Source organism: Dipodomys merriami, unplaced genomic scaffold (assembly GCF_024711535.1).
Source record: "Dipodomys merriami isolate MVZ:Mamm:240054 unplaced genomic scaffold, mDipMer1.0.p SCAF_13, whole genome shotgun sequence".
Lineage (NCBI taxonomy): Eukaryota > Metazoa > Chordata > Mammalia > Rodentia > Heteromyidae > Dipodomys > Dipodomys merriami.
This window is the reverse complement of record NW_027202604.1, coordinates 41,885,159-42,164,432: the sequence shown is the minus strand read 5'-3', so window position 1 is coordinate 42,164,432 and position 279,274 is coordinate 41,885,159. Positions and strand designations below refer to the sequence as shown.

At 63.0% G+C, this 279,274-nt stretch overlaps 7 protein-coding genes across 9 annotated transcripts; 5 read left to right on the top strand and 2 right to left on the bottom strand.

The window, feature by feature from the left end:
- Positions 1-30,235: 30,235 nt before the first annotated feature.
- Positions 30,236-33,570, bottom strand: LOC138824498 (uncharacterized). Its single transcript, XM_070018371.1, has 3 exons — positions 33,538-33,570; positions 32,281-33,398; positions 30,236-31,997 (listed from the first exon to the last, which is right to left on the bottom strand). Exons 1-2 carry the CDS (start codon positions 33,568-33,570, stop codon positions 32,442-32,444), a joined length of 990 nt encoding a protein of 329 aa, XP_069874472.1. The 3' UTR covers positions 30,236-31,997; positions 32,281-32,441.
- Positions 33,571-35,018: 1,448 nt separating this feature from the next.
- On the top strand, positions 35,019-42,221 carry LOC138824497 (collagen alpha-1(I) chain-like). Its single transcript, XM_070018370.1, has 5 exons — positions 35,019-36,883; positions 37,710-37,863; positions 37,997-38,287; positions 40,554-41,037; positions 41,224-42,221. Exons 1-5 carry the CDS (start codon positions 35,019-35,021, stop codon positions 42,219-42,221), a joined length of 3,792 nt encoding a protein of 1,263 aa, XP_069874471.1.
- Positions 42,222-43,120: 899 nt separating this feature from the next.
- Positions 43,121-51,518, top strand: LOC138824877 (endothelial transcription factor GATA-2-like). Its single transcript, XM_070019300.1, has 6 exons — positions 43,121-43,335; positions 43,666-43,908; positions 44,758-45,396; positions 47,092-47,237; positions 48,862-48,987; positions 49,882-51,518. The coding sequence occupies exons 1-6, from the start codon at positions 43,155-43,157 to the stop codon at positions 50,179-50,181; spliced, it is 1,635 nt and encodes a 544-aa protein (XP_069875401.1). The 5' UTR covers positions 43,121-43,154; the 3' UTR covers positions 50,182-51,518.
- An 11,059-nt stretch (positions 51,519-62,577) lies between these two features.
- Positions 62,578-63,514, top strand: LOC138824570 (dnaJ homolog subfamily B member 8-like). The gene has a single exon (XM_070018421.1). It carries the CDS (start codon positions 62,764-62,766, stop codon positions 63,439-63,441), a length of 678 nt encoding a protein of 225 aa, XP_069874522.1. The 5' UTR covers positions 62,578-62,763; the 3' UTR covers positions 63,442-63,514.
- A 29,344-nt stretch (positions 63,515-92,858) lies between these two features.
- LOC138824496 (proline-rich protein 2-like) lies at positions 92,859-94,436 on the top strand. The gene has a single exon (XM_070018368.1). The coding sequence runs from the start codon at positions 92,859-92,861 to the stop codon at positions 94,434-94,436; it is 1,578 nt and encodes a 525-aa protein (XP_069874469.1).
- A 6,365-nt stretch (positions 94,437-100,801) lies between these two features.
- On the bottom strand, positions 100,802-239,623 carry LOC138824876 (selenocysteine-specific elongation factor-like). Of its 3 annotated transcripts, none has more exons than XM_070019297.1 (7): positions 239,349-239,623; positions 178,957-179,164; positions 171,746-171,842; positions 169,702-169,866; positions 125,919-126,569; positions 116,269-116,425; positions 100,802-101,201 (listed from the first exon to the last, which is right to left on the bottom strand). In XM_070019297.1, exons 1-7 carry the CDS (start codon positions 239,602-239,604, stop codon positions 101,017-101,019), a joined length of 1,719 nt encoding a protein of 572 aa, XP_069875398.1. In that variant the 5' UTR covers positions 239,605-239,623; the 3' UTR covers positions 100,802-101,016. The 3 variants fall into 3 exon arrangements, with proteins under 3 accessions (XP_069875398.1, XP_069875399.1, XP_069875400.1); XM_070019298.1 differs by lacking the exon at positions 239,349-239,623 and adding an exon at positions 239,194-239,216; XM_070019299.1 differs by lacking the exon at positions 125,919-126,569.
- An 11,066-nt stretch (positions 239,624-250,689) lies between these two features.
- On the top strand, positions 250,690-276,526 carry LOC138824875 (ruvB-like 1). The gene is made up of 11 exons (XM_070019296.1): positions 250,690-250,931; positions 255,541-255,627; positions 260,247-260,379; positions 265,448-265,599; positions 267,464-267,553; positions 268,126-268,275; positions 270,308-270,371; positions 271,294-271,492; positions 272,477-272,579; positions 274,605-274,696; positions 276,138-276,526. Exons 1-11 carry the CDS (start codon positions 250,791-250,793, stop codon positions 276,295-276,297), a joined length of 1,371 nt encoding a protein of 456 aa, XP_069875397.1. The 5' UTR covers positions 250,690-250,790; the 3' UTR covers positions 276,298-276,526.
- Positions 276,527-279,274: the final 2,748 nt, after the last annotated feature.

The window sequence follows — 279,274 nt, the reverse complement described above, 5'->3', positions numbered from 1 at the left end:
GGGCCACGGTGGGCCGTGGGGCCACAGTGGGCCGCGGGGCCGGCCTGGGCGAGGGGGTGGGCCGTGGAGCTGGCCCGGGCGAGGGGGTGGGCTGCAGGGCCGGGAGGGCCTGGTGGAGGAGGGGGAGGGGTCTGGCAGGGCTCATGGTCAGATCCCCGGCAGAGCGTCCTGGGGTGAAGTCCACAGGGCCTCTGGAGACCAGACCCCTGTCCTTCCTGGGGCTGGCCAAACGGTTCTCCATACTGATTTGTTTTTCTTCTCTCTTATAAGATGTCTGCACGTCTCCCTCCAGCTCTGGGCCGTTGGGTGTCCCGAGGCCCACCGAGTGCGCCCGCAGCCCATCCGTCCCAGGCTGCCGCACCGCTGCCTCCTGCTGCCTCTCACCCGACACGCCAGCGGCATCATCTCCCACTTCATTTTAGAGATAAATTCTGGATTACGAGAAAGTAAGAATGGAATAGAAATCACTGTCTACCATTTACCCCACATCTACTGTTAACATTTTATTATTCTCTCTCTGTGTGTTTATTATATGTGTTTGGCATACTTTTTTTTTTGGTTGTGGGTCTTGAACTCTGGGCCTGGGCGCTGTCCCTCAGCTCTTCAGCTCAAGGCCAGCACTCTACCACTTGAGCCACAGCACCACTTCCATTTTTCTGAGTTATTTATTGGAGATAAGAGTCTCACAGACTTTCCTGTCTAGGCCGGCTTTGAACCTTGCTCCTCAGATCTCAACCTCCTTAGTAGCTTGGGTTATAGGTGTGAGCCAGTGGTGCCCGGCTTTTTGCTATTTTTCTTGAGACGGTCTTACTGTGTAACCAGGCTGGCCTTGAGTTCAGGATTGTTCGGCATTGGCATCTGGGAGCATGGACTGCAGGTACCCACAGCCATGCCTAACACAGTATTGGCCTCTCTGGCCTTTGACCAGCCATGTGGGCAGCACTGTGGCCAGTCCTCCTTGTTCCCACCATGTGCGCGTGTGTCAGTGGAAGGATACATCCTAGACCTGGGCTTGCTGGGTGAAAAGGCAGCTGCATGTGGCACTCATGGCTCCGTGGCACTCGTGGCTCCGTGGTAGGCCTGGATATGTGGCACTTGTGGCTCCGTGGTACTCATGGCTCTTTAACTCCGTGGCACTCGTGGCTCAGTGGTACTCATGGCTCTGTAACTCCGTGGTACTCGTGGCTCTGTGGTATGCCTGGCTCCATGGTACGCATGGCTCAGTGGCACTCCTAGCTCCGTGGCACTCGTGGCTCTGTGGCACTCATGGCTCCTTGGTACTCATGACTCTGTGGTACTCAAGCTCCGTGGTACGCATGGCTCAGCGGCACTCCTGGCTCTGTGGCACTCATGGCTCTGTAGCTCCGTGGCACTCGTGGCTCCTTGGTACTCATGGCTCTGTGGTACTCATGGCTCTCTGGTACGTGTGGCTCCGTGGTACTCATGACTCTGTGGTAGTCATGACTCCGTGGTATGCATGGCTCCATGGTACTCATGGCTCTGTAACTCCGTGGCACTCGTGGCTCATTGGTACTCATGACTCAGTGGCACTCGTGGCTCTGTGGCACTCATGGCTCCATGGTACTCATGGCTCTGTGGCACTCATGACTCTGTGGTACTCATGGCTCCGTGGTACTCATGGCTCCGTGGTACTCATGGCTCTGTGGTACTCATGGCTCTGTGGTACTCATGGCTCAGTGGTACTCATGACTCTGTGGTACGTGTGGCTCTGTGGTACTCATGACTCTGTGGTACTCATGGCTCTCTGGTACTCATGACTCTGTGGTACTCATGGCTCAGTGGTACTCCTGACTCAGTGGTACTCACGACTCTGTGGTACTCATGGCTCCGTGGCACTCCTGGCTCTGTGGTACTCATGGCTCATGGTACTCATGGCTCCGTGGTACTCATGACTCTGTGGTACTCATGACTCTGTGGCACTCAAGGCTCAGTGGTACTCCTGACTCTGTGGTACTCATGACTCTGTGGTACTCCTGACTCTGTGGTATGTGTGGCTCTGTGGTACTCATGACTGTGGTACTCATGGCTCTGTGGTACTCATGGCTCAATGGTACTCATGACTCCATGGCACTCATGGCTCAGTGGTACTCATGACTCTGTGGTACTCATGGCTCTCTGGTGTGCATGACTCCGTGGTATGCATGACTCTGTGGTACTCATGGCTCTCTGGTACTCATGGCTCTGTGGTACTCTGGCTCATGGTACTCATGACTCCGTGGTACTCATGGCTCTCTGGTCCACATGACTCCGTGGTATGCATGGCTCTGTGGTACTCATGACTCTGTGGTACGCATGGCTCTGTGGTACTCATGGCTCTGTGGCACTCATGGCTCTGTGGTACTCATGGCTCCGTGGTATGCATGACTCTGTGGTACTCATGGCTCAGTGGTACTCATGGCTCTGTGGTACTCATGGCTCAGTGGTACTCATGACTCTGTGGTACTCATGGCTCAGTGGTACTCATGGCTCTGTGGTACTCATGGCTCTGTGGCACTCATGGCTCTGTGGTACTCATGGCTCTGTGGTACTCATGACTCTGTGGTACTCATGGCTCTGTGGTACGTGTGGCTTCGTGGTACTCATGGCTCTGTGGTACTCATGGCTCTGTGATACTCATGACTCTGTGGTACTCATGGCTCAGTGGTACTCATGGCTCCGTGGTACTCATGGCTCTGTGGTACTCATGACTCTGTGGTACTCATGGCTCTGTGGTACTCATGACTCTGTGGTACTCATGACTCTGTGGTACGCATGACTCTGTGGTACTCCTGGCTCTCTGGCACTCATGACTCTGTGGTACTCATGGCTCAGTGGTACTCATGGCTCAGTGGTACTCATGGCTCAGTGGTACTCATGACTCTGTGGTACTCATGGCTCAGTGGTACTCATGGCTCAGTGGTACTCATGACTCTGTGGTACTCATGACTCTGTGGTACTCATGGCTCAGTGGTACTCATGACTCTGAGGTACTCATGGCTCAGTGGTACTCATGGCTCCCTGGCACTTTTGGCTCCGTGGCACTTTTGGCTCCGTGGCACTTTTGGCTCCGCAATAGGAGCTCCACACAGTGGCAGTGGGTCTGCATGTTGCCCACCTCACCGTGGATACCTGACCCCGGCTCAGAGAAGCACGAATCACAGTTTCATTTGACGTTGTCTTTACTTAGGTCTCTCTATGTAGCCCAGGCTAGCCTTGAACCCAGGATCCTCCTGTCTCAGCCTCCCAAGTGCTGGGATTAGACGTGTGCACCATCCTGTCTGGCTCAAATTTTTACTGCTATCCTGAAGTTTGCCCGTGAAACAACCAATTCCTGGATGAATTCACACAGTGCTCTTCTGTTCCAGTATTTTCCAGGCAGGTGTGAGAGTATGAGGAGGTATTCACAGACATAGGATGTGCGGTTGGCTTTACTTTTCTGTTTTTAATGTAGTTTTGTGGTGAAGGTGGTGTGCGGGGTTGCAGCTGCATGGTAAGGTGGTGTGTGGGTTGCAGCTGCATGGTAAGGTGGTGTGCAGGGTTGCAGCTGCATGGTAAGGTGGTGTGCGGGGTTGCAGCTGCATGGTAAGGTGGTGTGCGGGGTTACTGCTGCATGGTAAGGTGGTGTGTGGGTTACTGTTGCATGGTAAGGTGGTGTGCGGGGTTGCAGCTGCATGGTAAGGTGGTGTGCGGGGTTGCAGCTTCATGGTAAGGTGGTGTGTGGGTTGCAGCTGCATGGTAAGGTGGTGTGTGGGTTGCAGCTGCATGGTAAGGTGGTGTGCGGGGTTGCAGCTGCATGGTAAGGTGGTGTGTGGGGTTACTGTTGCATGGTAAGGTGGTGTGCGGGGTTACTGCTGCATGGTAAGGTGGTGTGCGGGGTTACTGCTGCATGGTAAGGTGGTGTGCGGGGTTGCAGCTGCATGGTAAGGTGGTGTGTGGGGTTGCAGCTGCATGGTAAGATGGTGTGCAGGGTTGCAGCTGCATGGTAAGGTGGTGTGCGGGGTTACTGTTGCATGATAAGGTGGTGTGCGGGTTGCAGCTGCATGGTAAGGTGGTGTGCGGGGTTGCAGCTGCATGGTAAGGTGGTGTGTGGGTTACAGCTGCATGGTAAGGTGGTGTGTGGGTTGCAGCTGCATGGTAAGGTGGTGTGTGGGTTGCAGCTGCATGGTAAGGTGGTGTGCAGGGTTACTGCTGCATGGTAAGGTGGTGTGCAGGGTTACTGCTGCATGGTAAGGTGGTGTGCGGGGTTGCAGCTGCATGGTAAGGTGGTGTGCGGGGTTACTGTTGCATGGTAAGGTGGTGTGTGGGTTACTGCTGCATGGTAAGGTGGTGTGCGGGGTTGCAGCTGCATGGTAAGGTGGTGTGCGGGGTTGCAGCTGCATGGTAAGGTGGTGTGCAGGGTTACTGCTGCATGGTAAGGTGGTGTGTGGGGTTACTGTTGCATGGTAAGGTGGTGTGTGGGTTGCAGCTGCATGGTAAGGTGGTGTGCGGGGTTACTGCTGCATGGTAAGGTGGTGTCCGGGGTTACTGCTGCATGGTAAGGTGGTGTGCAGGGTTACTGCTGCATGGTAAGGTGGTGTGTGGGGTTACTGTTGCATGGTAAGGTGGTGTGTGGGTTGCAGCTGCATGGTAAGGTGGTGTGCGGGGTTACTGCTGCATGGTAAGGTGGTGTGCGGGGTTGCAGCTGCATGGTAAGGTGGTGTGCGGGGTTACTGCTGCATGGTAAGGTGGTGTGCGGGGTTGCAGCTGCATGGTAAGGTGGTGTGTGGGGTTGCAGCTGCATGGTAAGGTGGTGTGTGGGGTTACTGCTGCATGGTAAGGTGGTGTGCGGGGTTGCAGCTGCATGGTAAGGTGGTGTGTGGGGTTACTGTTGCATGGTAAGGTGGTGTCCGGGGTTACTGTTGCATGGTAAGGTGGTGTGCGGGGTTACTGCTGCATGGTAAGGTGGTGTGCGGGGTTGCAGCTGCATGGTAAGGTGGTGTGTGGGGTTACTGTTGCATGGTAAGGTGGTGTGTGGGTTACTGCTACATGGTAAGGTGGTGTGTGGGTTACAGCTGCATGGTAAGGTGGTGTGCAGGGTTGCAGCTGCATGGTAAGGTGGTGTGTGGGTTACTGCTGCATGGTAAGGTGGTGTGCGGGGTTGCAGCTGCATGGTAAGGTGGTGTGTGGGGTTGCAGCTGCATGGTAAGGTGGTGTGCGGGGTTGCAGCTTCATGGTAAGGAGGTGTGCGGGGTTACTGTTGCATGGTAAGGTGGTGTGCGGGGTTGCAGCTGCATGGTAAGGTGGTGTGTGGGGTTACTGCTGCATGGTAAGGTGGTGTGCGGGGTTGCAGCTTCATGGTAAGGTGGTGTGCGGGGTTGCAGCTGCATGGTAAGGTGGTGTGCGGGGTTGCAGCTGCATGGTAAGGTGATGTGCGGGGTTGCAGCTGCATGGTAAGGTGATGTGCGGGGTTGCAGCTTCATGGTAAGGTGGTGTGCAGGGTTACTGCTGCATGGTAAGGTGGTGTGTGGGTTGCAGCTGCATGGTAAGGTAATGCGCACATTTCTTGTCCAACATGGTTTCTCCTGCTCCCCCTCCATGCGGCTGACTTTAAAAACACGTCCGCATAACAACGGAATGCATGAATCCTGTTCTGGTGCTGGTTAGCTTCATCAGGAGCTGGGGATGCGGGTGAGGTTGGCGGTGGGAAGGCAGGGGGGGCTCCGAGGCCGGCGGGGCTCCGGAGTGCAGGGGTGGTGGTGGCGGGCTTCACCCGCATGCGGTTGCTGCGCGGGCCCCAGCCTGTCCGCCCTCTGCACGGAGACTCCATCTTGTGCCCCTGGCAGGCCGAGGGCCGGCTCCCGTGCAGGGGCCTGTGCACCAGGGGCCACGGGCATGGTCTTCCTGGCCCCCAGCCCCATGCAGGATGGCAGATGCCCTTGTTTTAGTTTCTTGCATTGATTTAGTCCAACTTATGAAAGCCGTGTAAGCCAGTGGCTCATGACTGTCATTGTAGCTGCTCAGGGGGCTGAGAGCTGAGGATCGCGGTTCAAAGCCAGCCCGGGCAGGAAAGTCTGTGAGACTCCTATCTCCAATAAACCACCAGAAAACCGGAAGTGGCGCTGTAGCTCAAGTGGTAGAGCGCTCGCCTTGAGCTGAAGAGCTGACGGACAGCGCCCAGGCCCAGAGTTCAAGCCCCACGACCAACAAAATAAAAAATAAAAATGAAAGCATGTAGTTTCAAAATGTTTCAAAGTAACAAAGCCAAACCCAACCTCTCCAGGTCCGCTCCGCGCCGCCTCGCTGCTGTCCCTCCACCCCCTCCTTGCTTTCTTCCTTCCTCTTGCTGTCTCCGTCTCTGCTTCTCCCTCTCTCTGTTTCCTCTTCTTCAATTTCTCTTTTGACCCAATCTTAGACGGGCTCCTCACGGGAGGGGCTGCGGGGTGTAGCATCTTAGATCACTTTTGAGAATTTGCCGGAAGGGCAGCTGCCCGGACAGCTTCGGTGTCATTATCACTGCCGGTCATCTGGCCACCTTCGTTGCACTATCTGAAATGCTCTCAGGAAGTAGGAGGGTGTGGCCGAGGGCCGAAGCCACACAGAGCTGACCTGGTCCTTCTCGTGCGGGACAGATGCCCCGCACGGGCGGCAGGAGTGGGCACGGGAGGAAGGCTCCACCGAGAGATGCCGGAGCGTGTGACCGGGCAAGAGCCCGGAGAGCAAATGTCCGAGCTCCTGCGTGGTTGCTGTGCGGGCAGGGGCCATGGGTGATGGCGTCCACCCACAGACCACAGCACGGCACAGTGATGTCCACCCACAGACCACAGCACGGCACAGTGATGTCCACCCACAGACCACCCGTCCTGTGGTTTCTACACATGGCTCTGCTCGCCAGGATGAGAGGCAGCAATGCTCTAACACCCCGGGCGCTCGGGAGGATGGCCGCGCAGTAACAAACCACCCGCGCCGTCCCCGCCTCCCCCGGGGTGGCGTTTGTTCGGCTCCGTCACGGCGGGGGCCGGGGCTGGTGCGCCGAGCCCCCTCGGGCCCGGCTTGCGCCCTGTGCCCGGCGCGGCCGTGTCGGCGCTGGCTTGCAGCGTGTGGAGGGGCAGCAGTCCTGGTCCTGAGGCTCCTCTGTCCTCCCATGTGCGTTTCTCCCTCCTCCTCTGGCGGTAGCCGAGCTTGGAGTCAGGGCCTGGCGGTTGTGGGCAGGTGCGCACCGGCCGAGCTGACCTCCAGCACCGTGCGTGGGCCTGTGGGGCGCCGCGTGCTGCCTCAGCTTCCCGCGTGGGCCTGTGGGGCGCCGCGTCCTGCCTCAGCTTCCCGCGTGGGCCTGTGGGGCGCCGCGTCCTGCCTCAGCTTCCCGCGTGGGCCTGTGGGGTGCTGCATCCCGCGTGGGCCTGTGGGGCGCTGCGTCCTGCCTCAGCTTCCTGCGTGGGCCTGTGGGGCGCTGCGTCCTGCGTGGGCCTGTGGGGCGCTGCGTCCTGCCTCAGCTTCCCGCGTGGGCCTGTGGGGCGCTGCGTCCTGCCTCAGCTTCCCGCGTGGGCCTGTGGGGCGCTGCGTCCTGCCTCAGCTTCCCGCGTGGGCCTGTGGGGCGCTGCGTCCTGCCTCAGCTTCCCGCGTGGGCCTGTGGGGCGCTGCGTGCTGCCTCAGCTTCCCGCGTGGACCTGTGGGGCGCTGCGTCCCGCGTGGGCCTGTGGGGCGCTGCGTCCCGCGTGGACCTGTGGGGCGCTGCGTCCTGCCTCAGCTTCCCGCGTGGGCCTGTGGGGCGCTGCGTGCTGCCTCAGCTTCCCGCGTGGACCTGTGGGGCGCTGCGTCCCGCGTGGGCCTGTGGGGCGCTGCGTCCTGCCTCAGCTTCCCGCTGATCTGGGGGCCAGCAGAGCTGCCCTCTGAGGAACGATCTGCCGCTGACCACGGTGACTGTGGGGTGGCGGGACCATCTCCAGACGCTTGGCGCTCAGCCCGCCCTCCGCCATGACTTAGTATTGATTGATTGATTGATTTGCTGTTGTTTATTTATTATTTGCCAGTCCTGGGCTTGAACTCAGGGCACTGACCCTGAGATGCTTTTGCTCAAGGCGAGTGCTCTACCACTTGAGCCGCAGCTCCGCTTCTGGCTTTTTCTGTGTATGTGGTGCTGAGGAATGGAACCCAGGGCTTTGTGCATGGGGGGCAGGCGCGCTGCCCGAGCCACCTTCCCAGCCCCCGTGACACATTTATGATTACTATGACTATAACAGCGAAGCAGACGGTCCCAAGGTAGAGTGGTACACTAAATGTTTGAGCTTCATGATGGTGTTCAGATGACATGCGTCCAGAAGACAGGGAGCTTGAAGTCCTGCAGTGAGTCCTGGGCCTCCCGCTTGGGGCTGGGCCAATGGCAGCCGCTCCCTTCCTGTGGCTCTACCAGTCTGTGGGTAATTCAGGAATCTGCTCAGTCAGCCTCTCTTTTGTCCCCCCTGCTCTCCTCCTTCTGGGTGCCGGGCTGGCACCCAGGGCTGCCAACGTGAGACACGCATTCACCCAGCTCACCACGGGGATTCAGAGATCTGACAACTCCTCTTCATCCCAGGGCAGCCGTGGTTCTGCGCTGGATGGACGGGTTTCTGCGAGGTTAGCATCAACGCGGGCCCGGAGAGAGCGCTGGCTGCAGCCTGGCCTTCTGCTGGCCTGGCTGTTCCTGGTGGCGTGTGTTTTGGAAAAGGAGTCAAATGCAAACAGTTTTATAGTTTGTATTCAGGTGACCTGTCCTGTCAGGTAAAGGCAGGTCTGTGTAACCCTGAGTCAGGGCCAGGGCTGGGCTTGGAGCGTGGACCTTCCCCAGGGTAACCCCGGGACAGCCCCCACACCTACGTCTGATTCCTGGTCCTTCAGCAAGGCCCGGAGGGCACTGTCCCCCCAGGAGACGGGTGGGCAGGGACAAGGGCAAGGAGCGGCGTGAGGCCGGCCCCTAGTGGCTCCGGTCAGCACAGGCCCTGGACGTGGGCCGGCATGGCCACTTATTCTCAAAGGCGTCCCTGCCTCCCGGCCACCTCCACCGCGGGGCTCTGCCTGCCGGGCCCTGCACACGCAGATTCTGCTCACACGTAGCTCCTTCCCCTCACCTCCCACCACGGGGCCTCCACGCACCACGCTCCGGCGTGACCCGGTGCTAATCAAAGCACTATCAACTCACGGAAAACCGTGGACGTGGCAAACGCGTGGGCGCTGGAGGAAGCCCGTCTGCCAAGGGGTGGCTAGGCAGCCACGGCGCCATTGCCGAGACAGGCAGCTGAAAGGTGATTTCAGGACACTCGATGGCTGCCCCCCTGCTGCTGAGCCTGAGGGACAGAGGGTCACGGCGGGAGGTGGTGGAGCAGAAGCACTCACCTCAGGCAGCCTAGTGTGTGTGTGTGCACGCGCATGTGTGAGTGTGCGTGTGCATGTGTGGGAGAGAATGCAAGAGTGAGTGTGTGCTGGAAAGGCAAGCCTTCGACGCTGTGCCCCGTGAGCTCTCTAACCAGGGTCTCTGTTCCAGTCTTACCACTTTCCAATTTCGAATGCATCAGTGGATCAACCGCCGGCTGGAGCAGAGTCCTCAGGATGCAACCGTCTCTGGAAGGAGCCTCCCAGCCCTGCCAGAAGGTACACCCTCGTTTCTGTCTCTCCATCCAATCACATTGGCAGTCAGGTTAATCACCATAGCACCTGCTAAAAGTTTCCGTGCATTTGGAGAAACCACAGAGGCCGTGAGAAGACCTGTGATTTCCTGGGGTCGGGGAGGCGGCAAAGTCGCCAGGGCCGGCCGGCCCTTGGTTTGTTGGTGAAAGGTCTAAGAATGGAGCAGAGGAGTTTCTCGGTGTGCAGCAAAGTGTGAGTGAGGCAAGGCACTCTCGTGGGGCAGCTTCAGAGTCACGGGGACCCCACAGTGACAAGGAGGCGGCCATCACTCATTCCTGCCACCTGCCAGGTTGGGGAGATCCTGTCTTGCATGATGAGCCTACGACGTCATTTCCCAAGGGTGGACAGGGGCTGTGGGACGGCAGGCCTGAGTAGCAGGCCAGTGTGTGCTTCTCATCACCCACGTCACCATGGTCAGGCTACAGCCTTCCCAACACTGCCCAGACCTGCGCGGGGCACGGGGCATGCAGGGCTGGAGTTCTGTGCGGTGACACCGCAGTGTGCTGCTGTAGTTAGAGGTGGACAGATCCTGAGCAGTGACACCGCAGCCTGACACTGTAGTTAGTGGGGACAGATCCTGAGCGATGACACTGCATTGTGACGCTGTAGTTAGTGGTGGACAGATCCTGAGCAGTGACACCGCAGTGTGACACTGTAGTTAGAGGTAGGTATATCCTGAGCGGTGACACCACAGTGTGCTGCTGTAGTTAGTGGTGGACAGATCCTGAGTGGTGACACCGCAGTGTGACGCTGTAGTTAGTGGTGGACAGATCCTGAGCGGTGACACTGCAGTGTGCTGCTGTAGTTAGTGGTGGACAGATCCTGAGCGGTGACACCGCAGTGTGACACTGTAGTTAGTGGTAGGTATATCCTGAGCGGTGACACCGCAGTGTGCTGCTGTAGTTAGTGGGGACAGATCCTGAGCGGTGACACTGCAGCCTGACACTGTAGTTAGTGGTAGGTATATCCTGAGCGGTGACACTGCAGTGCTTGGCCCCGGGCCTTCCTCCTCTCCCGAGTCCAGGCTGACCCTGCCTGAACCCTCATGTCCCCTGTGTGTGGGGCCCGATGCTGCGTGGGGTCACTCACTGGCAGCTGAGCCCCGCAGGCAGGTGTTGGGGCTGGAGAGGCTGCGGTGGGGAGATGGATGGTAAGTAGGAGTTCTGCTCTGTTGTGTTGTAAACCTGAAACTTCTCCAAAGATAGAGATTATTGAAAAATATTACAATTTGGAAGTGAAACAAGAAGACTTCCCCGGAACTGGGGAGGCAGCTCCTGCCCTCCTCTCCCTGTGTGTGGTCCGCGGATGCACTCACTCCTACAGCACCCTAGCGTGTGCGTGCACAAGCATGAACAGGTGTGCACACCGTCCTATACACACCTACACCCAGCTTCCAGTGTGAGTCCCACGCGGGCATTTTCTCCTCCTCTCAGCGTCTGTGTTGAATGGAAACTGCACACGCTGCGGTGTATGTTGCCGCCTCCACACTGCCTGGGTGTCACGCATGCCCGCAGCGGGGCCCCTCCGGGCCGGGCGGCGCTGGCCTCCGTGCTGCTGGGCTGGCAGGGCTCAGCTCTTCTCTGCCCAAGTAGCCTCCTGCTCCAGCCTCAGCCCTGGGGCCTCCCGATTAGGACTCCCCTCGCGTAGTTCCCCATGTGGCTCAGGAGGCCCAGAGTGGCTTCACACACCTCGGCCACCCTTCCGCCCTGGCCGTCCCTTCCGCGAGCACTGCCCAGCTGGAGCTTCGCATGGGGCCTTTGGATGGGAAGGAGATAGGACACAGGGTAACGCCGTGCACCTGTACTGTGGCGAGAGAGAAAGGAGACACACCACAGGCACGGAATTGGACTGCAAGTGTGAGCTCTGTCTTGTGCTAAATGTGAAGGGTGTTTTATGCTGGGTGTTCAAGAGCGGCCGGAAACAAGGCCACGCGCGAACACCCCGTGTCTCGTTTGTGGTCTCTAAATGCCAGGCCTCTAAATGCCAGGCCTCCCTGAAAGAGCGGCAGAGGTTCTGAGTCAGGGCAGGGCCTGTGCAGAGCGAGTGTGAGCAGAGTGTGAACTCACCAGAGCCGGGAAGGGTGGGAAAGTCTGGGGAGGGGCTCAGCGCAGAGCCCCGGCACACGCGAGGCTCCCGCCCCACCCCGTGCCAGAGAACACAAGGCAAACCCCAAACCCACAACGTCTCAAGAGTGCTCAGGGCGTGGTCCTCGCGGAGGGCTCTGGGCAGTTGGTCTGGTCTGTGTCTGTGCCCTTTCCACAGCCCGGGGCGCCGGGGTGAGCTAGGCTGGCCCTGAGGAAGAACAGAGGTCAGGATGGAGGTGTGGGACCTGCTCCCTCCGGACAAGGCCCGTGGGAGGCAATGCTGTGGCCCTGGCTTCGCAGACCTTATTTGGGAGATGCCAGGCACACAGGTATGTGACGGCGTTCTCGTTCACCTTTTCTCAGTTTCCCCATTACACTCAAACAGTGCCCTTCATCCTGTGGAGAAAGGCCGAGGAAACACCGATGTCTGTGTGGGCCGCAGGGCGCCCAGGCCCAGGCCCAGGCCGCATCCAGAGTCCTCGCCTGGGGGGCACCGCGGCCTGGGGAGGCCCCAGCCCTGCGCTCCCTTGTCACAGGCAGAAGAGGCCGGATGAGCCATGAACCAAGAGGAATTCCCTGAGCAAGCTCCAGCCACCTCGCCCGCCTGGCCCTCCTCCCCCTCCTCGCCCCTCCCCTCCTTCCCCGTCTTCCCCCCTCCTCACCCCTCCTCCCCCTCCTCGCCCCTCCTCGCCCCTCCTCGCCCCTCCTCACGCCTCCTCCCCCTCCTCTCCCCTCCTCACCCCTCCTCCCCCGTCCTCTCCCCTCCTCCCCCGTCCTCTCCCTTCCTCAGCCCTCCTCGCCCCTCCTCCCCCTCCTCTCCCCTCCTCCCCCTCCTCTCCCCTCCTCACCCCTCCTTGCCCCTCCTCTCCCCTCCTCTCCCCTCCTCTCCCCTCCTCCCCCGTCCTCTCCCTTCCTCCCCCGTCCTCTCCCTTCCTCAGCCCTCCTCGCCCCTCCTCGCCCCTCCTCCCCCTCCTCTCCCCTCCTCACCCCTCCTCTCCCCTCCTCACCCCTCCTCTCCCCTCCTCGCCCCTCCTCCCCCTCCTCTCCCCTCCTCGCCCCTCCTCTCCCCTCCTTGCCCTCCTCAGCCCCTCCTCTCCCCTCCTCTCCCCTCCTCTCCCCTCCTCCCCCTCCTCCCCCTCCTCTCCCCTCCTCTCCCCTCCTCTCCCTCCTTGGCCTCCTCAGCCCCTGGCATCCGCAGGCTTCCCTGGGCCCCAGCATCTCCTTCCTTGAGGCCAGGCTGCAGTTTGTTCACCGGGAGGATGGCCTCGTCCGCGTCTGGGCCCCGTCTCATCACACGGCGTCCCCTTGCTTCCTCGTGGTGCAGGGATGTGCACTGCCCTGGCGGCAAACCCGGAGACCCTGGCCGGAGCCGTCACCTGCCGTTCCGACGTTCAGCCTAGAAAACAGCAGGACAAGTGGACCTGTTTTTTCTACAAATAACTGAGACTCAGGTGTTTTCTTGTAACAAAGTAAGCATACTGAGACAACCCTCCCCACGCATGCACGCACACACGCATGCACACACACGCACACGCACGCACGAGTACACCATCCACAATGTTCACGGGATTCTGTGGCCTGGTAATGGCTGAGTATAAGGACATGCATAGTGAGATCGATCAACATCATTCTTTCGAGGTGCTTTTTAGCCTGTGTAGCCTAGGCTAGCCTTGAACCTGAGCGCCTCCCGCCCGGCCTCCGGGGTGCTGGCACCCAGCCCTCACCATGGATGGACCGGGGCAGCGTCAGCACTGCCACGGCTCGCCCAGTTATTCCTCTGTGAACGGCGGGGCACTCGCACTGGCAGATGGGCACCCAGCTCCTCAAGCGCAGGGGTGGCGCCGGGCCTGCCCGCGGGTGGGAGGCCGGGGGCTGGGCAGGGCCTCCCGTGCTCCGGGCGCCAGCCGGGGGAGGCATAGCTATGTCCACAGGAAAGATGCCCACCGGGGCCCCGAGCAAGGGGGGAGGAGGAGAGCGCCGGGCGAGGAGAGGAAAGCGAGGTGGCCGGGCGTTCCCACAAGCCACAGGCATCCGGGATGGTTCTGGAAGTCTGGGCTGGACTTGGGCAGGGGTCTCGGCCAGGGGTGGGTGTAGGTGGCCGAGAGGGGCTGCGGGCTCAGACTGGGGTCTTAGGCCTGTCCAGAGGGCGGCTCTTCCTGCCACAGGAAGGCTGGAGCCAGGCGTCAGGGCCTGGCCTTTCTCGGGGCTCTGAGCCTCATCTCGCTTCTGCGGCGGTATTTCCCCCCCCCCCATCTCTTTTTAATAAAATAGCTTGGAAGCGCCCGGCGCATCGCAGCAGCACACCGGTGCAGAGAATGTCCCCTGTCACCGCACTGCCTGCCTTTATTTGACGTGTCTGGCCAGCTGTCTCCCGTGACAAGCCTCTTTCAGAGAGAATTATTCATCCCCCGCAGCCCCGCCTGCCGCAGCCCGGCTCTCGCAGGTGTGAAGACAGGCCTGGCCTTTGTGTGGGAGGCCCCCCTTCCCCTGCTGGACCCCCTCCAGGCCCGTCAGGACTCCGCACAGCTCCGCCGTGCACAGGGCCAGCGTCCCTGTCATCTGGGCGCCTCTAATCTCCCCCTCCACAAAGGGCAGCTCTGTCAGTCAGGGGACGGCAGAAGAGCCCGGGCCCAGGGCCTCGTGATAATGCTCCCGCCGTCCAGCAGGGGCAGCCACAGCCCTCCAGTGGGAGGCAGGGGCAGGAGAAGGCGGGCAGGCGCCTGCGCTCAGGGAGCAGAGTGGACGTCAGGTGGAGGCCGGAGTCAGGGAGGAGAGTGGACGTCGGGCAGGGGCCTGGGCCCATCAGAGCCAGGGAGCTGAGCTCATCTGTCAGTGAAGTGGAGCTCGCTGGCTGTGTGTGGCAGGGTCAGCCGTGGCTGTGCAGGGAAGGTGGAGGGCTGGGTGGCCTCTGTAGGCCGTCCATGAAAGGAGGCTAGGCCTGCACCACAGGCCCCTAGCACACACCAAACCCTCCTCTGCCTCCCCACTGGAGGGGCGTGGGCACACTGGGCGCTGGGGAGCTGGGCCCGAGGACCCCCAGCCGGCCCTGTGCACGTGGACGAGGTGCCTGTGACCGCGCCGGTGGGCAGGGCCGCAGGGCACGGCGGTGCTCTCTGCGGTCCTCCGGGGAGGCCTGGCTGAGGCTGCCGGCGCTGCAGTGTCGCCGTCTCCCTTGGACATGGATTGCAGGAGACCGGAGCTGCACGGTGGCCTGGCATCTCCTCAGCTCCGTGGGGTCACATCTGGGGCGTGCTGGGTCCCCGAGCCCGACTGCCGCTCCGACTGCTGAGCCTCAGGCTTGGGCCCCGCAGGGCTGAGCTTTGCCGGGTAGGGGGCTGGCCGGGGCAGGCAGGGCTCCCGGAGGCCCCGGGCGCTGCGGGGGGGGGGGTCCTCCCGGGAACCCTGAGCCAGAAGCTGGCCCCCTTTCTCAGACTGAACAGCAGGGGTGGGCGCCAGCTCTGAGCTCCTCCTGCCAACGAGCGTCCTTCCTGACCCAGCCCAGGACAACGGGCAGACAGCGCCGCCACGTAGAGGCCCCGCTGCGGGGCCACGGCCACCTGGACCAGCCCGGGCGCAGTGTATGCCACAGTGTGTTCCAGAATGGCTGTGTAGCAGGCATCTCTGAACGCACGGGTCTTCAGCGTGAGTGTGCTTGGGGCCCCGGGACCCGCCGGGGCGAGGGCGTGAGGGCACGCGCGCCCCTCCCCCGGCTCCATGCAGGACCAGGAGCTCTGCAAGGACAAGGGTCAACGCCCGTGTCCGCGGTGGTCCAACCCGGAAGCGTCATCGGGAAGGACCAGGGCCTCGGTCTGTGGGTTTCGCGGGCAGGGGCCGGCCTCAGCCCAGGCCCAGCCTGGAGAGGCTCCCGCTGAAGCTCAGCTGATAACCGGCTACGGCTTGATCGACAGGCAATGTTTGGAATGTCATGGATCTCTGCACCAGCCATGAAATGAACAATCCTTCTTCCCTGAGGGCGTGCCATATTTATCTTTTAAAGGACAATAGCCTGGCCCTTTCTGGCTGGGGGTGAAACCGAGGCTGGCGCAGGCCACAGGCTGGGCCCCTGAGCCGCACCCGGCCCTTCGTTCACTCGTGCTCGGAGGGAAGGGGCCTGGTCCAGGCAGAGGGGGACTGAGGCTCTCCCTAAAAGGCCCTGGGCAGGAAGGGCTGGGGCAGCTCTTTGAGTGTACAACTTTACCCATTCTCCTCCAGAAAGCTGGGAAGACGGGAAGGCAAAGACTTGCCGGGAGAGACTGAGGTGAAGCAGGGGCTTCAGCCCCGGCGACTCCTGGTGGAGTCAGGGCGGAGACCAGTGTGTGAACGCCGGGACGTCAGACGTCCTTTTACCAGAGAAACTTTTATCTGTGGACGTGTGTGCGGGCCAGGCGGTGGGCGGTCCCTCCCGGGTGGAACCCCCGGGCTGGCCGCCTCTGGGGCAGCCCCCACCTGCCTGTCAGGTCACGAGCAAACCACTCTCCCTCCCTCCGTTTCCAGGACTGGGCCTCAGGAATGGAAACGCTGTGACTCGGGGCTTCCCATTGTCCATGTCTTCTCTGAGCGGACAGGAAGCCTGGCATTGTTTCCCACGTGGATATTAGTGCCATGGAGGAAGTGCTCCATCAGATAATCCCTTCGGCCAGCTGGCCTCCAGCCTCCAGCTCCATTCCAGCCTCCAGCTCCATTCCAGCCTCCAGCCTCCAGCTCTGTCCCAGCCTCCAGCCCTGTCCCAGCCTCCAGCTGTAGCTCCAGCTCCAGCCCAGCCTCCAGCTCCAGCCCAGCCTCCAGCTCCATCCCAGCCTCCACTGCCCTGGCCCAGACCCTTAGCCCCTGGCACCCTGGCCAGCACAGACAGGGTTGTGGCAGCTGAGAGACACAGGGACCTCTGCCCCCGCCTGCCCGTCCCACCTGAGATTGGGGGGAAAGGGAGTGCAAACCGGGGGTGGCAGCTGCTGCCAGAGCCACCGGTGCAGGTGCTGAGCCACCCGCAGACGCCTCCCACCTCCTCCAACCAGGAGATCCTGCTGCCTGAGGAAGCCAAAATACCACCCACCCTCCTTCCACACACATGAGCTCTGTGCACGTCAGCACACATGGATTCTGTGCACGCCAGAATCAATCAATCCAGCTGTGAGCACCCTGGCTGGTATCTCAGGAGGCTGAGATCAGGGGGCCCATGTCTGAGGTTAACCTGAGCAAAACGTTTGTAAAACCCTATCTCAACTGTTAAACGGGGTGTGGTGGTTCACTCCTATCACAACGGGAATATTTTGGTACGCCATGATGCTGGGCCAGCCCAGGCAAACAGAGACTATTAAAAAGAAAGCATTGGTTTACTCAGCTGAGTGCTTGTGCAGCAAGCTTGAGGCCCCATGTTCAAACCCCACAAAAACACTCAACCTATTAGCAGGCACTCGGAATGGCTGCGGCAACATCCGTGGCCCTGGCACAGCGCCAGGATGCCACGTGCAGCCTGGCTGACAGGGGGTGCTCTGGACTGCACCCCTGTGCCTGGCCCCGGCGGACCCACGGGACCGAGGCCGGGCTGTCCATGCAAGGCCCAGGCCCTGGAGCCCCTAGGGACCAAGGGACATCATCAAGATGCAGCACAGAGAGCGGCTTTTGAAAATTTACTTATTTACTTATTTTTATTGTGTGGTCCTGGACTTGAACTCAAGACCTGGGCACTGTCCCTTAGCTTTTTTGCTCAAGGCTAGTGTTCTAGCGTGTGTCACAGCTCCACGTGTGGCTGTTTTTGGTCTGCCTGGCCAGCACTGAACCGTGATCCACAGATCTCAACCACCTGGTTTAGAGATGCTTTTTACGTCTGTGGGAAGGACGTAGCCAGGAAGCAGGGCCGTGGGGTGGGCTGCGTGTGAGGCGGGCTGGAGCCGAGCTGCTGCTCCTGAGGTCCGGGCTCCGGTGAGCTGGGGGGGCCGAGGCCAGAACCCAGCTGGGGAGCCGGGCGGCGGCTCCTGAGGACCGGGCTCCGGTGAGCTGGGGAGCCGGGCGTGGCTCCTGAGGTCCGGGCTCCGGTGAGCTGGGGGGCCGAGGCCAGGACCAAGCTGGGGAGCCGGGCGCGGCTCCTGCCATGCCCCACGCGGTGGCACCTGGCTTTGGCCCGTGTCTCACTGGGCGCTGCCAATGCCACATCACCAAGTGGAAGTTCTGCTTTCATGCTGGTGGTTGTGGTTTACCACAATTAAGATTTGGGGACACGTGTGTGTGTGTGTGTGTGCGCGCGCATGCGTGTGTGGCAGAGAATGCAGAATCAGTCCACTTTCAGGAGCCCATGACCTTTTCTTCCGGGCCAGGCCGCATCCCAGGGGAGAGCTGGCTGGGAATGGTCCTGGGCACCTGGCCCTGTGGCTCACCCGGAGGGTTCTGAGCCGGCGGCCCCAGCAGAGCCCCCCGCGCCGGCCAGGCCAGTGGGCCGTGCCCCGCTCCCTGTGCTCCTGGGCCTCAGCCTCAGCGGGACCCCACGCCCGGAGCCAGGACCCACGGATCAGCTCGGCCACAGGCACAGGCACACCTTGACCCAAATCAAGTCACCCGCCGAGACCCACTGTGACACACGGTGGTCCTTCCTGCGTGAAATGCAAAGTGAGGGCTTCTTCTACAGACACATGAGGGCAGAGTTCGAGGTCTACAAAGGTGGCCATGTGGTTCGCACCAATCCTTCCACCCAGGACAAGTGGAAAAGCTGGGGCAAGCAATGCCCACCAAAAGGCCAGCGGAGAGCGGACGGCACCGAAGGCTCCCGGGGCACTGTCTGCACGGTGCAGAGCTTCAGAGAGGAGAGCCCAGCACACACAGAGAGGAGAGCCCAGCACACACAGAGAGGAGAGTCCAGCACACACACACGGAGAGTCCAGCACACACACACACAGAGCCCAGCACACACACACAGAGAGTCCAGCACACACACACACAGAGTCCAGCACACACACAGAGAGTCCAGCACACACACAGAGAGTCCAGCACACACACACACAGAGCCCAGAGCACACACAGAGAGTCCAGCACACACACAGAGAGTCCAGCACACACACACACAGAGTCCAGCACACACACACAGAGAGTCCAGCACACACACAGAGAGTCCAGCACACACACAGAGAGTCCAGCACACACACACAGAGTCCAGCACACACACACAGAGGAGAGCCCAGCACACACACAGAGAGTCCAGCACACACACACACAGAGTCCAGCACACACACACAGAGTCCAGCACACACAGAGAGCCCAGCACACACACACAGAGTCCAGCACACACACACACACAGAGCCCAGCACACACACAGAGAGTCCAGCACATACACACAGAGTCCAGCACACACACACAGAGGAGAGCCCAGCACACACACAGAGAGTCCAGCACACACACACACAGAGTCCAGCACACACACAGAGTCCAGCACACACACACAGAGAGCCCAGCACACACACACAGAGTCCAGCACACACACACACAGAGCCCAGCACACACACAGAGAGTCCAGCACACACACACAGAGTCCAGCACACACACACACAGAGCCCAGCACACACAGAGAGAGCCCAGCACACACACAGAGTCCAGCACACACAGAGAGTCCAGCACACACACACAGAGTCCAGCACACACACACAGAGTCCAGCACACACACACAGAGTCCAGCACACACAGAGAGAGTCCAGCACACACACAGGAGAGCTCAGCACACACACAGAGAGTCCAGCACACACACACACAGAGTCCAGCACACACACAGAGAGTCCAGCACACACACACAGAGTCCAGCACACACACACACAGAGTCCAGCACACACAGAGAGTCCAGCACACACACACAGAGTCCAGCACACACACACACAGAGTCCAGCACACACAGAGTCCAGCACACACACAGAGTCCAGCACACACACAGAGAGCCCAGCACACACACACAGAGAGTCCAGCACACACAGAGAGTCCAGCACACACATAGGAGAGCTCAGCATGGACATACTTGTCCTTCGGGTGTCTGCCAGCATCGGAGGAGTGGAGGAGTGTGTCTGGCAGCTTGTCAGCTGCAGGAAGAGAAGTTGGCAGGAGTGACACGGCCTGGGTTTTAGGTCCCCCGCTTTCCGCCCAAAAGTCAAGGTGGGCTGCTGAGCTTGAAGCAATCTCAAACTCAAAAGCTGGATTGAGAATTAGCAGTGCCCCAGACAGCCTTCAGACCCTACAGGAGGAAATAATAGTGTCCTAGGTCTCAAATTATTTCTACCAACAGTGTTTGCATTTCGACGTCACACATGCTACCACGAAGCTGGAAAGCCTGAAAACAGACACAACTATAGTAATGGAAATGGATTGATGTGCAATTAATGTACTTCTTATCTCTCTCAGTAACTTACAGAACAACTTGAAAAGATGTAAGTAGGATACACAGATACAAACAGCAGGCTCAGTAATCTCAACCTAACCTACATCTGATGTCCTCCACAGCACCCAAGAACTCTGCAATAGAAACTAGAACCTTACCAGCTTGCTTCCCACTGAGAACCAAGCCTCAATTCAGGCTCAAAGAATTTAAATTATGTGCAGTACCTTCTCTGATCACAATGTATGTGAGTAGAAAAGTAATTTAAAGGATAACTATTTAGAAGTTGAGCAATAGTCTTAAAAAGTCTCATGGGATGCAGTCAAGCCATGCTTAGAGGCAAAATCACAGCATTGATACCTGTGTGAGAAACTACGAGGTTGAAAATGAGCAAGCTGATGCCCTTCCTTCCTTCCTTCCTTCCTCTCATCCCTCCCTCCCTCTTCTTCCTTCCTTCCTTCCTCCCTCCCTTCCTCTCATCCCTCCCTCTCTCCCTCCCTCCCTTCCTTCCTTCCTCCCTTCCTTTCCTTCCTCTTTCCCTCCCTCCCTCCCTCCCTCCCTCCCTCCTTCCCTCCTTCTCTCTTTCTTTCCTTCCTTCTTGCTCTGACTTGCAAGCTGGTTTAAGGATATGGACTTTCCAAATGGCAAGAGGTGGTTCTCTGTTGCACCATGTTTTGTACGGCTGATGTTGTACACAGTCCTGAAGAAGTCCTCAGCAAGTGTGACATGTCTGCAGGGTTCAATATGGCTGGTCACTCTTCCATTATTTGTTGTTGTTGTTGGTCATGGGGCCTGAACTCTAGGCCTGGGCGCTGTCCCTCAGATCTTCAGTTCAAGGCTAGCGCCTACCACTTAAGCCACAGTGCCACTTCTGGTTTTCTGGTGGTTAATTGGAGATAAGAGTTTCATGGACTTCTCTGCCCAGGCTGGCTTTAAACCATGATCCTCAGATCTCAGCCTCCTGCTAGCTAGGGATGACAGGCGTGAGCCACTGGCGCCCGGCTACCCTTCCATTCTTGAAGCTCTTTCTTCCAACTCTGGCTTCACCTGGCTGGCAGGCAGGGTCAAGTGCAGCTGCCGATGCCAGCTGGCAGGACTTGGTTGTGTGCCCAGCCGCCCCCCTGCTCCAGAGATGCATTTCCTTCCATCAGAGTGATGCTCCCAAATGCTGCAGCCACACTAAGCACTTGCAGCTGGTGGCACTGTAAACCGTCGGCACTTAGCCGAAGACCCGCACCCCACTCTGGTCAGAGCTCTGTTCCCAGGGCCGGTCCCTGGATGCCCGCGGCCGCTGGCAGGGCGGTGCAGCGGAGCTGGGGGCCTGCCCCTGCTGTCTGTACCGTTGCTCTTCCACCCTGAGATGTGGCCGGGCCTGTCCACCCCGCGGGTGCTGCAGCCGGGTCCCCATGTGGTAGTTCTGACCCCGGCGACCTCCCCTGCCCACGTAGAGCAATGCCTGTCAGGAAGCATCCCAGGAGCACCTGCTCCCCAAGGTTCCACTAGACATCACCTCTGCTGGGCCCTGATCAGCCCCTCTGTGGGCAGGAGCAGCCAGCCCCGGCCCAGCCCCGGCCCAGCCCCAGCAGCCCAGCCCCGGCCCAGCCCCAGCCCAGCCCCAGCCCAGCCCCAGCCCAGGCCCAGCCCAGGCCTGCAGTTCTGCTCTGGAGATCTTGGGCTAGTGCACAGGCACAGAGCACACATCACACATATTCAATACACACCACACCTTTGTACTCATGCATGTATGCTCACACAATACAGTGACAGGACTCACGTAAGCACACACATTCACACACAGTCCCACGATCCACAAGTAAACAATACACATTCACATACGGTTACACATCTCACATGGAACTGCACATATTCACACCTCTCACATGCAAGCACACACACATTTACCCCTCCCCACATGCTCACTACACATGCACGCCACAGTCATACCTGGTACACAGCTATTCCTGCTCACATACCTGGAGGAGGCCGGACGCCCGGGCGGCCGGAGCAGGGAGTCAGGAGGGCCCTGGTGTGGTGGGGGTGCCCAGAGCAGGAAGGGTGGCATGGGGCCGTGCCCAGCTCCGGCATCTGAGGACAGCCCCACCCTCCCCGCCCGCCCCACCGCCACACCGCCTGCTCTGCGGGAAGAACACAGCGTCCTGCAGGAATTCCGGCCACAATGCGCCCTGCCAGGCGCTGCCCCGCTGGCAAGTGGCTGGCAGCAATGCAGTCCCCGGGACCCTGACCCAGCCACACACATTCCACAGCTGTTTCCACACTCACCTTGCCGCTCCCTCTGCCCTGCCCTGCCCTGCCCCTGCCCTGCCCTGCCCTGCCCTGCCCCTGCCCTGCCCTGCCCCTGCCCTGCCCTGCCCTGCCCTGCCCCTGCCCTGCCCTGCCCCTGCCCTGCCCTGCCCTGCCCTGCCCTGCCCTGCCCCTGCCCTGCCCCTGCCCTGCCCTGCCCCTGCCCTGCCCCTGCCCTGCCCTGCCCTGCCCCTGCCCTGCCCTGCCCCTGCCCTGCCCTGCCCTGCCCCTGCCCTGCCCCTGCCCTGCCCCTGCCCTGCCCTGCCCCTGCCCTGCCCTGCCCCTGCCCTGCCCTGCCCCTGCCCTGCCCCTGCCCTGCCCCTGCCCTGCCCTGCCCCTGCCCTGCCCCCACGCGCCCCCTCCCCTCCCCCCCAGTCCTGCCCCCATCCTGTCTCTGTCCTGCTCCTGTGGGTGAGTGGATGGGCCGTCTGCTCTGGACGAGCTGGTGCCGGGCAAGGCTCAGGTCTGAGTGTGGCAGGGCGGGCCCCTGGGTCTGTGCTGAGTGAGGGAGCGGATGGAGGAACAATCCACGGGGGGAGAGACGGCTGTGAAGGCCGCAGACGGCCCTGGTGCTTGCGGCTGGGCTGGAGCACCCGAGCTGAGGCCGTGTGGCGGCCAGCTGTCCTCTCTCTCTCGAACACCGACAGGGAGAGGGGCAACAGCTCACAGCCCCGCAGTCAGCGCCAGGCCCTGCCTTGGCCGCGCCTGGCGAAGCTCATAGCCCCGCGCTCCTGGTCCCGTTACCGCCCGGAGGACTCTGCTCCCCTGCTCACAACCTTGAGCAGGGGGAACGGAGATGTGCCACATCTCCCACGGCCCCTGGCTACCCATGGGGTGACCGACGCCTCGCCCCCCCGCCATTCTCTGCGTGTGCCAGGAAGAACAAGGGTTCCCTGGACTGAGGGGGAGGCCACCGAGCCACCAGGCCACCAGACCCAGGCTGGCCTCTCCAGACAGCCCTTCCAGAAACTCCCTGGTCCCTTCCTGCCTGGCTTCCTGCCCAAGCCCTTGCTGGAGCCTGGGTGCACCCTGCCCCCAGCCAGGGGCCAGAGTTTCCGTGGCTCAGCCCCTCCCTCTCCTCTCAGCAGGAGCGTGTGGAAAGCAAGTTGGGGCCAGAAGGCAAGGCGACAGAGAACGTAAGGCCTCTTTTTAAACATTCATCTGCAAGTAAGATGGTAATGGAGCGCCGTGCACACACGCCATGCTAGCAGTTGCACCACACACAGCTTTGTGAGCGTGTAAATTCGAGTGTCAGGCTTCCCCTGCTCTGGTGCGTTCTGCTGGATTCTGTGTTTACCTCACCTGCCTCTACTCAGGCCTCCCCAAGGCCGCCTGGGCCTCCTCTGGGAGAATGGGCCGGACAGACGGATGGATGGACAGACAGGCAGGCCAAGGGCACCGGGGAAGGGGAGAGGGCCGGGCTGCCCACCGAGGAGCTGGGCTCTTACCACGCATGGTACATCCAGCAGGTGTCATTGGATGGAGAGTCATTGATTTATGAAATGAAGCTTCTGATTTGGGGAAGGGCTGGTCCTTGGGGCGACCCCGCCCCGTGGACTTTCTTCCTGAGTGAGGGGGCAGGCCCAGGCGCTAGGTCCACCACCCCATCTGCAGTTCCCAGCCCTAAGCCAGGAGCAATGACTCTGACCGCCTGTGGCCGAAGGACAGGCCTCTGCCTGGGTGGCCTGTCAGCCCTTCCGGACGGCCTCGGGAAGCCCTGGAGGAAGCCTGTTCTCTGAGGAAGGGAAGGTAGATTTGGGGCCATCACTGTACTACCTTCACATGGCCTCCCTCCCTCCCTCCTCCCTTCTCTCCTCTCTCTCCCCCCTCCCTCCCTCCTTCTTTTATTGTGGGGCTTGAAGTCAGGACCTGGGCACTGTCCCTGAGTTTTTTCACTTAGGGCCAGCACTCTACTACTTTAAGCCACAGCGTTACTTCCTGTTTACTGGTGGCTAATTGGGGAGAAGCGTCTCATGGATTTTCCTGCCTGGGCTGGCTTTGAACTTCAGTCCTCAGATCTCAGCTTCCTGAGTAGCTAGGATTACAGCTGTGAGCCTCCGGTGCCCAGCCCAGTCTGATTTCTTCCTGTGTGTCCTTCTTCACGTTGATTTCTGTCCCTGTCACCGGGTACAAAGCCATTTGGGGACCTGAAACCTCCAGGGCCCCTCACCTGGATGTGTACGTCCCATTTGTGGGTGGGGAGCCCAAGGCCGGGAGCTCGTGGCTAGGCTGGGGTGCGTGTCAGCAGCCCACGGGCCCCTCCTGCGTCCCCATGGCTGCAGCCTGCCTTGCTCCACCCGGGTCATCTCTTGTCCTCGTGAAGAAGGGAGATCAGGTCTGGCTGGCGTCACAGACTGCTAACTGTGTAAAAAAGTCTCCAAGGTTTGGTCCTTCAAAATGCGGCTCCTCTGATCGTTTACCTTGCACCTTCTCACTGGGGCGCTCCGCTCCTCTCCTCCCCGCAGGCTCCTCCGCCCGAGCCCAGGCCGGCTGAAGGCCCCGGTGGCCGCCCGCCCGGGCCAGACCCGTCGGCGAACCCTGAGGCTGGTGCTGGAGCCCTAAGACGGCCCCTGCCGCTTCCCACGGGCGCGTGGCGGGCGGCCTGGGCCTGTGCGATGCCCGCGGGGAGGCGGGCGCGTGGCGGGGGAGGCGGGGCGCGTGGCGGGGGAGGCGGGCGCGTGGCGGGGGAGGCGGGCGCGTGGCGGGGGAGGCGGGGGAGGCGGGCGCGTGGCGGGGGAGGCGGGCGCGTGGCGGGGGAGGCGGGCGCGTGGCGGGGGAGGCGGGCGCGTGGCGGGGGAGGCGGGGGAGGCGGGCGCGTGGCGGGGGAGGCGGGCGCGTGGCGGGGGAGGCGGGGGAGGCGGGCGCGTGGCGGGGGAGGCGGGGGAGGCGGGCGCGTGGCGGGGGAGGCGGGGGAGGCGGGCGCGTGGCGGGGGAGGCGGGCGCGTGGCGGGGGAGGCGGGGGAGGCGGGCGCGTGGCGGGGGAGGCGGGCGCGTGGCGGGGGAGGCGGGCGCGTGGCGGGGGAGGCGGGCGCGTGGCGGGGGAGGCGGGGGAGGCGGGCGCGTGGCGGGGGAGGCGGGCGCGTGGCGGGGGAGGCGGGGGAGGCGGGCGCGTGGCGGGGGAGGCGGGCGCGTGGCGGGGGAGGCGGGCGCGTGGCGGGGGAGGCGGGCGCGTGGCGGGACACCGCGGGGAGTCCTTTGCTCGCAGGCGTCTCCGTCCTCCGTCCCCGTCCTCCGTCCTCCGTCCCCGTCCTCCGTCCCCGTCCTCCGTCCCCGTCCTCCGTCCCCGGCCCGTCCTCCGTCCCCGTCCCCGGCCCGGCCATCCGAGCCCCGTCCTCCGTCCCCGTCCTCCGTCTCCGTCCTCCGTCCTCCGTCCCCGTCCTCCGTCCCCGGCCCGTCCCCGTCCTCCGTCCCCGTCCTCCGTCCCCGGCCTCCGTCCTCCGTCCCCGGCCCGTCCCCGTCCTCCGTCCCCGGCCTCCGTCCTCCGTCCCCGTCCTCCGTCCCCGTCCCCGGCCCGGCCATCCGAGCCCCGTCCTCCGTCCCCGTCCTCCGTCTCCGTCCTCCGTCCCGTCCCCGGCCTCCGTCCTCCGTCCCCGTCCTCCGTCCCCGGCCTCCGTCCTCCGTCCCCGTCCTCCGTCCTCCGTCCCCGTCCTCCGTCCTCCGTCCTCCGTCCCCGTCCTCCGTCCTCCGTCCCCGTCCTCCGTCCTCCGTCCTCCGTCCCCGTCCTCCGTCCTCCGTCCCCGTCCTCCGTCCTCCGTCCTCCGTCCTCCGTCCCCGTCCCCGTCCTCCGTCCTCCGTCCTCCGTCCTCCGTCCTCCGTCCCCGTCCCCGTCCTCCGTCCTCCGTCCCCGTCCTCCGTCCTCCGTCCTCCGTCCTCCGTCCCCGTCCTCCGTCCTCCGTCCCCGGCCCGGCCATCCGAGCCCCGCCTCGGCGCTGAGCGCGGCGCCCAGGCCCCGGGTTCAGGGCCACGGCCGACCTCCCCCAAAAGCGTCCGCCCATAAAAGCCTCTCTTGGTAACGCCTTCCGTGTGTTTTTCCCTCCTTTCAATAAAGTACACGGGCGAAGCATTTCCCACCGTCAAGGTGCCCCTGGGATTCACAGACTTCCTCCAAGAAGAGCCTCGGCGCATGCGCGGCACAGCGAAGCGCCACGGCGCACGCGCGGCCCACGGCCGAGGAAGCGCCACGGCGCACGCGCGGCCCACGGCCGAGGAAGCGCCACGGCGCACGCGCGGCCCACGGCTCAGGAAGCGCCACGGCGCACGCGCGGCCCACGGCTCAGGAAGCGCCAAGGCGCACGCGCGGCCCACAGACCCCCCCCCCCCCCCCAAGAGCCTCAGCTCCGCGGTGGCGAGGGAAGGGGTCGGGCTGGCACTGGGCCGCCCGGAACCCGCTCCAGACGGAGGAGAGGACCGGCCGGGCCTCGCACTCCCGCGTCTCTTGTTTCCTGGGTCGCGTCCTGGCCTGGCCTGGGCCTGGGCCTGGGCCTCGCCGGGGTTTGCGCCCCTGGCTCTGGCGTTGGCCCCGTGGGCGCCTCGGAGGCAGCCGGCGGCGCGGCGGGAGCGGTCTGTCCCGAGCCGGGGCACCAGGTACGTTCCCGGACTCGCCCAGTCTCAGCGCGCGTGTGCATGGGCGCACTGTGTGTGGGTGTGTGTATGGGTGCATGTATTGCATGGGTGTGCGTGTGTGCATGGGTGCGCGCGTGCATAGGCGCATTGTGTGCATGGGTGCGCGCGTGCATGGCACATTGTGTGTGGGTGTGTGCATGGGTGTATGCGTGTGCATGGGCGTGCGTGTGTGCATGTGCATGGGTGCGTGTGTGCATGGGTGCACGCGTGCATGGGCACATTGTGTGGGTGTGTGCATAGGTGCATGCGTGTGCATGGGTGTGCGTGTGTGCATGGGTGCATGTGTGCATGGGAGTGTATTGTGTGCATGGGTCCACGCGTGCATGCACGTGTGTCGGTCTGGGCTTGATCTCAGGGCCTGCGCACTGTCCCCAAACTGTTTTGCTCAAGGCTGCTCCTCTGCTTGTGGCTCACTCAACTCACAACTCCATTTCCAGCTTTTGGGCAGTTAAGTGGATATTCATGAACCCGGTGCTGGTGGCTCATACCTGTAATCCTAGTGATTCAAGAGGCTGAGGTCTGAGGATTGTGGTTCAAAGCCAGTCAGGGCAGGAAAGGTTGTGAGATTCTTCTCTCCAATGAACCACCAGAAAAACCAGCTGTGGCTCAAGTGGTAGAGCGTTAGCCTTAGGCTGAAGAGCTGAGGGACAGCGCCCAAGCCCTGAGTTCAAGCCCCAGAACTGACCAAACAACAACAAAACGAGTCCTCTGCCGGGGGAGGGACCGCCCTGGGACTCCCCACAGCGCTGACTCTGTCACAAGCCCTGCAGGGGACGGAACGGCAGTGGCAGCCCTTCCTGCTTGCCCAGGTAAGTCCTGCCCTGTCCTTTCTTGTTCCCCTTCCTCTCCTGGGTCCTGAAGGTCACCAGGCATTTGCGTGCTTTCCTCTGGGGTTGTGGAGGCAAGGATACCAAGGCTAGGAGGCCACTGTGCAGGGATTACAGGGTCCATGGACCCCCAGGTGACTCCAGGAAAGAGGTGCCCTGCTCCTGCTGGCTTCACACCTGGCGTCCCTGCTCTCAATACCCTCCATATGCACCTGGCCACTCTTCAGGCCACGGCCACAGAACACAAGGCCGTGGCCGGGTGGCAAAGCCAGATGCTGCTCCCCCTGGGCGTCACGGTGGTTTCCGTACGTTGGTGGTGATTGCATAACCTTCACCAACTGCCATGCCGGGCATGTGTTGCAACCTGGCCTGCTGTGCCACACATGTTGGCTGGCATGGTGGCCTGCCCACAGAGCCGGAGGAAGTCTGAGAGTGAGGTGAACGGCCCCACCCCAAACCTGTGCGGACCACACCCCAGACCTAGAGCTGGCTGCTCCTCCCTGTGCAGACCACACCCCAGAGCCCTGAGCCGATTGCTCCTCTCTATGCAGACCACACCCCAGAGCCCTGAGCCGGCTGCTCCTCCCTGTGCAGACCACACCCCAGAGCCCTGAGCTGGCTGCTCCTCCCTGTGCGGACCACACCCCAGACCTAGAGCTGGCTGCTTCTCCCTGTGCAGACCACACCCCAGAGCCCTGAGCTGATTGCTACTCTCTATGCAGACCACACCCCAGACCTGAGCTGGCTGCTCCTCCCTGTGCAGACCACACCCCAGAGCCCTGAGCCGGCTGCTCCTCCCTGTGCAGACCACACCCCAGACCTAGAGCTGGCTGCTCCTGCCAGTGGTTAGTTTGCACGGCCAGAGCAAAGCTGCGTGACCTCCAGTGAACTCCAGCACGCACCCACAGTGGCGTCCTGAGGGGTGATGTCCCCCTTCACGAGGAGCCCCTCCTCAGCCTCCTTTCCAGCCAGAACACTGCGGCCTGTGCGGGTGACCTCACTGGGCATGTGTTCAAGCCTGATGGATGGACCCGGTCTGTGGGCTCGGCAAGTATCCAAAAATGGATTAATTCCACATGTGAGCTGCTGGCACCCAGCTGTGTGCCAGCCCTTCCTCTTGGCACCAGCGATGGAGTGGCCATCGATACCCTGAATGAATTCTGTGAAGACGCTCGGCACACACCCTCGCCCGCCACTTGGAGAGCACTAGGGGCCAACTCATTATTTTGTGAACTGGTAAATAAAGGGATGGAATTAAGCATCTATTCCACACTCCTAGAAGATAGAATCAGAACATTAGCCTTGTGCAGAATCACGAATGAAATGAGAATGACCACCATGGCTGCCAACTTCCCCAGAGGAGAGACAACCAATGGTAGAAGAATGGTCGCCACCAGGAGCCTCGCTGGACGTCCAGGGTGGTGGGCATTCACCGGAGAGCCTCACCGGACGTCCAGGGTGGTAGGTGCCCACCATAAGACACAGAGAGCCGGGAAGGCCAGTAGAGACACCACTTTCCCTTATGTCAGCAAAACCATCTGCTTATTTTTCTCTGCAGGACACTGGGCAGCTGGGGCCCTTGTGGGCCTCTGAGGCTTGATTCAGGAGGCCAGGACCTTCTCCCGGTAGAGGCCCAGGACCTTTTCCCAGTGGAGGCTCTATCAGTTTTCCCCAGGAACTCAGGCAGGCTGAGCCTGACTCACAGGCACTGGTCAACTGGAGCTGAAGTAGCTGCTGTCCCTTCACCTAGAGCAGGCTAGACCTGGCCGCCATTACAGCACATACATCTTAGGCTGATTGTGCTGGTTACGGTGATTTGTATCTCTACCACAACAACCCTTGCACTTCCACAGTCCCCTGCTGGGGGTCCACAAGAGACACAGACCCAGTCCAAGTCCTCCTGGCTTAGGGCGGCTACTGTAATTTGTACCTGGCTTCGTGAAAACCACTTTTGGGGAGGCCGATTTTCTCAAAATTAAGTACGTGGAAACGCTTAGCGGATCACTGTGATTTGAAAATAAGGCAGAAGCACTGCAGGTCTGCCAGCTCTCCCCGGTGGCTGGGGGCAGAGCTCAGGAATTTAAAGTTTTGTGTTTGAAATTTCTTTTGGTTTATATATACATACGCTTTGGGTTACTCTTGGTCAAAACTGTAATGAAAGTGCAAATTACTGTACTCACCAATTAACTGGAAGGGCAGGTGTGGTGGCCGCAGCTGTAATCCTAGACCCAAAGGAGGCCAAGGGAGGAGGACTGAGCTCAAACCCCAGACCTCTACACCCCACCAAAAGTTAAGAAGGATCATGGATCTAAACCCAAGAGCCTAAACTCCCAAAAGTCTAGTAGAAAACCCAGGAAAAAAACCCTTTGTGACACCGAGTTCAGCAAAGATTCTTTAGAATAAGGCACCAAAGACACCATTCACAGATACAAACAAAAATAGCTTTCATCTTTATTATTTTAAAATAGCTTACTTGAGCATTGTCACTCGAATTTTGAAAGTCCTGCTTTAGATTACAAAAGAAGCACTGTAACTTCATTACCATGGAAGCGATGCCGGTCCATATGAATCCTGAAGGTGCTTGTGACGGGGATTCTGGAGAGGATCTTCAGGTGTGTGCTTTCATGCTGAGTGCCCTGTGCTAACATTTCTGCTTGGCAGCTCTCGGTGTGGGACCGTAACGTCGCAGTGAAGGCCACTGGATTCTACCAGTCGCTCTTCAGGATGGCAAGAAGACACCCTCACAGCCTGGAGCCTTGTGTGGGGGGTGGCGCTCTGGGTACCTGCAGAACTGTCTTCCCCATCTAAGTGAAAAATCGTATTCCATTGCTGCTCCAAGTCTCTGGTTGATTATAGATAGGACATGCTTTTTTCTTATATCTTTATTGAGCGTTAGGTTTCTTGTATGAATGACCATTTTCTTATTGGGCTATTTATCTTTTTCTTACTGACTTCAGGAACATTTTGCATAGTATAGTGATTGCTACTTCATTACATGCCATGCAAATACTCCATCTTTTGTTTATCTCTTAAATTTGCTTCTAGTACCTTTCACTAAGCCTGCGCTGAAACTTTTGTGCTGTGCCGCAAATCAATCTATTCCTTTATAGCTTCTGCTTTGGGAGTAGTGTTTAGAAAATCCCATCCTACCTAAAGTTACAAAAATATTGTGCAGTTTATCCTGGACTGTTGTAAGTTTATGTCCCTTAACTAGCGATCTTTTAATGCTTAAGCTGATGTGCAGTGTACAGTTGTTTATTGTATTATTCGATTTAATCTTCTGTGTGTCTAGATAGTTTAGCATTTTTTAAAGCAGGCCTGTGTGACATGGTCTCCAGCAGGAGAGACCGCTAAGGCCTGGACCTCTGCTATTGGGGCCTGGCTGCTGACTTTCACGGTACAAATAATCTGGGGGTCCCCGTGGCACGGACACGTGGCTGGGCCCCAGCAGGGTCAGAGTACACAGCCGACTGGCCGTAGGAGGAGCTCACGCCCAGCCAGCGCCATCTTCAGCCTCCCTGACAGCTACCTGTCAGAACCCTGTGGTCCCTATGCTGATCAGACGGAGGCCTTCAGCGCCGCATGCGTGTGGGTTCCACCGAGCCCTGGCTTGCAGCTGAGTCCAGCCAGCGCGGGCTGGCCGGGTGCGGTGGTGGCAAAGGCCCTGAGTCCAGCCAGCGCGGGCTGGCCGGGTGCGGTGGTGGCAAAGGCCCTGAGGGGCTGTGGTGCGGGGACCCCGCAGCTCAGGTGTGGACTGGGAAAGGAGCCCTAGCAGTGGCCCTGAAAGTGCCGTTTCTAGGATGGAGTGACTCCAAGAGATTTCTTTTTTTTTTTTTGTCAGTCATGGGGCTTGAACTCTGGGCTTGGGCGCTGTCCCTTAGGTCTTCAGCTCAAGGCGAGCGCTCTACCACTTGAGCTACAGCGCCACTTCTGGTTTTCTGGTGGTTTATTGGAGATAGGAGTCTCACGGTCTCTCCTGCCCGGGCTGGCTTTGAACCGAGATCCTCAGATCTCAGCCTCCTGAGTAGCTAGGATTACAGGCGTGAGCCACCAGCTCCCGGCTTCCAAGAGATTTCTGTGGCGGGACTTGTAATATCTGGCGTGGTGAGTGTCCCCGGCCGGCCGCTGCCTGCACGCCCCTCCGGGAAGGGCGCCCGGCCAGACGCACCCGACAACGCTGCCTGTGTGAGAGAGGAGGGGGGGGAAGCCAGTGCTCGAGGCCACGGAGGAAGCAAGGCGGCACCCAGCCCCCGCACCGCGCACACCCCGGGGTGGGAGCCCGTGGGGAGCAGAGGTCCGCGTTGCACACCACTGGCCTCAGGTTTCTCCAGGGCCACAGGCAGTAGGCCTCGCGGCACCTGGGAAGTCAGGAGAGAGGCGGCAGTGCTGGGACCCAGTGCCCCCTCAACCCCCCCACTCCCCAACCCCCCTCTAAAGGTTCCACTACCTCCCAGCAGCACCCACCAAGACCAAGCCTTCAGGGCTGGGGCGCCAGAGCTGGGGGAGCCGTCCTGGGAGGGCGGGCAGAGCAGCCTGAGGGAGGGTGGCAAGAGCAGAGGAGGACAACCCGTCCTGCGTGGGGCCGTGCGTCGGCCCCGCTGCCAGGTCTTGTTCTGACAGGGATGTTAGACCGTCCCTGGCTTCATGGGACTGGTAGACGGCAGAGGCTCAACACAAAAGCTCCCCAAAGTAGGGAGCCATCCGCCACAAGGCAGAGATGTCCAGAATCCATTCTCTCCTTCCACAGAACTTTGGTGGTGCAGTGGCTTCCCAGCCTCCTTTGCTGCTGCTGTGCCCCCATGACTGCGCGGCAGCCAGAGGGCGTGAGTGGTTGTGCCAGCTCCCAGGGACACACAGACAGAGGCGCTGGCCGGACGGGACGGGGGCACTGGACGGGACGGGGGCACTGGACGGGACAGGGGCACTGGACGGGCCGGGGGCACTGGACGGGCCGGGGGCGCTGGCCGGACGGGACGGGGGCGCTGGCCGGACAGGACGGGGGTGCTGGCCGGACAGGACGGGGGTGCTGGACAGGACGGGGGTGCTGGACGGGATGGGGGTGCTGGACAGGACGGGACGGGGGTGCTGGACAGGACGGGGGCGCTGGACAGGACGGGGGTGCTGGACGGGATGGGGGCGCTGGACAGGATGGGGGCGCTGGACGGGATGGGGGCGCTGGACGGGCCGGGGGCGCTGGCCGGACGGGACGGGGGCGCTGGCCGGACGGGACGGGGGCGCTGGCCGGACGGGACGGGGGCGCTGGCCGGACAGGACGGGGGTGCTGGACAGGACGGGGGTGCTGGACAGGACGGGGGTGCTGGACGGGATAGGGGTGCTGGACAGGACGGGACGGGGGTGCTGGACAGGACGGGACGGGGGCGCTGGACAGGACGGGGGTGCTGGACGGGATGGGGGCGCTGGACAGGACGGGGGCGCTGGACGGGATGGGGGCGCTGGACGGGACGGGGCGCTGGACAGGACGGGGGAGCTGGACGGGACGGGGGCGCTGGACAGGACGGGGGTGCTGGACGGGACGGGGCGCTGGCCGGACGGGACAGGACCGCTGGCTCTCCTCCTCTGTGCTCCGCCGGTCACCGCTCTCCCCTTGCTCGCATTCAGGCCTCCCTGGTTAGTAGAGGCTCGCGCACTCCCCGCACGGACGGCTTTCTTGGCTGCTGGGGAGTGGCCTGGCCTGGCCTGAGCTGCCTGGTGTCTTCCCACAGCCTCCCGGCCAGCACAGGCCTGTGCCACCATGACCTCGGGATGCGGCTGGTTTCAGACCCTGGGCTTGCGACTCTCCCTCTTCTTAGCTTCTCTGGGGGTTGGTTTGACTCTCGTGCAAGCTCTCTCAGGTGGCACAGTCTCCCCACGATCACCTGTGACCCCAGAAGAGCGAGGGGGCTAGGTGTGCGTCCAGCCCACCCCGAGCCAGTCCTGCCTCTGCTAGGAGGGCTGATTGGCCAGGCCAGTGGGCAGAGGGGATGTCATTTCTGGAGAGGAATATTGGCTGCATCTGATTATCCAGGTGGCTGTCTGTCCAGGAACCTGCAGGGCACCCAGCTCTGGGCCTTCTACTGTCTCCAAACAAGGGGCCCCCCCTCAGAGCCGATCTCGGGCCCCCAGTTCTCCTTTCCCACCCCAGGCCTTGGATCTGGACCTGCCTGGCCTCAGTGTGTCCTGCTCACGCAGGGCTGCCTGGACGCCCGGTGCACGGGACCCGCTCACCCAGGCTTTGGCCCCAGCCATCCAAAGGGGTGGGTGGAGGGCTGGAGGAGGCCCGCCGTCTAGAAGTGCAGGCATCTGGGGAAGGGGCCACAGCAGGGGCAGACACGCTGGGTGGACGCGTGCCAGCGGTGTCTGAAGAGCATGCCAGGAGGCCAGAGAGAGAGAGCGGGACTGGGGGCTCCGGGGCGGAGGGGCCAGGCCTTGGTGCTCTCTCCTCCACATGGTAGTTTTGCAAGGTCCTTAGTCATTCACTCTTCACATTTGAGTGTAGTCCATCTGGACTCTGGCTGGGAATGCAGAGGGGGCTCTCTCCCCGGGGAGGGTTTTTGGACTCAGTCCTTTTTCCGTCTGTGCTGCTGCCGGTACCACACTGCTTTGATTACGGTGATGTCAGTGTTCTTACTTCCGGTGAAAAACTGTGCTGTTCCTACAGTTTTCTCTGTCCTCTTTTGGGCATTGGTTCTGCAGCAGTTTAAAGAGATCACCAAAGGGACCAAGAGGGAACAGCTGACACTATGCAAAAAGAAAGGAACGTACACATCACCCGACGTGGAAGAAATAACTGTATCGCAAAGCTCATAGAACTCACAAATGTTATAGACCACGATACACACTTGGCCCCATGAAAGTTAGAATGTGTTTGTGAATTTAACTGAGCATCACTATCCCATAATACTGTGAAATTTGGGAAATTATGTAATCACTTAATCACAAGAAAGAATTTGCAAAAATAAAAAGATCACCAACAGGCTGGGAAGGTGGCTCAGTGGTAGTGTGCTTGCCTAGCATGCATGAAGCCCTGGGTTTGATTCCTCAGCACCACATACACAGAAAAAGCTGGGAATGGCGCTGTGGCTCAAGCGGTAGAGGGCTAGCCTTGAGCAACAAGCAGCTCAGAGACAGAGCCCAGGCCCTGAGTTCAAGCCCCAAAAACCAGTATAAAGATGAGCAGTTAGTGTGTTTGAATTCCACTGACTATGCAGGTAGTGCAGGAGAAAAAGCTCCTGGCTGAGTTGTCGCTTTCCAGCAGCCCAGCGGGCAGCACCCCAGCGGGCAGCACCCCAGCGGGCAGCACCCCCCCAGCGGGCAGCACCCCAGCGGGCAGCACCCCAGCGGGCAGCACCCCAGCGGGCAGCACCCCCCCGGCGGGCAGCACCCCCCCCCAGCGGGCAGCACCCCAGCGGGCAGCACCCCCCTGGCGGGCAGCACCCCAGCGGGCAGCACCCCCAGCGGGCAGCACCCCCCCAGCGGGCAGCACCCCAGCGGGCAGCACCCCAGCGGGCAGCACCCCCAGCGGGCAGCACCCCAGCGGGCAGCACCCCCAGCGGGCAGCACCCCAGCGGGCAGCACCCCAGCGGGCAGCACCCCAGCGGGCAGCACCCCAGCGGGCAGCACCCCCCCGGCGGGCAGCACCCCAGCGGGCAGCACCCCCCCAGCGGGCAGCACCCCCCCAGCGGGCAGCACCCCCCCAGCGGGCAGCACCCCAGCGGGCAGCACCCCAGCGGGCAGACCCCCCAGCGGGCAGCACCCCCAGCGGGCAGCACCCCCCCAGCGGGCAGCACCCCCCCAGCGGGCAGCACCCCAGCGGGCAGCACCCCAGCGGGCAGCACCCCAGCGGGCAGCACCCCCAGCGGGCAGCACCCCAGCGGGCAGCACCCCAGCGGGCAGCACCCCAGCGGGCAGCACCCCCCCGGCGGGCAGCACCCCAGCGGGCAGCACCCCAGTGGGCAGCACCCCAGCGGGCAGCACCCCCCCAGCGGGCAGCACCCCAGCGGGCAGCACCCCAGCGGGCAGCACCCCCAGCGGGCAGCACCCCAGCGGGCAGCACCCCCAGCGGGCAGCACCCCAGCGGGCAGCACCCCCCCAGCGGGCAGCACCCCAGCGGGCAGCACCCCCCTGGCGGGCAGCACCCCAGCGGGCAGCACCCCCAGCGGGCAGCACCCCAGCGGGCAGCACCCCCCCAGCGGGCAGCACCCCAGCGGGCAGCACCCCCAGCGGGCAGCACCCCCCCAGCGGGCAGCACCCCAGCGGGCAGCACCCCCAGCGGGCAGCACCCCAGCGGGCAGCACCCCAGCGGGCAGCACCCCAGCGGGCAGCACCCCAGCGGGCAGCACCCCCCCAGCGGGCAGCACCCCCCCAGCGGGCAGCACCCCCCCAGCGGGCAGCACCCCAGCGGGCAGCACCCCAGCGGGCAGCACCCCCCCAGCGGGCAGCACCCCCCCAGTGGGCAGCACCCCAGTGGGCAGCACCCCAGCGGGCAGCACCCCCCCCAGCGGGCAGCACCCCCCAGCGGGCAGCACCCCCCCCAGCGGGCAGCACCCCAGCGGGCAGCACCCCAGCGGGCAGCACCCCAGCGGGCAGCACCCCCCCAGCGGGCAGCACCCCCCCAGCGGGCAGCACCCCAGCGGGCAGCACCCCAGCGGGCAGCACCCCAGCGGGCAGCACCCCAGTGGGCAGCACCCTCCCACGGGCAGCACCCCCAGCGGGCAGCACCCCCAGCGGGCAGCACCCCAGCGGGCAGCACCCCAGCGGGCAGCACCCCCAGCGGGCAGCACCCCCAGCGGGCAGCACCCCAGTGGGCAGCACCCCAGCGGGCAGCACCCCAGTGGGCAGCACCCCAGCGGGCAGCACCCCAGCGGGCAGCACCCCCCCAGCGGGCAGCACCCCAGCGGGCAGCACCCCAGCGGGCAGCACCCCCCCAGCGGGCAGCACCCCAGCGGGCAGCACCCCCCCAGCGGGCAGCACCCCCCAGCGGGCAGCACCCCCAGCGGGCAGCACCCCAGCGGGCAGCACCCCAGCGGGCAGCACCCCCAGCGGGCAGCACCCCCAGCCACCAGCAAGCGTGTCCTCCTCCTGCCCGGCCTCTCCCTGCCTCCTGTCCCCCCTCCCCCCCCTCGCCTTCTCACTGCGTTCTAAAACCTCACTTCTCTGAATGAATTTGAGGACTTTAAAAGAGCAATTTTGTTCCAGTGGATTTTGAAGCCCTTTGCCCATTTTTATGGCTGTTTTTCTTTGCAACTTGTAGGGACTCCGTGTATACTGAATTCCCACTGCTATAAGCACCTCTCCCCAGCGAGCGCCCTGTGGTTCCAGTCCCCCAGCAAGGTTTGGTGGCAGGGCTGCTTGTCTGCACCATTAGTGCACAGAGACCTACCCAGATTACCCCCCTCCGTTCAGCAGACAGCGTGCCATGCCGTCAGGCACAGCCGATTCTTCTTTCTTCTCAGCGCTCCTACCGTAGCTGGGGATGTGTTGTGCGTGGCCCTCACGGTGGGGAGCTCAGAAAGGCAGCTACACAGAATCCAAGGAGTTTGGCTTTCGCTTGAGATTCAGTGGGATGCATTCTCAGGTCCTGGGCTGTTTTGTGCAGTACTGTTGAGCCAGGGTCTACTACAGCATGGCCTAACACATTAGTTAAAAGTGTTAGCTGGATTCATTCATTAGCAAATTGATTACGAGTGGCTAGCTGTCCCTGGAGAAGAAAGGCAGTATGGGAAGTCCCAACATCCGAAAGAGCCAAAGCTGGCACACAGCACCCGCTCTCTCCAGAAGAGGCGTGTCCCGGGACAGGGCCTGGGGTCACGGCGGTCAGTCCACACAGCCCCGGCCAGAGCGCCAGCGCCTCACCCCACGCCAGACACCGGTCATGTGGCCAGTCTTCCTTGCAGGTTTTTGAGACAAGCAGCCAGCGAGGCTCCGTGGTTGGAATCTCCCGCCTCGAGCGCTGGCGAGATGGCTCCTTTCATGGACCCTGGTGGCCATGGCTGCCGATGTGTGGACTCGGGAAACCAAAGGGTGCTCAGGCCTAAATCCCAGAGGGAGGTGAGCCTGGGGCCCAGGGGAGCACTGGCCGGGCCTGTCCCCAGCTCCAGCCCCTGCGGGGGACTGGGCTCCCTCTCAGGGAAGATAGGACCCGCTGGCCAGGCCAGGCCAGGCGGGACCGGCCTTCCCGCAGACAGCGGCCGAGCGCGGGCCTCGCGAGGACCCGAGGACGCGGCCTGCGGCCAGCTCCCGGCGTCCCGGGCCTCAGGAGAGACATCTCCCCGCGGGCCGCGCCGTCCAGGGCTGGGTGGGGCGCGCGTGGAGGGCGCGGAACGTTCTCGGGGTGACCGGCCGGTACCCAGCGGCTCAGGAGGTCGGCCTCGCCTCGGGCCTGGGCCCAGCCCGCCTGTGTCCGCGGCGGCCGCCAGGTGGCGCCGCGCGCCCGCGCACGGCCGGTCTCGGCGACAGGGCTGACCCGCCGGAGGTGAGCGAGGCCGCCGGCCGCGCGGGGGGGCGGGCCTGGAGCGCAGGGCGCCGCGGCCCGGGCCGGCCTCCCCGGAGCCGCGCGCGCGCAGCGGGCCCGGGCCTGCGGGGCTCAGCACGCGGCTCCGCGGGGCCCGCGCCCCGCCCCGCCCCGCCCCGCCCCGCGCGGGCCCCCACGCGGCTCCGCTCCCCGGAGCCGGCGCCCCGCGCCCGCGCCCGCGCTATCTGCCGCCCATCGGCGCGGCCCGGAGCCGCGCACGGGCGCCGCGGTGGCTCTGAAAGGCCCCGATCTGGAAGGCAGAGATAAGAGCGCCATTTATTCCGCCGCACTCGGGAAACAATTCCCGGCCCGCGCGGCCCTTCCCGGGCAGATAACGATTGGCCATTCATTATCTGCGGGACGAGGATTAGCCGGCGGGTGAAAAATGACCGAGGCGCGGCGCGCCCGCGCGGGAAGAACTCCCCAGCTGTCTGTCGGTCTGTCTGTCTCTCCGCGGCAGGGCTTCTGCTCCGGCCACTGTGGCATCCAATCTGTTCTCGGGGCGCCCACCTTTCACGGAGTCAGTCACCCCGCGGGACCCCACTTCCCTCCCCAGGCACCGCCGCCCGCCTCCCGGGGCCTCCGCCGCGTGTGCCGCGCCCTCCCCGGCCCGCCCCGGCCCTGCCGGCCCAGGCCCGGTCCCTCCCCGCCCAGCCCTGCCCCACCGGCCCTCCTCCTCCCCGACCTTCCCCAACCCTGCCCTCCCAGGCCCGGCGGGCCCAGGCCCTGTCCCTCCCCTCCCAGCCCTTCCCCACCGGCCCTGCCTCTCCCCAGCCCTCCCCAGCGGGGGAGAGGGGAGACAGAGGGAGCCCAGCGAGCAGGGGCCTCATTACAGCAGTTACTCGGCGGGCTGGCAATGGCTGATAAGCTTTATCAGCGCATCTCCCCTCCGACAGACAGAGCGCACGGCCCAGGAAATGGCACCCTGGAGCCCCGTGGGTGGCCTGCCCGGCGGGCTGGGAAAGGCGCGGGCACTGACATCACCCAGACCCGCCGACCACAGGCTGGAAGCGGCACGGTAGAGAAACAGCCGCGACCTGCCTGGGACAGACACCCTGCATCTCATCAGTCAGTATGCAGAATTACACGCCACACTGCAGACACACCATTAAACTTAACACCCTTGTGGGCTCAGATACACACATACGCACACACCTACACACCCTCGGGCACACACATTCAGCGACGGCGCACCCGTGCCGCTCTGCAGGTGTTCTGTCCTGCAGTGACCTGCTGCCCAAAGCACAAACCACATCCACAAGGATGGACAGAACACTCACTTCTGCAAACACCTGTGTGCTCACCAGCACACACGGGCACAGAGTGACAGGCGGCGTGCACACAGAGCCGGGGAGTTCACAAACACCCGCAGCGGGAGGTGGAGGGACAGACTCCTTCCCGACCAGGGGCCTCCCGCCTTTTCCAGGCAGCCGGACCTGTGGAGCAGGCGGGCTCCACCCTGGAGGTCAGCTCCGGAGCCTGCCTTCGTGAACACCCGACCCGACCCTCCAAGCACAGCCTCGGCTCCTCTGCCTTTTTGTTTGTGTTGGTCGTGGGGCTTGAACTCTGGGCCTGGGCACTGTCCCTCAGCTCTTCAGGTCAAAGAGAGCGCTCTACCACTTGAGCCACAGCGCCACTTCCAGTTTTCTAGTGGTTTCTTGGAGATCAGAGTCTCGCAGACTCTCCTGCCCGGGCTGGCTTTGAGCCGCGATCCTCAGATCTCAGCCTCCTGAGTAGCTGGGGTGACAGGTGTGGGCCACCGGCGTCCGGCTTTCTCTGGCGTCTGAAACGCGCCTCGGAGGTGCGGCAAACTCTATCCTGAGCCCCAGTGCCCTTGAGTTGGGAGCCGGGGCGGAGCGGGAGCCGTGCGCGTGCCAGCGCGGAGCTAGCGGAGCCGACGGTCTGCCCGTGCCGGCCAGGCAGAGCTCCTGACCGGGGCGGAGGGCCGGCAGGCTGCTGGGCGTGAGCGATGTGGCGGGAGTGTGGGCCCTGTGCTCGCGCATAAGCCCCTCCGCCCCGCTTCCTGCGGGCCGGGCCGGGCAGCGGGGCGGCGGCGCGGGGCGGGAGAGGCCGCGCAGGCCGGCGGGGTCGGCGGGGTCTCCGCGCCGCCGCGCCCCCCTCGAGCACCGGCGGACAAAAGCCGCTGGCCGCGCCCGCCGGCCGGTGAGTCCGCCCCGCCCGCCCGGCGCCCACCCGGCGCGCCCCCTTCGGGGCTCACCGGGCCCAGGCCGCGCCGCAGGCCGCCGGCCCGGCCTTTGTCTCGGCGCCCCCACCCCGCCGCACCCCCGCCCGGCCCCGCGGCTGCGCCCGAGCCGGGCCGCCTGCACCTGCCGGCGGTCCCGTGCGCCGGCTTAGCCCGGCTCGCCCGCAGCGCCCGCCGCCCTTAAAGCGGAGGCCGCCCCCCCCCCAGCTGCGGGCCGCACCCCCCCCCGCCCCGAGCTGCGGGCCGCCCCCCCCAGCTGCGGGCCGCCCCCCCCAGCTGCGGGCCGGGCGGGCTGCCGAGGCCGCGGGCTCGGCTGGGTGTGCCGTCTCCTCCAGCAGGGAACGGGAGACCCCTGGCCGAGCCGGGAGCCTCCGCCGCCGGGCCCGGTCCGCGCTGAGATGCGCTGACCACCCGGGACCCGGGAGCGGCCGGCGGCTGCGGGGCCCCGAGCGGCGCCGCGCAGGACCGGCTCGCAGGACCCGTCCCCGAAGCGCCGAGGGGCCCCGGGGTCGGGGCCGGCCAAGGGAACCCCGCCGGCGTCCCGCACTCACCCCGCCCCGGCAATGAGCGGCCCAAGGAGGCCCCGGGAGGGGTCGCGGGGAGGGCGCGCGGGGACCCCGCGAGCCCGGCTGGACAAAGGCCGCCCGCGTCCCGCACGGAAGCGGGGCCCGGCCCGGCCGCCCCGGCCCGCTAGGGCTCCGGCGTTGGAGGCGGCGCCGGGCGCGGCACCCCGGCTCCCGCCAAGGCGGAACGAACGAAGCCCGGAAGGGGCAGCTTGGCCGGGGAGACCCGAGCCGGCGCCGCGGCGGCCCGCGGGACCCTCCGCGTGCGGGGCGCGGGCGGCCGCCCTCCGGGCCGGGGCTCCGCGCCGCCGCCCGAGCGGCCCCGGCCGGCCTCGCTCCCGGGGCGCCGGCCCAGGCGGGGCGGCGGCGGGGAGCCCGGCGGACCCGCGTCCGGCGCAGGCCCGAGGCTCGGCCGGGCGGCGGCCGCGCGGAGGCCCGGCGCCCGCTCCCCTCGCCTCCCGCCAGGCGAGGCGAGGCAGGCGGGTCGGTGCGGGGCTCCCGAGGCCCGGCCGGAGCGCGGCGGGGCGCCTCCGAGAAGCGGCTCCGAGCGGGCGCGGACCGGGTCCCCGCCCGGCCTCCACTGGGAGCCGGGGAGGTGGGCAGCCGCGGGCCCCGGCCGGGGCGGGACGAGGGCCGCGCCTCAGCGGCCAAGAGGCGCGGTGCCCGCCGCGTGCGGGGCCCCGGCGGCCGCCGCCCCGCAGGCCCGGACGCCAGGTCCGGGGCCGAGCCCCGCGGTGTCTCCGAGGGGCTGCGGCCGCGCTCCGGGGCCCGAGCCGGCCCGAGCTCCGCGGCGACCCGTTTGGCCCGCGGAGGGCTGCGCGCGCGAAGAGCGGGGAGGCCGGGGCGCGCGGGAGGCGGCGGCCCCCGCAGCCCGGAGCCGCGGGCCGCTCACCTGCCGCGCCGCCGCCCGCGCCCGCCCGCCTCCTCCGACCGGAGCGGCACCGCGGGAGCCGGGCCGGCCCGAGGGCTCCGGGGCCCCACCGCGCTCCGCCCAGCCCCGGGCCCCGCTTTACCTGGGCGGGAGACGCACCCGGCCGCCGGGCCGACGGCGGGGAGGGGTCCCCGCGGCCCGGCCGCGCCCCCGCCTCCTCGGATTATTGCAAAGTTCATTTCCTGGCGGAGCGGGTGACGTCAGGGCCCGGCGTCGCGGTGGCGGGGCCGCCGGCCGGGGAAGCCGCCTCCGGTTACCCAATTACCGACTGTCAGTCCCGCCGCCCGCCCCGGCGCGGGCCGGCGCCCGCTCCCGCACCTGTCCGCCCGGCGCCCCGAACGCCTTCGGGCGCGGGGGTCCCGGCCTCCCTCGGAGCCGCCGTCTCTCGTCCGTCCCGGGATGGCGGAGGTGCGCGTCCGGCCCACGGGACGCGGGGCCCACGGCGCTCGCGACGGCCGAGCCGGAGGCGCGCGGAGAGCCGCTCCGGGGACCGGGGCACAAAGCGCCGGCGGCCCCGCTCCCCGTCCCCGGGGCCGCCGGGGGGGCCCCGAGGTGGAGGAGGCGCCTCCTGCCCCGGGCGGCCCTGCGCCGGCGCCGGCGCCAGCCCCGGCCTCGCCCGGGGCCGCGGGCCCGGTGGTCCGGGAAGGCCACGCCCGCGGAGGGCCACCCCGCCCCCGGAGCCGCCCCCTCGCCACCGCGTGCGCGGCCCGGCCGCCCGGGGCCCCGCGGCCAGCGGCCCCGAGCCGGGGAGGGAGCGCCCCGCAGGCACCGTCGGGCGTCCCGCAGGCCCGGGCCGCGCACGGGGGGCGCGGGGCCCGGGGTGTCGCGGGGAGGACCCCACGCGTGCGGGGCCCGCGGTCCCGGGGAGACTGGGCCGCCGTGGGGGCGGGGTCCGGGGAGGGGGCTCCGAGGCGGGACGGACGGCGAGTGTCCGCGCCGGGGGTGCGGGGCTCGGCCCGCGGCGTGGGGCGCGGGGGGCGCGGGCGGAGGGGCCGCGGGCGGAGGGGTCGCGGGTCAGTCCCCGAGTCCCGCGGGCCGAGCGCGGGCGCAGCCAATCGGGGGCGGAGGCTGGGCGGCGCGCGGCGCTGATTGGCTGGCGCCGGCTTCTTAGGCCTGCGCGGCCCCCGCTTCATGTCTGAGCGAGAGTCGGCAGCTGGCGCCAGGGCGGCCGGGGATGCGGAGGGGCCGGAGCCGGGCGCGCCCGAGGCCGAGGCGTGCGCTGCCCCCCGCCCCTGCCCCGTGAGCCCGCCGGCTCCCGCCGCCGCCCGGGCCCGCGCCCCGCAGCCCGCGCCCCGCAGCCCGCTCCGCGCGCGTAAGTTTGGGGGGCAGAGCCGACCCGGGGCGCGGGGCGCGGGGCGCGGCCGGCTCGGCGGGGCCGGGGCCGGGCGCCGGCGGCCCGCGGAGGGGGCGGGGCCGTGCGGCCGGCTGCCCCGCGGCTGTGGGGCCCGCGCTGCGCGTCCCGCGTCGGGCGCCGGCCGTCCGGGCTCCGACTCCCGGGGAGCTCGGGGCCCGCGCCCGTCCGCGCCGGGGTGGACGTGCGGGTCTGGGGGGCGCGGGGCGCGCGGCCGGGCCCCCTCCCCGCTCTCCTTTCGTTTTGCGCCCTCGCCGGCGCTCACCGGCCCTCGCGCCCCGTGTCGCGCAGACCCCGCCGCGGCCATGGAGGTGGCGCCGGAGCAGCCGCGCTGGATGGCGCACCCCGCGGTGCTGAACGCGCAGCACCCCGACTCGCACCACCCGGGGCTGGCGCACAACTACATGGAGCCCGCGCCGCTGCTGCCCCCCGACGAGGTGGACGTCTTCTTCAACCACCTGGACTCGCCCAGCAGCCCCTACTACGCCAACCCGGCCCACGCCCGCGCGCGCGTCTCCTACGGCCCCGCGCACGGTGAGCGCCGCGCGGCCCGCGGCGGGCGAGGCCTGCGGCCACTTCCCGGATGTAGGGCCCGAGGAGCCGCCGGGAAACCGGGCCTCTCCTGCGGGCCCTGGGCTCACTCCACGGCCGGGTCCCTCTGGGTCCTTCCCCAGGGGTCTCCTGAGCCGCTTGCCCCAGCCGTGGGGTCTGCGTGGGGTCCTGTGAGCGTCTCCAGCCTCTGCTTGTCTGGGGTCTGCATGGGGTGGGTGCTGTGTGTCCACCCTCCGGTTGTGTGGGGGTCTGTGGGTAGGGTGCTCTGTGTCCACCCTCCGGTTGTCTGGGGTCTCTGTGTGGGGTGGGTGCTGTGTGTCCACCCTCCGGTTGTGTGGGGTCTTTGGGTGGGATGCTGTGTGTCCACCCTCCGGTTGTGAGGGGTCTCTGGGTGGGGTGCTGTGTGTCCACCCTCCGGTTGTGAGGGGTCTCTGGGTGGGGTGCTGTGTGTCCACCCTCCGGTTGTGAGGGGTCTCTGGGTGGGGTGCTGTGTGTCCACCCTCTGGTTGTGAGGGGTCTTTGGGTGGGATGCTGTGTGTCCACCCTCCGGTTGTGAGGGGTCTCTGGGTGGGGTGCTGTGTGTCCATCCTCCGGTTGTGAGGGGTCTCTGGGTGGGGTGCTGTGTGTCCACCCTCCGGTTGTGAGGGGTCTCTGGGTGGGGTGCTGTGTGTCCACCCTCCGGTTGTGTGGGGTCTTTGAGTGGGATGCTGTGTGTCCACCCTCCGGTTGTGAGGGGTCTCTGGGTGGGGTGCTGTGTGTCCACCCTCCGGTTGTGAGGGGTCTCTGGGTGCTGTGAGCCCTGCCCATCTGACCCCTCTCTCCCTACCACAGCGCGTCTCACTGGAGGTCAGATGTGCCGGCCGCACTTGTTGCACAGCCCGGGTTTGCCCTGGCTGGACGGGGGCAAAGCCGCCCTGTCTGCTGCGCACCACCACAACCCCTGGACCGTGAGCCCCTTCTCCAAGACGCTGCACCCGTCGGCGGCGGGAGGGCCGGCGGGGCCGGGAGGGCCGCTCTCTGTGTACCCGGCGGCGGCCGGCGGGAGCGGAGGAGGCAGCGGGGCCTCTGTGGCCTCCCTCACCCCCGCGGCGGCCCACGCCGGCTCCCACCTTTTCGGCTTCCCACCCACACCTCCCAAAGAGGTGTCTCCAGACCCCAGCGCAGGGGCCGCCTCCCCAGCCTCCACCTCTGCGGGGGGCAGCGCGGCCCGGGCTGAGGACAAGGACGCTGTCAAGTACCAAGTGGCCCTGCCCGAGAGCATGAAGATGGAAGGCGGCAGTCCCCTGCGCCCAGGCCTGACCACGATGGGGGCCCAGCCCGCCACTCACCACCCCATCCCCACCTACCCGCCCTACGTGCCGGCCGCCGCGCATGAGTACGGCGGCGGCCTCTTCCACCCCGGAGGCTTCCTGGGCGGCCCGGCCTCCAGCTTCACCCCGAAGCCGCGCAGCAAGGCTCGCTCCTGCTCAGGTAAAGGCGGCGTGGGCTGGAATGGCGGGGTGAGGGGGGGACAAGGCCGTTCAGCCAGCCTGGGGGGGTGTGCTTCTCTAGTACTCAGCAGAAGGTTGAGGTCCCAGAGTGAGAAGAAGACACAAAAAACATTCTCCCTGTGGGAGTGCTCCCTTTGGTCCCCAGACCTGCAGGCTCCTTGGCTCCTTGGGGCCCCGGTGGGTGCGTGACACAGACTGGCTCCTCTCTGGATCTCCAGTGAAGACTCTGTGTGCGCGGGAATGCAGGCATGCAGGCCGGTCTGCCTGCCCGGTGCTGCGTACGTGTGTCTGCACTGCCGGCCGCTGCAGGGCCTCCAAGGGTGCAGACCTGGAAGGGATCTGGGTCTGGAAATCAGTCAGCACAATCTCAGGATTTCAAGGCCTCTGATCTCTTCGGGAGATTTCCCTGAAACGAAATTCCCAGGCCTGGCTTGCACCCCTGCCCCAGGGCACCGCGCACGAGGGCCAGAGCCAGGGGGATGGAGCCACGGGTGCCTGCACCCCTTGTCCAGCAGTCGCTAGATCAAACGAGGTTTGTCCAGGGTCTGGCTGAAGGGCAGTAGCCGTGCCTAGTGTGCCTCCTTCCCCACAACTCTGAGTCCCAGAGCAAGAGATTTCTTTCCCTTTCTTTCTTTTTCTTTCTTTCTTTCTCGTTCTCTCTTCCTCCCTCCCTCTCCCCTCTTTCTTTCTCTTTCTCTTTCTTTTTCTTTCTCTCTTTCTTTCTCTTTCTTTCCTTCTTTTTTTCTTCCTTTCTTTCCTTTCTTTTTTCCTTCCTTTCTTTCTTTCTCTTTCTTTCCTTCTTTTTTTCCTTCCTTTCTTTCCTTCTTTCTTTTTTTCCTTCCTTCCTTCCTTCCTTTCTTTCTTTCTTTCTTTCTTTCTTTCTTTCTTTCTTTCTTTCTTTCCTTCCTTCCTTCCTTCCTTCCTTCCTTCCTTCCTTCCTCCTGGGTCCAGGAGTCTCCTTCTCTTGGCTGGGATGTATTGACTATTGAAGTCTGGAAGAATTTCCTGGGTACCACACTGCTAAGGTGCTCTCTCAGCCCTGACCTGATTCAGGGTCCCCACCCTGCTTGGACCATCTCAATTGTTTTTCCTTAGTCCTCTCGATCCCAAGTTTGTTTTGTGTTTTATCTGAATTCCAGATGCCGTTGTAACAAACAAAATCCCAAGCAACAAAAAGCAGGGCCACTCAGTCTAAAGTGAAAGAGCTTCTCACTTGTTTTATTTTAAAGAACAACAACTTTGATCAGGATCCAGGGTTCACACCGAATTCTAGGGTTTCAGCGGCAGGAGAGAGAAGTTGGGCAGAAGGAAGTTTCCTTGGATGAACGGGACTGGATGGTGGGGGCTCAGGGCATGGAAGGGAAGACTCTGGAGGAGAGAAAGGAGTGAGAGGAAGCGGAGAGGAGAGGAGAGGGGGCTGGGGGGGGGGTGCCCAGACCCTGCACAGTTAGCCTGGGCTCCCTTTCCTGGCTTGTTGCTGGTTGGCTCTGAGGCTCTCAGGGTGCAGACCCTGGGCTTTCACACCCACAGCAGGCTTTGAAGGGGGATTTGGCCCTAAAAGAAAAGACTGTCTGCATTTCTGAAGGGATCTCCTAAGCTGCTCTTCCTTGGGGAGGGGGAGGGCACTGAGCCCCTGCAAAGCCGACCGGTGTCTTCCGGTGTCTTCCGTCCCCAGAGGGCCGGGAGTGTGTCAACTGTGGGGCCACAGCCACCCCGCTGTGGCGGCGGGACGGCACCGGCCACTACCTGTGCAACGCCTGCGGCCTCTACCACAAGATGAACGGGCAGAACCGGCCTCTGATCAAGCCCAAGCGGAGACTGGTAGGAGCTGGTCTGAGGGGTGGGGGCTCTGGGGGAGGTTCCGAGCAGGAGCTGGGCGCTAAGGGGAAAACACAGAAACAATTGAGCAACGACAGAAGCCCCCAGACCGCCGAGCCTTCCGATCCTGATGGTTGAAATCGTTTGGGGGTCAGTTGGGGTTGCGTTTCTTTCTGGCCAATTCTTTCTGCGCCCCACCAGGTACTCTTGTACCCCACTGCTTGGGGATCCCCAAAGCCGGTGTCCTAGGGCCTGCCCTGGCCCCTGGCTTCTGCTTAACTCTCTTTAAAAATAGGGCTAGGAAGGACCTTTCCCTGGCTGGCTCAGGGCTGCCTCCTTAGCCTCCCAACTCGGTCTCTTCATGCTTATTTAAATAAAACACTCACACCAGCCACCAAAAAAACCTGCCCTTTATTATTTTTCCATGGAGTCACCTATACTGTGTATTTTCATTTGAGTGATTTAAAAAAAAATGCCCTTTCGGATCTCCTGCCGGAGTTTCCTATCCGGACATCTGCAGTACGAAGATAAGGAAACTCCGTGTATCTGTTTCCGGACCCTACGAGGTTTTGGAGAGCCGCCTCCGCTCCGTCCCGCCTCTCGCTGGGCTGTTTTGAAATTTCTAATACCCTCCACTCTGCAAATAATGCGTAAAATGCTAAGAATAATAAATATATTTTTTCAGGGCGAAGTGATTTATGAGCTTAAATCGTTCGCCCGCTTCGGGGCCCTCTTCTCCCTTTCCCCCTGGATGGAGGGCGGGCAAGGCGGTGGGGGTGGGGCGGAGGACGGCTGCCGGCCCCGGAGTCAGAATTCCAGCTCCAGGCTTACTCACTGCCGCTCCTCCCTGCCCCCGCAAAATCAGCCATCCTGTCCCCCCCCCCCCCCCGTGGCCGCGCAGGCCCAGGGCCATTCCAGGCTCTGCTGGCCCCAGCCCCTGTCCCCGCCCTGGCTGCCTGGTGACTCGGGTGCCAGTGCTCTGGGAAGTGGGGAGACTGTTTTGTGTGTGTGGCGGGCTGCAGGGCTCTCATTCTCCAATACAGGTCCTACCTGGTGCCTTTGGTGCCTTTCTCTGGGGACCCTCCTCTCAGGGCCCAGGGGTCTGTATAGTCGATGGACCAACTACAGAGAAATGTCCAGTGTGACCCTCCATCACTAGGGTGTGGCTGGGGTGGTGGAAGGAGCCGAATGCCAACGTTTACCCCAACACAGCTCAGCCCCAGTGGACATGAAACCCTCCCTCTGGCACTCCCGCCCCTCCCCCTGCCTTCCAGGACAGCTGCAGGGTCTCCTACCCCGGCCTCAGGGCCCTGCCTCCCAGGGAGGACCTGAGACTGCCCAGGGCCTCAGTTTCCCCATTGATGGACTTAAGTTTGGAGATTGGGAAGGTGGCTGGTGTTCCCTTCTGATTTGTAGTCCTGTTGATTCTGAGAGAGGATCAGGCTTCCAGGGCTCTCTGTTCCCTAGTTCTGTGATTCTCAACTTGTTCACGTCTCAGATTCTCAATTTGGACAGTTCTGCTGTTTTGAGATGCCTTGATTCCCCGGCGAGGCAGGGGTGGGGGGTGGGGGTCACGGCCGGTGTGGTGCCGGAGCACGGCTTGCCCACGCTGTCTCTCCCCTCCCAGTCGGCAGCCAGGAGAGCGGGCACCTGCTGTGCGAATTGTCAGACCACTACCACCACTTTATGGCGCCGGAATGCCAACGGAGACCCGGTCTGCAACGCCTGTGGCCTCTACTACAAGCTGCACAATGTGAGCCCCCCCGCCCCCCCACCCTGCCCCCCCACCCCGCCCGCCCACCCTCCCACCCCGGGACCCCCCTGCCCCCCCGCCCCCCCACCCCACCTGCCCCCCCACCCCGCCCGCCCGCCCTCCCACCCCAGGACCCCCCTGCCCCCCCCCGCCCTCCCACCCCGCCCGCCCCCCCCGCGCCTGCCCCCCCGCCCGCCCCTCCCCCGGCCCGCCCGCCCGCCCCCCCCCCCCGCCCGCCCGCCCACCCCGGGAGCCCTGGGCTTTGTGTGTCAGGCTCCCAGCCCAGCCTCTGAGTGCAGAGCAGGCCCGGACCCCCAGGAGGGCGCACAGAGGGGCGCAGGACCCCCAGGAGGGCGTCCGTAAGAGAGGTGCCTCTGTTCAGGAGGTAGAGCAGCCGCGGGGCCGCTGGAAGCTTAGCTTTGTGAAGTAAAATAAGTGTAGGTTTTGTTTTTTTTTGCCGGGCGTGGGGCTTGAACTCTGGGCCTGGGCGTGTCCCTCAGCTCTGGAGCTCAATGTGAGCGCTCTACCACTTGAGCCTCAAGCCACTTCCCGTTTCCTAGTACTTTGTTGCAGATAAGAGTCTCACAAACTTTCCTGCCCGGGCTGGCTTTAAACTGTGATCCTCAGATCTCAGCCTCCTGAGCAGCTAGGATGACAGGCCTGAGCCCCGCTTAGAGTGTAGATTTTGAGTGTGGTGGGGAGCTAAGCTCAGGCAGGAGCAACAGCTCCTCTGTCCCAGAACTAGAGACAGCGCTGGCCAGGGGACTCGGGCGCTGCTGGGGCTTGGATTCCAGGCATTCTGGGGACCTGTCTTGCTGCCTGGGGGTACAGGGAGGCCTGGAGGGCATCCATGGGCCAGGCACACATCCCCTAACGGCCTGGCGCTGGCTCTAGGTTAACAGGCCGCTGACCATGAAGAAGGAAGGGATTCAGACTCGGAACCGGAAGATGTCCAACAAGTCCAAGAAGAGCAAGAAGGGGGCTGAGTGCTTCGAGGAGCTGTCCAAGTGCATGCAGGAGAAATCCTCGCCCTTCAGCGCGGCCGCCCTGGCCGGACACGTGGCGCCCATGGGCCATCTCCCGCCCTTCAGCCACTCGGGACACATCCTGCCCACCCCGACGCCCATCCACCCCTCCTCCAGCCTCTCCTTTGCCCACCCTCACCCAACCAGCATGGTGACTGCCATGGGCTAGGGACAGAGGTCGCGGCAGGGCCGACGGGAGTCAGGCCATGCAGGCCTCTGCTGCCCACCCTTCCCCGGAGCCTGTGCCGCTCCCGAGGCCCGGCCGGAGCCGGGGCCTCGCTGTACCCGAGGGCTCCCTTGGCCTCCTGCCGTTACTGTGAATACTCTCTGGGCTGAGCGAGGCTGTTCCGGCGTGACTGGAGACCCGGGGAGCAGAAGGACGGCTTTCCGGTGGAGAAGGAGGGGACTGACAAACGCAAGCGTTTTTTGAAGGGAAAAAAAAAAGTAAGCAAAAATAATTTATTTGCTCTTGTTTCTGGAGACCCCGAGGAGAGGCTGTCTGTGTTCTCTGGGTTTTCCTGGGGCCGGCGTGCCTGTGACCCGGGGCTGCCGGGCTCTGGGGCAGGCGGGTCTGGAGGCTGACGCGGGGCCTCTCCCTGGCCTCCCTCTGTCCCGCGCGGCCGGCCCTGGAGGCTAGAGACAATTGCAGGCGGTGCTGCTCAGATTCCCAGGCCCGGGCTGGGCCACAGGAAGGAAACAACATTTTCTTGAAAGGGGAAATGTCTCCCTGGTTGCTCCCTTGGATTTGAGGCTGGAGTTGGAGTGACCTGTGTGTCCCCAGCAGGCCCAGGCCGTGGCCGGGGCCCTGTACATACATGCGTCCTTCTGCTAACCCTGCCACCCTCCCCCACTCCGAGACAAATAGGAAATATTAGAGGCAAAGCAAAACCTGCGCAAGCTTCACTCACCAACAAGCTGTTTTGTTTTTAAGTTCTCCGGGTCCAGTCAATTGTACATGGCCGTGGTAGCCTCGCCCGGGCGGGTGAGACCTTCCTGAGCTTGGAGTTTTTGAAAGTTCTTGGACCATCCTGCAGCCCTACCCAGAGAGCGGGCGGGGGGTGGGGGGCTGGCAGTCCGGGGTCTGGAGGCCGAGGCCAGCCTGAGGCGGAGGGGCCGCCTGTGGGGCCGCGAGCCACGGCTGCCTGGGTCCTCTGAGGTACAGCTGTACATAGATGTGTCCCAAGCCTCGATTCTGCGCGGTTGGTGGGCTGGCCGTGATGAGGCCGCAGCGGGGGCTCCTGACCAGGGGGACAGTTGTGCCCCCGGGGGCTTCGCTGTAGCGCCACCCACCAGAAGTAACTTATTTTGTACTAGTATCCGCATACGAGAAAGAATCGGCAGTATTTTCTGTTTTTGTTTGGCCTGTTTTATTTTGGTTTAGTAAACTAAGTTATTGTTAATTATGTACAACATTTATATATTGTCTGTATAAATCGTATGCTATTCTCCTATTCCTTTAAAGTGAATACTGTTAAGAATAATAAAATACTTTTTGTGAATGCTCCAGCCTGGCTGTGGGCTCCTGGGCAGCCGCCCCAGGCCTGGGTCTGACTGTTGGGTTGCCGTGCTCCTGCTGCCGTCCAGGGTGGCTGGGGGGGGGCGTCCCCGGAGCTGCCAGCCCTGCGCGGCCTGCCCTCCCGGTGGGTCGCCCAAGATCTCGGTGTTGGGCTCGCGGGGTGGGGGTGGGGTCGAGGGCTGGGCATGGCTGCTCTCCAGTGTTTGGTCTCTGAAAGCCCAGCAGAGTTCCCACAGTGTGTGTGGGGGGCCCAAGGATGGAACGAACACCAGTTCACCAACATCTCGCCAGTGCCTCTGCGGTTCCCGCCGTGGAGAGGCTGTGGTGGCCTAGAGGCCACACCCGCAGTGGCCGGCCGGCCGGCCGTGCGTGTCTCCCAGCGTCTCCGACCTTGGTAGCAGGCCCACCAATGCCGCCGAGCAGTGTGGTTTGGGGGAGGGGAAGGTCTCGCTGTGGCCCGGGCTGGCCACAGCTCTTGGACTCGTCTCCTGAGTAGCTGGGACTCCGGGAGTGTGCCTGTGCTTGGAGCCCCGTTTTCCCTAGTGATCTGACTTTTTACTTGTGATCTTTAGCCACAACCTCTCTCCACCGGTGTCTCTACCAGTATCTCTGGTCACACCTCTGACCACCACCTCTCACCATCAAATCGCCGTGATCCCTGGTCACCAGGGCCCCCACGGCCAGGATGTCTCCCCACCTCTGAATCTGGTGAGGGCTGTGGTGGTGGATTCGTTCCCAGTCACCCGCGGGCCTGGCCGGCCAGCCCTGGGCAGGGCCGTGGGTGTCTTGGGTCTTGGCCCTCTGATCTGCAGTAGCTCACGCAGAGCTCAGCCAAGTGGGGTCATGAGGTCTCCTCTGGCCTGCGACGTCCAGGACACGAGCGAGCATGCTCCTAGCCATCATGCCCTGCAGTGGGGCCTGCAGCCAGTGAAGGCCCGTCACCCCGGCGGGGCCCTGAGTGCCCGGCCTCTGCGCGGGCCTCCGGGTCCCCAGCAGACACCATCCTCTGCTCATCTGGTCTCTGCTTACTGGGTCTCTGACTACAATGCCCTTGCCATGATCCTTGATTCTTTATCTTTTCTTTTTTATCTGCCAGTCCTGGGGTTTGAACTCGGGGCCTGGGCGCTGTCCCTGAGCTGCTTTTGCTCAAGGCTAGCGCTCTACCACTTGAGCCACAGCACCACTTCTGGCTTTTTGTTATGTGGTACTGAGGAATGGAACCCAGGGCTTCATGCATGCGAAGTGAGCACTCGACCACCGAGCACCTTCCCAGCCCCATCCTTGATTCTGGACAGCGATTCGGACATCCGCCTAGCCCAGGATGTTTTCCTTGAACTCTTCCTGTCTGGACCCCTGTGCCACAGGGTCTTCTCGCGTGGCTGGGAGGCCCTGGTCTTGTGGAGGCTGGAGAGGGTGGGGGGCTCTGGATCTGGACCTCAGGTCCCTGACAGGTGAGCCCTTGCTCTGTGCCCACCCCGCCATGCAGAATGGACAGCTGGGACAGACTGGAGCCACCCTGTCTTCCACTGGTTCTGGCTGATCCCAAGCCACACAGGCAAGTTCAGCAGCTCCCCCTCCCCCGCCAGCTGCCCCGCCCTAGGCCAAGACAGAGCCTGTGCCCCAGGTCACAGCCGCAGGACTGTGTGTCTGAAATCACGTCCTCCTGAGTGCACACATGCGTGCTGTTGGACACCCCTGCATACCACACACATTCCAGGTGCTGGGGCCACACAGTGACCAGAGCGAGAATCCTGTCTGTGCAGCTCGGCTCCCTGCACTCAACAGGAGAGCTCAGAGCCTAGAGCCTGCAGTCTAGAACCCAGAAGCCAGGACTGAAAGTCTTGTGCCCAGAACTTAGGAAACAATGTGGACCCTTGAACCTAGATCTTGGATTGAAGCTTGAAGCTCAGAATCCAGAACTTAACCAAGAACCCCAAGATGGGGCTTGGAACTCCGCCTAGCACCGAGAGCCAGGAACCCAGGGTCCTAAACGTGGGCCCTGAATTTACAACCCAGAGCCTGGGATTCAGAACTCAAAGCTTAGCACAGAGGACACAGAACCCATCATCTAGAATCCAACACTAGAACCTACAACTTGCCTGCAACCCAAAGCCAGAATTCAGAGCCCAGCTCAGGCTGACCACATGGAGTCCTGGGTTCTCAGTGATGCCGCTGGCTTCCCCCTCCCTCCCTCCCTCCTCTCCCTCCCCCTCCCTCCCTCCTCCCTCCCTCCTCCCTCCCTCCTCCCTTCCTCCCTCCCTCCCTCCCTCCCTTCCCTCCCTCCCTTCCCTCCCCCTCCCTCCCTCCTCCCTCCCTCCCTCCCTCCCCCTCCTTTCTTTCTCCCCTCTACTCAGTGCCACTCCTGCCTTCCTTCTTCCCTCCCTCCCTCCTCCCCCTCCCTCCTCCCCCTTCCTCCTCCTCCCCCTCCCTCCTCCCCGTCCTCCCCCTCTCTCCTCCCCCTCTCTCCTCCCCCTCCCTCTCCCTCCCCCTCCCTCCTCCTCCCCCTCCCTCCTCCCCATCCTCCCCCTCCCTCTCCCTCCCCCTCCCTCCTCCCTCCCTCCTCTCTCCCTCCCTCCTCCCTCCCTCTCCCGCTCCTCCTCCCTCCTCTCTCCCTCCTCTCTCCCTCCCCCTCCTCCCCCTCCCTCCTCCCCTCCTTCCCCCTCCCTCCAGGTTCTCTGTGATGCTCCTGGCTTCCTCCTCCCTCCTCCCCCTCCCTCCTCCCCCTCCCTCCCTCCCTCCTCCCCCTCCCTCCTCCCCTCCTTCCCCCTCCCTCCAAGTTCTCTGTGATGCTCCTGGCTTCCTCCTCCCTCCTCCCCCTCCCTCCTCCCCCTCCCTCCCTCCCTCCTCCCCCTCCCTCCTCCCCTCCTTCCCCCTCCCTCCAGGTTCTCTGTGATGCCCCTGGCTTCCTCCTCCCTCCCCTCTGACCCCATTTTTGGAGCAGCCCCCAGTCAGGCACCGTGGTGGGCAGAGGAAGCTGGCCAGCAGGTGGGCCGTGCCGGCTACAAGGGCCCAGGCCTCTGCCACCGCCGGGGTCAGTACTTGCTCTGTGGCCACTGAATGGATTACTGGGCCCACGGATGCTCAGGACCTTGTGGGCGGACCTGGGCTGGGGGTAGAGCAGGCAGGGGTGTGGGCAGCAGTCCTACCATCCATCACGTCCCTTGGAGCAGGGAGCCCAGGCCCTGGGCCACACCTGGCTTCTGTTCCCTCATAAAACCACTGGCCCCGACCGTGACTCCCTGCTCAGCCATTGTGCCATAAACAATTTGGGTTTTGAGAACACAGAGCACCCGCGGGCCAGGCTGGCGGGGCCTCCTTCACAGGGTGAGGACTGTCACCAGGCGCCAGGCGCAGGGTGGGGCCGGCCTTTGTTCCAGCTGTTCGCGCCCTGGTGGGGCTGCTGTGGGCCTTCCTCCCCTGGCCGGGCTTCTCCCAGCCTTGGCATCTTTCTCCCATTTTCCATCACAAGAGAGCAGACCTTCACTCCTCATTCCCGGGAACCAACCCTGCCCAGCCTGTGACCGCCTCCAGAGGCTGCCACCCCGCGGGTGGGGAGCCGTGCCATTGGACCCCCAGCCGTCCACCCCGAGTGCTCACCCTGCAGGAAAGACCACCCGTGCCACCGCGGGCCCCAGCGAGCTCGCACTCCAAGGCAGTTCATTCACTCCCACCACCTCCTTTTTTGGGGGGGTCCAGTCGTGGGCCTGAGCTCTGGGCCTGGGCGCTGTCCCTCAGCCCCGCGGCTCAAGGCGAGCGCTCTACCACTGAGCCACCTTCCCAGCCACCTTCCTTTTTGTTTTTGTTAAAGGCCAAATGATTTCTAACTTTATTTCAAAAAACTAGAATAAATTCAAAAATTAAGAGAATTAGTAAAGAGTGTGTGTGTGCACATGTGTGCACGCTCATGTTTCCAACATACAACAAAACTGTTATTGTTGTGGCATTCAAACCCCATGCTGCTGCTAAGAATAGATCAATGGTCCCTCAGGTAGGAAACACTCCCTGGTATTTACAAGATGGGGGATGAAAGCTGGGGGGGAGGTGTTGGCCCAGGGGTGCTTGGTCTGTCTGATGGAGCACCCACTCAGAGACAATCAACTTCAGACAGACTGACGTTTTACAAAATGCCTGAATGGAAAATGGCTTCAGCAGACCCAGCGTGCTTTGGTGGATGGAAGATCTGGGCTCGTCTGCGAACTCCGCAGAGGGGAGCTGGAGGAGCCCGTGCTGGCTGCCTCCGGCAGCACGGTCCTCACCCCTGGCCACTCTGCCTAGAAGGGCAGCAACTCCCTACATACGCCGGAGGTTCAGACCAGACCTGGACGCTGCGTTTTGTAGTTCTGAGGATTGAACCCAAGGCCTGCGACGCTAGGAGCCGCTGGACCACGGAGCCACACCCAGCCCTAAAGATTTAATCTTGAGACCAACTCTGGCAACCTACCCAGCTGGGCCAGCTTCGTTTCTGCTCTGAAGAATGATTAGAACACTAGAAACAGATGCAACGTTTTTTTTTTTAGTTTTGGTTTTGTTTTTGTGCTGGTTCTGTGGCTTACACTCAGGTCTGGGCACTGTCCCTGGGCTTTTTGCTTAAGGCTAGGGCTCTATCATTTGAGCCACAGCTCCACTAACGGCTTGTTTGGTGGTTGATTGGAGATATGCCTCATGGACTTTTTTGTTTTGTTTTTTTGTCGCTGGGCCTGGGCGCTGTCCCTCAGCTCCTCAGCTCCAGGCCAGCGCTCCACCACCTGAGCCACAGCGCTGCTTCCGTTTTCTGAAGGGTAATGGGCGTTTCCTGCCCGGGCTGGCTTTGGGCTGCGATCCTCAGGTCTCAGCCTCCCGAAGCTGGATGACAGGCTGAGCCGCGGGAGCCCGGGCCTCCCTGGGCTTCGATCCTCAGCGCAGGGTGGAGGTCACCGGCGTGGCCCCCCGGCGCTGGCTCGGGCTGCTTTCGAAAGTGGCTCTGAGGGAACGCATTTTGGTCTTAAGACCTGAATGTGTGACTCTGCGCATTGCTCTTGTAAGATGTTCCAAGGACGTTAGGAAGGAAACTGACTTGTTGATGAAACTAAGCGTGAGTGTGCCATTGAAACGCTCCTGCGGGAGGCTGTGAGGGCGAGCAGGGCCGGCGGGACGCCGGGCGGGGGCGGCGGGGGCGCTGGGGCGCTGGGCGCCCGGCACGAGCCCACGAGCCCGTGGGCGCGCAGGGACCGCGCAGGGAGGCCGAGGCCGCGGGCGGCTGGGCTGCGGGGGCCGCGCACGCTCCCGGGCCCGCGCACGCTCCCGCCCCCCCCCCCGCGCACGCTCCCAGGCCCGCGCACGCTCCCGGGCCCGCGCACGCTCCCGCTCGCCCCCCCGCGCACGCTCCCGGCCCCGCGCACGCTCCCGGGCCCGCGCACGCTCCCGGGCCCGCGCACGCTCCCGCCCCCCCCCCGCGCACGCTCCCGGGCCCGCGCACGCTCCCGCCCCCCCCCGCGCACGCTCCCGGGCCCGCGCACGCTCCCACCCCCCCCCGCGCACGCTCCCGGCCCCCCCCGCGCACGCTCCCGGCCCCCCCCGCGCACGCTCCCGGCCCGCTCCCGGCCCCCCCCCCGCGCACGCTCCCGGGCCCCCCCCCCCGCGCACGCTCCCGGCCCCCCCCGCGCACGCTCCCGGGCCCCCCCCCCCGCGCACGCTCCCGGCCCCGCGCAGGCTCCCGGCCCCCCCGCGCACGCTCCCGGCCCCCCCCCGCGCACGCTCCCGGCCCCGCGCAGGCTCCCGGCCCCCCCGCGCACGCTCCCGGCCCCGCGCACGCTCCCGGCCCCCCCCCGCGCACGCTCCCGGCCCCCCCCCGCGCACGCTCCCGGCCCCCCCCCGCGCACGCTCCCGGCCCCCCCCGCGCACGCTCCCGGCCCCCCCCCGCGCACGCTCCCGGCCCCCCCCCCCGCGCACGCTCCCGGCCCCGCGCACGCTCCCAGGCCCGCGCACGCTCCCGGCCCCCCCCCCCCCGCGCACGCTCCCGGGCCCCCCCCGCGCACGCTCCCGGGGCCGCGCACGCTCCCGGCCCCCCCCCCCCCCCCCCCGCGCAGCTCCCGGGGCCGCGCACACCTGGCAGCTTGGCGTGCGCTGGGGTGGACACCGGTCCCGCCGCCCCCCAAACAGTTCCCGCCCGGCCGTCTCGTACCAGATCTGGAGCTCAGTCTTGGAGACCGCGACCCGCAACGGCGAAGCTGGGCTGGGGCTGGGCCCGGCACCCTGCGGACCCTCCCCGGCCTGGCTGAGGCTGGGCCCGGGGACCCTGCGGACCCTCCCCGCCCTGGCTGGGGCTGGGCCCGGGGACCCTCCCCGCCCTGGCTGGGGCTGGGCCCGGGGACCCTCCCCGCCCTGGCTGGGGCTGGGCCCGGGGACCCTCCCCGCCCTGGCTGGGGCTGGGCCCGGGGACCCTCCCCGCCCTGGCTGGGGCTGGGCCCGGGGACCCTCCCCGCCCTGGCTGGGGCTGGGCCCGGGCCCGGCACCCTGCGGACCCTCCCCGCCCTGGCTGGGGCTGGGCCCGGCACCCTGCGGACCCTCCCCGCCCTGGCTGGGGCTGGGCCCGGGGACCCTGCGGACCCTCCCCGCCCTGGCTGGGGCTGGGCCCGGGGACCCTCCCCGCCCTGGCTGGGGCTGGGCCCGGGGACCCTCCCCGCCCTGGCTGGGGCTGGGCCCGGGCCCGGCACCCTGCGGACCCTCCCCGCCCTGGCTGGGGCTGGGCCCGGCACCCTGCGGACCCTCCCCGCCCTGGCTGGGGCTGGGCCCGGGGACCCTGCGGACCCTCCCCGCCCTGGCTGGGGCTGGGCCCGGGGACCCTGCGGACCCTCCCCGCCCTGGCTGGGCCCGGCACCCTGCAGACCCTCCCCGCCCTGGCTGGGCCCGGCACCCTGCGGACCCTCCCTGGCCTGGCTGGGGCTGGGCCCGGGGACCCTGCGGACCCTCCCTGGCCTGGCTGGGGCTGGGCCCGGGGACCCTGCGGACCCTCCCCGCCCTGGCTGGGGCTGGATCGGAGCCACCTGCGCGGGACCCGCTCTGCTCCGGAGCGGGCGGCAGCCAGGCCCGCACTGGGCGCTCAGGTGATTCCCTGTTGAGAAACGCACCCCGGACGTCACCCCCGACGTCACCCCCTCCCGACGTCATCCCCGATGTCACCCTCCCCCGATGTCACCCCATGTCACTCCCCCCCATGTCACCCCCCGACGTCACCCACCCCTCGATGTCACCCCCAACGTCACCCACCCCCGACGTCACCCACCCCACGACGTCACCCACGACGTCACCCCGACGTCACACCCCCGTCACCCCCGACGTCACACCCCGACGTCACCCACCCCGACGTCACCCACCCCGACGTCACAGCCTGACGTCACAGCCCGAGGTCACTCACCCCCGACGTCACCCTCACCCCCAACATCACCCACCCCCTCGATGTCACCCCTGATGTCACCTCCCGACGTCACCCCCAGTACCCACATCACCCTCCCATGACCGACGTCACCCCCAGTACCCACGTCACCCTCCCATGACCGACGTCACCCCAGTACCCACATCACCCTCCCATGACCGACGTCACCCCAGTACCCACGTCACCCCCAGTACGGTCCACACGTGCCCCCCCCACCGCTCATTCTCCTCCCAGTATCAACCCTGGCCCCAGGAGAGCCCAGCCCGTTCTGCCTCTCGCTGTCCTCACATCACTCTAGGAGGACATCACGGCCGCCAACAGACAGCTGGAGAAAACGAGATACGGAAAGGTGAATGGCCTCCCGAAGAATACATAGCCAGTGCAAGTGCGGGGGCCACACTCAGGTTGTTTGGCTTAGCAGGCTGAACCCTTCACCACCAGACTCTTGTCCCTCAGTCTTATCTGCCTACCTATCCACCCATCCATCTAGCCATCCATCCATCCACCATCCATTCACCATCCATCCATCCACCATCCATCTACCCATCCACTATCCATCCATCATCCCTCCATCCAGTCAGCCATTATCCATCAATCCATCCATTCACCATCTATCCATCCACCCATCCATCATTCATCCACCCATCCATTCACCATCCAACCATCCATTCACCATCTATCCATTATCCACCCATCTAGCCATCATCCATCCATCTATCTACCATTCTTCCATCTATCATCCATCTACCACCCTTCCACTACCCATCCATCCATCCACCATGCATCTACCCATCCACCATCCATCCACCTATCCATCCACTCATCTATGCACCATCTATCCACCCATCCACCACTTATTCATCCATCCACTATCCATCCAGTCACCCACCATCCATCCATCCATCCATCTATCCACCAATGCATGCATGCATGCATGCCTCCATCCATTCATCCACGCATCTATCCATCAATGATACACTCATCCATCCATCCACCCATCTATCGATCAATGCATCCACTCATCCATCCATGCATACACCTATCCATTCATCCATAAGTGCATCCATCCATTCATCTACCCATCTATGCATCAATGAATGCATGCACATCCATCCACCCATCCACCATTTATCCATCCATCCACTATCCATCCAGTCATCCACCATCCATCCATCCACCCATCCATCCATCAATGCATGCATGCATACATCCATCTATCCATCCATTCATCCACGCATCTATCCATCAATGATACACCCATCCATCCACCCATCCACCCATCTATCGATCAATGCATCCATCCATCCATCCATCCATGCATACACCTATCTATTCATCCAACAATGCATCCACCCATCTATGCATCAATGAATGCATGCACCCATCCATCTATCCACTCATCAATGCATCAATCCATCCATGCATCCATCCTTCCTTCCATCGATCCATCCTCTCATCCATGCATCCATCCTTCCATCTGCCCATCCACCCACCCATCCATGCATCCATCCTTCCATCTATCCATCCATCTGTCCATCCATCCACCCATCCATCCATGCATCCATCCACCCATCTATCCATCCACCCATCCATCTTTCCATCTATCCATCCATCCACCCATCTATCCATCCATGCATCCATCCTTCCATTCACTTACCCACCCACCCACCCATGCACCCATCCATCCATGCATCCATCCTTCCTTCCATCCATCCATCCACCCATCCATGCATCCATCCTTCCATCTGCCCATCCACCCACCCATCCATGCATCCATCCTTCCATTCACTTACTCACCCACCCACCCATGCACCCATCCATCCATGCATCCATCCTTCCATCTATCCATCCATCTGTCCATCCATCCACCCATCCATCCACCCATGCATCCATCCTTCCATTCACTTACCCACCCACCCACCCATGCACCCATCCATCCATGCATCCATCCTCATAGCTGTCTACCACTCTGCCCTGTCACTCACTGTCACTCTGTCCATCCAGTGGCACATCCATCCATCCCTGTCACCCATCCATCCTGGGAGTAATATGGTTAGAGAACCCCAGGCCCTGGGGGAATGGGGAGAAGGCCAAGAACTGTCCATCTGGCCAGGAAGGGTGGACTGGGGTGGGCTGCCCACTGCAGGTGGGGTTGTGTGGGACTGGAGAGAATTAGCAGAGTGCTTGCCAGGATCATCTAATTAGGAACACTGGCGATAAGCAGATAGGATCGGGAATGATTAGAATCCTTTTAAAAAGCCACTCCATTAATTACAGAGACAGAGAGGGGCTCTGGCCACTCAGAATACAAATCGGCTCTCTCCTGGGCCTCCAGCAGCTTGCCCTGGGGGAGAGCTTCATTGGCCTGCTGTGTGACCTTGGGGTGTGCTGTACCCTCTCTGGGCCTCCCAGCATATGAGGCCAGCCTCTGCCTGGAGATCAACTGGTCACCTGTGGCCTTCTCTCTTTCCAGATCACAGGAGGGGTTGGCTGGAGGGTGCAATATTGGAAGCCGGGCTCCCCAGAGAGGAAGTTGTTCTGCGGGGACGGGGCTTCACCGTCTACTGGGGCCAGAGGGCCAGAGAGGCTCAGTGAGGCCAAGTGACCTGGTAGCTAAGCAGCGGCAGCCGGGACAGGGTGCTCAGGCCTCTGCCTGTGTTCCCCACGGTCCTGCTGCCCCTGGGCCCCAGAGGTTCCAGGCCTTGCGGGACACAGGGGAGCCGGCCCTGCACGTTGGCCTCCAGTGCCGTCTGCGCCTTCCTTCGGGAGCCTTCACCCACCTGGCCTCCTTCACGGCCCCGGGTCTGCAGGGGGGCAGGGCCTTGCCAAGTCCTGCTGGTCGCCTCCACCCCGGCCCGTGCTGAGCCGGCGGCCGCGGTCTCAGTTCTGCCTCTAGGCCGTCTGGACCCGACCCGGCGGTGGCGGTGGTGGCGTGGCTGGGGTGGGCGCCTGGGCCGGCATGCGGGCGAGCCGCGGTGGGCGCCTGGGCCGGCATGCGGGCGAGCCGCGGTGAGCCCCGAGCGCCAGGCGGCGGCTGCTCCTGCCTTTCCTGGCCTGCCGCCGTCCCTGTGGCCGGAGGGGGTCTGCGGCGCGGACGCCTGTCTCCTCCAGCATGGGCACGGCTGCTGCCCCACAGACGGGCTGGGCCCACGCAAGGCTGCCCGGCGGGGGCGGGGACCGCGTGGCGGCTGGTGCTGTAGGCTCCCCAGACCTTTCCAGAATCTGCTGCTGTCCCTGCTGGCGCTCGGGGCTGGCCAGAACCTGTGAGGTGCCGGAAACTGGGGACTGCAGGGAGCTGGTGGGGGGACACCAGGGGTGGGGACAAGGTAAGTTGGGGGGGGAGAGGGAGGAAGAGGCAGAGGAAGGAGGGGCCACTTGGTGAGCGCTGGGCCGAGCACCCGCCCAACACTGCTGGCTTCCAAGTCACGGACGCCCACCGCCTGGAAGGCGTCCACGCCTGCTGTTCCCCCGCTTCCCTGCGGCTCTCCAGCTTCCTGAGCCCCCCAGACCCTCCAGCCCGTCACGGCCACCCCCTCTGGGGCAGAGCCCACGTCCAGCCCGGCAGGGTCCGGAGCTGGGGGTGGGGACCGCCCCGCCCGGAGCTGATGTCACAAAGGCCCTGGCCCCCCCAGGAGCTGGCCCCAGGCAGCGCCGCCACCCCCGCCCCGCTCCGGCAGAGGCCGCTCCCGCCCCGGGCGCCAGTGCTATGGCAAGCTGAACGCGCCAGGCCTGTCCACCCCAAGCCAGCAGACGCCAGCGGCCAGCTCCGCCCCGCCACCGCCGGCCCCGCCCGAGCGCCAGCTCCACCGCACCCTCCGCGCAGCATGGCCAACTACTACGAGGTGCTGGGCGTGCAGGCCAACGCCTCGGCCGAGGACATCAAGAAGGCGTACCGCAAGCTGGCCCTGCGCTGGCACCCGGACAAGAACCCCAACAACAAGGAGGAGGCCGAGAAGAAGTTCAAGCAGGTGTCCGAGGCCTACGAGGTGCTGTCGGACTCGAAGAAGCGCCTGGTGTACGACCGGGCGGGCTGCGAGGCCTGGCGGGCGGGCGGGGCGGGGCCGGCCTGCGGCTACACCTTCCGCAACCCCGAGGACATCTTCCGGGAGTTCTTCGGGGGCCTGGACCCCTTCTCCTTTGACTTCTGGGACGGCCCCTTCGGCAGCGAGCGGGGCCGGGGCCACGGCCTGCGCGGGGCCTTCACGGCCGGCTTCGGCGAGTTCCCGGCCTTCGTGGAGGCCTTCTCGGCCTTCGACTCGCTGGGCCGCGCCGGCGGGGGCGGCCGCTCCACCTTCTCGTCCACCTCCTTCGGGGGCTCGGGGGCCGGCAGCTCCGGCTTCAAGTCTGTGATGTCCTCCACGGAGATGGTCAACGGACACAAGATCACCACCAAGCGCATCGTGGAGAACGGGCAGGAGCGTGTGGAGGTGGAGGAGGACGGGCAGCTCACGTCCGTGACCGTCAACGGCAAGGAGCAGCTGAAGAGGGTGGACAGCAAGTGAGCCCAGGCTCAGCTCCGCCGGTCTCCGCCAGGTGGGCTGACCGCTAATAAATATGCTGAGTGAGTTCAGGGGAGCTGCGCGCCTCAGGTGTGGGGCCTCCGTCCTGCCCGGCATCGTTCCCAGAGAAGGGTGTGGCCAGCACCCCACAGCCGGGGCGGCCGGCCACGCCCCTGTGCCCCGGCCACGCCCCCTGTGCCCCGGCCACGCCCCCTGTGCCCCGGCCACGCCCCCTGTGCCCCGGCCACGCCCCTGTGCCCCGGCCACGCCCCCTGCGCCCCGGCCACGCCCCCTGTGCCCCGGCCACGCCCCCTGCGCCCCGGCCACGCCCCCTGTGCCCCGGCCACGCCCCCTGCGCCCCGGCCACGCCCCCGTGCCCCGGCCACGCCCCCTGCGCCCCGGCCACGCCCCTGTGCCCCGGCCACGCCCCCTGTGCCCCCGGCCACGCCCCCTGTGCCCCGACCACGCCCCCTGTGCCCCCGGCCACGCCCCCTGTGCCCCTCACACCAACCTCAGGGCCCTTGGTGGCAGCCAGGCTGGGTGTGACCACCCATACCGAGACTGCTGGCCGTGAGGCCGGCCACACCCCCCTGCTCCCAGCACCGGGTCCCAGTGCTGAGCCTCTGCCACACTCGACCTCACGGACCCCGTCCTGGCCCCCCCAAACGCCTTGCACTCGGGGCCCTGGCACGCGCCATCTCCTCCAGTGAACACGAGCCTAGGGTTAGTCCTGAGACCCCGTGGGACAGAGGCAGGCCCCAGCAAGCCCCACTGCTAGGACAAAGCGGGACCTGGCACCTGGTGAGGGAGCTGGGCACAATGACACCAGGGGCCATGCGCAGACAGGCGGTGGGCAGAGCGGGCTGCGAATTACTATTATTATTATTGTTGTTATTATTTTGTGGGTCCTGGGGCTTGAACTCTGGGCCTGGGCGCTGTCCCTCAGCTCTTCAGCTCAAGGCTAGCACTCTACCACTTGAGCCACAGCGCCACTTCCAGTATTCTGGTGGTTTATTAGAGTTTAGAGTCTCATGGATGTTCCTGCCTGGGCTGGCTTTGAACTGCCGTCCTCAGATCTCAGCCCCCTGAGTAGCTAGGATGACCGGCGTGAGCCACCAGCGCCCAGCATTTATTATTATTATTATTAATGGTCATTATTGTTGTTGATAGCACTGGGCTTACGCTCAGGAGGCTGGCGTTTTACCACCCGAAGCACTCTTCCAGTGAGCAGGGGGTCCGGAGTTTTGAGTCTGGTGGTGGGAACAGCAAGGCCCAGGCCGAGTCCCTGTGGTCTGAGGAGCCTCAGGGGCTCCATGCCACAGAGGAGGAAACTGGGGCATGGGCTGGGGTCACATGCCTGCCTGCAGCAGTGGTGGGTTCGAGGACTCGTGTAGTGCGCTTAGGCCTCGGGCGGCGGGCAGGGCCTGGCCAGTGCCGCGTCTGGGCTGCAGGGGAGCCGGGAACGCGGTGACTGCACGCAGTGGGGTTCAATCTTAGCTCACAGGACGCGGCCAGACGTGGCGCTGTGGGCCTCGGTGGACAAGGATCCAGCCGGGTGCCGTCTGCAGGCCTAGTGTCCAGCACGGGCAGCAGGCCGAGCTCACTGCTGCGGGCAACAGCAAGAACCCGTAGACCCATGCTGAGGACGGGCGGCGCTCCGAGGGCAGGCCACCCAGGCCGTGGCTGCCGCTAACCAGCAGGAGCGCAGCGAGCTGGAGGAGGGCGCCGCAGAGCCTGCCGGCACCTGACTCAGGGCCGGGAGCAGGGTAGGCCCTCTTCCAGGAAGCGCATGGGGACCCCGGCCACGGTGCTCAGGTTTACAGTGTGCTGGGAGGACGTGGTCCGGAGGCCGCCCTGTGTCACCGGGCCGGGCTGGGCTGCCTGGCTGGAGCAGCTGCAGGCCACGCACGCGGGGCCCTGTCCTGCAGGTCTAACTTCATCAAGTCCGAGACAGCATTAACACCTGACCTCTGTCCTGCTGACCTGCTGATTTCCCCAAGGCCCGGAGTCAAGTGTGCTCGCTTAACCCAGACAGCTGCCAGGCAAATCCAATTACACCCGGCAGGCGGGCGGTGCCGCGCAGCGCAGGGGCTGGCCTGGGACCCAGGACCCCCAGCGCCGCAGGGACCCCACGCCGGCGCTCCCTGGTGACGCAGGACCCAGACCCACCCTGCTCCCCTCCCAGGGAGCCACAAAGTCCAGTCCTGCCCAGCCTGACAGCGCAGCAGATACCGGCCCCACCAGGTGAGCAGGGACAAAGTTGAGCTCCTAAGCCAGCACTGGCCCTGCCAGGCCAGGCCTGCCCACTGCCCACTGCCCACACCCAGCTTTCCCTTGGCTGCCAGCCCAGGGTCCCAGCTGGGCCATCCACGTGAGCACCGCCATTACACCTCCTGCCATCCACTTCCCCCTGGAGACACCCCTGGGTCACTGCCACGGATCCCGGGTGCCCAGGATGGAAAGTGAGGGCCGCAGCTCCCCTGCTGTCTCTGCCTAGTCTGCGTGTCTGTCTGAGTGTCTGCGTGTCTGTCTGTGTATACTCGTGTCTGTGTGTCTGCGTGTTTGTCTTCATGTCTGTGTGTCTGCATGTCTGTGTGTCTCCGTGTCTTCATGTCTGTCTGCATGTCTGTCTGCATGTTTGCATGTCTACGTGTCTGTCTGTGTGTCTCCGTGTTTGTCTTTGTGTCTGCATGTCTTCGTGTCTGCATGTCTGTCTGCATGTCAGCATGTCTGTGTGTCTATATGTCTGCCTGTGTGTCTATGCATGTCTGTGTGTCTGTCTGTGTGTCTGCGTATCTGCATGTCTGTGTGTCTGCATGTCCATGTGTCTGCATGTCTACATGTTTGTGTATCTATCTGTATGTCTGTGTGACTATCTGTATGTCTATCTGTCTGCGTGTCTGTGTGTTTGCATGTCTGTCTGTCTGTGTGTCTGTGTGTTTGTCTTCGCGTCTGTGTGTCTGTGTGTCTGCATGTCTATGTGTGTTTGTGTGCCTCCATGTTTGTCTTCTTGTCTGTGTGTCTGTGTGTCTATATGTCTGCGTGTCTGCATGTCTACGTGTCTGTCTGTGTGTCTGTGTTTGTCTGCGTGTCTGTGTGTCAGCATGTCTGTCTGTCTGTGTGTCAGCATGTTTGTGTGTCTGTGTGTCTGTCTGCGTGTCTGTGTGTCTGTTTGCATGTCTGCGTATCTGCATGTCTGTGTGTCTGCGTGTCTGTCTGCATGTCTGCCTGTCTGTGTGTTTGGTGTCTGTTTGTGTGTCTGTGTGTCTGCGTATTTGTGTCTGTCTGTCTGTATATCTGTGTGTCCACATATCTGTCTGTGTGTCTGCATGTCTGTCTGTGTGTGTGTCTGTCTGCGTGTCTGCATGTCTGTGTCTGTGTGTCTGCATGTCTGTGTGTCTGCCTGTCTGTGTCTGTATGTCTGCCTGTCTGTGTGTCTGTTTGTGTGTCTGTGTATTTGCATGTCTGTCTTGTGTCTGCATGTCTGTGTCTGTGTGTCTGCATGTCTGTGTGTCTGCCTGTCTGTGTGTCTGTGTGTCTGCCTGTCTGTGTGTCTGTGTATTTGCATGTCTGTCTTGTGTCTGCATGTCTGTGTCTGTGTGTCTGCATGTCTGCATGTCTACGTGTCTGTCTACATCTCTGTGTGTCTATGTGTCTGCGTGTCTGTCTGCATGTCTGTGTCTGTGTGTCTGCATGTCTGTGTGTTTGCGTGTCTGCGTATCTGTATGTCTGTCTGTCTACATCTCTGTGTGTCTGTCTGCGTGTCTGCGTGTCTGTTTGTATGTCTGCGTGTCTGCGTATCTGTATGTCTGTCTGTCTACATCTCTGTGTGTCTGTCTGCGTGTCTGCGTGTCTGTTTGTATGTCTGCGTGTCTGCATGTCTGTGTGTCTACATGTCTGTGTGTCTGTCTGCGTGTCTGCGTGTCTGTCTGTCTGTCTGTCTACATCTCTGTGTGTCTGCGTGTCTGCGTGTCTGTTTGCATGTCTGTTTGTATGTCTGCGTGTCTGCATGTCTGTGTGTCTACATGTCTGTGTCTGTGTGCTGTCTGTGTCTGCCTGTCTGCTTGTGTGTCTGTCTGTGTCAGCGTGTCTGTGTATCTGAGTGTCTACCTGTGGGGATGGTGGTGGTAAGGCCCCTCTTCTTCATCCACGTCCAGGACAGCCATGCAGGGGTGGCTGAGCCGCAGCCCGAGGCCCGCGTGGATTCCACGGGCTTGGGAGGGCCCAGGGCAGCCTGCAACACGCAGCACCATCCTGCCCCTGCCCCCTGCCCCTGCCCCACCGCCTGCCCCCCCCCCAGCTGGCCCCACCCTTGAGGCATTGTCCCAGGCAGGGCAGCTCCACCCTCCACTCCCTTCCCAGGGGTCCTGGCCGGCTGGACAGGCTGCCTCCAAGCCCTTCCAAGGCCCTTCCAGGGCCCAGGGGTACCAGAGAGCTTCACACAACTGCACAAGGCCCAGGAGAGCCAAAGGGAGTGGTGGAGGCTTAGTCTGAGCCCCTGGTCTGAGCCCTAGTCTGAGCCCCTGGTCTGAGCCCTGGTCTGAGCTCTGGTCTGAGCTCTGGTCTGAGCTCTGGTCTGAGCCCCTGGTCTGAGCTCTGGTCTGAGCCCTGGTCTGAGCCCCTGGTCTGAGCCCCTGGTCTGAGCCCTGGTCTGAGCTCTGGTCTGAGCCCCTGGTCTGAGCCCTGGTCTGAGCTCTGGTCTAAGCTCTGGTGTGAGCCCTGGTCTGAGCTCTGGTCTGAGCCCTGGTCTGAGCCCTGGTCTGAACCCTGGTCTGAGCTCTGGTCTGAGCCCTGTTCTGAGCCCTGGTCTGAGCTCTGGTCTGAGCTCTGTTCTGAGCCCTTGTGTGAGCCCTGGTCTGAGCTCTGGTCTGAGCCCTGGTCTGAGCCCTGGTCTGAGCTCTGGTCTGAGCCCTGGTCTGAGCCCTGGTCTGAGTCCTGGTCTGAGCCCTGGTCTGAACTCTGGTCTGAGCCCTGGTCTGAGCCCCTGGTCTGAGCCCTGGTCTGAGCTCTGGTCTTTGCCCTGGTCTGAGCCCTGGTCTGAGCCCCTGGTCTGAGCTCTGGTCTGAGCTCTGTTCTGAGCTCTGTTCTGAGCCCTTGGTCTGAGCCCTGGTCTGAGCTCTAGTCTGAGCTCTGGTCTGAGCTCTGTTCTGAGCTCTGGTGTGAGGTCTGGTGTGAGGTCTGGTCTGAGCTCTGGTCTGAGCTCTGGTGTGAGCCCTGGTCTGAGCTCTGGTCTGAGCCCTGTTCTGAGCTCTGGTCTGAGCTCTGGTCTGAGCTCTGGTGTGAGGTCTGGTCTGAGCCCTGGTCTGAGCCCTGGTCTGAGCTCTGGTGTGAGGTCTGGTCTGAGCTCTGGTGTGAGGTCTGGTGTGAGCTCTGGTGTGAGCTCTGGTGTGAGCTCTGGTCTGAGCTCTGGTCTGAGCCCCTGGTCTGAGTACTGGTCTGAGCCCCTGGTCTGAGCTCTGGTCTGAGCCCTGGTCTGAGCCCTGGTCTGAGCTCTGGTCTGAGCTCTGGTCTGAGCCCTGGTCTGAGCCCTGGTCTGAGCTCTGGTGTGAGGTCTGGTGTGAGATCTGGTGTGAGGTCTGGTGTGAGGTCTGGTCTGAGCCCTGGTCTGAGCCCTGGTCTGAGCTCTGGTCTGAGCCCCTGGTCTGAGCTCTGGTGTGAGGTCTGGTGTGAGGTCTGGTGTGAGGTCTGGTCTGAGCCCTGGTCTGAGCCCTGGTCTGAGCTCTGGTGTGAGGTCTGGTGTGAGGTCTGGTCTGAGTCCTGGTCTGAGCCCTGGTCTGAGCTCTGGTGTGAGGTCTGGTCTGAGCTCTGGTCTGAGCCCTGGTCTGAGCTCTGGTCTGAGCCCTGGTCTGAGCTCTGGTCTGAGCTCTGGTGTGAGGTCTGGTCTGAGTTCTGGTCTGAGCTCTGGTCTGAGCTCTGGTGTGAGCTCTGGTGTGAGGTCTGGTCTGAGCTCTGGTGTGAGGTCTGGTCTGAGCCCTGGTCTGAGCCCTGGTCTGAGCTCTGGTGTGAGCTCTGGTGTGAGGTCTGGTCTGAGCTCTGGTGTGAGCCCCTGGTCTGAGCTCTGGTGTGAGCTCTGGTCTGAGCCCTGGTCTGAGCTCTGGTCTGAGCTCTGGTCTGAGCTCTGGTCTGAGCTCTGGTGTGAGGTCTGGTGTGAGGTCTGGTCTGAGCTCTGGTCTGAGCCCTGGTCTGAGCTCTGGTCTGAGCTCTGGTCTGAGCTCTGGTGTGAGGTCTGGTGTGAGGTCTGGTCTGAGCCCTGGTCTGAGCTCTGGTGTGAGGTCTGGTGTGAGGTCTGGTCTGAGCTCTGGTCTGAGCCCTGGTCTGAGTTCTGGTCTGAGCCAGAGTTGGGCGTCAGAGGCCTGGCCAGCGGGGACTTGTGCAGTCTTGGGCTCTGAGTGTCCCGGGAAGGGGCTCAGTCTGTTTTGCTTCTGCAGAAGGATCTGGGCCTGCAACTTTGTGACTTAAAGGATCAAATGTGGCTATTTACCCCATTTTACAGATGGGGAAACTAAGGCTGAGAAGACAGGGAACTTGGCCAAGGCCACACAGCCTCCCTGCTTGGGTCTGGGTGGGGTGGGCGGGGCCAGCCCCCCATGCCTCCCCCTCACTCCTTCCCTCCCTCTGGCCAGCGATGTTATCACAGCTGATTTAATTTCAAAGACAGATTGAGCTGTGGTGGGGTGGGAGGGGGAGCCTATCGCAGGGCCATCTGCCCCGTTGCCATGGGGACCAGCGTCAGGACTGTGCACGGAGGTCCCAGATAAGAGAGTGGGGCAAGGGGACAGAGGTGGGCGGTGGGCAGAGCAGGGAGGGACTGGAGGGGAGGCCGGGACTGGAGGCAGGGCACAGCGGGAGGGGCGGGAGGCTGTGCCCGCTGGGGCTGAGCTGGCCTGTGGTTGCCGGGGTGACCAGGATACCCGGCCACCCCTCCTGGCCCGCCGCTCCGCCGGCCTCCCTGGGCTCCCGAGCTCAGCCACGGGGCTGGGCCTTGGGGGTCCTTTCGGCGGGCAGCCCCTCCACCTGGACAGAGTGACCCTGGGTCCAGCTGGGGTGCCCACTCCGCCAGCCCAACAGGCCAATGGCCAGGGCACAGCTGCCAGGACGCGTCATGGGGACGCCAGGGACCCACCAGGCCACGGCTGCCATCACGGAACACGCAGGGACCCACCAGGCACGCCTGCCATCGTGGGAACACACAGGGACCCGCCAGGCACGGCTGCCATCGCAGGGACACCAGGGACCCACCAGGCACGGCTGCCATCACGGAACACGCAGGGACCCGCCAGGCACGCCTGCCATCACAGAACACGCAGGGACCCGCCAGGCACGCCTGCCATCACGGGGACATGCAGGGACCCGCCAGGCACGCCTGCCATCACGGAACACGCAGGGACCCACCAGGCACGCCTGCCATCACGAGGACATGCAGGGACCCGCCAGGCACGCCTGCCATCACGGAACACGCAGGGACCCGCCAGGCACGGCTGCCATCGCGGGGACACCAGGGACCCGCCAGGCACGGCTGCCATCACGGGGACACGCAGGGACCCGCCAGGCACGGCTGCCATCACGGAACACGCAGGGACCCGCCAGGCACGGCTGCCATCGTGGGAACACGCAGGGACCTGCCAGGCACGCCTGCCATCACGGAACACGCAGGGACCCGCCAGGCACGGCTGCCATCACGGAACACGCAGGGACCCGCCAGGCACGGCTGCCATCACGGAACACACAGGGACCCGCCAGGCACGGCTGCCATCACGGAACACACAGGGACCCACCAGGCACGCCTGCCATCACGGAACACACAGGGACCCGCCAGGCACACCTGCCATCGTGGGAACACGCAGGGACCCGCCAGGCACGGCTGCCATCACGGAACACGCAGGGACCCGCCAGGCACGCCTGCCATCGTGGGGACACGCAGGGACCCGCTAGGCCACGGCTGCCATCACGGAACACGCAGGGACCCGCCAGGCATGGCTGCCATTGCGGGGATGCCAGGGACCCGCCAGGCACGGCTGCCATCACGGGGACACGCAGGGACCCGCCAGGCATGGCTGCCATTGCGGGGATGCCAGGGACCCGCCAGGCACGGCTGCCATCACGGAACACGCAGGGACCCGCCAGGCATGGCTGCCATTGCGGGGATGCCAGGGACCCGCCAGGCACGGCTGCCATCACGGGGACACGCAGGGACCCGCCAGGCATGGCTGCCATTGCGGGGATGCCAGGGACCCGCCAGGCACGGCTGCCATCACGGAACACGCAGGGACCCGCCAGGCACGCCTGCCATCGTGGGGACACGCAGGGACCCGCTAGGCCACGGCTGCCATCACGGAACACGCAGGGACCTGCCAGGCACGCCTGCCATCGCGGGGACACGCAGGGACCCGCCAGGCATGGCTGCCATTGCGGGGATGCCAGGGACCCGCCAGGCACGGCTGCCATCATGGGGACACGCAGGGACCCGCCAGGCACGCCTGCCATTGCGGGGACGCCAGGGACCCGCCAGGCACGGCTGCCATCACGGAACACGCAGGGACCCGCCAGGCACGGCTGCCATCACGGAACACGCAGGGACCCACCAGGCACGGCTGCCATCACGGAACACGCAGGGACCCGCCAGGCACGCCTGCCATCGCGGGGACACGCAGGGACCCGCCAGGCACGGCTGCCATCGCGGGGATGCCAGGGACCCGCCAGGCCTGATGTCCAGCATCATCGACGTCTAAGCATCCTTGTGCTCGCTGAGGCTCTGCCAGTCCCTCTGCACCGACCCCCGTGTCACCATCCCCCTGTCCCTCTGTCCCCCTGTCCCGCTGTCCCCCTGTCCCTGTCCCCCTGTCCCTGTCCCCCGTCCCCCTGTCCCCGTCCCCCTGTCCCCGTCCCCCTGTCCCCGTCCCCCTATCCCCCGTCCCCCTGTCCCCTGTCCCCCTGTCCCCGTCCCCCTGTCCCCGTCTCCCTGTCCCCGTCCCCCTATCCCCCATCCCCCTGTCCCCTGTCCCCCTGTCCCCGTCCCCCTGTCCCTGTCTCTGTCCCCCTGTCCCCGTCCCCCTGCCCCCGTCCCCCTGTCCCCGTCCCCCTGTCCCTGTCTCTGTCCCCCTGTCCCCGTCCCCCTGTCCCCTGTCCCCCTGTCCCCGTCCCCCTGTCCCTGTCTCCATCCCCCATCCCCCTGTTCCCCCGTCCCCCTGTCCCCCTGTCCCCTGCCCCCATCCCCCTGCCCCCATCCCTCTGTCCCCATTCCACTGTCCCTGTCCCTCTGTCCCCCTGTCCCCGTCCCCCTGTCCCTGTCCCCCTGTCCCCGTCTCCATCTCCCGTCCCCCTGTCCCCCCGTCCCCCTGTCCCCCTGTCCCCCTGTTCCTCTGTCCCCCTTCCCCCTGTCCCCCTGTCCCCATCCCCCTGTCCCCGTCTCCCGTGCCCCTGTCCCCCTGTCCCCATGTTCCCCTGTCCCCCTGTCCCCGTCCCTGTCTCCATCCCCCTGTCTCCCCGTCCCCCTGTCCCCCTGTCCCTCTGTCCCCCTTCCCCCTGTCCCCCTGTCTCCATCCTCTTGTCCCCCCTGTCCCCCTGTCCCCCTGTCCCTCTGTCCCCCTTCCCCCTGTCTCCCTGTCCCCCTGTCCCTGTCCCCGTCCCCCTGTCCCTGTCCCTCTGTCCCCCTGTCCCCGTCCCCCTGTCCCCTGTCCCCCGTCCCCGTCCCCGTCCCTGTCCCCCTGTCCCCCTCCCCCTGTCCCTGTCCCCCTGTTCCCCTGTCCCCCTGTCCCCGTCCCCCTGTCCCTGCCCCCCTGTTCCCCTGTCCCCCTGTCCCCGTCCCCCTGTCCCTGTCCCCCTGTCCCCCGTCCCCCTGTCCCCATCCCCCTGTCCCTGTCCCCCTGTCCCCGTCTCCGTCCCCCTGTCCCCCTGTCTCCATCCCCCCATCCCCCTGTCCCCCCGTCCTCCTGTCCCCCTGCCCCCGTCCCCCTGCCCCCGTCCCCCTGCCCCCATCCCTCTATCTCCGTTCCACTGTCCCTGTCCCTCTGTCCCCCTGTCCCTGTCCCCCTGTCCCCGTCCCCCTGTCCCCCTGTCCCCGTCCCCCTGTCCCCCTGTCCCCGTCCCCCTGTCCCCCCATCCTCCTATCCCCCTGCCCCCATCCCTCTGTCCCTGTTCCACTGTCCCTGTCCCTCTGTCCATGTCCAGGCTCAGCCCCAGGACCTCTGGCCACCTTCCAGGTCCACCGACACGTCTCTGCCTGGAGCTGTGCCAGAGCACCCATGTGCACCTCAGTACTGCTCCTTGCTCTGTCCTGTGACCACTGCCCGGTCCCTCCTGGTCCTGGGGAGAGGGGGGCCCACCGAGGTGAGGGGGGCTGTGGCCGTCCCAGGAGCCGGCTCCGAGTGGCATAGGGGCCTCAAGGCAGTGAGGTGCTCGGGGCCGGTGGAGGCCTGACCTCCCAGCCCTCCCTGCTCCCGAGCTCCACTCACCACCTGACCCCCTCCAGCTCCCGGCTGCTGCACCCGGCCCCCAAGCCCTGTGACCTCCAGGGATGCCCTGGACGGCCCAGGCCTCAGAGACCCGGCGACGTGGCCTCCCACTCATTCTTGTGTCCCTCTGGGTCATTCCCGGGAGACAACCCCATCTGAGAGCCCACAAACTTCAGGCGGAAACTCCGAGCTCCTCGGAGAGCAGACACAGGACACGGGCAGCCCCAGACTTTTCCCGCCCGGCTTTCCCATCCTGCAGAGCCTCTACAGTGGTGTGTGCGTGTGTGCGTGTGCGTGCGTGTGTACATGTGTGTGTGAGTGTGCATGTGTGTGCGAGTGAGTGTGCATGCGTGTGTGCATGCGTGTGCGTGTGACTACGTGTGTGCATGCGTGTGTGCATGTGACTGTATGTGTGTGCGTGTGCATGTGTGCATGTGTGCATGTGACTGTGTACGTGTGTGCATGTGTGCGTGCGTGAGTGTGCATGTGTGTGTGCATGCGTGTGTGCATGTGTGAGTATGCATGTGTGTGCATGTGACTGTGTATGTGTGTGCGTGTGTGAGTGTGCATGCGTGTGTGTGCATGTGCGTGTGTGCATGTGTGTGTGTGTATATATGTATGGATGTTTGTTGGTTGTGGGGCTTGAACTCAGGGCCTGGACACTGTCTCTGAGCTCTTTCCTTCAAAGAGAGCGCTCTACCACTTTGAGCCACAGCTCCACTTTGGGTTTTCTGGTGGTTCATTGGAGATAAGAGTCTCGTGGACTTTCCTGCCAGGCTGGCTTTGAACCTCAATCCTCAGAGGCTGAGATCTCAGCCTCCTCCACCAGCACCAGGAACTGTATTTGATGATGGCAAAACACACAAACATGGCGGGCACAGCGTCTGAATGGGCGATGGTGGTGGCCTGCCCAGTTCTTGGGCTTGCCTTGCCAGCTGTCCACCAGGTGGGCAAATGTGTCCTCCTCACCATCCTGGGCCATGGCTGGGGACACGGGCAGCTGACCCCTCCAAGGCTGGATGGCAGGGGGGTTGGTCCTCAGGGTCAGCAGCCCTGCCCATCAGCAGTGATCCTGTGGGACCAGGCCCACAGTAAACATCTATGATCCCAGCTCTGTGGGAGGAGATAAGGTGGATTATAATCAAGGAGCGCTCAGGCCCCAAAAAAGAGGCAGGGAGGAGAAGAACTCATCTCAACAAAGATGCTGGCATGGTGGTTCAAACCTGTAATCCCAGCTCTGCCGACATAGGAGGACCATGGTCCAAAGCCAGCACTAGGCAAAAATCCACATAACTGTATCTGAAAATCAATGAGCGAAGGAAATCTGCTCAAATAGTAGAGCGCCTTCCTAGCAGGCAAAGGCCGGCTGCTCCTGCAGCGTATACTCGTGGCATAAAACAAACACCGGGGTGCATAAAAGCAGGCGCCATGCCCCCACCCTCCTCCCAGAGGCCGAGTACTTCTCCCGACAGTTTGGAAAGCTCCAGATTGACATACACACCTTTTCCTTCTCATTTTCTGGTTTACGTGTATGGGGACGGGTCTCCACTCTGCGGCCCAGGACTCTCGGCTCAAAGCCCCACCCAGCTCAGCCCAGAGCTGGGACAGCAGCAGCACAAGCACAGGGTGATCTGAAGTTGACTTCCCAGGTGTGGACACAGGCCTGAACAATGTCAAGTTCTCCTCTCATCCCAAGCGTCCCTGGCCAGCGGAACCCTCGTCCCCGGCCGGCGGCCCGCGTCCCTGCGTCCCCGCGTCCCCGGCCGGCGGCCCGCGTCCCCGCGTCCCCGCATCCCCGGCCGGCGGCCCGCGTCCCCGCGTCCCCGCGTCCCCCGCTGGCAGCCCGCGTCCCCGCGTCCCCGCATCCCCGGCTGGCAGCCCACGTCCCCGCGTCCCGGCCCAGCTCTCTTTCTGACTCTGTCTCATGTGGTCCTTGGTGATGGCATCTAGGACCCATTCCAATAATCCAGGACTGTCTGAACCCTAGGTGTTCCTTCGCTGGCCCCTGGACCTGAAAGGGCCCCGCAGGCCCGGGACGTGGGCATCTTGGCGTTCACCCCTCCCCGTTCCCGGGAGCCGGCCGGCTGGCCCGGGCCTCACTGGCTTCGCGGATCCGGGTCCCCTGCGGAGATGCGCTCCAGCCTGTGCACCCCCCCAGGCCTCCTGGGGACAGGCCACCTGCCCACCAACCACACTCTGTTGTCACCCCAAAGCAGGAACCTGGGACGCAGCCACTTGAGCCCCGGGCGCCGTGGTTACGCCTGCGGTCACCCTAGCAGCCGGTCAGGAAACCCTGGGGTCGCAGGGCCTGGGGTGGTGGCCGGGCTGCAGCATCTTCTCCAGACGCCCGGGGTGGGGGGGTGGGCGGGCCCTCCCACCCTCCCGCCCTCCCACCCTCCCACCCTCCCAGCACAGCCTGCACTGCTGGAGCTGCCCCTGCCTCTGGTCCTCTCTGCCCCCCTCCGGGACCACAGGGATCAGCCACCAGCCACATAGGCCTCCCGTGGCCCTCCATCTACCCGGGGTATGGCCGGCACCCTGGCAGTGACGGCTGCTGCCCGAGGAACCCCGAGGCCTTCAGAGGGCCGGGCCCGGGGGGCCCGCCCCACTCTCTGCCCTCCATCTTCCACGGGAGGGAGAGGAAAGGAAGGCCGGGCAGTAAAGCAAGAGACACCAGGTGGCAGTGAGCACCGACATGTATTCACAGTGCCAGGGCCGCCTCAGATGCAGGCAGACGGGACACGGCAGCCAGAGAGCCGGGGGACAGAGGTGGCCATTCCCAGTCTGGCTCCACCCGCACCCTGAGAGGCAGGCCTGATGGCCCTGGACACCAAGGTCTGCGAGGAGCCCGGGGCACTGGATGATAGAGGCCGTGGCCCCGCCCCCACCCTGGGGCACTGGATGATGGAGGCTGTGGCCCCGCCCCCACCCTGGGGCACTGGATGATGGAGGCCATGACCCCGCCCCCATTCCAGAGGCATTGGATGATGGAGGCCACGGCCCCGCCCCCACCCTGGGGCACTGGATGATGGAGGCCCCAGCCGGCCCATCCCAGCACCCGGCCTGTGCGTTTATTTAGACTCTGCGGAGCATGGCGGTGGCCCTGGCATCGGCAGGCGCGTCTTCAGGCCGCCAGCAGCTGAGCCTCCCGCGAGGCACCTGACAGCGTTGCTGCCCGGCGCCGGCAGCGTGGGCCCTGACACTAGCTGCCGCCCCCCTCTGGGCCGGGCACTGCCCCCTCGTCCCGGCCGCAGGCCACGCGCACAGAGCAATGAAGGTCTGGGGGTGGAGGAGAAGCGAGCAAACGCTACTCTCTCTACCCAGGAGGCGAGGCGGGCAGCACTGTCACAGGGCCGGAGGACGCACACGTGCCGGGGAGGAGCAGGGTGTGTGTGGGGGCAGGCGGGGGGGCAGGCGGGGGGCAGGACAGGTGGGGGGCAGGCAGGGGCGGGGGGGCAGGACAGGTGGGGGGCAGGTGGGGGCAGGGGGGGCAGGACAGGCGGGGCGGCAGGCGGGGGGGCAGGTTGGAGCAGCCGGGGGGGTGGGGGCAGACGGGGGGTGGGGGCAGGCGGGGGGGCAGGTGGGGGCAGGCGGGGGGCAGGTGGGGGCAGGCAGGGGGGTGGGGGCAGGTGGGGGGGCAGGCGGGGGGGCAGGCGGGGGGGCAGGTGGGGGCAGGCGGGGGGGCAGGTGGGGGGGCAGGCGGGGGGGGGGCAGGCGGGGGGCAGGTGTGGGCAGGCGGGGGGTGGGGGCAGGCGGGGGCAGGCGGGGGGCAGGTGTGGGCAGGCGGGGGGCAGGTGTGGGCAGGCGGGGGGGCAGGCGGGGGCAGGCGGGGGGGCAGGCGGGGGGGCAGGTGGGGGCAGGCGGGGGTGCAGGCTGGGGCAGGCGGGGGGGTGGGGGTCAGGCGGGGGGGCAGGTGGGGGTCAGGCGGGGGGGTGGGGTCAGGCGGGGGGGTGGGGGTCAGGCGGGGGGGCAGGTGGGGGTCAGGCGGGGGGGTGGGGTCAGGCGGGGGGGTGGGGGCAGGCGGGGGGGCAGGCGGGGGCAGGCGGGGGGCAGGTGGGGGCAGGCGGGGGGGTGGGGGCAGGTGGGGGCAGGCGGGGGGGCAGGTGGGGGCAGGTGGGTGCAGGCGGGGGCAGGCGGGGGGTGGGGGCAGGCGGGGGGGCAGGCAGGGGGGCAGGCGGGGGGGCAGGTGGGGGCAGGTGGGTGCAGGCGGGGGCAGGCGGGGGGTGGGGGCAGGCGGGGGGGCAGGCAGGGGGGCAGGCGGGGGGGCAGGTGGGGGCAGGCGGGGGGTGGGGGCAGGCGGGGGGGTGGGGGCAGGCGGGGGGGCAGGTGTGGGCAGGCGGGGGGTGGGGGCAGGCGGGGGGGCAGGTGGGGGCAGGCGGGGGGTGGGGGCAGGCGGGGGGTGGGGGCAGGCGGGGGGGCAGGTGTGGGCAGGCGGGGGGTGGGGGCAGGCGGGGGGGCAGGTGTGGGCAGGCGGGGGGTGGGGGCAGGCGGGGGGTGGGGGCAGGCGGGGGGTGGGGGCAGGCGGGGGGTGGGGGCAGGCGGGGGGGTGGGGGCAGGCGGGGGGGCAGGTGTGGGCAGGCGGGGGGTGGGGGCAGGCGGGGGGGCAGGTGGGGGCAGGCGGGGGGTGGGGGCAGGCGGGGGGGTGGGGGCAGGCGGGGGGGCAGGTGTGGGCAGGCGGGGGGTGGGGGCAGGCGGGGGGGCAGGTGTGGGCAGGCGGGGGGTGGGGGCAGGCGGGGGGTGGGGGCAGGCGGGGGGTGGGGGCAGGCGGGGGGTGGGGGCAGGCGGGGGGTGGGGGCAGGCGGGGGGGCAGGCGGGGGGCAGGTGTGGGCAGGCGGGGGGGCAGGCGGGGGGCAGGCGGGGGGGCAGGCGGGGGGCAGGTGTGGGCAGGCGGGGGGTGGGGGCAGGCGGGGGGGTGGGGGCAGGCGGGGGCAGGCGGGGGGGCAGGTGGGGGCAGGCGGGGGGTGGGGGCAGGCGTGGGGGCAGGCGGGGGGCAGGTGTGGGCAGGCGGGGGGTGGGGGCAGGCGGGGGCAGGTGGGGGCAGCCGGGAGCAGGACAGGCCTGTGATCCCTTCCTGGGGCTGTGGAGGGAGGAGCGAGCACTGTGGGGAGCATGTGCGCTGTAGCGCCTCCTTTGGAAGCGTGGAGGTGAGGTCCTCTCTGGGAGAGGAGCGTCGGCTGTGGGGAGGGCAGAGGTCTCTCGAGGCTGTGGGGAGGGCAGGGCCGAGGCGCTCGGGCTGGTGTCCACACAGACGGGGGGATGCACGGCACGAGAAGGTGGGGTGGGACTTCCCGGATGGCCCCACTCCCTGGCCCTGCCCCTACCTGCCCAGGCGCAATGTTCTGACTGGCCGGTGGGTCCCCTAGAAATGGCAGAGGCCCTGAAAGACTACTCAACCCCCCCACCCGCCGGGGTCCCTGACCCTTGGCTGCTACTTGGTGGACACTCAGGTCCAGGAGACGCCTGTGGGCCAGCCCTGGCGGGTGGCTCTCTGGGTCTCAGCCTCCCGGGCAGCTGGGATTATAGATGTGAGCCACCGCACCTGCCCGCTTGAACCTGGACTCCTGTAAAGACTGGGATCCTCACTGTGGGGCTCCGGGAGGAGGCTCGGAGCTGGGCCCGGCGAGGGTTGGCTTTCGGTGGTGCAGGGAACACCTGCTGGGGTTTGTTGGTGTAACCCTTTCTGCCTTTTCCCCGTGTTCTCCACCACTCGCGCTGGGCCCTGCGTGGGACCAGGACAGAGGCTCACAAACCCCTGCGCCTCACACTCGCCATCTCAGCGCCAGAGATCGGATGCACACCTGGACGTCCATGCTGTCCCCGGGCCGCGGGCGCGGGGACGGCTCTTCCCCAAGTAGACCACGCTGGGTCTGCGTGTGCTCACAAGGAGATGCGGCCGGTGGGGCTGCAGGCGTGCAGAGGACGGGAGGCCGAGGCTGCGGAGAGAGCAGAAGGCGGCAAAGGAGTCGGTGCAGGGAAGGAAGGCCCGGCCGAGGGCTGCCGAGGGCGTCTGACCGTGTGGCCCCAGAGAAGGGCGTCCGCCTGGAAGAAGCTAGCTGAAGACAAGGCCACAGCAAGCCACGGGCCAACCGGACTGTGCATCCACTGGGCCCCGAAGTCCTCGGGACGCAGCAGTGTACTGTGGCTGGACGCGGCGACGGGTCAGCAGCAGCCTCAATAAAGTGGAGGGGAAATGATGGCGTATCAGAGAAGAGATCAAATAAAGTCGCCGAGGAGGCGCACGGCCCGTCTGCCTCCGTCGGCCTCCGCGGACCCCACAGGAACCCAGGTCCAGACTTTCCCTGGACACCAGGGAGAGCTCATCTCCCAGCTTCCCTATGCCCCATGGTGCTCCCCACCCAAGGCCGGCCAGGCCTCCACCGGCCCCTTCCTGGTGTTCTGGGTCTGCTCTCTACCCTGCGGCTCCTGGAAGCATGCTCCCCACCACCCCCCGCCTCCTCCGCAGCCCTAGGACCAGGATCCGCCTGGTCCCCCACGCCCCCCTCCCAGAATGCCAGCAACTGGCTGTCTGCACACCCCTGCTCAGCATCACCCCTGCTCAGCATGTGAAGCAGGGGTTGGGGAACCGCCCTACTGGGGTCCTGATCTACCCACGCACCTGGTGGCCCCAAGGCCACCTCTGTGGAGGCTCCAGCCATGACTTCCCTGGCCTGTGCGAGGTCCTGGGCCAGGCCCCTGCGATCTCGGTCCCGGGGTCCCGGGCCAGGCCGCTGTGATCTTGGTCCCAGGGTCCCCGGGCCAGGCCGCTGCGATCTTGGTCCCAGGGTCCCTGGGCAGGCCCCTGCGATCTCGGCTCTGGGGTCCCGGGCCAGGCCACGGTGGACCCAGATTGGGAGCATCGGCGACAGGTTGGTCAGCACGGCCAGGCGGCGGCAGTCCTCCGTGTGACATAAAGGGAAGCTCTGATCTGGGCACTGGTGCAGGACCCCGCATGCGTGCACTTCCGCTCTCAGCTCACCTGAGAACGCTCCTCTACAGGAGGAACTGGAAGGGCACAGAAAGAAAGCGAGGCTAGTCTACATCCACGAGAGAGGTGTGCGGCCCGAGGGGGGACAGGGTGACTCACGGCCGGGAGGGAGGCGCCTGGCTGCTGGTCCTGGACATTCCACCTGCACAGACTGAAAAGATGAGGCCGGAGAGACCAGGATGAGGTGACAGGGGCCCCGGAGTGACGCGTCATTGTGGGGGACGTGTCACTGTGGAGGAGGACGTGTCACTGTGGAGGACGTGTCACTGTGGAGGAGGACGTGTCACTGTGGAGGACGTGTCACTGTGGGGGACGTGTCACTGTGGAGGACGTGTCACTGTGGAGGACGTGTCACTGTGGAGGAGGACGTGTCACTGTGGAGGACGTGTCACTGTGGAGGACGTGTCACTGTGGGGGACGTGTCACTGTGGAGGACGTGTCACTGTGGAGGACGTGTCACTGTGGAGGAGGACGTGTCACTGTGGAGGAGGACGTGTCACTGTGGAGGAGGACGTGTCACTGTGGAGGACGTGTCACTGTGGAGGACGTGTCACTGTGGAGGAGGATGTGTCACTGTGGAGGAGGACGTGTCACTGTGGAGGAGGACGTGTCACTGTGGAGGACGTGTCACTGTGGAGGACGTGTCACTGTGGAGGAGGACGTGTCACTGTGGAGGAGGACGTGTCACTGTGGAGGACGTGTCACTGTGGAGGACGTGTCACTGTGGAGGAGGACGTGTCACTGTGGAGGAGGACGTGTCACTGTGGAGGACGTGTCACTGTGGAGGAGGACGTGTCACTGTGGAGGACGTGTCACTGTGGAGGAGGACGTGTCACTGTGGAGGACGTGTCACTGTGGAGGACGACGTGTCACTGTGGAGGACGTGTCACTGTGGAGGACGTGTCACTGTGGGGGACGTGTCACTGTGGAGGACGTGTCACTGTGGGGGACGTGTCACTGTGGAGGACGTGTCACTGTGGAGGACGTGTCACTGTGGAGGACGCGTCACTGTGGAGGAGGACGTGTCACTGTGGAGGAGGACGTGTCACTGTGGAGGACGTGTCACTGTGGAGGACGTGTCACTGTGGAGGAGGACGTGTCACTGTGGAGGACGCGTCACTGTGGAGGACGTGTCACTGTGGAGGAGGACGTGTCACTGTGGAGGAGGACGTGTCACTGTGGAGGAGGACGTGTCACTGTGGGGACGACACAGCTCTCACCGGGACACCTGGTTCACACTCCGGCCCGCTCACACCACTCCGAGCACATGGGATGTACTGAGGCGCCTGGCCCAGCATAGGTGAGGGGCGCCTGCAGCCACCTTGGGCTGCGAGGAGCCTGCGCCTGTCTCCAGAGCTCAAGGCTGCCTGGGGTGATCGTAGGGGACAGCCCGACCCCCGACCCCTTCACCGTGGGCTTTGCCTGCAGGGCCTCGCCTTCCCACCCCCACTTCACTGGGTCTGGTGGCAAGAATTGTTCCACAGATGGCAGCTGACAGTCAGCTCCGGGTCAGAGCCACACGCACAACGCTCCCAGACAGACCCTTCCTCGGTGCCCGGGATGACGCGGCAGTGACCTGTTCCAGATCCATAACTAGCACGTTCTAGATGCATGACACGCAACTTCTAGACATAGCTGGCCCTGTCCGAGATGCACAGCTGGCAGGTCCCAGATGCACAGCTGGCGGGTCCTAGATGCACAGCTGGTACATCCTGGATGCACAGCTGGCGGGTCCTAGATGCACAGCTGGCGGGTCCTGGATGCACAGCTGACGGGTCCTGGATGCACAGCTGGCGGGTCCCAGATGCACAGCTGGCAGGTCCTAGATGCACAGCTGGCAGGTTCTAGACATGGGGGAGCTGACTGGTCCGGCTGTGCGTCTAGGATGCTGCAGGACTCCAGGGAATCCTGGTGTCCTGCACAATCACCCAGGCCACGTTTGCAGTAGGAGGTGGGGTGGGACGGTGACTGGGTCACAGACCTCCATCAGCCTCACTCTGGGCCAGCCTCAGGATTCAGTGTGGGGACAGGCGGATGAGGGGCCAGCGGCCTCGGGCTGGGAGAGTGGGCACCCTCTCGAGCCTGCGCTTCCTGCCCCACTGTGACCCCAGCCCACGCTCCGGGGGTGGGGCACAATTAGCACCCGCTGAGTGACCCTGCTGGCAGGGCAGCTGGGGGCGGTCCACACAGGGTGGCTCTGGAGCAGATCAAGAAGCTTTCTAGAACATTCTAGAGCTCAGAGATCCGGGGCTGCTCCCCGCCAAGCCTCCCGGCAATGACAACCACAGCGGCCTTGGCCGGGTCAGGGCTGACTGACGTGCCGGCGACGGGGCCAGCTTCTTGTGAGCAGAGACGTCCACGCGAGGTTAAGGCCGCGGTGGCTCACCACCAGCCCCGGCAGAGCTGAGCTTCCCCAGCGGCTCAGGTAGCCGGGCCTCGGACCTCCCGCGAGTCCCGCGCGGTGACCAGGGGCTGGGCTGGTGGCGGATGAGCTCCCTCCCTAGTTCTGCTGGGAGGCAGGGACCCCCGGGGAAACCCCGACTGTGAGCCACAGCGCAGGCTCCCTGGCCCCGCGGCAGCCTCGAAACGCTCAAACTGGCCGGTCCTCCCTCCTCCCCAGCCCATCCTCCTCAAACCACAGTGAGTGGCCACGGCCCCTCCCCTCCACCTCTGACCCCCCCCCCCGTGTCCTCGGCCCCCTGCCGAGTGGCTCGCCCTCTGCCTGGGAACTGCAAGAAGAAAACCCACGTCCTCTCCTGATGGTGGCTTTAAAGCTCCTCCTCATTTTTTTCTGTCTTTTTCTTCTCTTCTTTTTCTGTGCTGATCCTGGAGCTTGAACTCGGGGCCTGGGTGCTGTTCATTAGATTTTTTTTCACTGAAGACTGAGCCACAGCTTTTTGGTGGTTCAATGGAGCTCAGAGCTCAGAGTCTCAGACTTTTCTGTCTGGGCTGCCTTGAACTGAGATTCTCAGATCTTGGCCTCCAGAGTAGCTAGAACTACAGGCGTGAGCCACCAGCACCTGGCTAGATTTTCCACTAACTTCTGGTATTATTTCAAACCAAGGGCTCCATCGGAGACCCCCGTTAGCCTCAGCTCCTCCGTCTCCGCCCACCAGTCGGCCCTGCGTGCAGGCGTCCAGCCAGCCAGCCAGGCCCTTCTGCCGCGCGCGCTCCGGCATATCACAGGGCACCCACGAACACTCAGAGCAGCACGGAGCGTGGGGCCAGCGCTGCCTGGTGTGGGGCAGCCGTGCGTGCTCAGAGCCCTGGTCTGGAGCTCTGCTCTCAGGGGCCTGCAGGGCAGGGGACGTGGCTGGGGCGGGACAGCCCCTCCTTGGGGTCCTAGGAGGTGGGTGGAAGCCAGCCCTCCAGGCGGTCCTCCGCGCCGGTGGCCAGGCCTCTGACTGTGACTCTGACTGTGTCACATCCCGGCCAGGAGAAGGGGTGACGCCCAGGGCTCTGAACGTTTGTCAGACACAGACAGCCAAGATGGCGGCACTGCGGTGTGGAGCCCCAAAGGGCCGGGGCAGCTCCAGGGCAGCCTCAGTCCCTCCCAGTGCTTAGCTCTGAGCCCTTGCCAGATGCTGAGGGACCCGGCAGGCCTTGCCCAGCCCCCCCCCCCCCAGGAGGAAGGTTGGGCAGGACACCTGTGTGGACAGCGGGAGTAAGCCGGCCAGCCCCCCGCCCCCACGCGTCCCCTGCCCCTCCCCTCCCTCCCCACCACGATCAGCGCAGCCGATCTGCGATCTGCCCAGGCCTAATCTCTGCGGCCATCAAGGCCTCCTGGACTAACCAGTCCTGCCAGAAACTAGATCTGGCCGCCAGGCCCCTCCCCGTGAGGGTTCAGGGACAGCCCCCACCCCCTGGCCTTTCCTGCCGGTCCCGTGTAGCCCTGCAGCCCTGTCTCCTCCTTCCCACCACCCACGCTGGCAAGGCTGAATCTAGTGGGGACACACATACCCAAGGGACAGACGGATCAGGCCACGTCCCTCTCCCCTGAGCTGCTCATCTGGTGGCCAGGGAGAGCAAAGGTCATGGGGGAGGTCACCAGGCAATGTCTAGGCCACCCAAGGCCACAGTCCTTGTTCAAAGGGACACTAAGGGAGGCGCAGCGGCAACCTGGCTGTGTGGTCTGTGAGGGATGCGCGCTTTCCCTCCCGTGTGCTCCTGAGCGTGGACACATGCTTTCCCTCCCGTGTGCTCCTGAGCGTGGACACATGCTTTCCCTCCCGTGTGCTCTGAGCGTGGACACGCGCTTTCCCTCCCGTGTGAATCTGCCGTGTGTTCCTGAGTGTGGACACGCGCGTTCCCTCCCGTGTGAATCTGCCGTGTGCTCCTGAGCATGGACACGCGCTTTCCCTCCCGTGTGCTCCTGAGTGTGGACACGTGCTTTCCCTCCCGTGTGAATCTGCCCGTGTGCTCTGAGCATGGACACGCGCTTTCCCTCCCGTGTGAATCTGCCCGTATGCTCCTGAGCGTGGACACGTGCTTTCCCTCCCGTGTGAATCTGCCCGTGTGCTCTGAGCATGGACACGCGCTTTCCCTCCCGTGTGAATCTGCCGTGTGCTCCTGAGCATGGACACGCGCTTTCCCTCCTGTGTGAATCTGCCGTGTGCTCCTGAGCGTGGACACGCGCGTTCCCTCCCGTGTGAATCTGCCGTGTGCTCCTGAGTGTGGACACGCGCTTTCCCTCCCGTGTGAATCTGCCGTGTGCTCTGAGCGTGGACACGCGCTTTCCCTCCTGTGTGAATCTGCCATGCACTCCTCAGCACGGCCTCACTGTCTCCCCTTGGGGCCCTCATGGGCCTCTTGGGCCTCCCTGGACAGACGAGGACCCGAGGGCCGGAGGAGTTGGGTCAGGAGCCCCGATCACGCGGTGCGGACACAGGGAGCTGGGATGGGGGGCCCCTCCCCAGTGGTCTGCCAGCCCAGGGGCTACCCACGTGGCCTCTGCCCCCTTGTCCTATGAGCTGCTTTTGAAGACTGGCTCCTCCAGGTTGAGGCCGGACGCGAGCGCTGCAGACCTACGCCTGGCTGCCGTCCATCCCAGCTTTACCCGGAGGGGGAGGGCGGCGTCCTGCATGTCCTCGCCCCTGCTGGAGCCGCCACCCCTCAAACAGGAGTCAGACGTTGGGCAGGCACAGGCACCCCAGGAGCAACCCTCTGACAGCCCCTCCATCCGCGGGGCGGCCGCACCCCCCCACTCTCCCGGAGTTCAGGCGGAAGAACAAGGGTACCTGGGTGCCCGCAGGGGTCCTGGCAGGAAGGGGAGGGGCAACCCCTGTGCCCCCAGCAGGGCAGACCCTGCCTGGGGCTCTGCATTCCTTCAGGTTGGACACAGCAGGCTGGCAGGGAGGGGCTCAGGGCCTTGGGTTCCTGGAGCTGCGGGCAGCACAGCCCAAGGGTCTCCAGGTCAGGTCTGCAGGGGGGGTGAGGTTGCACCCAGAGAGCTGGCTGGCTGGAGGCCTGGGCCTGCAGGCCATCTGCATGACAAAGGCACGCGCCAGGCTGAGGGGCTGGGAAGGACCGAAGCCCAGCCCGGCTGCAGCTGCCCGCTAAGCCTGGGCCCCGCAGCAGCCGGAGATTTGGGGGAGGGTGCGGGCACGCGAGTCCTGGCTCTCAGCTGTGTTTGCTTGGGGTGTCACCCGCAGGAGCTGGAAGGGGAAACAAAGGCCCAGATTTGAGGAGGCTGCAGGTGGTGTGGAGGGGACAGATCGAGGGGGAGGAGAGGGCTCTGGAGGGCCGCATCCTGCCCCCTGCCCCAGACCCCTCAGCACTGGGAGCTGCCTTCCAGACTAGAGCCTTGCCTTTCCCGGAGCCCAAGACGCTCAGTGCTTCAGAGTCCCGCTCCGGGCAGTGTCCATCCACCTCGAACTCGCCTCCCACTCCGGTGGCCAGGGTGACATTCCCAGGGGACCCTCTCCTCAGCCACCCAGCCTGTCCAGGGAGCCAGCGGCCCCAACTGCTGCATGTGTGCAGACAGCCCCCCGTCTCTGGAAACACCCCCCTCACCACCCAGCCCCCAGGACTCCCGACCCCTCTTCCCCTCCCCTCCCTCTGCGCTCACATCTGACCGGGCGGCCGCCAGCTGGCCTGCTCCTGGACTCCACAGCCCCTCTGTCCCGCGCCAGGCACCAAGTCCTTCCTTGGCCCTGACTGGCCTGGGTGTCCACAGGGCCACCTGACCGCCTGCCGCCTTCTCACTGGCCCATGGCTCGCTCCTGGCAGCCCGGGCCCTGCACCTGCCCCCCCCCCCGGGCACCGGCTTGGCCCTGCCCCGGGGCCTCCCCTCTGTCGGGCAGGGCCTCCCTGCGCCTCTCCTTGGCCTTGGCCTTCGGTGCTAACAGCCCTTCCTCAGCCAGGCCCAGGCCCCCTTCCCACCGCCACTCACCCTGGGCAGAGTCCCAGCTGGGAGTTTCTGCAGATGCTTTTCCACCCTGCTTCCTGCCCCGCCTGGCCCTGCCAGAGTGTCCAGTGTGCCCTGCCCTCCACCCCTCCACCCCTCCTGGGGCGTCCAGTGTGCCCTGCCCTCCACCCCTCCACCCCTCCCCGGGCGTCCAGTGTGCCCTCCACCCCTCTACCCCTCCCCGGGTGTCCAGTGTGCCCTCCACCCCTCCACCCCTCCCGGGGCATGGAGTGTGCCCTCCACCCCTCCCGGGAATCCAGTGTGCCCTGCCCTCCACCCCTCCACCCCTCCCGGGCGTCCAGTGTGCCCTGCCCTCCACCCCTCCACCCCTCCCGGGCGTCCAGTGTGCCCTGCCCTCCATCCCTCCACCCCTCCCGGGCGTCCAGTGTGCCCTGCCCTCCACCCCTCCCGGGCATCCAGTGTGCCCTGCCCTCCACCCCTCCACCCCTCCCGGGCGTCCAGTGTGCCCTGCCCTCCACCCCTCCACCCCTCCCGGGGCGTCCAGTGTGCCCTCCATCCCTCCACCCCTCCCGGGCGTCCAGTGTGCCCTGCCCTCCACCCCTCCACCCCTCCCAGGGCATGGAGTGTGCCCTCCATCCCTCCACCCCTCCCGGGCGTCCAGTGTGCCCTGCCCTTCCTTCCCAGGTGTTCAGTCGGCTCCTGGATGGTGAGCAGACTCCACCCTCTTTGCAGCAACGTCTCTGCCCAGTCCCTGCGTTACCTAGGCAACTGGCACACCTGGAAGAGGTCACATCTGCATCCCCTGAGGTCACCTTTCCCCCCTGCCCTGGATGAGGCCCGGCCCAGGCGCCACGCTCTTTCCCAGGCCACTCCTCTCCCAGTGCCCGCAGGGCCCACATGGCCTGGTGCCAGCCCGAACGATGAATAACCCTACCCCTTACCTGAGTACCACGTGCGGGGGGTGGTTCTTACTCGGCCACCGCTCTGTTAAAAGCTTAATGCTAGGGAGGCTCACACTGTGGCCCTGGTGGTGATTTGAGGTTGTGTTGTGTTTTCTAAATGGATGGCTTGTACCATTTACAGATCAGGTGGTCTTGCACAAAACCATAATATCCAGCTTCCCCTGGGCCCGGAGGCCCTCAGCCCCGGGACGGGCTTGAGAGGTTGGCAAGGCCTCTTCTCCTCATGGCACCCTGCCATGGGACCCCCACCACGCCACAGAACCCCCGCTACGGGACCCCCGCCACGGGACAACTGCCATGGTGCCCCTGCCACGGGATCACTGCCACGGGACCCCCGCCACGGGATCCCCACCACGGTGCCCCCACCACAGGACCCCCGCCACGGGACCCCCGCCACGGGACCCCCACCACGGGACCCCACCACGGGACCCCCCACCACGGGACCCCACCACGGGACCCCCACCACGGGACCCCACCACGGTGCCCCCACCACAGGACCCCCGCCACGGGACCCCCGCCACGGGACCCCTGCCACGGGACCCCTGCCACAGGACCCCTGCCACGGGACCCACAGCCTGGCAAGGCCTCTTCTCCTCTGCGATGCCCACCGCTGGGACGCCGATGGCCAGGTCACTCAAGGCCATGGCCCGGAAGCCCGGCGAGGCCTCTTCTCCCACAGCGGCTTGGCTGGCTCTGGGTTCTCCTCACAGGCCTGGGACCATGGGCCCGTGTGAGTGTGGTTGTGTGGGGGACGTGCGCGGGACCGCTGCCACCCCATGGTCTTGTGTGAGCATATGAGTGGTCACGTGTGCCCTGCCGTGTGCTCCTGTGATTGTGACCCCACGACTGTGTGTTTGCTCACTGAGAGCATGTGGCTGTGACTGCACCTGTTTGCACACGTGACTGCACACGTGTGCTCCCGTGAGCGCACACACACCTGCATATAGACGCTCGTGTGTGTCTGTGACCACACATGACTGCACACGTGTGCTCTGTGAGGTGGCCGTGCGTGTGCACGTGTGTCCCGTTGGCTGGCTCTGGTCTCTGGGACGTGCCGGTGTGGTGTGTGGTGGGAGATGAGGTGTGGCCGCAGGGTGGCTGGTGAGCTCCGCCCTCCGGCGCCCGACTCCCACGGCAGACGTGCTGCTCCGCGTCCCGGGACCTCCGGGTGGACCCTCCCCTCCCTGTCCCAAGGCTCTGGGGGCTCCATCACCACAGCCTGGGCTGAGGGCGGGTCTCCTCCAGGCTCCCAGCTGAGTGTGTTTGGGGCAGCCCACTCTGTCTGGCCGGGAGGAGCCTCTGGCTCTCCAGGGTGAGGGAAGGCAAGGCACGAGTGGGACCTGGGGACTGGGACCCTGTCTGCTCCCTGCCACCAACCAGCCTGGAGCCTGGAAATCTGGGTAGACTTGGGGACAGGGACACACACGGGGGGGGCTTGCACATATGAACGGAGGGGGGGCAAAGCCATCACCCCGTCCTGCCCCACCCCCATTCTCCTCACATCCAGACCCCGTGGGAAATGTTGGTGCCAGGCCGTGTTTGGCTGTCCACCCCGCATGCTTCTGGGCAGGGTAGAGTCAGAACCAGAGTCTGCAGGTGGGGTGTGTGCACGTGGGCCTGGTGTGCACAGGGGGCGTGTGTGCACGTGGGCCTGGTGTGCACAGGGGGCGTGTGTGCATTGGCTTGGTGTGCACGGGGAGGTGAGCTTGTGTGTGTGCCTGCTGGGCAATTAGTAAGCACTCATGCCAGGGCACAATCTAGTGTGTCTATGAATGTGGGGGCTGACGGGTCTCCATCACACTGGTCTCTGTCACACTGATCTGTCACACTGGTCTCTGTCACACTGGTCTCTGTCACACTGGTCTCTGTCACACTGGTCTGTCACACTGGGGTCTGTCACACTGGTCTGTCACACTGGTCTCTGTCACACTGGTCTCTGTCACACTGGTCTGTCCCACTGATCTCTGTCACACTGGGGTCTGTCACACTGGGGTCTGTCACACTGGGATCTGTCACACTGGTCTCTGTCACACTGGTCTCTGTCACACTGGGGTCTGTCACACTGGGGTCTGTCACACTGGTCTCTGTCACACTGGGGTCTGTCACACTGGTCTCTGTCACACTGGTCTCTGTCACACTGGGGTCTGTCACACTGGTCTCTGTCACACTGGGATCTGTCACACTGGTCTGTCACACTAGGGTCTGTCACACTAGGGTCTGTCACACTGGTCTCTGTCACACTGGTCTCTGTCACACTGGGGTCTGTCACACTGGTCTCTGTCACACTGGTCTGTCACACTGGTCTCTGTCACACTGGTCTCTGTCACACTGGGGTCTGTCACACTGGTCTCTGTCACACTGGGGTCTGTCACACTGGGGTCTGTCACACTGGTCTCTGTCACACTGGTCTCTGTCACACTGGGGTCTGTCACACTGGGGTCTGTCACACTGGTCTCTGTCACACTGGGGTCTGTCACACTGGTCTCTGTCACACTGGTCTCTGTCACACTGGGGTCTGTCACACTGGGGTCTGTCACACTGGGATCTGTCACACTGGTCTGTCACACTGGTCTGTCACACTGGTCTCTGTCACACTGGGGTCTGTCACACTGGTCTCTGTCACACTGGGGTCTGTCACACTGGTCTCTGTCACACTGGAGTCTGTCACACTGGGGTCTGTCACACTGGTCTGTCACACTGGGGTCTGTCACACTGGTCTCTGTTACACTGGTCTGTCACACTGGTCTGTCACACTGGTCTCTGTTACACTGGTCTGTCACACTGGTCTGTCACACGGGGGTCTGTCACACTGGTCTGTCACACTAGGGTCTGTCACACTGGGGTCTGTCACACTGGTCTCTGTCACACTGGTCTCTGTCACACTGGGGTCTGTCACACTGGTCTCTGTCACACTAGTCTCTGTCACACTGGGATCTGTCACACTGGTCTCTGTCACACTGGGGTCTGTCACACTGGGGTCTGTCACACTGGTCTCTGTCACACTGGGGTCTGTCACACTGGTCTCTGTCACACTGGTCTCTGTCACACTGGTCTCTGTCAATCTGGGGTCTGTCACACTGGGGTCTGTCACACTGGTCTCTGTCACACTGGTCTCTGTCACACTGGGGTCTGTCACACTGGTCTCTGTCAATCTGGGGTCTGTCACACTGGGGTCTGTCACACTGGTCTCTGTCACACTGGGATCTGTCACACTGGGATCTGTCACACTGACCTGTCATACTGGTGATTGGATGATCTACTGTAGGAGGACCTTTTCCTCCTGGATGACTGCACCTCTCCCACCCCTGGCCCTGTCTTGGACCTCGAGCCTGGGGTTCAAGCTGCCCACATGGGGGCTTTTGTCCATTTCTGAAGTGACAAGCGACACACAAAAGGCTTTTAATTAAATCAAAGGAGGGGGAAGTGGGCCAGCAGGCCCGCTATTATGTTACCAAACGTGAAAATGAAAACTTATTTTTAAAGCTCTGGTATTAATTTGAGATTATTCAGATAGTTAATTAAAAGTGCAGCATGTGTTAAATATTATTTCAGCAGAGATTGTCATCAGGCCTGCATGTAAGGCGATCGCAGGCCGGGGAGCGGCCTCCGCAGGCCCTGGTGCTCAGCCTGCACAGGCGGGGTGGGTCACAGCAGGCCTCGGCTCCCGTCCGCAGGACGGAGGCCTGCACAGCGGCTATGTGCATGGGTGTGCACCGGAGCCCGGCTGTGCGCAGTGGTGCGGCCACGGCCACACGTGTGACAGGACGCTGTGCACACCCCCCCGGGCCCCGGGCCCCCACCCCACGCATGCACACGGGCTCCGGTCGGGTCCCTCTCCACCCCCCAGGTCCTCTGGGGGCCAGGTGCCCGCCCAGCTCGCAGCCCTTGGCCCGGCACGGAGACGGGCCTGCGCCCGCCCTCTGTTGGCGCCCGGTGGAAGTGCTCCTGGGCTGCCGGGCGGGCTGCCTGCAGGACCTGGGGCCCTGCCGCCCTGCGGGGTGGGGTGGGGGGCCCTGCCGCCCTGTGGGGTGGGGTGGGGGGCCCTGGCTCTGTGGGGTGGGGTGGGGGGCCCTGGCTCTGTGGGGTGGGGGGCCCTGCCGCCCTGTGGGGTGGGGTGGGGGCCCTGGGGCTCTGTGGGGTGGGGTGGGGGCCCTGGGGCTCTGTGGGGTGGGTGGGGGGCCCTGCTGCTCTGTGGGGTGGGGTGGGGGGGCCTGCCGCCCTGCGGGGTGGGGTGGGGGGCCCTGGCTCTGTGGGGTGGGGTGGGGGGGCCCTGCCGCCCTGTGGGGTGGGGTGGGGGGGCCCTGGCTCTGTGGGGTGGGGGGCTCTGCCGATCTGTGGGGTGGGGAGTCCCTGGGGCTCTGTGGGGGGCCCTGGGGCTCTGTGGGGGTGCCGCAGGTGTGCCCACTGTTGTGAGGGAAGCAAAGCAGAAGCACAGAGAGTCAGTGGCCTGCTGGGCCCCACACACTGCAGGGAGGGGTGCAGCTAGGGATGGGGCCCAGTGGCGCCCACCCTCCCGATAACTCCCCCTCCTCCTGACCCCCAACCTCCCTTTGACCCCCACCCCTCCCCATGACCCCCCTTCCCCCTGGACCCCAACCTTTCACGTGACCCCCACCCCTCCCCATGATTCACCCCTCCCTGTGGCCCCCTATCCCATGACCTCTATCCCCATAGCCCCTCCCCCTGCGTGGCCCCCACCCTTCCTTGTGGCCCCCCCTCCCGGGGCCCCCGTGTGTCCCCCTCCCTGTGTCCCCCGTGTGGCCCTCTCCCCGTGTCCCCCATGTGTCCCCCTCCCCGTGTCCCCCGTGTGGTCCTCTCCCCGTGTCCCCCGTGTGGTCCTCTCCCCGTGTCCCCCGTGTGGCCCCTTCCCCGTGTCCCCCGTGTGGCCCCCTCCCCACAGCCCCCCGTGTGGCCCCCTCCCCACGGCCCCCCGTGTGGCCCCCTCCCCACGGCCCCCCGTGTGGCCCCCTCCCCATGGCCCCCAGTTTGGCCCTCTCCCCGCGGCCCCCCGTGTGGCCCCCTCTCCCCATGGCCCCCTGTTTGGCCCCCTCCCCACGGCCCCCCGTGTGGCCCCCTCTCCCCATGGCCCCCCGTGTGGCCCCCTCTCCCCACGGCCCCCCGTGTGGCCCCCTCTTCCCATGGGCCCCCTGTGTGGCCCCCTCTCCCCGCGGCCCCCCGTGTGGCCCCCTCCCCACGGCCCCCCGTGTGGCCCCCTCTCCCCATGGCCCCCAGTTTGGCCCCCTCCCTGCGGCCCCCCGTGTGGCCCCCTCTCCCCATGGCCCCCAGTTTGGCCCCCTCCCTGCGGCCCCCCGTGTGGCCCCCTCCCCACGGCCCCCTCTCCCCATGGCCCCCCGTGTGGCCCCCTCTTCCCATGGCCCCCAGTTTGGCCCCCTCCCCGTGGCCCCCCGTGTGGACCCCTCTCCCCATGGCCCCCCGTGTGGCCCCCTCTCCCCGCGGCCCCCCGTGTGGCCCCCTCCCCACAGCCCCCCGTGTGGCCCCCTCTTCCCATGGGCCCCCTGTGTGGCCCCCTCTCCCCGTGGCCCCCGTGTGGCCCCCTCTCCCCGCGGCCCCCCGTGTGGCCCCCTCTCCCCGCGGCCCCCCGTGTGGCCCCCTCCCCACGGCCCCCCGTGTGGCCCCCTCTCCCCATGGCCCCCAGTTTGGCCCCCTCCCTGCGGCCCCCCGTGTGGCCCCTTCCCCACGGCCCCCTCTCCCCATGGCCCCCCGTGTGGCCCCCTCTTCCCATGGCCCCCAGTTTGGCCCCCTCCCCGTGGCCCCCCGTGTGGACCCCTCTCCCCATGGCCCCCTGTGTGGCCCCCTCTCCCCGCGGCCCCCCGTGTGGCCCCCTCTCCCTCCGGCCCCCCATGTGGCCCCCTCTCCCCATGGCCCCCCGTGTGGCCCTCTCTCCCCATGGCCCCCCGTGTGGCCCCCTCTTCCCATGGCCCCCCGTGTGGCCCCCTCTTCCCATGGCCCCCCATGTGGACCCCTCTCCCCATGGCCCCCCGTGTGGACCCCTCTCCCCATGGCCCCCCATGTGGCCCTCTCTCCCCATGGCCCCCAGTTTGGCCCCCTCCCCGTGGCCCCCCGTGTGGCCCCCTCTCCCTGCGGCCCCCCGTGTGGCCCTCTCTCCCCATGGCCCCCCGTGTGGCCCCCTCTCCCTCCGGCCCCCCATGTGGCCCCCTCTCCCCATGGCCCCCCGTGTGGCCCCCTCCCCGCGGCCCGCACACCATGGCTAGGCACTGCAGAGGGCGAGCCTCACACCGGCTGTGCGGCAGCTTTGTCCCCCAAACCGAGGCCGGCGATGCCTTCAGCCGCCCCTCTGTAGACCCGGCGCCCCAGGCCAGGCCAGCCTTTCCCCTCCTGAGGCCACTGTGGGGCGTCTGGAAGCGCATGTCCAGGGAGCGGGTGGGGCGTTCAGCAGGGGCCAGGCGCTGGAGGGGGATGGGCTGCGGGCTCCCCAGGGAGCGCCACCTCCCAGGGGCGCGGTGTGGGCTTGTTTGTCCCTGTGTGGCCCCGGTGGCCCCTGGAGCTGGCACACAGCGCATGTCCCTTGCTGAGCTCCGGCCCAGCGTCCACCCTCCCCCGCTGGTGGGCAGCAGGCCGCAGCACTGCCAAGCTGTCGCACAGGCTGGCGGGCAGCAGCGGGCAGCAGCGGGCAGCAGTGGGCAGCGGCGGGCAGCGGCGGGCAGCAGCGGGCAGCAGCGGGCAGCAGCGGGCAGCAGCGGGCAGCGGTGGGCAGCAGCGGGCAGCAGTGGGCAGCGGTGGGCAGCGGCAGGCCGCGGTGGGCAGCGGCGGGCAGCAGTGGGCAGTGGTGGGCAGCGGCGGGCAGCGGCGGGCAGCTGTGGGCAGTGGTGGGCAGCAGTGGGCAGCGGCGGGCAGCAGTGGGCAGTGGTGGGCAGTAGTGGGTAGCGGCGGGCAGTGGTGGGCAGTAGGCCACAGCGCTGCTGAGCTGTCGCACAGGCTGGTGGGCAGCGGCGGGCAGCAGCGGGCAGCGGTGGGCAGTGGTGGGCAGCAGTGGGCAGCGGCGGGCAGTGGTGGTCAGCAGTGGGCCGCAGTGGGCAGCAGTGGGCAGTGGCGGGCCGCAGTGGGCAGCGGTGGGCAGCAGTGGGCAGCGGCGGGCAGCAGTGGGCAGCGGTGGGCAGCAGCGGGCAGCGGCGGGCAGCAGTGGGCAGTGGTGGGCAGTGGTGGGCAGCGGTGGGCAGCGGCGGGCAGCAGTGGGCAGTGGTGGGCAGTGGTGGGCAGTGGTGGGAAGCGGCGGGCAGCAGTGGGCAGTGGTGGGCAGTAGTGGGCAGCGGCAGGCAGTGGTGGTCAGCAGTGGGCCGCAGTGGGCAGCAGTGGGCAGCGGTGGGCAGTGGTGGGCAGTGGTGGGCAGCGGTGGGCAGCAGTGGGCAGCGGTGGGCAGCGGCGGGCAGCAGTGGGCCGCAGTGGGCAGCAGTGGGCAGCGGTGGGCAGTGGTGGGCAGTGGTGGGCAGCGGTGGGCAGCAGTGGGCAGTGGTGGGCAGCGGTGGGCAGTGGCGGGCAGCAGTGGGCAGTGGTGGGCAGTAGTGGGCAGCGGCGGGCAGTGGTGGTCAGCAGTGGGCCGCAGTGGGCAGCAGTGGGCAGCGGTGGGCAGCAGGCCGCAGCGCTGCTGAGCTCTGTCGCACACTCCAGAACTGTGTCCCCAGGCAGCTGCCTCGGACGCGGCCGTCCGTGAGCCGCAGCCGCCAGCCGCGTCCGTCCCCAGCCAGGCCGGTCCTGGGGCTCCCTTCCTGCTGGGTCAGAGAAGGCGAGAGGCACACAGACCCCTGGGTCCCGGCTCTGTGACCATAAGCAAGGCCACGCCCTCACCCACGTGGCCACCTGGCGGCCAGCGGGCAGCACAGCGTGAGCCAAGTCTCGGCCAGGTGGACCAGGCAGGGCCGCAGAGGTCCGCGTGCTGGCCTCCATCCTGGGGGAGCCCAGCCTGGCCCCAGGGTGGCCTGGACGTTGTGCTCGTCTGAGAGCACTGGCGGCTTCAGGCTGCCCAGGCCCCAGCCGACAGGGACCGGCTGTGGCTGAAGGAGTCAGTGAACCGACAGCCGTAGCCCAGACCCACCTCTGGGTGAGGACAGCGTCTCTGGGCCTGGGTCCCAGAGTCTGGGTCTGCCTGCCCTCCCCCTCCCCCGGCGCCCCTGCCTACTCCCTCCCCACCTCCCCCTCCCTGCTGCCCCTGCCTGCCCCCCCACCCCGCCTACCTCCCCTGCCCCACTCTGCCCGCCCCCCGCTGCCCCCACCAGCACAGGGCCTGTGTGGCCCAGGTCCCAAGCGCACCCAGGGCCTCTGGTGTCCCCAGCCCGTGGGCAGGTGCTGTCCCCAAGCCTTTGTGACTGGAACAGTGGGCTTCTCAGGGAAACTGAGGCATGCAGACCCCACACGGCACCAGGCCAACCCAGGCCGCACACCTGCGGTCTGTGCCTGGCTCTCCGTGGCTTTGAGGGGCACTGGGGTTGGGGCTGAGCTGTCAATGAGCAGACCAGGGCCCTGGGCACAGGAGGGACCGTGAGCGGTCAGAGAGGCTGTCCCGGCCCGCACCAGCGCCGCGCTGGCCACGGCGGGCTTCGCGGCACCAGGCCCTGCCCTGGGCGTCCAGGGCCCATCCCCAGAGGTGGCGACAGAGGGGGACTTGTGTCACGGGACCTCCATTCCAGGAGCGATGGGGAGATAGGCCAGGCCCAGGAATGCGGCCTCTGCCCGTGAACTCGCTCTGCCGCCCTGCAGGCCGGGGTCGGCTGGAGGTCACTGGGGACTGGGGCGGGCAGGTGAGGGGCAGCCAGGAGCTCGGGAGCCGGAGAGGCCGCATGGTCCTGCGGGCAGTGACCGCCGTTGGGCTGCCCATGGAGGGGGGCTGCCCCGTCCCCGGGGGGGCTGCCCCGTCCCTGGGCCCATCGCTCGCCCCGGCGGAGGGGGGCTGCCCCGTCCCCGGGCCCTTCGCTCTGCCCTCTACCTGGGGCTGCCCTGTCCCTCTGCTCCGCCCTCTACCCGGGGCTGCCCTGTCCCTCTGCTCCGCCCTCTACCCGGGGCTGCCCCGTCCCCGGGCCCTCCGCTCTGCCCTCTACCCGGGACTGCCCTGTCCCTCTGCTCCGCTCTCTACCGGCTGCCGCTTCCCACCATCTGGAGAGTAGAGTCTCTTCTCTTGCAGGCAGGAGGAAGGAACTTGCAAATTAGAAAACCTTAATTCCCTGCCCCAAAATGGCCGTGGTCATCCCGTCGGCCCCGGCCTTTGACTGCTTGGTGACAGGGGCAGGGCAGGGCTGCTCGGAGCAGGGCCGCGCTCCGGCCGCCGGCGCTCCGCCGCTCTGCCTCCTCTCCGCACCTCTGCTGGCCTCTGGCTTGAGGGCTGCGGGCGGGCGGGCGGGGTGGAGGCCGGGGGCCCGAGGCCCGGCTGACCCGGTCCCTCTCCAAGACCTGCTCTCTGCTGTGCGGTACACAGCGGCTTTGAGACACTTTGCTAAGGCTGGATGGGTCCTTCCCAGAACTGGACGTGTCCACCTGTGCCATGGACCCCATGGCTAGGCCTTCCAGCACCTTCCGGCCACCGGGAGATGCTTGTCAGCTTACCAGAGGCCCGTGACTCTGAAGCGTCTTATCAGCATCCCTCCCATGCGCGTGGGCAGGGCCTTCCTCCGCCCAGCCCGCCTGGGCCTCTCTCCTGCTTTGGGCCCCAGGGTGGGTGAGGGTGACCTGAGCGTGGGCTGCGCTGGGCCGGCCCCCGTGGTTCGCACACCATCTGGCCCGTAGAGACTGCCAGGCCTGGGAGTGTGGAAGCCGCGCCGGCCACACCCGACCAGGAAGAGGCACCCGCCCCAGCCACGGCCTCTGGCGGGCTGTGGCCGCGTGCTCCACGTCGGCCCCCCAGCGGCCCCTCTGCCTGGCCCGTGGGGCTGCGCCCTCCGCTGTTCCCAGGCCCCGTGAGAGGGCCTTCACCTCAGCCCAGCACCAACAGCCTCGGCTCTGACAGGGCAGGGCCCAGCAAGCCCTGCGCTGGCCTCAAAATGGCTGTGCCCAGGGTGACAACAGGGGACATGGGTGGAGGGACAGGCCACCTCCTGGGCAGAGGGCAGCAGGGAGGGCGGCGGGGAGGAGGAGGAAAACAGTGCTGACCTCTAACATTGCAAACGGATACCCTGACCTTCCCTAGCTCCCAGACACGCCACCTCCCAGCCCCGACACCCCAACCTCCCCAACCCCGACACCCCAACCTCCCCAACCCCGACACCCCAACCTCCCCCAACACTGACCCCCGCCTGACCCCCCGGCCCTGACCCCCCCCAGTCCCCTGGCCCCGGCCTTGGTGGACCTGAGGTCCTCCAGCCCAGGGGGGGAGTGTCCTCGGGCTCAACCCCAGAGCTGGCTGGCCTCCGCCCTCGGGCTGCCCTGCCGTGCCCAGCCCTGCCCTCAGCCTGGCCTGGCTCTGCAGGCTCCCTGCTGGCCGAGGGGCTGAGACGTGGCTCCAGAGCTCCTCCCCTGCCAATCCCACCCTCTCTTCAATACCCTGCCCAGCTGGTTCCTGGGCAAATGAGTCTCCCTCACACCAGCCCGGGCCTGACAGGACAGAAGAGGAGGAGTGGGGAGCTGGCGTGTGCGGCTCTCCCCTTCCGAAGGGAGCCTAGAACCCAAATCCACACGGAGGCTACGTGGAGGCTGTCCTGGCAGAGGCCGGCGAGGCTGGGGCCTGGGCGTCTGAGATCCGGGCCCGTGGGCCTGCGTTGGGTCGACCGCATCCCGGAGAGTTAGCCGCCCTCCTTCACCCACGACCCAGACCAGGGCAGCGGACACAGCCCTGCCAGTGCGCCCCGCGCCAACACGGTGTGCGGACGGTGGACACGCACAGACACGCGTGTGCCACACGTGCGCAGGGCAGAGCCCCGGCTGCCCCAGGGCTTCCCGTTTGCCAGCCGTTATCTTCCAGAAATAGACGAACCCAGAGTCTCCATCGGGGACATTTACCGATAAGCCTTATCTCCCTGCCGCTGCATTAGCGCCGGTCTGCGCCGTCAATCGGGGCTCAGCCGTGACTTCATTCCAAGTGGCAGGTGGGGAGGGGCGCAGCCCGGGGGCACACGGCCGAGGTTCCCAGCCGGCCGTCCTGCTGAGGCCCCAGGCCCCAGGGACGCCTCTGCTCCCTGTGCAGCTCGCCGGTCACGCCAAGAGGCCAGGGTTTCTGGCGATGCAGGGCCGGAACAGGCCTCTCCTGGCCACACTGAGCAGCACAGTGCCTCTTGGGTCCTGAGCTCCTGGGGGCCAGTGCTGGGCTCCCCACCTTTGTATTGGTGTGCCTCCTCCCCGGGGGTCAGAGCACATCCAGGCGGGGTGCAGGGGGGGGAGAGGCCGGTTTGGGACTCGCGGGCCTGTCTCGTGGTGCGGTGACTGGAGGAATCGGACCGCAGCCATGGCCGCAGAGCCTTGGCGCCCGTCCCCGGAACAGCGTGTGGAGGGCCGGCCGCGCGCGCCCGTGGCCAGGGCCAGGGCCCTCCCGCCCCTCCCGCAGGGGCACAGGGGGGCCCGCGTCCCCCCAGGGGAGGGCCTGGGCAGGCTGGAGGCCCAGCAGACCCGGCCGCCCCCTCTCCTGGCTCCTTCTGGACCGTTGAAGGCCGGAGGCGCCAAGGCGCCCACTCAGGTGGCCGGAGGGAGGTGCTCCAGAAGCCGGAGCCGTCTCCCAGCCGGAGGCCTGCTCTGCTGTGTGGGAGGGCACAGGTGTGCACCCTGCTGCCACTCTGGGGTCACGCCAGACTGGGGGTCAGCGCGGGCCGGGGCCGGGAGCTGCCGGTGACGAAGCTCGGACCCCGCCACCCTCCGCCCGGCCCTGTGCTGCTGCTCGCGCCGCCCCCGGCTGCCGCTGCCTGGGTCCCCGCCAGGCCTGGTGGAGGCCGCTGTGCGGCGGCCACCCCCAGAAGCGTGGGGTGCTGGGCTCTGGGCTGGGGGTTTAATTAGGGGCCGCCGTACAGGAGGACGGCGTGTTCCAGAACACCGCCCCCTCCCGCGGCCTCAGCTCTGCTTCACAGCCCCAAGCCATTTGATCGCAACTTGCCCCTGCTAGTATTTTTAATGCCATTTTTGCAAATTAAAGCATAATGCACCGATTACCAGGATAAAAGGGAGGCCTGTGCGTCCGTCCGGAGGCCCAGTAAAGGAGCGCTGGAACATCTGTGCATCTCGCCAACGTCTGCGAGAGCCTTCCTTTCCCCGCAGCCGCCGGTGCCGCCCTCTCGCTCTCTCCTGTGCCCCACGTGGGGCGGTGGGCGCCAGGCCGCAGGCCGCGCAGGCAGGGTGCGCCCAGGCAGGCAGGGTGCGCCCAGGCCGGCCACACGGCCAGTGCCCGGCGGCTGATCCCTCGGAAACGAGGCTCCACTCAGGGCGGAGCCCAGGCGCGCCTGGCGTCCGTGACCCCTCACGCCGGGGGTCCGGCAGCCCTGGCGGCCCGCCGTGGCACAGGCCGGGGCTCCTGGGAGACCCCCTCTCCGGGCCGAAGACCCCCCACCCACCTGGCTGGGCCTATTGGCTGGTGCGGCTGGTGTGGGGTCCCTGCGTTTGCGGAACGGCCCTGCAGGGAGCAGGGAGTCAGAGACTGGCAGATGGTGGGTGGCCCAGACATGAACTGACCGTTTATTTGCCATTGCTGAGGGCTGCCCCACTGGGCAGCGGTGAACCCGGGCTGCGGGCCTCAGCCCAGCTGCCCGGGGTGGGGGGCAGGCGCGGGGCCAGCCCCCGGCCTCTGACAGCCCGCCCTGCGCTGGGCCGTGGGGCGGACGCGAGGGTGGGCACCGGCGCTCGGCCCGGCCGCCGGGAGCCGGTCGCTCCTCAGGACTGGACCATGCGCTTGTGGGGGTCGAAGACGTAGCGCTTGAAGGACAGGCTGAGTGTCACGTGCTGGGGCTCGGGCCGCTCAGGGCCCTCCTCCGGCTTGGCCGCTTCCCCCAGGCCGGGCCGGACACGCTTCTTGAGGGCAGGAGCCAGGGTCTTCTTGGATTCAGGGCCGAGGCCACCTGCAAGGTGAGGAGTCACGTCACTGTCCCCGCCAGAGAGGGGCCTGGGGGCTGGGCGCGCCTGCTCTCCCCGCCCCTGGGCTTTCGTTGGGCTAATGAGGCCCTGCCAGCCAGAGGACGCGGCAGGGAGCGGTGGCTGGGGAAGGGGGCCTCTTTTCCTTGGCTCCCTGGGCCAGGCCGACCTCTGCTCCCCCAGATTGCAGCGCGCACTGCGCCCCCCAGCCCGTCTCTGCTGCGTGCCCGCCCGGCTCTGCCCGCGTTGTGAGCTGCGGGGACACTGGCCCCAGCGCCGGCCCCCCCCTTGGCCGGGGCAGCAGCCCCTTTCTCCGCAGCCCCCCTTAGGTGTTCATCGACAGAGCTGGGCGTTTCTGTGGTGCACCAATGGGTGTTTCAGCAGTGGAATGTGAATGGCGGTGTGCTTAAATAAAGCCGACGTGTCCACTGTGCCGCATACTTACTGCCCTGAAGGTATGTGCAGGGGGACGCGGGGTGGGGCCCGGGGGCCTGCGCCGTGGGGCGCGTCCACCGCCTGCCCAGCGTCCACTCCGCAGCCCAACCCAGGGGCAGCGGGGCACGCTGGCCTCACCTTAGCCCTTCCTGGGAACCTCAGTGCCCCGGCTCCCCAAAGACCGCCCAGGCGTCTCCTCCCAGGCCGTGGTGCTGAGGCCCAGGCGGGATGGGTCTGGCCGAGTCTGCGGCCACCGTCTCATCCTTAGAGGAGGGACCGCGTACGCGGATGCCAAGGGCCCTGCGGGGTCCTGCTGCTCCCGAAGTTCTGAAGGGTGACGGGGCTGGGGGGCGGCGGCCCTGCCGTGTGCACCCCCTCTCCCTCCAGCAGGTGGAAGGGGAGGGGAGGGTTCCGGGTCAGGCTGCCCACCACGCGCCCTGCGGACCGCCCTGTGGCCCCGGGGAGCTGCCTCGGGGGCAGCCGTGGAGGGTAGGGCCCCCACCGGGAGGACCCTGCGGCAGAGCCTCACGCCGGTGCCAGGCCTGCGGCTCTGAGCCCAGGGCCAAGCCTGGCTGCCTGGCTGTCTTCTGCAAACAGAGACGGCGACTGGCACCAGACCCTGCCTGTCTCCCTCTGGTGCCAGGAGGTCTGCCGGCAGGGGCGGTGGGGCATCTGGGTGGCTGCACCCTGCCGGGGAGACAGGCGCGGCCCAATCTGCCGGCCATCTCCCGCCTTGGCTCACCTTACACGCTCAGCACACACTGCCACAGAGCCGGGAACCCCTTGGGGCACCCGCGGAGCCCCAGGCTGTCCTGAGAGGGCGGGGCCCGGCATCTCCCCCGCCCTCCCGCCCCCCCGGGCTGCGTTCACGTGGCCAGGTGAGGCTGCACACACGCCGTGCAGAGCGGCCGGCCCTCCCGGGCCTCGGAGCTGGGGCCGAGCGAGGCTCCCGCAAGCTGCCTAGCCCGTGTGGCCCTGGAGGAAGGCGGTGGGGACTGAGCATGCGCAGCGAGGCCAGCTGACCGGGCCCAGCCACAGGCACAGGCTCCGGGAGCTGCTGGGAGAGGGCCACGCCCACCGGGTTAGGGTGGGTGGTGGGGGCTGCGGCAGCAGCATCCTGATCGCCACTGCCTGGCGTCCACATCTGCAGCCCGGGGCCTCGGGGGCACCCGCCTGGCCGGCTGGCCGCCCCCCTCAGACTGTCCTGGGGAATCCCGGTGCCCCGGCTCCGTCCCATGCCCAGGCCTCCCCAGGGATGGCCTCCCTCCCGGGAAGCGCTCTGGAGCGCCAAGCCAAGTTCCCCCTCCACCTCCTTCGAGTCCCGTGCACCCCCCCCAGCCAGCTCAGCACGTGCCGCGCTACGCACGCGCATCAAGGCTCCCGTCTCTCCTGTGCTGAGCACGCATCCGTGGCTCTGACTTGTGGTGGACCTTGGGGCCAAGGAGCAAACCCCTGCACCCCACACCAAGAAAGCATGTGTTCACCGTGGCGGGAGAGCACGTGAGCTGTGCGTGTCACCACCAGAATGGAGAAGTCCACTTCCCAAACCCGAACAAGTGCCGGCTGCTGCGGGCCGAGACCCCTGTGGTGCGGCCGACGCCGGCAGAGCCCCATGCGCGGGCCCGCGGCCTGACGGGGCCCGTGGCTGCGTCGGGACAAACCCGCACTGTGGCGGCATGGCGCCATGTGTACGGCACACGTCGGGGCTGAGGAAGGGCGGGAGGCGGTGGCGGGACCCCGCGAGGCTCCAGTCCTCGGCTCCGTGCTCAGGGAAGGTGGGCCGGGACAGCCAGGGCGTCAGCGGGTCCTGAGGGCAGGGACAAGGTCTCCACCGCTCCGCGGCGCGGTGCGGCTCTGGCCTCTGGCCTGCATCAGGGCAGCAACAGGCAGGGCCTGGTCCCTGGTGCTCCCGGCCTCCCGAGGCCCCGGGCCTCAGGCGCGGCTGTGTGACTGATGGAGTCTGCTCTTGCCTGGCGTTCAGCCCCCCCCCCCCCCCCCGGCCCCAGCTCTTGTTGAGCCTCGTGCAGCCCGGCCGGGCCTCTGAGCTCAGGGCTCTGGCAGGCTCTTCCTGCCCGCCAGGCTGAGCGGAGCTCCATGGATGCCCACACCCCTGACTGTGCTGTGGTGTGGCAGGGAGTGGGCCCTGGGCTGCTCCAGGCAGGCCTGGGGGGCACGGGAGCCCACGGAGGACCTCACCCAGCGCCGTCCGTCCCCCAGGACCTCACCCAGCACGGCCTCCCTTCTCCCCAGCTTGGGGCTCGTGGGAGCCCAGGCCCCGGATGCAGTGGAGTGGCTGCCTTGACCCTGGTGACAAGGTCACGGTGGCTCCCACGGGGACCTCTCCCAGGCCCGCACTGGCCTTTTCTCACTGAATGCTGGCCACACACAAAGGCACAATGGCTGCAGGCTGTGGGTCTTGGCTTGGGCCGGGGGTAATCAGGGGAGAATGCGGGAGGCACGGCGCTTCCCAGCCCAGCAAGGCCTGGCCATCAAAGGCCGGCAAATTGCCTCCAATTTCTGGAGTTGCTTTCATGTTGGGGGCCGGGCTGGGAAGGGGCCTCTGCGCTGGTGGGCGGCTGGCACCCTCAGTGGGAACTGGGCTCACAGGCAGTTGGGGTCACGGGCTCTGGCCCCGGGGCGGCTCGGGCGGCTGCTCAGCTCTAAGTGCTGAGCAGGGGTCGGGGCTCCTCCCGCCTCTGCCGTGGCCTGAAGGCGGGCAGCGCGGCCGGCCAGGCTGGCCGCAGAGGCGCTGGACGGGCTAGCTTGAGGCCCGACATGGGGCCTGCAGTTGTATCCATGCACAGAGGCCTTCCTGGACGCTTGTCTTGCAGGTAGTCAGCTAAGGTACACTGAGGCTCAGGGCTGGAGAGTGCCAGGGGCAAAGCCAAGGAGCTGGTCTCCCTGCCGGGGAGCGACTGGCTTCGCCCATCTTGTCAGGCCAGCTTCTTTGGTGCTGACTCGCTTTCTGGTGCTCGTGGGCTGGTGGCAGAGGCTGTTTCCACCCTTTCCCTCCTGAGTGTGGACCCCACAGGCAAATACAGATGCAATTTGCTTTAAAAAGATAAAGTGATTAATTTTTTTATCAGACGACAAAAAGAAGGGGGGCGGGCGGCCGGTGGGCCCACGCGCCCCTTTGATTGGGTGGACGCAGCAGCACGCCTGCACCCCCATTTTGATGTCTTCGTGTTGTCTAATTCCTCCTTTTATATTAAGCTTCTTAGCAGTAATGATGAATTCTTCAAAAACAAAAAAGGACCCTTTGCAGGAATGTTTCCCACACCACGCACACTGAAATCATGGAGCAGTCAGAGCTCTGGCAACTGTGCGGCGCTGCATTACGAGGAGGGATTTCTTTTTAAGGCAAAAACAAAACCATTCTGATTCAGGCAGGAAATGACTTGGTGCCGAGGCCCAGACAGGCCGTGCGGGCCGAGCCGGCCTCCCGGGGGAGGTTTGCTGCTCTGATCCGGGGGTGGCCGGCGGGTCTGGCCGGGCCGCCGCTCCCACCCATCCCGCTCTTCCAGCTGGGGTGCAGGCGCGTCTGCTCAGCCTCTCTTCTCTGATGCTTGCCGGCCGGGAGGCACAGGCACCTGGCCAGGCCTCATTTTCAGGGCCACTCCATGCTCGGCCCCGTCTCACCCAGGCCTGGAGCCGTGGGTGACGGAGGTGGTGGTCAGAGCCGTGGGTGACGGTGGTGGTGGTCAGAGCCGTCCATGGGTGACGGTGGTGGTGGTCAGAGCCGTCCATGGGTGACGGCGGTGGTGGTCAGAGCCATGGGTGATGGTGGTGGTCAGAGCCGTGGGTGACGGTGGTGGTGGTCAGAGCCGTGGGTGACGGTGGTGGTGGTCAGAGCCGTGGGTGACGGAGGTGGTGGTCAGAGCCGTGGGTGATGGTGGTGGTGGTCAGAGCCGTGGGTGATGGCGGTGGTGGTCAGAGCCGTGGGTGATGGCGGTGGTGGTCAGAGCCGTGGGTGACGGAGGTGGTGGTCAGAGCCGTGGGTGATGGTGGTGGTAGTCAGAGCCGTGGGTGATGGTGGTGGTGGTCAGAGCCGTGGGTGATGGTGGTGGTGGTCAGAGCCGTGGGTGATGGCGGTGGTGGTCGGTGGGTCCTGGGGCAGGCCCCAGGCCACCAGTGGCCTGCCGCTCTTGCCCTGCACGGCCCCCATCCGTTCCCCTGCTCAGGGCCAGCCGGTGGACGGGGCTGGGTGGCTGCAGGAGGCGGGAGACCTGGCACGCAGGGCCTCATGGCTTCCTGTCCACCTCGGGCTGGTGAGCGAGCGGCGGGCCGCGCTTAACAAGGCCTTGGCGAGCAGTGGCCATGTGACACGTGCACCGCGCACCTCCGAGGCACGCCCCCACGCACCCAAGGTCGCACGCTGGACACGGCAGGCTGCGGCTTTCAGCACCCGGCTGGGCGCCCGCGCGGGCAGCGTGCGCGGACCTGCGCTCCTCCCCCTTCCTGCCTCTGGGTCCAGGGCTCTGGCCACGGCTGCCGTGCAGTGGGCTGGACCAGCCAGGGCGTCCTGCTGGACACCAGGCACGTGTGCTCGGGTCCTCCGCCTCACCTGCCCTCCCGCACAGACAGGCAGGCCGTGCCGGGCGCCCCGAGGCCAGCCGGGCCTCCCGGTGACCTCCCACACGCTGCCCCGTGCAGAGGGAATGAATCTTAATGCGCCACACACGCCCCCCAAATGTGTACACTCTTTAACAGCAGTTATTCTTCAATTAAAATACCTAGAGCAGAAACGAAGATAACTGGTTTAAAAGGTAGAACTATTGACAATAAAAGTCTTCTTCACATTGCTTTTGTTAAAAAAAACCCCACATATTAAAAATGTCATTTTTATGACTTGGAGGAAAAAAGCCATCCAGAATAATGAGGGCGAACAAAGGCCGGAGCGGCCGCTCTCCAGGCGGCGTGCGGGCTCCAACCAGAGCTGGGGCACGCGGCCCCCGCCGGCGGTGCCTTGCGGGCGGAGGGGCGGGGACTCGGCTCACGGGGCCCGTCGGTGCCACACGCGCGGGCCAGGGGCCGGGGCCGTGCGAGCGCACGCTGCCAGTCGGTCCTCGGGCTGCGCTGCGGCTGCCTCCTGACCCGCCGTCCCGAGCCCGGCCCCGGCCTCTCCGCTGCTGCAGGCCCGCATGGCGCTGGTGCTGTGGGCCCAGTGGGCAGAGCCCCCAGTGCTACGATGCCTTTCTGGGCTCTGCTCTGGTCACGTCTCACCCCTGTGGCTCGGTGACGCATCACAGTTGGTCAACGCCTCGAAGTCCTGGTCATTGTGGAACACGGCCCAGGAGACGCCCCGCCTTACAGCATGGCACAGAGCCGGGCCAGCCCTGGGACTGGGCTGGGCTGCTGGCTCAGGGGCCCGCGGGGCCACAGGAGCACATCCAGGGTCTCACGGGCCCAGGGGCTCCTCTCAGAAGTCCCCACATGTTCCTCAAAAGAGCAGGTGTGATCGTGGCCCGGGTGCCAGCCGGTGCCCAGCTGTGGGGGAGCTGCGTGGCTCTGAATCTCAGGCCCCACAGCTGTGAGGTGGGCTTGTCCACCTTGCTGCTGCGGGGGGCAGGCTACAGACTGTGTGCGAAACAGCACGTGGCAGCCACCTGCCGGGGCCCGGGCGACCCTCCATGGCAGCCCGGCCACCACTGTGTTCCCTGGGGCCTGGTTCTGAGATGCCTCGCTCTCTCCTCCCACAGCACCCCACGAAGCCCACGGGGTGTGGGCTCGAGTGCCAAGCCACACTGTGTCAGGGCCAACACGTCCAGGCAGGGCGACGGGTGTGGCCCGTGTGCCTGACCATGACCCCACGTACGGCAGGTGTACCTGCACGGCACGAGCACGCGGGGCCCCGCCCCTCTGTGTGGGGCGGTGAGGCCCTTCCCAAGCCCCAGAAGAGCGTCTGCACCATGACCTGGGCAAGGCCTGGCTATATTTTCACTTTCATAAGACAGGGGCAAGTATAACATAAAAAGCTTTTGCTCCGGGGCTGGGAAGGTGGCTCAGTGGTAGAGCGCTTGCCTTGCATGCATGAGGCCCTGGGTTCGATTCCTCAGCACCACATATGCAAAAAGAAAAAAGCCAGAAGTGGCGCTGTGGCTCAAGTGGTAGAGCGCTAGCCTTGAGCTGAAGAGCTGTGGGACAGCGCCCAGGCCCAGAGTTCAGGCCCCACGACCAGACCCCCCCCCCAAAAAAAAGCTTTTGCTCCAAGTCAGCCGGGGTTTTCCCTTCCTCTAAGGCCAGGTCCGTTTGCGGCACCCACGCCCACGGCACACCCCCTGCCCCCAGCTCCGCCGCCATGTGGACAGCGGCCTGCCGTCCTGTGCGGGGCTAGTTCAGGGCGAGTGCCGGGTGGGCACATGGCAGACACGTCTGTGCTCTCCCCCAGGGGTCCTGAGACGTGGCCGGCCTCTTCACACGTGCTGCGTGGGCGCCGGGTCTGCAGCCGGCCCTGCTGGGCCTCCCCTCAGATGACAGGAGGCCGGCAGGAGGGCGGGCGTCTGTCAGGATGCTAACCAAAGCCTGCCCATCTTTCCCACCACTGCGCGGTTTACACTCAGGGGTCCTGTGGCCAGGCTGCCGGCCCCGCAGAAGTCAGGTGTGGAAGGGCACGTTCCGGCCACTCCACCCGCCGGACGCCTGAGCGAGAGCAGCCGGTGAGCTGCTGCGGGGCCGGCCGGCTGGGGCGTCCGGCTGCTGACCTCCTGTCAGGCTGCCCACGGCCAGCCCAGTGCCCGGGGGAGAGGAGCCACGCCCGTGTCCCCGTGTCCGGCTGGTGGGCTGGGGTGCGGATCCAGCGTGGGGAGCAGTCCATGCTGCTGCTCGGCTGGTGGCTCCGTGAGCAGCGGACGGCCCGGCCGGGGGCCGTGGAAGGTGACAGAGGAAGGGGCACGCAGGGGATGTGCACATCCCCCGTCCCCTTGGAAACTGGATGAAGGGTTTTGCCGGCAGGCGGCAGGCTGCTCACCACGGACTTGGGCCACACGCCGGGCGGAGGTGACGCGGGCCTCCTCGGCTCTCGGCTGCCCGAAGCCCAGGCCGGCAGTGGCTCCTGCGCCTGCTCCGTCACCGCGGGGCCTGTGCTGCTCCCGCAGACTGGCCAGGGCAGGCGGGTGTCCTGAAGGGAGGGGCCGGCCCGCACGGTGCCCAGTGTGTCTAGGAGACCCCGGGGCGGGGGGGGGGCTGTGCGGCCGGGAGAGCCGGGACCGTGAGCCCCGCGGGGAGAGCTCTGGGGCATTCTCCTCTCCCTGCCCACTGAGCCCGCCACCCTGGGCTCGGAGCCCCGGCCCCCCGTCAGTGGCACTATCTGCCGCGACCCCCACCTCCGTCTCCACTACTTATTGACCTCTCCACGGGCGCCCTCAGCACAGGAGTGGCCCGGCTTGCCGCCGTGTGCCGGCGCCCTTCCTCACGGAGTGCCGGTACAGCTGGCAGGCCACGGGCTCTGCCGGTGCCGCCGACGGTGCTGTCCCCGGCATCCCATTCCACACGCAGCCGGGCTCGGCCTCCACCGGGGCCAGAGCTGGGGTCTGCGCAGGGGGCCCAGGCACCGCACGAGGCCCCTACGTTCCCGGGAGGGGGCAGGGCCTAGAAGCCACAGGCACCACGACCCCCACAGGCCTGATTCTCCTGAGGGGGCCGATGCACGGCTTGGCCCTGTGTGTGCCTCAGTGGCACCGTACGACAACGTGGGCCTGTGCACTACAGTGCCCGCTCCCCACGCCGCCCCTACCAGCAGGCGCACCCAGCTGCCTGCCCAGCCCCACGGCCTGAGGACAGCAGTCAAGACAGCAGGGGTGGAGGGGCTGGGCAGGGCTGCCACACCCCTCCTCGAGTGGGGGGGGCTGGGCAGGGCTGCCACACCCCTCCTCCAGAGTGGGGGGGGCTGGGGAGGGCTGCCACACCCCTCCTCCAGAGTGGGGGGAGGGGCTGCCACACCCCTCCTCCAGAGTGGGGGGAGGGGCTGCCACACCCCTCCTCCAGAGTGGGGGCCCAGCAGGCCGGGAGGTGGCTGCCCCTGGGGGAGGTGCCGCCTCTTCCTCGAGCTGTGCCACACAGGGTCTGGGCCTTAGATGTGTCCCCATCCTGGGACCATGCGTGGCAGGGCCGGGTCAGCATGGACGGACGGATGGACGGGTGGACGGCACCTGCATCCTGGACCAGGCATGGCCTATGCAAGTCAGCAGTTGCTGGGACAAGCTTCTCACCCCGTCTCCCCTGCGCCCTGTCTCCCCTGTGCCCCGTCTCCCCTGCGCCCCGTCGTCTCCCCTGCGCCCCGTCTCCCCTGTGCCCCGTCTCCCCTGCACCCCGTCTTCCCTGCGCCCCGTCTCCCCTGCGCCCCGTCTCCCCTGCACCCCGTCTCCCCTGCGCCCCGTCTCCCCTGTGCCCCGTCTCCCCTGCACCCCGTCTTCCCTGCGCCCCGTCTCCCCTGTGCCCCGTCTCCCCTGCACCCTGTCTTCCCTGCGCCCCGTCTCCCCTGTGCCCCGTCTCCCCTGCACCCCGTCTTCCCTGTGCCCCGTCTCCCCTGTGCCCCGTCGTCTCCCCTGCGCCCCGTCGTCTCCCCTGCGCCCCGTCTCCCCTGCGCCCCGTCTCCCCTGCACCCCGTCTTCCCTGAGCCCCGTCGTCTCCCCTGCGCCCCGTCTCCCCTGCGCCCCGTCTCCCCTGTGCCCCGTCTCCCCTGCACCCCGTCTTCCCTGCGCCCTGTCTCCCCTGCGCCCCGTCGTCTCCCCTGCGCCCCGTCTCCCCTGTGCCCCGTCTCCCCTGCGCCCCGTCGTCTCCCCTGCGCCCCGTCGTCTCCCCTGCGCCCCGTGCCCTCTGGCCGCGGTGGGGAGCCTGGCTCTCCGCAGGCAGCCCAGTCCTCTGCTGCACTCTCGGCCAGGCTGAGCTGCGGCCCCTTCTCGGGGGACGTGCCAGCCCGGGGGTGGGTGACCGGAGCTCACCGGCTACGGTCACACTGGACGGCACCCACCCTGGCCGTTTCCAGAGCCCTCTGGCCCGGTCCCGTTGGGGGAGGCCGGGGCTCTGCAGGTGCTCCACTTGGGCCTCAGCCTGGTCCGCTGCGGGCAGGCCTGCTGCCCGTTGGTCCAGAGGGCACATGCTTCTGATGGGACGAGCTGAGGGAGCTGGCGGAGGGGAGACGCAGCCCTGGGGACGTCTGTGGGGTGGCTGCTCAGGGAGGCCTCAAATCAGGCCCCCGAGGGAGCCTGGGGCCTGGGTGGAGAGGCGCGGGAGGCAGCGCCTGGTCCGGGACGCGGGCCGGAGCGTCTCCTCAGGACGGGGTCACGTCCTCTCCCTCTCCGCACTCAGGTCCACCCCCGTGGGGCCGAGCCCGCGGGGAGGGTGGGGGGGTGGGGATTTATGAGCTCAGAGAGCTGCTGCCTTTTGTGGTGGGGGAGGGGCCTCTCTGGGCCAGAAGAATATTTCATGTTTTTAAGGGCGGCTACAAAGCAGGGCTGAGCTCAGGCCTTAAAACGAGCCCGTAAAATCGAAAAATATTTATCTGGAAGGGTGGCAAGTCTCGTAAAAGTTTTATGAATGTTTTACAACTGCCCCATCAGGAAGCTGGCCTCTCACTCACCTCCTTCCTGTCAGAGAAACGGCACACGCACAAGTGCATGCGCACACATGTGCACACGTGTGCACACAGGCCGGCGGCCACACACGCGCTGCCAGTCTCCGGCGTGTGCCCGCAGGCCCGGGCCTGGCTCCCCTGTGCCCGGTGTCTGGCTGGACGGCCGCCCCGGGGCCCGCCGGCCTGTCTCCCCACGAGTCACCCCCAGGTCAAACTCGAGTGTGCAGGCAGCTCACTGGCCAGGCCTCGAGGACTCTCCCGGGGCCTGGAGGGCCTCCAGGGTGGGGAGCTATGCTCACAGGCCCCGGGGGCTTCTGTGACCCCCTTTGTCCAGAGGAAGAACAGGAGACTAACGGAGGCCACCCAGGAAGGAGTTTGAAACCCTTCTGTTGTCTGGGCTTCGCGCTGGTTTCCATCTTGAGGTGGCAGGTGAAGTCGCTGGGGCCCGGCCTGCCCGCCTGCTTTCCGCCGCTGCCCCTCCACCTCCAGGCTCACCAGCCTCCCTTCCACCCCTGCAGCGGCCCGGCTTCTTCCCCCGGTCCACTCCCTCTGCCCACGCCTGGCAGGCCCAGGGCTTCACGGGTGGAAGGGAGCGCAGGGCGGGACCCCGCTGAGCACAGCTAAGGCCGCCACGCCGGCCGCGGGGAGGCGGGGAGGCCCTGAAGGGACGCCTGCAGGATGCGGAGAACAGACCCTGCGCCCCTCAGACTGGCAAGAAAGCCCCCGCGCGGGCCAGCGGCGGGAGGGCTGGCCCCCAGCCCGGGACACGCAGCGGCCATGCCGCGCCCCGCCCCCCTCCCCCGCGGCGGAGCGCAGACGCACAGGCACCCCCGCGCCGCTGGCCCAGCACCCCGAGGCCCGGGTGCTTCCACGGGAAAGCGCGGCGCGGCGCAGACCACCCGCGTGGAGTGATGACACAGCCTCAAAGGCAGGCAGCCCCGGCCCCGACACATGCCTGTGAGGACCCCGCCGTGCGACCACACGCGTGTGAGCCCCGCCGCGTGACCACACACGCGTGTGCGAGCCCCGTCACGTGATCACACATGCGTGTGCGAGGGCCCGCCGCGTGTGACCCAGTTCCCGCCCGACCACACGCGTGTGCGAGGGCCCGCCGCGTGTGACCCAGCTCCCGCCCGACCACACGCGTGTGCGAGGGCCCGCCGCGTGTGACCCAGTTCCCGCCCGACCACACGCGTGTGCGAGGGCCCGCCGCGTGTGACCCAGCTCCCGCCCGACCACACGCGTGTGCGAGGGCCCGCCGCGTGTGACCCAGTTCCCGCCCGACCACACGCGTGTGCGAGGGCCCGCCGCGTGTGACCCAGTTCCCGCCCGACCACACGCGTGTGCGAGGGCCCGCCGCGTGTGACCCAGCTCCCGCCCGACCACACGCGTGTGCGAGGGCCCGCCGCGTGTGACCCAGTTCCTGCCCGACCACACGCGTGTGCGAGGGCCTGCTGCGTGTGACCCAGCTCCTGCTGGTCTGGCTGGCATGTGGGGTTCCTCAGTTAAAAATCACTATTTTGGTGGGATGAGAAGGGGAGAAGACGGGAGTTTAGGGGACAAAGCCGCGGAGTACGCGCCTTAAGCAGCCCCTGCCGGCCGGGAGGCCGAGGCTCAGGCCTGGTCTGCTGGGGACCCGAGGCCCGGCCGGGGCGGTGGGGGGTCCCGAGAGCTGGGGAGTGCAGCGCGGCCGCTCGGCCGGCCCCACCTCCACCTCCCCGGCACGCGCGGCCAGAGCCCCGCTGAGTGCCCTGCACACAAGCCGGCGTGGGAAGCCACCGGCGGCCGACAGCACAGGGGACTCAGTGTCCGCTCCTCAGAGGAGCGGGCAGCGGGCAGCCCTCCCGGGGGGCCGGGCCGGCCCCGGATGCAGCGCCCGTGGGGCAGTGGAGGGACACATGAGCCCAGTGGGGGGTGCAGCCCCCTAACTGGATCCCTTGGTCCCATGGAATGTGGTCCCGGGCCCGGCCCCCGTGCCAGTGACGCCACCGGCCCCACCCTTCCCAGGGCTGGCGGTGCCCACCCGCGTGCCCGGCACGGGCGGCCAGGGCCGGCCACAGGTGGCTTCTGTCCACTGCGCCGTGTGTACATTAATTGCAGATATTTTTAACATATTGTGTTACTCCATCCATCTTCGTGAACAGTCTGTCTTGTAAATTTTTTGGAATTATGTTATTTTTTCTTGCTTATCTTCGTCATCTACGGTTATTTATAATATTGTCTTTGTTTCAGATGCTGGGTATAAACATCGTAACCGTTCTCCGATGGGGTTCATGTAATTTTTACAATTGCTTTGAAATGCCCCGATGGTCAAAGGGGGGGAAGGTTCCCTGCTTGGGGGAGCGTGCCGTGGCCCGGCTACTGCTGCTCCCCGGGCACAGGGCTCAGGGAGGCCCGGCGGGCACAGGGCTCAGGGAGGCCCGGCGGGCACAGGCTGCTCCCTGGGCACAGGGCTCAGGGAGGCCCGGCGGGCACAGGGCTCAGGGAGGCCCGGCGGGCACAGGGCTCAGGGAGGCCCGGCGGGCACAGGCTGCTCCCTGGGCACAGGGCTCAGGGAGGCCCGGTGGGCGCAGGCTGCGGGGGAGGGGAGGCCCGGTGGGCGCAGGCTGCGGGGGGGGGGGGGGAGGCCCAGTGGGCGCAGGCCACAGGGGGGGGGGGGAGAGGAGGCCCAGCGGGCGCAGGCCATGGGGGGGAGAGGAGGCCCAGCGGGCGCAGGCCGCCCCGGGGCAGGGGTGGTGGGGGGCTGAGGCTGGGCTCAGGTTTCAGAGCAGTCGTCCACAGACGTCAGGCGAGGCCCACAAAGGGCAATGTTGGGGTAAGATGCCGGGAGAAAGACGGATGGCTTGTTTTCATTTTTATAGGGGTTTTCTGCAACCTCAACTCTCACCCCTCATCCCTACTCAACTCCCAGCCCGCCGTGGGCCAGCCCTTCTGTGGGAGCCGCCAGCTGCAGGCACAGGCCAGGCCAGGGCGGGGCCCGTGCAGGGGCCGAGGAGCCCACTGCCCTCCTGCTCTTGGCTCGGGGCCTCCGTGGAGGCTGGCGGGAGGCCATGCCGGGAAGCCAGGACTTTGGAAAGGCCGGCACTTGAATGCGTCTCCTCCACACGGCGCGGCCATGGAGCTCCAGCATGCAGCTGCCAGGCCCCTGACCGCCAACACCACCACGCCACTGCCCGGCCTTCTCTGCGGCTCGCCCTCCGAGGGAGGAGGCTGAGGGTGGCGGCCAGCCCGGGCTGTCCCCCAGGCCCAGCCTCCCCGGAGGGCCTCAGGTGGTGACGAGACTTGCGAGCAGAGACGCGAGTATCGAGCGCAGCCGAGAGCCACCGGGGTGGCCGTGCCCGGTGCCGCGCGGGCTCGTGTGCCACTCGCACGACCGAGTTCTACCAGCCAGCCCACAGACGGCGCCCAGCCCAGACAGGAGCCCAGGCAGGAGGCTGGATATCAGGACTCACTTCTGAGTCTCTTAAGAAACATGGATGTGGCCTAGCGGCCGGCCTTACTAGCTACCTAAGAGATGAGAGTAAAATCCCTGAGCCACCATTTGCCAGATATCCAATTAGGAGACACAACGGCCCAGGGCCAGGCTGCGCCGGGCGGGCGGAAAACGGCCCTGCAGGGCTGAGGATACAGCCGAAGGGTGCTTTTGGGATCACTGCCAGAAACTCTTAAGTTGTAAGCGTGAAAGTTCCAGCAATCCAACTTGAGAACCCTTCTTAAGAAATACCCTACAGATTCACGCAGTTACGGCTGCCACTCCGGCCACACCGCCTGCCACTGAGATGCTGGAAACACCACTGCGCCTGCCCAGGAGGGCGTAATGACTAAGGCCGCCACCGCTGCCGGCTGCCCCCTCCCCCGTGCTGGGCCCCATGAAACCCCAGGGCCCCTGAGCTGCACACAGGACCGCCAGGGGTTGAGTGGGACACCCAGCCAGGAACAGTGGTGCTGGTGGGTGGGGGGGTGGGGCGGGGCATGGTGGGGTGAGGCATGGTGGGGCAGGGCGGGGCGGGGCGCGGACAGGGCAGGGCAGGGCAGGGCGTGGGCAGGGTGGGGTGTGGGTGGGGCGTGGGGCGGGTGGGGTGGGGCGCGGGTGGGGTGGGGCACAGGCCGGGAGGAGTAAGGGCCTGGGGAGTGCGGGGTCTGGAAGGTGCTGGGTGGGTGCCAGCCCCCCCCACAGGAGGCTTTGCCAGGAACCCCAAACCAGCACCATCTTTCTCATGCACGCCACACATCCCCTTGTGTCTGGCTTTGCCATTCCAGCCCAGTCTAAGCCACAGAAAAGACAACAAGGAATCTGCAGAGCCCGGGTGGGTGATGGATTCCTTGCGGGATTCTGCAACACTGCAGTATGTTTAAAAAGTTGTCCAACACGACACTGAGAAAACCAAGGATGGAGGCGGGGTGGGCTGCTCTGAACGGCCCCCCTTCCACACCAGGGGAGCCACGGTGGCCACCCCTCCTGCCCCCCCCTCAGCGGGCACCGGCCCCTGAACCGATGCTGCCGCCTCCTCAGGCCCTGCGCCCTGCCCTGCCGTGTGCCAGCCTCTCCTGCGCACCCTACTAGAACCAGCACACCCGCAAGCCCACCCCCTGCCAGCCCACGCGGGACCTTCAGCCGTGAGCGTGTCCCTCCCGTGGCCCGGCACCCAGCAGGAGCCTGGTACTCATTGTCCTCAGTGAAACGCAGGCTGAGCAAATAAATGGACACGCAGCCTCAGGAGCGGCCACGAGCCTGGAACCCAGGAGCTCCATTTCTGGAGGCATACGCATCTCAGCATCCGGCGGGCTGGCGGGAGCCTGATTCCTCCACCTCTGCCAGGCAGGGGAGGTGGCAGCTCCCGGCGTCCAGTGGGGTCCCGCCTGGCACTGCCCCCACCCCACCCTCCCCAGTCCTCAAAGATCAGATCCACCTCCGTTCCCCAGGAAGCCGAGGAGGCAATGGGGGAACGGGATGCCCAGGCTCCACCTAGCTAACCTACACCAGCCTCTCAGCCGCGGGCGTGGCGCCCAGGGCCCGCAGCATGGGCAGGATCGGCGCCGGCACTCACCAGGGATGTGGATCTTGAACTTGCCACTCTGGCCAAAGGCACTGTGGATGAGGCCTCGCTCGCCGGTGGACAGGGTCACCTCGAGCCCCACGAACAGCTGGATGTTGGTCTCCTTCTTGAAAAGGGAGCGGCCGATCACGTTGTAGTCATCCATTACCTGCCACAAAGAGAAGGCGTTAGCGCACGCAGGAAGCGCGCACCAGGCACAATGCTGCGCGGAGCAGGGCAGCGGCTGGGCCTCCACACGCACGCCGAGAGCGGGCTCTGCGGCACAACGGCCCCGTGAGCTGGCTTCCGGGCTGGGGAGGGGGCACACCGGTGCAGTCATGGCCACCTCGCTCGCTGTGGGCACGGCCTTGGTGCCTGTCCGAAGGCCCAGGGCCCTCCAGGGCTGGCAGGGCCCTGCCTCTGGTCTCCTTTCTGGATGAGCTGTGCCTCCACTCGGCCACACGCACCTGTGCGCAGTGTGGCCTGAAGCTCTGCCGGGACCCTCTGCAGCTAGACGCTTCCGCAGTGCCTCTCCGTCCAGCCCCACCCTTGGTGGCTCCTTGACCCGGGCCGTGAGCCACGTGTCTGAGAACGCGCCCACCAGCCACAGCCCGTTCCACCTGGCGTGTCCGCGGCCGGCTGCCCAGGCCCGGCCCCGGCCCCGGCCCCCCGCGCTGCTCTCTGCTGCCGGAAGGCCGGCCCTCCGAGCCCCTGGCAGCCCCACGCCCTGCGGCCCCTGCTCAGGTCCCAGGTGTGCTGCAGCAACTCGGGCTGCAGAGCACAGGGAGTGTCCAGCCGGCAGCGCAGAGGGCCCCAAGGGAGCCGGGCGGACCCTCCGGACCCTTCACAGCATCGCCAGTAGAAGCCGTCACCTGCCACTCAGATTTCCCAAAGGGTAGGACCCAGCTCAAGCCTTGGGTCCAGCCTCCTGGGCACCAGGCCGACTGCTGCTGGGCCAGGCCCGGGTGGCTGGTGACAGTCCCGGAGGAAGTCACAGAGACCCAGTCCACGCTGCCCTACTGCGCTCCAGGGAGCCAACTTTGGAGCAAGCCCACGCGAGCTGATCAGAAACAAGCATGCGTGACAGGGCCTCTCGGTGGACTCAGCTCGGGTTTCCTGACAGGAACCCTGAGCCACCTTCCTCCAGGGGAAGGGCCAGCAGAACCCGCCGGAACAGACCGGTGCAGCCAGCCTTGCGGCCCTGGGCTGGTCAGCTTGGCTGGTGACAGCTGAGCACCGGAGAGGGGTATGGCAGCTCTGCCTGGGCACCAGCAGGAAGCCAGTGGTGCGGAGACGGAGCGGGTGCACCGTCAGAGCGCGGGGGGCGGGGGGCGCACGGGAGACGGGGGGCACTCCTCGAGCGGAGGCCTGTTCTGGCGTCTCGGGCCGGGATTGTGGCTCTACTCCCCGCAGCACGCAGATCCGGCGCGCGGGGCAGGGCAGCGGCAGCAGGCCTTACCCACGCCGCCCCAGGCTCTCCAGAGCCTTGGAAACCTCTGCCTGCTCCTCAAGCTGTCAGAGGCTGCAAATGGATTGCTTTGCATAGTAGAAATGGTCTCATTTACCCTAAAATCCTTTTGAAAAAACATTTTCCATCCGCTGTGATTCACAGCACCAGATAAAAGGTGATGGATGAACTGGATGCAAATATCGATAAGAACAGTCATTTCTACTTGCACAGCCGCTGCAGCTCAGAACCTCCCCACAGGCAACCTCCTTGTCCTCCAGAGCCGGGCTCCAGGGCAGAGCTCCCAGACCCACATCGCCCCCCGGGGGCCGGCCCAGGCCTCCCGCCGCACGGGGCAGCTCTCTCTAGCCGTGTCCCCCAGAGGAGCCGGGCCTGGTCCGGCTGCATGCTCAGCCACACCCCCGGCTCTGGCCTGGCGGAGACACCACCCCGTGAGGGGAGCTGGAGCGTGGAGACAGGGGCCCCGCTGCCCCACACCCCAAAAGGCTGCAGCTGCGCTCACGGCCAGATCTAAGGGTTTAGTGGCCAGGAAACGCCAGTCAAGTCTGCCAGCCCCATGTTGCCCAAGATGCCTGGCCTTTGGGGGCAAATCTGACCGAGTACCACAGTGGCTGAGTAATAAAGATGGCGGCCCTTGGGTCAGGACCACAAAGGGCGTGGTGCAGCCTATCTATAACCCAGTACTCCGGAGGCCCAAACAGGAAGACGGGACATTTGAAGCCAGCCCAGGTTGCATGCAAGAACTCTCAAGAAAACAGAAACCACCACAAAACAAGGAGTACCCCAGGACTGGACAGGTCCAGAGCAGGGCTGCTCAGCAGGCTCTGCTCACACTGGCCCGTGGACTCGCGCGGCCAGCCTCTGGGCCCGTGGGCAGAGCCCCACATCTGCTGTGCATCCGCCGGGCTGACCGGCCGGCGGACCCCGGCTGAGGGGAGCCCCGGGGCCCAGCCACGCCGCCTGGCACTCGGAATGCGCGGGCGATGAAGGGGTCCGTGACGCGGCCCCGGTGGTGGGCACTGCCCCCTCACCCTGGGGTCTTTCGACAGGCAGGTGGGAAACGGAAGCAGACACCTGTGAACTGTCACCATCCCACTAACACATCCGCCCTGAGCCTCTGCCAGGCCTCCCACCAGCTCCCACGTCCCCCTGGGACTCCAGCCGACCTTCCTGGGCTCCACTCTGGCATGTTCTGCTTCTAGAAACTTCCCACACCTAAGACGGAGCCTGAGCCACTATCTCTACATCTCACTCTTGACAGTGGCCCCGGCCTCTTCACCAGGCTGCGAGCTCTGGAAGGAAGGCTCTGCCTGCAGCCACACGCCTTCCCACGGCCCCCACCCCCTTGGTCACGGCAGGCAGGCCACACGCCTTTCCACGGCCCCCACCCCCTTGGTCACGGCAGCCAGGCCACACGCCTTCCCACGGCCCCCACCCCCTTGGTCACGGCAGCCAGGCCACACGCCTTCCCACGGCCCCCACCCCCTTGGTCACGGCAGCCAGGCCACACGCCTTCCACGGCCCCCACCCCCTTGGTCACGGCAGCCAGGCCACACGCCTTCCCACGGCCCCCACCCCCTTGGTCACGGCAGCCAGGCCACACGCCTTCCACGGCCCCCACCCCCTTGGTCACGGCAGCCAGGCCACACGCCTTCCACGGCCCCCACCCCCTTGGTCACGGCAGGCAGGCCACACGCCTTCCACGGCCCCCACCCCCTTGGTCACGGCAGGCAGGCCACACGCCAGGCCACACGCCTTCCCACGGCCCCCACCCCCCTGGTCACGGCAGGCAGGCCACACGCCTTCCCACGGCCCCCACCCCCGTGGTCACGGCAGCCAGGCCACACGCCAGGCCACACGCCTTCCACGGCCCCCACCCCCGTAGTCACGGCAGGCAGGCCACACGCCTTCCCACAGCCCCCAACCCCTTGGTCACGGCAGGCAGGCCACACGCCTTCCACGGCCCCCACCCCCGTAGTCACGGCAGGCAGGCCACACGCCTTCCACGGCCCCCACCCCCCTGGTCACGGCAGGCAGGCCACACGCCAGGCCACACGACTTCCACGGCCCCCACCCCCTGGTCACGGCAGGCAGGCCACACGCCTTCCCACGGCCCCCACCCCCCTGGTCACGGCAGCCAGGCCACATGCCTTCCCACGGCCCCCACCCCCGTAGTCACGGCAGCCAGGCCACACGCCTTCCCACGGCCCCCACCCCCGTGGTCACGGCAGGCAGGCCACACGCCTTCCCATGGCCCCCACCCCCCTGGTCACGGCAGGCAGGCCACACGCCTTCCCACGGCCCCCACCCCTGTGGTCACGGCAGCCAGGCCACACGCCTTCCACAGCCCCCACCCCCTTGGTCACGGCAGCCAGGCCACATGCCTTCCATGGCCCCCACCCCCTTGGTCACGGCAGCCAGGCCACACGCCTCCCACAGCCCCCACCCCCGTGGTCACAGGAGCCAGGCCACACGCCTTCCACGGCCCCCACCCCCCTGGTCACGGCAGGCAGGCCACACGCCAGGCCACACGCCTTCCACGGCCCCCACCCCCCTGGTCACGGCAGGCAGGCCACACGCCAGGCCACACGACTTCCACGGCCCCCACCCCCTGGTCACGGCAGGCAGGCCACACGCCTTCCCACGGCCCCCACCCCCTGGTCACGGCAGCCAGGCCACACGCCTTCCACGGCCCCCACCCCCGTGGTCACGGCAGCCAGGCCACATGCCTTCCCACGGCCCCCACCCCTCTGGTCACGGCAGCCAGGCCACATGCCTTCCACGGCCCCCACCCCCGTGGTCACGGCAGCCAGGCCACACGCCTTCCCACGGCCCCCACCCCCCTGGTCACGGCAGGCAGGCCACATGCCTTCCCACGGCCCCCACCCCCCTGGTCACGGCAGCCAGGCCACATGCCTTCCCACGGCCCCCACCCCCGTGGTCACGGCAGGCAGGCCACACGCCTTCCCACGGCCCCCACCCCCGTGGTCACGGCAGGCAGGCACGGCTCTGAGACCCCCCCCACCCCCCCCAGGTGTCAGGACCGAGGAGAAGGGAGAGCAGCGATGGGCCTTCGGGATAAAGCAGCCAGGGAGGCGTCTCCCGGAGGGCACCCCTGGCGACCAGCCCGGCATCGCGCGGCTGCGGCGGCCCAGCGGGCCCGTGCGGTCTGTGCCCTCCGCCGCCTTCCAGAGGCCGTTGGAAGACGCCTCGCTGCCCTGCCGCGCCCCTTGTCTGATTTAAAGTATTACGCCAACTCCCACAAGGCACAGAGGGCCCGTTATTCCCCAAGCCGCATCTTATGCCAAGGCTGACTCTTTATTAACTTCAGGGGAGCTTCAAAAGGCTTGGGGGCTTTCACGCCAGACACAGACGGCCCTGGAGTTAGTGTCAGCGCTGCGTACAGGGAGACGAGGCCCCGCGCCGCCCCGAGGTCTGGCTGTGTGGGGCGCGGCCTCGTTCACTGTTGAAGCACGTGAGATGAGGGGCCTCCCGGGCGGGCTGGGGGCTCGGGCCGGCTGGTCTCTGAGCGTCAGGTCAGGAAGGAGGTCAAGTCTGGTCAGCCGGTCCTTGCGTGTCAGGGCTTCTTGGGTACGATAGGAGCAGACAGATGAGAGGCCCCGGGCCAGCGCCCCCGGGCCCCGCCCTAGCGAGGAGCGGGGAGACGGCCCGCGGCCAGCCGCGCCCTGTGGAGGGGCAGGGTGACCTGGGAGGCTCTGTGGGTCCACACCAGCCACCCTGGGCAAGGCTGTGGGGTAGTGGCCGGCCGGCAGGCCCCTCCCGGACCTGCACAAGCGCACACCCTCGGGCCCCGGCCTCCAGAGGGGCCTGTCGGGGCGTGGAGACTCGGTGGCGATGGCTCAAGGCCAGCACACGGCCCTGCCCTGCCCCCAGCAGTGGGTGCTGGGTCCTCGGCCGCTCCTCGGCTGGGCAGAGACCGGCCGCACCCTGTGGGCGCAGGGGCATGGAGCCGCCCAGCTTGAGAACCAGGCTGTGGGAGAGGGAGCAGGGCACTTCCAGGAAGCGTAACGGCGGCGGGAAGCCAGAATCCCAGCAGGGCCCAGCAGACACCCCGCGCGCCGGTGCGGCCGGCACCACCCGCTCATCAGGTCTCCAGGGCCCAGGAGGGTCTGGCGAACCCCCATGTCCAGGAAAAATGGGTACCCAAAGACTAGAGGAGGGCAGAGGGGGTGGATGGAGCTGGGCTGAGGTCGGGCGGGGCCGGGGTCTGCAAAGAGCAGGAGACAGCAGCGGGGAATGGGGCTGGGCCAGGCCCCGGGTGGACTCCAAGGCCGGTCTGTGGCTCTGGGCTCGGCCCCCCCCCGTCTGCTGCCGTGCCGCCCACGGCTCCCGGCGGGCATCTGCAACGCTCCCGGGGCACAGCCTTGCGGTGGGACGGCCAAGCGTGCCAGAGACGGGGCTGGCCTCAGCACATGGAAAGATCTCTCCACGCCCCCCCACAATACACCGCTTGTCCCGGGTCATTCCCTCCACCAAGCCAGAGTGGGGGACTGCAGGGGTGGGGGTGAGAGACGGTGTGTGGGCGCGTGACTGTGCGCGCGCGTGACTGTGAGAGCGCGCGTGACTGTGTGCACACGTGACTGACTGCATGTGTGTGAGCATGACTGTGTGTGACTGCATGTGTGTGACTGTGTGAGCGTGGCTGCCTGTGTGTGAGCATGTGACTGTGTGACTGTGTGTGTGACTGTGACTGTGAGCATGGCTGCCTGTGTGAGCATGTGTGAGTGTGACTGTGTGACTGAGTGTGACTGTGAGCGTGTATGAGCGTGACTGTGTGTGACTGTGTGAGCGTGACTGTGTGTGACTATGTGTGAGCATGGCTGCTTCTGTGTGTGTGTGTGTGTGACTGTGTGAGCATGGCTGCCTGTGTGTGTGAGCATGTGTGAGTGTGACTGTGAGTGTGACTGTGTGTGACTGTGTGTGAGCATGGCTGCCTGTGTGTGTGAGCGTGTGTGAGTGTGACTGTGTGTGACTGTGTGAGATGGCTGCCTCTGTGTGTGAGCGTGACTGTGAGTGTGACTGTGAGTGTGACTGTGTGTGTGACTGTGTGTGAGCGTGGCTGCCTCTGTGTGTGAGCGTGTGTGAGTGTGACTGTGAGTGTGACTGTGTGTGAGCATGGCTGCCTCTGTGTGTGAGCGTGTGAGTGTGACTGTGAGCGTGTGAGTGTGACTGTGAGTGTGACTGTGTGTGAGCGTGGCTGCCTCTGTGTGTGAGCGTGTGAGTGTGACTGTGTGAGCGTGGCTGCCTGTGTGTGTGAGCGTGTGTGTGACTGTGAGTGTGACTGTGTGTGAGCATGGCTGCCTCTGTGTGTGTGTAAGAGAAAGAGACACAAGTGCGCTGTTTTCCAAATCACAGACTCTTCTGGCTAAAGGATCAGACACTAGCATATCCACAAGGAGGGAACCTTCTGGAACAGCTGGGGGCTTCTTGGTGTGTGTGTGTGGCGTGCTGGTGGCTCTGCTGGGGACAATGCTGGCCGGGCCGGTGGGTCACCCAGTGGCTTCCGGGGATGCGCACGTTGTGCACAGACGGCGGGCCAGCCCAGGCCGCTGGGGGAGGAGCAGTCGCTGGCGGCCATTGTCCCAGCCTCAGCGCGGGGCCTTGGCGGCGGTGATCATGTCCTCACACGCGTCTCTCTGTTAGGGCTTGGGAACTGCCCAAGTGCTAAAGTAGGGATTCTAATTCCAAGGCGGGCAGGGGGGCAGGCGGGCAGGCGGACGGTGAGACAGAGCCGGGCCTCCCGAGGGCTGGCCCGAGGAGGGGCTGCAGGGCTGGAGTTCTGCCACCCACCGCGCTGGCACAGCCCGGGGCAAGGAGCTTCCCCAACCCACCAAGACCTGACATGGAGCACCCACCTCTTGGAAGGACTCCTCCATGGTGATCAGACTGAGAGACACTACACTGCGGTGGAGACCAGCCACGCCAGCACGGCCGGCAGCCGGAGCCCAACAAGCATTCACCCAGCAGCGGTCACAAGCCGTGAGCAGAATTATTCCTCTTGGAGCTGCGGCCCAGAGACCCAGGAAGGCGTGTGCACACATGCACATACACACGCATGCGCATGCGTGCGCACACACATGAACACGGAAGAGCCCGAGGCTGCCTGGGACGGGCAGGCCGTGCTAGCGGCTCTTTGCTCTCTCTAGTCACCCTAAGGCTACCAGGAATGACAGAAGGACACGGGCACACCTGGGCAGAGGCTCAAGCGTGCCGCTTCTGGGCCCCGCCCGCTGGAACCTGGCGAGGCGGGCCACCTTTCCCTCTCTGTAAGAAGCAAGGAGAGGGCTGGGCGCCGCGGCTCCCGCCCGTCGGGCTGGCTCCTCAGAGGGCTCCAAGCCATCACCGGGCAACTGGGAATGCAGCAGAGGCGCCCAGTGCTGGAGTACTGACTGAGAGCACAAATGCTCAGGGACAGTGCCCAGGCCGAGACCGGGCCAGGTGAGCCTCGGCCGCAAGGCCGCCGTGGGGCAGCGGGAGGCAGGCCTCACCACACCACGGGAGGGACGCGGCCTTTGCCCTGCTCACTCCATCAGAGGCCAGGGCTGGCCGCCGTCCACGGGCGCGAGGGCTGCACGGGCCGGGCCTCCCGACTCCCCCGACGTTCCTTCACCTCAGCCCTTTCTCCGCAGCCCTCCGCCGGTCGCGCAGGCGGGCCCACGGCAGCGGCCTGCTCGCGGGAGGAGAGACAGGAGCGGGGCCCTGGCCTGGCCACGTGCGGTCACACTCCACCACGGCACCCGGAGGGGGTCCAGGTCGGGAGAGCACCCTGCCCGTCCGTGCCGCTGTGCCGGCGCGGGTCCTCAGCCTCCGGCCAGCTCACCCCGCGCGAGCCGCCCGCGCCCGCCAGGACACCAGAGCGCAGGGCTGGGCCGGGGAGGCGGCCGCGGACTGGGGGTTGCGTGGTCGCCTGCTGGCGTTGCGCACAAAGCTCAGGGGCAGCGACCAGGCCCCCAGTTCAAGCCCAGGACCAGAGCAAAAATGAACCACAACAAAACAAAGACACATAATATCCATAGCCTAAAGGCACGCCGTAAGTGCTCAGCCAGCGGTGAGTGGGCTGGCTCCCTCACTCCCGCGGCTGGTCTCGGAGGCGGGGTGCAGCGGCCCCAAGGCCAGCCCCCCTTCCCACCCTCTCCACAGGCCCCCGGCGGGCTCCCTCCGGGGCTGCTCAGGGGCAGCCGCTGGTGGGTCTGGACGCCGATCCCCTGGGGCGGCTCTGGAGGCGGCTGCTCCGGTCCTCCCAGCGCGCAGGCAGGACCCAGGCCAGAGCAGCCCCGGCTCTCCCCGGCCCTCGAGCGGCGGGAGGCGGCCTGCTCGGCCAGCACGGGCCTGCCAGGAGGGGCACACTCAGGGACGGCGCCCCCCACGGACGCCGCTACACGGCATTGCACCCGGACGGAGGGGGATAGCGCTGCAACAGCTTCACCTGCAACCGCCTCACAGACCCGGGCCCAGTCGGGGGGAGTCGGGCCCTGCGCACCGGAAGCTTCCGGGGTCACGGGAGGGCCGAAACGGGCGGTGGGAACAGACCGAGCCTGCCTCTGGCGGGCTGGTGCTGGCGCTGTGTGGGGCGGGGCCTGGCCGAGGCCCGGAAGGCCCCGCGGAGGCTGCCCAGGCCACGCCTGCTCGGCCCGGGACCACGAGCTCATCCGGACCCCCTAAGGACACACCGGGGGGCCAGCGCCGCTGACGGGAGGCAGGGCAGCCCGACGGCCAGCACTCCCAGAGGCTGCTCCGGCTCTGTCCCGCCGGGGACGGGCTGGACGCTCGGCCTGCGTCCTGTGACAGCGATGTGCCTGGCGGCGTGGCCTTCTGTCTCCTTCCCTCCTCTTGCCTCCTGGCCCTGGGCCACCCTGTAGGGGAGGCCTGACCGGGCCCACGGCCTAGGCACAGTGGCTGGGGCGGGCAGGGAAGTGTTCCAGAAGGCTGGAGCCCGGGAGCCAGCGGGGCAGGGGCTGGGCTGCAGGCACCAGAAGGGACAGCAGGAGGGGAGCCGGGGCAGCAGGAGCAGCCTGGGCCAGGCCTCGCTCTGCGTGGCCCGGAGGAGAGAGCTCATGGGCCTCCGAGACCTGCAGAGGCCCAGCGACCGCTGGGGGCCTCCCGGCCGGGCCGGGCCGGGCCGCGGGTCCCGCCCTCCGCTGCGGGCTGGGGAGGCCAGCACAGCCGCGCTCACCCGGTCCACCACGCCGTGCTTGTGCTTCAGCTTGTACACCCTCAGCGTGGGGAGGAAGCTCTCCGCGTAGTTCCTGTCCTCCAGCCCGTGGAGCAGGGTGCCGTGGAAGGCCAGCCGGCAGGAGTTGGAGTGGATGTCCGCGTCCAGCCGGGAGCCGATCACCAGGCACAGCCGCGGACAGGTGATGGGCTTCTCAAACTCCACCAATGCCCACTGCTGCCGCGGGCAGCCGCCCTCGGGCGCCCGGCCCGCGCCGTCGGCCTGGCCGTCGGGCGCCGCGGGCACCACGTCCTTGCTCAAGTACTGCTCCTGGAAGAGGTACTCCCGGGAGAAGTCAAAGGCGTCCGGCGCAGGCTCCCGGTCGAGGCCGTCCGGGGCCGGGCTGAAGAACAGCAGGCGGCCCATGACCGTCTCGTGGCCCACGGTGATGTGGAACTTGGCCTTGGTCTGCAGGGGCCCCCGGAAGTAGGGGATCTTCTCCACAGAGATGATGGCGGCATGCACGGTGCGCAGCGTGTCGGGCGCACACACCAGCCCGCGCTCCAGCAGCTTGGGGTCAAACTGAGTCACGCAGAGGCCCAGACGGTCCCCCTGCATGGCCGAGGTGACCGGCGTGTGGAACATCTGCATGGACTTCACCTTCCTCACCACCTGCTCGGGAGAAGAGGAACAGCACTTGAGCTGGGCTGGCCCGAGCCCGGCCGGACACCGCCCTTCCCACCCCCGTGACCCCAGAAGGATCCCGGCCGGACACGGCCCTTGCCGCCCTCCTCACACCCAGGACCCCGGATGGAGCCCGGCCGGACACAGCCCTTGCCGCCCTCCCCACGCCCAGGACCCCGGATGGAGCCCGGCCGGACACGGCCCTTGCCGCCCTCCCCACGCCCAGGACCCCGGATGGAGCCCGGCCGGACACGGCCCTTGCCGCCCTCCCCACGCCCAGGACCCCGGATGGAGCCCGGCCGGACACGGCCCTTGCCGCCCTCCCCACGCCCAGGACCCCGGGTGGAGCCCGGCCGGACACGGCCCTTGCCGCCCATCCCACGCCCAGGACCCCGGATGGAGCTCAGGACGCTGGGCCAGGGTGGCCAGGGCGGTGGCGCAGCCTGCTCCACAAGGCGCACACTGGCTGTGGGAGGAGGCAGCGGGCACCCAGCCGCCCCGGCTCCACCCGCCATCTTTTCCCCACTCCCCGGCCATGCTGGCGCGTGCAGCCCTCACCCAGGCTGTGGTTGGGCCGGCCTCCCAGCACGGCCCTGTGAGCCCGGGTCAGCGCAGGTCAGGCGCCTCACGGTGGGGTGTCCCTCCGGACCTTGACGCCCCTCAGAGTCCCAGGCCCTCCATGGCCTGGCTCTGCCAGAGCCCGCAGCCAGAAGACCAGTCCTGGGAGCACCGTCAGCACTGCACGCGCCCCGGGAGCACTCTGACCCGGGAGCACCGTGTCAGCACTGCACGCACCCCAGGAGCACTCTGACCCGGGAGCACCGTGTCAGCACTGCACGCGCCCCAGGAGCACTCTGACCCGGGAGCACTCTGACCCGGGAGCACTGTGTCAGCACTGCATGCGCCCCAGGAGCACCGTGTCAGCACTGCACGCGCCCCAGGAGCACTCTGACCCGGGAGCACCGTGTCAGCACTGCACGCGCTCACAAGCATTCTGTGAGCCAGGTTCTGGCCAGGGAAGAGGAAGGAATGGTTCTGTAGAGCTCTCACCCACACGCTGAAGATGGCCTCTGAAGGAACAACTACAGGGTACCACATGCACATTACGCGTCGTACGTGGCACGTGCATGGTGAACAGGTGTGTGACCGCAGGGCCCTGCCGCCGTCCCCCGAGCTGGGCGTGGGACTGGGCCCGCAGTTCTCAGAGGGGCCTGGGGGGCCGCTCCGGAGGCTGCCGGGAGCAGGGTCAGGCCGGGCTGCCGGGGTAGCCAAGGCCACCTAGGCCTGTCTCAGCTTCTGGAAGGTTCCTCTGCCTCCCGCACTCGGCTCTGCTTCCATCATCTGGAAATCGGGACCAGAAGGAGTGTCCCCAGAAAGCGTGTGAGACCCACGCCGGTCTCCCGAGCTCAGGCCCCGCTTACTGGGGTGGGGACTGTGTCCCACACTTCAGAAAACCTCCCCGGCCTGGCCCAGAGAGCCCGCGGGGCTTCCCGCTCCCCCCGCGTCTCCTCCGGCCTGGCATGGGCCTCGCAAGCCAGCGTTTGTTTAGACCGTGAACCACCCGCCGACAGGGTCGGCAGGGCTGCGGGAGCCTCACCTGGAGCGCCCGCCGCCCACGACGCGGCCCACCCCGGAGTGCGTGGGCTCCCCCATCCCCTCCACTCGCTGACCGACCCTTTGGGTTCCCTCCTGAGAGTGGGGGATGCTGTGACCAAGGAAACCTCGCCGGCCACCGGACCGCCAGGGGCCACCGCCGCCAGGGCCTGCTCACCACACCTACCCGCCCTGCGGCTCAGGCCCGGGCCGCACGCAGCCTGGCCGCACTGAGGCTCCGGGCCAGGAACGGGGCACTTCCACAGAGCAGACACCGCCCCTAGGCGTGCGGTGAGGCCGGGCGGAGCTGGCTGACCACGGGGCTGCCTGGAGCCCGGCTTTCCACCACAACGGCACACGTGTGGCGAGTCTGCAGCCGCTGCCTATGCCCTGCACGCGTCAGCCCGCGCCAGACCCCTCCCAACGCAAGCTGGGCACTCGCAGGCTCTCCCTGAAGACACTGACGCGCGCTGGCGCTGGCTCTGTCTCTGTCTCTGTTTCTGTCTCTCTTTCTCTGTCTCTCTGTCTCTGTCTGTGTCTCTGTTTCTGTCTCTCTGTCTGTCTCTCTCTCTGTCTGCCTCTGTCTCTGTCTCTCTGTCTGTCTCTGTCTCTCTGTCTGTCTCTGTCTCTGTCTGTCTCTGTGTCTGTTTCTGTCTCTCTGTCTCTCTCTGTCTCTGTCTGTCTCTGTCTCTCTGTCTCTGTCAGTCTCTATCTGTGTCTCTGTCTCTGTGTCTGTCTCTGTTTCTGTCTGTCTCTGTCTCTCTCTGTTTGTCTCTCTGTCTCTGTCTCTGTCTGTCTGTCTGTCTCTGTCTGTCTCTCTGTGTCTCTGTCTCTGTCTGTCTGTCTCTCTGTCTCTGTCTGTTTCTGTCTCTGTCTCTCTCTGTCTGTCTCTGTGTCTGTCTCTGTTTCTGTCTGTCTCTGTCTGTCTCTCTGTCTCTGTCTCTCTGTCTCTCTGTCTCTGTGTCTCTGTCTCTATCTTTGTCTCTCTGTCTCTGTCTCTGTCTGTCTCTCTGTCTCTGTTTCTGTCTGTCTCTGTCTCTGTCTGTGTCTCTGTCTCTGTCTCTGTCTGTCTCTGTGTCTGTCTCTGTTTCTGTCTCTGTCTGTCTCTGTCTGTCTCTGTCTCTCTCTCGCACACGCGTGTGCGCTCACCTCATGCCATGTGTGCTGGGGACCGGGGCTCCGTCTCCACACCCCGGGCAGCTGCGTGGAGCAGGGCCTCTGGCAGTGCAGAGATATCGCCAAGGCCTGAGGAGGGCCTGAGAGGGAGGAAGGACAAATCACCACAGATGGAGGCTGCCAGGGCTCTGACGAGGGCTGTGAAGCAGATGGAGGCAAAAACACTGCGGCTCTCCGCACAGAGGCCAGAGGCCTCAGCGCCTGGGCTGACACCCCGAGGGCACTGGACAGCCACGGAGGGCGTGCGGTCATGGCCGGCCTGCGCGTGGGGAAAGCTGGCAGTCCCGCCCTGCCGCCTTCCGAGACGGCCCATCCGTCCACGGCCCTCCACTTGCCCCGGGAGAGGCCAGGATGCACGCGCACACCAACCCCATGTCTGCTTCCCCATTCCGCTCTCTTTCACAGGCGTAGCCTAAGTGACAGGGACGCTTACGGAGGGAACACGGCCGCACGAGGCCCAGGCCTGGGAGCCCGGCCTCCTCGGCTACTCCGGCACCGCCACCCGCAGCCCGTCCACCACGGAGACGAGGCTGAGCTGCGGGCAGCCGAGCCATCAGGCGCAGGAGGCGCGGTGGGAGCGGTGGCCGTGGCGTGCGCTGTGCGAGCCGGCAGGCCCGCCCTGGAGCTCCGGGCCGCCTCTCCCCTGCAGGGCACTCGGGAAGCAGCGGCAGAGGGCAGCCTCTGAGCTCGAGCTGGTGCTTGCTCACAGTGTGCCCTTCGCCGTCACTGGGTCACTCAGGTTCATAAAACCCGAGGCGGGTTGGGGTTTTTACATCCAATTTTATGGATGAAGACATGGAGGCTTCTGACGTCTCCAAGGTCACAGAGAAAACAGATTGGAAGTCGGGGCTCTAAACCCTGGAGCTGCATGGCAGCCCCGGTGCTCCGTCCCCTCCCCGGGGCCTCGGCTCCCCGTCTGGGCACGGGCTGCGGGCAGCTGTGGACTCTGGGTGTGAGGACTGTGTGTCCATATGCCATGAGCCCCAGAGAAGCCTCCAGGGGGTGGCTCCACGCTAACCACCAACGTCCCCCAGACACCAAGGGGGGCGGGACGGGAGGCTTTTCTTGGGCGAGGACGTGGCTGTGGACGGGGAGCCGGCCTGGAATGCAGTGTGGCACAGGCCCACTTTGCTCCACGGCCCAGGTCCCTTCCTGGCCAGTCACTGGGCGCATGCACGGACCGTGCCCAGGCCTGGCTTCCCAGCGAGAACTTTGGCACAGTGTGGCAAGATGCAGACTCTAGGAAACTGGCTCTCAGCCTCCGCTCCGGGCTGACCGCTGCCGGTGCGCAGCCATCCTCCGCGCTCTGCGGGCCTGGTGGCCCTCGCGGAGACGCGCTTCGACTGCGGGGCTGTCAGAAGGCGGAGAGGACGGTGCCCACCAGGGCGTGCAGAACGGTCCACGCAAGTCTCACAGCCACCGTCCAGGTGCTGACCAGGACCACGGGGCCCGCGGGGGCCAGCCATCTGCCGGGCATCCAGCCATGCTGGCTTCGTGCAAGGCTCTTCACCGTACCTCGTGTGCAGCGCACTGAGCCCACGCACGCACGCGGGCGCGCACACGGCAGGCTGGGGCAGCGCCCTGCCGGGGGACCCGGCACACACGGCAGGCTGGGGCAGCGCCCTCCCGGGGGACCCGGCACGCGGCGGGGAGACAGGCTGGGGCGGCGCCGTCCGCACCGGCTGCGGGACGGGCAGATGCTCGCGGGCGTGGCTGTGGCTCTGTGTGGCTCGTCCCTTTGGTGTTCCCGAGGCCGGCTGTAATGAGATTGGACCTCTATTACCCGTTTTCATTCCATTAATGGCCCGGCTGTGCCAAAGGCCTGGGTTGGGACCTCATCATTACTTAATAAAATGTAAATCGGAGAGGAAGAAGAGACACACAAGGTTTGACACTAATAAGCTTACGGCGGGATCAGTTACCTCCATTCAAAGAGGTTCAGACTGGAGGGGAAATGAAATAAGCTTGTAAAGATCAGTCCAGGTTTGGCTCCATCAGACCTAACCAATTTTGTTTAATAAGGTTTCAATTTGGCTGCTTTTGCCCCTCCCTCCTCTTCAAGTGAGGCTCTGTACAGATAAGACATTTTCGGCTGCCTAGTGCATTTAATCGCATCTCACACATAAAAGTCAAACCCAGGGCTCTCGTACCCAGGGGCCGGAGCCAGCTCCCAGCACACACGCCAGTTAACTCCTGAGGGACGTAACTCTGCCCACTCACTCTCAGCAAAACCAAAGGTTGGCAGAAGCAAGTGACAGAACAGCTAGTTACCTGTGTTCCGCCACCAGGAACAGAATGACAAAGGCCCAGCGCCCAGCTGAGGACCGAGTCCGCCCCTCCTCGGTCCCTGGGACGGCCGCCTTCGCAGATTCTCTGTAGCTCCACCCATGTGTTTCTCAAGAGTGCACATGTGTTCGACTGTGCAATGGCACGTACATGTTAGTGAGGTGACATACATGTTAGTGTGCACAGCACTGCATGTGAGTGCATGTAACAGCATATACAATGGCACGTACCTGTTGGTGTGTACAACGTCGCACACATTAGTGTGCACAGTGGTACACCTGTTAGTGCATGTCCTTGCACAGAGCCCCAGGTTTGGCTTTTATGTGTGACATGCAATTACATGCATTAGGCAGCATACATGTTAGTGTACGTTAACCTGTTAGCATGCAATATCACACGTGTTAGTACACACAACGGCACACGTTTGTGTGTGCGACGGTACGTGCATGTGGGTGTTGCAATGGTGGGTGTTGTCTCACGCTGCGATGTCCCCTCCTCTCTGCATGCAGGACACGTGTGCACCGCACACCTGTACTGTGTGAGTGCGGTCAACTCCAGGAGGCAGGAACCTGCGGGGGCATGTGTTGTTTTCACTGCTGTGTATCTGTATGAAACTCGTCATCTGCCCGTGGCCTTGTCACTGACAGGATGAGGGTTGCTCACTTTTGCTGTCATAAAAAACGGCCAGCACACACAGCGTGACCACACGCCCAGCCAGCACACACACAGTGTGACCGCATGCCCAGTCAGCACACACACAGTGTGACCGCATGCCCAGCCAGCACACACACAGCGTGACCACACGCCCAGCCAGCACACACAGTGTGACCGCATGCCCAGTCAGCACACACACAGCGTGACCACATGCCCAGTCAGCACACACACAGCGTGACCACACGCCCAGCCAGCACACACACACACACACACAGCGTGACCACATGCCCAGTCAGCACACACACACACACACACACACACAGTGTGACCACACGCCCAGTCAGCACACACAGTGTGACCACACGCCCAGCCAGCACACACACAGTGTGACCGCATGCCCAGCCAGCACACATACACACACACACAGCGTGACCACACGCCCAGCCAGCACACACACAGTGTGACCGCATGCCCAGCCAGCACACACACACACACACACACAGCGTGACACACGCCCAGCCAGCACACACAGTGTGACCGCATGCCCAGCCAGCACACACACAGTGTGACCGCACGCCCAGCCAGCACACACACAGCGTGACCACACGCCCAGTCAGCACACACACAGCGTGACCACACGCCCAATCAGCACACACACACACACACACACAGTGTGACCACACGCCCAGTCAGCGCGCACACACACACACACACAGCGTGACCACACGCCCAGTCAGCACACACACACACACACACAGTGTGACCACACGCCCAGTCAGCACACACACACACACAGTGTGACCACACGCCCAGTCAGCACACACACACACACAGCGTGACCACACGCCCAGTCAGCACACACACACACACACACACAGCGTGACCACATGCCCAGTCAGCACACACAGTGTGACCACACGCCCAGTCAGCACACACAGTGTGATCACACGCCCAGTCAGCACACACAGTGTGACCACACGCCCAGTCAGCACACACACAGTGTGACCACACGCCCAGTCAGCACACACACAGTGTGACCGCATGCCCAGTCAGCACACACACAGCGTGACCACACGCCCAGTCAGCACACACACAGCGTGGCCACACGCCCAGTCAGCACACACACAGCGTGACCACACGCCCAGTCAGCACACACACACACACACACACACAGCGTGACCACACGCCCAGCCAGCACACACACAGCGTGACCACACGCCCAGCCAGCACACACACAGCGTGACCACACGCCCAGCCAGCACACACACACACACACACACACAGCGTGACCACACGCCCAGCCAGCACACACACACACACACACACAGCGTGACCACACGCCCAGCCAGCACACACACACACACACACACAGCGTGACCACACGCCCAGCCAGCACACACACACACACACACACACACACACAGCGTGACCACACGCCCAGTCAGCACACACACACACACACACACACAGCGTGACCACATGCCCAGTCAGCACACACACAGTGTGACCACACGCCCAGTCAGCACACACAGTGTGATCACACGCCCAGTCAGCACACACAGTGTGACCACACGCCCAGTCAGCACACACACAGTGTGACCACACGCCCAGTCAGCACACACACAGTGTGACCGCATGCCCAGTCAGCACACACACAGCGTGACCACACGCCCAGTCAGCACACACACAGCGTGGCCACACGCCCAGTCAGCACACACACAGCGTGACCACACGCCCAGTCAGCACACACACACACACACACACACAGCGTGACCACACGCCCAGCCAGCACACACACAGCGTGACCACACGCCCAGCCAGCACACACACAGCGTGACCACACGCCCAGCCAGCACACACACACACACACACACACACACACACAGCGTGACCACACGCCCAGCCAGCACACACACACACACACACACAGCGTGACCACACGCCCAGCCAGCACACACACACACACACACACAGCGTGACCACACGCCCAGCCAGCACACACACACACACACACACACACACACAGCGTGACCACACGCCCAGTCAGCACACACACACAGCGTGGCCACATGCCCAGTCAGCACACACAGTGTGACCACACGCCCAGCCAGCACACACACAGTGTGACCACATGCCCGTCAGCACACACACAGCGTGACCACATGCCCAGTCAGCACACACACAGCGTGACCACATGCCCAGTCAGCACACACACACACACACACACACATACACACAGCATGGCCACATGCCCAGTCAGCACACACACACACACACACACACACACACAGCATGGCCACATGCCCAGTCAGCACACACACACACACACACACACACAGCGTGGCCACATGCCCAGTCAGCACACACACACACACACAGCATGGCCACATGCCCAGTCAGCACACACACACACACACACACACAGCGTGGCCACATGCCCAGTCAGCACACACACAGTGTGACCACATGCCAGTCAGCACACACACACACACACACACACACACACACAGCGTGGCCACATGCCCAGTCAGCACACACACAGTGTGATCACACGACCAGCCAACACACACAGTGTGACCACACACCAGTCAGCACACACACAGCGTGACCACACGCCCAGTCAGCACACACACACACACACACACACACACAGCATGAGCACACACCCAGCCAACACACACAGTGTGACCGCACACCAGTCAGCACACACACAGCGTGACCACACGCCCGTCAGCGCACACACACACACACACACAGCGTGACCACACGCCCGTCAGCGCACACACACACACACACACACACACACACAGCGTGGCCACACGCCTGTCAGCACACACGCACACACACACACAGCGTGGCCACACGCCTGTCAGCACACACGCACACACACACACAGCGTGGCCACACGCCCGTCAGCACACACACACACACACACACACACACAGCGTGGCCACACGCCCGTCAGCACACACACACACACACACACAGCGTGGCCACACGCCCGTCAGCACACACACACACACACAGCATGGCCACACGCCCGTCAGCACACACACACACACACACACACACAGCGTGGCCACACGCCCGTCAGCACACACACACACACACACACACACAGTGTGGCCACACGCCCGTCAGCACACACACACACACACACACATACAGCGTGGCCACACGCCCGTCAGCACACACACACACACACACACAGCGTGGCCACACGCCTGTCAGCACACACACACACACACAGCATGGCCACACGCCCGTCAGCACACACACACACACACACACACACACAGCATGGCCACACGCCCGTCAGCACACACACACACACACACAGCGTGGCCACACGCCCGTCAGCACACACGCACACACACACACAGCGTGGCCACACGCCCGTCAGCACACACACACACACACACACAGCGTGGCCACACGCCCGTCAGCACACACACACACACACACACACAGCGTGGCCACACGCCCGTCAGCACACACGCACACACACACACAGCGTGACCACACGCCCAGCCAGCACACACACACACACACACACACACACACAGCGTGACCACACGCCCAGTCAGCACACACACACACACACACACACACACAGCGTGACCACATGCCCAGTCAGCACACACACAGTGTGACCACACGCCCAGTCAGCACACACAGTGTGATCACACGCCCAGTCAGCACACACAGTGTGACCACACGCCCAGTCAGCACACACACAGTGTGACCACACGCCCAGTCAGCACACACACAGTGTGACCGCATGCCCAGTCAGCACACACACAGCGTGACCACACGCCCAGTCAGCACACACACAGCGTGGCCACACGCCCAGTCAGCACACACACAGCGTGACCACACGCCCAGTCAGCACACACACACACACACACACACAGCGTGACCACACGCCCAGCCAGCACACACACAGCGTGACCACACGCCCAGCCAGCACACACACAGCGTGACCACACGCCCAGCCAGCACACACACACACACACACACACACACACACACAGCGTGACCACACGCCCAGCCAGCACACACACACACACACACACAGCGTGACCACACGCCCAGCCAGCACACACACACACACACACACAGCGTGACCACACGCCCAGCCAGCACACACACACACACACACACACACACACAGCGTGACCACACGCCCAGTCAGCACACACACACAGCGTGGCCACATGCCCAGTCAGCACACACAGTGTGACCACACGCCCAGCCAGCACACACACAGTGTGACCACATGCCCGTCAGCACACACACAGCGTGACCACATGCCCAGTCAGCACACACACAGCGTGACCACACGCCCAGTCAGCACACACACACACACACACACACACAGCGTGACCACATGCCCAGTCAGCACACACACAGTGTGACCACACGCCCAGTCAGCACACACAGTGTGATCACACGCCCAGTCAGCACACACAGTGTGACCACACGCCCAGTCAGCACACACACAGTGTGACCACACGCCCAGTCAGCACACACACAGTGTGACCGCATGCCCAGTCAGCACACACACAGCGTGACCACACGCCCAGTCAGCACACACACAGCGTGGCCACACGCCCAGTCAGCACACACACAGCGTGACCACACGCCCAGTCAGCACACACACACACACACACACACAGCGTGACCACACGCCCAGCCAGCACACACACAGCGTGACCACACGCCCAGCCAGCACACACACAGCGTGACCACACGCCCAGCCAGCACACACACACACACACACACACACACACACACAGCGTGACCACACGCCCAGCCAGCACACACACACACACACACACAGCGTGACCACACGCCCAGCCAGCACACACACACACACACACACAGCGTGACCACACGCCCAGCCAGCACACACACACACACACACACACACACACAGCGTGACCACACGCCCAGTCAGCACACACACACAGCGTGGCCACATGCCCAGTCAGCACACACAGTGTGACCACACGCCCAGCCAGCACACACACAGTGTGACCACATGCCCGTCAGCACACACACAGCGTGACCACATGCCCAGTCAGCACACACACAGCGTGACCACATGCCCAGTCAGCACACACACACACACACACACACATACACACAGCATGGCCACATGCCCAGTCAGCACACACACACACACACACACACACACACAGCATGGCCACATGCCCAGTCAGCACACACACACACACACACACACACAGCGTGGCCACATGCCCAGTCAGCACACACACACACACACAGCATGGCCACATGCCCAGTCAGCACACACACACACACACACACACAGCGTGGCCACATGCCCAGTCAGCACACACACAGTGTGACCACATGCCAGTCAGCACACACACACACACACACACACACACACACAGCGTGGCCACATGCCCAGTCAGCACACACACAGTGTGATCACACGACCAGCCAACACACACAGTGTGACCACACACCAGTCAGCACACACACAGCGTGACCACACGCCCAGTCAGCACACACACACACACACACACACACACAGCATGAGCACACACCCAGCCAACACACACAGTGTGACCGCACACCAGTCAGCACACACACAGCGTGACCACACGCCCGTCAGCGCACACACACACACACACACAGCGTGACCACACGCCCGTCAGCGCACACACACACACACACACACACACACAGCGTGGCCACACGCCTGTCAGCACACACGCACACACACACACAGCGTGGCCACACGCCTGTCAGCACACACGCACACACACACACAGCGTGGCCACACGCCCGTCAGCACACACACACACACACACACACACACAGCGTGGCCACACGCCCGTCAGCACACACACACACACACACACAGCGTGGCCACACGCCCGTCAGCACACACACACACACACAGCATGGCCACACGCCCGTCAGCACACACACACACACACACACACACAGCGTGGCCACACGCCCGTCAGCACACACACACACACACACACACACAGTGTGGCCACACGCCCGTCAGCACACACACACACACACACACATACAGCGTGGCCACACGCCCGTCAGCACACACACACACACACACACAGCGTGGCCACACGCCTGTCAGCACACACACACACACACAGCATGGCCACACGCCCGTCAGCACACACACACACACACACACACACACAGCATGGCCACACGCCCGTCAGCACACACACACACACACACAGCGTGGCCACACGCCCGTCAGCACACACGCACACACACACACAGCGTGGCCACACGCCCGTCAGCACACACACACACACACACACAGCGTGGCCACACGCCCGTCAGCACACACACACACACACACACACAGCGTGGCCACACGCCCGTCAGCACACACGCACACACACACACAGCGTGGCCACACGCCCGTCAGCGCACACACACACACACAGGGGGAAGGGGCACCCACAGCAGGGGGGAGGGAGCCACGTGTTTGCTGTTCTGACACAGAGGAGGAGGAGAAAGCCCCACAGCAGCCTGGCTGAGGCGCTGGCCTGCGGCAGGCTCAGGACCTGGCCACCACCACGGGACCCAGCTCCGCCAGGACCGCGGTGCAGAGTCAGAAGGCTGCCCGGCCTGCGGCTGCGGACAGTGCCCAGGACGGGGCAAGCGGGTCGGACTCCAGCCCACTTGCCAGGGACGTCTACCGCCTGTGAGCCCCGGTGTGCCCGGCACGGCAGAGGCCCTCCGAAGCTCCGGGCCCGTGGGTGCGCGTGCACACGCGTGTGCGGCCTGAGGCCCGGCCGCGCGGCTGGCCGGTGCGGGGTGCCCGTCGGCGCCCCTCCAGTCTCCTCACGCCGCGTGTGGGGGCTGCGGCCGCCCCACACGGCGCCCTCCAGGGGCACGAAGGGGGTCGCCGGGCCTGACGCGGCCCCGTGGGAGCCCCCGGACAGAGGGTCCCCGCAGCATGCGGTGGGTGCTCCCCGGGCCCAGAGGGGAGGCCGGGTGCTCTCCGCGGGCCCTGTGCGTGGTCCAGGCCGGAGGGCAGAGGAGGGGCGCCCCGGGTGTGAGCCCGTGACAAACCGTGCACTGAGGGCTGGTGGAAAGGGCAGGGGGCCAAGGTCCCGGAGCCACGCCTGGGCCAGCAGGAAGCCACGAGAGTCCACACGGGGGAGGGCGTGGAGGGGAGCGCTGGAGCGGGCAGGAGAAGGGGCGCTGGCGGGCCCAGGCTGTGGCTGCCAGCCCGGGCTGCAGAGGCCCTGGCCGGACGCTGAGGGGAAGAGGGACAGCCACTCACAGAGAGCAGCCACGCACGGAGCACGGGCCCCCGCACAACGGGCCCTCGACTGGGCCACGCCCCGCGCTGCTTCCGCCCGGCCTGCGCGGGCTCGGGAGCCGGAGACAGAGCTCTGGCCGCGGGAACCCGGCCCTGCCCGGCAGAGCGGCTGCTAGCCACTTTCTGCTTCTCTAAGGCCCAGATGTGTTCTTGCACATCAAAAGAGAACAACTTATAAAGTTAAACTAAATCAAGGGCTTTTGTTCTGAGGCATCGTCGCTGAACTAATTATTCCTGTATGTTGTTTAATGAAATAGTGGTGCCATATATTAAGCCGGTTAACAGGATGAGCACATGAGTTACAAGGAAGGTCGGGGCTGGGATTGTAAATTTAACTTTTTCTTAAGAAGAGATGAAACAAACCACTCAACTCCCCTCTGCCGTATATCACGGGAGGGGATTGTGGCACCGAGCGCTGAGGGCCGCCCGGTGCGGCGCTGGCTCACTGCCCTGGCCCTCCGCACCGGCCCCTTGGCCTCACGGCCCCCGGACGCACGTGACAGCCCCGGAGCAGCGGCTCACAGACAAGACATCCGGGCCGACACCCCGGCGTGGCAGGAGAGGGGTGAGCGTGGCGTCACCTGCCAGGATTCCAGCACAGGCCGCCGGGGGCCCGCCACGGCCGCCACGCTGCACACGTGCACCACGCACAAGTCCGCTGGGACACAGAACACGCCAGACTCCGGGCCTTCCGGGACAGGCACCTTTACCTTGGGCCAAGACACACGTGCTTCCGTTATAATTGAACAAAGAACTATCAGACTGCAAGTACATCCCAAACCAAACCACACACTCATGCCAGAGACAGTAAGTACAAAGGCGATCAAATAACAACTCCCAAACGGCCTCAGGGTCCTGTGCCACAGAAGCCTTACTGCAGGTAGCGCGCGCCACATGTGGTCAGCACCGGCCGGCACTGGCAGGTAGCATGTGCCACGCGTGGTCAGCACTGCCCGGCACTGGCAGGTAGCATGCACCACGCATGGTCAGCACAACCAACAAAAAACAAAAAACAAAAAACTTTTTTTTTTACGTGCTGGTGGTCCTGGGGCCTGAACTCTGGGCCTGGGCGCTGTCCCTGAGCTTTTCTACTCAAGGCTAGCACTCTATCACTTGAGCCAAAGCTCCATTTATGGCTTTTTGCTGGTTGATTGGATATAGTGTCATGGACTTGCCTGCCTGGCAGGGCTTTGAACTACCATCCTCAGACCTCAGCCTCCTGAGTAGCTGGGATTATAGGTGTGAGCCACCGGAGCCTGGATAAACTTATACCAACCTTTTCACTCCAAGTCAGAGTGAAAGTAGAACTGTGGATGTCAGCACGGGGTTTATCGCACCTCGCCCCTGCCGGCGGGGAGCGACGCTCTACGCCCGACCCGGACCCCCAGCCAAGCAGGGGCCCTGGGCAGCTGGCTTGCCCGAGCCCTCACCAGGCAGCAGCAACGCCAGGTCTGCAAAGCAGATACTCAGCACCGGGACCTGAGAGGCTGGCTGAGTTCTGCGCCACAGCCCAGAGGCGCACTGCGGCGTGCGGCACCGAGGGGGCGGACACAGGCGGCACCAGCTCCCTGGGGATGACAAGAGGCAGGCTTCCCCAAGAGCTGGCCGGTCAGGACCCACGACGCGCCAACGGCGAGCACGGCGGTCTCCGCAGCGCCAAGCACGGAAGAGAACTGCAGGCACGGCCAGGAAGAGCACGCGTGAGCAGCCCGGTGTACACTGATCGCAGGGTGGCCCGGAGACTTCAGCCAAGCTCACTCCAGCCCAGGGCTCATCATTCGTGCCAGGCCCCCTCCCACGGAGCCCTTGCGCACGGCAGCGTGCCCAGCAAGGCCTTCTTCTCAGTGTTCTTTTACCGAAAGACACAGCCAAATGCTTAGATGAGAAGAGCGGGGAGAAAAACCATACTCTGACCCGTGGTAACTGAGCCTGCCGTGGTGCTGGCCCGTGTCCGCCGTGACCGCCCCGACCCCATGGTACTGTGTCTACCGCGACCACGCTGACGCCCCAGCACCATGCCACCGTGCTCGCCACGACTGTGCCGACCCCACAGCACTACCACGACCGCGCCGACCCTACTGCACCATGCCACCGTGCCTGCCACGACCATGCCAACCGCACAGCACTGTGTCCACGACCGCGCCGACCCCACAGCACCATGCCACCGTGCCTGCCACGACCATGCCAACCGCACAGCACTGTGTCCACGACCGCGCCGACCCCACAGCACTGTGTCCACGACCGCGCCGACCCCACAGCACCATGCCACCGTGCCTGCCACGACCATGCCAACCGCACAGCACTGTGTCCATGACCGCGCCGACCCCACAGCACTGTGTCCACGACCGCGCCGACCCCACAGCACTGTGTCCATGACCGCGCCGACCCCACAGCACCATGCCACCGTGCCTGCCACGACCATGCCAACCGCACAGCACTACCACGACCGTGCCGACGCTACTGCACCGTGACATTGTGTCCGCCGTGACCACGCCAACCCCACAGCACCGTGACACCGTGTCCGCCACGACCACGAGGACCCCACAGCACCATGCCGACCCCACAGCACCGTGCCACCATGTCTGCCGTGACCACGCCAATCCCATGGTACTGTGTCTGCGCTGACCCCACTGCACCATGCCACCATGACCACGCCAACCCCACGGCACTGTGTCCACCACGACCGCGCCGACCCCACGGCAGTGCGCCCACTGCAGGTCAGCTACTGAGGAGCAGCAGGTCAGAACACAGGCCTGCGGCGAGGACGGCAGCCTCCATCTCTACCTGCTTCGCATCAGCGTGGTCACTCCATTTCTCAACAGCCAGGGTCAAGCCCCAGGTGAAGGCAGGGCCCCGCCGCCCCCGTGCGGCCAGTGGGCGGGCAGAGGCCCCCTCCACCCGGGGTGGGTGCCAGCGGACGGCGCTCCCGGGCAGGGGGCTGGAGGAGCTGGGTCCCGGCTGGGAGGACCCCCCCCGTCCAAGACCCAACTCGTCTGTGCTGGAGGTGGGCGCCCACAGGGTCCCGGTGCCCCAGCCCCAGGCCACTGAGGACGGGGAGGGGAGCAGGGCTCAGATCGCTGCCGGTCCTTGGAAAGGGCTGGGGGGCCAACCGGGCCCGCTTCCTCGTGAGCCCGGCTCGGCTCTTGGGTCTGCAGTCTCTGCCGTGGCCTTCCCCACCCCCCACGGCACCGTGGGCAGGCCACCGTCTGGAAGCTACGGTCTGCACACGCTTCTGGAAAGACTGCGTTTCCCACAAACGGCCCGGCCTCCACAGCCAACGCGGTCAGTCATCCGACGCCCGCCACCCTCCACAGCCAACGCCGCATCCGACGCCCGCCACCCTCCACGGCCAATGCCGCATCCGACGCCCGCCACCCTCCACGGCCAATGCTATCATCCGACGCCCGCCACCCTCCACGGCCAATGCCGCATCCGACGCCCGCCACCCTCCACGGCCAACGCTGTCAGTCATCCGACGCCCGCCACCCTCCACGGCCAACGCCGCATCCGACGCCCGCCACCCTCCACAGCCAACACTGTCAGTCATCCGATGCCCGCCACCCTCCACGGCCAACGCCGCATCCGACGCCCGCCACCCTCCACGGCCAACACTGTCAGTCATCCGACGCCCGCCACCCTCCACGGCCAAAGCCGCATCCGACGCCCGCCACCCTCCACGGCCAAAGCCGCATCCGACGCCCGCCACCCTCCACGGCCAACGCCGCATCCGACGCCCGCCACCCTCCACGGCCAACGCCGCATCCAACGCCCGCCACCCTCCATGGCCAACGCCGCATCCGACGCCCGCCACCCTCCACGGCCAACGCCGCATCCGACACCCGCCACCCTCCACGGCCAACGCCGCATCCAACGCCCGCCACCCTCCACGGCCAACACTGCATCCGACGCCCGCCACCCTCCACAGCCAACGCTGTCAGTCATCCGACGCCCGCCACCCTCCACGGCCAATGCCGCATCCGACGCCCGCCACCCTCCACAGCCAACACCGCATCCAACGCCCGCCACCCTCCACGGCCAATGCCGCATCCGACGCCCGCCACCCTCCACGGCCAATGCTGTCAGTCATCCGGCGCCCGCCACCCTCCACGGCCAACGCGGTCAGTCATCCGACGCCCGCCACCCTCCACAGCCAACACCGCATCCAACGCCCGCCACCCTCCACGGCCAACGCCGCATCCGACGCCCGCCACCCTCCACAGCCAATGCCGCATCCGACGCCCGCCACCCTCCACGGCCAACGCTGTCAGTCATCCGACGCCCGCCACCCTCCACGGCCAACGCTGCATCCAACGCCCGCCACCCTCCACGGCCAACGCCGCATCCGACGCCCGCCACCCTCCACGGCCAACGCTGCATCCGACGCCCGCCACCCTCCACGGCCAACGCTGTCAGTCATCCGACGCCCGCCACCCTCCACGGCCAACGCTGTCAGTCATCCGACGCCCGCCACCCTCCACGGCCAATGCTGTCAGTCATCCGACGCCCGCCACCCTCCACGGCCAACGCCGCATCCGACGCCCGCCACCCTCCACGGCCAACGCTGTCAGTCATCCGACGCCCGCCACCCTCCACGGCCAATGCTATCATCCGGCGCCCGCCACCCTCACATGACAGCTTGCTCCAAGTCCGTTTATTCAGGCTGAGCTTGTTTTCTTACAGGACAAGCCACGGTCGATTGTCCTTTCTCCGCTTTATCTGCCTCTGCGGCCGGGTGGCTGGAATTCGAGGCCTGCATGGCCACGCCTGGCCCCGCTGAGCACGCAGTTGTGTGGTGAGCTGCCTTCGGGGGGGGGGGGCTCCTTTAAGGACCGCAGCCGCTCTGTCCAGGGCCTTGCCCACTCACGGAGGTGCCGCACCGCCCCGGCGGCCCAGCCGGCCAGCAGCCAGCCCCGCGGCAATGAAGATGCCAGAACGATTTTTTCTTGTGTTTAAGTGAGAAGGAAAAGAAGAAAAAGGAGCAAAATGCAGCACAACGGACGTCGGGGCCAGAGCAAACTCTGCAGAGCCTTCTAGCTGCTTCTTCATCTCTGCCTGGGTCTAAGCACCTGCCTCCTGTGGGAAGGGGAGGACCAGGAAGTGAGGCTCTGGCATACACGCCCACATAAGAGAGGATCGCTAGGAGCAGATCACACACACTCACGCTCCCGAGTCAGGCCACGGGGGAGGCGCGCGGCTGCCCGCCGGGCCCAGGGCAGCAGGGCTCACCGCTGCGGGACACGCGTGTCTCAACAATGCCGGTTTGCAGTGCCCAGCGGAGAAGCCAGCGCGACCAGCCTTAGGTAAGTGCACAGCTCCGCGACTTCCCGGCCTTGCAAAGAGGGTCGCGCAGGAGCCGCAGGGCGCGCTCAGTCTCCACATGAGGCCAAAGGCCCCCGGAGGCGCGGGGACGCCGTTTCTCCTCTGGTTCCGAGTCCTCGCGGGGCAGAGGTGTGGGGCCAGGACACGCCGCTCCACACCCTTCTCTGCCCTCCACACCCTTCTCTGAGCGTGTCTATCTCAGATGGGTCTGCGGAGGTCAGAGCCAGAACACCGTGGCATGTGAGCAGGAAGCCTCCTGGGCGCCGGTGCCCCGGCCGGGGCCAGGCGGGCGCTCCGCGAGGACACTGGTGCCACGTGCGGTGCCCCACGCAGACAAGCAGCGCAGTGTGGCCCTGCCAGCTCGCCGGCCCGCGTGTGCCCAGCAGCAGACACAAGCAGGCTGGGCCTTCGGGCCCCACGCAAGGCTGCCTGGCACCAGCTGGGTCCACGGAAAGCGGGGCTTCCACCTGCACACCTGGGCACCACCGGGGCCCAGTCGTGCTGGGTGAGTGTCTGGAGCCTCCTCACGACCCCCGGCCGGGGCCACAGGCAAGCCGCCAGTGAACCGGGCGGGTCCTCCTCAGTCAGCACCGGGTTCTGGCCGCAGGAAACAGGGACTCTGAGCCGAGCGTCATGTTTCTCCAAGTCTCTGGCTCCATCTGCTGTCTCTGTCACACAGAGCTACGCTGGAAACGGTGCTGGGGGCAGGCCTCGGGGGCAGGGGCAGGCAGGGTCTGCGTGTGGCCCGGCCCTGCCGAGGACGGGAGGAGGGCGCTGCCCAGGGGCTGTTTGCTTGACCCTTGAGCCCTGCAGTCTGGTTCTCATTACACACAGAACTGAACCCGGTTACCGGTCGTCCTGCTTGTCCTGAGTCGGCACAAAGGCCAGAAGTCATTCCACCAGCGACCGGGGGCTGTCTGCCATGCGAGGAGACCGGGTAGGGGTTGTGTTACCGCTCAGCCGGTACGATGCCAGCCCTGCAGCCACACACGTCCCCTCCCGGGCCTCAGAGAAGACTCAATACCTCCGCCAGGACAGCACCAGAGCTGCGTGGGACCAGGTGTGAAACCTGTCCTCGCCAACAGGTAACCTACCATGCACAGAACAGGAAACCAAGGTCGAGGGTTCTAACCTACCATGCACAGAACGGGACATCAAGGTCAAGGGTTCTAACCTACCATGCACAGAACGGGAAACGGAGGTCGAGGGTTCTAATAACTTTTAGAAAAGGTACTAGTTCTGCACACAAGAATCGCACCTAAAATAAAGTGATTCAGAAAGGTTAAGAAAAAAGACTACAGCCAAAAAGAAAATGGCACTGCCAAAGTGCAGCCTAACAGATCGTGATGCTGGGCAGTGTAAGGGGCCACTAGCAACAGCAGGGCTTACTGGGGCCGGGGGTGGCCAGAGCCCAGCACAGCCCGTCCACCCCCGCCAGCTGCCTCAGACGCCCCACTACCACACAGTGAAAACCGAGGAGCAGAAGAGACAAACTACTTGGAAGTGAAGACTTACTCCGTGAACAACTCCTGAGTCAAAGACTGACTCAAAAAGAGTTGCAGAGGAGGCCGGGGCGCGGCCGGCCTGGCCAGGAAGCGGGAACACCACCAAAGAAAACTAGTACAGCTGATAAGACACATTCAAAGGGGAGCTCTTAAAACAAAAGCAACGTGTGTGAAAGTAGAAATAAAAAGGAACTTTCTACACTAAAATGAAAAGAAAGTTCATTTGCCAAACTCACTGCAAACAAATTTGAAAGTGTGACTTAGATCATTTCCTAGGAAAATATGTTACCAAAATTGTCCCCAGCAGAGACTAAATTCAACAGACTAATAAAGGGAAAGTTTAAGTTATCAGCATGCTGTTCCGTGCACAGCACCGGCACAAGGCTCCGGACAAAGCTCTCCTGTCTTCGGAGGAAAAGAAACCTCCTGTAGCTGTTTACACAGAACGATGAAGAAGCTGCCCGGTCTTTCTGGAAAGCTTCCTGTATTTATATAAAACCTGACATGACAAAAAGTGAACCGCACATTTCAGTTACAAATCTCAATGTAAAAACCTTAACCAGAGCAGACTATTAAAACAATAACAGAACTTAAGGAGGATACACTCAGGAACATAATACCAAGAGCCTACTAACGCAATTTTAGTCTATTAACAGATCAAAGGATAAAATCTGAGCATAAATAAAAAGAACAAAAAATAAAGGACAAAAAGCATAAATCACCCCTGAAGGCTTCTAGCAAAATTCAACAGCAGCTCCTGACCAAAAAGAGAGTGGACAGGAGACAAAATGAGACCAAAAGCTGGCACTTTGCTTATGACAAAAGCCACATTCTTCTTAAAAATATAAACAATAAAATGCCTGCCCTTCCCTATTGCATAGTAAGACAAGAGAAAGAAATGAAGCCTCTAAAGTTAAAGAGAGAATGGAACCAATGTTGGCAAGAGACAGAATTATCTATCTAGTCAACCAATGGAAGTGAAGTCTGTTTTGGTAAGGGGGTAGATTACAGAATTCGATTTTATAATCAACTTACATGAAGGCAAATGAAGAGATCTCATTTATAACAGCCAAGATGAAATGCGTAGGTAAAAACTTAAAGGACGTGAAGGATCAATTTGAGGAAAACTGAACTAAGTCAATGAAGAGACATAAAATGTCTCAGGAAAACTAGATATTACAAAAAATAAACCCTTTTTGATTGATCTACATTCAAACCAATTACAACAACAAATATGCAAAAGTTTATCTGAAAACAACATGAAGTAATAGCTACAGGGACATCAAAGGGGACGGGGGGGGGGGTCAGGAAGAGGTAGTAACAAAAAAGAAAAGAAACCAGCCGTGCACCGGCGGCTCACGCCTGTCATCCCAGCTACGCAGGAGGCTGAGATCTGAGGATCACGGTTCAAAGCCAGCCTGGGCAGGAAAGTCCGTGAGACTCTTATCTCTAATAAACCACCAGAAAACTGGAAGTGATGCTGTGGGTCAAGCAGTAGAGCACTCGCCTCGGGCAAAAAGCTCAGAGACAGTACCCAGGCTCTGAGTTCGAGCCCCAGGACAGGCACAAAACAAACAACCAACAACAAACCCAAACAAACTCTAAATGGAAAAATGTAAACCGAGTCAAAAGGTGACTATAAGAAGGGCTAGTTTTTAAACATCCCTGACACAAGGCTAGTGCTCATGTTAGATCTCACTGATCGATGAGAGAAGACGGTAACATGTACATGAGGAAGCACAAAGGCCTGGTGCACTACAGGTACAGATAACTTCATTGAAGAGATGCGAACCGCGCAAGGAAAGATCGCTTCATCTCACCTGAGCCTGGCAGTGCTGACCTGGGGCGGAGCACAGGGCAGAGTGCAGGGCGCCCTGGTGCGGGGTGTGGTGGGCGCCGACCCACCAGCTTCACTAAAGCCCTGAATGCAGAGCCAAGGAATCCGCGCTAAGCTCACGAGTCGATCATGATATACCGAGCAGACAGTTCACGTAGCAGCAGCTACCACTTTTTTGCTTTAAGGCAACTATCCATCTGCAGGGCTGGAGAAATGCTGGTTAAAAGCAGCGTGGTTATGCTGTGTTAAAACGGGCATGACTACAAACACGTTCTGTCTCTCAGACGATGCACATGCTGTGTACCTAGTGGTGCTTTTTCCAGGGAAACATGCAAACGCGGCAATGGCTAGAAGCGATGGGGCTGGGAACGGAGACGCTTTGGTAACCTTCATGTTGTCATTTTTGTGCTGCTTTGCTTTCCAGACACGAGTCACCTCCATGTTTATCTGAGACCTGCAATTCTGGATCATTTCTCCTTTTCCGTGTAAAAAGTAAATGTTCTTACAATAAACTTTGGTTACAGCCAGGTGTTTTTGTTTTCTCAGATTCGGGTCTGGAATGGAGGCTGGCAGTCAGCGAGCGGTGTCCGTCCCCCGCAGCCAGCGCCCGCCGGGGCAAAGCACAGCCCGACTCACCCTCCGCCCTGCGTGGGACGGCTGCCCGCCAGGCTCCAGTGCACAGCAGCGTCTCAGCGATCACCAAGCCGCACGTTAAAACAGCAGGAAGGCAGTGCAGCGTCACTGCACCACCCACCCACCGCCCTGTGCCTCTGGCCAGGCGATAGGTTCATGCCGGGAAAGTTGTCACTACAACCAATCTTCTAGGAAATGGGAGAAAATGATTGCTTCGACATGACTGGGCTGACGCGCCAACCAGCGTGGCCTGGCACACACCAAGCAGCGTGGCCTGGCACACACCAAGCAGCGTGGCCTGGCACACACCAGGCAGCGTGGCCTGGCACACACCAGGCAGCGTGGCCTGGCACACACCAGGCAGCGTGGCCTGGCACACACCAGGCAGCGTGGCCTGGCACACACCAAGCAAGCAGCTCTTCACTTCTGTGAGGAAACTCGCCCCCCTCAGTGGCGCAGAGTAAGCAGCGACTGCGGAGATGGGTGGCCACGGGGGTCTGCGGCCCCCTCCCCGGGACCTCAGCTGCCGTCCTGCTCGGCTGGCCCCCCCCCATCGCCCCGCGGCGCCGGGGCCCCGCGGGACAGCCCTCCACCTGTTCCAGCCTGTCATGATTACCCACCGAGGAGAGGGGCAGAGGCGCCCGGAGACGCTGCGGTGGGGCAGCGCAGAAGCTCCTCAGGCCGGGAGCCCAACGCCTCCACAGCCAGGGCCAGACACTGGGCTCCCTGCGACAGCCAACAGAAGAGACCGGCGGCCGCTGCATACCACAGGCCTCAGCTGACCCCGCAGGCCTCAGCTGACCCCGTAGGACTCACACTGACCCCACAGGCCTCAGCTGACCCCGCAGGCCTCAGCTGACCCCGCAGGTCTCACACTGACCCCGCAGGCCTCACGCTGACCCCGTAGGACTCACACTGACCCCACAGGCCTCAGCTGACCCCGCAGGCCTCAGCTGACCCCGTAGGACTCACACTGACCCCACAGGCCTCAGCTGACCCCGCAGGCCTCAGCTGACCCCGTAGGACTCACACTGACCCCACAGGCCTCAGATGACCCTACAGGTCTCACACTGACCCCGCAGGCCTCACGCTGACCCCGTAGGACTCACGCTGACCCCGCAGGCCTCAGCTGACCCCGCAGGTCTCACACTGACCCCGCAGGCCTCAGCTGACCCCGCAGGCCTCACACTGACCCCTCAGGTCTCAGCTGACCCAGCAGGCCTCAGCTGACCCCGCAGGTAGAAGCTCCCATATTGAGCAAGAGGGCCCCTCAAGCGGTTGCCACCCTCCTCCCCTCTGGAAGGATCTGGAAGGCCCTCGGTCATGCCTCCACAAAGGAGGCACAAGGGTGAGGTCTGGGCATGCGCCACGCCAGAGGGTGGGCAGCGGCAGGCGCCTCTGCGGCCGGGTCCCCAGCTTGACAGGAGGCGCAGGCAGGGCCCGCCACCCGGCTCTGCTCAGCTGGCCGAGTGGCCTTGCCCCGGCACGCGGGGGGGGGGGGGGCGCTCAGGTCCTTGCCCAGCTTCCCACCCAAGCCCAGCTCCGAGGAAGACAGGCCTGCTCCGGGAATAGAGCGCGGCGACGGCGCAAAGCTGCAGGGCCACGTCACGCCGTTTGGAATTGTTTATTTTGTAAACAAACCACTGGCAATAAATTATGCTGAACTTTTAATAAGATGCACATCATATTAGGACTCTTATTTTTTTGCCAAGAAAAAAAAAAAGGTAGAGGAAGTAGAGAGAAAATGCCTTGAAGTGAAGATCACAAAGGGCTTCCTGTTATGAGATACGGGTGCGTTTCCTTGACCAAAACCAGACTGATCAAAATACCAAATCAAAAATTATGAAAACTACAAACAGGTGGCACGCCGGCCCTGGCTTCCTCCTCCGCCAGGCCCCGGCACCGTCGGCCGCACCGCGCCGTGGCGGCTGCGCCGAGGCAGCTCCATCCGCAGCGTCTGCCCGTCAGCTTCCTCGGCACTGGGCGGCCGGTGCCCCAGGCACGGGGCACGGGGCTCGTGCTGGCCGGGCACGGGGCGCAGGCTCCGCGGAGCGGAAGCAAGCTCGGCTGGAGGTGCGTGTTTCTGTTTTCCGAACAACTGGAGGTCGTTCATCTGGGAGTGAGCGGCAGTTGCTGCCCCTCTTGCGGGGAGCCCCGGCCCGGTGGGGCTGCGGTGCGCACTGGGCTCGGGGAGGTCGGAGGCGAGCCCTCGCAGCGGCCCGGCCCGGCCCTCCGCGGCAGATGCGCAGGCGCTTTGGAGCTCTGGTGGCAGCCTGTGTCGGCGGGGTGGGGGGCGCCCGCACCGCTGGCCACCCCTCACTCTTCCCCTTCAGAGCCTCAGCCGACCCCTGCTAAATGCGCAGCTTAAGTTCCCTCCCCAGAGCAAGCCCGTGGGGCAGCTGGAAGCAGGACCAGGCCCTCGGGGGGACTCGCTGCAGAGGGACCCGGGCGGCCAGCGGCACGGGCCGCGGCCCGGCTCTGAGCATTACGTCATACCGTGGGCACACGGGTGCCCACGGGGTCCAGTGGGAAGAGCGGCTCTCGCTGGTACGGGATGCTGTGGCTCTAAAAGCCCCTGTCTACCAAGATAGGCGCTACAGGCCGCTCCACACACGACCCAGGGAATTCCACTGCCATCTGGGCTCAGAAAGGTGAAGTCACAGCCAGAGGGCAGCGGGGGGGGGGGGGGGCGGCCGGCGGGAAGGGGGACAGCCTCACAGGAAAGGCGTTTCCAGGCCTCGACCTCTGGCCCTGGCCATGGTCTCGAGCCGCCGCCAGCCTACAATATCTCCAGAGCCATCCTTAAGTCTGCAGTTAACCGAAATCCATGGACCCAAAACAGTTCAGAGCACTAGAAACACAAAGGGTTTGCTCTCTGACCACAGCAGAATAAAAGTACAACCCAACAGCAAAAAACAACTCAAAAAACCTCACATGTCTGTAAACTAACCTTTTAATAAATAACGGATAGGTCAAAGAAGCAGTTGTAATAGAATTGCTGAAATAGATTTAATCAAGTGATTTAAAGTTAGGTCACGCCACTGGGATAAGGCTAAAGCAGTGCTTACAGGAGCATTTGAGGTTCTAAATGAGTATGTGAGAAGGTAAGGAAAGTTGGTGATTAATGCCGTAGAGAACAGCTGGCCCAGTGTCGGTGCCCATGTGGTAACCCAGCCAGCTACGCAGGGGCTGCCACCAAGCTAATACCGGTTTGAAGCCTGGGCAGGAAAGTCTGCAGGATACATCTCAACTCCATCACCAAAATGCCAGACATGCGGCTCACGTGATAGAGCACTAGTTCATGCGGCTCACGTGATAAAGCACTAGTTATGAGCAAGAAATTGACAAGCAAACCTGCTGGGTGCTGGTGGCACATGCTTGTCATCCTGGCTACTCAAGAGGCTGAGATCTGAGGATTGTGGTTAGAAGATAGCCCAAGCAGAAAAGTCCCCATGAGACTCATCTCCAAGTAACCATTCAAAACAACCAGAAGCAGAGCTGTGACTCAAAGTGGCAGAGTGCTGGCCTTGAGCAGAAGAGCTCAGGGACCGCACTCTGGCTGAGTTCAAGCCCCATGATCGACAGAAGGAGGAGAAGGAGGAGGAGGGGGGGGGGAAATTGACAAACAAGAGCATGAGATTCTGAATTCAAGGCCAGTACCAGGTACCAGTGTGCACTGTGCATGCCTGCGCGCGCACACACACACACACACACACACACACACACACACACACCCTAAATATACCCAAAGAAAGAAGAAAAAAATAGTAAGAGGAGAAATCAATGCAAAAGAAAAACATGAAGAAGAGAAAGAAGTAACAAAGCCAAAAATTATTTACTTGGAAAAATTAAGAAAATGAATAAATGTAACGGATCAGGAAAAGGGAGCAGCTAGGCGTGGTGAAGCCTGCTATAATTCTAGCTCCGAGTGAGTATAAGCAGGCCAGGCGAAAACACAACGCTCTATCTGGAAAACAATGAGGCAGTGGGTACAGGCAGTTATGCCAGGAATCCTAGCTACTTGGGAGGCTGAAAATAGGAGGCTTGCAGGTGGAGGCCAGTCTGGACAGAAAAGCTCATAATCCCCCTTCTCCACCCATAAAGAGGCACAGTGCCTGACCTCCCAGCCTCATGGGAAGCTAAGAACAGGAGGACCAACGTTCCAGGTCAGCCCCCAGCCGCCTCAGTGGAGAAAGCCTGGCAAGCCAGGACATGAGTGAGGTGTGGTCTAGGCGAGACGTGAGATCCCCGTCTCAAGCACGGCCAGTGCAGAGGGGCACCGTGGCTCACACCTGTAATCCTAGCTGCTAAGAGGCTGAGATCTGGGGATCACAGCATGAAACTCTTACTTCCAATTAACCATTGAAAACCTGGAAAAAAGCTGTCATTCAAGTGGTAGAGCACAAGCCGTGAGCAAAACAGTCCAGGGCAACGCCCAGACACCAAGTTCCAGCGGTGACCAGCACAAAAAGACGAAAGACTGCCACTACAGAAAAGGGCTGGTCCACGGTGGAGTCGAGCCCTTGTGTAGCAAGGATGGGGCCAGGGTTCAAGCTCTCGCACCAGCCTCTCCAGGAAAAGATGAAAACTAAAATAATCATGAGAAATGAAACATGACATCAATACAAACTCTAAAAAGCAAATGGACAGAAACGGGATATTGCAGTTAATTTTATGCCACTAATGATACCAAACAGGCTCTTAGAAAAAGTAATAAGATGAGCACAAGGAAAAATACAATACTAGATAATTACATATGTAAGTAATCTGTAAAATCTAGAAAACTAAGCATAAACTAACACGACTCTGCCTCTTGCTATTGTTACAGTGGCATCTGAATTAAACCCTCGATAACCAAATACGCTTTTCTCTATGCAAGCAGAAAGATCTACGGAATGTGAAATGCCCTTAGTAGTAAGATACTGAGAAATAAGTTCAATAAATATTTAAAACGTCAAATCATTACTGAGAGAAACTGAAGTCCAAATTAGTGGGAAGATATACCATGTTCATGGATGAAACACTCAATATTGGCGTCAACTGCCCCAAAGCGTTTTACAGATGGTACTCAATGTAATCAAAATCCTAAGACATTTTTCTTAAAAAAGAAACTAAAATGATTATTAAGAAACTAAGTTGAAATTAAGTTGAAGAACCAAACCACACTTGAAATGAATAAAGCTAAGAGACATACTAACTCATTTTAAAACTAGACAAGTGTGACAGAGTGAAGGCAGCATGAGATTAGAGCAACAGCTCCAGATGGATAACCAGCCCGGGCAGCCTCGGATGACACCCACAAGCACTCAGTGGTTTGACTTTTTTTTTTTTTTTTTTTTTTTATTTTATAAAAGTGCCATAGCAATTCAGTGGAGAAAGACAATTCTTTTCAATAAGCTGAAACAATTACGTAAACATAGGAGAAAACCTTTTAATCCTTTCTTCATGCCATACAAAAATTAATTGGGAAAGGAAAACAGTCTAAACATAAAAGCTAATGCCATAAAGCCCGCAGAAGGAAATGCGGGGGATCCTCCCACTGCTGCAGCAGACAAAGACAGAGATTTCTAGAGAACACAAAAAGCACCGGCCATTGTAGGAAAAAGATAAGTGAAGTTTGTCAAAATTAAAAGCCTTCAAAAATAAGTGAAAAGACAAGGAAAGGCAGGTTACATATTGGGAAAACAGCCTCAATAAATGTCATGTAACAAAAACTTGTGCCCCAATATCTAAGGAATGCTTCAAATCAAATACGACAAAACAACATCCTGTAAAAGTATGTGAGAGCCCCGCGTCACTTCACAAAAGAGCACCTCGGACAGCCACAAGTACCTCAAAAGCTGCCCGGAGGACCCCCACCCCACCTGCAGCCCAGGCTCGGGAGCACGCAGGAGGCCCATCCTAGACAGAAGGGCAGTGGGGAGGGGGGGCAGGAGGAGGGGGGAGGAGGGGGAGCAGGAGGGGGGAGGAAGAGGGGGAGGAGGGGAAGGAAGAGGGGGAGGAGGGGGGAGGAGGGGGAGCAGGAGAAGGGGGAGGAGGAAGGAGGGAGGAGGGGGCGGGAGGGGGGAGAGGGGGGGCAGGAAGGGAGGAGGGAGAGCAGGAGGGGGGAGGAAGAGGGGGAGGAGGGGAAGGAAGAGGGGGAGGAGGGGGGAGGAGGGGGAGCAGGAGAAGGGGAGGAGGAGGAGGGGGAGGAGGGGGAAGACCGGGGGAGGAGGGAGGAGGAGGGAGGAGGAGGGGGGAGGATGGGGAGCAGGAGGAGGGGGGCAGGAAGGGAGGAGGGGAGCAGGAGGAGGGGGAGGAGGGCTGGGGGCGGAGGTGCACATGGCAGTGGCGGCCGTGGTGTATGCAAACGTGTCCGTTTCGCTGGCAGAAGACCTCAGGTATAAAGCCACGTGCCCCTTACAGCAGCACAAATGCAAAGCGGACGGTCCTGCTTGGGCCTCCTGGACGTGCCTCCATTTCTAGGAAGGAATTAGGAGTAGTCACAGGACGGAAATCTCGCTCTGTACTTCGTAAGGTCTGTAACGTTCCCTGCCGTGACCGTGTGTTGCTATTTGCTTTCTTGGTCAGCCGTGGGCCTGAACTCGGGGCTGGGCGCTGTCCCTCAGCTCAGGGTGGGCGCTCTGCCGCGTGAGCCGCAGCGCCGCTTCCAGTTTTCTGGTGGTTCATCAGAGATAGACTCTCATGGACTTTCCTGCCTGGGCTGGCTTTGAATCGCGGTCCTCAGGTCTCAGCCTCCTGAGCAGCTGGGGTGACAGGCGTGGGCCAAGGCGCCCGGCTCCTTGTTGTTTTAACCACTGAAGCGGCTAAGAGCTGTGGGCAGATCGGCGGTGGGCAGAACCCGCCGCCCAACATGACGTCCGCTGCCCGGCAGCGCCCAGCTGTGCAACCCGGCGCCCGCCTGCCCGCCCTGGCCTCTCCCGCCCTGGCCTCCCCGGCGCCCACCCGCCCTGGCCTCTCCCGCCCTGTCTTCCCCCGCCCTGGCCTCCCCCAGCGCCTCCCCGCCCTGTCTTCCCCCGCCCTGGCCTCCCCCGGCACCTCCCCGCCCTGGCCTCCCTGCCCTGGCCTCCCCGCCCTGGCCTCCCCCAGTGCCTCCCTGCCCTGGCCTCCCCCGGCACCTCCCCGCCCTGGCCTCCCCGCCCTGGCTTCCCCCAGCGCCTCCCTGCCCTGGCCTCCCTGCCCTGGCCTCCCTGCCCTGGCCTCCCCCGGCACCTCCCCGCCCTGGCCTCCCCGCCCTGGCCTCCCCCAGCGCCTCCCTGCCCTGGCCTCCCTGCCCTGGCCTCCCTGCCCTGGCCTCCCCCAGTGCCTCCCTGCCCTGGCCTCCCTGCCCTGGCCTCCCCCGGCACCTCCCCGCCCTGGCCTCCCCGCCCTGGCCTCCCCGCCCTGGCCTCCCTGCCCTGGCCTCCCCCAGCGCCTCCCCGCCCTGGCCTCCCCGCCCTGGCCTCCCCGCCCTGGCCTCCCCCGGCACCTCCCCGCCCTGGCCTCCCCGCCCTGGCCTCCCCCGGCGCAGCCTCCCCCAACCCACCTCGCCTCACACACCTGGAGCCCGTCCCTCCTGCTGGGCCAGCCGGGCGGGCGCAGCCTCCTGGCCTCCCCAGCGCCCTCCTCCACTCGGCCCGGCTGCACCCGCCCTTGGCGCTTGTCAGCCACGTCTTCCGGGTGTGTGCGGGCGCCCCGTGGAGAGCTCCAAGCCCCAAGTCCAGCGGGCTCACCGGCAGAGCTGGGTTACACGGCCTCCGGGGGGCCGGTGCGGTCAGGCCAGAGGGCGAGCGGGGAGGCCCAGGGCTGCACAGCGCGCCCCGTCGGCGCCTGCGCAGTCTGCTCAGCGAGCATCACGCCGCGTGCGTGGCTGTGGTGCCCGGCACTGCGGCACGCCCACAGGGCCTCCCGCTCCTCTCCAGCGCGTGGCACCCGGCGGTCAGCAGCGAGGAAGGCAGCGCCCCGCGGGGTGCAGCGGCTCCTCCGGGGCCGGATGTGGCGGCAGCGGATGGCCCGTGCCCCGGCGGCGGCTGGGTGGGCGACAGCGGATGGCCTGTGCCCCGGCGGTGGCCGGGTAGCAGCGGATGGCCCATGCCCCGGAGGTGGCTGGCCGGGTGGCAGCGGATGGCCCGTGCCCCAGCGGTGGCCAGGTGGCAGCGGATGGCCCGTGCCCCAGAAGCCGGGCGGGCTGGCAGCGGACGGGCCCATGCCCCAACGCTGGCCGCGTGGCAGCAGCCCCGGCCAGCCCAGGACGGCGCCCTGCGTCGGGACCCAGGGCCCGCACTCCGCAGCCTCTACGCCAGGCTGCTAAGGCCGGGCAGGAATGTCTTCGTGTAGATCGGCCCCTCCCTTACTGAGGACACAATGGTTCTGATGGCCAGCTGGGCACAGGCCGGCGGACATGACCTCCCAACCAGGCCATGGCTGAGCCAGCACCGTGGCCCCCGCTGGGCTGATGGGGGGGGCTGGCCCTGACAGCCCTCCTCTGTGCCCCCAGAACCCGCAAGGACCCACAAGGACGGGGACCAGGGTGGGCTCACGCCAACAGAGGCTCCTCTGAGCAGACTCTGGACACAGCGGGGGTCAGAGGTCTCCCCAGAAGGCCCCACTGCTGGTGTGCAGGCAGAACCATCCTAACTGGGCCCCCGAAGGCCACGGGGGCCCCGCAGCTGACCTCTGGCCGGCCCAGCCCCCAGGCAGGTCTGTGACACGGACAGGTGTCCCAGGACAGTGAGGGTCCCCTGACCACCGGCCCAGCCCCAAAGCACCATCAACCTTGCCAGGAGATTCTCTGCCTACACTCTGGGCCGCTACTATCAGGGAGAAATAAGCCCGGTGAAGGAGCCCTCCCAGAGCCCATTCCCAGCCATGCACACTGCAGGCTCCTGCTCAAATCTCCCACACTTGTGCTCTGTATGTGTGCATGCTCTGTACGTGTGCATGCTCTGTACGTGTGCATGCTCTGTACGTGTGCTCTGTGCATGTGTGCATGTTCTCTGTGTGCTCTGTGCATTGTGTAATGCTCGGTGTGCATGCTCTGCTCTTGTGTGTGCATGCTCTGTGCATATGTGTGCTCTGTTCATGTGTGTGCATGTTCTGTGTGTTCTATGCACGTCTGTGCATGCTGTGTGTGCATGCTCTGCATACATGTGCTCTGTTCATGTGTGTGCATGTTCTGTGTGTGCTCTGTGCATGTCTGTGCATGCTGTGTATGAGTGTGTGCATGCCCTGCATGTGCATGTTCTGTGTGCTCTGTGCATGTCTGTGCATGCTGTGTGTATATGAGTGTGTGTGCATGCTGTGCGTGTGCATGCTCTGCTCTTGTGTGTGCATGCTCTGTGTGTGCATGCTCTGTGCATACATGTGCTCTGTTCATGTGTGTGCATGTTCTGGGTGTGCTCTGTGCATGTCTGTGCATGCTGTGTGTGTATGAGTGTGTTTGCGTGCCCTGTGTGTGCATGTTCTGTGTGTGCTCTGCATGTCTGTGCATGCGGTGTGTATATGTATGTGCATGCTCTGCATATGTGTGCTCTGTTCATGTGTGTGCATGTTCTCTGTGCTCTGTGCATGTCTGTGCATGCTGTGTGTGTATATGAGTGTGTGTGCATGCTCTGTGCATGCGTGTGCTCTGTGCATGCGTGTGCTCTGTGCATGTGTGTGCTCTGTTCATGTGTGTGCATGTTCTGTGTGTGCTCTGTGCATGTCTGTGCATGCTGTGTGTGTATATGAGTGTGTGCATGTGTGTGCCCTGTTCATGTGCGTGCATGTTCTGTGTGTGCTGTGCATATCTGTGCATGCTGTGTGTGTATGAGTGTGTGCATGCTCTGTGCATGCGTGTGCTCTGTTCATGTGTGCGTATGTTCTGTGTGTGCTCTGTGCATGCTGTGTGTGTATATGAGTGTGTGCATACATGTGCTGTTCATGTGTGTGCATGTTCTGTGTGTGCTCTGTGCATGTCTGCATGCTGTGTGTGTATATGTGTGTGTGCATGCTCTGTGCATGCGTGTGCTCTGTTCATGTGTGTGCATGTTCTGTGTGTGCTCTGCATGTCTGTGCATGCTGTGTATGTATGAGTGTGTGTGCATGCTCTGCATGCGTGTGCTCTGTTCATGTGTGCGTATGTTCTGTGTGTGCTCTGTGCATGTCTGTGCATGCTGTGTGTGTATATGTGTGTGTGTGCGTGCTCTGTGCATGCGTGTGCTCTGTTCATGTGTGCGTATGTTCTGTGTGTGCTCTGTGCATGTCTGTGCATGCTGTGTGTGTATATGTGTGTGTGTGCGTGCTCTGTGCATGCGTGTGCTCTGTTCATGTGTGCGTATGTTCTGTGTGTGCTCTGTGCATGTCTGTGCATGCTGTGTGTGTATATGAGTGTGTGTGCATGCTCTGTGCATGCGTGTGCTCTGTTCATGTGTGTGCATGTTCTGTGTGTGCTCTGTGCATGTCTGTGCATGCTGTGTATGTATGAGTGTGTGTGCATGCTCTGTGCATGCGTGTGCTCTGTTCATGTGTGTGCATGTTCTGTGTGTGCTCTGTGCATGTCTGTGCATGCTGTGTGTGTGTATATGAGTGTGTGTGCGTGCCCTGGCAAGCAGCTCCACAGCGTGTCAACATGTGCGTCTGCTTTCAATTGCACTGGAACAATTCTACCTGATAAACAAAAACAGATCCAAAATAACCTTTGGCAGGCAGCATATTTTTAAAAGAAAGAGGTCTGCCTGCGTGGCAGGGGTAAAGCTTAAGCAAACAAACCTGGTCAAGCCAAACGTCAACGGTGCGCATCAACCGCCCTCAGAGGCTCCCACGGCCGGCCGGAGGGGTGGGGCGGCGCCCGCCACCGCTGCCCGCCACCGCGCGCTGGCACTTCCAGGTCACGGGGTCAGAGCAGGGGCCAGCCACCGGCGCGTGGCAGCAAGAGCAGAGGCTTGCTTCTCAGGGTCCTCTGTCTCCGGCCTGGGCCCTGCTGGGCAGGTCACCTGTGTTCCCAGGCCCGCTGGGCGGCTGCGGACAGAAGTCCACCCAGGGCTCAGGGCCAACACAGAGCGGGCGCGTGACTGCCTGCTCCAAATCCCGCGCCCACGCGTGCGGAGCGGCGGCGGGCCGGCGGCTAGCTCCAGGCCCGTAACCCGTGAGAGGCGCAGGCCCCGGCAGGCCCCGCAAGACAGGACGGCTGCCTCGGAGCCACAGCCTGCCTGGGCACCGCTTTCCCAAGCCGGTCCCCAGGACGGGACGCCACGGGACGCCACGGGACGCGCCCGGCCCCGCACCCCGTGTCAGCCGGCTCCGGGGCGCTCCTCCCGCCCCCCACGCCAGGCCAGGCTGCTGGGCGGAGCCCACCGTGGCTTCGGGAAGTTGGGCTGTGGAGGCCCCGACCGCACAGCCCGGGGGCACGCCTGCCCTGCAGGTCAGGCGGCGGACGGGGCTCTGAGCTGGCCGCTGTGCTGAGGGAGGCGGACCGGCCAGGCACCCGACGGGGGAGGCTGGAGCTGTGGATCCCCTCTTCCAGAGCGCTGTCCTTGTATTGTTAGAAAATGTCAGGCCTGCGGAGGGGACAGGAGCATTTGTGAATGCTGATGTGCGGGGGGCCGCGGACAGCCGGGAAGCACCGAACAACAGCGCTTCTGTGCCTCTCGGAGGAGGGGAGCGGGGAGAAAGGCTGAAAGCCGGAGAGGAGCGAGTCAAAACAGCTGGAGGGGATTCTGCGGCGTGGGCCGAGCACAGGGCTCCCCAGGAGCGGCCGCACGGCGGGCCGGGCAGCCACGGCCCCGGGGCCCCGCACAAAAGCTGGCTGAGACGCAGGGAGGCCACGAAGAAACAGTGGAACAAAAGTTGTTCTCTCTGCGTCTTTGTATTTTTTCTTTCATAAAAGCCACACAAGAATCAGATGAATACCAGCTCATTGTACAAGAGCCGAACACCAATTAGAGAGGGAACATGAAAGCCTTCGGCTCCCTCAACCCGCCGTCCCTCTCCCCCGGGACCTGCGACGCGCCGCGGCAGCACCGTCTCCCGCTGCTCTGCGCATCTGCACGGACGCGTGTGCGCGCAGCACGGCTCTCCCACTGTGTGCCCTGCTCCAGACGGGCTTCTGTGTTTAGTGTTGTGTCTACTCTATTTACTCACAAAATGCTACTAAGGGCCTCACACTAAGACTGACAGGAGCCCGTGCTCCAGGCTCGCTGGCTCCGGCAGCCATCTTTCCGCGCTGGCCTGTGCTGCAGCTCCGGGCTGTGTGGTGCCCGGGGTGTACCCCCACCCGCACCCCCGTCACCGTGAGGTCTGTACTGTCAGACAAAACCCCACGTGTACACTCTGACCAGGCCGGGAAAGGCCATGTATGAATCCTGGAGAAGACCGGGCCGGTCCTGTGCCCCGGCAGGCCCGGGGAAACCAAGTGAGGCGGACCAGGGCCCTGGGCGCGCCGGTGTGCGGGCTTCCCTCGGATCCCACGGCTGCCCCGTGCGCGGGGCACCGTCCACACCGCCGGAAGGCTGGCAGGGACAGGCAGCAGGCCTCCGTTCCCCAGCACCCCTGGGGCCGCTGGCAGGCAGGTGTGGGGCACCGCCACGCGCTCTGCGCCCGGGACGGGGGCACGGCCCGCAGTGTGCCTGAGGAACGCCCCGCTCAAGCTTCAGCACCCAAGGGGTTAAAGCGCCGCACTGCCCAGGCTGCCCGCCCGCTGCGGGGGCCGCCGCCCGCGCCGCCCGCCGGCCCGCCCCTGCCGTATGGTTTGCATTAGCAGCGCTCTGTTTGGCAGGGACCCTCTGGCGGCCTGCCTTCCCTGCCTGCCCCTCCGCTCTCCACCGGGCTCAAAAGAAATACCAGGATCCACACAGAACCCCGCGCACTCCCTCCGTCTCTTCCCCGTCCTGAATCAAACAAGCTCTTAAACTCCTGACCTTCCGCCCGCCACCCGGTTTGCTTCTTGGCGGCGGCAGCAAGGAGGCTGGGAGTCAGGCACTAACCTCCCCCTCACCCAGCCCCGCACCGCAGGCCGGGCCGCGTCCCCCGTCCCGAGGCCCTCAGCACCCGCCAGCCAGGCAGGGGCCGCGCCGCACGCCCGCAGCCCCCAGCAGCGCGGGTCCACACGCATCCCAAGCATCAGACTGAGACCCATGATGCGCCCAGCCCGGGACCTCCTCTCGCCACCAGACCCAACCTGCCACCCAGGACAGAGTCCCGGGCTGCCCGGGCGTGCCACTGGGCTCTGCACACGGCCCCCACACCGCGTGTCCGCTTGTCCAGACTCCAAAGCCCTGGTCCTCTCGAGGCCCAAGCCTGCCCTGCCCCTGCCCTGCCCTGCCCTGCTCCTGCCCCTGCCCTGCCCTGCCCTGCTCTTGCCCTGCCCGGCCCTGCCCCTGCCCTGCCCCTGCCCTGCTCCTGCCCTGCCCTGCTCCTGCCCTGCCCTGCCCTGCCCTGCTCCTGCCCTGCCCTGCCCTGCTCCTGTCCCTGCCCCGCCCTGCCCTGCCCCTGCCCCACCCTGCCCCTGTCCTGCCCTGCCCTGCCCTGCCCCTGCCCTGCTCTGCCCTGCTCTGCCCTGTCCTGCTCTGCCCTGCCCTGCCCTGCTCTTGCCCTGCCCTGCCCTGCCCCTGCCCCTGCCCTGCCCTTGCCCCTGCCCTGCCCCGCCCCGCCCTGCTCCTGCCCTGCCCTGCTCTTGCCCTGCCCTGCCCTGCCCTGCCCCTGCCCTGCTCCTGCCCTGCCCTGCCCTGCCCTGCTCCTGCCCTGCCTTGCCCTGCTCTGCTCCTGCCCTGCCCTGCTCCTGCCCTGCCCTGCTCCTGCCCTGCCCTGCCCCTGCCCCTGCCCTGCTCCTGCCCTGCCCTGCCCCTGCCCCTGCCCTGCCCCTGCCCTGCTCCTGCCCTGCCCTGCTCCTGCCCTGCCCTGCCCTGCTCCTGTCCTGCCCTGCCCTGCTCCTGTCCTGCCCTGCCCTGCCCTGCTCCTGCCCCTGCCCCGCCCTGCCCCTGTCCTGCCCTGCCCTGCCCTGCTCCTGTCCTGCCCTGCCCTGCCCCTGCCCCTGCACTGCTCTGCACTGCTCTGCCCTGTCCTGCAGAATTCTGCCTGTGTCCCTTGGTGCCCTCAGGAGGGGAGGCCGGCGTCCAGTGCCCAGGACAGCAGCAGGGCTGGCAAGCAGATCATGACCATCATCCTAGAGAATACGCCATGGAGGAGCTGTGCTGCCTGCCTGGGAAGAAGAGCAGGAGACTGTGCGCAGAGGCGGGGAGCACGGAGGAGGAGGAGGAGGAGCACACTGTGCAGAGGCGGGGAGCACGGAGGAGCACACTGCGCAGAGGCGGGGAGCACGGAGGAGGAGGAGGAGCACACTGCGCAGAGGCGGGGAGCACAGAGGAGGAGCACACTGCGCAGAGGCGGGGAGCACGGAGGAGGAGCACACTGCGCAGAGGCGGGGAGCACGGAGGAGGAGGAGGAGCACACTGCGCAGAGGCGGGGAGCACGGAGGAGGAGGAGGAGCACACTGTGCAGAGGCGGGGAGCACGGAGGAGGAGGAGGAGCACACTGCGCAGAGGCGGGGAGCACGGAGGAGGAGGAGGAGCACACTGCGCAGAGGCGGGGAGCACGGAGGAGCACACTGCGCAGAGGCAGGGAGCACGGAGGAGGAGGAGGAGCACACTGTGCAGAGGCGGGGAGCACGGAGGAGGAGGAGGAGGAGCACACTGTGCAGAGGCGGGGAGCACGGAGGAGGAGGAGGAGGAGCACACTGTGCAGAGGCGGGGAGCACGGAGGAGGAGGAGCACACTGTGCAGAGGCGGGGAGCACGGAGGAGGAGGAGCACACTGTGCAGAGGCGGGGAGCACAGAGGAGGAGGAGGAGGAGGAGCACACTGTGCAGAGGCGGGGAGCACGGAGGAGGAGGAGGAGGAGCACACTGCGCAGAGGCGGGGAGCACGGAGGAGGAGCACACTGTGCAGAGGCGGGGAGCACAGAGGAGGAGGAGGAGCACACTGCGCAGAGGCGGGGAGCACGGAGGAGGAGGAGGAGCACACTGCGCAGAGGCGGGGAGCACGGAGGAGGAGGAGGAGCACACTGCGCAGAGGCGGGGAGCACGGAGGAGGAGGAGCACACTGTGCAGAGGCGGGGAGCACAGAGGAGGAGGAGGAGGAGGAGCACACTGTGCAGAGGCGGGGAGCACGGAGGAGGAGGAGGAGGAGCACACTGCGCAGAGGCGGGGAGCACGGAGGAGGAGCACACTGCGCAGAGGCGGGGAGCACGGAGGAGGAGGAGGAGCACACTGCGCAGAGGCGGGGAGCACGGAGGAGGAGGAGCACACTGTGCAGAGGCGGGGAGCACGGAGGAGGAGGAGGAGCACACTGCGCAGAGGCGGGGAGCACGGAGGAGGAGGAGCACACTGTGCAGAGGCGGGGAGCACAGAGGAGGAGGAGGAGGAGGAGCACACTGTGCAGAGGCGGGGAGCACGGAGGAGGAGGAGGAGGAGCACACTGTGCAGAGGCGGGGAGCACGGAGGAGGAGGAGCACACTGTGCAGAGGCGGGGAGCACGGAGGAGGAGGAGCACACTGTGCAGAGGCGGGGAGCACAGAGGAGGAGGAGGAGGAGGAGCACACTGTGCAGAGGTGGGGAGCACGGAGGAGGAGGAGGAGGAGGAGCACACTGTGCAGAGGCGGGGAGCACGGAGGAGGAGGAGCACATTCTGACCTAACCTTGCCCAGAGTCAGCTAATTTGAATACACTAGAAAGCTCAAATAGTAAACAAACAAAAACTAAACAACCATAGAGTTTGAGTGGCTGGAGTTTGTCTTTAAGGAGGAGCGTGTCATATTGGAGCATTTTAGGAAAACCTCAAGTGAAAACAGGCGAGTGTCTGCTTTAATGCAGCGTCCCACCCGCGCTCGCTGGCGACGGGCATCACGAGTCTAACCACCCGCGCTCGCTGGCGACAGGCATCACGAGTCTAACCACCCGCGCTCGCCGGCGACGGGCATCACGAGTCTAACCACCCGCGCTCACCGGCGACGGGCATCACGAGTCTAACCACCCGCGCTCGCCGGCGACGGGCATCACCAGTCTAAGTCTGTGACGCTCACAGCCACGCTCACGGTCTCATATTGCCTCACATCGTAAAGGAAAGAACGATAAACACCCAGTTACGTGGTGTAGGGGTCCGTCCACGCTAAGGAAACAGCTTGCCTTCAGGAAGAGACCAAGAAGGCCGAGGTCGCCGCACCGCAGGCAGAGGGGCCCAGGCGGGGCCAGGCCCCCGACCCCACACTGCCCAAAGCCTTTGGTCACCTTCAGCAGCGCGCCCTGTCCCACAGCGCCCGGTCCCTTTCACTTGTCACTTGTCACTGGGGAAAGACGGCCATCAGCCCCTCCTTCCCGGGATCCAGGACGCAATTCTGTCTTCACAGGGAGAGAGGGAGCACAGCGGCCGTCTCACGAGCGCCCATCCCGGCCCTGGCGTAGCTGTGCGCACAGTAGGGCCCGTCTCACGAGAGCTCATCCCGGCCCTGGCATAGCTGTGCACACAGTAGGGCCAGTCTCACGAGGGCCCATCCCGGGCCCTGGCGTAGCTGTGCGCACAGTAGGGCCCGTCTCACAAGGGCTCATCCCCGGCCCTGGCGTAGCTGTGCGCACAGTAGGGCCCGTCTCACAAGGGCTCATCCCCGGCCCTGGCGTAGCTGTGCGCACAGTAGGGCCCGTCTCACGAGAGCTCATCCCGGCCCTGGCGTAGCTGTGCGCACAGTAGGGCCCGTCTCACGAGGGCCCATCCCGGGCCCTGGCGTAGCTGTGCGCACAGTAGGGCCCGTCTCATGAGGGCCCATCCCGGCCCTGGCGTAGCTGTGCGCACAGTAGGGCCTGTCTCACGAGAGCTCATCCCGGCCCTGGCGTAGCTGTGCGCACAGTAGGGCCTGTCTCACGAGAGCTCATCCCGGCCCTGGCGTAGCTGTGCGCACAGTAGGGCCCGTCTCACGAGGGCCCACCCCGGCCCTGGCGTAGCTGTGCGCACAGTCGGGCCTGCCTCGCGCCTGGCAGGCAGAGGCGTGGTGCCCGTGTGGGTCGAGGGTAGGGACTGTTTGGGGAACTGAACACTTGGCGCAGTCGAGTCGTGGGGGGGAGGCTGAGGGGGGACGTGCGCGGCCGTGCGGGAGCCCGTGTGCCTGGCGGGGGTCGCGTGGCCGGCCCCATGTGGGAGGGGAGGGGACAGGGTGGGGAGGACACGGAGCACAGCGGCCCCACCTCCCACGCGGCCCACCCCAGGCCGGGCCGGCGGGGTGGCCCCACGCGGCCGGGGCCCCGGGGGGCTGGGGGGCCCGGCGTCCTCCCCGGGCGGGAGGCCCCGTGCGCTCTGTCCAGGCAGCCGGCTCCTCAGCCCGCTCCTTCTACCCAGCACCCGCCGCAGGGTCCCCAGCCCTCTGCGAGGACCCGGATCAGACGGCACAGAGGAGCTAGAGACGGGCCTGCGGCCAGAGCTGGAAGACGGTGCGTCTGGGCCCTGAACTCCTGCCCCGAGCTCTGACAGTTTCTGATGTTGCCACCGACGGCCAGCCCCCGTGTGGCCGCCCTCCCCCGAGCACCAGGCCAGGGCCACGGCCACGCTGGCCAGCCGAGGGTCAAGAGAGCCCAGGGCGGGCAGAAAGCCAGCACGCCTCAGGACGTCGGCGTTCCAGCCACCCTGGGTCGCCTGGCAGACAGCAGGCCGCAGGCGGGAGCGAAGGAGAGTCCAAACAGTCAGGCTCGGCGGAGCAGCGCATCAGTGAAACCTGACGGGTCACCACCGTGTCTGGGGAGGGTCCGCGGCCCGCAATGCCGGACAGGCGCCGGCCCATCGAGGCTGGTGGAGGGAAGGGTGAGCGTGGCTCGGGAGGCCGGGCCTCACTCTTGTGACGTGGACTTGGGTGGGAAGTGTGTTGGGACACGCGGGTACCCATGGCCCGCCCAGGCCAGGCCAGCACCAGGCCCGCCTCCTCCCAGCTCCAGTGGCGGGTGCCCCCGGGAGGGGCATGGCCTCCGGCCCTGCGGTCATCCGCTGCTTCCGGTCCTGATCAGAGGGGTGGCAGTGAAGAGAGCAGGCAGCCTGGCCGGCCAACCTGACTGCTGCTCTGCGAGTGTCAGCTGCTCACGCGTGCTCCTCCAACACAGCCACCAACCCCCAACGCAACGCCGAGCGAAGCTGAGATGTCCACCCGAGAACACTTCGCCACGCTCTCATCCACAGCCCATCTGCACTGCCTAACGCTGCCAGGGACAATGGCGGCACAACGGCGCTGCACTCCTGGTTTGGGAGCCGGAGCCCAAATCTGCACCTACGTGGGGTTGGTCCCACGCCCACAGGGCCCATCCCGGGCGACTCCTCCCGGAGGCCCCAGGGCCCAAGCCACAACCACCTCCTCTGTGGACTTCGTGGATCTCCGTGTCCACCTGGACTTTGTGGACCTCTGTGTCCATGTGGACTTCGTGGACCTCCATGCCCGTGTGGACTTCGTGGATCTCCGTGCCCGTGTGGACTTCGTGGATCTCCGTGCCCGTGTGGACTTCGTGGACCTCCGTGACCGTGTGGACTTCGTGGACCTCCGTGACCGTGTGGACTTCGTGGACCTCCGTGTGGACTTCGTGGACCTCCGTGCCCACGTGGAGCTCCGTGTCCATGTGGACTTCGTGGATCTCCGTGCCCATGTGGACTTGGTGGATCTCCGTGCCCGTGTGGACTTCGTGGACCTCTGTGACCGTGTGGACTTCGTGGACCTCCGTGCCCACGTGGACTTCGTGGACCTCTGTGCCCCTGTGGACTTCGTGGACCTCCGTGTCCATGTGGACTTCGTGGATCTCTGTGCCACATGGACATCATGGATTTCCATGCCCATGTGGACTTTGGGCACCTCTGTGGCCACGTGGACCTTGTGGATCTGTCACCCCTTTCTGTTTCTTACCTGGGCACTTGTCCTTGGATTTAGTCACCTTCATCATGTTACAAAGACCCACACAGGTCACATTCTGAGGTTCTGGGTGGAGGCATCATTCAACCTTACTGTAGTTTACCCTCTGGTGCTCAGAACTTCACAGCTGTCCTACATACAAAACATACGTCGCCCTGTCTGCCTTCCCTCCGAGTCCCTCTCACCCAGCCACTACTGTAGGATGCAAGCCTCCTCCAAATACCACTATCTCCACGAGTCCCTGAGCAGGTGTGGGTGGCGCTCTGGGTGTGGTCTGTCTCTGCCACCTGTGGGCCTGGACAAGAAGCAATCTCCCTTCAGACCATATGCAAGACAGCAGAAAGCAAAAACTCCATCCCACAGGGAGGAAGCGGAAGCGGTGCGGAAGGGGTCGGCGGCTCCATGAAGGTTGGGCACCCCGAGGGGCAAATCCTATCAGCTTCCGGGACCTGCAACGTGTGCCCGGCACCCAGCTGCCAACCTCATTCCTCCCCGGAGCCTCTGCCCAGTGCCGCGTCCCCCTCCTTCCCACCACGCCTTCCTCCCAAGCTGCAGAAGTTGGGAGACTCTGAACAAAGCAACAGGAATGCTGCCGGCCCACGGCCTTCCGGCCCCAGCGGCCCCAGCAGCTCTGCCCGGGGCCGGCTCTCCAGACTTCAGCCTGCCGAATCCCACCAGGTCCAAGCCAGCTCCCACAACCCAGAACACGTATCTGTACAGAATGCCACCTAGACCAGTTGGGGCTCGAGTGCGGGCACCCACACCCCTGTGACGCACTCCCGTCGCTGAGAAACCCAACGCGTCCTCCCGCAGTGCCGCGGCGGTGTCACCCGTGAGCCCAGCTGCCTCCACCGGGGTCTCCACCTGCCGGCTCTGGGGCGCGCCAACGCGGGACGGGCCACGGCCTGCGTCCGGGAAGCCTGTGCGGGCTCCTGGGGCCGTGCGTCTCCCCGCCTCTCAGCTTGCAAGCTGGGCGAGCGTGCACCACTGACCCACGCCCGGCCTGGGCTCAAACCCCCAATCCTCCTGCTTTGTTCCTTCAGCCGCTGGAGTATAGACACGCCTACCACACCATAGACACAAAAGGCTTCTCAAGGGCACTGGAGACACCGAGTCAGCCCGGACGTGGCACAAGGCGGCGGCACGCGGTGGGGATGGAGCGCTGTCCCGCGGTCCTCCGAGGGTGGCGGGGCCGGCGGCACAGCCTGGACGCCCCAGAGCGAGCGACTCAGCACTGTCAATCTGTGTTCAATATCAAAGGCCCCCCCCCTTTTTTGTGCCAGTCCTGGGGCTTGAACTCAGGGCCTGGGCACTGTCTCTGAGCTGCTTTGTTTGCTCAAGACTAGGCTCTAACATTTGAGCCACTGTAATACTTCTTTTTGCTCATGTGGTGCTAAGGAATCGAACCCAGGGCCTCATGCATGCAAGGCAAGCGCTCTACCACTGAGCCACCTTCCCAACCCTCAATCTGAAATTCTTCTGGTTAAGAAACATGTATGGTGGGCATGCCTGTGATTACAACATCGGGGAGGCACTGAGGCAGGAGGATGGAAAATTCTAGAACAGCCTAGATAAAGAAATAAAAAGGTACCCCAAATAACCATGCGTATACCTGGTGTCCCTCCAATAGCCAGGCATGCATCTGCCGTACCCCAAATAACCACACACAAGTGCCGCCCCGAGCCCGAGGGCTCACAGAAAGGCACGGTGTCCGTGTCCGCCCTGGTCTCTCGCCCTGCCCTCCAGCTCCGGCACACGGGCCACGAGGGCGTTCTAAAGAGAATTTGAGAATCCAGGAGAGCAGCACTTCTGGGCTGAGATGGGAGGGGGGAGGGGGGAGGGGGGGTGAGCAGGTCCAGAGGTGCAAAGAAGCACCAGAAGAGCTGACCTTGAGGGCAGGGATCTCCACGCTGTCCCCGAGGCTGACGGAGCCCGACAGCACCGTGCCGGTCATCACGGTGCCCTGGCCCTTGATGGAGAAGCAGTGGTCCACAGACATGAGGAACGGGCCCGAGGGGTCTCTCTCAGGGATGGAAATCTGGGATATCAGGACCTAGAGAAGAGAGGTTGCTGCCAGGTCAGAGCAGACCTCCCCCCTGCTGATTCCCAGCTGAGGGGCTGGGGGGGGGGAGCACCCGGGGAGGCCTCCCCGCCCCTCCCCCTCCTCCTCCTCCCCGCCCCTCCCCGTCCTACCCCTCCTCCCACCCGCCCCTCCTCCCCCTCCTCCCGCCCCTCCCCCTCCTCCTCCTCCCCACCCCTCCCCGTCCTACCCCTCCTCCCACCCGCCCCTCCTCCCCTTCCTCCTCTTCCTCCTCCCCCTCCTCCTTCTCTCCCCATCCATCTCATCCTCGGGTATCTGTTGTGGAGCCCGGTGCATGTGCCCCCTGCCCAGGCTTCAGGCCCCACGCAGGACACCGCAGCCCCACACCAGGCATCCGCGGGCAGACCTGCATGCTCACCGCTGGCTCACCTCCCCGTGGCCCTGAACCCTCCGGAAGGGCCGTGTCTACCCAGCTCTGTCCCACCAGGCGCCGCGTGTCCGGCCACTCTGCGCGTCCCAGCGTGCAGCACCGCAGCGGCTGGCACAGCGCCTGAGGGCCGGGGGCCTGGCCGGGCGCCGGGGTGAGAGCTGCGGGCCGCGGCGGGGATCTTCACCCCCACCCCAGGCACCAGCGAGGCAGGGGCAGTCCACGTCTGCCCACGCTGGCCCACACTGGCCTGTGCCGGTCCGTGCCGGCTGGCCCGAGTGGGGCCCGGGGCCTGTGCTGGTCTGTGCTGGCCTGTGCTGGTCTGTGCCTGTCTGTGCCGGTCTGTGCTGGCCTGTACCAGCCTGTGCCTGTCTGTGCCAGTCTGTGCTGGCCTGTGCTGGTCTGTGCGGGCCTGTGCAGATCTGTGCGGGCCAGCCCGAGTGGGGCCCGCGGCCTGTGCCGGTCTGTGCTGGCCTGTGCTGGTCTGTGCCGGCTGGCCGGGGCCTGCGGCCTGTACCGGCCTGTACCAGCCTGTGCCTGTCTGTGCCGGTCTGTGCTGGCCTGTGCCGGCCCGATCGGGGCCCACAGCCCAGTTTCCTCACGTCAGCTCTGCTCGGGCGCTGTCAGAGCTAATCAAGAAACAAACACGCACAAAGGCGCAGCACGCCGCGGCGCTGCTTTGACTTGGTTGTTTTCTGATTTCATAAGGAACAGGCTGTCAGGAAACTATTTGGTAGTGAATGTTACAAAACTTGGTCTTGTGATCACATTTTAAAGTTCAAAACAGGCTTGGTCTGATTTATGTAGCGGCTTTTAAGAGGAATATACAAACATACCTCGTAGCCACATTTTTTGTGGATTTTACTTGAACAGAAACAACTGTGGCAGCTTCTAGGCCTCTGGAGCTGATGCGTAGGCCAGAAAACTCCAGCTCCGGGAGCCGCCAGCCCAGAGGGGCGGCCGGGGCCGGGTGCAGGGGACGGGCTCGGACCCCCGCTTCCCCGCACACTGGCTGGCGGGCCTCTCAGCCTCCCCCGTGACTCGCGGATAAACACCTTAGTGTGGGGCCTGGGACACTGGGTCGGTGTCACAGTCCTGAGCACATGGGACGTCATCTGTGCACGTGACACCCAGGACCCCTGCTCGCCATCACCAGCCCCGAGACCCCCCTCGCCATCACCAGCCCCGAGACCCCCCTCGCCATCACCAGCCCCGAGACCCCCCCTCGCCATCACCAGCCCCGAGACCCCCCTCGCCATCACCAGCCCCGAGACCTCCCTCGCCATCACCAGCCCCGAGACCTCCCTCGCCATCACCAGCCCCGAGACCCCCCTCGCCATCACCAGCCCTGAGACCCCCCCCTCGCCATCACCAGCCCCGAGACCCCCCCTCGCCATCACCAGCCCTGCAAGGCCAGCACTGTCCCCTCCGCCCTCCCCTGGGCAGAGCCTGAGTGGACAGTACCTCGATGAGCTCTGGGATGCCCTGTGGAGCTTCAGTGTCAGGGGCCTCTGGTCCCCCGGGCTTGGCGGCCACAGGCACGACTGGTGCCCCCTGGAACCTGAAAGAGAGCCAGCAACAGCACCGTCACGGAGCGCAGGGCACGGAGCGCAGGGCACGGAGCGCAGGGCACCGACACGGAGCGCAGGGCACGGAGCGCAGGGCACCGACACGGAGCGCAGGGCACCGACACGGAGCGCAGGGCACCGACACGGAGCGCAGGGCACCGTCACAGAGCGCAGGGCACCGACACAGAGCGCAGGGCACCGACACAGAGCGCAGGGCACAGACACGGAGCGCAGGGCACCGTCACGGAGCGCAGGGCACCGACACGGAGCGCAGGGCACGGAGCGCAGGGCACCGTCACAGAGCGCAGGGCCGACACGGAGCGCAGGGCACCGACATGGAGCGCAGGGCACGGAGCGCAGGGCACCGTCACGGAGCGCAGGGCACCGACACGGAGCGCAGGGCACGGAGCGCAGGGCACCGTCACGGAGCGCAGGGCACGGAGCGCAGGGCACCGACACGGAGCGCAGGGCACCGACACGGAGCGCAGGGCACCGACACGGAGCGCAGGGCACGGAGCGCAGGGCACCGACACAGAGCGCAGGGCACGGAGCGCAGGGCACGGAGCGCAGGGCACCGTCACGGAGCGCAGGGCACCGACACGGAGCGCAGGGCACCGACACGGAGCGCAGGGCACAGAGCACAGGGCACCGACACGGAGCGCAGGGCACAGAGCGCAGGGCACCGACACGGAGCGCAGGGCACAGAGCGCAGGGCACCGTCATGGAGCGCAGGACACCGACACGGAGCGCAGGGCACCGTGGGAGGGAGGGGGGTCTGGAGTGCAGGGCACCGTGGGAGGGAGGGGGGTCTGGAGCGCACCCCGCTTGCTCCTTGCCAGGCAGGGACAGGACAGGAGGGACCCGGAGGCCCCGTGGGGAAAGCCCTGGCATGGAGGGCGCTCCTGGTTTTACATCACGCAATGGAGCCTCGGCAGCCTGGCCCTGATCCTGAAGAAAAGATGGCCTTGAAGTTGACAGCACCCAGGTCCCGCGAGGCTCTGGAGGAGAGCCCCGGGCGCACCCCGTGCAGCAGCGCCGCCGGTCCACGTCGGTGCCCTGAGCGAGCAGCAGCAGCCGAGTCCTGGTGCCCCCTGGACCCAGACGGCCGGCTGGACGCAAGCAACTTTGCCAGCACACCAACGGACCAGACGATGAAAAACGGACACAGGCGAATCCTAAGGCCTGGCTCCGTGCAACCGGCTCCACAGGCACCGCAGGTGCCGCTCACAGCGGACGCCCTCTGCGCACGGGCCCCACGCCAAGGGCTCCCGCCCAAGGAAGGCTGAGAGTCCCGGTGTGCACAGCGGGGCTGTAACCGACAGACGGGCGTTCCCGAGTCATGGAGCCCGTGGCACAGACGGGCGCCACGAGGCCGACATTCACCAAGCCCAGGGCCCCCGCAGGCCCCGCGCAGCCTCGGCACCCAATGACAGGGCCGGGCTAGAGAAGAAACGAAGAGATGAAACCGGTAAGCAGCAGACACGGGGCCTGGAAGAAGACGTCTCAAGGGTGACCAGAGGGAAACAGAGAGAGAAGCCCACAGCAGCAACAACCCTGTCTGTACAGCACACGTGGGAGGAAGGACGCTGCCCCGGGATGGACGGACGGACGGACAGACGGACAGGAAACCTGGGAGGAGGACGCTGACCCGGGACAGATGGACGGACAGGCGACCTGAGAGGAGGACGCTGCCCCAGGACGGACAGACGGACAGGCGACCTGGGAGGAAGACGCTGCCCCGAGACGGATGGACGGACAGGTGACCTGAGAGGACGCTGCCCTGGGACGGAAGGATGGACGGATGGACAAGCGACCTGGGAGGCGGATGCTGCCCCGGGAGGCACTGGGGAGACCGTGGGTACATTTTTATCTTCTGTTTTGATTTCTATTGCCACGGATAGATGCTTATGCAAGAGTAATTTTAAATGCCTTCAAAGACAAAGAAATCACAAAGAAAAACGATCAAAAAGTCTGTCTACATAAAAATTAGAAACTTCTGCCTGTCAAAAAAAAAATGGGAATGCACGAACAATAAATGCTGAAGACCTATTTGCAGCACATCTGGTTGGAAAAGGGTTAATAGCTGTGTTCCCACTAATAACACCCCTAACATGTCAGAAAGAAGTGTGAAACTCACAAGAAGCCAAGAGACAAGCATATACTCAAACAAGTGACATACCCTTGCGATCCTAAGGTTTCCAATATGTTTATACCACACGAGTTTACACGTACGTACCAAAGCTAGCTGCTGAATAATAATATGTAGACAATAATAGGGCAATGTTCAACCGAAGATACAAACGTTCACGTCTTTTGATCTAGTTATCTCAGATCTGGGAGACCACCATGAGGTGAAACCTGAAAATACAGCCAAAGCTTAATGATCTACAAAAGTATTCAGCCCAAAAAAGAAAACCCAGTCTAAAGAGCTGAGAAGAGGGCTGGGAAGGTGGCTCAGTGGTAGAGCGCTTGCCTCGTATGCATGAGGCCCTGGGTTCAATTCCTCAGCACCACATAAGCAAAAAGAAAAAAGCCAGAAGTGGCGCTGTGGCTCAAGTGGTAGAGTGTTAGCCTTGAGCTGAAGAGCTGAGGGACAGCGCCCAGGCCCAGAGTTCAAGCTCTATGACTGACCAACAAAAACAACAACAATCCTGAAGAATGAATAGGACAAAGCTAATTAGTGGTATGAAAGATTTAACACCTAAAAACTTCAAAACATTGCTTTAAAAAAACTAGAAAAAAGATGTAAGTGAATGAAAAGTGATTCCATGTCCACGTATGGTAAGATGTCCCACGGCAAAGATGTCACTGCCACCAAACACACCCACAGACTCCAGACTCCGCACAGTGCTGATCCGCTCCTAACCAACCCAGACCCCAGACAATCCCCATCAACATTCCTACATCACTTAGCAGAAATGGAAACACACACCTCAAATGCGTGGGATTGTAAGTACCCAAAACCATCGTGGACAAATCAGAAGTGAGAACCCTACTTCCTGAACCCAAACCCCCGAGTCTCGGTCCTGACAGACACACAGACTGGGATGACGGACTAGAAACAGACACACAGCTGGATGGGTGCGGGTGCCAGATGCAAGACTGACAGCTACACACAAGAGAATGCCCCCGAGCTCCTACCTCACACACACACACACACACACACACACACACACACACACACACACACACACAGAGCTCCTACCTTGCACACACACACACACACAGCTCCTACCTCACACACACACACACACACACCACACACACACACAGCTCCTACCTCACACACACACACACAGCTCCTACCTCACACACACACACACAGCTCCTACCTCGCACACACACACACACACACACACAGCTCCTACCTCACACACACACACACAGCTCCTACCTCCCACACACACACACAGCTCCTACCTCCCACACACACACACACACACACACACACACAGCTCCTACCTCACACACACACACACACACAGTTCCTACCTCACACACACACACACACACACACACACACACACACACAGCTCACACGGTCCAAGCTTAATCTTAAAAGCTAAAACTATAAATTGGAAAGACACACAGTAGAAAAGTTATTCAGGACACTGGATTTGGCAACGACTTCACAGACATGATTCCAAAACAGCGGCCACAAAAAACCAGGTAAGATTTAGAATTTTCACTTATTGAAACAGACTATCAAGAACTAAAGAGTACAAAAAAAAAGTTTTAACCCAAAACTGCAGCAGCCGCTCTCTGAGGACGTGCAGCCCGAGCCTCCACTCTCCAAGTTCTTTCAATTGTTCTCTGGATAGAAAAATACGTTTTATGTTTTTCAGGTTTTGATAAGTGTGTGGTTCACTTTTTCTAGATAAAAATGTTCTTCGCATTTAAAAAAATGCACTTGATGAGGAACTCAGCTGTCAGGAAAGTTCGGCCGCGTGGACAGATCCGGAGGTGGCACCCCAGGGCCTCGGGCCCCGCTGGTCCCGGGCAGGGCCCTCTCCTGCCAGCGCTGAGGACGGCGGACTGCTCTGATAAAGTCCACGATCTGACCTAGCGTTCACTGAAGTAATAGTATCAATCTAAACGTGCAAGTGAGGATTTTCCGTCAACGTAACTAACCAGTGTTTGAGTATGACTTCACCTCGGAGAGCACGCCAGGCCTGCTTCCCGCAGTGAGTGGTTCTGACACCCACCGTGCTTTGAGGTGGGGTCCACGAGGCCTGCTCTCTCCTTCCTGGCAAGTAAATAAAACAGCAGGCGTCAAATAACTTACTAAAAGAAGGCCCAATGTTTTATCTTCCTTTTTACAGTCTCCTATCCACTTCCGTGGGGAACAACAAAGTCTGAATTCTTATGCAACACTTATCTAAATGTGTCGATTTTATCGGATTGATGAATTTTGCAAACAAAAGGCAGGCCAGGAATCTTTTATGACACATTTGGTCCATTCACAGTCTGGGGCTTTAATTTAACCAACTTGAGAATTCTGGGGGAGACCTGCAGGTGTTGATTCTGAAAAAAACCATATCATAACTGGGAAGGCCAATCAATCTTTATGACAGAGCGGCACGCAGGATATTGTGCCGGCTGCAGAGCAGCAGGCAGCGGGGGACCGTCTCCCCGTGACCGCTGCTCAGGGTGGATCGGGGGGCCCGTCTCCCCGTGACCGCTGCTCAGGATGGATCGGGGGCCCGTCTCCCCGTGACCGCTGCTCAGGATGGATCGAGGGGCCCGTCTCCCCGTGACGGCTGCTCCGTGTGGATCGGGGGGCCCGTCTCCCCGTGACGGCTGCTCAGGGTGGATCGGGGGGCCCGTCTCCCCGTGACGGCTGCTCAGGGTGGATCGGGGGGCCCGTCTCCCCGTGACGGCTGCTCCGTGTGGATCGGGGGGCCCATCTCCCCGTGACGGCTGCTCAGGGTGGATCGGGGGCCCGTCTCCCCGTGACCGCTGCTCAGGGTGGATCGGGGGGCCCATCTCCCCGTGACCGCTGCTCAGGGTGGATCGGGGGCCCATCTCCCCATGACCGCTGCTCCGTGTGGATCGGGGGGCCCGTCTCCCCGTGACGGCTGCTCCGTGTGGATCGGGGGGGCCCGTCTCCCCGTGACGGCTGCTCCGTGTGGATCGGGGGGGCCCGTCTCCCTGTGACTGCTGCTCAGGGTGGATCGGGGGCCCGTCTCCCCGTGACTGCTGCTCAGGGTGGATCGGGGGCCCGTCTCCCCGTGACGGCTGCTCAGGGTGGATCGGGGGGCCCGTCTCCCCATGACCGCTGCTCAGGATGGATCGGGGGCCCGTCTCCCCGTGACCGCTGCTCAGGATGGATCGGGGGGCCCGTCTCCCTGTGACTGCTGCTCAGGGTGGATCGGGGGCCCGTCTCCCCGTGACCGCTGCTCAGGGTGGATCGGGGGCCCGTCTCCCCATGATGGCTGCTCAGGGTGGATCGGGGGGCCCGTCTCCCCGTGACGGCTGCTCCGTGTGGATCGGGGGGCCCGTCTCCCCGTGACGGCTGCTCCGTGTGGATCGGGGCCCGGCCGGAAGTGGGAGAGAGCAGCGTCCTCGTCTTTTCAAGCACACCAGAGTCGTCATCCTGGGCTGGGCCGCGGGTCCCACACCCTGCCCCTGCACACCCGGCCTGGCAGCGCCACGCCCTCCTGCCCTGGCCAACGCCGGGCCCGCGCCCAGCTCGGCCAGCGCCCCGCTGCCCCGCAGAATCAGACCACAGACGATGATGGTGCAGGCCGCCGCCGCCGCCGCCGCCGCCTGTTTGGCTTTCAGGCTCTGGCTTCACCTCCCCCCCGCTGCCTGGGACCCGACCCGGCAGCCTGTCTGCTGCAGCCGGCCAGCCACCCTGCACAGACCCCAGGGACGCCGTGCCCCAAGGTGGGACAGGGCGGTGGCGGGCCCCACCGGCCTCCTCAGCAGCACCTGTCAGTGACGCGGCTCACCGCCGCCGGCACCCGCCCCAAGTGGGCATCACGGCTCTGGTCTCCCTGGCACGGGGCCTGGCTGAGACGCCGGCCGTGGCCAGCGTGCACCACGGCAGGCCCAGCCTTCCACACAGGGACGGCCCCGAGGCCTCAAACGCCGGGACACAGGCCGGCGTCAGGACACGGGACCGCGGGGTGCCGTGGCGGGACGGTGCCCGGAGACAACGGCAGCAACACCAAGCTCTGCTCCGCGTCTGTGGCACCAGACAGCTTTGATACAGAGCAGGGAGGGGAGCCTGCCAGCCGCGTGGACGAGGAGCAGCTCAGACAGACGCCCCTGACCCGGGACACACGGACACCTCACACCCAGACACCCCTGACCCGGGACACACGGACACCTCACACCCAGACACCCCTGACCCGGGACACACGGACACCTCACACCCGGACACCCCTGACCCGGGACACACGGACACCTCACACCCGGACACCCCTGACCCGGGACACACGGACACCTCACACCTGGATACCGCTGACCCATGCGGATAAGGAGCACCTCACACATGGACACGGCTGACCCGGGACACACGGACACCTCACACCTGGACACCCCTGACCCGGGACACACGGACACCTCACATCCAGACACCCCTGACCCGGGACACACGGACACCTCACACCCAGACACCCCTGACCCGGGACACACGGACACCTCACACCCGGACACCCCTGACCCGGGACACACGGACACCTCACATCCAGACACCCCTGACCCGGGACACACGGACACCTCACACCCAGACACCGCTGACCCATGCGGATGAGGAGCACCTCACACATGGACACGGCTGACCCGTGACACACGGACACCTCACACCCAGACACCCCTGACCCGGGACACACGGACACCTCACACCCGGACACCGCTGACCCATGCGGATGAGGAGCACCTCACACACGGACACGGCTGACCCGGGACACACACATGGACACCCCTGACCCGGGACACACATGGACACGGCTGACCCGGGACACACATGGACACGGCTGACCCGGGACACACATGGACACGGCTGACCCGGGACACACATGGACACGGCTGACCCGGGACACACATGGACACGGCTGACCCGGGACACACATGGACGCCTCCTCACAGGGCAGCACTCACTTGGTGCCCTCCAGCGTCTTCTGCATCCGCTTGGTCATCCTGTCGATGGCCGCCTGCCTCTTGCCCTCGGCCAGAAGGTCCACCTTGTTAAGCACCACGACCAGCTTCTGGCAGGCGATCTGGCCGATCACCAGGCACTCCGCAGACTGCGTCTGCATGCCCTTGGTGACGTCGATGACCAGCATCATGAGGTCGATGATCTGAGCCCCTGTGGGAGACGGCAGAGGTCAGAGGCTGCTACCTCCCAGGCAGGGGGGCGGGGAAGGGCCAGCCCATGAGGGGCTGCGGCCTGGTCTAGGACTGGGCCCGCCCGCGTCACTGAGCCACGGACACATCTGGAGAGCGGAGGACACGAAGGCCCCCGGCAGAGCGCGCCGGCTGCCCAGGCAGGGCCGAGGCGTGCCGACGCCACACGCACCTGCCCCCGGTGCGGCTCTGTGAAGGCCCAGACTCCTGCGCTAACTCACGCGGGAGGGCACGCGGGGTCTTCACCAAGCTGGGGGCAGCTACCCTCTGTGAAGGGCTGCGTGGCCCCCATTCCTCCTGTCCTCCCAGCTCCTCTGTGGAGCCCTGCTTCCGCTGTCCTGACCCGCCCTGATGCCCAGCGTGAGCCCCGCCCCACCACCAGCCCCCCGATGCCCAGCGTGAGCCCCGCCCCACCACCAGCCCCCCGATGCCCAGCGTGAGCCCCGCCCCACCACCAGCCCCCCGATGCCCAGCGTGAGCCCCACCCCACCACCAGCCCCCCGATGCCCAGCTATGAGCCCCGCCCCACCACCAGCCCCCCGATGCCCAGCGTGAGCCCCGCCCCACCACCAGCCCCCCGATGCCCAGCGTGAGCCCCGCCCCACCACCAGCCCCCCATGCCCAGCGTGAGCCCCACCCCACCACCAGCCCCCCATGCCCAGCGTGAGCCCCACCCCACCACCAGCCCCCCGATGCCCAGCGTGAGCCCCGCCCCACCACCAGCCCCCCATGCCCAGCGTGAGCCCCACCCCACCACCAGCCCCCCATGCCCAGCGTGAGCCCTGCCCCACCACCAGCCCCCCGATGCCCAGCGTGAGCCCCGCCCCACCACCAGCCCCCCGATGCCCAGCTGTGAGCCCTGCCCCACCACCAGCCCCCCGATGCCCAGCATGAGCCCCGCCCCACCACAAGCTCAGCAGCAGGGAGAACAGGACGCCAGGGGCCCTGTCAGGGCACACAGGAGCAAGGGAAGACAGGAGGGGGAAAACAAGGCAGAAGGGGGAGAGGTGAAGAGCATGAGGGAGGAGCGTGAGGGAGGAGCGTGAGGGAGGAGGGTGAGGGAGGAGGGTGAGGGAGGAGGGTGAGGGAGGAGCGTGAGGGAGGAGGGTGAGGGAGGAGGGTGAGGGAGGAGCGTGAGGGAGGAGCGTGAGGGAGGAGGGTGAGGGAGGAGCGTGAGGGAGGAGCGTGAGGGAGGAGCGTGAGGGAGGAGGGTGAGGGAGGAGCGTGAGGGAGGAGGGTGAGGGAGGAGCGTGAGGGAGGAGGGTGAGGGAGGAGGGTGAGGGAGGAGCGTGAGGGAGGAGGGTGAGGGAGGAGGGTGAGGGAGGAGGGTGAGGGAGGAGCGTGAGGGAGGAGGGTGAGGGAGGAGGGTGAGGGAGGAGGGTGAGGGAGGAGGGTGAGGGAGGAGGGTGAGGGAGGAGCGTGAGGGAGGAGGGTGAGGGAGGAGGGTGAGGGAGGAGCGTGAGGGAGGAGGGTGAGGGAGGAGGGTGAGGGAGGAGGGTGAGGGAGGAGCGTGAGGGAGGAGGGTGAGGGAGGAGCGTGAGGGAGGAGGGTGAGGGAGGAGGGTGAGGGAGGAGCGTGAGGGAGGAGGGTGAGGGAGGAGGGTGAGGGAGGAGGGTGAGGGAGGAGCGTGAGGGAGGAGGGTGAGGGAGGAGCGTGAGGGAGGAGGGTGAGGGAGGAGCGTGAGGGAGGAGGGTGAGGGAGGAGGGTGAGGGAGGAGGGTGAGGGAGGAGGGTGAGGGAGGAGGGTGAGGGAAGGGCCCAGCGGGAGGCCTCGGCCGTGGGCTGCCGATGTGCCACCGGCTAGCTGACCCGTCCCGCACTGCCTGCCACTCGTGCACGGCCCAGCAGCTGGCCACAAAGGGTGCTAAGACCCGGGACACTGTCCACTCCTCAGAGGCCTCCTGGTCACTGCCGAGTCTCGGGGAAGCGGCCCGCGTGTGCCCGGCCTCCGCGGCCCAGCCAGGGCCAGCACAGGGCAGCGCCCACCGCGGGCCTCCGCCCCCGCCGAGGGAGGGGCCCCGACGGCGCTGCCCACGGGGAGCTGCGCGTCCCCGCAGAGGTGAGCGCAGACAGGACCGCGCCCGTCCGCGGGACGGACGTGTGCCCAGATCTGGGGGACGGCACCGAGGCCGCAGGCAGGCGCTCCGGCCTCCACAGCCTCAGCGGGTCCGCGTGGCGCGCTGCCAATTTGGGAAAATCGTCGTCATGCACGTGAGTGTTGACCAGCCACGTTTACATGCACGTGAGCTGCACTGCGGCGGACATTTGGCTGCCAAAGTTGTAGTGACACGATGTCCAGGGTGGAGGTGAAGGCTGAACGGGACCCGCCGTCCACCGAAGGGGCCTTCGTGGCCCACCACGCGGCTGGGCGAGGGGGAGCACAGGGCTGGGCTGAAGGCAGCAGCAGAGTGCGTGTCTGCGGTGTGTGCTCGAGGAGGAGGTGTTCGACTCAGGGGAGGGAATAGAAAACCCCTCACTCTACGTTCTTTTCTCCTTTTCAAGCAGGAGTGTGCACAATCCACACCGAAATGCAGGATTACGCTGGTTGGTGGTGATGGAGATTGTGGTGGTTGTGGGGTCTGGGTCTGGGCACTGAGCTTTGCTTGAGGCTAGCGCTCTACCACTTGAGCCACAGCGCCACTTGTGGTTTTCTGGCGATTAACTGGAGATACGAGTTTCATGGACTTTCCTTCCCGGGCTGGCTTTGAACCGCGATCCTCAGATCTCAGCCTCCTGAGTAGCTGGGATGACAGGCGTCATACACCTGTGCTCCCAATGGGCCCGGCTGCCTCCGGTCTTCTCTCCCCCCGACTCCACCTCCCTCCACACAGGGCCCCAGGCTGGACTAGGCCTGTCGGGCCCGGGCCCTCCTCAGCCCTCCCCCGCCCCCGGGAGCTCACCGTGGACCCTGCGCAGCTTCACAAACCCTGGTGAGGTGCGCTCCCCTCCTCCACGTGACCAGGATCCTACACCTTTCCCCCAGATCCAATCTCCTCCTCAGCCCAGCCGGGCTGAGCCCGCGCCCCTGCACCGGCCCTTCCGCTGGCTGGGCTCCAGAAACAGTCGGCAGACTCCCTCGGCCCCATCCAGCCTCGACAAGCCGCCTTTGTGCAGCGGCACACAGCTCTGCCCCTGCAGTCCCTGTGCGCGGTCAGCGCCAGGGACTTCTAAGGGACAGGGTCAGGGTGCCCCGTCTGCCGCGCTGAGAATCCAGCACCGCGGGAAGCGGGGTCAGCGGCCATCCTCCGCCGCCGCCACCACCGCCCAGTGCCTCCTGCTCCTTCATCACAGGAAGTACACGACTGGTCCGTGCTGTCCTTCCCAGACCCCCAGCGCCCCCAGGACGAGTCCAACGCGGTCCTCCACCGTTCCCAGAGAGCAGAGAGGAAGTCACTCTGAGACCAGAGGGGCCGAGCGAGCGGCGGGGCACGCTGACAAAGGGCCCTCTGTGCCGCCAGCCATCAGGGCTTTTCATCTGGTTGTCTGACTGCAGAATCCTTGAAAGCGTCGCCGAGTAATTATAACAGGGTTAAAGTTTCCCAGCACTTGAAGAAATTACAATTTCTAATTCTGCAGATGATGTATCTTAAATCATTTTAAAAATACAAATAGCGAGAAGGTCACAGAGGTCAACATTTAACCAAGTCTAGTTATCTGTAAGAATTTCCCTCTGGGACTGATGGAAACCACTAAGTTGAGAAAAAAATCCAACTAAAGAAAAAAAATCACATAAAACTTTAAACGTACTTCAGCAACTATAAATCAGATTTTTTTTTTTAAAAAAAAGCTACATGGTAGACTACGCAACTAGCAAGCACAAAGCTCTAAGTTCAAATCCCATTACTGCCTTCCCCCAAAAGAAAAAGAATCAACGGCTACCGGCCTTCTACGACGGGAAGAGAATATCGAATTTCAGTGAAGAGCCCTCCCCAGCACGGGGGCCTGGTGAGTGCTTCCCGAATCACACTAACGCCACCAAAGAGACACTTTCCACCCACGACTGCTAAGGTGTCGGGTGAACAAGTGCCATCATCGGCAATCACCAACGACAGTGGCGCTCCCAGGTGACACTGAGCCCGTGCGACCGCGCCCAGCCGCTGTCCTGTGTACCACAGACCGCGCTGTGCCGTGCGGCAGGGGGCCCGGGGGACCGTGTGCACCGTGGTCTGCCTCCCACGGCCGCTGCCATCTGACACACAGGCTTGAGAGGAACAGCGGCCACATCAAGGTCCAGAGCAAGGACCTGGCAGGGCTGGAGAGCAGACCCAGACGTCCCCTCCAACGCCCACATCATGACCAGCTGATGTCCCCCATGCCCACATCGCCAACCAGCCACGTCCCCTCCAATGCCCACATCATGACCAGCTGATGTCCACATCGCTGACCAGCCACGTCCCCTCCAATGCCCACGCCATGACCAGCCACGTCCCCTCCAATGCCCACATCATGACCAGCCACGTCCCCTCCCATGCCCACATCATGACCAGCTGATGTCCCCCATGTCCACATCGCTGACCAGTCACGTCCAGTCCAGAACCAAACAATGATCCCATGTCTATGCAAGCCCGTGGGTCTCCGAGGCAGCAGAGGCCGGTGCAGAGAGCCCATCAGGACCCAAACACAGGCCCAGCCGGGCAGAGGTCCGAGGGGCCTCGCCAGCCCCCAGGCCCCCACTACTGCTGCCACTCTGGTTCATCACCCAGCACATGCCGGTCCCCCGCTTTGTGGGTCACAACACATTAAATAACTTCCCAAGCCACCCACACACCAGCAAGAAGGCAGGGCTGGCCAGACCACAGCCCGCGCTGCAGCTGTCCGAGCCTGCGTCTAGGGATCCAGCCTGTACTGGGTGCCGGGTGCCGGCCAGCCAGAGGCTCCTGGCTTGGGGTTCTCTCGCATCCCCCCAAGGACAAATCTGGGGTCTGGGCTTGCACAACAGCCAGCAGCCCAGCAGGGTTAGAAGCAGGACTGTCTGGATTCACGTGCTCTGCACTTCCTCCTGGCTGGAGCCTGCCTCCCCGGCCCCCAGACCCAGGCGCGCGCAGAGCAGGTGGCCGGGCAGGGGCTGGCTGCCGGCGGCCGGGGGGCCCACGTGCCGCCCCCCAGGCCTGGGCCGGGGAACAATGGCAGCGTGTCAGCAGCGGGTGGGAGGAACAACAAAGAGAGGCCGTTTGGAAGATCAAGGGAAAAAATAAACAGCCGGGACAAGACAGCAGACAAACAGAGGTGCTGGAGCCCTGCCAAAGCAGGACGGAGGCAGGCGAGGCCGGGAGCCCAGAGCGGGGAGCGGCCGCGGGCGGGAGGCAGACACACCACAGCGCAACCCGGGCCGCCACACCAGGCGGCCCGCAGGCAAACATCAAGTTGAACCAACCTCTCGTGCGAGCCGAAGTGAGTTCCAAACAAACACGAAACCATAAAACTGAAAGAGCTCTAGAAGAAAGGGTGTGGAAAAAAAATGTTATGGCCCTGGGGGCGGGGGGTTCCCGGCATGACCATGCCGCACCCGACCTGGGGCTTGAACTCAGGGCCTGGGCGCCGTCCCTGCCTGAGGAGATCACTCTACCACTTGGGCCACAGATCCACTTTTGGCTCTTTGGTGGTCAGCTGGAGTTGAGTTGGCTTTCAATCAGGATCCTGAGATCTCAACTACCAGAATAGCAAGAATTACAGGTGTGAGCCACCAGTGCCCTGCTCAAACGTTACAGCTTTCAGAGTAACATATGGGGCTGGGAAGGTGGCTCAGTGGTAGAGCGCTGCACCACATAAGCAGAAAAAAAAACAGAAGTGGTGCTGTGGCTTGAGTGGTAGAGCGCTAGCCTTGAGCTGAAGAGCTGAGGGACGGCGCCCAGGCCCAGAGTTTAGCCCCCATGACCAAGAAAAAAAAAAAAAGAGAGAAAGAGAGTAACATATACCTAGTGTGATACAAAAGCTAGAAACAAAAGGAACACCACACACTTAAAAACATAAAAATCAGCCGGTGCTGGCGGCTCACCCCTGTAATCCTGGCTACTCAGGCAGCTGAGATCCTCAGCTCTCCACGCAAAGCCAATCTGTGCTGGAAATTCTACGAGACTCTGTTTGTTATTGGTTGTGGGGCTTGAACTCAGGGCCTGGGTGCTGCCCCTGAGCCTCTTTGTGCCACTTCCTCTAAGAGACTCCAAATTAACCACAAAAAGCTGGAAGTACAGCTGTGAGACTCAAGAGGTGGAGCACTGGTCTTGAACACACAAAAAGCTGAGGACAGTACCTAAGACCTGAGTTCAAGCCCCAGGACCACACAAACAAACAGCATAAAAATCAAACAAATGTGCATGGGGGAAAAAAGACAAAATCTGAAGGTGGAGAAAGTGGGCTAAAGGCTCCACACTCACAAGGCAGTGGTGGAGCTGGCAGTCAGCAGCCAGCAGGGCCTTCCCGGACCCCAGCGTCAGAGACATCCCTGCCTGTTGACATCAGTGAGGTAAAGCAAGAGGCAACTCCTAAACACGAGCGTGCCAGGGTCCCGGGAGACGCCGGAGGGGGAGAGCCCAGGGTCCCGGGAGAGGCCGGAGGGGGAGAGCCCAGGGTCCCGAGACGCCAGAGGGGGAGAGCCCAGGGTCCCGAGACACTGGAGGGGGAGAGCCCAGGGTCCCGAGAGGCCGGAGGGGGAGAGCCCAGGGTCCCGAGACACTGGAGGGGGAGAGCCCAGGGTCCCGGGAGAGGCCAGAGGGGGGGAGAGCCCAGGGTCCCGGGAGACGCCGGAGGGGGAGAGCCCAGGGTCCCGAGACACTGGAGGGGGAGAGCCCAGGGTCCCGAGACACTGGAGGGGGAGAGCCCAGGGTCCCGAGACACTGGAGGGGGAAAGCCCAGGGTCCCGAGACACTGGAGGGGGAGAGCCCAGGGTCCCGAGACACTGGAGGGGGGGAGAGCCCAGGGTCCCGATACACTGGAGGCGGGGAGAGCCCAGGGTCCCGGGAGAGGCCGGAGGGGAGAGCCCAGGGTCCTGGGAGAGGTGCGGTCCGTGTCAGGAAGTTGGCTGTCGTGGACGCTGGGCAGGAGACATCTGAGCACTGCAGGGGAAGCAGGGCAGGGGTGAAGCGCGTCCAGGCGGGGTGCCCAGGCCCGAGGCAGGGCAGGGGTGAAGCGCGTCCAGGCGGGGTGCCCAGGCCCGAGGCAGGGCAGGGGTGAAGCGCGTCCAGGCGGGGTGCCCAGGCCCGAGGCAGGGCAGGGGTGAAGCGCGTCCAGGCGGGGTGCCCAGGCCCGAGGCAGGGCAGGGGTGAAGCGCGTCCAGGCGGGGTGCCCAGGCCCGAGGCAGGGCAGGGGTGAAGCGCGTCCAGGCGGGGTGCCCAGGCCCAAGGCAGGGCAGGGGTGAAGCGCGTCCAGGCGGGGTGCCCAGGGCCGAGGCAGGGGCAGAGAGGCCGGGCGCTGCACCGGGGACAGAGGACGATGTGAAAACAGCTCCGACATGTTTAGACACCCTGCAACCCCGGAAACGCAACCAAACCACACTGGAATCGACGAGACCACACGGAGCGTAAGAGAAACGCCAGCCACCGCGCTCCGCCGGCAGCCCACAGAGCCAGTGGTCTCAGAGGAGGACAGGGTGCTGACAAAGCCGGCCCCGCAGGGCTTGCCGGCCGGCCCAACGGGAGCAGCCTGCAGGGCCGTGACCACCCGGACGCAGCCGGGCCGAGGACCGGGCCCGGGGAGCCAGGGCCGGCCTGGAGGGAGGGAGGGGCTCTCCGGACAGGCGCCCCAGGACTCGGCACAGCACCGACTCCACGGAGCAGCTGCAGGGAAAGTGCCGCTGGCCCGAAGGCTCCCGCACTCTGGGAAGTCCACGCCGGAAGCCTCATTGGCAGGGGCGGGGAAGAACCAGTCAGTCTCCTCACGATCCTCCTGCCTCAGCCTCCAGAATGCTGGGATTACAGCATGGCCATCACCTCTGGCTAAACATCTCTTTGTATTTATATTTTTGGTGGTACTGGGGTTTGAACTTGGGGCCTTGCGCTTGCCAGGCAGGCACTGTGCTACTTGAATCATGCCCTCAGCCCTTTTTGTGTTCCTTGTTTTCTGAATAAGGGTCTGACCTCTCTGACTGGCCTGGACTGAACCACAGTTCTCCTACTTACACTTCTTGTATCACTGAAGATGGCAGACACACAGACCATGCTCAGCTTTGTACTGGTTGAGATGGGGTCTCACAAACTGCCTGGGATTAGCCTCAAACCACAATCCTCCCTGCCAAGGAACTAGGATTGCAAGCTTGAGGCATCAGGCTAGGGTTAATGTAGTTTTTTGGGTCTTTTTGGTTGTAGGTCTTGGAACTCTGGGCCTGGGCGCTGTCCCTCAGCTCTTCAGCCCAAGGCTAGCGCTCTATTACCTGAGCCACAGTGCCACTTCCGGTTTTTCTGGTGGTTCATTGGAGATAAGGATCTCATGGACTTTCCTGCCAGGGCTGGCTTTGAACCACCATCCTCAGCTCTCAACCTCCTGAGTAGCTAGGATGACAGGTGTGAGCCATCGGTGCCCCGCTTGATGTATTTCTTTTTAAGGAAACACGATAAAAATTTAAAAAATACTGGCCTGGTGTGGGTGGGAGGGTGGTGTCTGTAGTCTTACTTAGGAGGCTGAGATTGGTGTATCAAGGTTTGAAGCCAGCCTGGGCAGATAACTTCAGGAAACTTTTATCTCCAGTCAAGCACCAAAAAGCCAGAAGCAGTCATGGCACAGGGGTGGAGTACTAGCCTTGAGCGAAAAAAGCTACGCGAGAGCGTGAGGCCCTGAGTTCAAGCCCAGAGCCAGCACACACACACACACACACACACACACACACACACACACACACACACACACACACACACACACAGCGCCGGAGCAGGGCTTCCTGTCCCCACAGTGGGTGGCGCCCTCCGCCACGTGGCGTGGGTCTGGCTGGCGAGGGGGCGGCCCCACTCTGGCCGCAGCACCAGACCCACGGCACGGGGAGAGGGGCACGTGGGAGCTTCCCGCCGCGTTCTCGTGACTTTTCAGCAAGCTTGAAATGATTTCAAAACGAAAATACGTCGCACGGGGGAGGGGCGGGCACGCGGCCCGAGCTCAGGAGGGCAGCCGCGCCGCAGCGTCAGAACAGACCTGCCGCAGCCACACCGCAGAGCCCCCGGCTTGGACACACTGAGGCCCAGGGAGAGGAGGCTGGGGCCAGACCCCCACCCACAGCAGATATAAAAGAGAGCTCACTGGGCGCCGGTGGCTCACGCCTGAAATCCTAGCTACTCAGGAGGCTGAGATCTGAGGATCGTGGTTCAAAGCCAGACAGGGCAGGAAAGTCCATGAGACTCTTACCTCCAATAAACCACTGGAAAACCAGAAGTGGCGCTGTAGCTCACGTGGTAGAGCGCTCGCCTTGAGCTGAAGAGCTGAGGGACAGCGCCCAGGCCCAGAGCTCAGGCCCACGACCCAGGACAACAACAACAGAATGAGAAGGTCTCCAGCAGCACAAGGGAGCTCCGGCGGATGATCAGGACCTCGGGGCGTGCTCGGGCAAGTCCCCCCTCGCAGCCTGCAGCGGCTGCCCGACTCCGCTAGGGGCCAGGCTTTTTTTTTAGTGGAGGGGTATGGCAGGGTCTTACTCATAGCCCAGGACTGGCCTCCAAGCTCTAATCCTCCAGCCTCAGCCTCCCGAGTGTAGGTTAGAGGCCTGCACTAGTAGGTCTGGCTCTTTTTTTTTTTTTAGTGTTTCTCCAACAATCCTCCCCCTTGGCCTCTAGAAGCAGCGGGAAGCAACCTTTAAAACAAGATTCAACGTTATGAGACATGACATGGACAGCGTTGCAGTCTGCAGGAGTCGGGAGCTGGTGCCCAGCGGGGGCCCCCACCCAGAGGACCGGTCCTGGAGAGTCCTGGGGCCACAGCCATGTCTCCAACTCAAGCTGGGGCCAGGGCAGAGGGCACGAAGGCCTCCCTCCAGGTGGAAGCGGCCGAGCTGGGGGGGGAGGGGGGCACAGAGTCCTCCCTCCAGGTGGAAGCGGCCGAGGCTGGGGGGGGGGCACAGAGTCCTCCCTCCAGGTGGAAGCGGCCGAGGCTGGGGGGGGGGCACAGAGTCCTCCCTCCAGGTGGAAGCGGCTGAGGCTGGGGGGGGAGGATGGGGGGGGCACAGAGTCCTCCCTCCAGGTGGAAGTGGCCGAGGCTGGGGGAGGGGGGCACAGAGTCCTCCCTCCAGGTGGAAGCGGCCGAGGCTGGGGGGGGAGGATGGGGGGGCACAGAGTCCTCCCTCCAGGTGGAAGCAGCCGAGGCTGGGAGGGGGCTGGGCTGGCCTGGGGTGGGGGGGCTGGGCTGTGTTGGGGGGAGCTGGGCTGGGGCGGGGGGGGTCTGTGCTGGGGTCCTGGGCTGGGGTGGGGGGGCTGTGCCGGGGCAGGGGAGGGGCCTGGGGGGACTGGGGCTGGGCTGGGGCAGGGGGGTCCTGGGCTGAGGCGGGGGGGGGGGCTGAGGCGGGGGGGCTGGGCCGGGGGGGGCTGGGCTGGGGTCCTGGGCTGGGGTGAGGGGGGGGCTTGGCTGGGGTCCTGGGCTGGGCCGGGGGGGCCTGGGCTGGGCCGGGGGGGGGCTGGGCTGGGCCGGGGGGGCCTGGCTGGGGGGGGGCTGGGCTTGGCCGGGGGGGGCCTGGCTCGGGGGGAGGCTGGGCTGGGCCGGGGGGGGCCTGGCTGGGGGGGGCTGGGCTGGGCCGGGGGGGCCTGGCTGGGGGGGGGCTGGGCTTGGCCGGGGGGGGCCTGGCTCGGGGGGAGGCTGGGCTGGGCCGGGGGGGGCCTGGGCTGGGCCGGGGGGGGCCTGGCTTGGGGGGGCTGGGCTTGGCCGGGGGGGGCCTGGCTCGGGGGGAGGCTGGGCTGGGCCGGGGGGGGCCTGGCTCGGGGGGGGGCTGGGCTGGGCCGGGGGGGCCTGGCTGGGGGGGGCTGGGCTGGGCCGGGGGGGCCTGGCCGGGGGGGCCTGGCTGGGGGGGCCTGGGCTGGGCCGGGGGGGGGCCTGGCTCGGGGGGGGCCATAGCGGGAACAGGTCTCTCTGCCCCCCTCAGCCACTGTGCCATGCCACAAGCTGTCCCGGGCAATCCCTCCAGCTGACTGCACAACAGAACAACTCCTGTTCAAATGCAGTGAAAAGGAGCAGAAAATGGAATTTGAAATGTAGAAATAAAGTAATTGTGGGCCATGAGCTCTAATTTGATTTCACGCTTTGCGGGGAGATGGAAGACGGGTCCTTGGCACACGTGGCTTCCGTGTCCCCCTCCCCCCAGCCATGTTAGGATTTCCTCCAGCACTGTGGGAACCGTCAGCTCTCAAGTGTCACCGCCACGCAGGCAGCTCGACTTTAATGTGAACTTCCCATTCTGGGCAAGAGGAAATTCTTCAATTAATAAACCGGGAGTACGGGGGCTAGGCTGTGAGGTTTAATCAATTTCATCTGTACTTAGGATAAAAAGACTGACTATTCTACTTTTTTTTTTCTCGTTTTCCTCTTTAAAAAAAATAATAAAATGAATGTTTTATTTTAAATTCTTTGAGGTTCATATCTCCTGTTTCAGGAAATATTGTCTGTTCCGTGCAGGGAGCAGGAAAACTCCCCCACCCCGCTTCTTACTCTTGCTAGGAATCTTTATTCAACAATAACCGAATTATCCTCTGCCCTCATATACTGTAACAGCGTCGGAGATGCTGCGGATGATGCGGGATCCCGGCGGGCACCTTGGGGGTGGGGGAGGGAGGGAACAGAAACGCTCACCAAATACCGATGCGGAACGGAACGTCTCCTGGACATGGAGTGCGGTCGTGAGGAGACCCTCGCAAGGTTGGCCGGCAAACGCCCCGCCCGGAGGAGGCCTGCCCCAGCGCCGGGCCGGCAAACGCCTCACCCGGAGGAGGCCTGCCCCAGCGCCGGGCCGGCAAGCGCCCCACCAGGAGGAGGCCTGCCCCAGCGCCGGGCCGGCAAACGCCCCGCCCGGAGGAGGCCTGCCCCAGCGCCGGGCCGGCAAACGCCCCGCCCGGAGGAGGCCTGCCCCAGCGCCGGGCTGGCAAACACCTCACCCGGAGGAGGCCTGCCCCAGCGCCGGGCCGGCAAACACCTCACCCAGAGGAGGCCTGCCCCAGCGCCCGGCTGGCAAGCGCCCCACCAGGAGGAGGCCTGCCCCAGCGCCCGGCTGGCAAGCGCCCCACCAGGAGGAGGCCTGCCCCAGCACCCGGCCAGCAAACACCTCACCCAGAGGAGGCCTGCCCCAGCGCCTGGCCGGCAAACGCCCCACCAGGAGGAGGCCTGCCCTGGCACCCTGGCTTTCCTAGGGCGGGCACAAAAGGCAGCATCTCAGGACTGCTGGCCGAAGCCGGGGCTTCTCCTGGCTCTACTGAGCAAACATCCAGACCAGGTGAACAACCAGGACCAAAGGGACTCCATGGGGCCGGGGTTCTTGGACCTTTGTCCCTCTGGCACTGGCCATTCTGTGTCCACCTTGGCTCCTACCCCCAGGACAGGGTCACAGTCAGCTCCAGGGAGGAGAACAACAAACAGGAACTCAGAGGGACAGGTGCAGATCAAGTACAGCTCCAGCCTCGGGGGAAAAAACCAACCAAGAGCTCTAGACCCGGGTTCAAGCCCCAGTACAGGCACACACAAAAGGGCACAAACTTGGAAGAGGGTGAATTCCGATCTGAGCCTTGCTCTCCTTGCCAGCTGTGTGATCTTTCGCAAAACACCTGGCCTCTCTGGGCTTGGCTTCTCATCCAGAAAGTGGAGGAGAAACTGCACCAACTCTCAGCGCAGCCCGCGGCCGGGGGGACGAGGAGGCAGGGGACAGCAGGCCCCGCGGCCAGGGGGACGAGGAGGCAGGGGACAGCAGGCCCCGCGGCCGGGGGGACGAGGAGGCAGGGGACAGCAGGCCCCGCGCCGCCCTGGCATCCTGCCGCTATAACCCAGCGAGAACCTGGGACAGTGCTTCATTCTCCTCCGGACGCCCCTGTCCCCCGAGTAGCTGACACGGACAGAAGCACCACATCAGCTTGCTTCTTTAGTTTTTTCCTTGTGACGCTGGGGTCCGTCGCGGTGCTTTCTATTGTGAAAATGAAGCAACCTTGCTGTAACCACTGGCTGCCAGCATCCAGGCCCACCGCAGGCCTGGGCCCGGAGGGCCAGGAGCGCGGGGTGGGGCGTGGGCAGAGCGCGGGGCCAGGCGCCCCTCCGGCCGCCTCCTGCGCCACCCGGCGGCCGGCCTCCCTGCACTTGTGCTCACAGACACCCAGGGGCCCCTGCAGGCCGCCGGGGCTCGGGGAGGACGGGATGCTGGGAGGGCGGGAAGCAGGCTTCGCAGCGGCTCCACCCCCGACAGGACCGCAGCGCACACTCCCGCTCCTGCTCCGGACGAACCCCAGCCTCGGGCAAAGCCTGCCCGCAAGGAGGGCCACCGGCCCAGCACGCAGGCCGGTCCAGCAGCGGGGCGGGGGGCCGTCCGCAGCCCTCTCCACGGCCCCAGCGCGTGGACCGCCAGGAGCGGGGCCCGGAGTTGCCAAAAGCCAAAATTCACTCTATGAAATTTGCCAAATTGAAAATGTGGACAACTGATTCAAGCAATGTTTAAACTGTGTGGCCCAAACAAAATACATCCACGGCCAAGACTGGCCTGTAGCCTGCCAGGGCGAGACCCCTGGAGTGTGTTTTCTCTAGAAAGGAAAGCTGGGAGAAACAGGATAAGCATCCAGCTTTGGTCAGAAAAGGCCAAGTCTGCTGAGCCGGGGCGCAGAGGCGCACCAGCTTCTCTGATGGACCCGGGCAGGGGTCCCTGGGGCCTGTCTCAAGGTGGCCACAGGCTTCGGCATCTACAGCTCAGCCCTTGTCCATCAGAGGTGGACTGGGCTTCAGCCACAGCTGACCCCCACACTGAATCCCCACCCTCTATACTGCCTGGGCCCCGCTGGCCCACCACCACGAAGCCAGTGGACCAGCACCTGCTTCTTGGGATGGCCACGCAGGCTGGGGCTCCAGACCACCTCTGACCTGTGTGTCTGACACGTCACCCCAGCGAGTCCTAATGCAACCCCAACAGGTGGAGTCTAAGTCCTCTGGGAAAGGGATGACCTCCAGGCTCCTGCCCAAGCCCTGCAGATGAAGTCACCCCCACTGGTCAGCCCCCCACTGGTCACCCCTCCACTGGCCAGCCCTCCACTGGTCACCCCTCCACTGGCCAGCCCTCCACTGGTCACCCCTCCACTGGCCAGCCCACTGGCCAGCCCTCCACTGGCCAGCCCTCCACTGGTCACCCCTCCACTGGCCAGCCCACTGGCCAGCCCTCCACTGGCCAGCCCTCCACTGGTCACCCCTCCACTGGCCAGCCCTCCACTGGTCACCCCTCCACTGGCCAGCCCTCCACTGGTCACCCCTCCACTGGCCAGCCCACTGGCCAGCCCTCCACTGGCCAGCCCACTGGTCACCCCTCCACTGGTCACCCCTCCACTGGTCACCCCTCCACTGGCCAGCCCACTGGCCAGCCCTCCACTGGTCAGCCCCCCACTGGTCACCCCCACTGGCCAGCCCTCCACTGGTCACCCCTCCACTGGCCAGCCCTCCACTGGTCAGCCCCCCACTGGTCACCCCTCCACTGGTCAGCCCACTGGTCACCCCTCCACTGGTCAGCCCACTGGTCACCCCTCCACTGGTCAGTCCCCCATTGGTCAGCCCCCCACTGGTCACCCCTCCACTGGTCACCCCTCCACTGGTCACCCCTCCACGGGTCACCCCCACTGGTCACCCCCACTGGTCACCCCTCCACTGGTCACCCCTCCACTGGTCACCCCCCCACGGGTCACTTGCAGGCCCCTGGCCCACGCTCATGCTGACACCGAGTGCGGCGCTGGCTCCCAGCCACTGGGCCTGCGTGAGCTGTGGCTCTACCACCCCTCCAGGCTGTGTCCAGCTGGACAACCCGAGGCACTGTCCCCTCCAGACAGAAAAGCGAGAGTCACAGGCCAGTGAGTGGAGCCACGGCCAGCCCGGCCCGCCCTGCCCAAGACCCCATACACCCTCTTCTGCCGCCTCCCCTCCAGCCCTCCCCTCCAGCCCTCCCCTCCAGCCCTCCCCTCCAGCCCTCCCCTCCAGCCCTCCCCTCCAGCCCTCCTCTCCAGCCCCTCTCCAGCCCTCCTCTCCAGCCCTCCCCTCCAGCCCACCTCTCCAGCCCTCCCCTCCAGCCCACCTCTCCAGCCCTCCCCTCCAGCCCTCCTCCAGCCCTCCCCTCCAGCCCTCCCCTCCAGCCCTCCCCTCCAGCCCTCCTCTCCAGCCCTCCCCTCCAGCCCCTCTCCAGCCCTCCTCTCCAGCCCTCCCCTCCAGCCCACCTCTCCAGCCCTCCCCTCCAGCCCTCCCCTCCAGCCCCTCTCCAGCCCTCCTCTCCAGCCCGGCCCTCCAGCCCTCCCCTCCAGCCCTCCCCTCCAACGCTCCCCTCCAGCCCTCCCCTCCAGCCCTCCCCTCCAGCCCTCCCCTCCAGCCCTCCCCTCCAGCCCCTCTCCAGCCCTCCTCTCCAGCCCGGCCCTCCAGCCCTCCCCTCCAGCCCTCCCCTCCAACGCTCCCCTCCAGCCCTCCCCTCCAGCCCTCCCCTCCAGCCCTCCTCTCCAGCCCTCCCCTCCAGCCCCTCTCCAGCCCTCCTCTCCAGCCCTCCCCTCCAGCCCACCTCTCCAGCCCTCCCCTCCAGCCCTCCCCTCCAGCCCTCCTCTCCAGCCCTCCCCTCCCCTCCAGCCCTCCCCTCCAGCCCTCCCCTCCAGCCCTCCCCTCCAGCCCTCCCCTCCAGCCCTCCTCCAGCCCCTCTCCAGCCCTCCTCCAGCCCTCCCCTCCAGCCCTCCCCTCCAGCCCTCCTCCAGCCCTCCCCTCCAGCCCTCCCCTCTAGCCCTCCCCTCCAGCCCCTCTCCAGCCCTCCTCTCCAGCCCTCCCCTCCAGCCCTCCTCCAGCCCTCCCCTCCAGCCCTCCCCTCCAGCTCTCCCCTCCAGCCCTCCTCCAGCCCTCCCCTCCAGCCCTCCCCTCCAGCCCTCCTCCAGCCCTCCCCTCCAGCCCTCCTCCAGCCCCTCTCCTGCCCTCCCCTCCAGCCCTCCCCTCCAGCCCTCCCCTCCAGCCCTCCCCTCCAGCCCGGCTCAGGGCTTCACTGGCCCGCTGGCCGCCACCCCAGGGCCTTGGCACTCCTTGCGCCTGCCTCCTGGCACCACGGCCTGTCACCCCTGTGTCCTCGGCCCCCCAGTCCTCCCCAGAGTGCCACAGACCGCATTGGTCCCAGATGGCCGCCTCCCGCACAGCCCGCCTCCCACCAACTCTGCCTGGCAGCGTAAAGTAGACGCTCACACCTGTTTATTAAGTGAACGAAAGAACCGAGAGGCGGGAGAGGACCAGGCCTGTTAAACTGTCCTGCACCGCTCTCAGTGTGGCACCTTCCACAAGCAGACGGACAGCCACCAGCACCCGGCCCACGGGACACTCTCCTGGGCCCTGGCGTGACTGGCCGCTCAGAACGCCCCCACCGGCCTGACCACACCGCTCTCGTTCTTCCAGGTGCCGCGATGTCGCCGCACGTGCCGGTGTAGGAGCAGAGGCAGAGGAGAGCCGAGCTGAGAGGAGGGGCCGGGCCAAGGGCACGCCTGGGTGGAGGAGCGGGGAGGCCCAGGCCTCCTGCCAGGGCACACAGCAAACCTCAAGAGTGGGGCAGGTCCTCACGTGTCCACCCCTGGGGAGACCCGCCTGGGGCCACACCAGCAGCCTGGGCAGAACCCCGGCCCTCTTCAGGCCGCCCCGCGGCCAACGGGGCCACGGGCCTCGGAGCACAGGCGCCTCTCAGGGAAACCCGCACAGGCGGCTCCGACCGAGCTGCGCTTGCGTTCAGAGCCAGTCGGTGCACAGAGCTGCGAGGAGCTTGTTCTAGGATGCAGGCCCCCGGAGCCAGCAGGGAGCGGGGGGGGGGGGGGGGGGGATGAAATGCAAAGGGGGTGGGAATCTACCATAAGAAAGTGCGTCGGATCAGCAGAATCCCTTCATGAAAAGGGAGGAGTCAGCATCTGGCCTCAGTGCCAAGTGAGACCATTGAAGCAAGCAATGTAAATGAGTTCAAGATACAATTAGACGTTTTTCTGGACCGAGCAGGGCTGAAGAAGGCACGGCAGGTCACAGCCCAGAGGGAGCAGCAGGAACGCATTTTATGTGCAGGCCGGCAGAGCCCTCTGTGTGCCAAGGACCGGGGCGGGAGGCCCGGGAGGCCGGCCGGGCAGGAGGGCCTCCGGAGGGAATGGCCGGCACCCCAGGACCCCCGACCTGGTGTGGGCAAGCCGGCGGCCCCAGCGGCGTCCGACGGGAAGCTGTCCACCCCACACACCTGCAGGGCCGTCTCCTGTGCAGGGCCTGGCCTCAGGACACAACCCAGCCCCATTCTTAAGGAGCTCACCCTCTGTCCAGACACACAACACCCATGCGCACGCACACGCGCGCGCACACGCGCGCGCACACATACAATCTGCTCATGGTGAAACGAGAAGGTTCTTCGAAGAAAGCCTGTAAAGGCCCTAAAAGGGAATTTAGCAACTGGCGGGCAGGGCAGGGCAGGGCTGGGGAGCCAGGGAAGGAGGCCGGTCCACGCCAGGAGCAAGGCAGGGGCCGCGGGCCCCGCTGCCCGCCTGCAGCGAAGACACCGCACACGTAGCCCCCAGGACGGAATGACCAGAGGCGCCAACTGCTGGCCCCACGGCCAGCTATGACTCAACAGCCGGGACGGGGACAGCTGTTCCCAATCTCCTCTGGGCGCGCACACGGGGCCACCCACGGAACAGAAAGTGCCGGCCCCTGTGACGGACACAATTTATGAGGGCCTCTCAAACCCAGTTGGTTGTGATGTCCTCCTTCATGTGGCTCACTGCATGGCTGTCTAGCCGCGCCGCGCCTGGGCCTCTCCCCAAAATACCCGCTTCCTTCAAGGTGAGAGAAGTGTGGGTCCAGAGCCCCGGCCCGCCTCCACGGGCCCATGCCAGCTTCCTGCACCCATGCACCACCTCCCGAGCCAGAGCCCCGGCCCACCTCCACGGGCCCATGCCAGCTTCCTGCACCCATGCACCACCTCCCGAGCCGGAGCCCCGGCCTGCGGAGGGCCATGCCAGCTTCCTGCACCCATGCACCACCTCCCGAGCCGGAGCCCCGGCCCGCCTCCACGGGCCCATGCCAGCTTCCTGCACCCATGCACCACCTCCCGAGCCGGAGCCAGGAACCCAGCATCACGCAGTGCATCCTGCTGCACGTGACAAGGCACCGCGCAGGACGCCTGCACGGGCACCTGCATCACCTCTAACTGCCTGGACAGGGAGGGACAGAAAGTCACCTTCCAAGCGTCAGCCCCAAGCCCTCGCGCCTGTGTGTGGCAGAAGTCACCACGGCCTGGCACGCCCGCAGACACGGATGTCCTCCCGAGTCTCGGCCTGTTCTTGTCCCAGAAGAAGCTTCTCGAGAAGATACACAAAGCTAACGAGAAAAGTGGAGAGAGGGCTGAGGCTGGGCCGGCTTTTCTGCTCTGATCCCCTTGGCTTCTCTGTGGAGGGGCTGCTGTCCATGCCGGTCACCACACGGGGCAGCACTGAGACACGGGACGGCACTGAGACACGGGACGCACTCACCACACGGGACGACATTCACCACACGGGACGCACTCACACGGGATGCACGCACACGGGACGGCACTCACCACACGGGACGCACGCACACGGGACGGCACTGAGACACGGGACGCACTCACACGGGACGCACGCACACGGGACGGCACTGAGACACGGGACGCACTCACACGGGACGGCACTGATACACGGGACGCACTCACACGGGACGCACGCACACGGGACGGCACTGAGACACGGGACGCACGCACACGGGACGGCACTGAGACACGGGACGCACTCACACGGGACGGCCCTCACTGCTGGGTGCACTCTGGCACCATGCCACACCCCTGCCAGCACCGTCACAGCATCACTCAGAGAGGAGGCCGAAGTAGAAGCAGGCTGTCAATCCAGGTCCTTGGAATCCAGCACCGTGTTCCGTCCCCAGGGACGGCCACACCCCCGTGGCTCCATCCCACCCTGGCCTGAGCAAAGGGGCGGAAGAGGTGCCCCAGCCCCGCCGGAATGCCCACTGCTGCCCCAAACCAAAGGTACACCAGAGAACCGAGGGGCGCCAAGGGGAGCCACAGCACCACGAGACGCCAGATGGGCGCTCCGGGGCCTGGCGCGGAAGAAGGCAGGAGCTGGCGGCCATGGCCCCGGCTGGCCAGGGGCAGCGGGTCTGAGCACACCACCACAGTAAGGAAGCGCTGCTCCTAACCCGGGTCCCCACCAGCCAGGCCCTCCGGAGCCCTCCTCGGTGCCCAGGACGCCGGCGCCAGGCGCCCCCTGCCCGCCCTTCTTCAGAAGTGCCTTATTACAGCAAGCATGGCGCCGGGGAAGACAAGTTCCGGGTTCCCTCCTGGAAATAAAGAGATCCGGGAGATTCTATCATCCTCCATCACTGATACCCCAGTGTCAACAGATGGCCGGCTCTGACCGGCCCTTTGCTGTGAATAAGGACCTAGCTGGCGTGAACGCTGCCGCAGGGTGAGCTCTGCCCTTCCGCGGAGACAGAAGCGCTGACTATAACTGAAGCCTGAGTCGCGCCGGTGCCCACCGTGCAGCGTGTGGGCGATGCCCATGAAGGACCTTCCCTCCGTCGAAGCGCTTTATGATCAAGTTACCGTACGTCATTAAAGAATGCTCCAGAAATGAAACTCAGCAAGTTCGAAAAGGACTCTGGGAGCCGGCCCACGGCAGACAGGTTCTGGAGTCAGTCCCACGCGCCCGCGGGGGGCATGGGGGGACCCTGGGCGGCTCGGCAGCTCCAGACCTGCCACGCCACACGGAGCACACTGTCACGGCCCCTCTGCACACACACACACACACGGAGCACACCGTCACGGCCCCTCTGCACACACACACACACACGGAGCACACCGTCACGGCCCCTCTGCGCACACACACACACACACACACACACACACACACGGAGCACACCGTCACGGCCCCTCTGCACACACACACACACACACACACGGAGCACACCGTCACGGCCCCTCTGCACACACACACATTCACACACGGAGCACACCGTCACGGCCCCTCTGCACACACACACACACACACACACGGAGCACACCGTCACGGCCCCTCTGCACACACACACGGAGCACACCGTCACGGCCCCTCTGCACACACACACACACACACGGAGCACACCATCACGGCCCCTCTGCACACACACACACACACACACACACGGTGCACACTGTCACGGCCCCTCTGCACACACACACACACACACACAGAGCACACCGTCACAGCCCCTCTGCACACACACACACACACACACGGAGCACACCGTCACGGCCCCTCTGCACACACACACACACACACAGACACACGGAGCACACCGTCACGGCCCCTCTGCACACACACACACACACACACACACAGAGCACACCGTCACAGCCCCTCTGCACACACACACACACACGGAGCACACCGTCACGGCCCCTCTGCACACACACACACATTCACACACACGGTGCACACTGTCACGGCCCCTCTGCACACACACACACACACACACGGAGCACACCGTCACGGCCCCTCTGCACACACACACACACACGGAGCACACCGTCACGGCCCCTCTGCACACACACACACACGGAGCACACCGTCACGGCCCCTCTGCACACACACACACATTCACACACACGGTGCACACTGTCACGGCCCCTCTGCACACACACACACACACACACGGAGCACACCGTCACGGCCCCTCTGCACACACACACACACACGGAGCACACCGTCACGGCCCCTCTGCACACACACACACACACACGGAGCACACCGTCACGGCCCCTCTGCACACACACACACACACGGAGGCACACCGTCACGGCCCCTCTGCACACACACACACACGGAGCACACCGTCACGGCCCCTCTGCACACACACACATTCACACACGGAGCACACCGTCACGGCCCCTCTGCACACACACACACACACGGAGCACACCGTCACGGCCCCTCTGCACACACACACGGAGCACACCGTCACGGCCCCCTCTGCACACACACACACACACGGAGCACACCGTCACGGCCCCTCTGCACACACACACACACACGGTGCACACTGTCACGGCCCCTCTGCACACACACACACACACACACAGAGCACACCGTCACAGCCCCTCTGCACACACACACACACACACACACGGAGCACACCGTCACGGCCCCTCTGCACACACACACACACAGACACACGGAGCACACCGTCACGGCCCCTCTGCACACACACACACACACACACACACACACACAGAGCACACCGTCACAGCCCCTCTGCACACACACACACACGGAGCACACCGTCACGGCCCCTCTGCACACACACACACATTCACACACACGGTGCACACTGTCACGGCCCCTCTGCACACACACACACACACGGAGCACACCGTCACGGCCCCTCTGCACACACACACACACACACGGAGCACACCGTCACGGCCCCTCTGCACACACACACACACACACGGAGCACACCGTCACGGCCCCTCTGCACACACACACACACACGGAGCACACCGTCACGGCCCCTCTGCACACACACACACACGGAGCACACCGTCACGGCCCCTCTGCACACACACACATTCACACACGGAGCACACCGTCACGGCCCCTCTGCACACACACACACACACGGAGCACACCGTCACGGCCCCTCTGCACACACACACGGAGCACACCGTCACGGCCCCTCTGCACACACACACACACACGGAGCACACCATCACGGCCCCTCTGCACACACACAGACACACGGAGCACACCGTCACGGCCCCTCTGCACACACACACACACACACACACAGAGCACACCGTCACAGCCCCTCTGCACACACACACACACACACACACGGAGCACACCGTCACGGCCCCTCTGCACACACACACACACAGACACACGGAGCACACCGTCACGGCCCCTCTGCACACACACACACACACACACACACGGTGCACACCGTCACGGCCCCTCTGCACACACACACACACACACACACACAGAGCACACCGTCACAGCCCCTCTGCACACACACACACACGGAGCACACCGTCACGGCCCCTCTGCACACACACACACATTCACACACACGGTGCACACTGTCACGGCCCCTCTGCACACACACACACACACACGGAGCACACCGTCACGGCCCCTCTGCACACACACACACACACGGAGCACACCGTCACGGCCCCTCTGCACACACACACACACACACACGGAGCACACCGTCACGGCCCCTCTGCACACACACACACACACACACACATTCACACACGGTGCACACCGTCACGGCCCCTCTGCACACACACACACACACACATGGTGCACACCGTCACGGCCCCTCTGCACACACACACACATGGTGCACACCGTCACGGCCCCTCTGCACACACACACACACACACGGTGCACACCGTCACGGCCCCCTCTGCACACACACACACACACGGTGCACACTGTCACGGCCCCTCTGCACACACACACACACACACGGAGCACACCATCACGGCCCCTCTGCACACACACACACACACACACACACACACATTCACACATGGTGCGCACTGTCATGGCCCCCTCTGCACACACACACACACACACACACGGTGCACACCGTCATGGCCCCTCTGCACACACACACACACACATTCACACATGGTGCACACCGTCACGGCCCCTCTGCACACACACACACACACACACACACACGGTGCACACCGTCACGGCCCCTCTGCACACACACAGCACATGCAGAGTCATGCTCTGCGGTGGGGACAGTCTGGAGCAGCAGAGGCCGGATGGCTGCAGAGTCACTAGCGGATGGATGGTGAGGGCCTGCTGCTGTCCGCAGCTCACCACCGACACACGTAGCGACGTGTGCAGAATGTGTAAACCCAGATGAGCCCCAACCCCCTTCACAGGGGATCGCACTGAAAACTCCGCGCTCCTCTCTTCTTGCTCAAGAGCGCGCCTGCGCTCAGCAGCACCCCAGGAGTGCGTGAGGAGGGACTCTGGCTCACCTTGAGGCTGCTCAAGTTCACAAGCTGAAGTGTGTGCGACAGCTTGGGAGGACACAGAGAGTCATAAAGGTGGACAAAGCTTCACTTCCACAGGTAATAACTCCCTTGAATTGTGTGTGCATACACACACGTGTGTATGTGCACACCAGTCCTAGGGCTTGAATTCAGAACCTGGGTGTTGTCACAGAGCTTTTTTTTTTTTTTGAGTAAATTTACTGTACTGAAAATTAAAAAAATTTTAAAGAAAATGGAGGAGGGGGAGGAGGAGAGAGGGAGGAAGGGGAGGAGAAGGGGAGGAGAGGGAGGAGGGGGAGGAGAAGGGGAGGAAGAGGAGAGAGGGAGGAGGGGGAGGAGGGCGAGGAGGAGGAAGAGAAGGGGAGGAGAGAGGGAGGAGGGGGAGGAGGAGAGAGGGAGGAAGGGGAGGAGAAGGGGAGGAAGAGAAGGAAGAGGGGGAGGAGGGGGAGGAGGGGGAGGAGGGGAAGAGGGGGAGGAGGGGGAGGAGGAGGGAAGAGGGAGAGGAGGGGGAGGAGAAGGGGAGGAGGAGAGAGGGAGGAGGGGGAGGAGAAGGGGAGGAAGAGGAGAAGGAAGAGGGGGAGGAGGGGGAGGAGGGGGAGGAGGGGAGAAGAAGGGGAGGAAGAGGGGGAGGAGGGGGAGGAGGGGGAGGAGGAGGGGAGGCGGAGGGGAGGAGGAGGGGGAGGAGAAGGGGAGGAAGAGGAGAAGGAAGAGGGGGAGGAGGGGGAGGAGGAGGGGGAGGAGGGGGAGGAGGAGGGGGAGGAGGGGGAGGAGGGGGAGGAGAAGGGGAGGAGGAGGGGGAGGAGGGGAGGAAGAGGAGAAGGAAGAGGGGGAGGGGGGGAGGAGGGGAGGAAGAGAAGGAAGAGGGGGAGGAGGGGGAGGAGGAGGGGAGGCGGAGGGGAGGAGGAGGGGGAGGAGGGGAGGAAGAGGAGAAGGAAGAGGGGGAGGAGGGGGAGGAGGAGGGGAGGCGGAGGGGAGGAGGAGGGGGAGGAGGGGAGGAAGAGGAGAAGGAAGAGGGGGAGGAGGGGGAGGAGGAGGGGGAGGAAGGGAGGAGGAGGGGAGGCGGAGGGGAGGAGGAGGGGGAGGAGGGGAGGAAAAGGGGAGGAAGAGGAGAAGGAAGAGGGGGAGGAGGGGGAGGAGGAGGGGGAGGAGGGGGAGGAGGGGGAGGGGGAGGAAAGAGGCTCTTCTGGAAGCAAGGAGCCTCTGGAGACAGGGAGCTCAGGGCCACAGCAGGAGCCGGTGTCCACGCTCTCCACAGGACAGGGCAGGCCGTCAGCCTCCTGGCTGGCCCTGGCAGGAGAGCCTGTGGACTAACCAAGGCCTGTTGAAAACAGAAGATGCGGTGCCTCCGGGCATTCTGGGTGTGTCCAGGGGCCTTGGGGTGGGGATTACAGAAGGTCTCTTCTCTTCTCAGGTGTACACACCCCATTCTACTGCAAGAACCACCTCTCCCCCAAGGAGGTGCTGGGGGCCACGGGAGGGGGCGCCTCAAGAAGAGGAAGCGTTGGTGAGTACCAGTGTGTGGAGGCTGAGCCGGAGGGGAGGCTGGGGCCGCTGTCAGCTGTGCCAGCCGTCCTCTGCAACGGACGCTGGGCGAGGGCCGCGGCGGGCCTCCCCGACCCCGCCGGGGCCAGAGGGGGGCTGCGCAGAAGAGGGCTGGGGGAGGGCGCTGGCCAAGAGGGAATAAAAGCTTCAAGATTAAAGTCACAGACAGAGACAGTTGGCTCCATTTTTTAATAACGGAAAACACGAGCTGAGTCTGAATGTGTCCATTGTCTGTCGGAGGGGGGCCGGCCTTCGCGGGCGGACAGGCTGGCGACAGCCCTGCTGGGACACGGGGCTGACGCGGCCCAGACGGAGCACGCGCGCGCCGAGACGTGCGCAGAAGCAGGTGAGCGGTCCCGCGGCCACACCCAGCGCTGCTCCACGCGCACACCCCGGGGGCCTGCGACGCCACTTCACACCACACCCACCCACTTCACACCACACACACCCACTTCACACCACACACACCCACTTCACACCACACCCACCCACTTCACACCACACACGCCCACTTCACACCACACACGCCCACTTCACACCACACACGCCCACTTCACACCACACCCACCCACTTCACACCACACACACCCCGGGGGCCTGCGACGCCACTTCACACCACACCCACCCACTTCACACCACACACACCCACTTCACACCACACACACCCACTTCACACCACACACACCCACTTCACACCACACACACCCCGGGGGCCTGCGACGCCACTTCACACCACACCCACCCACTTCACACCACACACACCCACTTCACACCACACACACCCCGGGGGCCTGCGACGCCACTTCACACCACACCCACCCACTTCACACCACACACACCCACTTCACACCGCGCACACCCCGGGGGCCTGCGACGCCACTTCACACCACACCCACCCACTTCACACCACACCCACCCACTTCACACCACACACACCCACTTCACACCACACACACCCACTTCACACCACACACGCCCACTTCACACCACACACGCCCACTTCACACCACACACGCCCACTTCACACCACACACGCCCACTTCACACCACACCCACCCACTTCACACCACACACACCCCGGGGGCCTGCGATGCCACTTCACACCACACACACCCACTTCACACCACACACACCCACTTCACACCACACACACCCTCTTCACACCACACCCACCCACTTCACACCACACCCACCCACTTCACACCACACACCCACTTCACACCACACACACCCACTTCACACCACACACGCCCACTTCACACCACACCCACCCACTTCACACCACACACACCCTCTTCACACCACACACACCCACTTCACACCGCGCACACCCCGGGGGCCAGCGACGCCACTTCTTGGATTTGGCCTCAGGAAGTAACCCGACCCAGGACCGAGTGGATTCACAAAGCCAGCCCGTGCAGCATCAGCAGTAGCAAGGGGGAACAAGCTAGACGTCCAGCCCTGGAGGGAATCGCTGCCGTTGATTTATTTAGAGCTGCCTTGCTGCAAAGGAGGCAAAGGAGCTTACAAAAATACACAGAACAAAGCGGGGCACATCAGAGAAGGAGCCCAGGGACAGAGAAACCTCCCTCGGAACGGAAGGCCAGGCAGGCAGCAGGCGCTCCAGGGCTGTGAGCCCCCAAACCCCGGACACCACCGACCAGCACCTGGCACACCCGTCCCCGCAGGAGGATTTCTGAGACGCACCTCTGGTCATCCTGTCCCCACTTAATAGAAAACTCCGGACCCTACCCAGGGCCAACAGACAGACAGACAGATCTGAGCGTAAATCCTTCTCACCAACGCGTTCCATGCCAACACAAGCTTCAAGAACTGAAGCTACAAGAAACAGAAAGTGAGTACCGGTGCAGGAGAACACTTAGGATATAATGTTAAAGTTGGAGAGAGCAGAAGAAAATTAATGAAATATATCATTTCCATCATGAAATCCAGATGACTATTATTGCGTTCTTATAGTTTTGTCTATTATCTGAAAATAATTACTACAAATTGACTGTATTTAAAAAGTATGAGAAGTTGGGTTCTGGTGGCTCACACCTGTGATCCTAGCTACTCAGGAGGCTGAGATCTGAGGATCTTGGTTCAAAGCCAGTCGGAGTAGGAAAGTCCATGAGACTCTTATCTCCAATAAACCATCAGAAAACCAGAAGTGGAAAAGCTGTGTGGGTGGAGTACTTGCCTTGAAAAGAGCTCAGGGACAGTGCCCAGGCTCTGTGTTCAAGGCCTATGACTGACAAGAGCATATATATGTATGTGTGTGTGTGTGCGTGTGTGTATATACGTACGTACATATATATGTACGTATATACACACATATACACATATCTGTTTATATATGTGTGTATATATATATATATATATATATATATATATATATATATATATATATACACACATATATATGTCAAAGGACAAGGTTGTTTTTTGTTTTTTTGTTTTTTGTCAGTCGTGGGGCTTGAACTCTGGGCCTGGGCGCTGTCCCTCAGCTCTTCAGATCAAGGTGAGTGCTCTACCACTTGAGCTATGGCGCCACTTCCGGTTTTCTGGTGGTTTATTGGAGATAGGAGTCTCATGGACTTTCCTGCCCGGGCTGGCTTTGAACCGCGATCCTCAGATCTCAGCCTCCTGAGTAGCTAGGATTACAGGTGTGAGCCACTGCGCCCAGCAAGATAAGTATTTTAAGTCTGTTTATTTGCCTTTTACTTTTCTCTTCTAATACAGCCTGTCACACAGCAGTGAGTGTCACAGATGCACCTGCTCAGGCTTCCTCGACCGCCCACTGGCGCAGCCTTCCAGACTGCACGGATGGACAGCACAGACAACCTGCAGGCGGCTCAGGCGCCCCAGCCGTGCCGCCACAGCCCCTGAGAGGCTCTTCCTGGGGTCCGAGCTCCTCCTGCGACAGTTCTGTGTGTGTTGCTGGGGAGAGGGCCAGACTTCCCGAGCTCTCGGGAACTCTAACATCGGAGGCGTTGGTCTCTTCATGCAGTAAACTCCGAGCAAACCCCGGGTCTCCAGCGTGGCCTGGCACCGTGCCCCCCCCCCCGTTTGCTTTCCCAGGGTGCTGGGACGGGTTGGCTGTTTACCTGCAAGGGTGAGGTACAGTCTATTTAGAAACGCAGGGATTTGACATCCCAGAGCTCAGAACGGCCCATACAAACGCCAGAGTCGAGGGGATAAAGGAAAATGTGCTCAGTAAGCAAATCTGTGGCTAGGAGATGCTTTCATACCAATCCCAGCGACAGGACCACTGAGTCACAGAAGAGGCCGATACAGCTGGGGCCCCACCAATCCACGATCCAAGGCATGGCTCCAAGTTTCTGTGTGCGGTGTTCTTTTTCTGTGGTCACCAAATGTAATACTAACTCCAAGACACGGGCTTAGTTTCCCAGTAGGAGACAAAAGAATAACAATTTCCCAAGAGCCATTTAATTACTTCTTTAAACGCCCGCGTCTCCAGTAAGGAGTTAATTGCCCAAACTGAAAGTTAGCTTCTAGCTCAGCACAGCGGTGGAAAGTCAGCTGTGTTTTCCTTATCTGAAAAAAGGGAAAAAATACTTTAAATGACTTGTATTTAAACAAATAGAAGGAAGGCAGATTTCTTTCATTTCCTCAACTCCAGAAACCACAGACCCCTAACTTTGAAATGGGTTTAGATTAGAGGAAGCATCTCAAACTGGCCGCAGACTGGGCAAAGATGACGAGAAATGTTTGTTGCTGTACATGGCTGCTACCAAGAGCTGAGAAGAACTGAGCCAAGGATGGGCGCGGGCAGGGCCAGCAGCCCCAGGGGGAGCAGAAGGCCCCCCGCCGAGCGGCAAGGTGGGAGGGGGTGACGATGTTCACTGTAGGTAGCACTGGGAAGAAAAATGGGAAAAAATAAAAAGATACCACGGTCTAACACCAGAAGAGGATCCAGTGCACATACGGCTGCGTTAGCGGGGCTACAACATGCCAAAATCCCAAGGCAGCCTGATAGTGCGCGTGCATTATAAACGCGTGCATCGAGCATGCGTGTGCACCTGCATCACTCTCGCGGCGTGGGCACGCCGTGTCTGCTGGGCACTGGCCGTCAGGGCTCTCCCCGGTGGCAGGGTGGGTCCCTGTGGCGAGCCCCGGCTCTGTGTGCCCTGACCCTGCGCCTGGTGCCACAGCCGCCCGTCCAGCTCCCCTGCTCCCAGGGGAGGGCCGCGGCCGCACGCTCCAGCCAGCCGGGCTCCTGCAGGGCCAAGGCCAGGCCTGGGAGACGGTCCCAGCCCGCAAGCGCAAAGCTCCTGCTCTGAGGGAACCAGGAGTGCTGGGAAGGGCGGGCCGGGCGGCAGGGGCTGCCGGCACCCGGTCAGAAGGCGAGCGCACAGGCCGGCGTGGAGCACCTCGGCCACGCGCTCCGTGCCCTGATGCCAGGACCCCTGCAGGCGGGCGCTTCTGCCATCTGGGAGGAAGGGTCAGCAAAGCCAAGCCACCACCAAACCACCAAGCCTGGGGCCCTGAAGCAGCCTGCCAGGCACCCAACGCTGCACCTGACGGCATACAACCAAGTGACTCGGAGCCCCTTCATCTATCCCCAGGGCGGCCCAGGCCTCTCCTGCCCGCCAGGCCTCACCCTAGCTGATGCAGAATCCTCACCCTTCTCCCCACACCCACACCTCACACCCGTTCCTTTCCCCTCCCTCCCTCCCCCTGCCCATCACACAGCCAGCCCTCTGCTCACACAGGTTCCCGGCTCCTGGGTGCCCTCCTCAATCCTGAACCCGCCTCCCCAGGACGCCCTCCTCCAGCCCACCTCCCTCCCCAGGACGCCCTCCTCCAGCCCACCTCCCCAGGACGCCCTCCTCCAGCCCACCTCCCTCCCCAGGACGCCCTCCTCCAGCCCACCTCCCTCCCGGGGACGCCCTCCTCCAGCCCACCTCCCTCCCCGGGACGCCCTCCTCCAGCCCACCTCCCCAGGACGCCCTCCTCCAGCCCACCTCCCCGGGACGCCCTCCTCCAGCCCACCTCCCTCCCCAGGACGCCCTCCTCCAGCCCACCTCCCTCCCCAGGACGCCCTCCTCCAGCCCACCTCCCCAGGACGCCCTCCTCCAGCCCACCTCCCTCCCCAGGACGCCCTCCTCCAGCCCACCTCCCTCCCCGGGACGCCCTCCTCCAGCCCACCTCCCTCCCCAGGACGCCCTCCTCCAGCCCACCTCCCCAGGACGCCCTCCTCCAGCCCACCTCCCCAGGACGCCCTCCTCCAGCCCACCTCCCCGGGACGCCCTCCTCCAGCCCACCTCCCTCCCCGGGACGCCCTCCTCCAGCCCACCTCCCTCCCCGGGACGCCCTCCTCCAGCCCACCTCCCTCCCCAGGACGCCCTCCTCCAGCCCACCTCCCCAGGATGCCCTCCTCCAGCCCACCTCCCTCCCCGGGACGCCCTCCTCCAGCCCACCTCCCCAGGATGCCCTCCGGCCTGCCTCCCTGCATGTTTGCTTTCAGCTCAGGGCAGCGTGTCTTCCAGGCCACGTCCACGCTGGTTTCTACCCTGAGGCCACAGCTGCCGCGGGGTGAGCAAGGTGACGGCCCGCGGGGCCCTCACCCCACCACCCAGGGCGGGGACCAGGGCTCACGCTCACGCTCGGGGTTTGGGGTCTGAGAGCAAGGGCAGCACCATGCTGGGCCAGGAAACGGGGCTCCCGCACACCTGCGGCTCCCGCAGGTCTCTGCGGGCAGAGGCCGCGCAGAGCGGCCTCCCGGGGCCAGCCGGCCACCACACAGAGCTGGAGAAACAGGGCCCTCCCACGGCCCAACCTACAACCAAGAAGAAATGGGTTTCGGAATTCAGAGCTTCTAAAACGAATTCAAAAGCAAAACAAGAATCATCCGAACTAGCAATCAGAGTCCAGAGAAAGACCATATTTGTGGCTGACTGGTTTCCAACAAGAGAGCAGTATGAATCCAAGGCAGCAGGGTGCATCTTCCAAGAAGTGGTACTGGGGCAACAAATGTCCACATGTGAACAAGTACGGCCCCCCACCCGCCTTGCGCCATGTGAAAGAGAAACACAGCGCGCACCTGTGAGCCCCGCCGTGTGGAGAGGAGATGGAGAAGCACAGCGCACCTGTGAGCCCCGCCGTGTGGAGAGGGAGAGGGAGAGGCACAGCGCACCTGTGAGCCCCGCCGTGTGGAGAGGGAGAGGGAGAGGCACAGCACACCTGTGAGCCCCGCCGTGTGGAGAGGGAGATGGAGAGGCACAGCACACCTGTGAGCCCCGCCGTGTGGAGAGGGAGAGGGAGAGGCACAGCACACCTGTGAGCCCCGCCGTGTGGAGAGGGAGATGGAGAGGCACAGCGCACCTGTGAGCCCCGCCGTGTGGAGAGGGAGAGGCACAGCGCACCTGTGAGCCCCGCCGTGTGGAGAGGGAGATGGAGAGGCACAGCGCACCTGTGAGCCCCGCCGTGTGCGTGTGGAGATGGAGAAGCACAGCGCACCTGTGAGCCCCGCCGTGTGGACCAGCCCCGGTAGAAAATTTCACAAGATCACCTCAACCACCGGCCAGGCACAGGGCTGTGTGCCTGCGGTCCCAGCTACCCGGGAGGCTGAGGGCGGCGGGCCGCGGCACGTGCCTGCAACCTGAGAAAGGCAGAAAGCCCGAGGCGGGCCCCACGGATTAAAGACCGTAAAGGGCTGGCGGTGTGAAACTCACAGGAGGAAACACAGGTGTAACTCCTCATTACCTTATATGATGGATGGTTTCTCAGATAAGACACCAAAAGCACAGTGACAAACGAAAACCAAGCTGGCCTCCCCGCTGAAAGCCTCTGTGCTCACACGTCCAGCGACCAGCGGCTGAGCAGGCGGTGGCTGCGAGGACGGGGGGGGAACTCGAGGAAGACCCCACCCCAACCAGCAGCTGGACGCGGGCGCGAGTCTCTCACCCCCGCCGCGTGGGGAGCACACGTACGCAGACCACAGGCGAGGCCGGCTCAGGCACACACCCAAGACCCTACTTTAAAAATACTGAGGGCAAAGGTCCCAAAGGGTTAGAAAGCCTGCCTGGCAAGTGTAAGGCCCTGAGTTCAACCCCCAGGACTGCCACCACCCCCTCCAAAAAGCACAGAGAACATGCAATATAATTTAGCCATTAGAAGAATGAGGACAGGGTGCCAGTGTTAACTCCCTATGCGGAAGCCCGACAGTTGATCTCATCCGCACAGAAGATTCCAGAAGCTAAGGTGGAGGGGGTGAGATGAGCAGGAACAGCCCGGTGTTCCACAAGGGGGCAGGCACGCGGGCGGCCAGCACGCACGGAGCCCCTGGGCGTCTCGCTGTGTGCCCTCCGAAGCTACCGCGACAGCGTCAGGACGTGGAAAGGCAGGGGCAGCGGTGCGCCGCCCGTGGGCTGGACAGGCTCGGTCACGTGGCCACCCCGACCCTCTGTGCCCGGCACTGCGCCGCCACAGCCGTGCACCGCCGCGGCTTGGATGGACCGCAAACCTCCATCCCCTCCCCTCCCACGTAGCTACAATTACAGGCATAAGACACCACCACCTACTCCTCTGACCTTTTTGTCAAAAAAGACACCTGTTATTTTCACCACTCCGGAGGCTGAGATCTGAGGATTGCAGCTGGAGGGCAGCCCAAGTAAAAAAGTCCATGAGCCTCTCATCTCCACTTAACTAGCAAAAAGCCAGAAATGGAGCTGTGGCCCACGTAGTAGAATGGTAACTTTGAGCAAAAAGCTCAGGGACAGGCCAGGCCCTGAGTTCAAGCCCAGGACTAACACAAAACAACACTCAACAGTAAAACCTCTTGGAACTTCACTAATAAAAAGACAACCCAATTGAAACTCATGCAGAGTTTTGTAAGCATTTCTCCAAAGATGATATATTAATGGCTGCACAAAAAAATACTCGACACCATCAGTGCTCAGGGAAATGCGAATCAAATCCACAACGAGAGAGCACCTCCCATCCACAAGACGGGCGTGGGCAAGCAGCGGGGGACAGTACGGGCCGGCAGGGACACCTGCCGATGTGACACGAAGCAACGCCACTGCGGCCAGCAGCCCCATCCCAGGCACACGCCCCGCAGAACTGAACGCACGCTCACACAGAAACGTGTCCCCAACTAGTCACCGCGGTATTCCTGAGAGCAGTCGGGAAGGGAAAACAAGCCAAATGCTTATCGACAGGTAAATGGGGTTTAATGTGACACACACAATAGAAGGTTAGTGTCTCTCGAAGGGAGGGAGCTGACGCCTGCCCTGGACGAGCCTGAGGCGTGGGATGCGAGTGGGGCAGCCAGGCCCACAGGGATGCTCGCCGCGAGGCCCGGCTCCACCGCCGCTGGAGGAGAGCAGCGAGGCGGTCGGGGGCTGAGGGAGGGGCTGCAGCCAGAGGATAAGGAGGGCACGGCTTCAGTGTGGGATGGCAGGAACACCAGAAACTTTGCTGTCATGCCCATTTATCACAATTTTTTTTAACTTGGGAGAAAATTAAATAGATGAGAAGCAGGTGGGGGGTCACAGTTGGAAGCCAGCCCAAGCAGGAAAGTCCACGGGACTCTCATCTCCAACTGACCACCAAAGAGCCAGAAGTGAGCTGTGGCTCAACAGTCACACACCAGCCTTGAGCTAAAAGCCGGGCGAGAACACAAGGCCCTTGTGCGGTCCAAGCTCCCGCACCAGAATTCACACAAGAGCAGCGCCTCCCTGCTGCCCTCGGCAGCCTCCCAGACCCAAGACCAGCTCCACAGAGGCCCATGTCAGCGCCCCGGAGTCAGAAGGCCTCGGGCCTCTCTGCAGAAGAGCAGCGCTGATCCCCAACCGGAGACAGAGCCCAGGGCTTCCCCACTTCTGGGCAGTAGTGTTCTTTGGTTGTTTTGTCGGTTGTGGGGCTTGAACTCAGGGCCTGGGCGCTGTCCCTGAGCCCTTTTGCACAAGGCTAGCACCCTACCACTTTGAGCCACAGCGCCACTTCCGGTTTCCTGGTGATTATTTGGAGATAAAGAGTCTCTGAGGCTTCCTGCCCAGGCTGGCTCTGAACTGTGATCCTCAGATCTCAGCCTCTTGAGGAGCAGGAATGAGCCCTGCACCAGCCCACACTCCCGCTCCACACGTAACCACGCGTGACGGCAGAATGCCCATGCGTGACCACGCGTGACCACTGAGTGTCCACACCCCCACTCCACGCGTTACCAGAGTGTCCACACCCCCGCTCCACGCGTGACCACTCAGAATGCCCACACCCCCGCTCCACGAGTGACCACTCAGAATGCCCACACCCCCGCTCCACGCGTGACCACTCAGAATGCCCACACCCCTGCTCCACGCATGACCACTCAGAATGTCCACACCCCCGCTCCACGCGTGACCACTCAGTGTCCACACCCCTGCTCCACGTGTGACCACTCAGAATGTCCACACCCCCGCTCCACACGTGACCACGCAGAATGCCCACACCCCTGCTCCACGCGTGACCACTCAGAATGCCCACACCCCTGCTCCACGCGTGACCACTCAGAATGTCCACACCCCCACTCCACGCGTGACCACTCAGTGTCCACACCCCTGCTCCACGCGTGACCACTCAGAATGCCCACACCCCCGCTCCACGCGTGACCACGCAGAATGCCCACACCCCTGCTCCACGCGTGACCACTCAGAATGCCCACACCCCTGCTCCACGCGTGACCACTCAGTGTCCACACCCCTGCTCCACGCGTGACCACTCAGTGTCCACACCCCTGCTCCACACGTGACCACTCAGTGTCCACACCCCTGCTCCACGCGTGACCACTCAGAATGCCCACACCCCCGCTCCACGCGTGACCACTCAGAATGCCCACACCCCTGCTCCACGCGTGACCACTCAGAATGTCCACACCCCCGCTCCACGTGTGACCAGAATGCCCACACCCCCGCTCCACACGTGACCACTCAGAATGCCCACACCCCCGCTCCACGCGTGACCACTCAGAATGCCCACACCCCCACTCCACGCGTGACCACTCAGAATGCCCACACCCCCGCTCCACGCGTGACCACTCAGTGTCCACACCCCCGCTCCACGCGTGACCACTCAGAATGTCCACACCCCCGCTCCACGCGTGACCACTCAGAATGCCCACACCCCTGCTCCACGCGTGACCACTCAGAATGTCCACACCCCCGCTCCACGTGTGACCAGAATGCCCACACCCCCGCTCCACACGTGACCACTCAGAATGCCCACACCCCCGCTCCACGCGTGACCACTCAGAATGCCCACACCCCCGCTCCACGCGTGACCACTCAGAATGCCCACACCCCCGCTCCACGCGTGACCACTCAGTGTCCACACCCCCGCTCCACGCGTGACCACTCAGAATGCCCACACCCCCGCTCCACGCGTGACCACGCAGAATGCCCACACCCCCGCTCCACGCGTGACCACTCAGAATGCCCACACCCCCGCTCCACACGGGACCACTCAGTGTCCACACCCCCGCTCCACGCGTGACCACTCAGAATGCCCACACCCCCGCTCCACGCGTGACCACTCAGTGTCCACACCCCTGCTCCACGCGTGACCACTCAGAATGCCCACACCCCCGCTCCACGCGTGACCACTCAGTGTCCACACCCCTGCTCCACACATGACCACTCAGAATGCCCACACCCCTGCTCCACGCATGACCACTCAGAATGCCCACACCCCTGCTCCACACGTGACCACTCAGAATGCCCACACCCCTGCTCCACGCGTGACCACTCAGAATGCCCACACCCCCGCTCCACGCGGGACCACTCAGTGTCCACACCCCTGCTCCATGTGTGACCACTCAGAATGCCCACACCCCTGCTCCACACATGACCACTCAGAATGCCCACACCCCTGCTCCACGCGGGACCACTCAGTGTCCACACCCCCGCTCCACGCGTGACCACTCAGAATGCCCACACCCCTGCTCCATGCGTGACTACTCAGAATGCCCACACCCGTTCCATGCGTGACTACTCAGAATGCCCACACCCCTGCTCCACGCGTGACCACTCAGTGTCCACACCCCCACTCCACACGTGACCACTCAGAATGCCCACACCCCTGCTCCACGCGTGGCCACTCAGGACCTCAGCCCTGGCTATGGGTCTCAATGGAGGACAGAAAACAAGCAGACAGACTAGAATGCCCTGCTCAGAGAAAGGGGAGGGAATGGGAACAAGGGCGCTCTTCTCCATCTGAAGGGCGATGGCGCTGGGTGGGCAGCCTGGGCGAGGGCCGGCCTCACGCCCACTCAGCCGCCGCCGCCAGGGCCAGCCGGCCACAAGGCCCCACCTGTTCCCAGGCCGTGTCCCGAGATGCCCTGGGGCAGCCGCGGCCGCCAGGCAGAAGTGACCTTCTCTTGCTTACTCCAAAATGTCCATGGGCAAGGCGGTCTGCAGAGATGAAGGGCACTAGCTCTGCCAGGGCACCGATCACTTTTCCATTAAGTCACATCTGATTTTCAAGCTTCTCTGATAGACTCAACAGCCCTGTTGCCAAGGGTCTAGTGACAACATGCAGGCTGCAGTGCACTGCAGGCCTGGCTGTGGGCTGTGGGCTGTGGGCTGTGAGCTGTGAGCTGTGAGCTGTGTGTTGTGAGCTGTGTGTTGTGAGCTGTGTGTTGTGAGCTGTGAGCTGTGTGTTGTGAGCTGTGAGCTGTGTGTTGTGAGCTGTGTGTTGTGAGCTGTGAGCTGTGAGCTGTGAGCTGTGAGCTGTGAGCTGTGTGTTGTGAACTGTGAGCTGTGAGCTGTGTGTTGTGAACTGTGTGTTGTGAGCTGTGAGCTGTGAGCTGTGAGCTGTGTGTTGTGAACTGTGAGCTGTGAGCTGTGTGTTGTGAGCTGTGTGTTGTGAGCTGTGAGCTGTGTGTTGTGAGCTGTGTGTTGTGAGCTGTGTGTTGTGAGCCGTGTGCCGTGGGCCTGGCAGTGTGCCGTGTGCCGTGGGCCGTGTGCCGTGGGCCGTGTGCCGTAGGCCCGCTGTCCGCATCTTCCACAGCCCACCTGGCCCCGGCACAGGGCCTGAAGGCTCACTGTCAGACAAGGGCAGAGAGCTCTGTCTCAGGGCCTCACTTTCCCTGTTAGTTACACTTGTTTTAGTGCCAGTACCAGGGGGCATGAATTCAGAGCCTCACATTCTTGCTTTGCTTTTACTCAAGGCTGGAGAGCTACTATCTGAGCCACACCTCCACTTATGGTTTTTGCTGGTTACTGAGATAAGAGTCTCATGAAGCATTCTGCTCAGCCTGGCTTCAAAACACAACCCTCAGATCTTGGCCTCCCGAGCGGCTGGGATTCCAGGGGGCCTTTCCCTGCTGACAAGGCGGCAGTGTGAAGCAGCCTGGGTCTCTGGGTCGCACACAGCCCCGTGCAGAGGTTATCACGGTGAGAGTGCGGGCCACCTGCAGTGCCGCTGGGAGAACAGCGGTGAGAAGGCGCTGTGCGGGAGGGGCGGGGCACCGAGGCGCCGGCGTGGACCACCCATTCCAGTTCCGTTTAGTTTTGCCTTTCTAGGCTTGATCTGATGGGACAAACGCTGCGGTGAATGATTTTTTCAGCAATAACGAAGAAAATTAAGTTTCTACCCAAGGTACAAAGGGAAAAAAGGCTAGAAGAAACAAAAACAATCAGAGGGGCTGGGTGGCCATGGCTGACATCTATACTCCTGGTTAGTCAAGGTGATGAGATCTGAGGATTGGGGTTCAAAGCCAGCCTGGGCAGGAAAGCCATGAATTAACCAACAAAAAGGCTGAAACGAAGCTGTGGCTCAAATGGTGGAGCACTAGCCTTGAGGAAAAAGCTTAGGGTCAGTACCTAGCCCTAGACCTTGAGTTCAGGCCCTACTACTGCTACCACCACACACACACACACACACACACACACACACACACACACACACACACACACACACACACACACACAGAATCAAGAGGTCCTGGGATCTCCTCTATGCTAAGTATAATACAAATAACAGATCAAGGTTTTTTTTTTTAATGCAATTACTCTCCTCTGTGTGTTTTAATGGTTAAATATGGAAATTTGAGGCAGTTACTCTCAAATATGATTCACAAACAATGGGTCCTTTATCTATCTCCAAAAAGTATGGATCCTGGGGAGAGAATTTTTTGACCTGATAAGCCAGTTTTCTGCTACCTTGCTGACTCAAATGTACTTGCATATTAATTGCTTTAGACCCTAAGTCTCTGCTGAACTGGCTAAACCAAGGCCAGATTCAATAACCCAGCAACACCTTACCAAGATAACTCTGGTGTTCGATCGCTGTTAAGTGGAATGCTGACGCAAGCCAGCCAGGCCACCAGGAAGTGCTCGCTGGGCTGGACGGCTGGGCTTGCAGCCTCCAGAAGGCCAGGACGGCTCGCCATCTCTCTTTCAAATGGCATCTGTGCCCGAATCAAACCTTGAAAACATGCCCCGTTAGGTTAATTTCCCTGACACAGAGGCAATGAGAGATGGAGCCTCAGATACTCAAATACTCTACTCCGATTGTATCTGATTAGCAAGAAATGCACAGCCCCCGCCAGTGTGAATGCCTGCCCTATCCCACGAACTGACCTAAGGCATTTTTTCCTTTCTCTTTTGCAACTGCGTTCCATAGTTGACCCCTCAAATTTATTTTAAGTAGTTCTGCAAACAGCTTCCCCTGCCCCCCCCCCCGCGTTTCCACCCACAGAACACATCCCGTCCACCTTCGGGGGCAGGACTTGGAAACTTCAGGAAAATGGGAGTCAGGAATAAAGTCTCCTTCGCTTAAGACCTTCAAAGGACATCAGGAACCAATGTTTATTTTACTAGAACAGCTGGAATTAAAGCTGTGACTGCCGTATGAAAAGGAGGCTCTCCGTGAAGACTCCCAGGAAGGCCCTCCAGAGCCTCACTCCTCACCCCCGCCCCGCACACCCCCTCCCCCCACACACCCCTGCACCCCCTCCCCACACCCCCGGCACCACCCCTCCCCGCACACCCCCGCACCCTCCTCCCCACACACCCCCACACCGCCCCCCGCACCACCCCTCCCCGCACACCCCCTCCCCACAAACCCCCGCACCACCCCCTCCCCACACCCCCCTCCCCGCACCCCCCTCCCCACACACCCCCGCACCCCCTCCCCACCCCCCCCGCACCCCCCTCCCCACACCCCCCCGCAACCCCCTCCCCACACCCCCCTCCCCGCACCCCCCGCACCCCCCTTCCCACACCCCCCCTGCACCCCCCTCCCCACACACCCCCACACGCCCCTCCCCGCACACCCCCTCCCTGCACCCCCCCGCACCCCCCCTCCCCGCACCCCCCCCACACCCCCCTCCCCACACCCCCGCACCCCCCTCCCCACACACCCCCTCACCCCCCCTTTCCCACACCCCCCCTGCACCCCCCTCCCCACACCCCCCTCCCCGCACACCCCCGCACACCCCCTCCCCACACCCCCCGCACCCCCCTCCCCACACCCCCCACCCCGCACCCCCCCGCACCCCCCTCCCCACACCCCCCCCCGCACCCTGGCCCTCACCATCTTGTCGGACCAACACCCACAGGCCATTCCAGGGGGCCTAACTAAAATGAGAACCCTCACAACCAGCAGGGATGGGATCTGGAGGCTGAAGGAGCAGGTAGGCCGCCCGAGAGCGGCAGCACGGGTGAGAGAGCAGGAGAAGGACCGTCAGTGGGCGGCACGCATTTAGGGTCTGGGCTTCTAGAGTCACAAACGCCCCATTGTGGAGACTGGAATTTCGGAAGCATCAAACAGTAAATGCGCCTAGCAGGAAAACAAAACTTTTTGCCCTTGGATGTCAAATACGACTTCAATTTGCCTGCCCCCAAAAGAACCTTCCTCCAGAAAGCTCATGGAGGAATCTCCACGTAACCAAGCTGAACAGCATGGGGGGCGTGGGGTGGCTGGGGGCGGGGGCGGGGCTCGGCCCCGCAGCCGCAGAGCACAGCTTCCAGTTTCGCTTTGTGAGCTGGAAATGTGTCGTGAATTCATAGAAAAGTAACACGGTTCTCATACCTCAGATTTGCCCAAAATAGATAATGCCGGAAGACCATAAAGTTCCAGCTCCAAAATAATAAAATCTTCCCTAAAAACGACTCCGTCTGTGCATGTTTTCCATCCCTGGGCTCTGGGCTGTCTCTGGTGCTGGGGGCTCTTCTGCTGCGTTTCTACACACGTCCGATCTGCAGCCACCAAGCCAGCCGTCAGCACAGGCTGCCTGCTCGCCGCAGCTGCGGCTGGGATGCCTCCACGCGGCCCACGCCTGCTACGCTCGACGCACATCGCTGCAGATCAATTTTCCTATTTGCAAGAAGCCACATGTGAGATTGATCCTCTAAAACTGATTTGAAAAAAAAAGGAGCATTTCTCTACTTTCAAAAATTCAGATTCCCCACGCCGTTTAAACAACCAAGGCTGCAGCAAGGCACAAAACGAAAGTGTGTGGGAGGCTCTGTAGAATTTGATGAACTCCTGAGATGGATTTTTTTCCTTTGACATTCTCTTTTTAGAGGAAATGTAAAACTTCCAAAACTTTCAGAGACACACGAATGTCAGGGGCCATGGAGTATCATCAAGACCTCTACAAAGATTGGTAAAACCCATGAATCTCCAATGCTGTACTGAAAACATAAAAACAGCCAGGCACTGGTGGCTCATGCCCATGGTCCTAGCTACGTGGGAAGCTGAGACTGTTGAGACTGAGGTTCAAGGCCAGCCCCGGCAGAGAAAGAGTTCACAGGAGGCTTCTCAATGAAGAGCCGGTGTGTCTGCAGCCATGGCTGTCAGGAAGCCTGCCGCAGTTGGCCAGGCGGAGAGTGCGCCAGGGCAGGAGAGAGCCGGCTCAGACGATGAGCAAGAGCAGGACTGAAGCCCTGCCTGCGTGCCCGGCCAGCACGCACCAAGCCCTGCAGCTGACTGAAGCCCTGCCTGTGTGCCCGGCCAGCACGCACCAAGCCCTGCAACTGTGCGCGTGAGTGTGTGCAGGTGTGTGTGAGAGACAGACAGATAGCAACAAGAAACAGAGAATTTTCTTTGGAAATGTGCATGTCCCATATGTGTGCGCGCATATGCATGTGTCTGAAAATGTGTGTGCTCCTATGTGTGTGTTTGGAAATGTGCATGCCTGTGTGTGTGTGTGTAAATGTGCATGCCCCTAAAAGCATGAGTAAATAACTGTTTCCCAAGTAAAAAGAAGGCTCCAACATGTGTTTTTTTAAAAAAATAAAGTTTTCCTTTCTCCCCCAGGCTTACTGGAGGCCGGTCTCAGGCTCTTAAATACTCAGCTAGTCGGGGCTGTTTTGAATCTGGTTTAAAAATAACAAATAAAAGAGATTCCCCCAAATGTGGTTCTATGAACTCATTGTAAGCCCCTCAAGATTGAATCGGTGATCCACTGCATTCATTAGCGTTATGAAAAAGCAAACTCGCATTTCAGGGAGGCCCACAAACGCACGTGCTGGCGATCAAAGTCAGGAGACACTGGGCCTTTATTATCAGTGGTTAGAGCAGCGGTGGTAACTGAACCATGTTTACAGAAAGCTTATCATACAGCAGATATGTTTCTTGAAATCCTGAGAATGGTTCTTTCTGATATTGTAGATCAGGAAGCCTAGGCCGAAAGAAGTAATCGACACCAGACCACATAAACAACAAACACCAGGCTTGCGACCGACAACACTGCCAACCCACGGTCCTGTTCTCCCCCATCCCAGCTTCCTCAACGCTAACCACACACAAAATGTTAGGGCCAAATCAGCACAATTAAACACAATCTGATACTTCAATTATGATCATTGTGTCTCCCCAAATAAAGTATCACTGAATTAAAAATGGAGATGAACATCTCAGTATCTAGTATCAGATACTGTGCATCTAGCAAGCAAGTCATTCTGACTAATAACTTCTTTTTGCATAAACGCTCTCATTCATTGGATTAAAAACTTAATGCCTTTCACTGAGTACGAGATATAGATTATCTCACGGATCCCACACATACAATCCCCATTTTGAAGATGAGAGAAGTAAAGCCAGCTGGCCACAGCCTGGCTCTTCCTACCACCCTAACTCGGCCCGGGGAAGACAACGTAGGTCACAGCCAGGAAGGGCAGTGCAGAGCCCAGCCAAGCCAGCACGGCACTCCCAACCCGCGGCCCCCGCCTGGGAGGGGAAGCCTGGAGCCCACCCCAGGGCCGGGGTCCCCAAAGCAGGGCTTCGCATCTGGGCTTTGCCTGGCAGGTGTGTCTGGTTCCAGCAGAGCTGTGTGGAGCATCAGCATGGTGGAATTCTGTCAGCAGTTCCTGGACAGCACCCCCAGCACCCCCAGCCTCTGAGGGACTCAGGACCCCGGATATTTCCCCAGAAGTTGGTCCGAATGACTCCAGCTGTGTCCGGCTTCCCTGAACCGGCTTTCACTGGTGCGGCGTGGCCCTGTCACCACCCTGCTGCCTGCCCGCACCATGAACACCGGGCCCGGCTGCAGCGGGAATGCTGGGGACACCACAGATGTGGGAGAAGCCGTTCCGAGCGAGCTCAGAGCATCTCGGGGCAGGAGCCTGAACCCCAGGGCACGACCCGGGACTGCCTGGGAAGAGGGGCGGGGCGGGCGGGCGAGAGGAGGAGGAGGCAGAGAAGAAAGAGGAGGGGAGGAGACAGAGTGACAGGCATGCTGGGGACACTGGGCCGGAGACGAGGGGCCGGCTTTGTCCTGAATCTTGTCCAACAGCCAAGGAAAACAATGAGTCTATGGTTTCCCTCCTCTTCTACGCTTTAAAAAATTCAAGAATTTCACTTCCTTCGTTGAAACGACGCCTGCATAATTTCATGTTCCTCCCAGCTGCCTCCCGTGCCGGGGAGGGGGCGAGGACCTGAGACGTGGGCGTGTCCCCGGGGAGCCCGCGGCCTGGCGACAGCGCCAACGCCCACGTGAGCCCGTACACCGGGAGAGATGGTTCCGGAGCCTCCACAGTCACACAAGGCCTCGCGGGGTCAGAGCCGCACCCGGAACCCTCTCCCTCTGATCCCAGCACCGCCACATTCGCTGCGGCTTCCGCAAGTCCTGCAGGCCGGCCGGGTCCCGCCTGCATTGCCCGTGGGCTCCGACCCAGGCACTGGGAGCCGAGCACAAAGCTTCCGGTGGCTCGGAGGTGAACACTTTACTTTCTCCAAGATCCAAAAGGCCACCCGTGACCCCCCGGGGTGCCGTGGCCCAGGGCAGCCCTGCCTGAGCACCCCACACTGCGCAACACGCAGCCGCCCGCGTCCCTGGGCTGAGGGTGTGCACTCAGGTCCACCGCAGCCTCCTGCCCACCCGGCTGCGCGACCCCCGCAGTCACAAAGCCAAGGCTCCAAGAGAGGAGGAGGAGCCCTGCGGCAGAGGCAGAGCGCGGGCTGGGCGGGCAGGAAGCAGCGGGGGCGGTCCGGCCGCACCACAGGGCCGAGGCCCCCGGGCGCCCCTCAGCTCCCCGCCCGCCCCGGGGGGGGGGGGGGAGGCCGTGGGCCCGTGGCCTCGGAGACGCTGGGCACCGCACACGGGGCCGCGTGCTGCATCGTCACGCAGGGGCGCCACCCAGAGCACTAGTTCTTCCGTTCACAACTGCTCCCTGGTATCGGCAAGTGCTGATAATCACCGCCAAACGCAGAAGCAAAGCAGTAGGTGATTTGAAGCGTGGGTCGTAATTCACACTGGAAGCTGAGGCGAACCCGCTGATGTCCCCTGAAAAGCAAAGGTAGGCTACGCAGAAGCATTTCAGTCGGGACGATAAGGAGAAAGAAATAAAAATTACTGGTATTTACTCAGCCTGCCATGCTCGCGGAAGGGAACTCTTTTAAAAAAGGAGCACCTCAGAACGGTTATTCAATCTGAATTTACAGATAGCACTGGAAACACTTTCTCACAGAATGCGCTCTATCTACCATCACATCTCTCCGCGAGCCGTTCCCGCAGCTCGTTGCAGGGATTCTCACGCAATTTTGCTCCATTATGAGCTGACGGTGACCTAGCACACACGGGCCGTCAACGACTGCACAGACGTCTGCCCCGCTCCTGCCTCGGGTCCTGCTGCCAGCCAGGTGCCGAAGCAGCAATCCGGCCCCTTACAAACGGGGCTCTTTTGGAAATGGATGGATCCGGCATTTTTCAGGAATTTTGTTCCTGGAAAAATGTGGCATGAGTCTCTTGAAAGCCCGAAGCTAGAAAACCTTCCTTTCCTACCCAGCACCAACTAATAAAAGCCAGGACCAGAGTTTCACGGGAAGCAAACAAGAAGCCCACCCATGCTCACCCTGCTCAGAGCCGTCACATTCAGATTCCGTGCTAAACACCACAGATCAATTAAAAGACCCATTCCAGGGCACGCACACCTATCGTGCAGACACACACGCTGCAAGATTTACGCTGTGATCACAAAGGAGCGGAAGGAGGCGTCTGCTTTCCTGTGGGCTCAGCCTAGGACGCTCCTGGATGGCTGTCGGAAGAGCGGGGCGGTGGTCTCACTGGGCTCTGCTGCTGCCCCCGAGGGGCCAGGCAACCGACTGCCCAATGAATCAAATACGCGAGCCATCTGCTAAGACCTGAGAGTCCGAGTCTCTATCTCCATGCATGTCCCTCACTCTGTACAGCCGCCGCGCGGGGGCCGGGGATGGGCCCCTGCCCTGCACCGGCTGTGCCCGGCAGCTTGCAGGCATCCTCCTGATGCCACCCCCTTGGGAGAGCGGGTGGCCGGCATTTGGGACACGCAAGTGGGCTCGGCCAGGCGACCCCGCCCAGCACAGTGTCACCCAGCCTGTCCTCAGCACGCTGCTGTCTCCTGTCCAAGTCCCCACCCACCAGGGCCAGGCTCAGGCGTGGGGCAGGGGCTGCCTATGCGTGTGCACCCCTCTGGAAGAACACCACAGAAGACCCGAAAATGGGCAGATGCCTACACAAAAGCGGGCTTAGAGCCGGACACTGCGGCTCACACCTGTCATCCTAGCTACTCAGGAGACTGAGGTCTGAGGATGACAGTTCAAAGCCAGCCTGGGCAGGAGAGTCCATGAGACTCTATCTCCAATTAGCCACCAAAAACCTAGAAATAGAGTTGTGGCTCAAGTGGTAGAGTGCCAGATTTGAATGAAAAAGCTAAGGGACAGCCCCAGGCCCTGATTCGAGCCACACATGCACACTCACACACACTCATGCACACTCACACACACACACTTCACGCACACTCACACACACACACTTCATGCACACTCACACACTTCACGCACTCACACACATTCACACGCACTCACACACTCTCACACTCACACTCTCACCTACACTCTCACACTCTCACCTACACACTCTCACACGCACACACTCACACATATACACTCACACTCACACTCTCACGCACACTCACACTCACACTCTCACCTACACTCACACACACTCTCACACTCTCACCTACACACTCTCGCACGCACACACTCACACATATACACTCACACTCACACACTCACGCACACTCACACTCACGCTCTCTCACACACACACACACACGCAGCAGGCACAGCCTATTTTACACAGAACAAAGCAGGGAGAACAGCCTGCAGAAAAAGCAAACTGAGGGAGGAGGCCGGAGCGCCGCAGTGCAAACCTCCAAATGCTCTAGACGTCGTCAGATTATCCTCACACGGAGGGAGGAGGCCGGAGCGCCGCAGTGCAAACCTCCAAATGCTCTAGACGTCGTCAGATTATCCTCACACTGAGGTGAAGCGGGAGAGAGCACACTTGGCCTCTGGCTTCAAACAGAAAGCTTTCCCTCTGGTTTTTAATTAGGAAACAGTTGCATTGTAGGTTCAAGCCTGCAAACCATATTCTCATTGATTAAAACACACACACACACAAAAGAACCATTGAAACAATGTATTTTTTAAGGGGGAAAAAAGACAGCAAGCAGCCATTTTGGTGGGGACGGGCACCGAAAGCATCTACAGGAAATCGTGGCCTGACGGTTTTTGTCTCAACAAAGTCCGAGGCCACTGGAACAACGCTGACCTGGGCACCTACCCACGGGTCAGCCTCGTCAGGTCTGCAGGCCAACACTGCCCTCTTGTGCACCAAAGTGCTCTGCACGCAGGCAGAGGGTCCCGCCACGGAGCCCAGGAGCTCCCCACACGGCCTTTGAGACAGATTTTGAGATAAGAGACAGAGCGAAGGTTTAGCAGAAGTAATCAGACCAAACAACTGACCCTCATCTTTCCTAGAAAAGGCTCGTTCCTCGAAAGGAAACTTTATTGGTTGTCATGGCAACTTTTCTCACTAGGTACTTTAAAAACTTTTAGAAATGACTGATGAACCTACAATCATGAGTAAGTAGTATCTCTTGTTGTCCAAGAAATCTTTTCCAGGAAGAGGTCTCACTTAATTCTAGAGAGACAGAGAGGCCCGTCGTGTCCTGCTGCTGCTCAGCGAACCCTGTGCACACTCCCTCTGGAGGACGCCGAGGCCGAGGCTGGGGCTCCCACTCTCCGTCCTGCCCTGCAGACAGGGCTCTGTCCCCAGAAGACCAAACCAGCATCTGAAGAGACCCTCACACACTCCTTCTAGCGGGGCACTAACGGCTCACACCTGCGATCCTAGCTACTCGGGGGCTGAGAACTGCGGATCGCAGCCTGGACAGGGGAGTCAGGTCATGAGACTCTGATCTCCAAGTAAGCGGCAAAAAGCCAGAAATGGAGCTGTGGTTCAAGTGGTAGAACACCAGCTTTGAGCAAGAGAGCACAAGGCCTTGAGTTCAAGCCCCAGTACTGGCGATATACAAAAATACTCTTACTAATGAAGTTTAGGAAATCAGACAGACATCGCTGTGAGCTACGGCTAGGCAAAGGCTGGGGGGTACAACCTGGGCGGGGAGGCCTTGGGCTTCCCTGAAGCAAGGGTCCTCTGGCTCTGAAGAAGAGCCATGCACCGTCTGCACCCCGCCCTTACCCTGGAGAGACCAGCAGAGCCAGCCAAGTCCCACGGACCTTGCTCCTGGAGAAAGAAAGGGTGACATTTCGGGGGGGGGGCGCACAAGGCCGGCCCTGCATCCGCACACGGCTCTGTGACGAGGCAGCTCGCCTCACACTGCTCGTGGTCTAGACCTCCACGCCGCCCGTACATCACAGGCAGCCAATGTGCCAATGTTTAGTGGCCAGACACAATCACAAAGGAGTGAAAAATGTCTAATTTGCCTTATGCCAAGACTGCCTGCCAACCCCGCTTCCACTCACCGCGGAAAGGAGACTGGCTTACAAGGCCGGAACAGACAGGACTGAGGAGGCTGACCGCCAGGCCAGGGAGGCCCACACCTCCCCAGGATCTGCCCTCCAGGCGGGGGGGGGGGGGGGGGGAAGGCCCACTCCTCCCCAGGATCTGCCCTCCAGGCAGGGGGGGGGGAGGCCCACTCCTCCCCAGGATCTGCCCTCCAGGCGGGGGGGGGGGGGGGGAGGCCCACACCTCCCCAGGATCTGCCCGCCAGGCCGGGGGGGGGGGGGGGGGGGGGAGGGGGGGCGGGCCCACACCTCCCCAGGGCACCACTTCGTGCACCACAGACGCAGGGGGGCCCAAGGGGCCCCGCGTGCACGCGGCCCGCTCTGCGGCCCACCGGGGCCCTCCGGCGCTGCACAGTCCCTCCAGGCCGCCCGACAGCCCCTGCCCAAGCCGGTGCTCAGGGCCCCACTCCCTCTGCCTCCCAGACGGTCCTTCTGCCCAACGCTCCCCGGCCCGTCCGCAGCGCCTCAGCCGGCTCTCCACCTGCCTCCCCTGGAGGCCTGGGCCAGCGGCGGCAGAGGGGCTGCCTTGCAGGGCGCGGGCCGCAGCCTGGCGTGCAGAACGAAAACATGAATGCAACGACCACCTCTCCTCCTCCTCCCAAGCTTCAGGCACACCGTCCCTGAGGCCAGTCTTTGAGGCTCTAAGAAAACAAGGAAGAAAGGCAGCGGAGGAGCTGGGCCCGGCGCTCCAACAGCCCTGCGCGCAGGCAGCTTCCGGGACAGCCGCTGAGGCCCGAGGCTCCGCCTGCAACCACTACACGTCAGCTCACTCCTCCTTACTACAGCGTGAGTACCCCGCCGGCAAACACGACACACCTGAGGGCCTCACAGCCACGCCACGCTCACGCATGACTGAGGGCCACGCTCACGCGTGAGGAGACGTGTGACTGAGGGCCACGCTCACGCGTGAGGAGACGTGTGACTGAGGGCCACGCTCACGCGTGAGGAGACGTGTGACTGCGGGCCACGCTAGCGTGAGGAGACGTGTGACTGCGGGCCACGCTCATGCGTGAGGAGACGTGTGACAGGGGCCACGCTCATGTGTGAGGAGACGCGTGACTGAGGGCCACGCTCATGTGTGAGGAGACGTGTGACAGGGGCCACGCTAGCGTGGAGACGTGTGACTGAGGGCCACGCTAGCGTGAGGAGACGTGTGACTGAGGGCCATGCTCATGTGTGAGGAGACGTGTGACAGGGGCCACGCTCATGCGTGAGGAGACGCGTGACAGGGGCCACGCTCATGCGTGAGGAGACGCGTGACTGCAGGCCATGCTCATGTGTGAGGAGACGCATGACTGAGGGCCACGCTCATGCGTGAGGAGACGTGTGACTGAGGGCCACGCTCATGCGTGAGGAGACGTGTGACTGAGGGCCACGCTCATGCGTGGGGAGACGCGTGACTGCGGGCCACGCTCACGTGTGAGATGTGTGACTGCGGGCCACGCTCATGCGTGGGGAGACGTGTGACTGCGGGCCACGCTCATGCGTGAGGAGACGCGTGACTGGGGGCCACGCTCACGCGTGAGGAGACGTGTGACTGCGGGCCACGCTCACGTGTGAGGAGATGCGTGACTGGGGGCCACGCTAGCGTGAGGAGACGTGTGACTGAGGGCCACGCTCACGCATGAGGAGACGCGTGACTGCGGGCCACACTCATGCGTGAGGAGACGCGTGACTGCGGGCCACGCTCACACGTGAGGAGACGCGTGACTGCGGGCCACGCTCACACGTGAGGAGATGCGTGACTGCAGGCCACGCTCATGCGTGGGGAGACGCGTGACTGCGGGGCCACGCTCACGCATGAGGAGACGCGTGACTGCGGGCCACGCTCACGCGTGAGGAGACGCATGACTGTGGGCCACGCTCACACGTGAGGAGACGTGTGACTGCGGGGCCACGCTCACGCATGAGGAGACTCGCGCCCAGGCCCTAACAGTGAGCCGTGGCTGACAGAGGGACGCCAGGTGACAGGGGCTGCAGAGGGTGCGCAGGTGAGACCTCAGGGGATGCCAGCGCAGACACGTTGGAACTTGGCTTTCTACCCTGACAGCCCTCTCTCTTTACGGTCATGTCTCTTACTACGGGCCTGTTTGTAAAGGTCTCTGGGACCCCAAGTTCACCCCTGACTTCCTATGAACACCCTGGGCTGGGCTTCGGGAATGTCACATTCTGGGAGACGCTGGACCGGGACCGGATGACCAGAGCCAGCGGCCTCTTGGGTCATGTTGGTGGAGCCAAGGTCTCCTCTGGTCAGCTGGAACGCTGCTCGCCTTCCTGAACCCTCTGCCTTCCTCCTTGGCACTCGATTTGCAGAATGATCACCGACATGGGCCACAGGCTTGCATTACACTCATTTCCCCAACCCCGAGCTCTGGGGCAAGTTTAAAATCCTCCTCCTGTCTCAGAATCAGGTCTGAATTAATACCCTTCCTCTAAAGAACGCCAGTAGCAAAGTGGAAACAGACGCACTAGACAATGCCCTTTGAAAGCCCCAGCAGGACTGCGGTGACAATGCAGCCTGGGCTCCAGAGAAACCCAGGGTTAAAGGTTCACAGAGGCAGAAGAATGACTAAAGTACAAGTTGTTCAAATTTCCTCCTGCAGATTTACACAACCAGGGTCAAGCTGAAGACTGCCGGCAAAAACCTATGAGACAACTCGGCCCCTTTGAACTGAGGGAAGAAAGGAAAACACAGGGCCAGGGAGGGATCTATGTTACAGCTTTTAAAAATGTTCCCCAAAGGGTCACCACTATTAATTCAAAACCCGCCTGTTCAGGGGTGTCTGAGCAGCGCCACAGCAACGCCGTCCGCAGCGCGAGAGCGCGCTGGCGCTCGCGGTGTGCGGTGGGACTGCCATGCTCCTGGCACGGGCGTGCCGACCTCGAGGGCCATGAAATTAACCATCAGCACTGCAGAATCTGCTACGAGTTAAACCACTTTGCTACGCAAAGTGGCCTGAAAATGAAATGCGCGGATTGAATTCCCATGGAAAGGTTAACCTGACTAACCGGAAGGCAGGTTCCTTCCACTGCTGAACTCTGCTCTGCTGTTTGGAGAACCATGGGAGGGTGGGTACTTGGCACAAGCAATAAAAATGACTTCCTCCCTTCCTCCTTCCCTCCCTTTCTTTTTTCCTTCTTTCATGCATACATCCAATATTCACCCTGTGCATGCATCACATTCACTCTGTGCCAACCTCTGCCTGGGCCTGTCCACAGGGCATGGAGCCCACTAGAGAGCATCATCTTGTACCCGGAGACTGGCACCTGAGGAGGAGGAGACTCCAGGGTACCTATGGGATGTTACAGGCCCCGAAACGAAGGCCATTTATTCCAGCCTGAGAGGTCGAAGCTATAAGGCTCCCCAGAACAGCTGTGTAGCCAGAGCGCATGGCATCAGGGCTGACGCGGTCTGCGCAGAGGCCTGGTTCCCAGACCAAGGTGGAGCTGCGGAGCCGGGAGGGCTTTGTCAGACACGTGAGCCTTATGCCCAGAGGGCATCTGAAGCTTCACGCAGAGCGTTAACAGCTGCAATGAAGAAGAACTTCCAGCCTCAGGGGCAGGAGGCTGAGATCCGGAGGCTGGGTGGGAATGTGGAACTGCCTGAAGCGGTCTCGGAAGGAACTCTGGTGCTGGGACTGTGCCCGTCAGGAGCCCTGTGCAGGCTGGCAGGGCCACAGGTGGGGCCTGGCCTAGAGAGCAGGAAAGCAGGGAAGGCCCTGCCCGGCCCAGCAGGAGGGAGGCTGGAGCCCAGGCCACGCCCCCAAAGAGCCACACACCGGAGGGATTCCCAGCCGGAATCCCACTGTCCTCAGACACACGTGCCCATTCAAATGTAAATTTGTTTTAAAAAAATGAAAATTTAGTTTAAAACATAATCGTTTAAAAGTTAATTCAATGCCTCAGCTGCACTAGCCACCATTTTCAAATGCTCAAATGATCACACAAGGCTCACAGCTGCCCTGCAGAATCATATGGTGATACAGCATTCCTGTTACAAAGAATGTTCTGGAAATACTGATGGACCTCTGCAGACGTCCTTCCAGCCGGTGCCGAGTGCTGGCCGTGAGCGCGGTGGGTGCAGCTCACCCCTCGCTTCCCGGCAGCCTGCCCTGCGGTCCCGTCGCAGCGCAGCTGAACCCGGGATCCTGCTGATGGAAAGTGTGACCTCTCTGCCCGCCAGAGCCGCAGGTGGCTTCAGGCCACCCTGCAATGTAGCTGTGGGGCCTGGAGTGAGCCCAGGCACAGCACCGACCACCACCGTGGGCTCCAGACCACCACGGACTCCAAGCCACCACTAAATGCGCACAGGCCGGGAGGGTCCCTCGGGCCAGGGAGGGCCCCTGACAAATCTGAAGCAGTATTTTTAAAGGTGAAAACTCAGGTGTATCTACACCTAGCACCTGTGTGTGCCCGCACATAAATATCCTCAGGAAGTGGGTTAGAGACAAAGGGATCTCTTTCTGTCTTTCTGAAGGCCCCAAGACAAGAAAGGCCCGCTCACAAGGCAAGACGGGGGGGGGGGGGGGGGGCAGCTTCTCTCTCCACAGCAGGAGCTGAGGCTCAGGCGTGGCTTCGGGCCTCCTCACACACCACCCCCACCCCCACCCCCACCCCCACCCCCACCCCCACCCCCACCCCCACACCCACACCCGGGGAGGTAAAAGACCCAATGACCAGAGCACAGCTCTCCGGCTCTGGGGCAGAGGGGGGTAGAGGCAGGGGGCAGCAGAGGCACCGGAGCCCCTCCCAGTCTGTCCCTGTGAACTGCTCTTTAGTGCCACACCTGTGCCAGGCAGGCACAGGCCCGCGGGAACCCAGCCGGACCAGGCCCAGGCTTCGCAGCTCAGGCCCAGTCTCCAGGGACAGGCTGGCAGGGGTGGCAGGAGGCGGGGGGGGGGGGGGTGGCGGGGTGGCGGGGGTGTGGGAGGCGGGAGGGTGTGGCGGGAGGTGCGGGGGTGTGGCGGGAGGCGGGGGGGGGGGGTGGCGGGGGGGGTGGGAGGTGGGGGGGGGTGGCGGGGGGGGTGGGAGGCGGGGGGGGTGGGAGGCGGGGGGGGTGGCGAGAGGCGGGGGGTGGCAGGAGGCTGGGGGGGGTGGCGGGAGGCGGGGGGTGGCGGGAGGCGGGGGGTGGTGGGAGGCGGGGGGGGTGGCGGGTGACAGAGGGGGTGGGAGGCAGGGGGGTGGTGGGAGGCGGGTGACAGAGGGGGTGGGAGGCGGGGGGGGGTGGCGGGTGACAGAGGGGGTGGGAGGCAGGGGGGGGTGGTGGGAGGCGGGTGGCAGGGGGGTGGGAGGCAGGGGGGGGTGGTGGGAGGCGGGTGGCAGGGGGGTGGGAGGCGGGGGGGGTGGCGGGAGGCGGGTGACAGAGGGGGTGGGAGGCGGGTGGCGGGAGGCGGGAGGGGGGGTGGCGGGAGGCAGGAGGGGGGGTGGCGGGAGGCGGGAGGGGGGGTGGCGGGAGGCAGGAGGGGGGGTGGCGGGAGGCGGGAGGCGGGAGGCGGGAGGCGGGTGGCGGGAGGCGGGTGGCGGGAGGCGGGAGGCGGGAGGGGGGGTGGCGGGAGGCGGGAGGGGGGGTGGCGGGAGGCGGGAGGCGGGAGGGGGGGTGGCGGGAGGCGGGAGGGGGGGTGGCGGGAGGCGGGAGGCGGGAGGGGGGGTGGCGGGAGGCGGGAGGCGGGAGGGGGGGTGGCGGGAGGCGGGAGGCGGGTGGCGGGGGGGGTGGCGGGAGGCGGGAGGGGGGGTGGTGGGAGGCGGGAGGGGGGGTGGCGGGAGGCGGGAGGGGGGGTGGCGGGAGGCGGGAGGGGGGGTGGCGGGAGGCGGGAGGGGGGGTGGCGGGAGGCGGGAGGCGGGGGGTGGTGGGAGGCGGGGGGTGGCGGGAGGCGGGGGGTGGTGGGAGGCGGGGGGGGTGGCGGGTGACAGAGGGGGTGGGAGGCAGGGGGGTGGTGGGAGGCGGGTGACAGAGGGGGTGGGAGGCGGGGGGGGGGTGGCGGGTGACAGAGGGGGTGGGAGGCAGGGGGGGGTGGCGGGAGGCGGGAGGCGGGTGGCGGGAGGCGGGAGGGGGGGTGGCGGGTGGCGGGAGGCGGGTGGCGGGAGGCGGGAGGGGGGGTGGCGGGAGGCGGGTGGCGGGAGGCGGGAGGGGGGGTGGCGGGAGGCAGGAGGGGGGGTGGCGGGAGGCGGGAGGGGGGGTGGCGGGAGGCGGGAGGGGGGGTGGCGGGAGGCGGGAGGGGGGGTGGCGGGAGGCGGGAGGCGGGGGGTGGCGGGTGGCGGGGGGGGGTGGCGGGAGGCGGGAGGGGGGGTGGCGGGAGGCGGGAGGGGGGGTGGCGGGAGGCGGGAGGCGGGGGGTGGCGGGGGGGGGTGGCGGGAGGCGGGAGGGGGGGTGGCGGGAGGCGGGAGGCGGGAGGGGGGGTGGCGGGAGGCAGGAGGGGGGGTGGCGGGAGGCGGGAGGGGGGGTGGCGGGAGGCGGGAGGCGGGGGGTGGCGGGTGGCGGGGGGGGGTGGTGGGAGGCGGGGGGTGGCGGGAGGCGGGGGGTGGTGGGAGGCGGGGGGGGGTGGCGGGTGACAGAGGGGGTGGGAGGCAGGGGGGTGGTGGGAGGCGGGTGACAGAGGGGGTGGGAGGCGGGGGGGGGGTGGCGGGTGACAGAGGGGGTGGGAGGCAGGGGGGGGTGGTGGGAGGCGGGTGGCAGGGGGGTGGGAGGCGGGGGGGGTGGCGGGAGGCGGGTGACAGAGGGGGTGGGAGGCGGGTGGCAGGGGGGTGGGAGGCGGGTGGTGGGAGGCGGGGGGGGGGGGTGGCGGGTGGCAGGGGTGGTGGGAGGTGGGGGGGGGTGGCGGGTGGCGGGGGTGGGAGGCGGGGGGGGTGGCGGGAGGCGGGTGACAGAGGGGGTGGGAGGCGGGGGGGTGGCGGGAGGCGGGTGACAGAGGGGGTGGGAGGCGGGTGGCGGGAGGCGGGAGGGCGCACAGCACACAGGTGAGCTCCCAGGGCTCTGCCGCCATCCCCCACGCTGCACCCCTGGGGCACACCCCTCTCCCTCACCCCCCAGGGGCGGTCCCAGCCACCCCTCCCCCAGCCACCCCCACCCAGCCCTGCCCTGTCTCCCAGCCCTCCCCACTGGCACACCCCAACACCTGCAAATGTCCAACTGGACAGCTCCTCCTGCCAGAACTTGGCAGGACGGTTCCATGACCTTCCCAGGGTGCGGCCATGCCAGCCAGGACCGGGGTGCTCCACACCGGACCCCAACAGGCCGTCTCCCCGGCTCCTTTTAGGCTGGGTGCTGCCTCCCGCCACAGGGAAACCCCCCTTGCCCGGCCTGGGCACCTATCTTCGTATCTTCGTGCTCCTCTACACCCCTTCTCCCTCCCCTGGACTCAGGCCCCTGGCCAATGTCTGCCTTTACATCCAAAACGAAGCTGGGTGTGTGTATGCACAATCTTTTTCTCTTTCTTGGTCTGAGGCTGGGACTCAAATTCAGTACCTATGGCTACTTTTGCTCATCGGCCAGTGCTCCACAACAGAGCCACACCTCCACGCCGTGTGTGCAGAATCCAGTAAGTGGATAAGACATCAGACAGCAGCGCCGCTGGCCACTTCCACAGATGGGCTGCCAGCACCCCAGAACAAGGTGTCGCGGCCCAGATGTCCTCATGGGTCGGGAACAGAACGAGAGAGGCAACCTGAGCCCCGCGCCACTGCAGATTAACACGGTTCCCACGGCGGGGCACTGGCAGGCACGCCGGTCAGCCCAGCCACTCAGGTGGCTGAGATCTGAGGATCTTGGTTCAAAGCCAGCCTGAGGAGGAAAGTCCATCAGACTTTGACCTCCAATTAACCACCAAAAGTCAAATGTGGAACAGTGGTTCAAGGGGTAGAGTGCTAGCCTTGAGCAAAAAAGCTCAGGGACAGCGTCTAGGCCCTGATTTCAAGTCCAGGACCAGCAAACACACACACAAAAAGGATCAAAGACCTCAATGTCAGATCTGAAACCTTGAAGCTACTACAAAAAGGAATAGGAGACACCTTAGAACTTATTGGCACAGGCAAGAACTTTCTGAAGCAAGACACAAGTACTCAGCAAATAGGAGAGAGACTTGACAAATAAGATTGTATCAAACTGAAAAGTGACTGCACAGCTCAGGGCACAGCTACGAAGCTGAATCAAAACAGCCAGCAGGCTGGGAAGCGCTTACCAGCGAGGGGCTGAAGGGGCTCAAAAATGAAGCCTCTCCCCAACTGGTAACTCAACTAACAGACAGACAAAGAAGCTAACTAGAGACTTCTCAGAAAAAAAAAAGAATGGCCAATGAACACATGAGGAAAAGTTCCACATCCTGAATATAAAACAAATACAATCGAAACAACACTGAGATTTCATCTCCCCCAGTGTAGAGAATACAAAGAGCAACAAATACGGGAAAGGAAGCCTTTCCATGGGAAGGAAGGTAAACTAGAACCAACACTCTGGAAGGCGGTTTGGAGATTCCTCAAAACACTAACCTTCCCTCCCATCCAGCCATACTACTCTTTGGGCATCTACCCAGATCATTACAAATCAGGACATGGTAAAGACACCTTTGTTTACATGGTCACTGCTGCACTGTTCATGATAGCAAAGTTATGGAAACAGCCCAGATGCCCGACAATAGATGAATGGATCAAGAGAATGTGGTACACATGTACAATGGAACCCATCTGTTAGAAAGAATACGATGTCATTTGCAGGGAAATGGACTGCCTTGAAAGAATTCCATTAAGTGAGGTGAGTCAGGCTCAGAGAGACAATCGGCATGTGTTTTCCCTCCTATGTGGAAGTTCGATATAAAATACAGACATGCATGATAACATATCCAGGGGTTTAGGCATACACAAACTGAGGAGTCTAAAGGTGTAACTCCTCTCAACAACTAACAAACGATCAAAATGAATATGAGGAAGCAAAGACGTTTTGGGGGCGCTGGCAGCCCACACCTCAGGAGGCTTAGATCTGAGGATGGGGACTCAAAACCAAGCAGGGCAGAAAAGTCCGCATGAGACTCTTACCTCCAATTAACCAACCACTCAAAAACTGCAAGTGGAGCTGGGGTAGAATGCTAGCCTTGAGCAAAAGACCTCAGGGATAGAGCCAGACCCTGAGTTCAAGCCTCCTTACTGATAACAGCCACAAGGTATATGCTAAGTACAAGAAATCAAACACACAGAAATCACCTCCCATGGGACGGCGTTCCTGTAAAATGTCCAGCAGAGGCGATCCACAGGTACGGAGCCTGTAAACGGGGCATGAGGAGCGAGGCGATCCACAGGCACGGAGCCTGTAACGGGGCATGAGGAGCGAGGCGATCCACAGGCACGGAGCCTGTAACGGGGCATGAGGAGCGAGGCGATCCACAGGCACGGAGCCTGTAACGGGGCACGAGGAGCGCTGCAGCAAGCCCCGCTTCTTCACGTGGCAAAGAAAGCGCTCTGCACGGGGCTTATGGCCCAGACCAAGCAATTCCATGAAATACCAAAAGCCAATGTGTGTACTTCAAATGGACAGATTTCATGATATGCGCATTACAGCCATGTAGACATCTAGCAGAATATTCTAGGCTGGAATGTGGCTCAGTGGTAGAGGGCTTGCCTAGCATGCATGAAGCATGGGTTCGATTCCTCAGTACCACATACACAGAAAAAGCCAGAACTGGCGCCATGGCTCACGTAGTAGAGTGCTAGCCTTCAGCGAAAGAAGCTCAGGGACAGTGCCTGGGCCCTGAGTTCAAGCCCCAGGACTGGCATAAAAAAAAAAAAGAAAGAAAAAAACACAACCATCAACGAGTATAGCTATTCTGAGGCCACAGCCTTGGAAGATGGAGAGTTTGAGGCCGGTCTGAGCTACATTAGCTACACCTTATCTCAGGCTGGGGGTATAGCTCACGTAGAGTACTGGTCTAGCATGCCCGAGGCCCTGAGTTCGAGCCCCAGTACCAAATAAAGAAAAAAGGAAACCGCTATCAGCTTCCTGCTGCGTGTCAGGCCCTGGGTGGCGCCCCAGAGAGCAGAGGAATGCCCCGTGGAACCGGCCCTGCCGGGCTCCCGCCCTGCCGGGCTCCCGCCCTGCCTTCCCCGGCCTGGGGACCCCAGGGCGACCGCGGATCCCAGTCCCATCGCAAAACCCCTGCTGCTGAGCAGGCCCACAGCCCGGAGCTCAGGCACGGGAGCCAAGCCTGGCCAGGTGCCATCAAACAAAAGAACACCGACCACGGAGAAGGGAATGTGTCCTGGGGCTCACGGGTTGTTTCCTGGAACGCCTGCCCAAATCTCATTCTAACCCCAATGGCAGGATTCCGAAGAAACATCCAGGAGAAACGCTGATAGAAAACAAAGGAGATGCTCAGTGTAAACTTTAGAACAATTAATTTTAAATGATTACAGCTTTCCCAAAAGCTGTGGCTATGATTCCCTTCTGACTTTGATTATAACCTTCCAACAAAATATTTGCCTCAAGAAGGCAAACTCTTTGCATTATTTTCTATTCCTAGCATGACTACAAAAATATTCTTTGATTTAACATTTGATATGTTTTGTTCTCAAGGGCAAGCCCCATGAGAAGAAAAATGTACCCCAGCGGAATGAAATATGACTACCTGCTCCCATTTTTCTTTCCTGTTGGTTCCTGCCCAAATATTCTGCATTAATTTAAACCCAGGGCTGTGCCTCTCATGTGTGGCTCACACAGACACATGGGCGTGGCAGAGCCAAGAGGGGGCAGAGCTCACTCACTGCCCCCAGCCAGGAGGGCAGCACGTGGGGGGAGGCCACCCAACAGCTTCCAGGTGACCCAGCGAGCGACTGCGGCCCAGCCGGGGGCAGCGGCCGGCCCGCGGCAATGGCCCGGCTTCCAGCAGAGAGGAGAAGGGAATGGGAGCCCAGGGGAGGGACGCGCCCTGCTAACCATCTCGGGAGCTTTAGGATAAACGCGTAGTTACCACAATTTGGAATAACGAATGCGGACAGGGATTCTCATAGAAAGGTGAGGGGCGGAGAAAAGCAGAAGCTCTTGTTCGTTGGTTTGCTTTTGCACATCCCTGCCTGAGCCACGCAGAGCACCAGACACATGTGCACATCCCCAGGGGACACAAAACATCTGGCTCCCAAAAAGCTCAGCGCCCAGATTTCAACCCTCACAACCGAAAAAAAAATCTGGCTGAACTTGAGAGGCTGAGACAGGAAGAGTGTGAGCTTGAGGCCTGGGGGAGGGGGGGGAGGGGCACAAATAGCAAGACCCCGCCTCAAAGGAAAAAAGGCTGAAGACACATTCATTCATTCATGAGACCAAAGGCAGCATCAGCAGGCATGCCAGGGATGTACGGGACAGGCCTCCAGGGCACAGGCTCAGGTGGGGCTTCCCTCCTGTGGAGCTACCAGCAGCCTGGCCGCACTTCCCAGAGGATGCTCTCTCCAGGCCATTGACACAGCGGCCTGGGGGCAGCGGGCCTGCAGACAGCGCCAGGACAGCAGCCTGGGGGCAGAAGCCCTGGGGACAGCGCCAGGACCCCTCGGCCCTTGTTGGCTCCTGCTCATCAAGAAGCATCCCTCCAGCAGTGGGCACAGAGGCCAGCTTCAGGCGGCACGTCAGGCAGAAGAGCCGCTGTTCATTAACAATCCGCACAAAAGACCCAGAGACAATGTGCTGTTAATCCTAGCAGCCGACAGAGGACTACAAATGGCCAAGCCAGGGACCCTGCATTTTTCAGCCTCTCCTGCTGCTGGAGTCAGATGGAGGAGGAGGCTGTGTCCCTCGTCCCCACCATATCTTTAAAACATACATTACTACATCTCTCAGAAGTTCTAACCCTGGAAGATTTATACTCTAAAATGGACTGGAGAAAAATACTGCCCTGAAGCGGGACTGCCAGGTCTCCAGCAGAGGACACCTGCTTGCTCACAGCTGGGCCCCAGGCGCAGCGCTGGCCCCGCTGAACCCTGCCTGCCTGCACCCCTGATGCCAGGTGTTCTAGCTATGAAAGAGAGATCACCTTTTACTCCCAGGGCCAAGGTGAGGGTTAAGAAAACAAAACAAGGGGCTGGGAAGGTGGCTCAGTGGTAGAGCGCTTGCCTTGCATGCATGAGGCCCTGGGTTCGATTCCTCAGCACCACATACGCAAAAAGAAAAAAGCCGGAAGTGGTGCTGTGGCTCAAGTGGTAGAGCGCTAGCCTTGAGCTGAAGAGCTGAGGGACAGCGCCCAGGCCCAGAGTTCAGGCCCACCACTGGACACCCCCCGCCAAAAAAAAAAAATACAAGTTGGGAGCTGGTGGCTCAAGCCTGTAATCCCCGCTGCCAGGAGGCTGAGCTCTGAGGATCACGCCCCAATCCCCGCTGCCAGGAACCTGAGCTCTGAGGGTCACCCCCAATCCCCGCTGCCAGGAACCTGAGCTCTGAGGATCACCCCCCAATCCCCACTGCCAGGAACCTGAGCTCTGAGGGTCACCCCCCAATCCCTGCTGCCAGGAACCTGAGCTCTGAGGGTCACCCCCAATCCCCGCTGCCAGGAGGCTGAGCTCTGAGGGTCACCCCCCAATCCCCACTGCCAGGAACCTGAGCTCTGAGGATGGCTATTTGAGGCCAGGCCAGGCAGGACAAGTGGAGACTCTATCGCCAAATAACCAACAGAAAGCTGGAAATGGAGATGCGGCTCCTGGGGTCCAGCACAGTCTCGATCGGTGACTCCCTGAGTTCAACCCCAGAACTGGCACCAAAGGAAAAGACACCAGGGAAGTGCTGAGCTGGTTGGCGCAGGCCAGGGGAACCTCGGCTGTGGCCCGGCAGGGCCGAGGTGTTGGGGTGTCCCTCCGAGGTGGCTGGGAGGGGGCGGGGATGACGGTGATGGTCCGGATGAGGGACGCGTGCCCGGGGCCGGCCCCCCCCGCGGTGACCCCCGCCCCGCCCCCCGCGGTGACCCCCGCCCCCCGCCCCCCCCCCCTCACCGCCGATGATGGTCCGGATGAGGGACGCGCGCCCCGGGCCGGCCCCCCCCGCGGTGACCCCCGCCCCCCGCGGTGACCCCCGCCCCCCCGCGGTGACCCCCGCCCCGCCCCCCGCGGTGACCCCCGCCCCCCCTGCCCCCCCCCCCCCCGCTCACCGCCGATGATGGTCCGGATGAGGGACGCGTGCCCCGGGCAGTCCACCAGCGTCACCTGCAGCGCCCCGGCGCCGGGCAGCGGCGCGGCGAAGCTCGAGAAGCCCAGGTCGAGCGTGACGCCGCGCGCCCGGCTCTGCGGCGGGCGGTCGAAGGCGGCCGTGGCGGCCGTGGTGCTCAGCGCGCGCGCCAGCGCCGTCTTCCCGCTGTCGATGTGGCCCAGCACGCCGACGTTCACGTTCACCCGCCGGCCCGCCATGCCGCCCGCGCCCGCCCGCCCGCCGGTCCGCCCGCTAAGCCGCCCGCCGCCGCCCGAGCCCGGCGCGCGCGTTCCGGGCCCCGAGCTTCCGCCCGCCGCCCAGGCCCGGAGCCGGACGCGGCCGGACGCGGAGCGCCCCGGGGCGCAGGCCGGGTCGGCGGGCCCCCGGACCCGGACCCCGCACCCTCCCGGACCCCGGACCCGGACCCTCCCGGACCCCGGACCCTCCCGGACCCACCCGGACCCACCCGGACCCCGCACCCTCCCGGACCCACCCGGACCCACCCGGACCCCGCACCCTCCCGGACCCCGGACCCGGACCCTCCCGGACCCTCCCGGACCCCAGACCCACCCGGACCCTCCCGGACCCTCCCGGACCCCGGACCCGGACCCTCCCGGACCCACCCGGACCCCGGACCCTCCCGGACCCACCCGGACCCACCCGGACCCCGGACCCTCCCGGACCCACCCGGACCCCGGACCCTCCCGGACCCACCCGGACCCCGGACCCTCCCGGACCCACCCGGACCCCGGACCCCGGACCCTCCCGGACCCACCCGGACCCCGGACCCTCCCGGACCCACCCGGACCCCGGACCCTCCCGGACCCACCCGGACCCCGGACCCACCCGGACCGGGACCCACCCGGGCCCGGACCCCCGGCCCCACCTGGCCCCAGACCCCTCCTCAGACCCTCCCCCGGGCCCCAGACATCCCCCCAACCCCTGGCCCCAGACCCCTCCTCGACCCCCAGCCCCACCTGGCCCCAGACCCCTCCTCAACCCCACCCCTTGGCCCCGACACCCACCCGACCCCTGGCCCCAGACCCCCAGACCCACCCCACCCCCCGCCCCGGACCCTCCCTCCCCCCTGCCCTGACAGGTGGGTGTCCCCTGGAAGACCCCCACCCCAGGGCTACCCCAGGGAGCCAGGGCACCTCTGACCCGCGGAGCACCCTTACTGCGGTGCACCCTTGACCCGGTGCTGGTGCAGGGGCAGGGTGCACCTCCCTCTTCTTCTCCGCTTCCCGCTGGACCTAAGGTGAGTTGCCTCCAACACCATCAGCTTTGCATTTTCATGGGCCAAAAAGATGGAACCAACCAAGCAGGGACGGACACCCCCGAAGCCAAGAGCCAGGGTGGACCTCGCCTCTTTGTAAGCGGATGGACTCAAGGGCTCTGGTGCAGTAACAAGGGAACAACACAGCCTCCACATCCTTAGGTAAAACCTGCATTACTCCATCTACCTGGCTGTCTGTCCAACAAACACCTGACAGGCACTCGGAGGCCCCGGGCCTACTCTTGGTGTGAATTAACGGCGACCGGGAGAGATGATAATCAAGGGTGAAATGAAGCTGGGCACTGTGGCTGACAGTGCCAGGTGGACAGGAGAAGGCAGCTGTGCACAAGACCGGGGGAAACGCAGGGGGATCAGGCAGAGGCCACAGCAGGGGCAGAGGAGACGAGCTGCAAGCTAAGCTTGCCCTTAAAATGCCTGTCGGACAAAGGAGCCAAAGACATACAATGGAAGAAACACAGCCTCTTCAACCGCTGGTGCTGGGAAAACTGGGCAGCCACATGCAGAAAACTAAAAGTGGACCCCAGCCTATCACCATGCACCAACATCAACTCAAAATGGATTAAAGACCTTAACATTAAACCTGAATCTCTGAAACTACTGCAGGACAGAGTAGGAGAGACACTTGAACTAATAGGCACAGGAAGGAACTTCCTGAACAGAGTCCCAGGGTCACAACAAGTTGGAGAGAGACTCGACAAATGGGACTACCTTAAAATAAAAAGCTTCTGCACAGCTAAGTCTATCGCAAGCAAGCTAGAAAGACAACCAACTAATTGGGAAATTACCAGCAATATATCAGACAAGGGGTTAATATCCTGTATATACAGGGAACTCAAGAAACGAATCCCTCCCAAACCCAACAAACCAATTACTAAATGGGCAAGGGAACTAAAGAGGGACTTCTCAAATGAAGAAATAAAAATGGCAAAGAAACACATGAGGAAATGTTCATCATCACTGGTGGTGAAGGAAATGCAAATAAAGACAACCCTGAGATACCACCTTACCCCAGTCAGAATGTCCCACATCCACAAATCAGCCAACGACAAATGCTGGAGTGGATGTGGAGAAAGAGGAACCCTATTACACTGCTGGTGGGAATGTACACTTATACAACCACTTTGGAAAGCAGTCTGGAGGGTCCTTAGAAAGCTAAAGACTGACCTCCCTTACGACCCAGTCATACCACTTCTAGGCATCTACCCTGAACAACAGGAACCAATATACAAGGACACGTGCACCTCCATGTTTATTGCAGCACTGTTCACAATAGCTAGGATATGGAAACAACCTAGATGCCCCACCACAGATGAATGGATCCAAAAATTGTGGTATCTATACACAATGGAATATTATGCAGCCATTAGAAATAACAAAATAATAGCATTTGCAGGGAAATGGATGGAGCTAGAAGGAATCATGTTGAGCGAGGTAAGCCAAGAACGAAGAGACAAACGGTACATGGTCTCCCTGATAAGTGGATGCTAAATCCAAAATGTTAGGTGATATGACAAAACTAACAGGACTTAAGAAACAAAGAACTCCCACTCATCTGGTTGAACCACTACTAAATATCCTCATGCTGCTGATCACATGTATGGTGTATAACATGTGAACACCGTTATATGTTACAGACTGTGATAGACAATTTGCTCCAGGAAAGTTAGAATGAACTTGTGACGTTAAATGAGCATCATTATTCCACAATACTGTGAAATTCCGGAAATTATGTAATCACTTAATCACAATAAAAAAAAAAAAAGAACCTCGGGGAAGGTAGGGAGGGAAGGGATGGTAGGGGGAAAACAATGGAGGGGGTAACAATGTTCAAGAGGAAGTGTACTCATTACCTCACTCATGTAACTGTAACCCTCTGTATAGTATCTTTACAATAAAAATAAAAAATAAAATGCCTGTCGGAGCAAGAGTTCAGCCGGACAGCGTGGCCTTCTGCCGAGCCCAAGAGAAGAGCTCCGGCAGGCTGCCAGCGGCCACACCTCAACACAACCCGTATCCCTCCTGTGTGGGGTCTAGCCACACACTGAGACAAAATAAAATGACCTAGAGGCTCATTTGACACAGCTGCTCTGGAAACAGTGTGGGTCTCAGCTCGCCCTGTGTCCTACTGGGCTCCAAGGAAAGAGATCTTAAGAAAGAGATGAGCACAGAGTATTTCTTTTCTGTGTTGTACATAATAGCAAAATGTTTTTAAAAAATGACCATCTCTGTGTGTGTCAGTCCTAAGGCTTGAACTCAAAGCGTAGGCACTGTCCCTGTGCTGTTTTTTTTTTTTTTGGGGGGGGGCGTCCGGTCGTGGGGTCTGAACTCTGGGCCTGGGCGCTGTCCCTCAGCTCTTCAGCTCAAGGCTAGCACTCTACCACTTGAGCCATAGCGCCACTTCCGGCTTTTTTCTTTTTGGCTTATGTGGTGCTGAGGAATCGAACCCAGGGCCTCAGGCATGCAAGGCAAGCGCTCTACCTTCCCAGCCGCTCCCTGTGCTGTTTTTGCTCAAGGCTAGTGCTCTACCACTTGAGCAACAGGTCTACTTCCAGCTTTTTGGTAGTTAAGTCTCACAGGCTTTCCTACCCAGGTTGGCTTCAGACGTGATCCTCAGCTCTCAGCCTTTTGAGAAGCTAAGATTATAGGCATGAGCCACTGGCCCCCAGCAACAGGTGACAATTTTCAAAGACAAAGGGCAGACACTGAGGTAAAGGAAAGAAAGTGGCATGCTGTGGCCTGGCCTGGAGCACAGAGCTCGGATGCTGCCTCCACCTGCTAAAACCATGCAGCGCACGGTGAACGGGAAGACGCGGGGTGACAGCCAGAACTCAGCTCCCAGCCTCTCCGTGTGCTCCTCCTCCTATGGGGCTCCACTTCCCAGCAGGCTCCCACCTCACCGACCGCGTGGCTACAGAACTCCAAGTTCACAGCCTCACTTGTAAAAACAAAACAAAAGCCCTCGAAGCCCAGTCTTTGGCCCCTATGAAGCCTGTGCTCAGGAGCTGGAAGGAGCCTGACCAGCCAGGTGTGGGTCCTAAATTTACCCCAAGAAACTGTCTGGGGGACTTGTATAGGAAATGAAGAGCTACTCACAGCAAAGTACAGGTTGCACTAGACTCCACTGGCTCACGCCTGTCATCCTAGCTACTCAGAAGGCTGAGATCTGAGGATCACAGTTCCAAGCAGGAAAGTCCGTGAGATTCTTATGTCCAATAAACCACTAGAAAACCGGAAGTGGTGCTGTGGCTCAAGCAGTGAAGAGGTGCCTTGAGGTGAAGAGCTGAGGGACAGCACCCAGGCCCAGAGTTCCAGCCCCACAACCGACAAAAAAAAAAAAAAGCTTGGAACTGGGCACGGGTGGCTCACGCCTGTAATCCTAGCTATTCAAGAGGCTGAGATCTGAGGATCCCAGTTCAAAGCTACCTCAGACAGGAAAATATGTGAGACTCATCTCCAATAAACCACCAGAAAAACTGGAAATGGCACTGTGGCTCAAGTGGTAGAGAGCTAGCCTTGAGCTGAAGAGCTGAGGGACAGCACCCAGGCCCAGAGTTTAAAAAAAAAAAAAAAAAAGATTAGAAGCCACCTAGCCCAAGCAGATATATCTGAAAGACTTCTCCAATTAACCAAACCGGAAGTGGAACTGTGGCTCAAGTGGTAGAATGCCAGCCTTGAGAAAACAAAGAACCAGCAAAAATACAAAGCCCTGTTCAGCCCTAATACTGGCGTGCGCTGCGCGCACACACACACGCACACACACACACATGCACGCACACACACTCATGCACACACACGCACACACGCAGCTGCCTTGCATCTGTTGGTCTCGGTTCCAGCCTCTCTTGCTTGGAGTCCTGTGTGCTTCAGACCAGGACGGTGCTCTCATTTTCCACCCCACCACCCCAGAAGGGCCGAGGACCGCGGAGATCACCGCTGCCCGTGCGTGAAGATGGACCATCACTGGCATCTCCCTGGAGCGCTGGCTTCCTCCATTGTGCCAGTCCTCAGCCCCATGCAGCCCCACGGGCAGTGCGCAGCCCTGGCTGTTGTTGGAAACAGCCTGCAGGACTGCGATTATCTGTTGCAAATGTTAATGGGATGCGATTTCTTTCAGTTTCTCTAATGCCATTCTGTACTAAGGTAGTTCAAAGTTCTTTACAAACAGCCAGTAATTAATTCAACTTCATTAGGGCCAATTAATCCAGGATTAATTATAAATTTGCCCAGAGGAAGCTATACTTTGCTCTTTGAGTTTAGGCTTTAGAGCTTCTTTCAGGAATTAAATGGAAACTTCACTTTTCTCTGAGGGTGCGCACCTTGCCAGTGATTATATTAGCCATGTGCTGTCCTCAGCCTGTCCCACACCAGCTCAGAGGAAGTTGTCACCCAGGCCCACAGCCGAGACACCTGACTTTCACGTTTTTCTCCTGGCCCTGGGGCTTGAACTCAGGGCCTGGGTGCTGTCCCTAAGCTTCTCTGCTCAAATCTAGTAAGCACTCTACCACTTGATCCACAGCTCCACTTCCAGCTTTTTGGTTGTTAACTGGAGTTAAGATTCTCTTGTGGACTCTCCTGCCTAGGCCTCTTGTGTAGCTAGGATTACAAGCCATGAGCCACTGGTGCCCAGCTTCCCGGCATTAACACTGAAACCACAGTTTTGCTTGTTTATGCTCTTTTTATATACATTAATTGTACATGCACACATACATGGGCCCATGAATGTGTATTCCTTTTAGGCCTAGCTTCTACATACATATGAGCAAAACGTAACAATATTTGGCTTTTTGAGCTGGCTTACATCACTCACTATTATGTTCTCCAGTTCTACCCTTTGTCCTGCAAGTGTTGTGGTTTCCTGTCTCTTTGTGGCTGGGTAATATTCCATGGTGTTCATGTACCATATCTTCTTTATCCACTCATCTGTTGCTGGCTTCTTTACCTGATTCCATAGTTTGGTCTCTTCTTATAAACTGACTTACACATACACTTTATCAATGGCATAAAGGTCCAATAATGGTACGGCAGTTATAAGGTAAGTCTACTTATATATATATATATTTTTTTTTACCAATCATGGTACCTGAACTCTGGACCTGGGCGCTGTCCCTCAGCTCTTCAGCTCAAGGCTAGAGCTCTACCACTTGAGCCACAGCTCTACTTCCAGCTTTTTCTGCTTATGTGGTGCTGAGGAATCGAACCCAGGGCCTCATGCATACAAGGCAAGCGCCCTACCACTGAGCCACCTTCCCAGCCCCTACTTCTATTTTTTTTGAGGAAGCTCCAGACTGATTTCCACAGTGGTTGCACTAATGTACACTCTCACCCACCATACATGAGGACTCCTTACACACACACCCTCACCAGTGTTTGCTGTTGGCTGTTCTTGATGTTTATCATTCTGATTGGGGGGGATGTAGACTTTTAGTGTTTTTGATTTGCATTTCTTTTATAGCTAAGGATGATGAACATTGTTTTTCTCCCCATGTATCAGTCATTTGAACTTTGTTCAATTTGCTTGCCTGTTTATTAATTGGATTATTTATTCCTTTGCTGCTTAATTTTTTGAGCTTTGTCTACTCTGGATATTAATTCTTTATCTGAACAGCTGCTGAAGATGTTTCTTCCATTCTGTGGATTAACTCTTGGTTCTGGTAATTGTTTTTCTTTTGCTGTACAGAAATGTTTTAATTTGATCAAGTCCTATCTGTTTAATTCTTGTTATTGCTTTCTGGGCAGCAGGAGTGCTATTCAGAAAATAATTACCTATGCCTCTAACTTCCAGTTTTCTCTACATTTTCCTGTAATAAGTTTAAAGTTTTATGTCTTACTTTAAGTTCTTTGATCCATTTGGAGTTGATTTTTGTATAGAATGAGAGACAGGGATCGAGTTTCAGTCACCAGCAAGTAGACAGCAGGTCAATATTTGTTGAAGAGGCTGTCTTCTGTTCAGTGCATGTTTTTGATTCCTTTGTCAAAAATCAGATAGTTATTGCTGTGTGGGGTTTTTTGTTTTTGGTCATGGGGCTTGAACTCTGGGCTGGGGGCTGTCCCTGAGCTCTTCGGCTCAAGGCAAATACTCTACCACTTGAGCCACAGCGCCACTTCTGGTTTTCTGGTGGTTTATTGGAGATAAGAGCCACATGGTCTTTCCTGCCCGGGCTGGCTTTGAACCAGGATCCTCAGATCTTAGACTCCTGAGGAGCTAAATTGCAGGCCTGAGCCACTGGCGCCGGCCGCTGTGTGGTTTTTATTCCCCCATCTTCGATTCTATTCTAGATCTTTTGGGTCTATTGTTTTGTACCAGTGCCCAGCTATGAAGCTGGAGTTTTAGGCCAGGTTCTGCAGGTCAAGGAGACAAGCAATGGTGAAAAGCAGAGAAAAGAGATTTATTATGTGGCACTGGAGGTGGTGGAACAGGCGAAGTGAGTATGCTTCAGCCCATCTTCAGTGTGAGCTTTAGGCATCAGAAGGAAAAGAATCGGGGCAGGGGCCCTGGACATGCCTCCTCCAGCATCTCCTGTGACAGGGGATGGGTGTGGCCTGGCTGGCCGTAGCCGCAGTGCTGGTCTCGGGAGGGATTCTGGAGAGGTTTTGACCTTCATCACTTGAAAGCCATCTGGGCAGGACAAACAAGTCCTTGTTCCTCAGCAGGGCATCTGTCCTGAGGAGGATCTACTCTTCCTTTCTGGAGGACCGTTTTCTCCATTGCTCCTTGCATGTGTATGACATGCAGGCCTGCCCCTCATGACGTTCACAGGCTGCAGAGCACTGACAGAGAGTAAGTCAGAGCAAAGAACACAGAGGCAATCATTGTGGCAGGGATGCCAGTTTTCTCCTGTTTCAGTTAACTCATGTGCCAAGTGAGGACTCAGTGCTTTTCAGCAAGAGCAGCGTCTACACAGGTCTGCTAATCCGCCTTGGCCAGAGAGGGAGGAGGCCCGAGGCAGTGGCGGCACGCTGTGCCAGTTCAGAGACGCCGCCGCCTCGGGCAGGGAGCCAGAGCGCCTCATCCCAAGGGGCCTTCTGAGGGCCAGCTCCTCCACATGCCACGTGCGCCCCCAACGCACACCCAGACGCCTCTGCCTCAAGGAAAGTAAGCAAATACTGAGCCAACTATGACGGTCACTACAGACATTCGGACAATCTAACATGTTACCCTGAACAGGAGTGTGTAAATCATATTTTCAGCACAACAGGTTATGCGTGAATACATGCATCCAACATGTTGATGGAGCTATGCTGAAGCACGGAAAGAAAACCTCCTTCAGAGGTGTCAGAGGTCACACCATCTTTAGCGCTAGGGCTGGCGCAGGGTAGAGGTCAGCCAGCTTGGGGAGCTATTCCAAGAAGTTTACATAAGAGTCATGACAACGCCAGGTCAGACCTCAAAGTTGAGGCACACGGACTATCTAAGGCCTACAATGTCACACTCCGCTTCCAGCCAAGGCGGGCGGTCTACCTGCAGCTGTAGATGTAGCTTCTTGTAAGATACACAGTTTACAACTAGTATCACTGCACTCGTCTGGATGGTCAGAACCCATAAAACCAAACTCAACCCATCTCAAGCCCTGAAAGGAACGCAAGTAAGCCTGAGCTCAGGAATGTGAAGGATTTCATCAGGAATCTCTTTCTGCCAGCTTTCCTTTTCTTGTGTTAGCTTTCCCTCAGGGGTAGTCCACTTGTGAAATGGCAAAAACAATCACCAGGCTGGAAAATCATCTCCCAAGTTTCATCCCAGAAATTTTAGGTATTTATTTCCAGGGTCTCAGGGTGTGAGACAGATATCACATCTGGACGCACTCACAATGTCTGGGAGGATGGGATACTCCGTTGGGCTATCCTGGGGCCACAGATTCACTCTGAAACAAAGCAGCAGCTGGGGGCAGTCACCCAAACCACCTGGACCCAAGAGGGAAGAACAGCATCAGCGGGATGGACACAAGTAACCTGGGGCTGGGAAGGTGGCTCAGCGGCAGAGCGCTGGCCTTGCATGCCAGAGGCCCTGGGTTCGATTCCTCAGCACCACATAAGGAAAAAAGAAAAAAAGCCAGAAGTGGCGCTGTGGCTCAAGTGGTAGAGCGCTAGCCTTGAGCTGAAGAGCTGAGGGACAGAGTTCAAGCTCCACGACTGGACCCCCCCCAAAAAAAAACAATAAAAGCAACTGCTGTAGTCCTCATCTTTTACCTTGTGTACCTTGGACATTGGCCTGCCAAATCAATCATTGTTTGGCCTTCATCATCATCATCACCATCTATTTTTCATGTTTGTTTATTTCTGGTGGCACTGGGTTCCATTGAAATTAAAAAGGAGCACAATGAAACAATGACCACTCGGGAGCCTCTTCCCAGATTTAAGGTCGCAGCACCAGCACAGAAGAGGGTGCTCAGGTTGTCTTGGTGTAGTGAGTGAGCTGAACGGTTTTGCTTTCATAGCCAGAAAGGGGGACGGGAGGTTTGTGTTAAGGGTGTTTCCACCAATCTCAGTCCGTGCGGACGAAGCGCTGTGCTTGGACCCATCACAGACTATCTTCTGGGCCGACGTGGATACGTGGGCAGCGTCCGCGGGTTTCCTGAGGCCTACTGCAACTTGCAGTTTGGAGTGAGCTGTCTGAAACATTTCTGAATGGACCAAATGCCTTCAGCTGCTGCTGCTGCTGCTGCTGTGCTTCTCAGCGACGAACAGCTGTCATGTCCGGTAGCACTCCCCAAGGTTCTGGGGGCTCACACGGCCGGGACTGCGGGGAGGCTCCGGGTGCTTGGTGCTCGGTCCCCGCTCACGGGGACGGGACTGCGGGGAGGCTCCGGGTGCTTGGTGCTCGGTCCCCCGCTCACAGCCGGGACTGCGGGGAGGCTCCGGGTGCTTGGTGCTCGGTCCCCCGCTCACAGCCGGGACTGCGGGGAGACTCCGGGTGCTTGGTGCTCGGTCCCCCGCTCACGGGGACGGGACTGCGGGGAGGCTCCGGGTGCTTGGTGCTCGGTCCCCGCTCACAGCCGGGACTGCGGGGAGGCTCCGGGTGCTTGGTGCTCGGTCCCCGCTCACAGCCAGGACTGCGGGGAGGCTCCGGGTGCTTGGTGCTCGGTCCCCCGCTCACACGGCCGGGACTGCGGGGAGGCTCCGGGTGCTTGGTGCTCGGTCCCCGCTCACACGGCCGGAACTGCGGGGAGGCTCCGGGTGCTTGGTGCTCGGTCCCCGCTCACAGCCGGGACTGCGGGGAGGCTCCGGGTGCTTGGTGCTCGGTCCCCGCTCACAGCCAGGGCTGCGGGGAGGCTCCGGGTGCTTGGTGCTCGGTCCCCCGCTCACACGGCCGGGACTGCGGGGAGACTCCGGGTGCTTGGTGCTCGGTCCCCCGCTCACGGGGACGGGACTGCGGGGAGGCTCCGGGTGCTTGGTGCTCGGTCCCCGCTCACAGCCAGGGCTGCGGGGAGGCTCCGGGTGCTTGGTGCTCGGTCCCCGCTCACAGCCGGGACTGCGGGGAGGCTCCGGGTGCTTGGTGCTCGGTCCCCCGCTCACGGGGAAGGCCCAGGGCCGTCAGGTAGTCGAGCACCGAGGCCGCCACCCTCCGGCCGGCGGTCGGCAGCGGGGCCTCCGCGGCCCGGCGCTGAGGGTTACAAACGCCCGGCTCCACCGGCGGCCCGCGCGGGGAGAGGCCGGCCGGGTCCCGGGAAACTCCTGCTCGAGTCAGGGCCCCGGAGGCGCCACCGCGTGGCGTGGCGTGGCGTGGCGTGGCGTGGCGTGGCGTGGCGTGGCGTGGTGTGGCGGGGCGGGGCGGGGCGGGGCGGCGCGGCTGGGACCCGCGCTGAGGCCGGCCCCCGCAGGCCGCGCCCCCGCCAGCGCCGCGCCCCCGCCAGCGCGGGACCGGAAGTGCCTGCGCCGGGGAACGCCAGCCCGGTGGCACTACCGGAAGTGGACGGGCGGGGCCGAGGCGTTCCGACGGACGCAGCCTGGAGCCAATGGAGGTCGGAGGTGTTCCCCGTCCTCCAATGGCGCGCCGGCGGAGGCGGGCCCCGGAGAGCCGCCTTGGTAACGGCCTCGTGGTAACGCGGGCGCCGCGGGCTCCGCACTCGCCGCCGCTCTCCGGGACGCGTGCCGGCTCCCGCGCTCGGGACGATGAAGATCGAGGAGGTGAAGAGCACCACGAAGACCCAGCGCATCGCCTCCCACAGCCACGTGAAGGGGCTGGGGCTGGACGAGGGCGGCCTGGCCAAGCAGGCGGCCTCGGGGCTCGTGGGCCAGGAGAACGCGAGAGAGGTGCGGCGGGGCGCGGGGCCTCCCCGCCCCGGGGCCTCCCCCACCCCGGGGCCTCCCCTCCCCCCGGGGCCTCCCCCCCCGGGGCCTCCCCCACCCCGGGGCCTCCCCTCCCCCGGGGCCTCCCCTCCCCGGGGCCTCCCCTCCCCCGGAGCCTCCCCTCCCCCGGGACCTCCCCCTCCCCCGGGGCCTCCCTCCCCCCGGGGCCTCCCCTCCCCCGGGGCCTCCCCCTCCCCCGGGGCCTCCCCCACCCTGGGGCCTCCCCCTCCCCCCGGGGCCTCCCACCCCCCGGGCCTCCCCCACCCTGGGGCCTCCCCTCCCCCCAGGCCTCCCCCACCCTGGGGCCTCCCCCACCCCGGGGCCTCCCCCTCCCCCCCGGGGCCTCCCCCACCCCGGGGCCTCCCCCACCCCGGGGCCTCCCCCTCCCCCCCGGGGCCTCCCCCTCCCCCGGAGCCTCCCCCCCCGGAGCCTCCCCCACCCCGGGGCCTCCCCCTCCCCCGGAGCCTCCCCCCCCGGGGCCTCCCCCACCCCGGGGCCTCCCCCACCCCGGGGCCTCCCCCACCCCGGGGCCTCCCCCACCCCGGGGCCTCCCCTCCCCCGGGGCCTCCCCTCCCCCGGGGCCTCCCCCCCCCCCGGGGCCTCCCCCACCCCGGGGCCTCCCCCACCCCGGGGCCTCCCCTCCCCCGGGGCCTCCCACCCCCCGGGGCCTCCCCCTCCCCCCGGGGCCTCCCCCTCCCCCGGGGCCTCCCACCCCCCAGGGCCTCCCCCACCCCGGGGCCTCCCCCTCCCCCCGGGGCCTCCCCCTCCCCCCCGGCCTCCCCCACCCCGGGACCTCCCCCTCCCCCCGGGGCCTCCCCCTCCCCCCCGGCCTCCCCCACCCCGGGACCTCCCCCTCTCCCCGGGGCCTCCCCCACCCCGGGGCCTCCCACCCCCCGGGGCCTCCCCCACCCCCCGGGGCCTCCCCTCCCCCGGGACCTCCCCCTCCCCCGGGGCCTCCCCCACCCCGGGGCCTCCCCCTCCCCCCGGCCTCCCCCACCCCGGGACCTCCCCCTCCCCCCGGGGCCTCCCCCACCCCGGGGCCTCCCACCCCCCGGGGCCTCCCCCACCCCCCGGGGCCTCCCCTCCCCCGGGGCCTCCCCCACCCCGGGGCCTCCCCCTCCCCCCGGGGCCTCCCCTCCCCCGGGGCCTCCCCCTCCCCCCGGGGCCTCCCCCACCCTGGGGCCTCCCCCTCCCCCCGGGGCCTCCCACCCCCCGGGGCCTCCCCCTCCCCCCGGGGCCTCCCCCACCCCGGGACCTCCCCTCCCCCCAGGCCTCCCCCACCCTGGGGCCTCCCCCACCCCGGGGCCTCCCCCACCCCGGGGCCTCCCCCTCCCCTCCGGGGCCTCCCCCGGGGGTCTCTCAGGGTCTCCCCGGGACCCCCGGACCTCCCTCTGGGGTTCCTAGGGGGCCAGGGCCGACCCGGAAGGGCTGGTGGCGGCCCGCGGGGTGGGGGGGCTTTGACCACTGCCGGTGGAGCCCACTCCGTGGCTCAACTGGCAACAAGATGGAGCCTGCCCTGTGGACCTCGGGCTCCTGAAGTCAGACATCAGGTCCACCCTCGAAAAACTCGGGTCCGGGGAGCGGAGAGAGTAGAATGAGGGAGAGGCGCAATCTGGTGTATCTGCTGTTCACAGGACCTTTCTGGACCTTTCCACTCGGGCTTACATTACCAAGTGGCAATGACGGAAGTCTCTGTGCCGCTTTGTGTGTAGATGAGGAAGGGAGGGTGGGTGGGATGCCTCGGGCCTCCGGCTGGGGTTTGCCCTTCCCTAGGTGGGAGTCTGCGGGCTTATGCAACCACAGAGACCTGCAGGAAATGAGGGAAAGTTGTTCAGGAGGCTGAGATCTGAAGGTAGCGGTTTGAAGCCAGCCTGGGCAGGAAAGGTCTGCGAGATTAACTCCAGTTAACCGTGTAGATAAGACCTGACATATTTAATAAATCAGATCATTTTCATACCAATATGGTAATGAATTTCTGTATAATACCAACTCAACACTAAATTCAGATACTTCATTCCAAAATTGCTCAGCTAGTTTCCAGAAATTAAAAGTGTATGTATAGCCAGGAGCTGTTGGCTTTCACCTATGACTAGCTTCTCAGGAGGCTGAGATCTAGGATCTAGGTTTGAAGCCAGCCTGGGAAGACAAAATTCGTGACTATCTTCAGCTAACCAGCTAAAAGCTGGGAGTAGAGGCCTGGCTTGAGTGGTAGAGTGCCAGATGTGAGTGAAAAAGCCAAGTGAAAGTCCTGAGTGCAAAGCCCTGCACCCTCGTGCATACACACAGACACACACACACACACACACACAAATATGTAGGGATATATTTCTACACATACAGAGTGTGCATCGATGAGAACAGAATATTACACAGCAGCAACTTGTCTGTGTTCCAGAATCATCTGAACAGAAGTAGAGAAACATTTAACACATTCCATTAAAAGAAAAGCAAAAACAGAAAACAGCAAAGTCTTATGTTGTGGTTTCTGGCTTTAAAAAAGTTTGTTTTTTTTTTTTTTTTTTTTTTAGCTTCTCAGTTATCTGGAAAGAAAACATTCTATAGAAGAACATCTTTGTGTGTGTGTGCCAGTCATGGAGCTGAACTCAGGTCCTGGACTCTGTCTCAGCTTTTTTGCTCAAGTCTAGCACTCAACCACTCAAACCATAGCACCATACCTTACTTCCAACTTTTTGGTGGTTAATTGGGAATAGAAGTCTCATGAACTTTGCTGCCACGGCTGGCTTTAAGCCGGCTCCTCAGATCTCAGTCCCCACAGTCCCTGGGACTGCAGGTGTGACCACCAGTGCGCAGGGGCACTCAGTGTCCTGCGACAGGTGGAGGGTGCTTTGCATTCACTGAGTTTGCATACGTGCTGTCCTACTTCTGTAATACTAGAGGGCACGGTTTAAAAAGGTTTTGATGGAGATTAGAGGGTGCAAGTTACAATACAGCACAGGGCTATAAGGAAATACTTCCATCTACAGCACATCCTAATTACTCTCTTAGGAACATCATCTAAAAACTTGGGGTTTGTTTTTGTTTTTAAAATACAACAGGAAAAATATCCACAAGAAAAAACACTAGACCCGTACTTGTTCTTTTTGATGGTACTGGGTTTGAACTCAGGGCTTCATGCTTGATAGATAAGCAAAGTGCTTTTCCACTTGAGCTGTGCCCAGCCCCAAATCTGTCTTGTTTGATGGTGAGAGCTCTAGAGAAGAAATTAGAAGCCGGCCCTGCTTCATGCTTTGGCTCACAGACCCGTCGTTTCAAACAGAACGGTGTGGCCCTCCATTGTGTATTTTGTAAGAATTGGGACATAAATAATAGAGGCCTTCCTAGCTTGACTTTTCCACTCAGGACTGACCTGCTGCACTTGAGCTGTGTCTCCACTCCTGGCTTTATGTTGCTGTTGATTGGAGATAAGGGTCTTCGGGACTCTCCTGCCTGGCCTGGCATTGAAAGCACATCCTCTGAGTTGCCAGGATCACAAGTGTCAGCCACCAACTCCCCGTTCACAGTCTTTTTTCTTTTTGGTTGGTCATGGAGCTTGAACTTGGGGCCTGGGCACTCTGCCTGAGCCCTTTTGCTCAAAGCTAGCACTCGACCACTTTGAGCCAGAGCACCACTTCTGGTTTTCTGGTGGTTAATTTCATGCTTGGGCACACTTTGAACCTTGATCCTCACTCAGATCTCAGCTTCCTGAGTAGCTAGGATTACAGGTGTGAACCACCGGCGTCCAGTCTTGAAGACAAATCACAGTGTGACATTTCAGTCAGTTCCCAACTTTTTTTTTTTTTTTTTTTTGCTCAGTTGTGGGGCTTGAACTCTGGGCCTGGGTGCTGTCTCTCAGCTCTTCGGCTCAAGGCTAGTGCTCTACCACTTGAGCCACAGCACCATTTCCAGTTTTCTGATGGCTTATTGGAGATAAGAGTCTCACAGACTTTCCTGCCTAGGCTGGCTTTGAACCGTGATCCTCAGATCTCAGTCTCCTGAGTAGCTAGGATTACAGGCGTGAGCCACCAGCACCCGGCTATAAAATCCCACCTTTATGATGTACTGCGAATTCCTGGTCTGTCTGACCCCTGCCACCCTCTTCAACCTCATGTTCCCGTTCACCTTTGCACTACACTTTAACCAAAGTTTTATAGCCAGGGACTTTCTGTCCCAGGATAAGCCAAACACCCGATTTAGGAATTTTTTACTCTTCTGTTTCTGTGATGCCCTAGGGCTTTGCATATCGAGTCTCTCCTTCCGTAGGCCTTCGAGAGTGATTCTCACCATCCTCCCTAGGTCTCCCTAAGTCATCCACTGATATTTCCCTAGACCTCCCTACGTCACGTGCCATCTTTCTTCCTGGTATCGAGTTCATGCCATGTCTGTGTGCCTGAGCTGGCACACAAGGCTTTTTTTTGTCTCCTCCACTGCCCAGTACCTACAGCAGTTGCCACGGTCTCCTGGTCTTGGGGTTAGTTGGATGCGTATGTGAATTGTGTGGACCAGCAGCTGGACACCCTCCCCCCCCCCCCCCCGAAAAGTATTTTATTATTGACTTTTTTTCCATTGTGTACAGGCATGTGGTGTAATAGTGGAATTAATCAAAAGCAAGAAAATGGCTGGAAGAGCTGTCTTGTTGGCAGGGCCTCCTGGAACTGGCAAGGTACGCATTGTGTCTCACTTTTTTAAGCTACCCAGGAGGGTGATCCTGACGTCTAAGCCACATTGAGTTTATGTCTTAACTAGTCTTTGTTTAGCTACGTTGATTATGTGTATGTTTTAAAAGCTAATACAATTGCGTGTCTAAAACCCATGCTGAAATTTAAATTGTCCTGGCCTGCCTCCAGAGAAGGGAATGAGGCCTCCGAGGGGTCTCGTCATCTCTAGAATTTGTCTTTAACTCTGTCAGGTCTCCTTTGCATTGGAAATTCATTCCTCTTGGCCCAGCTATCATAAAAATCTTCATGGTGACACTTACTTGAAGGTGAAGAAAACAAGTCAGCGTGTTTTCCCACGTTCGGCTTCTCCATTGTTGTTTGAGATGAAAAGGAGAAAGAATTAGAGATAGGCTTCTTTTTTTCCCCAGTATTGTTATTATAAAGGTGATTGTAAGTCAGGTAAGAGTATATTTCTTTTTGGACAATGTTGCCCCTTCCCATCCCTAACCACAAGCTGTAAAATTCATTTTCAACATACTGTTCCAGGAGTGATTGCTGCATTTGTTTGCCTTTTGTTCCTCCATTTCTGTGCTTCCCCTTAGACTCCCAAAGACATATAAAGGAACAAACAGGACAAAGAAAGCAAAAAAGCAAACAACTCTTGCTTCCTTTTTCTGGAGTTCGTTTAGATAAACAGTTTGTATGATCAGCGGCACATGGGCATTCATTATACCTTGTGTCCGCTCTCTGGCAGAGACAGGATTCCTCTCCTCGGGGATGGGAATGGTCTTTGCAGGGCAGAACAACTGCGAACCGTGACAGTACAGAATGGCAGAGTGCTTCTGGAAGGGGTTTCAGGAAGACACAGGAAGGCAAACTTGTTGCAGCTGGGGTTGACCGGGCGGTGGTGCCGACTCAGCTGTCTGCCCTCCAGCGTTGGGTGAGGCTTTGGCTCTGGAGAAGAAAAAGGCCTTCTAGGTGGAGCACGGTGGCTTGTCGCGAGCTCTGGGCCCGCGCTCGCTCACTCGCTCACGGGGCCCTTGGCCCAGGCCAGCAGGAGCCAGGCCTGCCTGTGTGAAGGCCTAGGCCCACTGACGACCTGAGGCCGGTCCTTGGCCGCTCAGAAGCTGAGACGTGCCAAGTGACTAAACTTTGAAATTGTAACTGAAGTGGGAGGCGAATCTCATGCTGGTGCTTTATAACGGAGGAAGAAGATGTGCTGTGTTTGTGAAAGAACTTTGTCCCCCGTTGTAGCATTTGAACGCAGGCCCTCTGCCCTGGGGGCCTGGTTCGGCCTGTGAGGGGTTGCCGCTCTCCACAGGCAACATTAGCTAGCCCGAGGCATGTCCCTCTTTTCCCCGCCTTCCTCTGCTACTTTTCTCCTCTCAAAGTGCATGGCTCCGAAGTCCCTCAAGCCTGTTGCCAGGAAAGATGCGGGGTCACGTTTATTCTGTCGTCCTGGTTCTGAAAGATAGCAACTCACCTGGCGTAGATACTTGTCCAGTGTGGTTTCTACTGCTTGCTACCCTTGACCTCCACTGTTGCTTGAGACGTTGCCTTAGGAGCAACGGTGCAGCGTGGGTGACGCAGTGGGGCTCGCTGCGATGTGTGGTGTGACCGGTGCGGTGTGGCACCGTGTGGCCTGGTGTCATGGGATGTGGCGCGTGGTGTGACATGGAGTGGTGTGACACTGGCGTTGTGTGATGTATGGTGTGACACAGTGCAGTGTGGTGTGACACGTGTGGTGTGATGCAGTGTGGTGTGACACTGGCGTGATGTGATGTATGGTGTGACACGGTGTGGTGTGGTGTGACACGGTGTGGTGTGGTGTGACACGGTGTGGTGTGACACTGGCGTGGTGTGATGTATGGTGTGACACGGTGTGGTGTGACACTGGTGTGGTGTGGTGTGATGGCGTGGTGTGACACTGGCGTGGTGTGTATGGTGTGACACGGTGTGGTGTGGCGTGACACGGTGTGGTGTGGTGTGACACGGTGTGGTGTGACACTGGCGTGGTGTGTATGGTGTGATGGTGTGTGGTGTGACACTGGCGTGGTGTGTATGGTGTGATGGTGTGTGGTGTGACACTGGCGTGGTGTGTATGGTGTGATGCGGTGTGTGGTGTGTCACTGGCGTGGTGTGTATGGTGTGACGGTGTGTGGTGTGACACTGGCATGGTGTGTATGGTGTGATGCGGTGTGTGGTGTGACACTGGCGTGGTGTGTATGGTGTGACGCGGTGTGGTGTGACACTGGCGTGGTGTGTATGGTGTGATGCAGTGTGTGGTGTGACACTGGCGTGGTGTGTATGGTATGACACGGTGTGGTGTGACACTGGCGTGGTGTGTATGGTGTGACGACACGGTGTGGTGTGACACTGGCGTGGTGTGTATGGTGTGACGCGGTGTGTGGCGTGACACTGTGGCGTGGTGTGTATGGTGTGATGACACGGTGTGGCGTGACACTGGCGTGGTGTGGTGTCTGGCGTGACGCGCTGTGGCACAGTGCGGCACAGTGTGACAGGTCTTCAGTATTGGGGGTGGCAGTATGCCTTGCTGTGCTGGAAGTATGAAACAGCAGAGACGTGGGCCTAGCAGTGGGCGAGGCGGGCCGCGCGGGGTGTGCCCTTCGCTCCGAGCCTGCCTTTTGCCTTTTGCGCTCAGAAAAGCCATTCAGAGGTGGCCGTACTGGGCTCAAAACTCAGATTTGTCCCCAGGCGAGAGCATCGTGGCTTTGGTAGCTGCTGCCGTGCAGGGAAGAGGATGTCAGGGCCTCAGAACTGCGGGAGACTGCCCCGTGTTCAAACCAGCAGCAAACGGAGTTTCAAACGTACACGAGACTTGGGGGCCTGTCAGAACCAGTGCACTGACAGCTCGCTTGCGACCTTCTGACCTAACTACCACGTTCGCACCTTCGCTTGACAGGCCTGAGACTGGCCTGTGGTGAAGGTTTTTTTTTGGTCGGTTGTGGGGCCTGAACTCTGGGCCTGGACGCTGTCCCTCAGCTCTTCAGCTCAAGGCTAGCGCTCTACCACTTGAGCCACAGTGCCACTTCTGGCTTTTTTCTTTTTGCTTATGTGGTGCTGAGGAATGGAACCCAGGGCCTCAGGCACGCAAGGCAAGCGCTCTACCACTGAGCCACCTTCCCAGCCCTGTGGTGAAGGTTATACTGAAGAATAGCAGCAGAGTTAGGTGGGTAGAGCCAGCCTCCCTCCCACAGGCCAGAGCTTTGTGGATTACTCTATGCCGATGCCTGACCATGAAGGGCGGTGTGGTGTGGTGGTGCACGCCTGTCACCCAGCCGCTCAGAGCGGAGGTGGAGGTGGCGGGACTGAGGATCAGGCTGGCCCAGGTGAACAGAAGAACCTCTGTGAACCTAAGTGAAGCTAAAGCAAAAAGGACTGACCTTGTAGAGTGCTTACCTAGCATGCGTGAGGCTGCGAGTTAAAACCCCAGTACTGCCAAAAACAGAAAAGAAGGAGCCCGTCCACCAGACGCCTTGAAGGTCATCTCACAGCTGACGTTCTTCAGTCTCAGGCCGGCTTTTCCTTCTGCCTTCCCTCCGCACCCCCCCCCCCGTTCCATCTCCCTCCTCCCCACTCCCTCCTCCCCCGGTGTCTTGGAAATTGACCTGTGTGTTCTTGTTTCAGAGTTGAGGAAAGATGAAAACAGCATTCAAAGGCCATGGCATTTCCCAGCCTGGGCCAACTTAAAAGCCTTTGCTCTCAGGCTTGATATTTAACCAGACCTCGATTACATCTGGTTTTGTTCTGCATCTGCCAGATGTAATTCTCTTACCAACTATTAATCTGTAGTTCACAGTAGGACATGTTAAGTGACTTCTTAAAACCAATTATAGCTCCAAAATTCGGCCTAATGTATCATTCTTCACTAATTAACACAGAATGAATATCTGGCAATTACTCATTCATTACTAACGGTTTGGAGATCGTGTCTCCTGTGTTTGTAAAAAACCAACAGGGGCTGGGAAGGTGGCTCAGTGCTAGAGTGCCTGCCTTGCATGCATGAGGTCCTGGGTTCAATTCCTCAGCACCACATAAGCAGAAAAAGCTGGAAGTGGCGCTTTGGCTCAAGTGGTAGGGCGCTAGCCTTGAGCTGAAGAGCTGAGGGACAGCGCCCAGGCCCAGAGTTCAGGGCCCACCTGAAAGAAAAAAAAAAACAAACAAACCAACACTAACGCGGCATCTCAGAGAGCCCAGGTCATGCTTTGAGCGGGAAACTCAGATCCTGCTTTGAGGCTGAGCTGTGACCTCAGGCCGAGCTTCGGAGCCCCAGCTCTGGAATGCTGTTGACAGCGCAGATCTCTGGAGTCTTCACCTGGGTCTCAGTTTCCTCCTTTGCAAATAGGGAGCATAGGAGGTAGCATCTACTTAAGATGTGAGGGTCACAGGAACACTAAAAGTAAGGCTCAGCTAGTGACAACTTGTAAGTTTTGGGGTGACTGAAAATGCCAATTATAGTATAAGTTGACTGTGTCCACAAAATCGCCAGCCAGTCCCTGACACTAACTAGAAGGACTGGGCCCGCGGCTCTTCCTGACTGCAGCTGTTCCCAGCACGTTTCCTGATGACTAAGCCAGTGCCTCTCCCCTCTCGCCCCTTCCAGACGGCCTTAGCTCTGGCCATCGCTCAGGAGCTGGGCAGTAAGGTTCCTTTCTGCCCCATGGTGGGCAGTGAGGTCTACTCAACTGAGATCAAGAAGACCGAGGTGCTGATGGAGAACTTCCGCCGGGCCATTGGTGAGTGTCGGGGGGGGGGGGGGGGGGGGAGGGGAGAGAGTGCTCCGCACGGCTGGGCGCCAAGAGGCTCCTGCTCCTGCGACTGCCGTGAGGACATGGGTTTGTTGCTCTGTGGTTTTTCTTTGGGCTCCATTGGAATTACCTTTGCCAGCAAAATAAAACACACCCCAGCTTTGCTGGGCACTGGCTCAAGCTCATAATCTTGGCTACTTAGGAGGCTAAGACCTGAGGATTGAGAATTGAGAGGAGACTTCTTTTTTTTTCTTTTTTTGTCAGTTGTGGGGCTTGAACTCTGTCCCTCAGCTCTTCAGCTCAAGGCGAGCACTCTACCACTTGAGCCACAGCGCCACTTCTGATTTTCTGGTGGTTAAGTGAACTTAAGTGTCTCACAGACTTTCCTGCCCTGGCTGGCTTTGAACTGAAATCCTCAGATCTCAGCCTCCTGAGTAGCTAGGCTGACAGGCATGAGCCCCTGTTGCCTGGCTTGAGAATTTTCTTTTAAAGTCAGATTTTCCTGGCAGCTGTGTTTTGCTTTTGGGGCTATCAGTCAGATTGGTTTTGGATTCAAGCCAGAGTCATTGTATGTCATGCTGTGCATTTCAAATTGCCCATGATCCACAGCGGTGGGCCAGCGGAGGTGTGAGGGCCCCGGGGTTGCTGGCGGAGCGCTGGCATCTGTGATGCGCCACAGTGAGTGTTACTTGGCAGGCCTTTGCTCCCCAGGCCCTTGCTGGTCTACGGCGTCTCAGAAAGCCGAGTAAGTTGCCAGTGACTGAGTGGTCTGATTTCTGCAGCCTCTGCTCTGAGAGCTGCTCAGGCTGTGCCTGGGCTGTCAGGGGCCTCCGTGCTGAGCCCTCATCCCCCTCACGCCACTCAGCCTGGGCTCAGTAACTGTGTGGATCAAAAACCCAAGAAGCTGGACAGGACCCTGGCCATTGGGTTCTGGCCTCAGTCTTATAGCCTTTCTTGGGTGATGTGGGAAGGGGCAGCAAGGAGAGGGGGAGGGAGGACAGCAGGGAGAGGGGGAGGAGGGAGATCCACAGGGAGAGGGGGGAGGAGGGAGATCCACAGGGAGAGGGGGAGGAGGGAGATCCACAGGGAGAGGGGGAGGAGGGAGATCCACAGGGAGAGGGGGGAGGAGGGAGATCCACAGGGAGAGGGGGGAGGAGGGAGATCCACAGGGAGAGGGGAGAGGAGGGAGATCCGCAGGGAGGACAGCAGCAGGGACAGCAGGGAGTGGGGTTGGGTGGTCTAGACCTGGGCATGGTGGGATGCTGAGCGCTTGGGCTCTGTTGGAGGAGAGTGGTCCTGCCCTGTTGGCACGGCTGAGCGTGGGGAGCACGGTGCTCACTGGGCGTCGGCTGGGGTGCTGCCGGCCCGGTCCTGCTCGTGCTGGGTGCCAGAGCGTCTCTGATCGGGGAGAGCACAGGCAGGCGGATGAGGCCGCGGGAGCCCTGACAGGTGTGTGCATCTGTGCAGTGGATGAGGCCGCGGGAGCCCTGGCGGGTGTGTGCATCTGTGCAGTGGATGAGGCCGCGGGAGCATCTGTGCAGTGGATGAGGCCGCGGGAGCCCTGGCGGGTGTGTGCATCTGTGCAGTGGATGAGGCCGCGGGAGCCCTGACAGGCGTGTGCATCTGTGCAGTGGATGAGGCCGTGGGAGCCCTGACAGGCGTGTGCATCTGTGCAGTGGATGAGGCCGTGGGAGCCCTGACAGGCGTGTGCATCTGTGCAGTGGATGAGGCCGTGGGAGCCCTGGCGGGTGTGTGCATCTGTGCAGTGGATGAGGCCGCGGGAGCCCTGGCGGGTGTGTGCATCTGTGCAGTGGATGAGGCCGCGGGAGCATCTGTGCAGTGGACTGCCAGTGGGAGCCCTGGCGGCCTGCTTCAGGCTCCCTGGGCTTCTTGAGCCGCTGAGCAGGCCGGGCTGGCGGCCTCCTTCCTGAGCCTTGTCCTGCTCTGCCCCTCCTGTCCCCTCCCGCCCCATGCTAGTGTGGCTGACTGAGTCAGCGAGGGCGGGGCCCTTCCGAGGGCTAAGTTTTGTGTTACTTTTGCCTTGAACTCTGCCTGGGTGCTGAGCTCCTTTTGCTCAAGGTGAGCACTCTACCACTTGAGCTATTGCACCACTTGTGGCTTTTTCTGTGATTAATTGAAATAAGAGTCTCAAGGACTTTCTTGCTCAGGCTGGCTTTGAACTGTGATCCTCAGATCTCAGCCTCCTGAGTAGCTAGGATGACAGGCGTGAGCCACCGGCACTCAGCAGTCCTTCTCTTCTTTGAGACAGGATCCTGCTATTTTGCCCAACTGGCCCCCAAATCCTCAGCTCAAGTGCGCTTTCCACCTCAGCCTCCTGAGCAGCTGGAACTAAAGGTGCGTAGCACCTTTTCTACACATGCCAGTGATTTTCCTTCTTTTGCCTCTCATTCCCTTCCTCTTCTTTTTTCTTTTGTTTTCGAGACAGGGTCTCAAATTCAAGGCTTGCATTGAATTTTTTCAGGCTCAAGTGCCTGGTTGCAGGCGTGTGCCTGACTGCCAGTGCTCTTTTAAGATTAGTGATGACATTCATGATGTCCCACCTACTTGAAATAGCTGACTATTTCAAACTCCGTTTTCTGACATGTACCAAAGGTGACAGACTGGTTTTCATATGAGTACATGTACTTACTGCTTAAAGGCAGCCCTAATGCTTTGAGACTTTAAAAAGTAGAGACGAGAGAGCGCTGCTGCGTCTGTGCTGTGCTGTGTGTGTCTGAAGGAAGAGGCAGCGCGTTTCTTCTGACGGCAGCAAGGTGCAGTGAAATTTCTTGATCCTTGAACAAAAGGGCCGGTCATCGCGGTCTGCGGAAAGGACTCCTGCCGTCTCCGGTGCCTTTGAATTCCCGTGAAGTTGGTGGAGGGGGTGGGAGGAGGCAGTGAACCACCAGAAATGAAAAGCCAGAAGTCTGCGCTGTTTCCTTGATGTGATGAAGGTCGCTGTCAGAGGTTTAGAAACCCGAGCCGGCAGATGAAACTGGTGTCATTTGTGTTGTCATTGCCAGAGATAGCGCCCGTCCCGCCCTTCCCTGCTAACAGCCCGTGCCATTGTCTGCCGCCGCCGCCCCCCTCCTGCTCCTGCCTGTCCCGCTCCGCAGAGCCGCTCCTGAGCAAGCGCGGGTACGAGTGAGAGACAGGTGCCCTTCCCCCTCCTAAGAGGTCTCAGGTCACAGTCGGCTGACAGTACTTGGGGTAAAGTTCCGTCTGGCGGAATTTATCTCTGGGACATAAAAGGTTTGATGAAAGTTCCAGGTTTGTCACTGTTTTCTGGTGTGCTGTTTGCAAAGTTTCTGTCTTGATATTTAGGGAGTGAGGTTTTGGGGCTCCTCCAGAGCCTCCACTTGTAGGCTGGCGGGTGGACTGCGTGTGCTCTGAAGTGTGCTCTGGAGTGGGGGTGATGGAGAGCCTTGTGCCGCTGGGGTGGGAGGGCAGCAAGCCGCGTGGGCCCGGCTGTGGACGGTGGCTTTGGCCTCCCCATTTGTCTTCTCGGCTCGGGCTGGGCTGGAAGACCCTCTGACACGGTGTGCAGTTTACTTGCTGCTGAGATGTGGAACAGCCGGGGCCTGGGGATTGTGGATGTGATGGCGCCCACAGCGCATAGCACGTTTCTAGTTGGGGCGTGCACACCTGCACAGCGTGCACACTGCCTAGCTGTGTGGCTGAGCTACGTAGACGGGAACCCGGGTTGCCAGTGCCCCAAAACGGCTTCCCAGCGACCACCGTCCCGATTTCTAACGTCGTATAGCTGTGCCTGCTTTTAAACTGCAGATAAACATGATCACAGTTGCGTTTTCTTGGGGGCTTGGCTGCTTTGTCCATATACATGTGTGAAATAAAATAAACTTCAGATCACTGTCTTAGAAATAACAATAGAAAAGCCCCATTTCCTTCACACGTTAATGTCATGTTTTTAAGCTGTAATGTATGCTGTGGGGGATAAGTGCTCTAGAAATTACTTGTTTTACTTTTGTGGCCTTGGGACAGCTGTGGACAGCCCCCTGCAAACGAAGCAGGACCACCTGGTGCATCTGTCAGTGTGCTCTGAGCACCAGCTGGAGGCCTGGAGGGCTCGGCAGGGTCACCTCTGACCCCTGGCGAGATAGCAGGCCTTGGGCTGGCCTCCGTGTGTCGGACGCGGGTAGTGAGAATCAGAAAAGCAGGAAGCAAAAGCTCAGATAGCTGGGAATGAATGCTAGATTAGGCACTAAAGGTAAATTTTGTCTTCTCACAGTTGTACGTCTACAACAGTGTTGAGAGTTATAGCTTGTATATCTAGTTCTAGATTTGAACCTAGAAAGTCTTTTAATGTTAAATTCAAAAATGAAACAAAGGACCTCCATTCAATTTGTTGCATCCTTTCTAAGTGACTCTATGTTCTTGACCACATCTATGGAATATGCCAGGAGGAGGCACAGAACCAGAGGGAGGTGGGGGTACACAGCGGAGGGCCATCAGCTGCACCGGACATTGCACAGAACCAGAGGGAGGTGGGGGTACACAGCGGAGGGCCATCAGCTGCACCGGACACTGCACAGAACCAGAGGGAGGTGGGGATACACAGCGGAGGGCCATCAGCTGCACCGGACACTGCACAGAACCAGAGGGAGGTGGGGGTACACAGCGGAGGGCCATCAGCTGCACCGGACATTGCTGACCCTGAGCTGAGCAGCTCGAGGCAGCGACGGGAGGGGACGAGGGAACAGCTCACACTAAGTACAAGGAAAGTGGGGAAGAGAGAGTTGTATTGTTAAAGCTGGTGAAACTCACAAACTTTATACACCATGATCATGACACTTTGCCTGGTCAAGGTTTAAATGTGTTTGTGACTTTAAGTATCATTATCCCACAATACTGTGAAATTTATATAATCACTTAATCGCAATAAAAAATATTTAAAAAGGGGGGGGAAAAAGTCCTTTTAAAAAAGTTGAGGTAAGATCACTTTTCCCACATTTCTCAGTAATACTTGCAGTTTGCATGTATGCACCTGTATTTCTGTCTACCCCGAACTTATGCTGTTAGGGTTGATCTCTTCCAGGGCTGAGAATAAAGGAGACCAAGGAGGTTTATGAAGGGGAGGTGACAGAGCTGACTCCATGTGAGACAGAGAACCCAATGGGGGGCTATGGCAAAACCATCAGCCACGTGATCATAGGACTGAAGACAGCCAAAGGCACCAAGCAGCTGAAGGTGAGCTTTGGGCGGGGGCATTGGAGGCCTGGCCAGGGGGCTCAGGCCTTTGTCCTGCAGGATGGCCAGGTGAGTTCCCACGCACTGGCAGTGAGGGCCGGCAGGCCGCTGGGCTGGGCCTTGCGTGCCCCGCGCTCGTCCTCAGACCTTGGGTAGGCCTGATGACCGCCTGATGACCCCCTGCGTGGTAGTATCTGGAGGTCATTGTGAGCGTCAGTGAGAGGGCCTGAGACGCGGGCGGTGTGGGTCGCGGGCAGAGAAGTCGGTGACATGACCAGTGTATGTCGAACTGCTTCAGCAAGTGTCTCACCTGTAACTGTTTGAGTCTCTGATTTCCCTTAGTTTACAGATGAGCAGGTGAGGCTCACAAAGAGGCTGGACAGCTATCCTGTACCCTACCGCTGGTTTGCAGGACTGAATCCTAACCATCATGCTCTCTGTCCTCCAACGTGCTGTGTGACCTTTGAAAGTCATTTGAGCTCTCTGAGACTCAGTGTTCTCATCTATAAACTGCAGTGGAGTGGCCATATACTATCTCCATCCTTACTCTGTTCTACAATTTTATGGGTCTTTGGTCTGTAAGGTTGTTTCTTGGTCACAGCTTTATGGAGACCATAAAAATGTCACTTCGTCAAAGGGCCATTTTTCTTTTCCCTAACAGGGTTTTCATCTCAGGAGCTTGCTTCTGCAAATAATCTCTCTTCTACCTACCCCTCATCACTTCCATGCTGTATTTATTAGATTTCTTAGTAGGTATGCTGCCTTTTCAATAATTACATGTTCAGTCAATTCATTTGGGAAATTAACCAATATAAAATGCTTGAGGCAAAAAGAAAAGTATACTCTTCAGTGTATCTCATGTTGAAGCAAGGCGTGTAGTGTAATGTCGCTGTTTTTGCAGCCGTTACGCACGTTTTCTTTAGGAACATGGTGTAAAGGGAAGGCACGGGGGTGGAAGGGCCGCAGATGTGCGGTGGGTGTGTGAGTTTGCAGGCCTGTGACGCGTGGCCAGGGGAGCGTGGTTCCTGTGTTCCCGCTGCCCTCCCGGAGCCAAGCAGCCTCCACCCCCCTGCCGAGTTTACAGAATCTCAATGTATTTACATAGACAGCCGTCACCACAATCCAGCTTTAGATCCTTTCACCACCTCCAACACCTTTCAGCACCTCAGGCTGCCACCGCCCATCTGCTTTCTTGTCTTTAGGTCTCTTGGGGACACTGCGGCCACACGGGATCGCACATGTTCCTCTGTGCGTGCTTCTTTCACCAAGCCCTCCGCTCTTGCTCTCTAGTTTTGGTTTTCCACTCTGTGTTAGGTAACATGGAGAACTCGGTCTGACTTCAGGGTCCTTACGAAGGAGCTGCTGGGGATTGGTTGCAGTGATCCGACCGCCTGGAAGAGAGCCACAGTCCCTGTCTTTCCTGCGTTGGTCAGCAGGCAGGCCTGAGGGATGGCGCTTCCCACATCCGTGATGGCAGCCACTCGCTGGCCTGTAGATGACCATGCTGGGCCTCAGAGCTGTTGAGCATGCCGGCTGGTACAAGATGCTGGCAGGTGCCTCTTTTATAGAAAGCTCTGCTGCTGTCCGTGGGGAGAGGAGAGCAGCTTGCTCTTTGGAGAGGGTTGAGGCAGATGTCTCTGCCTGTTAGAGCACCCCAAGTCAAGGGCGGAGGGGAGGGCGCTCCGCATATGCACACCGCCGTCCCGCCCACCCTCCTCCGGTCTCTGCTTCATGCTCCCACTTGGTAATCCAGGCCCACGCAGGCCCACGCCGGCACCGCCTTCCTGGGTTTCCCTGGAGTGCTGTCGAAGCGGTGGAGCATGCCTGCTGCTGTCTGAGTCACCCTGGTGTGTTTGTTTCTAAGCTGGACCCCAGTATTTTTGAAAGCCTGCAGAAAGAGCGAGTGGAAGCTGGAGATGTGATTTACATTGAGGCCAACAGCGGGGCTGTGAAGGTAACACTGTCTTGGGGTGCTGTGCGGGAGGGGTGCCACGGGGCAGGGGCTGGCCTCCGCTCCGGGCCAGCGCCAAGGGGAGGGTGGCCCCCACGCAGAGCAACGTGTGCTTGCCTTTCTCTCCATTCTCTAACCTTCCCGGGATGGGAGCGGAGCCTGCGTGGAGGGGACAGGGACAGGGCAAGAAAGCAAACAACTTTAGTCATCTTCAAATTGAAATGTGCAACGTATTTAATCTTCCTTTTATCTCCTTGGTATTTGCTTCCCGAGATACATGCATGTGGGAAGGAACGCCGCTGCGTTAGGTGACATTCTTTCTCTGTCTGATTCTCGGCGTCCTGTACAGTGCTCCTCACTGTTTAATGGATGAGCATAATACTTCATATCTACACTAAATCACCCACCTCCCCTCTCTGCCTCCAGTTAATCTATGGGATTTGCCCTTTGTCAGGAATTGCACACAGTTGAGAGAGACAGAGGGAACAAACTCTGGGAGAAAGTATCCGGTGTCTCCAGCGGGGAGCTTGGGCGGCGTCGGTGTGCGTTCACCGGGTGCTGGTGTCTCTCCGCAGAGGCAGGGCAGGTGCGACACCTATGCCACTGAGTTTGACCTCGAAGCTGAAGAGTATGTCCCCTTGCCAAAGGGTGACGTGCACAAGAAGAAGGAGATCATCCAGGATGTGACTCTGCATGACCTGGATGTGGCCAACGCCCGGCCCCAGGTACTGCCGGCGGGGGGGGGGGGGGGGGGCCACGCACAACCCCAGCCACCCACCCCGAGGCCTCAGAGCGAGTCAGACTCCCCGCCACCTCTCCGGCCGGCAGGTGGTCCTGTTCTGTCTGTGATGTTCAGCAATTAAGGATGACAGGAGTGCCCGATCTCCTTTGTTCCCATTCAAAGGCGCCGGTCACAGCCCATTTCCTGCGCTTTGTTTTTTGTTGTCCCTGGGAGCGGTCAGGCCCCGCACCAGCCAGCCAGCTTCCCTGTGGCTCCTCTCCAGCCCTGGACTCCTGGCTCTGCACGCCCTCGTGGCCATGGCCTGCTAGCACAGTGCTGTGTGGGCCCTTGTGCAGGATTTCAGAAGACCGGGCAAAGCCGTGCGTGTGGCCTCTGCTTAGCTCCTCCATCCCCCTCCAGGCCCCCGCGATGTGGGCTCTGAGCAGGGGCTGTGCTTGCTCTCGAGAGAAATGGTGGATGCGCAACGCCTCGTCTATAAACAGGAAAGTGTGTCACTTTTATGACACTTCTCAGAAATGTTGGCTTCATTTACTTAACTTGATTTATTTTGTGCCAGTCCTGGGGCTTGAACTCAGGACTGGGCACTGTCCCTGAGGGTTTTTTTGCTCAAGGCTAGTGCTCTTCTCCTTGAGCCAAAGTTCTGTTTCTGGCTTTTTTTTTTTTTTTTTGGCAGTTAACTGGAAGTAAGAGTCTCATGAACGTTCCTGCCCATCCTGGCTTTGAGCCGTAGCCTCTGATCTCAGCCTCTTGAGTAGCTAGGCGTGACCACTGGCCCTGGCTCAGACTGTTGAGATTCAGAGAAAAAAAAGCACAGCGGGCCCTGCCGGGGGTCACTCTGCACCAGGGGAGCACTCCAGGCTTTCTGAGGCGTGGTCTTGGATGGCCTGAGTTCCTCCCCCAGCAGGGCTATTTGAAGGTCAGAAGTGAGTGCCCAGAAAGCCTCGGGCCTGTAGTGAGCGCCTCTGAGTCAAGGCCTGCTGGCCGCCAGGCAGCCGCTAATGCTGGGGCAGTGACAGCACACCAGCCCCTTCCTCCTGACCCCGTGTGTGTGTGCGTGTGTGTGTGCGTGCGTGCGTGCGCGTGTGTGCGTGTGTGTGTGCGTGCGCGTGTGTGTGCGTGTGTGTGTGCGCGCGTGTGTGCGCGCGCGTGTGTGTGTGCGTGCGTGTGCGTGCGCGTGCGTGCGCGTGTGGTGTGAGTGATCTCTGGTAGGTTAGCTGCCCTGGGCGTCTGACATGACCTTGGGGAAGGAGTGACCCTCCTGGCAGATGGAACCAAGTCCAGTGAAGGCTTGGGTTGTAGAGGGCCTGGGGGTCCAGTGAGGGATTCAAAGAAGGGATCGTGCCTGTGATTAGCTGCTTGGCAGGGTGAGGTGAGAAGGATTGTGGCTTGAGGCCAATCTGGGCAAACTTGGTTGCAAGACCCCATCTCAACCACAAGAAAGCTGGGTATGGCGATGCATGCCTGTCACCCTAGCCGCATGGGAAGGGCAGGCAGGTGCCAGCCTAGGCAGGCTTGGGCCAGAAGAAAGGGGAGGGGTGGTTCAAGAGCATCTGCCTAGCAAGCGTAAGACCCCAAAACTGTGAAAAACAAATCTTCAGCCAGATGCCAGTAATCGTAGCTGCTCAGGAGGCTGAGATCTGAGAATCATGGTTCGACACCAGCCCAGAGTAGGAAAGTCCGTGAGATTCGGTTCCAAGAAAGAGAAGAAGCTGTAAGTGGCGCTGGCTGAAGTGGCAGAGTGCAGCGCAGAGAGGCTCACGGATGGAGACCAGGCCCGAGAGCTTGGGAGAGAGAGAAGAGAGAGAGATTGCCCGCGTAGCTGGCGTTAGGAGCCTGTGGGGGCAGAGTGCAGCGCAGAGAGGCTCACGGATGGAGACCAGGCCCGAGAGCTTGGGAGAGAGAGAAGAGAGAGAGATTGCCCGCGTAGCTGGCGTTAGGAGCCTGTGGGGGCAGAGGGGGAGGGGCTTCACAGTCCCCTGGAGAAGCAGGCCTGACCACGCTCTGCACTTCCACAGGGAGGACAAGACATCCTGTCCATGATGGGCCAGCTAATGAAGCCAAAGAAGACAGAGATCACAGGTGAGGGCACCCCGCAGGGCAGCGTCCGCGCACCTGCCCCACCGGCCGCCGAGTGCACTCTGGCCTTGGGACGCCAGTTTCTTGTCCCCCAGGACCAGGAAGTGTTGGCAGGCTGGGCTGCCACCCTGGCTGACAGTAGCAGCTCCACTGCTGGCCACAGCTCTGCAGGAAATGCAACTCCCTCGTGCATTTGATGCCGCCCCAAACTTTGTGCCCTCTGCCTCATTACCACCCATAGCTTTGTCAACGTGAATGCAAGTTAGACATGAAGGGCACTGTGACCTTGGAGGTTCTGGCCCGGAGGGACTGCCATGTTGTGTGTGCCCTCTCGTCTGACAGCTGCGGTGGAAGGTTTGTCCGGTGCGCCAGCTCCTTCCTGGAGACACTCCGGAGCCTTTTGCAAAGGGAGGGCTGTGACCTTCCATGGGGTCTGTAACTTGGAGACATCCTCAGGAGTCCCCAGACTGGCTTTTCTTCAGCTTGCCTCCCTCCCGCCCCAGAGGGCCCAGCTGGGGCCCAGCGTACTTGATTGAAAGTTAATTAACCTGGACATTGTCAGAGGGGCCAGAGGAAAGTACCGGAAGGGAAATTTGCATATGAAAGCCCCATCAGGAAGGGCTTCCACCTGGTGCGTCTGCGGGTGAGGCGCTAGCTTGGGTGCGGGTGAGATAAGGCTCAGCGTGGAGGGTGACAGGCCAGCCGGGGCGGCCGCCCTCGCCGTGCATCTGCAGGGAGGCTGCCAGCGCGGGGACGTCCCTGTTGGGGACCACAGCCCTGAATAAAGCCTGGAGGGAGGCAGGCGCTGCCCCCCGGGCCTCCGAGGGCGCAGGAGGCCCCGCCGCGGGCTGGGCTGATGAGGGGGAAGAGAACGCGGTAGTTTCTCCCTTTGCCCACCTGGCCTGCCCTTTCTCCCGTCTCCCAGACAAGCTCCGAGGGGAGATCAACAAGGTGGTGAACAAGTACATCGACCAGGGCATCGCCGAGCTGGTCCCGGGGGTGCTGTTCGTGGACGAGGTCCACATGCTGGACATCGAGTGCTTCACCTACCTGCACCGCGCCCTGGAGTCCTCCATCGCGCCCATCGTCATCTTCGCCTCCAACCGCGGCAACTGCGTCATCAGGTACCGGCCGCCGCTGTCCCGCCGGCCGGCTCAGCCCAGGGTCACGAAGCTGGTCACGTGCTCCCAGGAGCCGTCCTGGGGCGAGCCCCCTGGCAGCATCACCCTCCATGATGTGTGGGGGCCTGGCGGGAGGTGTCTGCCCAGGCCAGGCCGCCCGGGCTCTGAGGACACGTCACAGGGAGAGGTCCGCTCCTGCACGAGTAACGGCGGCACCCGGTGCCCCCGCCCCCCCAGCCTGGCCCTAGCGAGGGCCACTTGCCCATCGGACAGCTGCGTGTGTCAGAGCCTGCGTGCTCACAGGCCTGGGCAGGTCTGTCCAGGGCTCACTACTGTGACTCTTGCGCGTGTTTGTGTGTCCCTAGCACACGTTTCTGGAAGCACAGTAGCCCTCTTCCACAAAGGCACCTTGCTGGGTTCCCAGGAGAATCGGGCCTGTGCCTCCAAGCCCCAGCCTGGCTGCCTAGAGGAGCCGCAGTCACGGCTTCGTCACCCAGCCAGCCAGTAAAACATGGAAGCTAACAGTGGGTCTTAGGCCAAGCTAGCAATAAACAGCTGGGATTCAAGAACAAATCTAATTGCAGCCAAAACATAATGATGAGCTTTTTAAAGTTTTTTTTATTTTTGCCAGTCCTGGGGCTTGAACTCAGGGCCTGGGTACTGCCCCTGAGCTGCTTTTGCTCAAGGCTGGCTCTCTACCACTTGAGCCTCAGTGCCACTTCTGGCCTTTTCTGAGTATGAGGTACTGAGGAGTCCCATGCAGGGCCTCATGCATGCTAGGCAAGCACTCTACCACTGAGCCACCTTCCTTCCTGTGTCTGGCTGTGGTGCTGCCGTACCTTCCCCTGCCCCGGCTTTCCCCTACTCCAGTGGGGACTGGGCTTTCGTGGGCCGGTGGTTCTGCTGATTCTCTTGGGAGGTAAGTGGGCCGAGTTCGTGCCGGGTCAGTGTTGTCTGAAGCTGGGGGTGGGCGCTTCTGCTGCACAGGGGCACTGAGGACATCACTTCTCCTCACGGCATCCCCCTGGACCTTCTGGACCGAGTGATGATCATCCGCACCATGCTGTACACGCCCCAGGAGATGAAGCAGGTGAGCCTCCCGTCCCCCCCCCCCCCCCCCCCCCGTGCCTCCTGTGGCTCAGGCTTCATCTGTGGACTCGCTGTACCGCGTGGACATATTGCAGGCGGCAGAACTCCACTCTGGGGTTCTGGCTGCACTCTTCTGCAAGAGCCTTTTCAGTAACGTGAGGGGAGAGGCGGGGGAAAGAACGGACTTGCCCTGAGCGAAGGAGGGGGGCACTGGCCAGCTGCGGGAGGGTTGCTCTGTCCCGAGCGTGCAGAAGTTCCCTCTGTGGGCACCAGCTCTGTGCCACCCTGCTGGGTGCTTGTCACTTCTGCAGACACTGAAGCCATTACTGAGACCAAACCTGGGCCCTGCCAGAAAAGACCACCAGCCAGGGGCCGGAGCCCTGGAGAGCTGTGTGGCTAGGGAGGGATGCACGTGTGCTGAGCGGCCTGAGCCACGGGGCTCCCTGGTTGCTCTGGGCGTGGAGACCAGCAGGGCTGCCACGGATTCTGGAGGTGGCTGGACCTCAGGGCCAGACGTGCTCCCTCTGCTGCTGTGGTCTAAGCGCCATGCTCCAGAGGCACCGCACGGCTCTGTACAACCACGTGACGAGGTGGGGGGGGGTTATGGGGCTCTAAAGTGCCTTGCACACAGCCACAAGGTCCGCCAGCCTCTCCAAGGCCTCCTGCCTGTGACTGGGCCCTGGCTTCTGCTGGAACCCAGGGCAGGCTTTTACGCACAGCGAGCCCAGCCCACCCTGGTCTACACAGACACTGCATCACTGACTGAAGGTCTCATTAGTGAAGGGGAGCCTCTGGGGCGGCCTGGAGATCCTGGAGGCTGAGCTGAGTCCATGTTCGCATTTCCCTGGGGGGTTGCGTGGTGCGGGGGTAGAACAGAACCACAGACAGGCCTGTTAGGAACATGTGCGCTCCCCACGGAGCCCCTGCCCTGCCCGGCCCGGCCCCCTGCAGTTTGAAGGGAGTCCCGGGAGGCATTGTTCCTGCAGGACCCACGGCTCCCTGTCCCCAGGGGATGCTTCTCTGTAGAACCTGAGGCTTCTGTCTGCAGCCATCACCAAAACTGCCATGGCTGCTGTCCAGGAGCAGGCTCTGCCCTCCAGCTTCCTGTCCAGTCACTTCCTGGGCCCTTCTGCTGGGCTGCTTAGCTGTGAGCCCGGTGGTGCAGCCCTGGTGCACAGGCCGAGCCTCCGTGGAGCTTGCATCAGCGAGCACACTGGCGCGTGTGAGGTGACGTTCGGAGTCAGCCACGCGTGCTGGAAGTCTGGGCGTGTGGACCCTGCTGCGGCGCAGCCTGCTGGCGCCAGCTGGCCTGTGGCGCTGTGCCCGCCCGCCCGCCCGTCCTTCCTGTCTGCAGGCGGCTGACAGTCCTGAGCGCGCGCCTGGCCCCCGCCGGCTGCTCCCCAGCGAGCGGTGGCAGGGCCATCCCCGGAAGCCCTGTTTCTCATGCGAGCACTCCGTGTCTCCTAGCTCCTGTGCCTCTGTCCTGGTGTATTTTTACAGCTTTAATTTAAACAGGCGCTTCTTGATATCTTGTTTACGAAGCTGCCAGAGTGAAAAATTCCTGTATTATATGAGGCTCGAAGTCCTCGAGTTATCTCAGCTGCACAACACACAGCATCATTATCCTGCCGGCCCTTATCACTCAGTGCCGGGGCGCCCGCAAGACCCCTGCTCCCCGCTACAGGGGCCGCTGCCACCAGCCTCGCCCCGGCACAGCGACAAGTACCCCCCCCCGACCCCCCCATGAGATCTCGGCGATGCTGGAGGGACCGCTAAATCTAAGAGTAACTTTTTTGATTTATTTAACCCATTGTATTTGTCAAACAAACAAAAACGTCTTCTCTTTCTGAGTGGCCTGCGGCAGGGTGCCCACGCCATGGGAAGGTCAGAGCCGAGGCCCCTGCCAGCCTGCAGGAGCCCCATAGCTGCGAGCTGCCTGGGGGCTGGCCAGGTTGTGCTGAGCACCCTTTGAAGGTGGGCGCCTGGGGTGGCTGGCCACCAGTGACCAAGTGATTTTCTCCCAAAGATCATTAAGATCCGCGCACAGACGGAGGGCATCAACATCAGCGAGGAGGCCCTGAACCACCTGGGGGAGATTGGTACCAAGACCACGCTGAGGTGCGCGCAGAGCTGCCTGGGGGTGGGGGGCGGGGGGCACCTGCCGGGGCGGGGCGGGCTGCACCTGCGGGGATGGGGGCGGGGGGGCGGGGGGCACCTGCGGGGGTGGGAGGCGGGGGCGGGCTGCACCTGCGGGGATGGGGGCGGGGGCGGGCTGCACCTGCGGGGGCTGGGGCGGGCTGCACCTGCGGGGGCTGGGGTGGGGGCGGGCTGCACCTGCGGGGGCTGGGGCGGGCTGCACCTGCGGGGGCTGGGGTGGGGGCGGGCTGCACCTGCGGGGGCTGGGGCGGGCTGCACCTGCGGGGGCTGGGGTGGGGGCGGGCTGCACCTGCGGGGGCTGGGGTGGGGGCGGGCTGCACCTGCGGGGGCTGGGGCGGGCTGCACCTGCGGGGGCTGGGGTGGGGGCGGGCTGCACCTGCGGGGGCTGGGGCGGGCTGCACCTGCGGGGGCTGGGGTGGGGGCGGGCTGCACCTGCGGGGGCTGGGGCGGGGTGGGGGCGGGCTGCACCTGCGGGGGTGGGGGCGGGGTGGGGGCGGGCTGCACCTGCGGGGGTGGGGGCGGGGGCGGGCTGCACCTGCGGGGGCTGGGGTGGGGGCGGGCTGCACCTGCGGGGGCTGGGGCGGGGTGGGGGCGGGCTGCACCTGCGGGGGTGGGGGCGGGGGGGGGCTGCACCTGCGGGGATGGGGGTGGGGGCGGGCTGCACCTGCGGGGGCTGGGGTGGGGGCGGGCTGCACCTGCGGGGGCTGGGGCGGGGTGGGGGCGGGCTGCACCTGCGGGGGTGGGGGCGGGGGGGGGCTGCACCTGCGGGGGCTGGGGTGGGGGGGGGGCGGGCTGCACCTGCGGGGGTGGGGGCGGGGGCGGGCTGCACCTGCGGGGGTGGGGGCGGGGGGGGCTGCACCTGCGGGGGCTGGGGTGGGGGGGGGCGGGCTGCACCTGCGGGGATGGGGGTGGGGGCGGGGGGGGGCTGCACCTGCGGGGGTGGGGGCGGGGGGGGGCGGGCTGCACCTGCGGGGATGGGGGTGGGGGGGGGCTGCACCTGCGGGGGTGGGGGCGGGGGGGGCTGCACCTGCGGGGGCTGGGGTGGGGGGGGGGCGGGCTGCACCTGCGGGGGTGGGGGTGGGGGCAGGGGTGAGGGCAGGGGGCGGGGGGGGCGTGTGCAGTGCAAGACTGGAGTTCACACATTCAGTGAGCCTGCGCCTGCGGGGGCAGGGAGTGTGCAGCACGGGACTGGAGTTCACACCCCGTTCAGGGAGCCTGCGCACCCTAGGCGGTCTGGTCCCCCACTGGTGTGGGGTTGCCCGCCTGCCTGGCGCCTTTGCGGGCCTGACAAGTGCCAGGGGATGCTGCTGTGTCGGGCGGGCGGCTCTGGCACTGTCTGCTGGCCTGGGCTCCCGTCGGCAGCGGTGCCTGCTCTGCCACGGTCTCTGTCTGTCCGCTGCAGGTACTCCGTGCAGCTGTTGACTCCAGCCAACTTGCTGGCGAAGATCAACGGGAAGGACAGCATTGAGAAGGAGCACGTGGAAGAGATCAGCGAGCTCTTCTACGATGCCAAGTCCTCCGCCAAGATCCTGGCCGACCAGCAGGATAAGTACATGAAGTGACCGCGCCCTGACTGGCCAGGGCGCGGGCTGCCAGCTGGCCCGGCCTGCTGCACACAGCCCCGGGTGGAAAGCTTTCTTGCTCGGCCACAGCTTCTGTGGCTGCTTTGAAGGAACTTTCTCACCTGGTGCGCAGCCCTCTTTGGACTTTGGTGATGTGTGGTGAGACCCTGGTGAGGAGCTGGTACCACAGTCTCTTTAAAAGAGGAAATAAACGTCAGGACTGTGGTAAGTTCATGGAGTGTCTGTGAAGACTCCTGGGAGCTCCCCCCCCCCCCCCCGGGGACAGGGGTTAGTGCTGGTCACCGAGCGCCCGCCCGCTGTGGCGCTGCGAGGCTTCCGCCACCCTGCATCTCCCTCAGGGCATGGGCTGTCTTGTGTGGGACGCCTGGCTGCTGGGGAGCGAGGCCGGGTTTTCTGTATGCTGCTGGGTGTGGGAGAAGACGTGGGTGAGCCACCCTCACCAGGCTGTCTGCTGGCCCTGGGCTGCCTCCCCCGCAGTCCAGCCATGACTCGGTGTGTGTGCAGTGCCAGGGTTCAAACACCAGTGCTCCCAGCTTTTTTTTTTTTTTTGGGTCTGGTCGTGGGGCCTGAACTCTGGGCCTGGGCGCTGTCCCTCAGCTCTTCAGCTCAAGGCCAGTGCTCTACCACTTGAGCCACAGCGCCACCTCTGGGTTTTTTTCTTATGTGGTGCTGAGGAATCGAACCCAGGGCCTCGAGCATGCAAGGCAAGCGCTCTACCACTGAGCCACCTTCCCAGCCCCTGCTCCCAGCTTTTTGCCCATGCTGGAGCTCCGACACCTGGCCACGCTCCGTCCTCCGTGCTGTGGTTGTCTTCAGGGTGGGGTCTCAGCTCTGATCTTGGTTTCCCCATGCTGGGCTGCCAGGTGTGACAGGTGTGTGCCCCGGGCTGCCCAACCATTGAGATGGAGTCTCATGAAGTTGGTGGCTGGCGGCAACCTGTAGACCTTGATCCCTACCTCCCCTGGCTTGTGCTCCGCCTCCCAGGACTCTGCCTGCTTGGGGCGGGGACGACCGTCCCTGTCCTTCCTTGGTGTGTGTGTGTGGGGGGGGGTGCTTGCAAAGGCCCCCCCCGCCTGCACACTGAGTGCACCGCACTATCATTAACACCTCATTTTGTTGCCCAAACGGATCCGGCTTTAGCCCTAAGTTCGCCTCACTGTCCCCTGTGCCCTCACTGGTGCCTAATGGCCCAGTGACCTGGAAAGGAGGCAGCGCCAACGGCTGCGGCCCAGGGGCAGCCCAGCACCCGCAGGCTCAGGGGGGACTCACCGCCTGGGCGTCGTGCCCCTGCGTTGGGCCTGTGTCCAGCCCTCGGTGGCCCTGCGGCAACTGTGGAGCACCCCAGCACAGGGTGCCTGTGCTTCTGTTCTTCAACTCAAGCCCAGTAGAAAAATGGTGGGGGGCTGGCAAGGGGGTTTGGTGGTAGAGTGCTTGCCTTGCATGCATGAGGCCCTGGATTTGATTCCTCAGCACCCCATAAGCAGAAAAAGCCGGAAGCGGCACTGTGGCTCAAGCAGTAGAGTGCTCGCCTTGAGCTGAAGAGCTGAGTCAGGACAGCACCCAGGCCCAGAGTTGAGGCCCCACAATCAACAAGAAATGAAAAAGAAAAACGGGTTGGAGGTGTGGTTCAGTTGGTAGTGCTAGCCAATGAGTGAAAGTCCCAGGTATGAGTCTGAGTCCCAGTCTCAGACCAAAAAGATGGAAAAGGCCCGGCGGCAGAGGCTCATCCACCATCTACCCGGAGGCCGCGATCCCAGGGCTGCAGCTGAGCCTGGGCCAGCGAGGCCCTCAGAGCTGGGAACGGGAGGCGAGGCTCAAGCGGTGAGCCGAGAAGCAGAGAAGCTAGGAAAGCTTGAGGCCCTGGGGTCAAGCCCCAGCCCTGGCACGAGAAGAGTAATGCCGAGGTGCGGGCAGGCAGGGCCCAGGTGCGGGCAGGGCCCAGGTGCGGGCAGGCAGGGCCCAGGTGCGGGCAGGGCCCAGGTGCGGGCAGGGCCCAGGTGCGGGCAGGCAGGGCCCAGGTGCGGGCAGGCAGGGCCCAGGTGCGGGCAGGGCCCAGGTGCGGGCAGGGCCCAGGTGCGGGCAGGGCTGCTGTCTGACGCCTGTGCCCGGCTCGGCTCCTTCACTTCCTGTTCTTGAGACAAGGCCGCGCTGTGTGGTCCAGGCAGTTCCTGAATGCTGGGGGGGGGGGCACGCAGAGGCCCCCCGGCTGGCGGCCTTCCCCACCTGACCCCGGCCGGGCCGCCCGCCCGCCCGGGCCTCTGGCTAACTTGTGGCTGCCTCTGCAGAGTGGGGGAGAGGCGGCTGCCGTGCGGGCCTGCGGGGTCCGGCCTGCGGGGAGGCGGCTGCCGTGCGGGCCTGCGGGGTCCGGCCTGCGGGGAGGCGGCTGCCGTGCGGGCCTGCGGGGTCCGGCCTGCGGGCCGGTTATTCAGTGCGCCCCCGCTTTCTGCGCCGACTCCAGCCATCTTCCCGCCCGGCCGGCGGGCGGCCCGCGGGCATCCGTCACATCTTATCGGGCTGACACGCAATCTGGCGACAATTACCGCAGCCCCATCTTTGCGCGACTTCAGCTCCAGCTTGAGAAACGGCTGCGGTCGTGGGGGGGGGGCGTCCTGGGGGCGTCCTTGGTGGGGGGGGTCCTTGGTGGGGGGCCCGGGGGGGGTCCTTGGTGGGGGGCTCGGGGGTCCTTGGTGGGGGGCCCGGGGGGGTCCTTGGTGGGGGGCTCGGGGGTCCTTGGTGGGGGGCCCGGGGGGGTCCTTGGTGGGGGGCCCGGGGGGGTCCTTGGTGGGGGGCTCGGGGGGTCCTTGGTCGGGGGCCCGGGGGGTCCTTGGGGGGGTCCCGGGAGGGGGCCCCGCCCGCCCTCCAGCCCCAGCCTAGGACCCGGGTCACCTCCCACTCCACCGCCCACGGCGCTTCCGGAACCGGCCCGCCCCGGCGCAGCCCGGGCCTGCCCTCGGGG

Excerpts from the sequence above, each read along its gene's own strand:
- LOC138824570 (XM_070018421.1), top strand. The coding sequence starts at position 62,764 with ATGGCCAACTACTACGAGGTGCTGGGCGTGCAGGCCAACGCCTCGGCC.
- LOC138824496 (XM_070018368.1), top strand. The coding sequence starts at position 92,859 with ATGACCTCTATCCCCATAGCCCCTCCCCCTGCGTGGCCCCCACCCTTC.
- LOC138824876 (XM_070019297.1), bottom strand. The coding sequence starts at position 239,604 with ATGGCGGGCCGGCGGGTGAACGTGAACGTCGGCGTGCTGGGCCACATC. Across the intron at positions 171,843-178,956 it reads AAGACGCTGGAGGGCACCAA|GTTCCAGGGGGCACCAGTCG; the intron begins GTGAGTGCTGCC and ends GCTCTCTTTCAG. Across the intron at positions 126,570-169,701 it reads TGGAGATCCCTGCCCTCAAG|GTGGTGAGGAAGGTGAAGTC; the intron begins GTCAGCTCTTCT and ends TCTCCCGAGCAG.
- LOC138824877 (XM_070019300.1), top strand. The coding sequence starts at position 43,155 with ATGTCTGAGCGAGAGTCGGCAGCTGGCGCCAGGGCGGCCGGGGATGCG. Across the intron at positions 43,336-43,665 it reads CCGCAGCCCGCTCCGCGCGC|ACCCCGCCGCGGCCATGGAG; the intron begins GTAAGTTTGGGG and ends CGTGTCGCGCAG. Across the intron at positions 47,238-48,861 it reads TCAAGCCCAAGCGGAGACTG|TCGGCAGCCAGGAGAGCGGG; the intron begins GTAGGAGCTGGT and ends CTCCCCTCCCAG.
- LOC138824497 (XM_070018370.1), top strand. The coding sequence starts at position 35,019 with ATGCAGGTAGTGCAGGAGAAAAAGCTCCTGGCTGAGTTGTCGCTTTCC. Across the intron at positions 37,864-37,996 it reads GGCCTAAATCCCAGAGGGAG|ACAGCGGCCGAGCGCGGGCC; the intron begins GTGAGCCTGGGG and ends GCCTTCCCGCAG. Across the intron at positions 41,038-41,223 it reads AAGCGCCGAGGGGCCCCGGG|GGCTCCGGCGTTGGAGGCGG; the intron begins GTCGGGGCCGGC and ends CCGGCCCGCTAG.
- LOC138824498 (XM_070018371.1), bottom strand. The coding sequence starts at position 33,570 with ATGGTGGCACAGGCCTGTGCTGGCCGGGAGGCT. Across the intron at positions 33,399-33,537 it reads CCTGTGCTGGCCGGGAGGCT|CACAGAGGAGGAGAGCCAGC; the intron begins GTGGGAAGACAC and ends TGACCGGCGGAG.
- LOC138824875 (XM_070019296.1), top strand. The coding sequence starts at position 250,791 with ATGAAGATCGAGGAGGTGAAGAGCACCACGAAGACCCAGCGCATCGCC. Across the intron at positions 255,628-260,246 it reads GGCCTCCTGGAACTGGCAAG|ACGGCCTTAGCTCTGGCCAT; the intron begins GTACGCATTGTG and ends CGCCCCTTCCAG. Across the intron at positions 272,580-274,604 it reads CGCCCCAGGAGATGAAGCAG|ATCATTAAGATCCGCGCACA; the intron begins GTGAGCCTCCCG and ends TTTCTCCCAAAG.